We start from the raw sequence: 276718 nt of genomic DNA, 5'->3' as shown, positions 1-276718 counted from the left end.
ATTGCTTTCTCATATGTGCCTTGACCGCGGGCCTTCAGCAGACTGAGTAACCCCTTGCTCGAGCCAGCGACCTTGGGTCCAAGCTGGTGAGCTTTGCTCAAACCAGATGAGCCCGCGCTCAAGCTGGCGACCTCGGGGTCTTGAACGTGGGTCCTCCACATCCCAGTCCGATGCTGTATCCACTGTGCCTCCATCTGGTCAGGTGGCACATATGGGATTTGATGCTTCCTACTCCTTCCCCCTTCTCTCTCTCTCCTCTCACTCTAAAAAATGAATAAATAAAAATCCAGGAAAAAATGGAGATGAAATTCACTTAATATAAAATTTACCATTTTAACCACTTTCAAGTCTACAATTGGTCCTGGCTGGTTGGCTCAGTGCCGGGGTCCAGCCCCGGGGGGATCCAGGGGTCCCACAGGAAGAGACGGCGTCGGCACGAATCGAGTGAGAGAGCCGAATTCTTTTCTTTCTCTTTATTCTCTAGTTAGCATTTACTGCCAGGCATCTCTGCCAAATGCTAGTCTAGCTTTCTTTTTATGCACACACACTAAGTTACAATCACATGGTATTTTGTTTCACTATGGTTACATATTTCCAGATAACAGTTAATTCATATCTATAAGCTACAAATCAGGTGGTAAGTCATTCAAAGTACAGATATACAATAACTTGAATAGCAATAACAATATCAGTACAAACTTCTAAAAGATTAGTATTAATTAATAACTACTTTACTGTTGTTGTGAGTCAAGGGCGCAGAGAGAGATTGCAGACGAAATCATCAAGGACTAGCAAAGGACCACCGTTTGCTCAGGCAAATGGCCTTGAGTTCATGCAGTGTCCTAATTTTTCTCACAAGACTTCAAAAGGCTTGCTTATTAAGAAATTGTCATAACATCAAGAGTAACTTTTGCTTAAAGATATATAGAGTGCACCTGCAAGATAGCTAGTAGCAACATAATATTAGAAGGCATTAATTGCTATTGCTGCTATGAATCCCACTACATTCCTCTCCTTATTCTTGGAAAATACAAAAATCTCATGAGAATGTTTTACTGAAAAAAGCCCAGCAACTGCCTTCAGTCACAAAACAAGTCTTTTAACAAAACATTCTTTACTTGCCAGCTGCACTCCCATCCAAGGCCATGCAACAGGCCACTCCACTCCACTTTACCTAAGATTCTAATGTCTAGTTAAACTTTATTCATTTACTATATTCATACACTAGTTAAGTTCTAACTTTATTCTTTCTAACATGATTAATAAGAAGAAATTCTCCTACAAACTTAACCCTTTATGAGGGATATCATAGCCAGCCTCTTATATTTATGAGCCCAGTTCAAGGGGCTTACAGGCTTTTCTGTGGAATTTACACCTTCTGTCTCATTTCCAAAGAGATTACTACTAATCTACAGGGAAAGCACAGTACTATTATCCCTGTGCCATAAATAATAGCACACACCCAGAAAAGGGGGGATATAAGGCCAGATTAATTCAAAAAGGTCAAAGGGGGAAGTATCGTTGTGCCTTTCCTTTGCGGTGACTTTGTCACCCCGCAGCCATTGGTCTTCACTGCAGTGATTTGTCACCCTGCAGCCATTAGTCTTCTCTGCTGTGACTTTGTCAATCAGCAGTTTTTGATCTTCTTCTGCTGTGACCTTGTCAGCCAGCAGTCATTGATCGGCTCCCGACAGCTCAGTGTATAGAGCATCGGCCTGGCATATGGACATCCCAGGTTCAATTCCCAGTCAGGGCTCACAAGAGAAGCAACCATCTACTTTTTGTTGGAATCCATGGGAGTCCGAAAGACCAGAGTAACAGGCTTTTTTGAAAGGAAGAAAGGAACCCTGCATGACACTTCTCCTGGGGAGAAGAGCGCTTGACCATGGGGCTACATCAGAGCGAGCAAACCCCTGCTCGAGTCAGCGACCCTGGGTCCAAGCTGGTGAGCTTTGCTCAAACCAGATGAGCCCACACTCAAGCTAAAGACCTTGGGGTCTTGAACCTGGGTCCTCCACATCCCAGTCCTGGGTTACAGACTAGGGGTGAGTTAAATAGTGTTTGGGAGAGCCTGAGGAGGGGATACTGAGGCAAAAGTCCTGGTATGTCCAGAATGCTACTCCTTGGGGGGCTTCGAGCATGTGGGTGTTGAATCAAAAGTGCTGGTATGGCCTGACCTGTGGTGGCGCAGTGGATAAAGCGTCGACCTGGAATGCTGAGGTTGCCAGTTCAAAACCCTGGGCCTGCCTGGTCAAGGCATATATGGGAGTTGATGCTTCCTGCTCCCCCCCCCCCCTTCTCTCTCTCTCTTTCTTCTCTAAAATGAATAAATAAAAATAAAATAAAAAAAGTGCTGGTATGTCCGGAGCCCCTCCTTGGGGGGCTTGTCAGCTTTTTGGAATTCCTCTGTCTCAGGGACAATAGTCCAGTAAGGGTGAGGTCTGACAGATAAGCGGAACATCAAGAGGGCAGTTTGGAATACACATATCTATCACTTTTCTCCTCCCTCTCCCCCTTCTCTCCCTCTTCTTTTCCTGCAGCCAGTGGCTTGATTGGTTTGAGCCTCAGATAGGGGTTGCTGGGTGGAACCCGGTCCAGGCACATATGGAGTCTATCACACTATCTCCCCAACTCTCACTTAAAAAATAAATATCCTGGCCTGGCCAGGCGGTAGCGCAGTGGATGGAGCGTCGGACTGGGATGCGGAGGACCCAGGTTCAAGACCCCATGGTCTCTAGCTTGAGCGTGGGTTCATCTGGTTTGAGCAAAGCTCACCAGCTTGGACCCAGGGTCGCTGGCTCGAGCAGGGGTTTACTCGCTCTGCTGTAGCCCTACAGTCAAGGCACATATGAGAAAGCAATCGATGAACAACTAAGGTGTCACAACGAAAAACTGATGATTGAGCCTGACCTGTGGTGGTGCAGTGGGATAAAGCGTCGACCTGGAACACTGAGGTCGCTGGTTCGGAACCTCGGGCTTGCCCGGTCAAGGCACATGTGGGAGTCGAGGCTTCCTGCTTCTACCCCTCCTCTCTCTCTCTGTCTCTGTCTCTCACTCCTCTCTCTCTAAAAAATCAATAAATAAAATATTTAAAAAAAAAAACTGATGATTGATGCTTCTCATCTCTCTCCGTTCCTGTCTGTCTATCTCTATCTATCCCTCTCTGTGACTCTCTGTCTCTGTAAAAAAATAAAATAAATAAATAAATAAATAGCCTACCTGACCAGGCAGTGGCACAGTGGATAAGAGCATTGGACTAGGACATGGAGGACCCAGGTTTGAAACCCTGAGGTTGCTGGCTTGAGTGTGGGCTTGAGCACGGGCTCACCAGCTTGAGCGAGGAGTCGCTGGCTTGAGCATGGGATCATAGACATGACCACATGGTCATGGCTTGAGCCTAAAGATTGCTAGCTTGAAGCCCAAGGTTGCCATGGACCAGCATGACTAGTAATTGTCCAGGTCATGAGTGAGAATGGTGTGGAACGAAGAAATAAACTCAGAGAAAAGAAGTATGGAATAAGGAGGTCTCTGCAAGCTGATAGCAAGCCAGAGCAGAGCAAAACCCCTGGTCTGCTTTATTATATAGTGCAGAGCTGTATGCAAAATAAGGAAGTCTCTGATACAAAGTCACACATCTGAGGAATAACAGGAATTCTCTTAAGGCATAAACAGGAATCCTTTTAAGGCATAAGCAGGAATCCCCCCCACCGTCCAAAACAAAAATCAACTAACATCAGAACAGAGGGTGAGAGGAAGGGCATGTAAATTGCCTCTAGCAACTTAAACAATCAGAGGTTGTAGAGAAGAGTTTAGCCTTTAGCAACTTAAGCAAGTGAGGTGGGGGGATGGGAGGAGTAGAAACACTCAGCTTCACAGCTAACATGGAGGTGTGGGGGAAGAGGTTAGCCTTTAGCTTAAGCCTTAAACTGCAAGGACTTTGTCAGCTTGCAAGTTTCCCACACAAGGTTGCTGTCTTGAACAAGGGGTTACTGGCTCAGCTGGTGCCTTCCAGTCAAGGCACATAAATGAACAACTAAAGTGCCACAATTATGAGTTGATGCTTCTCATCTCTCTCCTGTACTGACTGTCTCTCTGTCTTTTCTTTTTTTCTTTTTTTGGTGACAGACAGAGACAGAGAGAGAGAGAGAGAGCGAGGAACAGACAGGAAGGGAGAGAGAAGAATCAGTTCTTCGTTGCGGCACCTTAGTTATTCATTGACTGCTTTCCCATATGTGCCTTGACCAGGGGGCTACAGCAGAGCGACTGAACTCTTGCTCAAGCCAGCAACCTTGGGCTCAAGCCAGCGACCTTGGGCTTCAAGCCAGCGACCTTGGGCTTCAAGCCAGTGACCTTTGGGCTCAAGCCAGCGACTATGGGGTCATGTCTATGATCCCACGCTCAAGCGAGTGACCCCACCGCTCAAGCTGTTAAACTCATGCTCAAGCTGGATGAGGCTCATTTAAGCTGGTGACCTTGGGGTTTCAAACCTGAGTCTTCTGCATCCCAGTCTGATGTTCTATCTATCTGTAAGGTATTTTTCCCGCCGAGAAGAAGAAGGAAGGAATGGCCAGAACCACAAAGTGTGGAAAAACAAAAGGCTTTATTGAGTACAGCGCATCCTGCCCAGCAAGGTTCCCTGGCCCCGAGGTAAGATGGAGGCCAGGGAAGTTGCACGGATTAAACCGGGTGGGAGATATTTAAAGGGGTCCCTCTAGGGAAGTAGGGAAGTCGAGCTAATATGACGTGGTGAAATCCCACTGGCTGGTACACGGTCGCTTTTTTCCAAACAGTTCCTGTGAAGCCTCTTTTGGCCCGCTTGGTTGTGGGCTGTCCTAGCCAAAGTTTGCGGGTCTGAGTTCCTCATGTGACCATCCCCCATTATCCACCGACCTTACACTATCCACTGTGCCACTATCTGGTCAGGCTCTCTTTCTCTTTCTTCCTAAAATAAATAAAGTATACAATTAAAGTGGGTTTTTTTGTTTTTTTGTTTTTTGTATTTTTCCAAAGCTGGAAACAGGAGGCAGTCATGCCGGCATGCCCACCAGGGGGCGATGCTCTGCCCATCTGGGGCATTGCTATGTTGTGACCAGAGCCATTCTAGCGCCTGAGGCAGAGGCCATAGAGCCATCCATTCTCAGCGCCCGGGCCAACTTTGCTCCAGTGGAGCCTTGGCTGCAGAAGGGGAAGAGAAAGACAGAGAAGAAGGAGAGGGGGAGGGGTGGAGAAGCAGATGGGTGCTTCTCCTGTGTGCCCTGGCCGGGAATCAAACCCGGGACTCCTGCACGCCAGGCCGACGCTCTACCACTGAGCCAACTGGCCAAGGCCTTTTATTCTTTTTTGTTACAATTAAAGTGTTTTTAAGGAATGGGCAGGGGGGCTTGATGTGGTGTGTAGAGGGTGTTATATTCAGGGGGACACTTGAAACCATGTCAACACAATAAATTAAAAATTGAAATTAGCCTGACCTGTGGTGGTGCAGTGGATAAAGCCTCGACCTGAAACGCTAAGGTCACCAGTTCGAAACCCTGGGCTTGCCTGGTCAAGGCATATATGGGAGTTGATGCTTCCTGCTTCTACCCCCCTTCTCTCTTTCTCTCTCTGTCTCCTCTCTCTAAAAATGAATAATTTTTTTTTTTCTGAAGTTGGAAACGGGAAGGCAGTCAGATAGACTCCTGCATGCGCCCAGCCGGGATCCATCCGGCATGCGCACCAGGGGGCAATGCTCTGCCCATCTTGGGCGTTGCTCTGTTGCAACCAGAGCCATTCTAGCGCCTGAGGCAGAGGCCACAGAGCCATCCTCGGCGCCCGGGCCAACTTTGCTCCAATGGAGCCTTGGCTGCGGGAGGGGAAGAGAGCGACAGAGAGGAAGGCAAGGGGGAGGGGTAGAGAAGCAGATGGCGCTTCTCCTGTGTGCCCTGGCCGGGAATTGAACCCAGGACTCCTGCACGCCAGGCCGACGCTCTACCACTGGGCCAACCGGCCAGGGCTGAATAAATATTTTAAGGATATTTACAACATTGACCATCATCACTATCTAATTTCAGAATGTTCTATCACCTCAAAAGAAATTCTGTCCCCATTAGCAGTCATGCTCGATTTCCCCCAACCCTGACAACCATTAACACACTTCCTATCTCTGGATTTGCCTATTCTGGACATTTTACATAAATGGAATCACATACTCTGTGCCCTTTTGTGTCTGGCTTCTCTCATGTTTTCAAGGTTCATGTTGTAGTGATTGTCAGTGCTTAACTCCTTTTCATGGCCAAGTAATATTCCAGTCTGTGGATGGACCATTTTTTCCATTCATTCCTTGATGTACATTTGAGTTGTTTTCACCTATTGGCTTTGTAATGCTGCTATACAAGTTTTTGTGTGGGCATATGTTTTCATGTTTCTTTATGCACCTACGGGTAGAATTGCTGAATCACATGGTAACACTGTTTAACTGTTTGAAGAGCTACCAAACTGTTTTCCACAGAAGCTGCCCCATGTTACAAGTTCACCCATGGGTCTGTGGGTGGGGGCCTGATCTCTGGACCTCAGGCTCTGCCAGGTGGCACAGAATGGTGGGAGGTTTGAAGGAGCTGATTGCCACTCTGTGTCCTGGTGTTGAGGCCACATGGTCACATGGCAGGACTCTGAATCATCAGCATTGTGGTTGGGCCCTGCCAGCCTCTCTAGGGTCCTAAGGCCCAGGCCTACCTGCTCTTGTAAGCTCTTTCTCCTGTCACAACCCACCCCAACCTCACACTCCACTCCCTAACTTTATCCCCTTTGCTCCTCTTTGCATTTAGTCACATGTTCAATTTCTTTCCTCCTACAAACCTCCCCCACCCAGGCATTCAGCCCTTCCTTGGATCTGTCCTCCTCATGGTCAGAAACAATGTCCACTTAGCCAAACCTTTTCCCAACCTTAGGGCTGCTCAGACTACTTGGTAGTCTTGATAGCTGCTCCCTCTTCCTTCTCTAGACACTTTCTTCACCTGCTTCTAGGACACCTGGCAACATCCCGCTGCCCTTTATTCTCCCATCCAAGTACTAACCAGGCCCGACCCTGCTTAGCTTCCAAGATCAGGTGCGTTCAGGGTGGTTTGGCCGTAGACCCGCTGCCCTTTATTCTATGTAAAACACATATAATGCTAGTTTCAGGTTGTCCCAGTATAGAGCCCAAGCTCTACGTCGATCAGGCTCCCTGATTCTACTTCCTCGTGCAGTGGGACACTCCTGCTTGTCAGCAGGGCTGGCAGCCTCTTCGAGACTACTCTTGAGGCAGCTATGAGGATGCTACTGATAAGTGCTGACACTAACCGCCAACGGGAGGAAAAGCACGAGTCCGACACAGACAGAATTAGTTGCAATAATCACACAGGCAGTTTATTACTCACAAATCCTTTTGGCATGCCTGGGTACAGCTTAAGGGGGCCCCGTTGGTGTGTTCCTCTCGGCTGTCTTTGGTCAGAGCTCAGAGCTGTGTGGAGACAGTCCACATCAACATTGGAGTTTGGGCGACTACTGAAGCAGGGGGCTCCTCAGCTTTAGTACCTTTTCTGGCCAATGCCTTCTAACAGGTGTCAATCTACAGGATTATCACCTCAAACCACTTTTTTGGGAGTTCCTTGCAGCGAAACCCCTCTGTCAATCTACTAAAATGTTTATATCAAACCACTTTTTAAGATGTTTTTATTTACATTAATTTAGTTACATTAACTTACAAAGTTAATGTAAATAACACCAAGCCCACTTCTTATCTAGGTATAACTTCACACACATACTAACTGGGCCCTGCTTGTAAGTCACAGTCTGTTTATCACATTACAGAGTATGGCACCAAGCCACTATATTAATTCCTATCCAAATGGCATAACTTTATGTAATTTTAATAGTTATTTCAAATATTATTTTAATTACTTTTATTTATCTTCTATATTTTTTATATTTCTATATATTTAATTACTATAACCTTATATTACTATAACACAGGTGCTCAGTCTTTTTTTTTTAAGATTTTATTTATTCAATTTTCAGAGAGGAGAGAGAGAGAGAAAGAGAAAAGGGAGGAGCAGGAAGCATCAACTCCCATATGTGCCTTGACCAGGCAAGCCCAGGGTATTGAACAGGGGACCTCAGTGTTCCAGGTCGACGCTTTATCCCACTGCACCACCACAGGTCAGGCTCAGGTGCTCAGTCTTTAGCCTGGTCACCCTAGTAAATAGGTGCTTGTTATTCCTGGCAGGGAGAAGAGAGACAATGAGGTACAGAGAGGTTAAGTAATGTGCCTCAGGTCACATAGCCAAGATTGGAGCAAAGGTAGTTAGTTCTGGGTCAGTGCATAGCTTTGTGCCTTCGACTGCTCCCTTCCCTCCTCCTGGCCTCTGGTCTATATCTGCTCAGTGACCTCATCCAGGCTTTTAGATCCAAGCTCCACCATGTGCCCATGGAGCCCATCTGTCTCCCCTTGCACTTCACCTTGAATTCTAGACTCCTATCCTCCCATTTCATCAATGTTTCCCCTTGGGGGGGGTCTCACTAGAACCCCCCCACCCCAGCTCTGTACATCAAAGAGCCCTTCCCTATCTGTCCCCTGGGTCTTCTCACCCCAGCCAAGGCAGCTTTGTTCTTTATCTTCATGTCCTGTCCTGCAAATCCTGTGGGTGCTTCCTTAGGACACCTGAACCCAGACTCTCTGGGTAGGACATCCTCCTCCGCCGCCTCCCTGGTTTCCCTGAATGTGGCTGAAAAGAAAACTCAAACTTTTCAACCCAATAAACAAGGCCTCCTAGATCTGCCCCATCCCAGTGCCCTTTGACCTCTCCTTACTCTGCTCCCACAGGTCTCCTTCTGCCAACTTGGCAAGGTGCATCCTTAGAGCCTTGGCATGAACTGTGCCCTCTGCTCGATATACCTTCCTCTAGTCAGTCAGCCCCACCTCCCTTCCTCCCTCTCCTTTGGGCTTTTGCTGAAACCTCTCCTCACCTTTCCTAACGTACTATCTAACACTGCACAACTCCCATTTCCCATAGATGGCCTAGCTCTTTCTTAAGAAATATTTTATTGAATGTATTGGGGTAACTGTTAGGTTGCTAAAGGAGGGAGCACAGCTCTGATGAATTTTATAGGAAGTTTATTTTTGCATCTGCGAACAGATGGGCTGAGGCCCTAGTAGAATTAGTGGAGAGCTGCAGGCAGGGGTATCTGATATAGAAACTACCACAGGCATCAGCCAACCTGGAGGTTGGTTTATCTGGACATGCTCAGATTAGCATATCCTGAGGCCTTGGTCACAGACTGTCTTGCTTTTTCCAACCGAAGGCCCCTCCCAAAGGCCTTGTCCCAAGGACACTTTCCAGCTTAAGGAGAGGAGGAGATCAGGTGAGGGAGATGGTTAATGAGGAACTTGCCCCAGTGGAAGGCTGGGTGAGGGGAATTTGAGGTTTTTGGTTTTTTTTGGATTTTTCTGAAGTTGGAAACGGGGAGGCAGTCAGACAGACTCCCACATGTGCCCGACCTGGATCCACCCGGCACGCCCACCAGGGGGCGATGCTCTGCCCATGGCGGGGGGGGGGGGGGTGTCGCTCTGTTGCGACCAGAGCCACTCTAGCGCCTGGGGCAGAGGCCATGGAGCCATCCCCAGCGCCCGGCCATCTTTTGCTCCAATGGAGCCTCGGCTGCGGGAGGGGAAGAGACAGAGAGGAAGGAGAGGGGGAGGGGTGGAGAAGCAGATGGGCGCCTCTCCTGTGTGATCTGGCCAGGAATCGAACCCGGGACTTCCGCACGCCAGGCCGACGCTCTACCACTGACCCAACCGGCCAGGGCAGGAGTTTGAGTTTAAAGCAGCTCTGGCCTAACCTGTGGTGGCGCAGTGGATAAAGCGTCAACCTGGACTGCTGAGGTCGCCGGTTCGAAACCTTGGGCTTGCCTGGTCAAGGCACATACAGGAGTTGATGCTTCCTGCTCCTCCCCCCTTCTCTCTCTCTCTCTCTCTCTTTCTCTCTCTTCTCTAAAATGAATAAATAAATAAAAATAATTAAAGCAGCTCTGGACCCAAACCTAACAGTGACATTGGTTAATACAGTTATATAGGTTTCAGGTGTACAATTCTATAATACATCATCTATATCGGTGTTTCCCAACATGGGGCCCATGCCCCACAGGGGGGCAATTCTATAGTTAAGGGGGGCAATTTGAAAATGGACTCGACACGACTTTAACTCTTTCACCCCGGGCCATTTAAATGCAATGCTAGAGGCCCTGGCCGGTTGGCTCAGCGGTAGAGCGTCGGCCTAGCGTGCGGAGGACCCGGGTTCGATTCCCGGCCAGGGCACACAGGAGAAGCGCCCATTTGCTTCTCCACCCCTCCGCCGTGCTTTCCTCTCTGTCTCTCTCTTCCCCTCCCGCAGCCAAGGCTCCACTGGAGCAAAGATGGCCCGGGCGCTGGGGATGGCTCTGTGGCCTCTGCCTCAGGCGCTAGAGTGGCTCTGGTCGCAACATGGCGACGCCCAGGATGGGCAGAGCATCGCCCCATGGTGGGCGTGCCGGGTGGATCCCGGTCGGGCGCATGCGGGAGTCTGTCTGACTGTCTCTCCCTGTTTCCAGCTTCAGAAAAATGAAAAAAAAAAAAAAAAAAAAAAAAAAATGCAATGCTAGATATCGGTGCCAAATTTAACAAAAAATGCAATTCTTAAATAATTGCAGTAAATAATTATTAAGTATAATTTCGTTTGATGAGACCAAAATATCAACTGGGTGATTGGCGTCGTCAAGTAAACGTCGTCCTGGGTTCACCGCGGAGCGTGCCGTCTGCCACAGGGAACCCCGGACGTTTTAAAAACTCACTAAACAACGCAGTTATTCTCACCTAATTGGCCCATCGCAACTTCTGTAGTGTTTCACATCATTCAGTTGGTGTTAATTTGAAATAAGTGTCAGTCAAAACTGTTGTAAAAGCTCGTTGATTTAATAAATATACATATATATATTGTATAGATATAATTGGTAAGTATTTGATTTTATTTTTATCAATATTAAACTCTTTATTAAGTACTTCTTGCATCGGGGCTAGAAAGCACTAATATTTTATAAATATTATTGGGGCTATAATAGTGCATGCACGACAATTTTAATTTTAGAAGCATAACTTTCCAGAAAATTTTGTCAAGTGGAAAAAATATAGATACCTTTTGATTCGCGGTGGTAGTGTAGTAAATGTGTTATATACATTTAAATAAATATGAATTTTTAGTATATGTTTACTCTATGTCACTTTGAATATATTTTAACACATATTTTAATATTAGTTTTTAATTGATCTTATTTTTATTATAGCCCATAGTAAAATGAGTGGTGCAAGCAAGAAAAAAACTTGTCAATATTCGGAGGAATATTTAAAATTTGGGTTCATACCCGCTGTTCATGATGAGCGGATTCCTTTTTGTCTTTTATGCCAGCAATGCTTGACCAATGAATCAATGGAACGAGGTCATCTTGAGGCGCATTTGAAGGCGAAACATAGTGCTCATATTAATTCAGATTTGAGTTACTTTAAAACTTTAAAGAAAAAATTTGAAAAAAGAACAACATTAAAGTCTCTATTTACTGCTCATACTTTAACTAATAATCATGTTCTTGAGGCTAGTTATCAAATTTATTTATTCATTGCTAAAACTGGAGAAAATCACACTATAGGAGAGAATTTAATAAAACCGTCAATATCAGCATTTCTTAAAACGGTTCTTGAAAAAGATGACAAAGATGTAAAAGCTATGCCACTCAGTAACAATTCTGTTAGCAGAATAGACGAAATGAGTGAGGATATTGAAAAACAACTTATTGAAAAGCTGAAAACAAGAAAATTCTCCTTGCAAATGGATGAATCAACTTTGAGAGACAGTGAGGCAGTATTGATAACTTACGTAAGATATATTGATAAAGGACATTTTGCTGAAGAAATGTTGTTCTGTAAAAGATTAGAAAGCACCACTACCTCCAAAGATATATATAATAAGCTAAAAAACTACTTAGATGTCAATGATATACCAATGAAAAATATAACATCTTGTGCTGCAGATGGTGCTCCCAATATGATGGGCAAGAAAAATGGCTGCTTAAAATTGATGAAAGATGCGAATCCAGAAATGATTCTTGTGCATTGTGTTATTCATAGGGAAAACTTGGTAGCTAAAAACATCTCGCCTGTTCTGAATGAAGTATTACATACAGTAATAAAGTGTGTTAATGCTATTAAAGCTAGTGCCAAATGTGAGCGTCTTTTCAAGCTATTTTGTGAAGAACAAAATGAAGACCATGTGAGACTTTTACTTCATACTGAAGTAAGATAGATGGCTATCTAAAGGAAACTGTTTGAAAAGATTTATGGAACTGTTTGATACTCGTAGTGATTTTTTTTTTTTTGTATTTTTCTGAAGCTGGAAACGGGGAGAGACAGTCAGACAGACTCCCGCATGCACCCGACCGGGATCCACCTGGCACGCCCACCAGGGGCGATGCTCTGCCCCTCCGGGGCGTCACTCTGCCACAACCAGAGCCACTCTAGCGCCTGGGGCAGAGACCAAGGAGCCATCCCCAGCGCCCGGGCCATCTTTGCTCCAATGGAGCCTTGGCTGTGGGAGGGGAAGAGAGAGACAGAGAGGAAGGAGGGGGGGTGGAGAAGCAAATGGGCGCCTCTCCTATGTGCCCTGGCCGGGAATCGAACCCCGGTCCCCCGCACGCCAGGCTGACGCTCTACCGCTGAGCCAACCGGCCAGGGCCTCTTAGTGATTTTTTAAGCGACAAACCTGTTAATAATAGATGGTAAAGCATTTGTGAGTTATTTAGCCGATATCTTTGAAAAACTAAATATATTAAATAAGCAACTTCAAGGAACAAATAAAACTCTTGTCGATGCAAAAGCAAAGATATTTGGTTTCATTACCAATATTGAGTTATGTCAGAAACATATTAACAACAAAAACTTTAAACAGTTTCATTGGCTCCAAAAATGTGAAGTAACTGATACCGCTTTACTTGTTATTGTCAATCATTTGAATATTCTATCGGCTGATTTAAAAGAAAGATTTTCTGATTTAAAACAAATTGATTTCCCAACATGGATGATGCAGCCAATGTTAGTGGATTTGTCTGATATATCAAATATGCAGTATCAAGAAGAACTCGCAGAATTGCAAAATGATGAGTCAGTTAAAGCTTTATTTAATATCAAAGGAGCGATGGCATGGCTTTGTGAGGAAACAGAAATCAAATACCCAAATTCAACCAAATGTGCAAGAAAACTATTGCTACCGTTTCCATCTTCATTTTTAGCTGAATGTGGATTTAGTGCTGTAAATGATTTACTGGTAAAAAAAAGAAATCGACTGGATATAACACAACGTGGAGACTTGAGACTAAAGCTAACCAAATTGGAACCTAATATAAAATCTCTGTGCAGCAAGCATCAAGCGCAAGGATCACACTAAATTAAAATAATAAATTAATATAGAAAAATCTGTATTAAAATTATTTGGAATTTAAATTTCTGTTTTTCATTATATGTTTTGAAATTTTACTTACTGTGTTTTGTTAATAATTTCATAGTGATTTCTTCCTAGAACCTATCATTTATGTTTATTAAGTGAACAAATCAATTTTTTAATGTTAAAAATTATGTATGTTACATAGGGGGGGACATAAAAATTTTAGAAAGGTTAAGGTGGGGCATGGCACAAAAAAGGTTGGGAAACACTGAACCACCGAACCACCTCAAGTCATGTCTTCTTCCATCACCATCAACCTAGCTCTCTGTGGGATGGTCAGCAATGGGGGACAGTCACGTGAGGAACCCAGACCCGGGAACTTGGCTAGAACTGCCCACATCCAGGCATGCCAAAAGAAACTTCCTAGGAGCCCTTTGGAAAAAAGCAACTGTCCGTCAGCCAGTAAGATTTCACCACGTCATATTAGCTCGACCACCCTAGAGACCCTTTAAATATCCCACATGCGGGTCATCCTATGAGACTTCCCTGGCATCTGTCCTCAGGACCAGGGAACCTCATCAGGCAAGATTCGCTGTACTCAATAAAGCCTTTTATTTCACAGTTCGTGGCTCCGGCCCCTCCCTTCTTCCTCGGTGGGGAAAAATACCTTACACTCTTTGTACAAAGCAGTCACCTTTCCAAAGGCAGATTTCATGGCGGGTGTAATGGGCGCACGCCATAGGCCCCAACTTCTGACGGGCCCTGCAAAACCCCAACTTTACACTTTTTTCTGATGACACCAAGTTTGGTTTCATATGTGCAATTTTTTATTTATTTATTTATTTTTTTTACAGGGACAGAGAGAGAGTCAGAGAGAGGGATAGATAGGGACAGACAGACAGGAGCAGAGAGATGAGAAGCATCAATCATCAGTTTTTCGCTGCGACACCTCAATTGTTCATTGATTGCTTTCTCATATGTGCCTTGACTGTGGGGCTACAGCAGACCAAGTAACCCCTTGCTTGAGCCAGCAACCTTGGGTCTAAGCTGGTGAGCTTTGCTCAAACCAGATGAACCCACGCTCAAGCTGGTGACCTCGGGGTCTCGAACCTGGGTCCTCCGCATCCCAGTCCGACGCTCTATCCATTGCTCCACCGCCTGGTCAGGCGGGTCATTTAGTTTTAAATCTAAAATAAAGGTTAACAGAGAAAGTTCTCTTTGAATAGGAGGCAGAATTTACATACCACCTTGCATTGATTGAAGTTCCTCCCCCTTCCTGGAATCTTTTTTTTTTTTTTAATTTATTTTTTTTAAATTCATTTTAGAGAGGAGAGGGAGAGACAGAGAGGAGAGACAGAGAGAGAGAAGGCGGGGAGGAGCTGGAAGCATCAACTCCCATAAGTGCCTTGACCAGGCAAGCCCAGGTTTACCAACCGGGGACCTCAGCATTTCTAGGTTGATGCTTTATCCACTGCGCCACCACAGGTCAGGCCCTTCCTGGAATCTTGAGAGTAAAATACCCCTAGGCTGGCCTGACCTGTGGTGGCGCAGTGGATAAAGCGTCAACCTGGAAACGCTGAGGTTGCCGGTTCAGAACCCTGGGTTTGCCTGGTCAAGGCACATATGGGAGTTGATGCTTCCTGCTCCTCCCCCCCTCCCCTCTCTATAATGAATAAATAAAATCTTAAAAAAAAAATACCCCTAGGATAATGAGGGAAGATGAACTCTAAAAGATTTGTAAACATCTTTGATTGTGTTACCTTGAAAGTCTTGGGATAGACAGGAACGGAGAGAGATGAGAAGCATCAATCATCAGTTTTTTGTTGTGGCACCTTAGTTGTTCATTGATTGCTTTCTCGTAGGTGTCTTTTTTTTTTTTTTCTTTACAGAGATAGAGAGAGAGTCAGAGAGAGGGATAGACAGGGACAGACAGACAGGAACGGAGAGATAAGCATCAATCATTAGTTTTTTGTTGAGCATTGCAACACCTTAGTTGTTCATTGATTGCTTTTTCATATGTGCCTTGACCGCAGGCCTTCAGCAGCCAGCAAGCTTGGTTCCAAGCTAGTGAGCTTTTGCTCAAACCAGATGAGCCGGCGCTCAAGCTGTCGACCTTGGGGTCTCGAACCTGGGTCCTTTGCATCCCAGTCCTACACTCTATCCACTGCACCGCCGCCTGGTCAGACACCTTGAAAGTCTTAATGTTTCTGTGTATCCCCCTAAACAAATGTCAGTTTGTGCTGTAATGTCATGCTCTCCCCCCACCGGTGTGTGATTAAGGGTATATAAGCAGCCCCTGAACTATTTTGGGGGGACTGCACAATTTGGGTCTGATGCCCCGTGTCAGCCACATGCGGCCGGCATATTTAATAAATCTCCTCCGTTAATAAAACTCTTCAAAACTCATCTGGACTGGTGTCTCTACATGAACTCAATGAAATGAGGTACAGTGCCTTTCAGAATCTGGGGTGTGGTACTTTATAACACCAGGAGCTATGCCAACCACCTCCGAAGCATGGTCTTCCCCTCAGATTCTCAGCTAACCCCCTTGTAAAGCCAGCAGCCAGGGCCACCATCACAGCAGCCTCCTGGCCCATGCAGGTTCGCATTGGATTCGGACAGTTGGTAAAGAAACAATGGAGCCAAAAACTGATAGGCCATTTTCTTTAATTCTAGCTTGCACCCGGCGGGCAAGTAAAAACACACACTGGGCTTCAAAACCCACTCACATTCAGTGCTCACAAAGCCACTGACTTATCCGAGTTTCCTAGAATCAAAGGTTTCTAGCTCACCAGCCTTATTCTCCTCAGTTCCCCATCGCCTTCCTTCTCCAGCGTCAAACTGCACAAACTGGCCTCTTACTCAATACTCCGCCATCTTGGCTGCTTCTCCTGGCCACATGGCCTCTTTCTCTGCTCTCTGCTCTGCTCCCTCTGCTCTCTCATGCTAATCATTCCAGGAACCAAGAGCAAGCTCCCGTTCTGCCCCCATTTTATAGTGTAGCTTCACAACCTCTAATCCAATATACAAAATAGGGAAGTCTCTATACAAAGTCACTTCTCTGAGGCATGATTGGATTGTACCAACCCACATCAAAAAGGGTAGGAAAGGCTTAATCCCAAAACCGAGCCCCAGGCTACAAAGATCCCCAACACACATTAATATCACCTGGGCAACGGCCTCCACGTAGGCAGCGCCACTTTAACAAAGTGAGCATAATACATTTTATCTGCCCAACACCCCTTAAATAGACTCTTATTTCCATTGTATGGAAGGGAAAACTGAGGCTGGGGCCATCAGGTTGCAGGTAGCCCAGAGCCAAATGAAAGAACCTTGCTACAGCTGGATGCGCATATATTTATGGAGCCATTCCTAGGCAGTCCCACCGTTCCTGAGAGGAGAGCAGACCGCAGGCCCAGTGTGGGCCTCAGTACACCGCCCTCAATTTTCCCGGCTCTGTAGGTTGGAATACTAAACTACCGCCCCCCGGCGGGTGTTGAGGGGAACGTCTAATTCCTGAGAGGCTATGTGGCCAAAGTCACGCGAGAATTTCGAGGCGCGTACGTTTGGTGCTGTTCCCACGCCTGTGGAGAAATCGCTGCTCTCGAAAGGCTTGGGCTGTCCTTGGCCTTGCCTGTCCGGAAGGTCGTTGCATTCAGGCGTTCGCTGGCGACAGACCTAAACTGAGGGGGCCTGACCGCGGTTTGGTGCCGGCGCAGTCAGCGCGGGTCCTGCTGGGCACGGGACCTGTGAGTGCGGTCGTGGTAGGCATGGACGACGAGGAAGAGACATATCGGCTGTGGAAGATCCGCAAGACCATTATGCAGGTGAGGACGAGTTTCAGTGGCCCAGTCATGAGTAATAGAGGGGGAGGGAGGGGGGAGAGGCAGGAGTCTGATTCTTTCTGCCCAGAATTCGCTGTCTTTTCCTGTCAGGGTCTTGCTAGATAAAGAACATCCAAACTTGCATAGAATTTTTTCATTTTTTATTTTTATTTATTTATTTATTTATTTATTTATTTATTTATTTATTTTTACAGAGACAGAGTGAGAGTCAGAGAGGGATAGACAGGGACAGACAGACAGGAACGGAGAGATGAGAAGCATCAATCATTAGTTTCTCGTTGCGCATTGCGACACCTTAGTTTTGCTCAAATTAGATGAGCCTGCGCTTAAGCTGGTGACCTCAGGGTCTCGAACCTGGGTCCTCGGTGTCCCAGTCTGACGCTCTATCCACTGCGCCACTGCCTGGTTAGGTTTAAATTTTTTATTAAAAATATTTTGATTGCCTGACCTGTGGTGGTGCAGTGGATAAAGCCTTGACCTGGAACGCCTGAGGTCGCTGGTTTGAAACCCTGGGCTTGCCTGGTCAAGGCACATATGGGAATTGATGCTTCCTGCTCCTCCCTACTTTCTCTCTCTCTCTCTCTCTCTCAAGACTCTGAAATGAATAAATAAAATAAAAATAATTAGCCTGACCAGGCGGTGGCGCAGTGGATAGAGCGTCGGACTGGGATGCGGAGGACCCAGGTTCGAGACCCCGAGGTCACCAGCTTGAGCGCAGGTTCATCTGGTTTGAGCAAAACTCACCAGCTTGGACCCAAGGTCACTGGCTCAAGCAAGGGGTTACTCGGTCTGCTGAAGGCCCGCGGTCAAGGCACATAAGAGAAAGCAATCAATGAACAACTAAGGTGTCGCAACAAAAAACTGATGATTGATGCTTCTCATCTCTCCATTCCTGTCTGTCCCTGTCTATCCCTCTCTCTGACTCTCTCTCTGTTTCTGTAAAAAATAATAATAATAAAAAATAAATAAAAATTTGAAAAAAATAATAACCTTTTAGTAAGAAAGTTACAGGTCTGGGACTTGACTACCTATCATTACCTGCCAAGTTAGGTATTTATGATTAGATCACCCCGTGAGGTTATTTTCCATAGAACCCCTTTGTTGCCTGACCAGAAGGTGGTGCAATGGATAGAACATTGGACTGGGAAGCATAGGACCCAGGTTCAAAACCCCTGAGGTCACTGGCTTGAGTGCGGGTTCATCCAGCTTGAGCATGTGATCATAGACATGACCTCATGGTTGCTGGCTTGAGCCCAAAGGTCGCTGGCTTGAGCCCAAGTTCACTGGCTTGAGCAAGGGGTCACTCACTCTGCTGTAGGCCCCCCCTTTGCAAGGCACATATGAGAAAGCAATCAATGAACAAGTAAGGAACCACAATGAAGAATTGATACTTCTCATCTCTCTCCCTGTCTCTCTGTCACACACACAAAAAACCAAAATACCCCCTTTTTTTTTTTCTTTACAGGGACAGAGAGGGGGGGGGGGACAGACAGACAGGAATGGAGAGAGATGAGAAGCATCAATTCTTCGTTGCAGCACCTTAGTTGTTCATTGATTGCTTTCTCATATGTGCCTTGACTGCAGGCCTTCAGCAGACTGAGTAACCCCTTGCTTGAGCCAGCGACCTTGGGTCTAAGCTGGTGAGCATTTTTTATTTTGCTCAAACCAGATGAGCCCGCGCTCAAGCTGACGACCTTGGGGTCTCGAACCTGGGTCCTCGGCATTCCAGTCTAACACTCTATCCACTGCACCACCACCTGGTCAGGCCAAAATACCCTTTATTATCCACAGTCTCTTGTTTACTTCTTGGAAGGCTCCAGCACTACCCAAAGTGCATAAGAGAGAAACCCAGGATTGTGGGGCTGGAAAAAACCTGGGTCAGGGTCTGACCTGCTGTCATCCAGTGCAACATCTCTCTTTGACCTCTCTGGCCACTCTACATGCAGTCACTACATGTCACGTGCTTCAAGCTACTCCATGGGAAGTGGCCATTGTGATCCCCAGAAGCCCACAGAGGTGTGTGGTCTTTTTTCTTTTTTTTTTTCATAGAAGGTAAAACCAAATTTATTTATGTTTAAAGATTTTATTTATTCATTTTATAGAGGGGAGAGAGAGAAGAGGGAAGAGCAGGAAGCATCAACTCCCATATATGCCTTGACCAGGCAAGCCCAGGGTTTTGAACCAGCATCCTCAGTGTTCCGGGTTGATGCTTTATCCACTGCACCACCACAGGTCAGGAAAGGTGTGGGTGTGGGGTCTTTTTTTTTTTTTTTTTTTACTTTTTAAAAAAATTTTTATTTTTTATTTATTCATTTTTTTAGAGAGGAGAGGAAGAGACAGAGAGAGAGGAGAGACAGAGAGAGAAGGGGGGAGGAGCTGGAAGCATCAACTCCCATATGTGCCTTGACCAGGCAAGCCCAGGGTTTCGAACCGGCGACCTCAGCATTTCCAGGTTGATGCTTTATCCACTGCGCCACCACAGGTCAGGCTTTTTTTTACTTTTTAAAGACAGAGAAGAGACAGAGAGAGGGACAGACAGGCAGGAAGGGAGAGAGATGTGAAGCATCAATTCTTTCTTGCATCACCTTAGTTGTTCATTGATTGCTTTCTCATATGTACCTTGATGGGGGTGGGGCCACAGCCACAGCAGAATGAGTGACCCCTTGCTCCAGCCAGCAACCTTGGGTTTCAAACCAGCGACCATAAGCTCATGTCTGTTATCCCACGTTCATGCCAGTGACACTGCGCTCAAGCTGGTGAGCCTGTGCTCAAGCCATATGAGCCCACACTCAAGCTGATGACCTCTGGGGTTTTTTTTTGTTGTTGTTTTTAATTAATTTATTTTTTACAGAGACAGAGAGTGAGTCAGAGAGAGGGATAGACAGACAGGAACGGAGAGAGATGAGAAGCATCAATCATTAGTTTTTCATTGCGCATTGCAACACCTTAGTTGTTCATTGATTGCTTTCTCATATGTGCCTTGACCGCGGGCCTTCAGCAGACCAAGTAACCCCTTGCTGGAGCCAGCGATCTTGGGTTCAAGCTGGTGAGCTTTGCTCAAACCAGATGAGCCCGCGCTCAAGCTGGCGACCTCGGAGTCTCGAACCCGGGTTCTCTGCTTCCCAGTCCGATGCTCTATCCACTGCGCCACCGCCTGGTCAGGCAGGTGTGGGGTCTTGACCAAGACTTCTCCCTTTACACTTGCTTCATAGGAATCCTACCTGAACTGAGCCCTGGCAGCCAAACCCAGTCTCTTCACTGCTTTGCAAAGCTACCCCAAATACAGGAACTGAAACAACTATGCTTTAGGCTGACAGTGTTGGGGTCCTGAAAGAATCAGACTGTAGAGACTTCACAGAGGAAAGGCTGTGGAGAGGACCAGGCTGAGTAGCAGCTCTAACGTCCTTTTTCTCTATTTTGGTTTTCTTCTAGTTAGCCCACTCAGAGAACCCTAATTTCCAAGATGAGACCTAGAACTGTTGGCCCTCATGCTGTGGCCTGGTTCCCAACCAGTGCCTGCCAAGCTGGCCTAGCAGCACCCCTCCCACCCAGCTGTCCTCATTGGCCCCAAACCCCTGGGCCCCAACTAGGCTCAGATGACTCCCACCCCAAGTCCCAGGCCTACTTCCCAATCATAGCCTCTTTCTAAGGTTCAGGATAAAATGGCCACACACAGCAGCTGGTTAACTGGATTCACGCAAGGGCTGTCTTGGGGTATGTCCCGTCTTCGTCTCCATTTGCCCCATCCCTTTTGTCTGGCCTCTACATACACATACCACACTGAGCCCCAAACTCCCTGTGTTGTCCTCACAGCAGTTTCATTTAATTCAATTTTTTTTTGCAATCCCTCCTCCCCCTTGGGGTCACCTGGCTCTTTCTGTTCACAGCTATGCCATGACCGAGGCTACTTGGTGACTCAGGATGAGTTAGACCAGACTCTGGAGGAGTTCAAGGCCCAGTTTGGGGACAAGCCAAGTGAAGGGCGACCACGGCGCACAGACCTCACAGTGTTGGTGGCCCACAATGATGACCCCACCGACCAGATGTTTGTCTTTTTCCCGGGTGAGTGTCTTGCCAGTGCCTGAGGGTCATGGTTCTGGTGGAGCCATCTGAGGGACTGCTCAGAATCCAGCTTGTGACAGCCCTCTGCTGTGTGACCCAGAGGAGGGAGCTCCCTTCATCCTTTGTGCTGTGGGTGGCACCATGCCATTGATCTCTGATCCCTCTAAGTACCTTTTCCAATTTATTTCTTGGTCCCCCTCTGTATTCTCTTTCTCAGCTATTTTTCTCCAACCAGGATTATCATAAGCTTTCCAGCCAAACCCCCAGCTCCGCTTAACCTCAGACCCATTATGTTCTTCTGTCACCCCCTTTTTCTCCCCCTCTTTCCCCTGCCAGCAGCCTAGCTTTTACCTTCAGTGCCTGCATTCCCTGGAGCTCCTTCCTGCACTGTTGCAGAGTTCTTGCCTCTTCCTTGCCGATCCCCCTGCCTCACCATACCCTTTTCTCCTCACTCTCATCCAGTTATTGCCCCTGGAGACTGAGCTCATGAGCCGCCTCTTCTAGGATCCCTACTGAGCCCCAGGTTGAGCAAAGAGCCTACTGAGGGGTGCTTGAACCCCTGTGTTCCTTTATCATAGTACCTACCCCACTGAGGCAGCCTGGTTCTCAGGCCTGTAGAAGTTGGGGGGCCAACTACATGCCTAGAATGAAGGGGTTGGGCAGAAAACATTTGCAGAGCAGAACCTGGTAGTACGTTTTATTGTCCTGCTCACACAAATTAGGGGATATTTCAAAATGAATATGAAGTGATAAAATATCCCCTAATTTTTGTGAGCAGTGTATTTTATTTATTGACCTTAGAGAGAGGATGGGAGAAACACATTGATTTGTTGTTTCACTTGTTTATTTATTTATTTAGGGTATTTTTCTGAAGTTGGAAACGGGGAGGCAGTCAGACAGACCCCCGCATGTGCCCAACCAGGATCCACCCAGCGTGCCCACCAGGGGGCGATGCTCTGCCTATCTGGGGCGTTGCTCTGTTGCAACCAGAGCCATTCTAGCGCCTGAGGCAGAGGCCACAGAGCCATCCTCAGTGCCTGGGCCAACTTTGCTCCAATGGAGCCTTGGCTGCTGTGGGAAGGGAAGAGAGAGACAGAGAGGAAGGTGAGGGGGAGGGGTGGAGAAGCAGATGGGCGCTTCTCCTGTATGCCCTGGCCAGGAATTGAACCCGGGACTCCTGCACGCCAGGCCGACGCTCTACCACTGAGCCAACCGGCCAGGGCAATTTCACTTATTTATATATTCATTGGTATACTTTGGCATACCAGGCTAATGCTCTAACCAGTTAGGTTACCGGCCTAGGGCTGGTGGCACTTTTTAAGAAAATTTCCTTGTATATGAGACATTGTTTGAGACCTTGATGCCTAATCACAGGGCTCCCAAAGAGCCATCTCCAGACCTGCCAGCATCAGCCCCTTCCTGGAGTAATTGGTCTTGCTATGTTTCCTGGTCGTTGGTGACATTGGGAGCGTCACTGCTCTTCTGGGACATGTTGTAGGACAGGGCTGAAGTTTTTGCCTACATTGGTTTGCTGGGGCTGCCATAACAAAACACTGCAGATGGGGACTTAAACAACATATTTGTTGTCCCCAGCCCTGGAGACTAGAAGTCCAAAATCAGGGTGTCAGGTGAGTTGATTTCCTCTAAGGCCTCTCTGTCCTTAGTATGTAAATGGCAGCTGTCTCCTCCCTGAGTCCTCACAGGGTCCCTAATGTCTGTGTCTTAAATCTTTTAGAACAGGGGTCTCCAAACTTTTTACACAGGGGGCCAGTTCACTGTCTCTCAGACTGTTGGAGGGCCGGACTATAAAAAAAACTATGCACACTGCACATATCTTATTTTAAAGTAAAAAAACAAAACGGGAACAAATACAATATTTAAAATAAAGAACAAGTAAATTTAAATCAACAAACTGACCAATATTTCAATGGGAACTATGCTCCTCTCACTGACCACCAGTGAAAGAGGTACCCTTCCAGAAGTGCGGCGGGGGCCGGATAAATGGCCTCAGGGGGCCGCATGTGGCCCGCGGGCCGTAGTTTGGGGACCCCTGTTTTAGAAGGACATCAGATTGGATCAGGGCTCACACATGACCTCATGTTACCTTGTCTCTCTGAAGGCCCCATCCCCAAATAGTTACCTCCTGAGATCCTTGGGGTTAAGACTCCCAACAGGGGGATTGGGGGGGGCACAACTCAGCCCAAGACACTGCCTGTCAGTAGAGTGATGTGCAGAGAGATAGAGGTGCAGCTGGGAGTCTCACATGAATCCTGGTGGCTGGAGCCCAGCTGCTGATCTGGTAGGCTTGTAGGCTGCAGTGACAAAGCCCTAGGCCCCCAGTACTGCGGAGAATGGAAGGACTCTGACCCATGGGGGTGGGTAGTCTGTCTGCATGGCAGATCACCCAACCTCATCTCACCTCCGAACACCCAGCTGTGCACCTCGTGAACTCCCAGACTAAACAGGCCACAAACTTGGAAACAGTGAGACATCCAACTAAACCCAGACTCCCTGACTCTCAGACTCCAATTCCAGATAGGTGTGTTCCATGGGCACAGGCGCCTTTCAGCTATTAGGTGACCTGAAGGCAGACAGACCCCTGTTCTGCAAACAGAAACAGGCCCCAGAGAGGGGTGCTACTTGTGCCTGAGATGGGGTGGGTGATGGGTGTGGCAGTGCGGACCAACATGCACTTTGTCTGCAGAGGAGCCCAAGGTGGGGATCAAGACCATCAAGGTGTACTGCCAGCGCATGCAGGAAGAAAACATCACCCGAGCCCTCATTGTGGTACAACAGGGTATGACGCCCTCTGCCAAGCAGGTCGGTGCCCCCACAGCAATGAGCATGACCGCTTCTCTTCCCTTTCTGTCCCAACCCTCACTTGCTCTTCCTACAGCACCTCCTGCAAGGCCCCACTGCTGTTTTTACCCAGGGCACCTGCTATATATATACTTGGCAACACTCGCCTATGGCCTCTTGGCACAGGAGCCCCACATCCTGATGCAGGATCTCAGGGTCTGAGAAGGATCTGCTGTCCTGTTTTGGTGGTGTCCCCAGAATAGGCCCAGTGTCACTTGTCTGGTTGGACAAGCCTGAGTGGAGGCTGGTGGTTGGGATGGAGGAGCAGCAAGCACTCTCTTTTGTGTGCCTGTAGGGGCTGAAGAGTCCTTGCCATCTAGGTCTTCTTCTGGGGAGGGAGTGCCATGCCAACTCAGAGACAACCCCTGGATTCATTTGACTGATGGAAACTCATTTCCTGACACCAGGCTGAGGCCGGGAGATGTGCCGAGGATGGGGGCAGCGGGGAGAAACCCACATGGGATGGGAGTTCCCTGCCTTGGTTTCTGGGGGAGAAACAAGACCAAGTTCAGTTGTCTCTAGTCATACGGGGTGGGGAGGTATGGTTCAAGGTAGGAGGTGTGGCCAATCCAGAGGATATCTCTCTTCCAGTCCCTGGTGGACATGGCCCCCAAGTACATCCTGGAACAGTTTCTGCAGCAGGAGCTGCTCATCAACATCACGGAACACGAGGTGAGGCCCAAGGAAGGTGGGAGGAGTTGGGTTGTGGGGAGGTTTGAGATGGGGAAGGAAGTAGAGCCAGCCTCTTAAAGTATGGCCCCCAGGGCCCAGAGCAGCAGCATCACCTGGGGCTGTGCTGGAAATGCAGGTTCCTAGGTTCACCCCTCTGAACTGGGGGTGGGGGTAGAAATCTCTTCTCCTGGGAGCCATGGGGAGTCTCAGATTGTGTTCCAGTGTTTCTCTGCATGATAGTTTCAGGGCGGAGTGCAGATTCTCTGAGGGGCGCGCTGTACTCTGCTCTGTGGCGGTGTGGGGCACAGTGGGGTGTGTCGCGGCCCTCTGGAGACACAGGTTCTCTTGGCAGCTGGTCCCTGAACATGTTGTCATGACCAAGGAGGAGGTGACAGAGCTCCTGGCCCGATAGTATCCTTTCTGGTCCATTCCCCCCCCCCCCCCCCCCGCTTCCTCTCTCCTCCTCACTCTTCTCTGGGCTTCTCCGGACTTCTACATCCCTCCCAGTCAGCTCAGCGTGGCTTTTTTTCTGACTGAGCTTCCCAGTAAACTCAGAGAAAATCAGCTGCCCAGAATCCAGGCTGGAGACCCCGTGGCACGCTACTTTGGGATAAAGCGAGGGCAGGTGAGTGGCCCCTTCTGGCCTGTGAGCCCCGTCCCTAACCCCTTTCTTCCTGGGCTGGACCCTCAGGAAGACCACTTGCTCCAACTCATTTTAGAGTCAGGGCTGCCCCTAGATCTCCACTCAACCAGGTTGGAGGTCTTGAGGCCACCTGTCCTGCAGCTCCCCCACCCTAATCCATACCCTCACTACTACCACCATTGGGGAGGCCCTGCCCAGCCCTGGTCTTACCCTGACGCAGGTGGTCAAGATCATCCGGCCCAGCGAAACTGCAGGCAGGTACATCACCTACCGGCTGGTACAGTAGCTACCATACTTCCAGGCAGGTAAGACCCATGCAGCTGGGGCTGGGACACCTGGGGTAAGGGCCTGTCCACAAATACTGTGGGGGTACAGGAAGGGCTTGACTTTCCCTGAGTGAATCCCACCTATTATACAGCCTGCTGATGGTCTGACCTGGATTGCTGAGCTCAGCCCCTCTTTCCTGGACCTGCTTTCCTCTGTGCCACTCCAGCCCTCATCCCATATTCTGTCATGGCTGGTCACTCTCTACCTCCTGTGGGGGGCCCAGAGGCAGTGGTACCTGCAGCCTGGGTATGCAAAAACCATGTGATGGACATATCATATCATGGCCCTCTTCTCTCCCCCAGCTCCTGGGAGAAAGACAAATGGACTGTGACCACCCTACCTGGGCAATTGGCAGGTTGGCAGCCTGCCCTGCCGAAATTGGCTCAACCCCAGAAACCTACCAACTGCTCCTCTCTAACCCACGGCAGGCTGTGTGTTTGCCTTTCCTGGGCTGAGGGTCCTTCGCCTCACCTGCACACTGAGCCCCACCTGGGATCCAGTCTCAGGAGGGTACAGGATGCTGAGGGGAGGCCAGTGGGCCAACTAGCAACCAAGACAGTACTGGGTTCTTACCTGCGCCCCGCCCTGGGCATCCAGGCTGGCTCCCCACAAGTGGGACCTGGGTCTGAGTCTCTGGTCAGACCACACTTCTTTCTAGCTTTCCATCTTCATGCCCCCCTCACACTGGCCTTGGCCCTGACCCACTGTGAGCACTCTGAGGGCAACAAGCAGGGACATTAAAATGCATCTGTAATTTGAGTTGGTATTGAATGGTGGGTATCCCAAAATTAAAGATATTTTGAGTAAACAATTACACTTGTCTGAAAAATCAAGGTGGGAGAACAGGTTTGCTTTGGTTTCAAGTCAGGGTCCCCTCCCTGCTCCCCACCTGCGAACTGCCACAGCCACACCTGGCTGGCTGGCTGTCCAGTGCCCACAATGCAAACGTGTGCCTGCCTCCTCCCCTTACCCAAAGGGCATAATTAATATCCAGCACTCTCTTCCAGCTGTGCTTTTTTCATAGAAGTTTGGGATCCAACGAGCCCCTTCACCCTCCTTTTTTTTTTGTATTTTTCTGAAGATAGAAACCGGGAGAGACGGTCAGACAGACTCCCGCATGCGCCCGACCGGGATCCAGCCGGCACACCCACCAGGGGGCGATGCTCTGCCCCTCCGGGGCGACCAGAGCCACTCTAGCGCCTGGGGCAGAGGCCAAGGAGCCATCCCCAGCGCCCAGGCCATCTTTGCTCCAATGGAGCCTCGGCTGCGGGAGGGGAAGAGAGAGACAGAGAGGAAGGAGAGGGGGAGGGGTGGAGAAGCAAATGGGCGCTTCTCCTGTGTGCCCTGGCCGGGAATTGAACCCGATATTTCCACACTCCAGGATGATGCTCTACCACTGACCCAATCGGCCAGGGTCTTTTTTTTTTTTTTTTTTTTTTTAATTTTTATTTTTCTGAAGCTGGAAACGGAGGCAGTCAGACAGACTCCCGCATGCGCCTGACCGGGATCCACCCGGCATGCCCACCAGGGGGCGATGCTCTGCCCATCTGGGGCGTCACTCTGCCGCAATCAGAGCCATTCTAGCACCTGAGGCAGAGGCCATGGAGCCATCCCCAGCGCCCGGGCCATCTTTGTTCCAATGAAGCCTTGGCTGCGGGAGGGGAAGAGAGAGACAGAGAGGAAGGAGAGGGGGAGGGGTGGAGAAGCAGATGGGCGCTTCTCCTGTGTGCCCAGGCCGGGAATCGAACCCGGGACTCCTGCACGCCAGGCCGACACTCTACCACAGCCAACCGGCCAGGGCCTATATTTAATATTTTTAAAGTTGACTTTTATGCCTGTCATGTGGTGGCGTGGTGGATCAAGCATCGGCCTAGAATACTGAGGTCGCCAGTTCAAAACCCTGGGCTTGCTCTGGCCAGTTGGCTTAGTGGCAGAGCGTCAGCCTGGCGTGTAGGAGTTCCGGGTTCGATTCCCGGCCAGGGCACACAGGAGAAGCGCCCATTTGCTTCTCCACCCCTCCCCCTCTCCTTCCTCTCTGTCTCTCTCTTCCCCTCCCGCAGCCAAGGCTCCATTAGAGCAAAGTTGGCCCGGGCGCTGGGGATGGCTCCATGGCCTCTGCCTCAGGCACTAGAATGGCCCTGGTTGCAACAGAGCGACGCCCCGGATGGGCAGAGCATCGCCTCCTGGTGGGCATGCCGGGTGGATCCTGGTCGGGCGCATGCGGGAGTCTGTCTGACTGCCTCCTCGTTTCCAGCTTCAGAAAAATACAAAAAAACCCAACAAAACCCTGGGCTTGCCCTGTCAAGGCATATATGAGAGTTGATGCTTCCTGTTCCTCCCCCCTATCCAACTCTCTAAAATGAAAAATATACTTTAAAAATAAAAAGTTAAATGAATAAATAAAAGGTTGACTTTTAGAGGAAGAGAGAGAAACATTGATTTATTATTCAACTTATTTATGCATTCATTTGTTGCTTGTATGTTACCTGACCAGGGATCAAACCCACAACCTTGGCATTTTGGGATGATGTTCTAACCCACTGAGCTAAGTGGCCAGGGCTTGTGTATATTTTTTTAATAACTTTATTGAGACCTAATCACATACCATACAATTCACCCATTTACAGTGCACAATTCAGTGGGGGTTTTTTTGTTGGTTGGTTTTGTGAGACAGACGGGAAGGGATAGAGCTGGGAAGCATCAACTTGTACTTGTTCACTGATGGCTTCTCATATGTGTCTTGATGGGGGGGGGGGGTACTCCAGCTGAGCCAGTGACTCCTTGCTCAAGACAGAGACCTTAGGCTTCAAGCCAAGTGACCTTGGGCTTTAAGCCATTGACCTTTGGGCTTAAGCCAGCAACCACTGAATCATGTCCACCCTCAAGCCAGGAACCTTGTGGTTTCAAACTTGGGTCTTCAGAGTCCCAGGTTGACATTCTATGCACTGTCCCACCACTTGGTCAGGCTAATTCAGTTGTTAGTATATTCCCAGTTGTGCACCCATCATCATTAATTCTGGAACATTTTGTCATCCCCAAAGCAACACCAACTCTATCAACAACCCCCTCTTTTCCACTTCACCTCCATTGCCACTTTGGGGAGCTGTGCAGGTTGCTTTATTTTAATTCTTTATTGGGGTGACTTTGGTTAAAATTATATAGCTTTCAGGTGTACAACTCTGATACACCCTCTGTATACTGTGCTGTGTTCACTACCCCTAGTCAAGTCTTCCATCATACAGGTTGCCTTTTATTGTCAATCCTGTTGCACAAGCAGGCCGCTCTCCTGTTTCTGTTTTCCTGGTGGGTGGATGTGTGCACTCTTTGGAGAGGACAGACTTTCTACCCCATTCCACATTAATCATGAATGCAGCCCTTGGAGGCAGAGAAGACTCTAAGCTGCACTGAATTGTAATGGTGTTTGTGCTGCATTTACTTCTGAAAATAGACTGTCTTTTCTGATCTCGTTTTCTGTTGACAGTAGTTTAGGTTCTTCCCTGACTGGGGACAAAGGCGTGGGTAGAAAGGCATGGGTGATGGTGGCCTGGGCCAGCCAATTTCAGGTGAGGTACTGGCCCGGTTGGAGTGCATGTGTGATGATGGGCAGAGCGCCATTCTTCTTGTGACCTGGTTAATGACTTCTGTGGTTCTCTGTTGTTTATACTGTGCAAGTGAAGACGGAGCTTGTCTTCGGGTAAAAAGTGTGCAGGGCTCTAGAATCTATGTAAATACAATTAATTAAATAAAAAAATTTTTTTAAGATTTTTTTATTCATTTTAGAGAGGAGAGAGAGAGAAGAGGGAGGAGCAGGAAGCATCAACTCCCATATGTGCCTTAACCAGGCAAGCCCAGGGTTTCGAACCGGCGACCTCAGTGTTCGAGGTCGACGCTTTATCCACCGTGCTACCACAGGTCAGGCAAAAAATATATTGAAGGTCAAAAAAAAAAGTGTGCAGGGAAGTGTACAGTGTGAGTGTGGAGGCTGCATGCAGTCAGCTGGGGCACTGTCTAGCACCCTTGTGGGTAGGACCTCTGCCCCTGCTGTCCCTCTGCAAGTGTCCACATGGCCAGCTCCCTCACCCTCAAGACTTGTTCAGATATCACCTGGGGTTTCTGTGGCCACTCCGAACTGCAGGTTCCCTGACCCTTTCTCAGTTTATCCTCCAGGTATTCTGCATGTCTTGTTTTTGGGGTTTTTTTTTTTTACAGTGACAGAGACTCAGAGAGAGGGATAGATAGGGACAGACAGACAGGAACGGAGAGAGATGAGAAGCATCAATCATTAGTTTTTCGTTTTGCGACACCTTAGTTGTTCATTGATTGCTTTCTCATATATGCCTTGACTGTGGGCCTTCAGCAGACCGAGTAACCCCTTGCTCAAGCCAGCGACCTTGGGTCCAGACTGGTGAGCTTTTGCTCAAACCAGATGAGCCCATGCTCAAGCTGACGACCTCGGGGTCTCGAACCTGGGTCCTCCGTATCCCAGTTCGACGCTCCATCCACTACGCCATTGCTCGGTCAGGCCCTCTGCATGTCTTACATCAGGGGTCCCCAAACTTTTTACACAGGGGACCAGTTCACTGTCCCTCAGACTGTTGGAGGGCCGGACTATAAAAAAAACTGTGAACAAATCCCTATGCACACTGCACATATCTTATTTTAAAGTAAAAAAACAAAACGGGGCCCTGGCCGGTTGGCTTAGCGGTGGAGCGTCAGCCTGGCGTGCGGGGGACCTGGGTTCGATTCCCGGCCAGGGCACATAGGAGAAGCGCCCATTTGCTTCTCCACCCCGCCCCCTCCTTCCTCTCTGTCTCTCTCTTCCCCTCCCGCAGCCAGGGCTCCATTGGAGCAAAGATGGCCGGGCGGCGCTGGGGCTGGCTCCTTGGCCTCTGCCCCAGGCGCTGGAGTGGCTCTGGTCGCGGCAGAGCTTCGCCCCTGGTGGGCGTGCTGGGTGGATCCCGGTCGGGCGCATGTGGGAGTCTGTCTGACTGTCTCTCCCCGTTTCCAGCTTTAAAAACAGAAAAACAAAACAAAACGGGAACAAATACAATATTTAAAATAAAAGAACAAGTAAATTTCAATCAACAAACTGACCAATATTTCAATGGGAACTATGCTCCTCTCACTGACCACCAATGAAAGAGGTGCCCCTTCCGGAAGTGCAGCGGGGGCCGGATAAATGGCCTCAGGGGGCCACATGTGGCCCGCGGGCCGTAGTTTGGGGCCCTGTCTTACATGCTTATTTGATCCTGTCTTCCTGAGTCGAGCAGAAGCTCCTGAATGGCGAGAGGCTTGTTTTTCCCCACTGGCGTTTTGTGCAGAAGTAATGCCTCACATAATGCCTGACACACAGTGATGCTTTGTATTTGGTTAATGAAGGATGATGATCAAAGAGCTCTAATCCCCACACATCAACTTCTGAGCTCTGTCCCTCAATACATGCTACAGAGACTTTATGAATGATATGTAAAAATGGGAGTGGGGGTCTAAGGGAAAAAAAGATAAGTTTATGACAGTTCTAGAAAAGCACCACCTGTAGACATTGTAAAGTCCACATACCAGAAGCCACACACTAGAGATGCATGTTTGTGCTTTTGTAAATGGCCTTCAGAGGACAGTCACTTAATAGGTCCCATGGTCATAGTTACTCTGGGCCACTTTAGCTCTGCTCTCCCTGAGTCAATTGTGTTGTTCATGCTGTCTGCCTTCTTTATAAAATACATGTGTGTTCATGAGGCTTTATGTAAGGAACACGTATGGCTGCTTTAGTGACCATTTATACTTCAAGCAAGACAAATCAGAGATGTATTTGTGCAGTTTCCTTCTGAAGAAAAGGCTCACTGAAGCTAAGGTCAGGCTTAGTGTGCACACTTGAATTCATCTAGTTAGCCATTCACTTACACATCATGATAGCACTAAGTACACCAATAAATTAAATTATTATTATTTTTTTGGTGACAGAGAGGGACAGCTAGGGACAGACAGGAAGGAAGAGAGATGAGAAGCATCAATTCTTCGTTGGGGCACCTTAGTTGTTCATTGATTGCTTTCTGATATGTGCCTTGACTGGGGGGCTACAGCAGACGGAGTGACCCCTTGCTCAAGTGCTTCAAGCCAACGACCTTTTGGGCTAGCCGGCCAGGGCCAAAAAGAATATTTTTTGAGGGACAGATACAAGAGACCCCTTGCTCAAGCCAGTGACCTTGGGCTCAAGCCAGCAAGCATGGGATTATGTTGGTGATCCCGTGCTCAAGCTGGTGACCCTGACTCAAACTGGCAAGCCTGTGTCAAGCCAGATGAGCCCGTGCTTAAGCTGGCAACCTTGGGGTTTCAAACCTGGGACCTCAGTATCCCAGGTCAGTGCTCTATCCACTGCACCAACAGTGGTCAGGCTTTTTTTGTATTTCTTAAATACCCAGATATAGGTGTATTTACATGTAGGCCTTAAGTCCTGGGATTTGCTTCTTGGAACCTTGTGACACAGGGGACACAGGAATATCACTTTTCCCTAGACAGTGATCTGGACACTGTCGAGTATCTGGTAGATTGTTTCATGGTAGCCCTGGATTGCATCTTTCCCATGTAGACACAGATTGTCTTGATTATCTGTTTCAAGATTCTTCCATTGCTCAATTTAGGTTTTATTTTATTTATTTATTTGGACAGAGACAGAGAGGGACAGACAGGAAGGGAGAGAGATGAAAAGCATCAATCATTAGTTTTTCATTGCGCATTGCAACGCCTTAGTTGTTCATTGATTGCTTTCTCACATGTGCCTTGACCGCGGGCCTTCAGCAGACCGAGCAACCCTTTGCTGGATCCAGCGACCTTGGGTCCAAGCTGGTGAGCCTTGCTCAAACCAGATGAGCCCGCACTCAAGCTGGCGACCTCGGTGTCTCGAACCTGGGTCCTTCCGCATCCCAGTCCAATGTTCTATCCACTGCGCCACTGCCTGGTCAGGCATTTTATTGCTTCCTTTTTTTTTTTTTTTTGTATTTTTCTGAAGCTGGAAACAGGGAGGCAGCCAGACAGACTCCCGCATGCGCCCGACCGGGATCCACCCGGCACGCCCACCAGGGGGCGATGCTCTGCCCATCCAGGGCGTCGCTCTGTCGCGACCAGAGCCACTCTGGCACCTGAGGCAGAGGCCAAGGAGCCATCTCCAGCGCCCGGGCCATCTTTTGCTCCAATGGAGCATCGGCTGCGGGAGGGGAAGAGAGAGACAGAGAGGAAGGAGAGGGGGAGGGGTGAAGAAGCAGATGGGCGCTTCTCCTGTGTGCCCTGGCCGGGAATCAAACCCGGGACTCCTGCACACCAGGCTGACGCTCTACCACTGAGCCAACCGGCCAGGGCCTTGCTTTCTTATATGTGTTTTGACTGGGGGGCTACAGCAGAGCGTGACCCCTTACTCAAGCCAGTGTGTGCCCAAGGTGGTGAGCCTGCGCTCAAGCTGGCGTCTTCGGGGTTTTGAACGTGGGTCCTCTGTGTCCCATTCCGATGCTCTATCCACTGTGCTACCACCTGGTCAGGCTCAATTTAGGTTTTAAAAAGTATTTTAGGGCCTGACCTGTGGTGGCGCAGTGGATAAAGCGTCGACCTGGAAATGCTGAGGTCGCCGGTTTGAAGCCCTGGGCTTGCCTGGTCAAGGCACATATGGGAGTTGATGCTTCCAGCTCCTCCTCCCCTTCTCTCTCTCTCTCCTCTCTCTCTCTGTCTCTCTCTCTCCCTCTCTCTCTTCTCTCTAAAATGAATTAAAAAAAAAAGAAAAAGTAGTATTTTAGGTATGTCTTATGATAGAACAAGCTTCTTTTTCCTCTAAATATATACACTTTTCCAAAATTTTCTTGACCAAAATGAGCCAGGCACAGAAGAACCCTGTGTGATTCCACTCATATAAGGTCCTAGGGGAGTCAGACTCCGAGACAGAAAGTAGATGGTGGGCACCAGGGGCTGAGGGACAGGAAGGAGAGTTAGTGTTTAACGGAGACAGAGTTCCAGTTTGGGAAGATGAAAAAGTTCTAAGATGGATCGGGGATGGCTGCATAGCAGTGTGAATGTGCTTAATGCCACTGAACTGTGCATTTAAATATGGTTAAGATCAGTGGTCCCCAACCCCTGGGCCATGGACTGGTACCAGTCCATGGGCCATTTGGTACTGGTCCGCAGAGAAAGAATAAATTATTTCTTACATTATTTCTTTTTTATTTATATTTAAGTCTGAACGATGTTTTATTTTTTTTAAATGACCAGATTCCTTCTGTTACATCCGTCTAAGACTCACTCTTGACACTTGTCTCAGTCATATGATACATTTATCTGTCCCACCCTAAAGGCTGGTCCATGAAAATATTTTCTGACATTAAACTGGTCCATGGCCCAAAAAAGGTTGGGGACCACTGGTTAAGATGACCTGACCAAGGCCTGACCTGTGGTGGCGCAGTGGATAAAGCATCGACCTGGAAATGCTGAGGTCGCCAGTTCGAAACCCTGGGCTTGCCTGGTCAAGGCACATATGGGAGTTGATGCTTCCAGCTCCTCCCCCCTTCTCTCTGTTTCTCTCTCTCCCTCTCTCTCTCCTCTCTAAAAATAAATAAATAAAATTAAAAAAAAAAAAAAGTTAAAAAAAAAAAAAAAAAAAAAAAGATGACCTGACCTGACCTGTGGTGGCACAGTGGATAAGGCATTGACTTGGAATGCTGATATCACCAGTTCAAAGCCCTGGGCTTTCCCAGTCAAGGCACATACAAGAAGGAACTATGAGTTGATGTTTCTCGCTCCCTGCATTCCTGCCTTCTTCTCTCCCTATCTCTAAAATCAATAAATAAAATCTTCTAAAAAATGGTGAAGATGGTAAATTTTATGTGTATTTTACCACACACAAAAAAGTCTTGGCAATTCCTGAATATTTACTCTGAAGAGAATCCGCTCGCAAGCATATGTGGAAAGGACTTTGCTGTGGTTGGGTTTTGCTTTGCCTTTGAAGCTGGTGAAAACCTGTTATGTCCTTTTTTTTTTTTTTGTATTTTTTATATTTTTCTGAAGTTGGAAACGGGGAGGCAGTCAGACTCCTGCATGTGCCCAACTGGGATCCACCCGGCATGCCCACCAGGGGGCGATGCTCTGCCCATCTGGGGCGTCACTCAGCCACAATCAGAGCCATTCTAGCGCCTGAGGCAGAGGCCATAGAGCCATCCTCAGCACCTGGGCAAACTTTGCTCCAATGGAGCATCGGCTGCGGGAGGGGAAGAGAGAGACAGAGAGGAAGGAGAGGGGGAGGGGTGGAGAAGCAGATGGGCGCTTCTCCTGTGTGCCCTGGCCGGGAATCGAACCCGGGACTCCTGCACGCCAGGCCGACGCTCTACCACTGAGCCAACTGGCCAGGGCTTGTTATGTCCTTTTGCGAAGGGCCCTGGATGCCTTTGGTTAGGTTTCCGGCCACAGAGGGCGTGGACATTACTGTCACCTGTGGGGGAGTTTGTTGTGGCCGCTGTGCCCTCTTCCCAGCATTACCTGGATCCTCTTTTCCTTTGGGATCAGATCGTATCTGTGCCACCAGGAACAGCCTGTGCCAAGTCCCTAGATTGGCTCAGTGTGGGCCATTGCTCTGTGACAATACTTGGGGCTCTCAGGGGACAGGTGGGATGAAGGGAAGGCCTGACACTCACATAGTCCTCCACCACCTGGATGTGCTATGAGCCTTAGGCTGGTCCATCCTGTGAACGCACCTCTGACAAGTTAGGGGCTGGCGTTTTTAGACCCACCAGGTTTTGGAGATGCTTTTGCATGACATTTGCTATCTGACCAACACCAATAGTGGAAAGCTTCTGTCCAGCTGAACTCTGGGACTGTTAAGTAGTTTTATCTGTTAATTTTTCTGTCCTTTTAAAACTGTAGAGCCTGACCTGTGGTGGCGCAGTGGGATAAAGCGTCGACCTGGAACACTGAGGTCGCCGGTTCGAAACCTTGGGCTTGCCTGGTCAAGGCACATATGGGAGTTGATGCTTCCTGCTCCTCCCCCTTCTCTCTCTCTCACTCATCTCTCCCTAAAAAAAAATCAATAAATAAAAAAAATAAAAAAAAACAAAAAACAAAAAAAAACTGTAGATCAGTGGTCAGCACATTTTTTGTGTAAAGGGCCAGACAGTAAATGTTTTCAGTGTGGCAGTGATCCAACTCTGCAGGGCGCAAGTAGTGCCCAAGGGCAGCATGTCAATAAGAGGGTGTGGCAGTGTGCCAGCTAATATTTATTTGCCCAAAACAGCACTGAGATATAGTTGCTGGCACATGATCTCCTTTTCTAGATCTTTCTTAGAAAGTTTCTGTAGGGACAAGGCCTACTGATGCAAAGCATCCTAACTGGCTTGTCATGGCTGCTTCTTATCTATGCTTGGGGCATGCTGTGGTTTTGGGGGCTGCTCTGTAACAAGAGGGGAGGCCCCTGCCCTCCTGGCTGCTTTTGTCACAACTGGGTGTGGATTCTGCCTAATTCTGCACCAAATTAAAGTTAGGACTCCTGCCCTGGCCGGGTAGCTCAGGTGATTGGAGCATCGTCCCATTATGCCAGGGTATGCCTGCCTCATCAGGGCATATACAGGGATCAGCCAATGAATGCGTGAATGGGTGGAACAACAAATCGATGGCTCGCTCTCTCCCTTCCTCTGAATTCAATCAATCAATAAATGTTTTAAAAAGTTGGGGCTCTTCTCTGCTGGGTTGCCCTTTGCTCTCCAGGATAAACCTGGCTATGGAAATCTCTGAGCTAGAGGAGAGTAATGGGGCAGGTATTTGCCTGTCCATTCTGTACTGTACCAGATGGTGGCAACCACCCTCCAGAGACTCGACAATCTAAACAAACTAAATGAAGTGTAAATGAGTTCCTTGTGTCAGTCTGGCCTAATTTCAAGTGCTGAGTACCCGTGGGAAATGCAGCTGGCAGCTGGCACTCAAACAGCACAGATGGAGGGTGTTTCTATCCTCTAGGACAGTGGTTCTCAATCTGTGGGTCGCGACCCCGGCGGGGGTCCAACGACCAAAACACAGGGGTCGCGACCCACAGGTTGAGAACCCCGCTGCTCTAGGAGATTCTACTGAATAGTGCTGTGGACGCTATGTGAAGTAGTTATCTAACGTGCTCACATCAACTGCATGAACCCCCTGGGTCATGTACCTCACTAGGACATTTTTGGGGTAGAATTTCCTTCCCCATACCCTCTCCAACGAAGAAGCAAAGGGCCCCTGTGTCCCTGTCCCCAAGCTGCTACTCAAATTAAGAACTTTATTTTAAGCAAAATACATGCATGTGTAAAGGAGAGACCCCACCATGTACCTAAACCCCAGGTGTCCAAACCCAGTTCTGCCAACTGGCTCCTGCCATCCATCTGGCTGTCAGAGTGGTCTTCCATGGCCTGGCAACCAGAGGTCTTAGGCCAGGTCAGGAGAGGTCTGACAAATTGCTAGCCCTGAGCAGAGGGCAGGGGTTACTTAGGGTTCCTTGGTCCATATAGCTCCACGGTGACTCCTGAGAACAAAGTCCTCAGTTCAGCCAAGTGGGTCATGCAGAGGGACACAGGGTTGACCATAGGCTTGCCCACATTCCTGGAAGCTTGTGGAAAAGGCAGCTGGTGACTTCCTCACTAATGTGGGCCAGAGGGGGCCTCCCTGTGAGTGGACATTGCAGCCTAGGCACTCTGGGCAAAGAGCCTGGCACAGTGTGGCCAGACCCAGGGACATCCACAGTGGCAGGAGCCAGGAATGGGGTGGTATTTGGACCCTAGCCACAGCATAGGCCACCCATGGCCCCAGTTAGACAAACTCTGGCCGCCTCTCCCGGCTGGTACCTGCTGTGACCTGCCCGCCACGGTACCTCACGGTTGGCAGCCAGCCCTCAGCTACGTTGTTGCACTGGTTGGTGTTGTACTGGGACAGCCTTTCCCAGTTACTGTCCTCCCCAGTTGAGGGCCCCAGCGTTTCCTCACTGCCGCTGTCCTGGCTCTCCTCCACGCTGGCCTCACTGCCCTGCTCTGGGAAGCGGAGGTGGTGCAGGACACCCCCATCTGCTGGGGACAGCAGCACCGGGGCCTCCTCCGGCTCCGAGTCCGAGTCATTGGAGGCAACATGGGATTCTGATAAATCTGTGAGAAAGGGAGAGACAGGTAGGAAGGTGATGACAGAGGGAAAGAAAGAGGGAGAGACAGAAAGAGTGGAATAGAGAGGGAGAGACGAGAGGGAGGGAGAGGGGTGAGAGAGGGAGAGACTAAGGAGAGAAGCAAACAGAAAGAGAGTGGGAGACAGGGAGAGGAGTCTCCCACTGAATACCCCAGGCCGAACCACTTACCTGGGCCCCCATCCTCCTCCTTCTGTAGGGGGAAGGCAGCCCCCTCACTGGCCTCTGAGTAGGGCACCTGGAGCAGCACCTCAGCCCTCTGGGTGGACATCTCGTACTGCAGGGGTGGCAGGGAGGTCAGGGAAGGACCTGGAATCCAGCCTATCCAAGCTCCATTTTCTGCCTTGTAAATTAGTCACATTCAAAAAATCCCTAGCAGTTGTCACTACCCGCTGCATCTAAGGACGTAGGGCCCTGTTCCATGTCAGGAATGGCTGAGCTCCTCCAGCAGGGGCAGCAGGCCCTGGCAGTTGGGCTGAGTCCTGCAGGGCCAGCCAGCAAGGAAACCGCTGTCCTGAGGCCACACTCAGTCCTGCCTCTGGAGACGGGGCCTTCCACCCAAACCCCAAGACACTCCTGAAGATGGATAAAGACACAAGGCAGAGTGACTGCATACTATAGCAAGGTGCTGCTTGGGCACAAAACAACTTGCAGAAGTGAAAACTGTTGGCGTGAAATTAAAACTCAGCAGCCAGGTAAAGTAGCAGGTTGAACCCAGCCAAGGGGCTGGTTGGAGGGCACAGGGTAAGCCAAAGCCTCTGCACCAAGTGGGGTCTTCCCCAGATTTGAGTCCACACTTCATCAGTTCTTTGCTTGAAAGACCCCTCAGGTAGCACAGTTGCTTAGAGAGTTGGCCCAATACGCCAAGGTTGTGGGTTCCATCCCCAGTCATGGCACATATGAGAATGAACCAATGAATGCATAAATAAGTGGAACAACAAATCAATGTTTCCCTGTCTCTCTCTCCCAACTTCCTCTCTCTAAAATCAATTTTAAAAACCCCTTGAAACCCCTGTGGAAACCAGATACCTCCCAGTTCTTCCCATCTGTACCCCGCCATGAGCAGAGCCTTGCACCCTTCTCAGAAAGGACAGCGCTAGGGTCTACCTGCCACCTCACCTGGCCCCTGGCCACCTGTTCGGGCTTCTCCTCAAAGACCAGGCAATAGTGGGTAATGAGGGTCTCCACGATGCGAGCCTGGTGGGGGTAATCGACCAGGGAGGAGAGGGAAACGGTGGCCTCGGTAGGCCGTGGACGCAGCAACGTGGGCCCAAACACGATGCCTAGGTTTCCAGGGGTCATCTTGTTGTCCTGCTCCACCTCCACAATCCTGAGGGGCCAAGGAGTGCAGGAGCAGGTGAGAGCAGCTCCCTGGACCCAGTCATGCTGGTCCCCTGCCCAGCTGGCCCTCACCTGCGCAGGTGCTGCAGCAGGTACTGCAGTGAGGCCCGGTTCTCAGATGGCAGGTCATGCAAGAGCTCCCGCAACCGGCCCACCATAGCCATGGTTACAGCCTCACTCTCAGCCGCATCTGGACAATTCCGGGACGCTGCCTTCACCTCAGCCTCTGCCTTCAGACTGTCCTTGGCCAGCCCCACGAGCTCATGGTAGAGACGGAAGGAGATGAGTGGCTCTGGTAGCTGCAAAGCAACAAGTGGGAGTGGGGTGGTGGTGTCATCAGTGGGCATGGCCCACTCCCCTCCTGATCTGCCCTGGCAATGCCCCTAGCATCAACCCTACCTCTGCCAGGTGCTTCTGGTCCCACCCCCTAACCCATAATCAGACCTGCTCCTGCCTTGCCACATCCCCATCCTAGCAGCCCACTGCCCCAAGAAGCCCCGCCCTGCCAGGAACGGGTCCTGGCCCAGCATCTGCTGTCTCTGTGGGGCTTACCTGGCGCAGGTAGAGTTTGAGGACATTGCTGATGTCATGGGGTGAGGCCTGCGAAAGCTCCACCAGCTCCTTGCCATTCTCGAAGGCCTGGCACAGCTTCTCTACACGTGTCTTCACCCCATTCACCCGGTATATGCCCTGTGGGAGCCTGAGGTCAGCCTTGGCCCACGCCTACTTCCTTTCCCTGCACTCTCAGGTTGGAGCCCCTGCTACTGTCCCTGAAGTAGTCACCTTTGTGCGCAGTGCTCGCCGCTCGATCTCACAGACACATTTCTTAATGATGAAGGGCACGCCATCGGGAGTGCCACGGGCTGCCTGGCCAAAGTCCTGTCCAAAGAGCTGCAGGCGGCCCTGAAGCTTCTTGTGTCCACACTGGATGGCCAGGGTCTCCAGACACTTCTTGTGGCAGGCCAGGCAGCACTGAGGGCAGCACATAATGAGCAAAGCCTGGCTCCCCCTCCTCTCTGAAGCCCTCACAAGTCCCCCCCCCCCCCAACCAGGACAGCTTCTGAAAGCACAATCCAGATTGTCACTCCCAGAGTCCCCTGTGCTCTGCATAGGAACTGCCAGCCAACCCTGGGATCCCCACTTACCTCCTCGCACTCAGCACCCTGGAAGTAGACGTAGCTGTTGCACTCCCGGCACTTGGCTGGTGAGCGAAGCTTTCGGAGCCGGTGGGTACGGGCTGCCTTGGACAGCCCCACATGGCGGAAGGGTCCGCTGGGCACAGCCGCTGGAAGCTCAGGGGTCATGCCATTGAGGTCTGTTGAGGAGTGGGACAGGTGGCCATTGTCACCAAGGCAGGTCAGGACCAGGCCCACAGGCAGAGTCTAAACTCCTCTGCCCTCACTATCAGGATCAGAGCCCGCTCACCCTGCTCAAAGGCTGATGTCCCTGCACCGCCCTCCTGGTCCACCAGCTCCTCACTGGATGACATGGTACCGCTGGACGACATCCGCTCAAACTTCTTAAAGTCTCCTAAGCAGGAAATAGGGGTGTTAGACACCCTGAGCCAGGAAGGAGCAGGCACCCAGTTGGCCAGATGTTCCCCTATGCTTTTTTTTAAAATTAATTTATTTATTTCTTTTACAGAGACAGAGAGAGAGAGAGAGGGATAGATAGGGACAGACAGAGAGGAATGGAGAGAGATGAGAGGCGTCAATCATCAGTTTTTCCGTTGTGGCACCTTAATTGTTCATTGACTGCCCTCTCACATGTGCCTTGACCGTGGGGCTACAGCAGACTGAGTAAGCCCTTGCTCAAGCCATTGACCTTGGGTGCAAGCTGGTGATACACACACACACACACACACACACACACACATATTTTTTCCCCCCAAACCAGATGAGCCCGAGCTCAAGCTGGTGACCTCGGGGTCTCGAACCTGGGTCTTCCACATCCCAGTCTGACACTCTATCCACTGCACCACCGCCCGGCCAGGCCCCCTATGCCCTCTTCATCACCCTGGCCACATGGTGAGTTCTGTTCCCAGCTGGCAGAGCAGGCCCCTCACCTGCGCCAGGGCTGGGGTCTAGACTGCCATCGGAGTCTGGGATGGAGATTGGCCATGACTTGTGCACCTGGTGTCCACGCCCACCTGTGGAATGGGGCATCTGATGAAGGGCCGGATTGGGCTGAGAAGGATTAGGGGGAGTGCCTTCCACAAGATCTTGCCAGGCACTCACCCCCACTGGCACTCACCCCTGCGCTCCTTGACAAGCACCCCATCGCCGGGCCCACCTTCCTCTGGAGGGCTGCTGGCAGCCTCCGCAGCATCACCAACATTAAAGCTGCCTTTCCGGGCACGCATGACAGGGGACCTGGAGAGACCAAAACTCAGAATGAAGAGCCATGATGGAGGTCACAGAGGCATCATCATCTCACCCTCATCTCAGGTAGGAAGTTGGATCCTAGGGCATGCACCCACAGACGTACCAAGTGTTGGTGGGGACATGGGGCTCAAAGTCATAGTGCACATCAGGCTCCTCATCACGCTGCAGCTGGCGCACATGGGAGGCATACTGCTGGCCCGGATCGTACAGCTTGCTGCTCTCACACAGCATCTGGAAGTGCACGGGCAGCGGGGCCGTCTGCATGTGCATCATCTGGTAGTATGAGATAGTAGCCTGAGGGCAGCAGGGCGCAGATGATGAGGTCAGGTTGCATGGGTGACTGCTCAGCCCGCCCATGGCCAGTCCACGGGAGCACCTGGCACCCACCGACTTGATAGTCTGGTCGCTCTGCCGGATGACCTCCTGGATCTGCCGGAGCGCCGTCACCTTGGTGTCCTCCAGTTCCTGTTTCTGCGTCTTGGCATCTGCCACACACGTGCGATATGTGGCCATGGCTTCCTCCGCCTGGGGCGGGGCAGAGGGGGTGCAGAGAGAGACAGAGGCCTCAGCCTGGGGTTCAAGTCCTACACAGAAACACAGCCAGCCGAACAGGGTGGGAAGGGCTTTCCGGCAGGACGCACAGCCTAGGCAAAGGCCTGGAGGTGGGAAACTGCACAGTGTGTCAGGAACTGCCCCCACTGGGTCTCATCCTCCCCTGCTCCCTCCAACCAGTCCTCACCTTGTTCTTGGCCTCCTCTTCTAAGCGCCGTCGCTTGTCCAGGGTCTTAGAGGCTGTGCCCCCTGCCCCAGGCCCAGTGCCTGCCTGCTCCTCCTCTGCTTTGGCCACCAGCAGGCGGGCTTTGTCATGGTCCTCGCAGCGTTGTACATAGCCCTGTTTGGCCTTGCGAAGGTTGGACTCTGCCTCTTGCTAAAGGTATGGGAGCAAGGAGACTAGTCCCAAAATGTCCTCCAACTGGGTTCAGTGCTCCTGGCTTCTCCCACTTCCCACCCCAGCAGCCAGATACCAAGTTAGGCACTGCCACCACCCCATGTCTCATGTGCTGACATCCCATGGCCCACTGGGCAAACAGGCCCCTGCCCAAGAACTGACAGCAGAAGAATAGGAGGTGACACCTACAATGGGTCCCCAGGAGAAAATGGCATGCGGTGTGCCCATTTGACAGCTCTGGAAACTGAGGCATTAAGCTCTGAATGAGGCACAGCCTACATCAGTCCCTGACACCTATACCCACCCCCGCCAGAGTGGCTGATGACGCATGCTCTTTTTCACTTCCTCTGTCATAGAGAAGAACAGTGCAGCCACCCAGGAAGGAAGTCAAGCACCCTCTGGGTGGGCAGGAAGGCACTTAGTCAAAACTCATGGGCCTCTGGGGCCACACCTCACAGCCTGTACCATCAGAGGCTTAAATATAAAGAACTTGTACAGGTACATCAACTTGGCAGTTGATGCTTCCTGTTCCCCCCCCCCCTCTAAAAAATGAATAAATAAAAAAAAATCTAAAATGAGAAAAAAAATATTTTATTTATTCACTTTAGAGAGTAGAGAAAGAGGGAGAGAGAGAAGAGGAAGGGATAGGAATAATTGACTCTCATATGTGCCTTGACCAGGCAAGCCCAGGGTTTCGAACTGGCAACCTCAGTATTCCAGGTCGACAACGCTTTATCCACTGTGCCACCACAGGTCAGGCTGGGAGAACTTTTGAAATAAAAAGTTTCAACATAAGACACAAAATCCAGAAACCATAAAAGAAGAGATTACTGCCCCGGCTGGATAGCTTAGTTAGTTAGTGCACCATCCCGATACACCAAGGTTGCTGGTTCAATCCCTAGTCAGGGCACAAACAAGAGTCAACCAATAAATGCATAAATAAGTAAAACAAGTCAATGTCGCTCTCTCTCTCTTTTTAAAATCAATAAATAAAAATTTTAAGCTTGACCAGGCGGTGGCACAGTGGATAGAGTGTTGGACCAGGATGCGGAGGACCCAGGTTCGAAATGCCGAGGTCGCTGGCTTGAGTGTGGGCTCATCCAGCTTGAGCGTGGGATCATAGACATGACCCCCATGGTTGCTGGCTTGAGCCCAAAGGTCACTGGCTTGAGCCCAAGATCACTGGCTTGAGCCCAAGGTTGCTGGGTTGAGCAAGGAGTTAGAAGACTAAGGAGCCACAACAAAGAATTGATGCTTCTCATCTCTCTCCCTTCCTGCCTGTCTGTCCCTACCTGTCCCTCTCTCTGTCTCTGTATCTCTGTCTCTGTCACACACACACACAAAAAAAATTTTAAAGGAAAAGACTTCTGCTGGCCTGGCCTGTGGTGGCGCAGTGGATAAAGCATCGACCTAGAATGCTGAGGACGCCAGTTCAAAACCCTGGGCTTGCCTGGTCAAGGCACATATGGGAGTTGATGCTTCCTGCTCCTTCCCTGCTTCTCTCTCTCTCTCTCTCTCTCTCTCTCTCCCTCTCTCTCCCTCTCCTCTCTAAAATAAATAAATAAAATCTTTAAAAAAATGTTTAAAACAAGAAAAGACTACTGCTGACAATCACAGCTTTCTTTCTTTCTTTTTTTTTTTTTTTTTGTATCCCTCTGAAGCCGGAAACGGGGAGGCAGCCAGACAGACTCCCGCATGCGCCCGACTGGGATCCACCTGGCACGCCCACCAGGGGGCGATGCTCTGTCCATCCGGGGCGTCGCTCTGTCGCGACCAAAGCCACTCTAGCGCCTGGGGCAGAGGTCAAGGAGCCATCCCCAGCGCCCGGGCCATCTTTTGCTCCAATAGAGCCTCGGCTGTGGGAGGGGAAGAGAGAGACAGAGAGAAAGGAGAGGGGGAGGGGTGGAGAAACAGATGGGTGCTTCTCCTGTGTGCCCTGGCTGGGAATCGAACCTGGGACTTCTGCACGCCAGGCCAACGCTCTACCACTGAGCCAACCGGCCAGGGCCAATCACAGCTTTCAACATGGTAAAATAGGCCACAGGTAAGTTCAAAAGTTAAAACAAGGCCCTGGTCGGTTGGCTCAGTGGTAGAGCGTCGGCCTGGAGTGTGGGAGTCCCAGGTTCGATTCCCAGCCAGAGCACACAGGAGAAGCGCCCATCTGCTTCTCCACCCCTCCCCCTCTCCTTCCTCTCTCTCTCTCTCTCTCTCTCGCTTCCCCTCCCGCAGCCAAGGCTCCATTGGAGCAAAGTTGGCCCGGGCGCTGAGGATGGCTCTGTGGCCTCTGCCTCAGACGCTAGAATGGCTCTGGTCGCAGCAGAGCGATGCCCCGGATGGGCAGAGCATCACCCTCTGGTGGGCATGCCGGGTGGATCCCGGTCGGGTGCATGCGGGAGTCTGTCTGACTGCCTCCCCGTTTCCAACTTCAGAAAAATACAAAAAATAAATAAATAAAATAAAACAATAGTCCTGGCTGGACAGCTCAGTTGGTTAGAGCATTGTCCTGATACGCCAAGGTTGTGGGCTCAACCCCCATTAGGGCACATATAAGAATCAACCAATGAGCCCTGGCCGGTTGGCTCAGTGGTAGAGCATCGGCCTGGCGTGCAGAAGTCCCGGGTTCGATTCCTGGCCAGGGTACACAGGAGAAGCGCCCATCTGCTTCTCCACCCCTTCCCCTCTCCTTCCTCTCTGTCTCTCTCTTCCCCTCCCGCAGCCGAGGCTCCATTGGAGCAAAGATGGCCCGGGCGCTGGGGATGGCTCCTTGGCCTCTGCCCCAGGCGCTAGAGTGGCTCTGGTCGTGACAGAGCGACACCCCGGAGGGGCAGAGCATCACCCCCTGGTGGGCAGAGCGTCGCCCCTGGTGGGCGTGCCGGGTGGATCCTGGTTAGGCGCATGCGGGAGTCTGTCTGACTGTCTCTCCCCGTTTCCAGCTTCAGAAAAATACAAAAAAAAAAAAAAAAAGAATCAACCAATGAATGCATAAATAAGTGGAACAACAAATTGATGTCTTTCTGTTTCTCTCCCTCCTTCTTTTCCTCTCTCTCTCTTTAAAAAAAAAATCAGTCAGTACATAAAATTTTTAAAAAGTCAAAACAAACTGGGTAGGGGAAGTTTGCAACACAGATCATCAGGGTTGAGTTCTCTAATACATAAAGAGCTCTGGAAAATCAGTAAGAAATAGGCCACAGTCCAATCCAAAGGGAGCAAAGGGTATAGACTGACCTTCACAGAAGAGAAAAGATATAGCTCTGGCTTGAGAGGGTAGCTTGTACACTCACACCCCAACCCAGCCATTCACTTTCAGGCATAGATCTGAAATAAATACTTGATCACACATCTAAAAGACGGGGCACAGACTTGTTACAGCAGTGGTCACTGAAATAGCAACAGCTCAGCAACAACTAAAACATCCATCAATAGGAATTTAGCGAAATAAGCCTCATGGCCGAGAAAAAGGTTGGAAGGTGGACTGAGATGGGACAAGCCTCTGGATGTGGGGAGGTGTGAGAGGCCAGGAGCAGAACAAGGTGCTCAGTAAGCTGTCATCGAGCGTACAAGAGGTGGGGAAACCACAGGATAACACGGGTCCATGCCTGGGTTTGCACCTGCATGGAGGCCAGCTCTCCCTGCCCCCACCCGTCCGCCTGCCTCCACAGGTACCAGCTTCCTCTGGGCACGGTGCCAGGACTCCTTGATCTCCTTCCTGCGTTTCTCATGCTCAAGTCGCCGCAGGTTCAGGGGCTGGGGAGAGATGGGCCATGAGTACGAGACTCTGGCACCCTCCCACCTAGACCGCCCTCTCTGGTGCAGCCCACCTGCATGAAGGTCTGGGTCTGCAATGTGCTCACTGCCTGCACCATGCTGTGGCCAAACTCCAGGTCCTGCTCAAGGGCCAGTGAGTAGATGGACAGGAGGGGCATGTGGAGCTTGGTGGGGAAAGGCAGCAGTCAGAAGGGTGGGATAGCAACCAGGCCCTTCTAGAAGCCCTCCCTGGTTCACTCAAGGTCCCTTAGCCACCACCACAGCATAGATGGGGGAGCCCCTTCCTTTTGGCCCTCCTCAGGTGCAGGGACTCACACCCAGGCCCACGGCCCCACCTCCTGCATGACGCTCTGTCTGCAGTTGTGGACAACCTTCTGCAGGCCTTTGGCAAAGTCCATCTCTGCAGGGCGGAGAAGGGGAGTCAGTGCAGAGGGAGAGGATTAAACAGGGGGACAGGAGGTGAGGAGGTCCTCCAGCAGATCTCACCCAGGGCCAGCACTCACCCAGTGCAGTCCGCTTCTCCAGGTAGCCAATGAGGTCCTTCATGTACTTAGCCATATTCTTAGCATAGTTCAGGGCCACATCTACACCTCCTTCACAGCGCTGCAGCAACATGTCCACCTCCTCGGGCAGCAGGCAGCCTACAGAGTGGCCTCTCAGCACAGACTCTATCCCCCAGCAGACCCTCAGTCCCAGGCCTCTGCCCCTCCATCCACCATTCAAGGAAGCATCCGCTTGTGTGTGTGGCTCAGAGACTCACCCACGTCGCAGTCCTCAGCGCTGGGGGGGGCACCTTCACTCCCCTGTCCATACAGGTTCTCCATGGACTGTGCAGAGGGAGACCCAGGTGAGTCCAGCACCGTACTGAGTCCTGTCTGATGCCCACTCTGCAGGAGACCATCACCACCCCAAGGACAGAGGAGACCACACCCCTGCTCACCTGGCTTGGGTCCCCTGGGGGCACTGACAGGAGGGTGCTGCTGTCCACTTCACCCATGAGGAACTCGGACACGCTGCAGGGTGAGGGGCAGTCAGCATCCAGAAGAACATGGGCCCTATACACCCCTGCTCTTACCCTGCAGGCCCTGTACTCACGTGCTGCTGAAGGAAACAGCAATGGTTTCCAAGGCCTTCTCGAACTCCTGCTTGTCCGCCTCATTGTTGCACTCGTAATGGAAGGCTGGCAGGCAGAGAAAAGGATGAGGGGAGTTGGCCCATTTTTGGATGTGACCACCTCTGGATCTAACTGAAGGGGGCTCTTAGCCCAGGGAAATCACTGGAGCAAGTGTGCCTATCAAATTCCCAGGTAGCCTTCAAAATCCACTTCAAACATCCCCTCCTCCAGGAAGCCCTTCCAGGCAGAGGGCTCTTGCTACTGTCCGGGCCAGCTGACCTTTGACCTTGGCAATGAGGGTGCCAGCAGCTGTGAGCGTCTCCACAGTGTTCAGCAGTGGGTACTTGGAGATAATCTGGCGCATCACTCGTAGGGCCTCTCCCAGGCACTCGTGGGCCAGGGGCCGGCGGGCCTCAAGGAGGTCTGCTGGGCAGAGAAGGTGTGAGCAGGTAGGGAAGGGCCTGGCCCAGGGAAAACCTGCCCACCTATTCCTCAAAGATCCTATCTCCAGATGAGAAAACTGAGACAGAGGTGGGAAAGGGCAGCCGCCCGAGGATCACTGGGGACCTCAGGTAGGACACTGTCCCTCTCTGGGTTGCTGGCCTCGGCAACAAAGGCCAGATCTTGGTGTAGACAGTCCCTTCTCAGAGCACCTTCATTCCTGCAGAAAGCAAACTTCTGTTTGTCCTTCAAGTTGGAGTTCTGGTACCTCCTCCTCCAAAGAGCTCTCCTGGCCTTGTCCGTGCCCCATCCCCTCAGGGATGCTCAAGGCTCTAATTAGCTCTCCCCCTTCCCTGCCTGCCTGGGCACCAGGCCTCAAAGACCCTGTTATCTCACACTCTTCCAACAGCCACCCCATGAGACAGGCACTGTCATCATCCCCATTTTGTAGATGAGGAAATAGAAGCACAGTGAGGTCATTTCTCAAGGGTCACATAGCTTTTCCACCTACACTGTTTGAATGCATGAGAACATGAGGCAGAAGGACCCTGCCTGGCTTTATCTTGGGGGTAATGGGGAACCACAGAAGGTGGTAGAGCAAAGGAGGGTCAAGGCCAGCTCTGCATCTTAAAACTGTGGCTTTAAAAGCCCTTCTCAGATGTTCTTAAAAGCAGCATGTGAGGGCAGAACAGTGTGCACAAAATCCAGTAGAAACAAAACCAAAGCACTGTATGTAAGGGGAAGTGACAAGCAGGCACTAAGACCCAGCAGGACCTGATGGCCAGCTGAGAGGACAGCTTTGACACCTGTGGGTCTTCTGACTCTGCCTGATAGGCCTACTCAAAAACAAGTGGGCCCTAGCCTGACTGCTCAGTTGGTTAGAGTATCATCCCAGTATGCAATGGTTGCCGGTTCAATCCCTGATCAGGGCACATACAGAAATGGATTGATGTTTCTGTGTGTGTGTGTGTTTCTCCCCCTTCCTCTCTCTCTACAATAAATTTTAAAAATAAAATAAAATAATAAGCCCTGGCTGATTGGCTCAGTGGATAGAGTGTGGGCCCAGTGTATGGACGTCCCAGGTTTGATTCCCAGTCATGGCACATAAGAGAAGCAATCATCTGCTTCTCTCCCTCTCTCTCTCCCTTCTCTCCCTCTTCCCCTCCAGCAGTCAGTGGCTTGATTGGTTTGAGCATCGGCCTGGGCACTGAGGATAGCTTGGTTGGTCAAAGCATGTCAGTTTCAGGTACTAAAAATAGCTCAATTGGGCCCTGGCCGGTTTGCTCAGTGGTAGAGTGTCGGCCTGGTGTGCAGGAGTCCCAGGTTCGATTCCCGGCCAGAGCACACAGGAGAAGCGCCCATCTGCTTCTCCACCCCTTCCCCTCTCCTTCCTCTCTGTCTCTCTCTTCCCCTCCCGCAGCCAAGGCTCCATTGGAGCAAAGTTGGCCTGGGTGCTGAGGATGGCTCCATGGCCTCTGCCTCGGGCTCTAGAATGGCTCTGGTTGCAACAGAGCAACGCCCCAGATGGGCAGATCATCGCCCACTGGTGGGCATGCCGGGTGGATCCCGGTTGGGCACATGCGGGAGTCTGTCTGCCTGCCTCCCCATTTCCAACTTCAGAAAAATACAAAAAAAAAAAAAAAAAAAAAAAAAAAGCTCAATTGATTTAAACATTGGTCCAGACCGGGGTTGCCAAGTGGATTCCAGTCGGGGTACATGCAGGAGTCTGTCTCACTATCTCCCTTTTCTTTTTTTTTTTTTTTTTTTTTTTTTTTAAATAAATTTTTATTAATGGTAATGGGATGACATTAATAAATCAGGGTACATATATTCAAAGAAAACATGTCTAGGTTATTTTGTCATTAAATTATGTTGCATACCCCTCGCCCAAAGTCAGATTGTCCTTCGCCACCCTCTATCTAGTTCTCTGTGCCCCTCCCCCTCCCCCTAACTCTCCCCCTGTCCTCCCTCCCCCCACCCCTGGTAACCACCACACTCTTGTCCATGTCTCTTAGTCTCATTTTTATGTTCCACCAATGTATGGAATCATGTAGTTCTTGTTTTTCTCTTATTTAACGTGGTGTTAGAAGTTCTGGCCAGAGCAATCAGACAAGACAAAGAAATAAAAGGCATCCATATCGGAAAAGAAGAAGTAAAGGTATCACTTTTTGCTGATGATATGATCCTATACATCGAAAACCCGAAGGACTCCACAAAAAGATTATTAGAAACAATAAACCAATACAGTAAGGTCGCAGGATACAAAATTAACATACAGAAGTCCATAGCCTTTCTCTATGCCAACAATGAAATATTAGAAAACGAACTCAAAAAAATAATCCCCTTCACGATTGCAACAAAAAAAATAAAATACCTAGGAATAAACATAACAAAGAATGTAAAGGACCTATATAATGAAAATTACAAAGTATCTCCCTTTTCTCACTTAAAAAATAATAAGTGGAACCTGAAAATAGGTGCACTGACGACCCTATAGGATGGTCCCCATGCCTTGAAACCTGGGGGTCCTCAAACTGATGCTAACTCAAACAGGCAGAAAGGGGATTCAGGAATCCAGGGAAGATGCTGGGGAAAGGCCACGCCATAACCCTTCCCAGGACATTCTGTCCACGCACCCAGCCCCTTACCCCTGTGTCACCTGGCCTCAGCTTCCTGGGTCTCTGCACCCGGAAAGCTGACTCCAGGGAAGCTGGTTCCAGCGAAGCCTGGGCATGCCCAGCTTGGCACGGTCAAGCCAGGCATCGCAGCTGCTGCATCCCCACATGCCATGTGCTCCCAGAGAGCTAGGGACCCTGCACCCGGCTATCTCCTCACCTTGGGGCCATGTGCAGCAGCACACTGGTCCCCAAGACAATATGCTGAGAATGCTTTTTTTTTTTTTTTTGTATGTTTCTGAAGTTGGAAATGGAGAGGCAGGCAGACAGACTCCCGCATGCGCCCGACCGGGATCCACCCGGCATGCCCACCAGGGGGCGATGCTCTGCCCATATGGGGCATGGCTTTGCCGCAATCAGAGCCATTCTAGCACCTGAGGCAGAGGCCACGGAGCCATCCTCAGCTCCCGGGCAAACTTTGCTCCAATAGAGCCTTGGCTGCGGGAGGGGAAGAGAGAGACAGAGAGGAAGGAGAGGGGGAAGGGTGGAGAAGCAGATGGGTGCCTCTCCTGTGTGCCCTGGCCAGGAATCGAACCTGGGACTCCTGCATGCCAGGCCGACGCTCTACCACTGAGCTAACCAGCCAGGGCTGAGAATACTTGGTAACAGTCATAAGCCCAGGGCTACTGTTGCCATGATTCACACATAAGACATCTGAGGCTTAGAGAGGGAGGAAGCTGGTCCAAGGTCTCACAGCTAGACAAACAGGGCCAGCACCAGGACTCAAACCCACGTCCTCTCTGCTCCAATTCCTTCCCCAGGCCCAGTACACCCCAGGTACAGAGAAGGGCATCCTTAACCCCATCCAAAACGCCTGCAGGATTCAGCCCCACCCAGGCCTGGCCTCCAAGGAAGTACCAGAATAGGAAAGGAACCAAGATTAGAGGTTTCCCCAGGAAACAGCTCAGGCCCTGCCCCTGTGACCAGATAACACTGGAGCCTCCCACTCCCACCCAGCAGAGGTTGGGCCTCTCTAAACAGGGCCTGCATCAGCCCACTGAAGGCAGAGAATCTGCTGTAGGCTGAGGTTAGATCTGGTTCCAACCCTTCCTTGGCTGAGTGAGCCGGGGGTCAGGACCTCACTCCTGGCCTTTGTTTTCCCATCTATAAAATGGGTGCCTAAGACGAGGAGGTCAGAGTGCTTGACATAGCTCTGGCATTGTGGTTTTCGGGAGGAGCAGGCAGCACACAAGGTGTTGTGCCTGCCTGGTCTGAGGTGCCTGCCATGGCTGCCAGGGACAAACAGGAAACAGATGAAAATAACTCAGCAGGAAGCCAGGCTGTCAGTCTCGTGGAGGAGAAAACGGAACTGCCATCCCACAGGCTGCTCACTCCTGCAGCTCACATGCCACCCTGCCCCTTGTCCCTCCTGACTCTCCATCAGCCCTCAGCTTGCCTCTAGCCCACCTTGGCCCAACACATAAATCTGATTTTCTCCTTCCTTTGCTCTAACACCTTCTGTGGCTCCTTACTGCCATCAGGATAACATCCAAGATCCTTCTGTCTGACGTCCTCAGTACTTTCAGCCCCACACACTTCATATACTAGCAAAACCCCAACTTTGTTTCCCCAAATAAAACTCCATTTCATGTTCTGAACCTGTGTATATGACATCCCCCCTGCCTTAATGCCTTTCCCTCCTAGTTGCCACCAAACTCCTACACATTCCTCAAAACAGCTGCAGTGGCTTCTTTCACAAAACCCTCCCTGCGATCTCCTTCTGAGCCTCCCCAAGTCCTTCCCTCTACCCTGCCTTGACCCCACAGGGTTTGGAACATCTGTATCCACCCAGGCCTCAGTGTCCCTGCTGGCTCTCACCATCATGTAAAACATACTCCTTGAGCTTCTCAAGGCCCTCGGCAAAGCGGGCCACGTCAACCAGAAGGTGGGAGATGTCCTCCACAGCGTCAAAGCAGGGCCCCTCAGTGACTGGTTCAGCAGGGCTGGCTGCTGTCAGTGGGCTTCGGTGGCCTCGGCCTAATGTCCAGGAACTGGCACCAGACAGAGGGAAGCCGGCAGCGCTGGCATGGCGGCTTAGGCTTGTGGGCCTCTTGAGCGTGCCTGTGGCCTTGGCATTGGATGCCACACTCAGTGGCTCCAGGCTGGATCCTGGGTGTGTAGCATCAGTGCCATCTTTCCTGGGCAGCTCCTGGGGGTGGGAGGGTAAGGCAGGTGCTCTGGCCCAGGTACTACCTCAGTTTCCTCAGAAGTGAAATGGGGCTCTGAGGGGTGGTCTTCAGCCTGATCCCATGGAGGGGTTCAAAGGCCAGAGGTCAGAGGGCTGAGATTTGGGGCCATGCCCCTCCCACACCTGTTACCCAACATCCTCTTCCCCTGAGCTTTCACAAACAACCGTCTGCCCAAACCACAGCCAGGGGCGGGGCCTGTGGGGGCGCGGGCACCCCACTTCCTGGTGGGGGAGGGAGGGCCAGGAGAAGGTCCTGGGCCCTGTAGCCCACCTCAGACTGCAGCCGATACACTTAATTCCTGGTAAAGATATCTCTGTTAATTTTTCTACCCAAAGGGTCCTGGAGACCCGAGTCCCACAGACATTCCCAAACTGTGTACACTCCCAGACCCAGGGATCTTGTTTAGATTCTTCGCTGTACTCTAACCCTTCTACCCAATGATGTGCTCTAGCTCTCATGTCTACTGCCACCGAAGCTCCCAAATTCCCTGATCCCCGTCCTACAACCAAATGCTACCCTCACCCTGGCTACCCACCCTGCTCCCTGGGTTCCGCAGCCAGCCTTGGATGAAACGGGGGGAGGCAGTGGCCATCCCGAAGGACCCCTACCATGAGCTGAATGCCAAGGGCCTGGCTGGTCCTGCGTGGCCCCTGCAGTTCCGCCTGGTGGGGGCTGTAGCTGGGTGAGCCCCCCGCCGCAGGCCCAGCATGTTGCTGCTGGGCCCTGCCCCTTAGCCCAAGCAGAGGGCGCACCCTTGTCCACCTGTTGCTCCAAGGTCCCCCACCGGCTCTTCCTCCCCCCACCCGAAGAGGCTAACTCACTCCTGAGGGCTGCGGGCTGGGGCTTCCCGCCCGGTTCTTTTTCGAGATGGAAGGGGTTTTCATGAGTTCGCGCTTCTTCCTGGAGAACATGGTGAGGCCAGCAGAGCAGCCTAGGCCGGCAGGTTGGGGTAAAACAGGCCAGGGGTCTCGGTGCGCAGCTCCAGGAGCTGACCACCTCAGGACCACAGTCACCAGCCACCCCCTCCCCAGCTGTCAGGCCCACGTGACAGGCCCAGCCCTCATTGGCGGGCCCTCCCCCCACAGGAAAAGGCCTCCGGAGGTAGTGACGCAGACCCCTCTCCCAGGCCTCAGCCTGTCCCTCCACAGAGTGGGCTTGAAGGTGGGGTCCCAGGCCCCGCCCTCAACCCAGGCCCCGCCTCCAGCTTCCATTTTCAGGAGCTCTGCACTTGTATTGGATTGGGCGCCCCCTCCCGGAACAGGCGGGCACAGAAAAGCACATGGCTGACTGCACAGATGCTAACCTTCAGACACACCCAGATGCAAGCAGTATACTGACACAGGGGCATGAACACGCACAGGGACACTGGCACACGGGCACGATGACATGCAGGGACAGACATACAGGTATGATGACACGTAGGGACATGGAACTACAGGGATACTCATGCACATACATGCTCAACTCTACAAAGCTCTGCAAATGAAACAGATGACCTGAAACTTTGCAATCAGACTTGGGACACAGATACCCTCCCTCTAGTCCCCCGGTCCTCACACTGGCCTGCCTTATGTCCCCTGGCAAGCCCTCACTATTGCAGACCCCAGGGCCTGGGCTATGCAGGGAATAGCTGGTCACCCCCTCAGCCTGGCATCTGCACGGGCCTCAGCTCAGCTCCCTATGCCCATCCCCCAGCCTACCCAGGGACACACAGGCTGACCAAGGACGTGCTGGGCAGCAGGGCTTAATAACATTCCTGAGGCCACCATGCACCTCCTCACACCCTTGTATCAGCCAGATGTACAGATCTCTGTCTCCCTTTAACCACCCTGGACCCTTGTCCCCTCTCCCATAACTGCTCATTTCTTGGAACCCCCCAGTCTGCGCCCTCTCTCTCCAACTTCCAGTGTCCCACCCCCAAATCCCCAACCCCTTTACCGAACACCAATCCACATTGACCTCAGGTGGAAGGGGTGGATCTCCAGGGCACAGGACACGTAGGCTGCAGCCCTTTATGCCAAACCCAGCTCTCCAGGCCCAGGGCCATCTGCAAACCCAGCCTAGAAGTTCCTTGAGGGTCTTCTGCCTACTATTCATTGTTCTGGGGGCTGGGGCCAGGACCAGGTGGTGAAGGTGAGCTGGCTAGCTGGCAGGCTTCTGGCCTGGCCAGGAGGCTTGAGGTTCCGAGGTCCCAACCACCCCTGCTGGTCTCCTCTAAGCTGCCCTGGACATTCCCAAGCTCTGACCTCATGCCACTTCAAGGTCAGGCACTCACTGGTACTGCCTCAGGTGCCATACCTAAGTGGGCACTCAGGGCCCTGGATGTCTAGGCTCTTAAGAAACCCACAGTTGCATGTAAAACCCCCATTTCCCAGGAACACAAGAGGCTCTCCCAGCCAGGGGTCCAGTTGGCTGTAGTGGGGTCCCATCTGTACCCTAAGAGTTGCAGGTCTACAAACCTACATGTGCACAGACTCAAGCAGGATCCAGACACATGCACAAAACCATCTGTGGACATACATGCAGCCTAGAACAGACACACATACACATGGTTTCACAGGATGGCTTCTTTTTATTTCTTCCAGGGCAGCAGCCCCTCAGGGAGTCTGGGAGCCAAACCCAGGCCCTCTATCCTGTCTTTTTCACTCCCAGGGCCTCCCATCAGCCCCACAGAGGAAGGAGGCTCACAGCACTGTCTCTGCTATGCTGGGGTCATCCAGGAACTGGGTGATGAGTTTGGGGATCTGTGGGCCTAGCCCAGGGTGCACTCCTACTCTTGCCTCCTGGTGATCTTTCCTTTCTTCCTCCTTCCCCTGGTCCACTAAGAAGTATAAGAATACCTAGCGGAAGGGTGGCCCGAGGGAACAGAAGGGGAGGTCAGCCTGAAGGCCTGGCCCTCAGCCCCACCACTGCCCCAGGCCTTCCCCAGCGCTTCAGGCACCTCCTCCAGGGTGGTCTGACTGACTGAGAAGTCCTCTACACCTTGCTCTGCCCCGTGCGCTGCCAGCTCTCCAAAGACGTGCGCTAGGGTGCAGCGCCCTCCTGGCAGCAACTGGAAGCGCAGGCAACTCCCATGCGCCTTCCGCAGCTCAGCCCCTGGGAATGCAGCTGCCACGAAGGCTGCTACTGGCTCAGACTTCCCAGCGGAGACCCTCAGGGTCAGCGTGTGATCAGCACGGAATCTGGTGATAAAGGAGGGTGGGAGTGATGGTCGTACTGGAGGATGGATGTTGTGGAGGTGAAGGGGGATTGGTACAAGGGGTGGGGGTGGTGAAGGGAGGTAGTGAAGGAAGGGGAGGGTGGCCAGAGCTACTGGACCAGCCCACAGCTCAACCCACCCACATCACGCTCCTGCTCTCTTCTGGCCTCATCCTCAATACCAGGCCAGTTTTGACTCCCTACCCAGCACACATGACTCCCACCCCTTGCTCCTCCTTGCCCTTTAAAATGCTCATCCCTAAGCCCTGGCCGGTTGGCTCAGTGGTAGAGCGTCGGCTTGGCATGCAGAAGTCCTGGGTTCGATTCCCGGCCAGGGCATACAGGAGAAGCGCCCATTTGCTTCTCCACCCCTCCCCCTCTCCTTCCTCTCTGTCTGTCTCTTCCCCTCCCGCAGTGAGGCTCCATTGGAGCAAAGATGGCCCGGGCGCTGGGGATGGCTCCTTGGCCTCTGCCCCAGGCACTAGAGTGGCTCTGGTCGCAGCAGAGCGACACCCCGGAGGGGCAGAGCATCGCCCCCTGGTGGGCAGAGCGTCACCCCTGGTGGGCGTGCCGGGTGGATCCTGGTCGGGCGCATGCGGGAGACTGTCTGTCTCTCCCCGTTTCCAGCTTCAGAAAAATACAAAAAAAAATAAATAATAATAATAAATAAATAAATAAAATGCTTATCCCTGGCCCTGGCCGGGATGCTCGGTGGATGGAGCCTTATTCCAGCGCGCACCGAGGTCACAGTTTTGATCCCCGGTCAGAGCACATAGGAGAGGCAACCAGTGAGTGCACAGCTATGTAGATGGAACAACTAAATGAATGATTTTATTTATTTTTTATTTTTATTTTATTATTACTATTTTTTTTGTATTTTTCTGAAGCTGGAAACGGGGAGAGACAGTCAGAGAGACTCCTGCATGCGCCTGACCGGGATCCACCCAGCACGCCCACCAGGGGGTGACACTCTGCCCACCAGGGGGCGATGCTCTGCCCCTCCAGGGCGTTGCTCTGTCGCTACCAGAGCCACTCTAGCGCCTGGGGCAGTGGCCAAGGAGCCATCCCCAGCGCCCGGGCCATCTTTGCTCCAATGGAGCCTTGGCTGCGGGAGGGGAAGAGAGAGACAGAGAGGAAGGAGAGGGGGAGGGGTGGAGAAGCAGATGGGTGCTTCTCCTGTGTGCCCTGGCCGGGAATCGAACCCGGGACTTCCGCACGCCAGGCCAACGCTCTACCACTGAGCTAACCGGCCAGGGCTCTAAATGAATGATTTGCTTCTCTCTTTCTTCCTTCCCCTTCTCTCTCTCCCCATTCCTTTCTCTCTCAAATCAATAGAAAATAATAAAATAAAATAAAATAAAATGCGGCCCTGGCCGGTTGGCTCAGTGGTAGAGCGTCGGCCTGGCATGCAGAAGTCCAGGGTTCGATTCCCGGCCAGGGCACACAGGAGAAACGCCCATCTGCTTCTCCACTCCTCCCCCTCTCCTTCCTTTCTGTCTCTCTCTTCCCCTCCTGCAGCCGAGGCTCCATTGGAGCAAAAGATGGCCCGGGTGCTGGGGATGGCTCCTTGGCCTCTGCCCCAGGCGCTAGAGTGGCTCTGGTTGCGACAGAGCGATGCTCCGATGGGCAGAGCATCGCCCCCTGGTGGGCGTGCCGGGTAGATCCTGGTCGGGCGCATGTGGGAGTCTGTCTGACTGCCTCCCTGTTTCAAGCTTCAGAAAAATACAAAAAATAAAAATAAATAATAAAAATAAATAAATAAAATGCTCATCCCTTCTCCAACCCCTCCTCTACCAAGGCCCTGCCATTTCACGGCCCTGCCCATTCACCTGAACCCCCTATGCCTCTACCCATGAGAGCCCACCCTCATCCGTGAGACTTGGACCCCTCTTGGTCCTGCCTGGCCCCCTCAATATCTCTCCTGGACAGTCCATGATCCTCCTTACCTCCTCACCTGTTTGAGCCAAACTGGCCCTGCCATGGTCTCTCCTCTGGTCCCACCTGCACCCCTGCCCTCCTCCAACCTATTCCTTCCCCAACACTGACCGTTGGGCCTGGCCCAGCTCACCTGCCCTTGAGGTGCTGCAGGTTCCCCAGGCAGCGGAACCGCCCATTCACCATGATGGCCAGGCACGTACAGAGTGCCTCACACTCCTCCATGCTGTCAGGGTCAAGTGCTGTGAGCTCTGGCCAGGCCCAGACCATCTACCCTCCAGGCCTGGACTAGCCTTCTACTCTGAACATGTCCAGCTGGGCCCAGACCACTCAGTTTCCAGGTTTGCCCCGGGTCCTCATAATTGATCCTCCCCCAGGATCAGGATCACCCATCCCATGTGTCCCTATACTCTGACAGCCTCTCATAGAGGTTTGCCTCTCTTCATAGAGCCCAGACCACCTTGACTCACAGCCCTGAGGTTGGAGGCAGGGCCCACCTGTGTGAGGTGAGCACCACGGAGCGGCCCTCCCGCACCACAGACAGAAGGCTGTTCCAGAGGAAGCGCTTTGTGCTGGGGTCCACGCCAGAGGTTGGCTCATCCTGGGAGGGCAGAGGGGTAAGACTCAGTAAGACTGGCACTGCCCCACCTCGCCCCAGCCCCAGCCCCACCGCCCTCACCCAGGCACACACGCACCAGAAAGACCACTGTTGGGTCCCCTACCAGCGCCACAGCTGTTGCCAGTTTCCACTTGTTGCCACCACTGTAGGTGCCCACAGACAGGTCCGCATACTGCTGGAGCCCCAGGTTCCCCAGGCTTGAACTCACTGTCTGCGGGCAGGTGTGTGTGGGAGGGGAGTGAATGTGGGAGGACCAATGAAAACTGAGGGGCCAGAGTAATCAAGGGAGACCAGTCAGTGGGGGAGGGGGTCAGAGTGATCATGAGGTGGCAGAGTTAGTGTGGGTGGCCAGAGTGAGCATGGCAAGGGCAAAGTAACTGTGGGGGGGCAGAGTAAGAAGCAGGCCAGAGTGAACATGCGGGGGCCCAGAGTGAGTGGGAGGACCCAACTGAGCAGGGGGACCAGAGTGCACTGCGGTAAATTGGCAGAGTGAACGAGGAAGGGCCAGAATGAGAGTGGGCCAGTGTTAAAACGGAAGAACCAGCATGGAAAAGGGGACCAGAGTGAGCTGAGGAAACCAGAGGAGAGTGGAGGACCAATGTAAGGAGGGGACCAGAGTGAGCAGGGGGAGACAGAGAGAGCAGGTTGGAGGTAGAGTTGGGGAGGGAGTGTGAACCAGGGAGACCCCAAGTGAATATGGTGGGAACAGCATGAGTGTTAGGGAACCAGAGAAAACAGTGAACAAGAGTGAGCAGAGGGGAGAGAGACCAGAGTGAGGGGGGGTCATGTAAGGAGGGGACCAGAGTGAGCATGGGGGGGACCAGAGTGAATGTGTGAGAGGGTGTCCAGAGTGAGCATGGGGTGCAGGAGTCAGAATGACCTTTGGGGGACCAGAATGTATGCTGGATGATCAGAATAAGGGTGAGACCAGGTGGGGGAAGCACAGTGAGTGGAGGTGAGCACAGTGACTGAGTGGGACCTCCGCAGAGGGTAAGACCAGAGGACAGGAATGGAGGAGCTGGGACCCAGCAAGGGCAAAGGTAAGTAATGCGGGCCTGGCTGGAACCAGTACTGTGCCAGACTGACACATGGGGGGCAGGGCCACAGTAAATGAAAGGTGAGACCTGGCTCAGAGGCAGAAAGACTCAAAGTCCTAGCCCTGGCCGGTTGGCTCAGTGGTAGAGCGTCGGCCTGGCGTACAGGAGTCCTGGGTTCGATTCCCGGCCAGAGCACACAGGAGAGGCGCCCATCTGCTTCTCCCCCCCCCTCCTTCCTCTCTGTCTCTCTCTTCCCCTCCCGCAGCCAAGGCTCCACTGGAGCAAAGTTGGCCCGGGCGCTGGGGATGGCTCTATGGCCTCTGCCTGAGGTGCTAGAATGGCTCTGGTTGCAACAGAGCTGCACCGCAGATGGTCAGAGCATCGCCCCCTGGTGGGCATGCCGGCTGGATCTCGGTCGGGCGCATGCGGGAGTCTGTTTGACTGCTTCCCCGTTTCCAACTTTAGAAAAGTACAAAAAAAAAAGAAAGACTCAAAGTCCTCAGCCAAAGGCGGAGTCACGGAGAGAGTGGGTGGGGTCGTGGAGAGAGTGAATGCTGCGCAGTCAAGAGAGAAGGGGCAGGTTCCTGAGCCAGGGCTGGGGGTGGGGGCTGGGATAGGGTGTGTGTGTCCTTGAGCAGGGAGCTGGCAGGTACAGCTTGGATAACAGTAGAAAGCAAGTTGGACCTACCTGAATGTAGGAGCTGGGAGAGGCCAGGAGTGGGGCCAGAGGATGGAGAGGGTTGTTGGTGGCACATGGGATGTGTTGAATCAATCCTGATACACAGTAGGTATCCTATAAATGTCATACACTGCAAATGCTCCATTCATACCAGGGCATTCCAAAGATTTCTTATCACATGGTTGATACTCAGGTGGGGTACAAAGTCAGCCCAAAGTGGAAAGATTGGCTAGCACACAGTAAGTACTTGATAAAGGTTACTGACACATGTGTGAGCACCCAATAAGTGCTCAGTAATAAATATGCTTGTCCTCAGTAGGGGCTTACTAATATCTTATTGTACACAGTAGGGTTCATTAAATGTAAGCATGCAGTAGGGGCTTAATGAGTTTGTTGGCTCAAAATATTGACAGCCAGTAGCTGCTCAGTAAAGGGCAGCAGGCACACAGGTGTTGAGTAAAGGGCAGGGAGCGCACAGCAGGGTAACCTTTAACTGCCCCTGCACCAGGATCCCTGTCCTGGACTCACCTCATCAGGGGGGATCCCCAGGCACAGACGGTCAACAGCTGGTGTCCTCTGCTGGGGGTATACCTGGGAGGAGTATAAGACCCTGTGAAAGGTGAGCGCTGGGTCAGTGGGAGCTTCCTACCCAGTGCTCTGCACCCACCTTGGTCAGGTTTCGCAGCACCAACACATCCCCCTGGGTGGCCCCTTCAACCACCCGTTCCCGCTCATGAGCCACATCCACATCCTCCTTTCCGAGGGGGAGCAATGGTCTCAGCTTAGGTCTAAGGACAGAAATATAGGTGAGCTCAAAGCTGGACCGCAGCCCCTGCCACCCTGCCCTCGTCCCCACTGACTGTGGCAAGAGGTGGGTGTGGCACTGTAGCAGAACTGTGAAGAGGAGGAAGACGGGTCCCTTGTACCACCATGGCCAAGAGGTTCTTGTCAACCACCTCCCAGCACAGGGGTGACTGGAACTGCCTGTCTCCTGTGGGAACAGGAAGAAGGGACTGGGTGCTTGGAGGGGCTTGGTTTCTAAGCACCTTTCCATCTAAGTCACCTTGGGTTCTTAAGGGACCAATAACTGGAGAGGCCATTCAGCTGGGGTCTGATGTAGAAAACAGTGGTATCACCACCTCCCTTATTTAGATTGCTGTGATGTAACCCAAGATGGAATTAGCATTTATGGCTGCTTTTCTGCACCTCTAACTTGACCCAGATTTGGGGCCACCTAAGACCTCCAGTTCTCTTCCTGGGGTCTGCTGTTTGTCCCTATCCTGTATAACTGATTCTGGGCTGGCACTTCCCCACCTGGAGGAAAGTTCTCACCAAAGCGCTCAAAGGCATCAGCCATGGCCTGGTTCCGCACCATGTCGATGAGTCCCCGACCCAGGCAGAAGTGTGGGAAGATAAGGAAAACCTGTTTGAGGATCTGGCTCACCTTCTGCAGCTTCTGCTCAGGGGCAAGAAGAAAGAAGTGGGTCAAGGGTGCCAGCCCCAGCCCAGGCCCAGCCTGAGACCCAGCCTTGCAGGGTCCCACCTGATCAGAGAGGAGCTCGAGCATGAAGGTGACTGTGCTGCTGTTGATGCCGATAAAGAGGCCGATGCAGGTGAGTGTCACATAGGCACGGAGAAGAAGAAGGAGGCTGGGTATATGAGTGGTGTGATCGACCAGCTGGAGGGCAACAGGAGTTGCCTGGTAACCAACTAGACAGAGGACTGAGCAACCCTGAGAGGAATACAGACCTCCCCCACCCCTATTCTACACTGTAGACCCCTATTAATATGAGTTGGTTCAAGATGAGCTTTTAAGGCCACCTTGATGCCCCATTATATTAGATATCACTAGAGTCACCGCAGACCCCATATTCCCCTTCTCTCCTTGGGAGCTACTACAGAGTCCCATCTCTCTCAACAGTATTGGTGGTGGGGTGGTGGGTGGTCAGTAAGAACAGGCCCTGAGAGCCTTGGGACCTCACCCATACAGTAGTAGCAACAGCAAGAGGGCAGGCAGGTTGCTAGGGCCACGTATGCCCTCTGCTGAAAGACAAGAAATATGAGCACCACGATGCATGCTGACACCAAGTAGTTACACTGCAGAGGAAACGGCAGTGATCCCCATCAGCGTGCAGGAGTGGGAGCTGCCACCCTCAGCCCTGTATCCCACCCTGACCTCCTTGCTGTTTGCATAGTAGGGTACAAGGTCCCACAGTCCCCCAAACTTCACGCCCACCACCCTGGACAAGCCCCTGCCCAGAAGGGGCAGTGGTGAGTGAGTGGCAGCAGTTGGGTACCCATCCTTCTGGGAAGTCCCCATACCATGTCCCAGAGAAAGTTGCCAAACCAGTAGAGAGTGGGGGGCAGGCCCCCCATGAATTGAAGGTGTTTGGCTCGGGTGACACGCTCCTCAATAAGGACAAGGGTGAAGCTGGCTGGGATGAAGGACATGGTGAAAACCACACAGATGGAGACAAGCACATCCACCGAGGAGGTCATCCTGGGGGTGGAGGCACATGGGTTGCTCAGGGCAGAGTTGTGTATATCATTGATGGCACCAAAGTCCAGAATGGGTGGAGGAGATGGCTCAAACCATTGCGAGGTGAAGGTGGCTGAGTCATTTGACAGGGAGAGGTTGTACAAGTCTCTCCCTGATGTGATGAGGACACGTGAGCCATTGGGAGAGAGGAGCCTGCTGATGTCTCAGTACCCTGGCCTAGAGAGCAGACTGGGGCATTTTCTATTCCCCATTTGTACAAGGATGTGCAGAGTGCAAATCCAGCTCTTACCACCCAAAATAACAAACAGGGAAACTGAGGTGGGGAAGACATGCAGGGCAGAGGGACTCACAGGGTGGCCTCAGACAGCTGCTCCTTGGTGAGGTTCAGGGGATGGTTGAATGTGGTGATACTGTGGGCATGGCAGGTGGGGCCTGGTGGCAGGCGGGCATGTAGGAGTGCATTATTGGCTCAGTTGACAAAGGCCACCATGGCGTGCCAGCCCCTGTTGTTGAACCAGATCTAGGATGGGGTCAGGGTCGAGGGGTAAGGGTGATGAAGTTAGCTCTGCCCCCACCAGCTACCTGTCCACTACTCCCACCTTGAGGCTGTCCTTAGTATCCAAGCCATGAGCCCATGCCATGACGTTGTTTAGAATGTGATTGAGGACCCCACCAGGTTGGGGGCTCAGCAGTGCACGCAGCAACTTCAGTGAATACCCTACATCATACTCCGATGGCAGGCCCACATTTTGGCCCCCCAGGGAGAAACCCCCATACCTGTGGAGCAATGGGGGCAAGGAGGGGCAGCTGAGGGCCAGGGAGGATGGGGTGGGAGAAGCCAGCAGTGGATGGGCAGAGGAGCACAGGAAGGGAACCCAGGGCAGCGCCCCACCTCACCTGACCTCATTCACTCATTTCTTAGTCTTCAGGCTGTGAGAGAGACAGACAAAAGACATAGATGTGAGAGTGGGAGATGCTGGAGGTCAGATGAGACAAAAGAGGTCAGGCCTAGAGAGCACTCAGGAGGTCCTCAGCCTGGGTATCCACCCTGAACTTCCTGGGTACCAGACCACCTCCTCAACCTCCTCAGGCATACCAAGTCTGACTGCCACTTACCTTGGCACACCAGGCCTGGGTAGGTCTTGACCAGGAAGTCAGAGAGGTTCCGGCCTGTCAGGTTCTGCACAATTTCGCCTGAGCCGCTCAATGCCTGGGGTGGTGGGGGGCCACCGGCTGCAGCAGGGCAATTGGGAAGCAGGCGGCGGTGCCAGGTCGGCTGCACTGACAGGCAGGGGATGGAGACTCTGGGGTCCAGTTGCCACTGGCCAAGACCTCGGCCACATCTGTGGGAACCTCAGGCACCGAGAACCAGCAGATGGTGGGCTGCATACACTTAGGCGCTCTATGGGAGCAGGGCAGGGCTGTAGGACCCAGCTTTCAGGAGTGCTGGGATGTAGAGGCTCCCAAGTCCCAAGTAGGCATGGTGGGGTACTCTGGGCAGCCCCGAGACCCACTAGTCAGAGCCCCGGTAGGAAAGCCAAAGCTGGAGAAGAGTCAGGTCCAGGTTGAGGGCCTTACCTGTGGGAGCTGTTCTCCAATCCCGCCTCCTCCAGCAGAGCTGCCAGCAGGCGGACATGTTCAGGGTCCTCTGGGGCATCTTCACTGTGGGGAGTGCAGGGTCATGGTTCTGCCCATGGGCCCTTGGTCTTCCCGCCACCAACCTCCTTTCTTCTGCACCCACCTGAAGAAGGATACCTGAGCACCATACATGCTGGGACTGAGCCGCAGAGCTGGGTAGTACTCGAAAGGAGGCATGATAAGGCTGAACAGCAGCGCCAGGCTCACAAACAGGACAGGCAGCAGGATCTGAGGTACTGGCCATCAGCTGCCCTTCCCACCCCCTCTCCAGGCTTGCCACACCCTTCCCTGCCCCAACTCTACAACCACCCATGGCTCTCCCCAGTGCTTTCAATAAAGGTGTGCAGGCACCCTGGCCGGTTGGCTCAGTGGTAGAGCGTCGGCCTGGTGTGCGGGGGACCCGGGTTCGATTCCCGGCCAGGGCACATAGGAGAAGCGCCCATTTGCTTCTCCACCCCCTTCCCCTCCTTCCTCTCTGTCTCTCTCTTCCCCTCCCGCAGCCAAGGCTCCATTGGAGCAAAGATGGCCCGGGCGCTGGGGATGGCTCCTGGGCCTCTGCCCCAGGCGCTAGAGTGGCTCTGGTCACGGCAGAGCGACGCCCCGGAGGGGCAGAGCATCGCCCCCTGGTGGGCAGAGCGTAGCCCCTGGTGGGCGTGCCGGGTGGATCCCGGTCGGGCGCATGCGGGAGTCTGTCTGACTGTCTCTCCCCGTTTCCAGCTTCAGAAAAATACAAAAGAAAAATAAATAAATAAAAATAAAGGTGTGTGGGCCCTGGCTGGTTGGCTTAGTGGTAGAGTGTCAGCCCGGTGTGTGGAAGTCCCAGGTTCGATTCCCAGTCAGGGCACACAGGAGAAGCGCCCATCTGCTTCTCTTCCCCCTCTCACTTCTCTCTCTTTTCTCCTCTCCTCCTGCAGCCATGGCTCCATTAGAGTGAGTTGGCCCTGGGCATTGAGGATGGCTCCATGACCTCTGCCTCAGGCACAAAAAAATGGCTCCAGTTGCAAAAGAGCAAGGTCCCCAGATAGGCAGAGCATCACCCCCTAGTGGGATTGCCAGGTGGAACCCAGTCAGGGTGCATGTGGGAGTCTGTCTCTGCCTCCCCACCTCTCACTAAAAAAAAAAAAAAAAAAGTGTGTGTGTGGGATATACCTGGGGTTAAGTGGTGGAATTAGGCCACAGAATGGAGAAAAGGCACCCAGAATCCCCTATGCACCCTCCTTAGTGCCCCCCCTCACCTGTGTGCACAGACCACGGTGACTGCGGTGGGCAAGCAGAAAGCGCTTGAGAAGCAGGGCTCGGAGCTGCCGGCAGGTCAGTGTCCAGCCCTGTACCCGGCCCACGACATTTGGCCCAGAGCCCCGCAGGGCCTGTATTTCTGAGGCAGGCATAGTTGCAGGGGATGGAAGGGTCAGTACTCACACTGGGAAGACCAGGAGGGGCCACAGAGTCCAAGGTGGGGCAACTCACCAAGCTCTCCATCTTCCAGCGCTGACTCCTCTGGCAGAATCCTGAGCCCTATGGTCACGTTTGGGTGAGTAATGCCTACACATGGGTGTTGTCTGTGGCTACCATCTATGGGGCGCGTTCAGAGATCAGTGCTCTGTTTGGAGTCCAGGGGCACAGACGGAGGGAATCAGGAGTCAGAGATGGAGGTCAGGGCTATGCCTTGGGCCAGATTCAGTCAGAAATTGAGACTTGTATAAGTGAGGTCCAACTCTGGACCAGAGTTAGGGGTCAAGGATAGGGACTGCGGCCACACCCTCTGGGTCTGTGTCCACAGCAGTCTTCTACCACCTTTAGGAAGATCTGGGGAGACAGAGCAGAGGGCTCAATGCCTGAGGACCCACAGGAAGGAGCAGGGGACTTGAGAGCTCTCCCACCCCCTGCCTCTCCAAGGGACTCAGCCTCCAGGCATTCACAAGTGCCCTGCCCTCCCCCCCTGGGGTGCTCTGCTGTAGATAAGCAGACTCCTCCTCCTTTTTTTTTTTAATATATTTTATTTATTGATTTTTTAGAGAGAGAGGAGTGAGAGAGAGAGAAGGGGGAGGAGCAGGATGCTTCAACTCCCATATGTGCCTTGACCAGGCAAGCCCAAGGTTTCGAACCGGCAACCTCAGTGTTCCAGGTCGACGCTTTATCCCACTGCGCCACCACAGGTCAGGCCGACTCCTCCTCCTTTGAGCCACACCTCCTCAAGGCTGGTGTCAGAGATCCCATGGCCAGACAGCCCCAGCTCTTCTAGTCGCTGGTCCAGCTCACAGAAGAGCTTGGCAAAGCTGCCATCCAGGGCACTCCCATAGGGTAGCACCAGCACCAGCTCATGTGGTAGCTCCTTGACTAGCTGTGCCCCGGGTATGTGGTGCTGTACCACTGCCAGCAGCTGCGGGTTACCTGGGTGGGTAGGGGGGCACAGCAGGGGCTCTGGCAAGGCAGGCCATGGCTCCTGCCTCACCTTCTCATCCCAGACTCCCTGGGAAAGGGACTTGAGTCCTGTCCCTGTGGACAGAGGAGGTCAGGGTTAAGTATCTAAGGGCAAGACTTGAACTAAGATCAGAGCTGGAGTCCACCTAGGGTCGGAGGTCAGGAGTAGGTTTCTGTCAGCAGTCCAGTCTGGGATCATGAAACTCTGTTGCCCTGAACCGAGCCACTGCCACCCACCAGCCCCTCCCTCTGGCTCTCCCATCCCAGCCCTCACCAGCTCTGTTGTCCAGGCTGCCAAGTTCCCTTTCCTGCCAGGAATCCATGCCATCCTCCAAGTTTGTGTCATCCTGTGGGCAGAAGGGCACCAACTGACATGGCCATCAGGGTTGGACAGAACTATCAGGGGTTGGGGGCCAGGGGTCAGCTCCAGCCCTCACCTTTGTGCTGGTGGCCAGGGACTGGGGACTCTTTGCCAGCATCAGGTAGTAGCCAGATCCCAAGTGACGACGCAGGAAGGGTAGGGAGCCACAGCAGCACAAGTGGCCGCCTGCCACCACTGCCACACGGTCTCCCAATAGCTCTGCTTCTTCCTGGTGGTGGGTGGAAAGAATCAGTGTGCGACCTGGGAAGAGGAACCCAACACACATGTATCATCAGGATACCAGGTCTTTGCTTAGGCTGTGGCCTCTGCTCGGAACTACCTGCCCCATGTGGCAAACTCTTATTCATCCTTCAAAACCCCATCCCCAGCACTTCCTCATGAGAAGTCTTTTCTCTCTGTCATAAACCTTTTTCTGGCCCCTTAGGAAGAATCCAGGAGAACCCTGGGACACCCCCAACTCTTACCTTCCCGGTATTTGAGCAGCAGCTCCCAGGTGTTGTGACGAGAAGCGGGGTCCGCACCGGCTGTTGGCTCATCCAGGATAACGACTCGAGAGCCACTCACAAATGCAATGGCCACTGAGAGCTTCCGCTGCATCCCACCTGGGCAGGATCTCAGCATGATCCCTCAGTCCTGGGTAGGACTGCCTCCCCACAGCCCTTTCCCCACCCATCTGGACCTCAGCATCTGGCTCCCTCTGGGTCCCCTGGGTCTCCTTTGGCTTCCTACTACCCTTGGGATAAATTCCCAACCTCCTCCCCAGCCTCATTTCCATCGACCTGGAGTTTCCTCCCCAGGCTGGGCTCACCAGAGAGGTGGCGCGTCTGTGCACACCGCTTAGGAACAAGCCCCAGGTCCTGAAGTAGAGAGTCCTGCTCTGAGTCCACGGCAGCCACACTCAGACCCTTTAACCGACTATAGAACCAGATGTGCTCGTCCATAGTCAGCCTGTAGTGACAGGTAAAAATAGTGACCACCATTGGAGGCAGAGTCTCAGAGAACACCCCGTCCCTCCCACTGCTATACCCCAGGCCTCTCAGGCCTTACATGTCAAACAGCACATTGTACTGAGGGCAGACGCCCAGGTGGGGTCTGATGGCTGCCATGTTGGATTGGACATCATGACCCAGGATGTAGGCGGAACCACCAGGGGGTGGAAAGAGACCACTAAGGATGGACCTGGGGGTGCAGGGATCTTAAAGCAGCTGTTCCTTCAGAGGGGAAATTGAGGCCCCCAAAGAAGGTGCACCAGCATTTATATAGCATCTATTGGATACCCAGACCAAAACGGTGTTATGTACCTATTATACAGGAGGAAAACTGAGGTTCAAAGAAAATATAAGGTCTTGGCCCTGGCCGGTTGGCTCAGCGGTAGAGCGTCGGCCTGGCGTGCAGGAGTCCTGGGTTCGATTCCCGGCCAGGGCACACAGGAGAAGCGCCCATCTGCTTCTCCACCCCTCCCCCTCTCCTTTCTCTCTGTCTCTCTCTTCCCCTCCCGCAGCCAAGGCTCCATTGGAGCAAAGATGGCCCGGGCGCTGGGGATGGCTCTATATGGCCTCTGCCTCAGGCGCTAGACTGGCTCTGGTCGCAACAGAGCGACGCCCTGGATGGTCAGAGCATCGCCCCCTGGTGGGCGTGCTGGGTGGATCCCGGTCGGGCGCATGCGGGAGTCTGTCTGACTGCCTCCCCGTTTCCAGCTTCAAAAAAATACAAAAAAAAAAAAAAAAGGAAATATAAGGTCTACCAGAAAGTTCTGTCCGTTTCTATCACAACAAGTTTCGAAACATAAGCACATGTTTATTTGGAGCATGTGTACTTCTCTATTTTTATCACTTAATGTATACATACTGATGTAGCAAATTAACTAAAACAAAGTTGATTCACGTTAGTTTTATCTGTGAAGCGATAGTGTACCCATGGCTACTGATAAAGTTCATTTACGTCACTGTATTTTGGGGACTCGTCAAAAAATTGCAGAACTAGGCTGGGAAATTCTATCGCATCCACCATATTCCCCGGACTTAGCACCCTCCGACTATCACTTGTTTTTGTCCTTACAAAATTTTTTGAAGGGCCAAAAATTCAAAAATGAAGAAAATATCAAACAAGCACTGGTTCAATTTTTTGCATCAAAAGGTAAAACATTTTTCAAAAATAGGATATACAAATTGCCCTCACGCTGGCAAGAAATCATTAATAATAATGGCAATTATATTATTTAATAAAGTTTATTGATGGTAAGAAAAATTTGTATTTTGTTTTATTCCAAAAATGGACAGAACTTTCCGTAGCCTTATACTTATCACCTGCCTATCATGTACCCAAAGTGAACTGGGGGTCACACCCCAGTTCAGAGATAGGAACTTTCTGGCCCCAGATGCCTTCCCATTAAGCAGATATACAAACTGAGGAGCAGGGGACGGAAGGAGGTGGTGGCCACTTACAGTGTGATTGTCTTGCCCGCACCATTGCAGCTAAGGAAGGCAGTGATGTGGCCCTGGAAGCAGTCCAGGCTGAGCCCACACAGGGCTGGCATTGGGTTGTCAGGAAGTGCTTCTCCAGGCCCCTTATGGAGACACCTGGAATCAGGCCAGACGAAGCCTCTTCCACCAGCTCTGGGAAAGGAAGGTAGTCAGTGGCTTGGGTAGCTATTAGAACCAGTCTGTGGAGTCAGGGACCTGCTGCGCTCCAGTCTATAGGAGTTAGAGAAGACCTCATGGGCCTAGGGAGTTGGGGATCCAGAGACTGGGATTTGTGGGAACTTGGGTTTTATAGGGGCCTAGGGGTCCAACTGGGGAAGCAGCTATTAAAACCTGTTTCCTGCTGACCAGGTGGTAGTGCAGTGAGTGTGGGACTGGGACACCAAGGACCCCGAGCTCACCAGCTTGAGCACGGGGTGGCCGGCTTGAGCACGGGATCGTAGATCCCATGGTCACTGGCTTGAGCCCAAGGCTGCTTGCTTGAGCAAGGGGTCACTCGCTCTGCTGTAGCACCACCCCCACCCCATCAGGGCACATATGAGAAAGCAATCAATGAACAACTAAGGTGCCACAACGAAGAATTGATGCTTTTTTTTTTTTTTTTGAATTGATGCTTCTTATCTCTCCCTTCTTGTCTGTCTGTCCCTCCGTCACAAAAAAACAAAAAACCTGTTTCCTTACCCTCTAGGTCCTGCTGGGCTGGGGGCAGGGCTGGATTTTTGGAGGGTCTAGGCCCAAACCAGGAGCTCCTCCGAAAGGGAAAATTCCATGGTTCTGGGATTCCATACTGGCTTGGGGGAAGCAGTGCTCAGTTTTCCTTTGAGCCCATTCCCCTGGAGTGTGCCAGCTTCTGGCTACACACCTGGAAATCAGGCATTCAGGTAGGCGGTTACTAGGAGACTCTGCCCACCTGTCCCAGGCCATCCTCAACCTGTGCTCATGTGTCAGGAAGCCCTACCCTTTCACATAGGACATTCAATCCTGGGCAGACCTGCCCCTCAGCCCAGCCTCCCTGGTGCAGATGTGTACAGTTAGGAGTCTACTCATAGAGCCCACCTGGACACAGTCTCCAGGTACCAAGTGGTGAGACCATAGTGTGCGGCGTCCAGCAACAGAAGGCCAGAAACCTGGGCCAGGCTGAAGACATCGGCTACGGGCCCAGTGTCCATATTTTTAACACTGTTTTTGTTTATTTGTTTGTTTGTTTTTTTATTTATTCATTTTAGAGAGGAGAGAGAGAAAGAGAGAGAGAGAGAGGAGAGACAGAGAGAGAGAGAGAGAGGAGAGAGAGAGAGAAGGGGGGGAGGAGCTGGAAGCATCAACTCCCATATGTGCCTTGACCAGGCAAGCCCAGGGTTTTGAACCGGGGACCTCAGCATTTCCAGGTCTACGCTTTATCCACTGCGCCACCACAGGTCGGGCCCAGTGCCCATATTTTGCCACTGAGCGCCCTCACCCTGCTCCTCCAGCAGTGCCAGGCTCTCACAGCCGAAGCCAAAGGCCACAGGTGACAGAATGCTCTGCAGGTGGGAGTAGGCAGGTCAGCAAGTAAACAAAGCTATGGGTTCTGCACCCCACCCCAGCGCAGCTCTCACCGCAGCCACGCGGCCGCCCAAGGGCAGCTGGTCCTGCCAGGCCACGCACAGCACATACGGCAGATAAAGCACGAAGTACATGAGGCCCCCACAGGCAGCTGCCAGGTTGGCATGGGAGAAGGTGCTCAGCAAGAAGCTCCGGACCACCGTGACCACAGCAAAGGCTGCCAAGAACAGGAAGAGCACGACTGGGTGGCTATATGGTAGGATGTCCCCAAGCTGCAGGAGGCAAAGGGAGCTCAGATCAGATACTCAGATTTGCCCAGGGGGAGGGACTCACACAAGGCTCATCCTGCCTGTTACCCTTCCCTGAACCTGCATGCCCACTCTGCAGCTGCAAAGACCATGGCACACCCACCTTGAGTACCATCACAAGCAGTATGGTGCTAAGAAAGGGCCAGAGGCAGCAGCTGAGGAACCAGCCCAGCCACAGCACAGTGCCACTGAGCTCCATAGCGCGCATTGTGTAGCGCAGACGTGTCTCCTCACGCACCACAGCCTTCACCGTCAGTGACACCAAGTAGATCCAGGCCAGTGTCAGGAAGAGTGGCAGTGACCGGCTCAGCACATGCAGGAACCTGGGGCAGCAGGGGTGGAGGCTGGAGACCCTGTGCAGCCTCTATCTGACACTATGCTTCCCACTCCAGAGTCCTAAGACGCAGGCAGCCACAGAATTTGCCCTCTCTTATCCTAGGACCCTTCATTCAGCCTCAGGGTACCAGTTGTCAGCACAGGACACAGTCTCTCTGTGTCGGGAGATCTCAGATCCTTAGAGGTGTCTGCTCCTCCCTCTACAGGTGGCAGGCGGTGGTCCACCTAAACCAGCTATTCAGAGCCTGGCTGCATGAACGTTTCAAATGGAACTCGAGTTCCACCTCACACCAGGGATCTACGGCTGGGAGAATGAGTGGGGAGGGGGTGCTCACGCATCATCCACGTAGCACAGGTAGGGCATCTGCTGCAGGTAGAGGCTGGCACGCATTGCCACTGAGCACCCGTACAGCTGCATGTTCCAGCAGGTCTTGCAGGTACATGAAGCCACCCCACACATAGTGCAGATCTGTCAGGGGTCAGCGCAGGTCCAGGGTCCCAAAACCTGCAAGGGGCATGGCAGTCAGCTACACGGACCCGCTGTAAACTCCAAGGGCCCTGACCATCAGAACCTTAGCTCTATTCTCACCTATGGGCTCAACTACAGGCCTAGCCAGACCTACCACACAACTGTCCGACACCCACTCCCATTTATTACAGAAACCAAGGTGTTGAACCTACCCACAAGGCCCCTAAGCAGCCCCCTTACACAACCTAGGTCCCACCTACCATGAACTCCAGTTGATCCAAGGCAGTGATTTTCACCTGGACCTGGCCCTCATCCCCTTGGCTGAGGGAGGAACCAAGGACTTCTCCCGCCCTCACCTGTGCCATGAGCTGCCGAGTGAAGGGTGTATCAAGTGCAAAAGCAGTTTCCCCAGGACTAGTGGTTTCAGGCACCTCCAGAGCAGGAGGGACAGTGGGTGTGCATCCAGGGCCCTCATCAGCTCAGTGCAGGCAGGGCCTGGTTTGGAGGTACAATGAAGCCATGCCCCCATACCCATCATCCCACTTCCCAAACTGGGAAACCAAGGTCAATCACTCACTCAGGCTGTTGTTGGGTTGGGCTGGCTCCTGCTTCACCAATTCCTTCAGGTGCTGGCCTCATACCAGTTAAGGGAGGGTCCCCCAGGGACATGAGGCCCCCTGGCACCACAGAGGGCTTCTAACACTGCTTCCAGGGGGCCACCTGTCGGTGGGGGTCTCTGCAACAGTGCCTGCAGCTCTGCCAGGCTGGGCAGTGCCAGGAGCTGGAGAGAGGTACCCAGGGGGCACTGGCAGTCTTCCCTCCTGTATGGTCCTACTGCCAAGCCTTAACCAGGGCAGGACACCCCACCAGGAGCACCTTCTCCCTCTCTTTCTGCCCAAATCCCCCTAAAAACTTACCCAAAGGAAGTTCCTTGTCACTTCCCCATCTGGCAGCCCACCCCTCTAGCTTTCTGCCTGGGTTGGAGGACAAGGGGCCTCTTACTTGCTGGGCCAGGTCTTCTGCTGCCTCCACAAGGCTGCCCACTGACTCCTGGGTCTGGTCTAGCACAGACCTCAGGGACTCCTGGGAAGAAAGATGACAAGGGTGACAATGATCTTGACTGAGGTCTCACTAGGGGTCAAGCACTTTGCCAGGCTCTCAGGTGGTCTGTACTATGGGTACAGAACCCATTTTATTTTATTTTATTTTAATTTTTTGTTTTGTTTTTTGTTTTTGTATTTTTCTGAAGCTGGAAACGGGGAGAGACAGTCAGACAGACTCCCGCATGCACCCGACCGGGATCCACCCGGCATGCCCACCAGGGGCGACGCTCTGCCCACCAGGGGGCGATGCTCTGCCCCTCTGGGGCGTCACTCTGCCGCGACCAGAGCCACTCTAGCGCCTGGGGCAGAGGCCAAGGAGCCATCCCCAGCGCCCGGGCCATCTTTGCTCCAATGGAGCCTTGGCTGCGGGAGGGGAAGAGAGAGACAGAGAGGAAGGGGGGGGTGGAGAAGCAAATGGGCGCTTCTCCTATGTGCCCTGGCCGGGAATCGAACCCGGGTCCCCCGCACGCCAGGCCGACGCTCTACCGCTGAGCCAACTGGCCAGGGCCTATTTTATTTTATTTTTGTTTATTATTTTATTTTATTTTTTTAGAGAGATAGACAAACAGATAAGAAAGGAGAGAGATGAGAAGCCTTTGAGCCAGTGATCCCTTGCTCAAGCCAGCGACCTTTGGGCTCAAGCCAGCGACCATGGGGTCGTGTCTATGAGCCCGAGCTCAAGCCTGCATCCTCAGGGTTTCTAGCCTGGGTCCTCAGCATCCTAGGTCGATGCTATATCCATAGCACCACCACCTGGTCAGGTTATTTTTAATTTTTTTTAAAAAAAGTATTGATTTAGAGAGAAAGGAAGAGAAAGAGACAGAGAGAGAAACAGCAATTTGTTTCTGTATGTGACCTGACTGGGGACCAAACCGGCAACCTCTGCATATTGGAATGATGCTCTAACAGACTGAGTTATCTAGCCAGGGCCAGACCCCATTTAATAAATAGGGAAACTGAGACTCCAACAGTCATGTGGACCTGTTCAAGGTTTCAAGGCCTTACCCTGGCAGAACAGCTCCATTGGTTAGAGCATCGTCCTGAAGCTTAGAGATTTGCTGGTTTAATCCCCGGTTGGGGCACATACAGGAAGACATCATGGTTTCTGTCTCTATCTATCTCCCTTCCTCTCTTGCTAAAATCAATAAATAAAGAATTTTTTAAATTATTAAGCCCTGGCCAGATGGCTCAGTTGGTGAGAGCATTGTCCCCAAAGCACAGAGGCTGCCAGTTTGATCCCAGGTCAGGGCATATTCAAGAACAGATCGATATTCCCATCTCTCTATCTCTCCATTCCTTTCTTGTTAAAATCAATCAATAATGTTTTTTAATTATTAAAAGAAAATTTAAAAGGCTCAAGGCTTGGAGTCCACCAGCCAGCCCAGACAAAGGTATGGAGGCTGGAATGAGCTGGCCTGGGAGGTAGGCACTTGCCCCAGGGTGGGACAGGGCCAGAACGTCCTGAGAGCAGTGTCTCCGTCAGCCACATCTGACCCAGCCCCACCTTACCCCTCGCAGTAGTATACCCAGCAGCTCAGTGGTCATGGAATGTCCCTCCTGCAGCTGGTCACTCGACTGAGACCAGACTGTAAGAGGAATGCATGGATGCACATAGGTAATGTTTGGCTTGAAACACTGACACCCCCACTCCATGCCCATTTCATAGCCTGGCAAGTGGAAGCTCAGAACTCAGCCCCACCTACCAGAAGACCCCGGCCTCCCACTTGCTCCGAGTGCAGTCCTTAACATGGGCATCAATCTCCCCAGGCTGGCCAGCATTCTGTGGGCACTGGGGCTCCCCAGGACAATACGGGCATCTGCCAGGAGCTGGAAGACCCTTCGGCCAGAAAGAGGGCGGGAGGCAGGGTCTCCGTGGACACCTCTGCACTCATGAATGGCCTCCGCACCCACAGCCAGTGGAGGGATTCAGCTGGTTTGCCCAGTTCAGCAGAACCGATACCTAATTTTTTGTTGAGTTCGGCAAACCGGTTGTTAAAATGGCAGTTGTAATCATAATTCTCTCTAAGGTGGGTGCCTGGGCAGCTGCCCAATGTGGAAATCACAAATTTACATTCCTGCCTGACCAGGCGGTGGCGCAGTGGATAGAGCGTCGGACTGGGATGCGGAGGACCCAGGTTCGAGACCCCGAGGCCGCCAACTTGAGCGCGGGCTCATCTGGTTTGAGCAAAAAGCTCACCAGCTTGAGCCCAAGGTCGCTGGCTCCAGCAAGGGGTAACTCGGTCTGCTGAAGGCCCGCAGTCAAGGCACATATGAGAAAGCAATCAACGAACAACTAAGGTGTCGCAAAGAAAAACTGATGATTGATGCTTCTCATTTCTACGTTCCTGTCTATCCCTCTCTCTGAATCTCTCTCTCTGTCTCTGTAAAAAAAGCATTAGTTTTTCGTTGCGTGTTGCGACACCTTAGTTGTTCACTGATTGCTTTCTCATATGTGCCTTGACCGCGGGCCTTCAGCAGACCGAGTAACCCCTTGCTGGAGCCAGCGACCTTGGGCTCAAGCTGGTGAGCTTTTTGCTCAAACCAGATGAGCCCGCGCTCAAGCTGGCGGTCTCGGGGTCTCGAACCTGGGTCCTCCTCATCCCAGTCCAACGCTCTATCCACTGCGCCACCGCCTGGTCAGGCTTCCTCACTCTTTTTTAACGTTCATCCACACAACAGCATATTCTAAGCACCTGTAGTAATGTTCATTCTGTCCATTGGTGAAAAAATCGCAAGTGAGGATACCAATCAAGAAGCAATATGGAAATATGTTAAATAACAGTTTTATTGCTTTTTGTCAGGTATCATTTAATATTTTAAATTTTTTTCTTATAATCTAGTTTTGTGTACTTTTTTTTTTTTTTTTTTTTTGTATTTTTCTGAAGCTGGAAATGGGGAGGCAGTCAGACTCCCGCATGCGCCCGACCAGGATCCACCCGGCACGCCCACCAGGGGGCGATGCTCTGCCCATCTGGAGTGTTGCTCTGTCGGGACCAGAGCCACTCCAGCGCCTGGGGCAGAGGCCAAGGAGCCATCCCCAGCGCCCGGGCCATCTTTTGCTCCAGTGGAGCCTTGGCTGCAGGAGGGGAAGAGAGAGACAGAGAGGAAGGAGAGGGGGAGGGGTGGAGAGGCAGATGGGCGCTTCTCCTGTGTGCCCTGGCCGGGAATGGAACCCAGGACTTCCGCACACCAGGCTGACGCCCTACCACTGAGCCAACCGGCCAGGGCCTAGTTTTGTGTACCTTTTATTGTTCCTATTTAAGTATTAAATGCATGAAATAATAAACTACCTTTCTGAATATCTTTTTGTTGTTGTTTTTTAGATTTTTATTTATTTTTATTAGAGAGAGGACAGAGAGATAGAGAGGTACGAGATAGAGAGAACAGGGAGAGGAGCAGGAAGCATCAACTCCCATATGTGCCTTGACCAGGCAAGCCCGAGGTTTCGAACTATTGACCTCAGCATTCCAGGTCGATGCTTTATCCACTTCGCCACCACAGGTCAGGCTGAATCTTTTTTTTTTATATATACTTAAAACGGTCATTAGGACAGAGAACCGATTGTTAAATTATTTGAATCTCACTACTGCCCACAGCGCTTGCTTACGGGGAGTCGTTAAAGTTGCTGAGGACGCCTGGCTCCTCACTGGGCATGCGCTGCGGGAAGCAATTGTTTACGTTACAGGTGAGACCCTGGAGCCAGGGTATGGTACCTGCAGAGGGTAGCGGCTTGCTGGATAAGTGGCCTGCAGAAGCAACGGGTGTTGGCAGCCTTGCTAGAGCTTTCACCATGATCGCACCCCTCCGCCCACGCTCAGCCATTTATTGGGTGCTGGGTTTGCTCATTAGGGCCCCTGTAGATAGGGTGACCCCTTGCCTCTCCCTACATAAGTAGATGGATGGGGGGGGGGGCTTACATTCATGCTGCTCCAATGGGGGGTGGGAATGGCGGAAGGCAATCAGGGCGAAGAAGAGAAACAGAGGCCACAACAACTCCACCAGGAGCTGGAACTGGGGACGACAGGACAAGCTGGATCGTGGGGAACAGTAGGGGGCGACTGGGCCTTGCCCATTCTGTCCCAAACGTCCAGGAATTACCGGCTGTCTTCTGCGATACTGGAAATTCTTCCAAAGCAGCAGCATCAGCTGCGTCCAGAAGGCCATGATGGAAATAGACAAGAGAGACAGGACTGAAGGGTCAGGCTGAGGACGCGCTGTGCAGCTGCGGGCAACTTCCTGTCCCTCTCCGAAGTTCATTCCTTTACCATTGCGCAGAATTCCCGGACACTCTTGAGAGCCAGGCACACAGTAGGCACTTATTAAAGTGCTTACCCACTAGGGGTGAAATAAGCCAATGGAAGCCTGGCCTGAATCCTTCCTTGCACCTGACTGGTTGCCACGGCTGTCACTCTCTGTAGTGTGGCTAGGGTTCAAAAGGCTAACAACTAATTTTTCAGGGGGTGGGGCCTGGGCTTAACTCACCACCAGGCTCTACCCTAAGCCCACTCAGGGGCCTCCAGATCCTGGCCTCAACCTCATTCCTGACTGAGGGAAGGATCCTCCTTCCCTTCAACCCTCGCTCTTCCCTAATGAAAATAGCAAAGTATTTACTGTGTTGAACATTTTACACGTCTGGCTCAAAGAGGAGCCAACCCAGGAGCCCAATGAGACAGCTAGAGGCGGGACCCCCAGCTCTGCCTACCCCTCATGGATTATTTATCGCTCAGAAGACCCCTAAGATCCAGAAAATGGGTTAGGAGAAGGGGCAGCGATGGAGGTTTGTGGAACCAGCGATTCCTGACCCAGTCCCTTGCTTGGAATTCTCCAGCTCTAACCTACTTCATTACTGTATAAATGGGGAAACTGAGGTCGCCAGAGGGACAGGGAGTTGTCACAGCTCACATTTAAGGGGGAACTAGGACCCAAGACCCCCGACCCCCCACTCCAGAACTCTCCTTTGTATAAAGTGGATCTCGGGAAGCCGCCTCAGTTTCTCCATTTGTAAAAAGGGTGCAGAGAGTTTGGAAGGGTTCTAAAGAGAAAAGGGGCTGCAGGCGTACGCTAGCAAAGCCCCTCCCAGGTGAGTCTAATGCCCAGACTTCCCTTTGAAAATTGGTGGCCAATTTTGCAATGCCCCAATACTCACCCGCAGGAAGCGAAGGTGAGTGAGAGTCTGTACTAGGCCCGCACCCCCTAATTCCCAGGGCTCCTGCCTCCGTACCAACCATCCCCACACCCGCATTCTCTTGGGGTCTTCCTCTCTCTCCGAGACCCTCTCACCGTTCCAGCCTCGAGCGCTAGCCACCTCCCCTCTACCTGACAGCGGCAGGCAAGCCCCTTTAGCAAGCGCGGCGCCTCAGCAGCTGAAGGTATCTGTCTTTGGCTCCCTCGGCAGTCTCTGGCTTGGGCCCCGCCCACAGCTATTGGCCGCTGTACTACCACTCACAGACTGGGCCAACCGGAGCCCCGCGCACTGAGGAAGTAGGTGGGGCCACAGCAGGGCAGCATCGAGCCGGTTTTCTTAAAGGGACCGCTAGCCTCTTGCGGCATCACTGTGAGGTGACGGGGCGGAAGAATTGCCCCACACGCCAGCTGAGCCGTCTTCCCAGGTTGCACAGCCGCCTGCTGTACGGCAGATCCTGGTCGCAGGTGGTTCCTTTCCCCCCCACTCTCTCCTGGTGGATCCGGGTCCTACCCAGACTTGCCCTGTTAATCCTGAGACGGTATTTTGTCCATCAGAACACGGGGCTTCGACTATTCATTCCACAATCATTGGTTCCTAGAATAATACAGCTGATGGTAGTGTCCTGGGTCCCAATGGTCACCCTGACTTTGAGGGAAATCTTCAGATGTTTCCCACTCCGTTAAAGTGGGTGTTTCATAAGATCGTGATGAAGATGAAACAAGGGTATAGATCCGCAGCTCTGAAGGTCCTGGGAAGGGGGAAGAGTGTGGGGAAAGTGCTCTATGGAGAAAAGAGGTTTTGCTATTGGGGCTTTGCAGATGAATCAGTTTGTCAGGCTGAGTGAACGCACAAGCCAGGGCCAGGTGGCTTGATGATGGGAGTGCTGTGTGGAGCCCTAGCCGTCAGTGTGGAGGTAAGGGATGGCATTGAGGCCCCATCTCCTGTCCAGTCATCCAGGAGGCCCAGCCTCTTCCCTTATCTCAGGTCCTAGCCTTCAAATGATTTCTCCAACCCAGACTGGTCTATGCCCTGTCCGAAGACAGCTGTGAGGACCAGATATTTGTCCCATAGCCCCACCCCAGGTCCATCAGGACTGCAGACAGAATCCAAGCTAACACCTCCCCTGGGCTGCCTCTGATGCCAACTCTCCCAGTACCTTCTTTTCTGAAATAGAGATTTTTATTGCCTTTAGTCCATAGTTGGTATTTCACATTATCTCTTGGTCCCAGGACTTCTGGGTGGGGCTGGTCACAGGGAGGACCTCCTGGTGGGGGTCCCTGTGCAGTACTTTGTGGGGGGGGGGACAAGTACAGAATGGGGGAGCCTGCCTTTGCCTCAACCATTCAGAACTTGATTGTCCTGTCTGGGCCTCACTTTCCTCATTGGGCTCTTGGGAGGGTCCTGGGGAAATTCAGTGCCTCATGGTACCTCACAACGCCTCTGGGGACTATGGCCTGGCCCTCTCCCAGGGGACTTCCTTCCCAGCAACCCTTCCACAATCCCCACTCCATTCCCCCAGAAAAAAAAAATTACTTTTGTTTTGTTAAAACTGCCTGAAACTTCTGTGGGTATAGAAACCACAAACTGATCAGCAGAGAAAAGGGAAAAGGGAGAGAAGCAACCAGAAGCCATTTGAGACCAGTTGGCCTCCCTACACAGGCTTCTCCCCCACCATCTTGGTCTAAAACCTACTGGGAAATTTGCTACCTGGATGTGCCTCGGCAGGGACCCCCACCCTACATGCATCTGGATCTGGCCTTCACAGACTCTTAGCTGGAAGCACTTGAACACATAGAAAAACCAGATGAAAACAGAAAAGCCTGAAATCCCAGATAGGGTAATGGTGTGGGGAGACAAGGCAAGGGAAGCCTCAGTAGCCTGCCTCCTCTTGGTAGTAGGGGGGATACTCTGGGGCTTTCCCTGGGCTTTGGCAGTCACCAGCTGACCCTGGAGCTCCATCAGCCACTGGGCCTTGTGGGCAGTACTTGGGGTCATATATCTGCCGGCCCAGGCCAAAGACTTGGCCGCTCTGGTTGGCACCCTGTGTGTAGCCCATCTGCAGAGACATGGAGGAATTGTCACATTTGTCGGTCCCCAGCTTGGTGTCATAGATGTGCCGTCGGGTCCCAGGAGCTGTCATGCCCACCTGAAGAAGGAGGAGAGAGCATCAGGGTGGGTCAGGGTAGAAGGGATGAGGGGGAAATATAAGGCTCTAAAATTACTCCACCATCTCCCATCTCTCTTTATAGTCACAGTGCAAACGCCTATACATCCTTCCAAACCCTGTTCAGACACCCTCTTTTCTGACTCTAAGTTAATTTCATGACCAGTGACCCTCTCCTTTGGAGCCAGGGGTATTTGGGTCCAGCTCTCCCTGCCAACCAGGAAACTTCCCAGGCTGGAGTCAAGGAAGTCCCAGTCCTGAAAACCTGAGTGCTTCAAAACCACCATCAACCACTACATGTGACACAGCAGGAAAAGCGAGAATCACAGGATCTAAAAATTTCAGAGTTGTGTCTGATCAGTGGTGGCATAGTGGATGTGTCTGATCAGTGGTGGCATAGTGGATAGTGGATAAAGTGTTAACCTGGAATGCCGAGGTTGCTGGTTCGAAACCCTGGGCTTGCCTGGTCAAGGCATGTGTGGAAGTTGATGCCTCCTGCTCCTCCCCTTCCCTCTCTCCCTCTCTCCCTCCTCTGTAAAATGAATAAATAATAATAAAAAACTTTTTTTTAATTTCAAAGTTGAATGGGGCTCAGGGCAATCCTTTGAGGGTAACTAAGGCACAGAGCTGGGTAGAAACTTCCCTGGGGACACATAGAAAGCCGAGGCAGAGACAGAGAAGGCGGGAGGGAAGCCTGGAGTGGGGTTGTCAAGGGAGAACAAGGGTTTTGGCTAGGTGGGGTGGGGGCTTGAAGGAGACTGGTTAAGACGCACCTGGCTGGCACACTTGTTGGTGCCCATTTGCAGGCTGATGGTTGAGTGGTCCATGGGTGGTAAAATATGGTTCTTGGGGTCGTACAGATGCCTTCTCGTGCCATATGCTGTCATGCCTGACTGGCTGGCACACTTGTTGGTCCCCATCTGTAGGAAAATGGACGGGAGAGGTCAGGCTGCCCCAAACTCAAGGGGCCACTGGGCGGGACAGGGTCTGGGTCACAGCAGAATCTGCCCTGGTGCCCACCTGAAGCCCGATGACGCACTGGCCCGCCTTCATGGTGGCATCATCAAAGTTCCGCTCCTGCTTCTCTGAATACTTGATGCCGATGTCCACACCACTCTGTAACCCCTTTGTCTTGGCCTGGAGGAGAGGGGGGCTGGGAGTATCAGGGAGGGGCAGCTGGGACCCTTGAGACAGGCCCAGAGTATATAACCCTGGAGGAGACATGGGGATTGGGCTGCAACCTCTTCCCTTCACCTGCTGCCCAGCACCTCGGGCATTGGATTCAGAGGTCCTGTTGGACACCAGCCTTTCAGTTGTTCAGGCCAAGAATTTTGGGGATGTCCTTGCCACCCCTCTCTCTCTCATCTTCCATCACTTTCTACCCAAACCTCACCACTGCCTATTCAGGCCATGGCCACCATCTCTTGCTTGGACATCTGCTCCTGGCCCCTCCCTGGTCTCCTTTGTCCCGTCTTAATGGCTCCTGAAAACACCGATTTGTTATTTCACAAAATCAATGAAAAAAACAATTCAGAACACAATTCCTGACATGAGAACCTTCTTCTTCTCCCACTTCAGGGCCTTACTGTTCCTTCCTCTGGAAACACTTCCAATTTAGCCTGGCCTTGGTTTAAGGGTGACTAAACCCCACACATTGGTCTAATTCTTCTCCATAGGTGTGTTTCATAATCTATGACTTACTTTTAACTTATAAAAAATGACTTGAAGAGAGAACTCTCATGTAAATTCTGGACTCTGGGTGCTGATGAAGTGTAGATGGACATTCATCAACAGTAACAAATGGATGGTGGGGGAGGCTGCACATGAGTGAGGATGGGCAGAGGCCATATGAGAAATCTCTCTAGCTTCATCTCAATTTTGCTGTGAACCTAAAGCTGCTACAAATATATATGTTTTTGTTTTGTTTTTTAAGTGAGAATAGGGAGATAAGACAGACTCCTGCATGCACTCTGACTGGGATCCACCTGGCAACCCTTCTGGGGCCAATGCTTGAATCAACCAAGCTATCCTCAGTGCTTGGGGCCAGTGCTCGAACGAGTCAAGCCACTGCCTGCAAGAAGGGAAGAGAGAGAGTGGAGGGGGAAAGGGAGGGGAAGATAAGCAGATGGTCGCTTCTCATATGCCCTGACTGCTGACCGAGGATTGAACCTCAGATGTCCGCATGCTGGGCCAACGCACTATATCCACTGAGCCAGTCGAGCAGGGCCAGTTTTTTTTTTTAATTAAAAAAAAAAAAAGAAAAAAAAAGACTTGCCCTGGCCAGATAATTTGGTTGATTAGAGCTTCATCCCAAAGCACAGAGGTTGCTGGTTCGATCCCCAGTCAGGGCACATACAGGAACAGATCGATGTTCCTGTCTCTCTCTCTCTCTCAAATTAATGAATAAATTTTAAAAATTAAAAAAAAAAAGGGACTTGTTTATTGTCTGCTTCCTCCATCAGACTGCGAGCTCATGAAGGTGTGGACTGTGTCTGTCCTGTTCACCACTGTGTCCAAAGTGCCCAGGGTATCCTAGCCAGGTAGCTCAGCTGGTTAGAGTGTTGTCCTAATACACCAAGTTTGCAGGTTAGATTCCTCATCAGGGCACATACAACAATCAACCCGTAAATGCATAAATAAGTGAAATAGCCCTGGCCGGTTGGCTCAGTGGTAGAGCGTCGGCCTAGCGTGCGGAGGACCCGGGTTCGATTCCCGGCCAGGGCACACAGGAGAAGCGCCCATTTGCTTCTCCACCCCTCCGCCGCGCTTTCCTCTCTGTCTCTCTCTTCCCCTCCCGCAGCCAAGGCTCCATTGGAGCAAAGATGGCCCGGGCGCTGGGGATGGCTCTGTGGCCTCTGCCCCAGGCGCTAAAGTGGCTCTGGTCGCAACATGGCGACGCCCAGGATGGGCAGAGCATCGCCCCCTGGTGGGCAGAGCGTCGCCCCTGGTGGGCGTGCCGGGTGGATCCCGGTCGGGCGCATGCGGGAGTCTGTCTGACTGTCTCTCCCTGTTTCCAGCTTCAGAAAAATGAAAGAAAAAAAAAAAAAAAAAAAAAAAATAAGTGAAATAACAAATCGATGTTTCTCTCTCTCTCTCTAAAATCAATGAACAAAAAACCCCCAAAACGTGCCCAGAACCTTGTGGGTTCCCAGAAATATTTGCCAAGGAATGAACGACAGCATTTGTAAATTTGCATTGATTTGCTGTGTGGTCTTGGGCAGGTTGCTGCCCCTCTCTGGGCCTCACCTTCCCTGCCAGAGCCAGAAGAGACACCTGCACCTGAGTCATGTTTCCACTCTCAAACAGGTCATTGGCCTCGAACAGGTCCACGGAGTTCATACCATAGCTGACCATGGCCTTGATGAAGTTGGAGAGGTTTTCCAGCTGGAAGGAGGCAGGAAAGGGCCATGAGGGCACCTCAGGCTGCCTACAAGTCAGATGGGGTCCCCCAGTCCCATCCTTGCTCCACTTGCCAGTCCCTCACCTGGTGCCAGTTTTGCATGGAGCGGTTGATCTTTGGAATTGAGCCTGGTTGCAGCTTATTCATGAGTCTGGAGAGAACACATGGGTGGTGAGGAAACCGGAACCTCCATTAGCGTAGGTGAATCTGAACCTCACAGACCCAAGGGGCTAATTCTAATCTTGGCCACCCTCCTGGGCAACCTCACTGCCTCTTTCTGGACCTTAGTTTATACAAGAAAAAAAAAAGAGAAAGACACAAGACACAATGAGGGAAAAGCAAGCAGGCTTCAAATAGCACATGGAGCATGATCACACTGACAATCAGGGTGACAAGCATGCGCCAACACCTGCACTCACGTGCACAGGATAATTCCGTCCTTCAGACCCTTCTGGAAGTCAGGACCAATAGACAGGCCTGTGAGGCCCTCAATCCAGTCGCAAAGTTCCACCTCCTTCTGAGGGTCATACTTGGACAGGAGCTGGAGGAGCAGAGTGCATAGGGTTGAGTTGAGAATACACCCAGCAGAAGAAGTTCTCTGAATCTCCTGATGGGGCGAGGCTGGTGATTTCATGGGAAAAAGAGACAGAGGAGTATGGAGGACACCACACTGTGGAGCCTACCCTTCCCCTTTCCCATCAGCAAGGACACTCATAGCCACAGATAAGTCACCCTCCACAGACACATTCATATCTCCCACTGACAAACATCAGCTCTAATTATTAATTTCCAATAGTGCCAAACGCCACTTGGCAGCCAACACAACCTCCACAGATCTGCCCCCCCCATGCCATCTCATCTCCTTATTCTACCTGCCCTAGAGACAGACCCTTCTGTTTCCTCTTCCTGTCTCTGTGGATTTGCTTGTTCTGGACATTTCCCATAAACGGAATCACACAGTATGTGGCATTTTGTGTCTGGCTTCTTTTTTTCTTTTTTCTTTTTTTTGTATTTTTCTGAAGCTGGAAACGGGGAGAGACAGTCAGACAGACTCCCGCATGCGCCCAACCGGGATCCACCCGGCACGCCCGATGCTCTGCCCACCAGGGGGTGATGCTCTGCCCCTCCGGGGCGTCACTCTGCTGAGACCAGAGCCACTCTAGCGCCTGGGGCGGAGGCCAAGGAGCCATCCCCAGCGCCCGGGCCATCCTTGCTCCAAGACAGAGAGGAAGGAGGGGGGGGGGCGGGTGGAGAAGCAAATGGGCGCTTCTCCTATGTGCCCTGGCCGGGAATCAAACCCGGGTCCCCCGCACGCCAGGCCGACGCTCTACCGCTGAGCCAACCGGCCAGAGCCTGTGTCTGGCTTCTTTGAGCTGTGTGTTCAAGGCCTATCCATCCATGTTATAGCATGTGTCATGCCTTGTTCCTTTCTATGGCTGAGTAACATGAGTAATATTCCAGTGTCTGGATGGATCACATTGTGTATATTCATTTACCCGTTGATGGGCATTTAGGCTGTTTCCACCTCTTGGCCATTGTGAATGAATCCTGCTTCTGTGAATATCTGAGAACAGGTTTTGTTTAAACATCTATACTGCTCACAAAAATTAAGGGATCAGGGAATGTGCAGATACTCCAGTACTTTCAGCCTTTGCACCCATCTGCTTCTCCATCCTTCCTCCTCTCCTTTCTATCTCTCTCTTACCTTCCCGCAGCCAAGGCTCCATTGTAGCAATGCTGGCCAGGGCGCTGAGGATGGCTCCATGGCCTCCACCTCAGGTGCTAGAATGTCTGATTGCAGCGGAGCAATGCCTAGAACAGTGGTCTCCAACCTTTTTTGGGCCACGGACTGTTTTTTTTTTTCGTTTTTTTTTACAGAGACAGAGAGGGAGTCAGAGAGAGGGATAGACAGGGACAGACAGACAGGAACGGAGAGAGATAAGAAGCATCAATCATTAGTTTTTCATTGCGCGTTGCAACACCTTAGTTGTTCATTGATTGCTTTCTCATATGTGCCTTGACCGCGGGCCTTCAGCAGACCGAGTAGCCCCTTGCTGGAGCCAGCGACCTTGGGTTCAAGCTGGTGGGCTTTGCTCAAACCAGATGAGCCTGCGCTCAAGCTGGCGACCTTGGGGTCTCAAACCTGGGTCCTTCCACATCCCAGTCCAATGCTCTATCCACTTTGCCACCACCTGGTCAGGCCCACGGACCAGTTTAATGTCAGAAAATATTTTCACGGACTGGCCTTTAGGGTGGGATGGATAAATGCACAAAATAAAATTATGCGACTGGCATAAAAACTGTGGTATTTTAAAATATAATTGTCAAACTTGTGAGACAAGTGTCAAGAGTGAGTCTTAGATGAATGTAACAGGAAATCTGGTCATTTTTAAAAAATAAAACATCGTTCAGACTTAAATATAAATAAAATGGAAATAATGTAAGTTATTTATTCTTCCTCTGTGGACCGGTACCAAATGGCCCACGGACCAGTACCGATCCACGGCCCAGGGGTTGGGGACCACTGCCCTAGAGCATTGTCCCCTGGTGGGCATGCCGGGTGGATCTGGTTGGGTGCATGCGGGAGTCTGTTTGTCTAACTCCCCCCCGCCCCCTGCTGTGCTTCTCACTTAGGAAAAATACACACACACAAAAAATGCTTCTTTTTTTTTAATCATTTCATATTCATTTTGAAATACCCCCTAATTTTTGTGAGCAGTGTATTTTTTTTTTTAAACAGAGACACAGAGAGAGAGTTAGAGGGATAGACAGGGACAGACAGATAGGAATGGAGACAGATAAGAAGCATCAATCATTAGTTTTTCATTGCGCGTTGCGACTTCTTAGTTGTTCATTGATTGCTTTCTCATATGTGCCTTGACCGCGGGCCTTCAGCAGACTGAGTAACCCCTTGCTGGAGCCAGCGACCCTGTGTCCAAGCTGGTGAGTTTTTTGCTCAAGCCAGATGAGCCTGCGCTCAAGCTGGCGACCTCGGGGTCTCGAACCTGGGTCCTTCCACATCCCAGTCCAACGCTCTATCTACTTTGCCACCGCCTGATCAGGCTCTTTCTTTCTTTCTTTCTTTTTTTTTTTTTTAAGATCACTTTAGAGAGAGGAGACAGAGAGAGAGAGAGAAGAGAGGGAGGAGCAGAAAGCATCAACTCCCATATGTGCCTTGACCAGGGAAGCCCAGGATTTCGAACCAGCGACCTCAGTGTTTCAGGTCAACGCTTTTACCCACTGCGCCACCACAGGTCAGGCTGTGAGCAGTGTATTTTAGACTGACCTGTGGTGGCGCAGTGGATGAAGCTTTGACCTGGAATGCTAGGGTCACAGGTTCGAAGCCCTAGGCTTGCCCAGTCAAGGCACATGAGAGAAACAACTACTACCAGTTGATGCTTCCTGCTCCCTTTGCCTCTTTCTCTCTCTCTCCTCTCTCTAAAATCAATGAGTAAAATATTTTTTTTAAATCTATTTAAATTTTTTTTTCTATTTTAATTCTTTTAGGTACACATCTAGGAGTAGAATTGCTGGGTCACGTGATGATTCTGTTTAACTTACTGAGGGACCACCAAACCATTCTCTGAGCCCAGAACTGGCCATACCAGTTACTGGATCAGGGCCTTTGCACGAATTGTCACTTTTGACTCTGTTGTTTGCATGACTGGGTCCCTGCCTTCCAACCAGTCACAACTTGAAGGTCACATCCTTGGAGAGGACTTTCCTGACCACCCTAGCTATGATGGCCCTCTTTGTACTCCTCTCTCCCTGATCTTGCCTTACTTTTCTTCTAGCTTTTACCTCTACCTTCTGTCATGATACAGCTTCTTCCTTATGATCCATCCCCCCTAGAGCTTTGCGGTCCAGCTCAGTGCTGTCTCTGGAATAAAGTGCTCCTGGTTCCCCATCAGCACACACCCACTGCCCACAAGCACACACACAAACCCTGTTCCCTTGGCAGCACCTGAGAACAGTGAAGGCTGAGAAAATCATAATGGCTGGGGCCCAGGGTAGCCCCAAGAAGTCAGGGATATCGAGGATAGTATGGGTCTGTAGTATGGGCAGTCAGCCTCAGGACAGATCCTTAGGGGTAGTAAAAAGCCCAGTCCAGCCCCCATTCAGGATCAGACCATCCCACTCAGTGCATTTTCTGTTCCAGACCTCCTGCGCACTTTTGCTCATAGATTCCCTCTTGGAAGGCCCTTTCTTTTCCTCTCCTCCCATCCCCCAGGGGACTGAGACCCTTTATAGACTTAATTTCTATTCCCAGCTCTGCCCTAAACCCCCCCCCCATTACTGTGGACAATTCTTTTCCCTGTGCCTCCATCTCTGTTTAGAATCATTTCCATAGGGGTCTCCTGAACCCTGCCTCCTGGTGATTGCATAAAAACCCCCATGACACGGAATCATGGCTGAGTTGCCCAGAGTCCAAGGGAGACAAAGGCAGGATGCTGGCCAGCTAACCTGATTTGCTTGGCCCACCCATTCGAGCTGCAATCTCCTGGTTCCCATCGCTGGGGGAGCTGCCATACCCAGCCTAAGTAATGAGCAAGGTCTCGTCCTGATAGCTAAGCTTGAGGCACGTGGGCTGGTCTGGATGCCTGGCAAGTCTGCCCAGCTGGGCCCTATCCCTGACGGCTCGCAGGGGCCAGGGGCCACGGCAGAGGAGCCTGGCCCTCCCCACAGTGGCCTGAAACATTCCTCATCACCACAAACTGCCAGGAATGCAGCCACTGTCTCCTGTGAAATCTGCTAAATCGGGACCAGCTGTTCTCAATGGTCTAAACCCCAGCCACCCAGCCCAGATTAAAGTAGTGATGGCTTCTCAGATGGACACAATGGACATCCGCCTGCCTCAGGCAATCCAGCTGGAGATAAACTGAGGTACAAGGGCCAGGCAGAGGTCTCTGGGTCTCCCATGTCATAAGAAGCTGAAAAAGTGGGTGGGATATGGGCTCCAAGCCATAGGAAGCTGGCCTCGAGTGACCTTGGCAAGCTGGTAGGTGCCCCATCCACACTACAAACCTGCAAACTCAGGCCTGGCTTCCAGGAGCCTCTGACCTCACTGCCAGTGCAGGTATCAACCTGTCCCTATTTCACTCCATCTACAGAAGCTGCCTGGCTCTCACCTACTTCCTGCTGCCCAGGGTAAACGCTAGGTCCAGGAGGACCAGTGGCCATTAGGCACTGGATGCAGCAGGTCTAGGTTCCAGTCCTGACTGCCACTCACAAGCTATGTGGTCCTAAGCACACTGAGCTCCATATACAACCTTGGTCCCTTGTAGGGCAGCATGCCACGCGCCTGCACACGCAGCCTGTCAATGTTTTAATGTTCACCCTGTGCAACTGTTGCTGGCAGGGGGAATCATACATTTAAGGAGGTCCTGGAGCCTACCAAGTGACCATGATCTGTCTCTTGGCTTCCCAAGCCTCAGCCTCCTCTTTTGTTAAAGGGGTGGAGGGAGGCTCCAAGGATCTCATGGAAGACAATGCAGAATTCTCCCTCCTGTCTGTGGACTCTGGGGTGCTGACTACAGGTGCCTGTCCAGGGCTGGCAGGGCAATGCCCTCAGCATGCCCAGGCAGGCTCCCTTCCAAGGCTACATGCCCAGATGTCTAGTGGGAGGATGTGTGTGTGCGTGTGTGTGGGGGTGCACAGGAATGGCAAACCCCCCTCAGCTAGAAAGACCCTTGCTTATCAGTCCTGAGACCTCCTCCTGCATCTGGGATCACCCTCTACTCAGCTTTCCATAGATGAGCCCTCCTGTGTGACCCTGAAAAGTTTCTGCCCTTCTCTGAGTCAGAACCGCAAGAGTTTTCTTAAAAAGTGTCTCCCGCTAGTCCCACCCTGTGTTTCCAGGTTACAAAACCCATACATTTTAGGGTCACATTCAGGGGACACAGGCATCCTGTACTATCTGTTTGTCAGATGGAGACAGAGCATACAAGGGAACAAACAGCCCAGGCAAGCTTTCTCAGCTCCAACTTCCTCTTGGTGCCCCCTCCTAGGTGTAAGAGGTTGGGAAATTCCTGTAGGGGGTGCCCACACCCTAGTAAGAAAACAAAAACAAAACAAAACCCACCTAGCTCACCCCCCTCCACTCCTGCAGCTTAAGTGGCCTCAAAAGCCAGGGGTAGTGGAGAAGACTGCTGGGGCTCTGTCAGACCCTCAGGTTACTCTCAGGCCTTGAAGTGCTGGAGGGGCCCTGAGCTGTGGGGTACAGGTGGGGGAGGACTGGAGAGCAGAGTTAGGGAAGTAGTCAGACCCAACCACTACTAGACGCTGGGGCGGTGCCAGATGGCGGACCTCACTGCTTCCCCTGAGTTAAAGAGAGTCTCTGTTGGCGCCCCCAGAAACGCAGAAGGTGGCAAGGAGGAGGGCCACTCTAATTCCAGGTCTCAGAGCAACTGCGTCCCAGACGTCGGGGAGCCTGGCGGGGCGCCCAGCCCTGCAGAAGTCCCAGGGTGCAGGCCCTCCGGGGATCGGGTGTACCCCTCACTCACCCGGTTCTTGACCTCGGCCGAAAGCCCGTAGGAGGGCCCCTTGTTGAACTGCGTGGAGCTCATGCCGGCGGCGGCTGCGGCGACGGCGGGACCGACGCCTGGCTGGTGCGATGGCGGGGGACGCGCGGGTCCGGGCCCCACCCCCACCGCTGATTGGCCCCGGGCGCACATGTCCTTATAAGGCCGGGATGCGCCGGATTCTTGCGGCCACGGACTTCCTAAACCCCTCAGCTGCCCCGACCCCCGCCCCAGTGAAGCGCCTCATCTCTAGAGGCCCTGAGATAGGGCCCCTCATCTCTAGGGGCAGGGGCTCTGGGATGCCAAGGCATGGCATGCCTGCCCTCTTTCTGCTGGGAATCCCCAAGTGGCTCTCTCACCCTTTCTGGGTGAGAGACCCTTTCTGGGTATGCCTCCCTTTCTGCATGGTGATGGAAGACAGGGATTGTTGGGTAGGACTCTAATCTTTTGGGGCACGAACGAGGACCCGTGACACTTAGAAGCACCTCCCAGTTTTGGCGCCCTCCAGTAACTCCCAAAACTGGATGGTGGACAAGGGAACTAGAAAATTCCTCAGATGAGGAGGGCACCATTGAAGCCGGGGCTCTGATGGATAAGTAGGAGTTTGCCAGTTTAAAAGGGATTCATGCCTGACCAGGCAGTGACGCAGTGGATAGAGCGTGGGTCTGGGATGCTGAGGTCCCCCGCTTGAGTGCATTCTTACCAACTTTGAGCACAGGGTAGTTGGCTTGAGCGTAGTATCATAGACATTAATTACCCCATTGTCACTGGCTTGAAGGCCAAAGTCCCTGGCTTGCCTGACCAGGCGGTGGCGCAGTGGATAGAGTGTCGGACTGGGATGCCGAGGATCCAGGTTCAAGACCTCGAGCTCGCCAGCTTGAGTGCGGGTTCATCTGGTTTGAGCAAGGGGTGACTCCATCTGCTGTAGCCCCCCAGTCAAGGCACATATGAAAAATCAATCAATGAAATCAATCAATGAACAACTAAGGAACCGCAACAAAGAATTGATGTTTCTCATCTCTTTTCCTTCCTGTCTGTCTCTGTCTGTCTGTCTCTGTTTCTGCCACACACACACACACACACAAAAGCCCCTGGTTTGAGCAAGGGGTCACTGGCTCAGCTAGAGCCCCCCGCCCTCCATCAAGGAACACATGAGAAAGCAATCAGTGAACTAAGGTGCTGCGATGAAGAATTTATTATTATTATTCAGCGAGAGGATGGGAGGCAGAGACAGACTCCCAAATAGGCCCCGCACCAGGATCCACCTGGCAAGTCACCTATATGGAGTGTTGCTCCATTGCTCAGCAAACAAGCTCTTCTTAGTGCCTGAGGCAGAGGCCATGGAGCCATCCTTAGCGCTGGGGCCAACTCACTCCAATAGAGCCATGGCTGCAGGAGGGAAAGACAGAGAGAGAAGCAAGAGAAGGAGAGAAGCAGATGGGCGCTTTTCCTGTGTGCCCTGACTGGAAGTCAAACCCAGGACATCCACACGCCAGGTCGACACTCTACCACTGAGCCAACCAGCCAAGGCTAATGAAAAATTGATGCTTCTCATCTCTCTCCCTTCCTGTCTGTTTGCTTCTCTCTCTCCCTCTTGCATGCGCTTAAAATAAAAAAAGGGATTTATGTTCCTGGCAGAAGAAAAGGTGTAGGCCCTGGCCGGTTGGCTCAGTGGTAGAGCGTCGGCCTGGCGTGCAGGAGTCCCGGGTTCGATTCCCGGCCAGGGCACACAGGAGAAGCGCCCATCTGCTTCTCCATCCCTCCCCCTATCCTTCCTCTCTGTCTCTCTCTTCCCTCCCGGAGCCAAGGCTCCATTGGAGCAAAGTTTGCCCGGGCGCTGAGGATGGCTCTGTGGCCTCTGCCTCAGGCGCTAGAATGGCTCTGGTTGCAGCAGAGCGACGCCCCAGATGGGAAGAGCATTGCCCCCTGGTGGGCATGCCAGGTGGATCCCGGTCGGGTGCATGTGGGAGTCTGTCTGACTGCCTCCCCATTTTCCAACTTTGGAAAAATACAAAAAAAAAAAAAAAAGAAAAAAAGAAAAGGTGTAAAGACCTAGAGGGACTTTGGGGCAGCTGTGTTAGGCTTGCTCGCTGGTGTACCAGCTGTGAGCACTTTGCCTGATTAGTGTGTGAGCATGTGGCAGTGCCACGTGTGTATGGCCTATATAAGGCTATGGGTGCTTGCATTCAGGGAGACTGGATGTGCCCGCCATTGTGGTTTTGCTGTTTGTTTGCAAGAGAAGCAGTTTCCCCTGCCTGTGTGCTTGTTCCCTGTTGTGAGACTTTATTAAATGGTAATGGCCCAATGCTTTCGGGCTCACAGTTTCTCTACCACCTGCCTGAATCCACTGTGGACCTGCCTGGCTTCAACCACCGGCATTACAAGCATATTCCTCAAAGTAAGAGCACGCTGGAACCTCAGACCTAAGGGATTTTAAAGGTAGGGATTTTAGGGGAGATCCTAGGAGAGGATCTTTTTTCTTTCTTTTTTTTTTTAAAAAAAAAACAAATGTCTTTTTGTTGTTGTTGTTGTTGTTGTATTTTTCTGAAGCTGGAAACGGGGAGAGACAGTCAGACTCCCGCATGCGCCCGACCGGGATCCACCCGGCACGCCCATCAGGGGGCGATGCTCTGCCCCTCCAGGGCATCGCTCTTTTGTGACCAGAGCCACTCTAGCGCCTGTGGCAGAGGCCAAGGAGCCATCCTCAATGCCCGGGCCATCTTTGCTCCAATGGAGCCTTACTGCGGGAGGAGAAGAGAGAGACAGAGAGGAAGGAGAGGGGGAGAGGTGGAGAAGCAGATGGGCGCTTCTCCTGTGTGCCCCGGCCGGGAATCGAACCCGGGACTTCTGCACGCCAGGCCGATGCTCTACCACTGAGCCAACCGGCCAGGGCAAAAAAACCAAATGTCTTTGTCTTAAAATATGTATGGTGTTTTAGAGCCAGACAATGGGTTCATTCAAGTTTTTTACTCCCCACTCAGGGAAATTCAAGTTTTGGGGTTTTTTTTGTTGTTTTTTTATGTATGGTTTTTTAATTTTTATTTATTTATTTATTTTTACAGAGACAGAGAGTGAGTCAGAGACAGACAGGAACGGAGAGAGATGAGAAGCATCAATCATTAGTTTTTCATTGCGCGTTGCAACACCTTAGTTGTTCATTGATTGCTTTCTCTCATGTGCCTTGACCGCAGGCCTTCAGTAGACTGAGTAACCCCTTGCTGGAGCCAGCAACCCTGGGTTCAAGCTGGTGGGCTTTTCCTCAAACTAGATGAGCCCACACTCAAGCTGGCGACCTCGGGGTCTCGAACCTGGGTCCTCTGCATCGCAGTCTGACGCTCTATCCACTGCGCCACTGCCTGGTCAGGCCCAGGGGAGGATCTTAATAGAATATTCATCCCTCTCACCAGAGACCTGGGCAAGCCCTGCAACACTGCCCAGCCTCAGTTTCCCACCTGTGAAATAGGCTACTTCCCAGGCATTGATATTCACCAGGAGCCCAGAAAAACACCTGGGATGTTGTAAATGCCACATAAGTGCTGGGGACATTGACACTTAGACAAGTGCTGACCGATGGGAGTGAGATGGCAGAGGTCTATACCTCTGCAGCCTCTGGCCACTCGGCTACTGAGCACTTCAAGTGTAGCCAATTTAAAAAAAAAAAGATTTATTGATTTTTTTAGTGGGGGGAGAGAGAGAGAGAGAGAGAGAGAGAGAGAGAGAGAGAGAGGAAGAAAGGTGGGGTGGAGGGTGTGGAGCAACAGGAAGTATCAACTCCTAGTTGCTCCCCACAAGTGCTGTAATGCCAGTGGCCGAGGCCAGGCAGGTCCACACTGGATTCAGGCAGAGAGTGGAAAAACTGCGGAGCCAGAAAGGGTTAGGGCCATTCGTTTAATAAAAGTCTCACAACAGTGGACAAGCACACAGGCCGGGGAAATGGCCTCTCGGGCAAACAAACAGCAAAAATGGCCCCTCACAGTGGCGGGCAGGCAACCCATCACCCACAATCCCCCATCTCTCTCCCTCCCTTCCCCTCTTCCCCCTTCTTCCTTCTCCCCTCTTCCCCCCCATCACCCTCTTTCCCTCCCCTCCCCCCCTTCCTCTCTCCCCCTCTCTTCCCCCTCCTCCCCCTCCTCCTTTTCTTCTTTTCTTTTCTCTCTCTCTTGCACACACAAACACCTCTTTTCTTCTTCTTTTCTTTTTTCTTTCTTTTTCTTTCTTTCTTTCTTTCTTTCTTTCTTTCTCTCTCTCTCTCTCTCTCTCTCTCTCTCTCTCTCTCTCTCTCTCTCAAGCACCCATCTTATATAGGCTATAGGCCAAACACACGTGGCACAGCCAGCACTCATGTGCCAATCAGGCAAAATGCTTGCAGCTGGTAACCCCGAGAGCAAGTCTAACACAGCTGCCCCACAAAGTGCCTTGACCAGGCAAGCCCAGGGTTTCAAACTTACTACCTCAGCATTCCAGGTCGACACTTTGTCCATGGCACCACCACAGGTCAGGCAAGTCTGGGCTGATTTTAATTAATTCCAATTTAAAGTAAGAAACCGACACTGGATAGGTTTTGGGAAAATGTCTGAATCTACTTGGAACAACTTGGAAAGGAATGTTTGCATTTTCCTTTTCAGAGTAAGTTTTATGAAAACTAGACACAGGTGAGTATTTCCCAGGCCAGGTGAATGTACAAATTGAGTTAGGCTTTGAGTGGGAAACACGGGTGATTTCAAAGACATGGTTCAGTAAAAGGTGTCACATACCTCATTCACCACTTTTCATATCGATTTCATGCTGAAATGATCATATTTTTTAGAAACAGAATTATGTGAAACATATTACCAAAACTGATCCTAATTCTTTTTTTTTCTTTTTTTTTCAAGGAAGAATACATGTAATTACAATCAATTTGAAGATATATTTATAAAGGAACACAAATGACTGCAAATTCAGACCAGAACTGCTCGATCATACATCTCCCCCCCCACCCCGCCCAAGTGAGAAGGGGGAGGAAGGCAGACAGACTCCTGCATGCACCCAACCGGGATCCACCTGGCATGCCCACCAGGGGGCAATGCTAGGCTCATCTGGGGCGTTGCTCCACTGCAATCAGAGCTACTCTGGTGCCTGGGGCGGAGGCCATTTAGCCATCCTCAGTGCCCGGGTCAACTTTTGCTCCAATGGAACCTCGACTGCAGGAGGGGAAGAGAGAGACAGAGAGAAAAGAGAAGGGGAAGGGTGGAAAAGCAGATGGGAGCTTCTCCTGTGTGCCCTGGCCAGGAATTGAATGTGCTTTTTTTTTTTTTTTTTTTTTTTTTTTTTTTTTTTTTCTCCATTTTTCTGAAGCTGGAAACGGGGAGAGACAGTCAGACAGACTCCCGCATGCGCCCGACCGGGATCCACCCGGCACGCCCACCAGGGGCGATGCTCTGCCCATCCTGGGCGTCGCCATGTTGCGACCAGAGCCACTCTAGCGCCTGAGGCAGAGGCCACAGAGCCATCCCCAGCGCCCGGGCCATCTTTGCTCCAATGGAGCCTCGGCTGCGGGAGGGGAAGAGAGAGACAGAGAGGAAAGCGCGGCGGAGGGGTGGAGAAGCAAATGGGCGCTTCTCCTGTGTGCCCTGGCCGGGAATCGAACCCGGGTCCTCCGCACGCTAGGCCGACGCTCTACCGCTGAGCCAACCGGCCAGGGCGAATGTTCTTAATTCTTTGGTTTTTCATTTTTCATTTTTAAAAAATGCATTGATTTTAGAGAGGAACATAGATATATTCAGTGGTGGGATTCAAATAATTTAACAACCGGTTTTCTGCCCTACTGACCATTTTAATTATAAAAAAACGATATACCAAAAGGTAGTTTATTATTTCATGCATTTAATACTTAAATAAGAACAATAAAAGAGGTACACAAAACTAGATTATTATAAGAAAGAATTTAAGGCCCTGGTCGGTTGGCTCAGTGGTAGAGCATTGGCCTGGCGTGCAGGAGTCCCAGGTTCGATTCTGGCCAGGGCACACAGGAGAAGCGCCCATCTGCTTCTCCACCCCTCTCCCTCTCCTTCCTCTGTCTCTCTCTTCCTCTCCCGCAGCCAAGGCTCCATTGGAGCAAAGTTTGCCCAGGTGCTGAGGATGGCTCTGTGGCCTCTGCCTCAGGCGCTAGAATGGCTCTGATTGCAACAGAGCGACGCCCCAGATGGGCAGAGCATCGCCCCCTGGTGGGCATGCCGGGTGGATCCCGGTCGGGCGCATGCGGGAGTCTGTCTGACTGCCTCCCCGTTTCCAACTTAAGAAAAATACACACACACACAAAAAAAGAATTTAAAAATATTAATGAAAAATATTAAATAATACCTGACCAAAAAAACAATAAAACTATTATTTAAGATATTTCCAATGACAGCTTCACCCTCTGGTTGTTTGGCACTTTTTCTCTTTATGTTATATGTTTGTTTACTGAAGTAGCAAATGTAATGTGAGGGAATTAAAATGTAGTATTTCATCAAAGGTATAATGAGTTTTTTTTGTTTTTGTTTTGCAGAGACAGAGTCAGAGAGAGGGACAGACAGGGACCGAAGAGAGATGAGAAGGTCAGTCATCAGTTTTTCATTGCGACACCTTAATTGTTCTTTGATTGCTTTCTCATATGTGCCTTGACCATGGGCCTTCAGCAGACCGAGTAGCCCCTTGCTCAAGCCAGCGACCTTGGGTCCAAGCTGGTTAGCTTTGCCCAAACCAGATGAGCCCGCACACAAGCTGGCGACCTCGGGGTCTCGAACCTGGGTTCTCCGCATCCCAGTCCAACACTCTATCCACTACGCCACTTGGTCAGGCTATAGTGAGTTTTATGAAAGGAATAAAACACTGGATTCAGGCAGATGGTAGAAAAACTGCGGAGCCAGAAAGGGTTAGGGCCATTCGTTTAATACAAGTCTTACAACAGTGAACAAGCACACAGGCAGGGGAAATGGCCTCTCAGGCAAACAAACAGCAAAAATGGCCCCTCACAGTGGTGGGCAGGCAACCCACCATCTGCAATCCCCCATCTCTCTCCCTCTCCCCCCCCCTCTTCTCCCTTCTCCCATCCCCCCTTCTTTCCTCCATCCCCCCTCTCTCCCCCCCCTCCTCCTCCTCCTCCTTCTTCTTCTTTCTCTCTCTCTCTCTCTCTCTCTCTCTCTCTCTCTCTCTCTCCCTCTCTCCCTCCCTCCCTCCCTCCCTCCCTCCCTCCCTCCCTCCCTCTCCAAGCATAGTTCTGTCAAATGTTTTTCACTTATGGATGGAATGAACATTACTATGGGTGCTTAGAATATGCTATTGCACAGATGAACATTAAAAAAGAGTAAAGAATGTAAATTTGTGATCTCCACATTGGGCAGCTACCCAGGTGCTGACCTTAGAATCCTGATTACAAGTGCCATTTTAACAACCGATTCACCAAACTCAACAAAAAATTAAGTATTGGTTCTGCCATACCGGTGTGAACCGGCTGAATCCTACCACTGGATATATTCCTGGGATCAAACAGGCAACTTCTGCACTTCAGAACAACGCTCCAACCAACTGAGCTATCCGGCCAAGGCGTCTTTGCTTTTTTGGGGTCTAGGCTCTGAGTCTCTCAGAACCCCAGAAATCCAGAATTTGAAGTCCTGGGGTTCCAGAAACTTAGAATATTTATACACCTATACCTTGAAAATACTGTGGAGTAGGGTCCAGACCACCGTAATGAAATAAGTATCGAAATAAAGCAGGTTGTGCCTGACCTGTGGTGGAACAGTGGATAAAGTGTTAACCTGGAATGCTGAGGTGGCCAGTTCAAAACCCTGCGTGTGCCTGTTCAAGGCACATACGAGAAGAAACTACAATAAGTTAGTTGATGCTTTCTGCTCCCAATGCCCCCCCTTCTCTCTCTCTTCTCTCTTTAAAAATCAATAAATAAAATATTTTTAAAAAATGGGTTGTAACCTTTCTGTAGTGGAGGCTCTTGCAAACTGCACCACGTGTGAAGCACAAGGAAGCGAAGCGCAACAAAATGAGGTGTGCTTGTAATTGAGGACTTCTGCCCACTAACCTCGGATTGATGGAATTATATGATTCTGTATAGTTCTCCGACTTCAGTGTCCCTGCTTTGGAGCCTGGATTCAAATCACAATTGCCTATCTGGCTGTGCAACCTTCCACAATTACACGCCACCTTGTTGTGCCTCCCTTTCCTGTATATAAAGCACCTACTGACCTTAGGGCCAACATAAACCCTGAGATAAGGTTGTTGAGTCAACACGTCAAAAATCTTACAGATTTTGGCCTCAGCTCGGAGAACCTGGCAGGGAGGTCTTGAACTTATGCAGCTGCCTTTGACCCCATGGCACCCACCGACCCATCCAGGCTCACGCCTGGGAAGTCTGCAGGGGCTGGAGGACTTGGGGTTGTAGGGGCCTTGGGTGCTGGGCAGGGGGCTGAGCCCAGGGGTCTTGGTGGTTGGGCACAGGGGTGCTGCAGGTGCAGTGAGGGCCCTGGGGCCCCTCTCTGGCAGCTACCTCCATGGCAATCCTCTCCCTGCAGTGTCTGGGTCTAAGCAGGACACCAGAGGGTTGGAGTGGGATAAAGGGCGGGGCCTTTGGGCATGCCTCTTGCTCTCTGCAAACAGGCATTGTTCCTGGACACTACAGGGGTGGGCAGAACAAGCATGGTGCAGCAAAAAAGCAAAAGTACCAATAATCTGACTGTTAACTCGGGTCAAGAACCTCTCGCTCACAATCTGCCATGGCTCCCCGCTGCCCCCTCAACAAAAGTATCCTCCAGGCTCCCGAGCTCTGCTTGGGGCCCATGGGCTTTTTCTTGCTCTGCTCTTGGTCTTTGTTTCTTCAGCTGTGCCCTATGCTTGACACTCTACCTGGTTCCTTCACTGTCCTTCCAGCCTCTGCTGGAGGGTCATCTGCTCATTGACACCCCCCCACACCAAGTTCCTCTAACTTTCAACCTGCCCTGACCCAGCAACCGCCCCAACACCCCCTGCCCCTCAGCATCCTCTGAAATCCAACCCAGCTTCTAACTTCCCTGCTGTCCCCAGAAGGGTGGTGTGATGTTCAGTCCGCCCTATGTCTTGTGGTTTAGGTTTAGAACTGTCTTTCAAGTCTACTTGTCCTTTTTCCTGATGGTGACTCTTTAAGGAGGCCAGGCATTGTCCAGTGACTGGCTGCACAGTTTGGACGTGTAGTGAAGTTGCACTGTTATTGTGGGTCTTGAGTATTTGTAACATGGAAGAGCTGCCAGATCCAGCAGCTGCCCACCATGTGGGGCTAAATTTCAACATAAATTACATTAATAAAAATAGACTAAGTTTAAAATTTGCTTTTTAAATAAAAATAGACTAAGTTTAAAATTTGCTTTTCAGCCACGTTTCCCTGGAGCCCGTGTGAGTGATTCCTTGGGCCTTTGGTAGTCACATCATGGTGCGGAGGTGTGCTCTCCCGGTCTATTGGAAAAGTTCCCCTTCTCCCTCTGAATTGTTGAGCGGGGCTAGAAGCATCATAGCAAGCGGTCAATGAGGGCTGGGTTCTAGGAATTACCTGACTCCTTGACATTTGTTTGTAACTCTCAATACAAGTCCGTAATTTGTGACTCTCACAGCTCCACAAGCTCCCGGAAATAGGGAGCTTCCAAGCCAGGGAAGAAGAGGGAGGGGTTAGCTACGCTAGAATTCCACATAGAATAAAGAGGAGAGACCCATAACCTACCCAAGTTGAGCACGGATTGAGGTGCTCCTCTACAGCTTATTTGCTCATTAGTTTTTTTGGACTTGTGTTACTCTTCGATATCTTTGTTGGGCTTTAGGGGAGAAGGGGAAGAGCAAGAAGCATTAACTCCCAACTATGCTCTGACCAAGCAAATTCGTGGTTTCTAGGTTGACACATTTATTCAAAACACCATCATGAAGGGGGCTCCACAAGTTATTTAAAGCTAACCAACAAAATTACTTTACAGCAAGAGTGCCATATCTTACGCTACTCTTTGACTTGGCTCCTTAAAGAACCATCTCAAAGACCATTCTATCATCGCGGTTACTAAAGGGGTCTTTGATCACGTAAAACCCCAATATACTGACCGGTTTTACCGTCTAAGGGCGTCCTGGCAGTCGTGGGGCATTGTGGGGGAAATATGCAAAACACTGGGTAGACGCAGCCCCGCCTCACGGCGCGGCCAGGAGAGAGGGCGGGGCTGCTGCGGATTGACCGCCGGCATCCCTACGTTCCCCGCGGGCGCAGAAGGGCAGCTCTTGCTGGCGCTGCGACTCGCTAGCGTCAGCAAGGCCGCGGAGGCGGAAGATGGCGGCAACGGCCCGGGGGCCGTGAGGACCGCGGTGACAGAGAGGACGGCCGATGGCGCCCAGGAGGCGCCCTGGGGGACCCGCGGGCCGTTAGGGCGCGACGTTGGGCAGCATGTCGGAGCACGCGGCGCCCGGGGCCCCGGGGCCCGGGCCAAACGGCGGCGGCGGCCCTGCCCCCGCGCGTGGGCCCCGCACCCCCAACCTCAACCCCAACCCTCTCATCAACGTGCGCGACCGGCTTTTCCACGCGCTCTTCTTCAAGATGGCAGTCACCTACTCGCGGCTTTTCCCACCCGCCTTCCGTCGGCTCTTCGAATTCTTCGTGTTGCTCAAGGTGACCGCGGCCCCGACCCCCGACCCATGATCCCATCGGCCGGATCCAACCCCCCAGACTTGTGACCTCTGACCCCGTTTCCGCCCAAGACTGCCAACCTCTCACACCAGGAGGTCTAGGCCCGACCCGATCCGCTTTGTGCCCTCCCCTTTACCCAGTCGCCCCATGTCCTGACACCTTATCTGTCTGACACTTCATCCTCCACGTCTCACCCTGTGGGTGGCCTTTGATCCCGACTTCAGGAACTCCAGCCCTCTCCATGCCGCACCCGCAATTAGCCTCACCCTTCCTCTGGTGACCCACTTCCGGGAAGCATGTAGCCTGGCCCTGACCTGCTTGGGACCTCCTCCCAGCCCTGTGTCCCTTACCATGCCGCGTGGGATCCTCAGTCTTGGGAGGAAGTCCCCCCAATCCTGTCCTCCCTTGCCCTTACACTATACAGACCCTGGTCCCCAATCCTGGGCTTCCTTAAATTGGGAAGGATTATAGGCTCACCCTGCCCCTCTTCAGGACACACCCAGGGACCACCCACCTGCCCTGGAAGTGCGCTCTCCCCTTTTACCTCTTCCTTCTGCTTCCCCTTTTCTTGGGGTTGCTCCCCTCCTTGGGACCTTCCACCATCCCCCCACCCCAGCTTTTCCTCCTCTGAGCCTTAAAGGGGAATGTGAGGTCACGCTCCAGGATTAGTGAGAGTTACAGTCATTGATTTGATTAGCGAGGTGCTGCACACAAACCTGCTCCCCATCCTTCCTCAGGTGTCAGAGGGGTTTCAACTGTGAGTGCAGCTAAGGGAGGACTGGCATTGGTCTGGGTCCCTCCAAGAAGGGGGCTGGCTCACTCATGTGTGAGCCCAGAGTTCACTGGGCATCAGGGTTCTGGGTCCCAGTTGTCTGACAGAACTGAGGAAAGGGAGAAACAATTAGTTTCCTGTCAGAGTGCAGCCAGGGAGGGTCTAGATGCTGACATTGCCAAAGGAGCTTCGGGTTCACTTGGGTGCTGATGCTGGAGGTAGTAGAGGCACTTGGGTTGCTAGCCAGGCTAGCCAGCCCCAGGGACTGGACAGTGGGGCTGCGGGCTGAGCATAGGGGCTTTGGGGTTAGTTATCTGGTTACTTTCTGGGGGTCCCGGGCCCTGTTTCCTACACTTCAGAACTCCCATCACCAGTTCAGTGGTCCCCAAACACAATATTGGGAACAGGTATTGGGATTCAGGGTGGCTTGTGGGAGGTTCCTCTGGTGTTCTAGACTGTCACCCTTGGCCCCACCCTCCACTTGCAGAGGCCCACTGTGTTCTTTTTTTTTGTTTTGTTTTTTTTGGTTTCTTTTTGTATTATTATTATTATTTTTTGTATTTTTCTGAAGCTGGAAACGGGGAGAGACAGTCAGACAGACTCCCGCATGCACCTGACCGGGATCCACCCGGCACGCCCACCAGGGGCGACGCTCTGCCCCTCCGGGGCATCGCTCTGTAGTGACCAGAGCCACTCTAGCGCCTGGGGCAGAGGCCAAGGAGCCATCCCCAGCGCCCTGGCCATCCTTGCTCCAATGGAGCCTCGCTGCGGGAGGGGAAGAGAGAGACAGAGAGGAAGGAGAAGGGGAGGGGTGGAGAAGCAGATGGACGCTTCTCCTGTGTGCCCCGGCCGGGAATCGAACCCGGGATTTCTGCACGCCAGGCTGACGCTCTACCACTGAGCCAACCGGCCAGGGCCTGTTCTTTTTTTTTTTTTTACAGAGACAGAGAAAGGGACAGACGGAGAGAGATGAGAAGCATCAATTTTTTGTTGTGGCATTTTAGTTGTATTGCTAGGTTTCTCTTATGTGCTTTGACCATGGGGCTACAGCAGACCGAGTAACCCCTGGTTCAAGCCAGCGACCTTGGGTCCAAGCTGGTGAGCTTTGCTCAAACCAGATGAACCTGCGCTCAAGCTGGCGACCTTGGAGTCTGAACCCATCCCGACACCCTATCCACTGCACCACCCCATGGTCAGGCGGCCCCCACTGTGTTCTTATCTTCAGCATCTGTTGAGACCTGAATACTAGGTGATACACTGTCTGTCTGCTGAGATCTTTGTGATGCTCTAATCTCTGTCTCCTGTGCCACTTTGGGCTGCAAGGGAAGGAAACATTTCCTATTGTCTCAAGAGAGATCTTAGAGCTCATGCAACTAGGGAGCTGTAGAAGGTGGGCTCCTACAGCTTCAGGTATGGCCAGATCCAGGCATGCAGCAGTGTGCTCAGAGATGGGGCCTCTCCCCATCCCTTTCAGGTCATGGCCAGGCCAGGAGTGGGTGCCTTAATGACCTGGCTGTTGCCCAGTCTGCAGAGCAGACTCCAAGGGACAGGGGCTGAGTAGTCTACAGCTGGTGTTGGTACCATCCTACAGGGCCATAAACAGTCTTAGTGGTGGCTGTGTGGTCCTGGGCAGCTCACTAACCTCCTGAGCATTAGTGTTCATGTCATAGGCAGGAAGGGTCTTTTTGTGATCCAAGCTTTTCCAAGTTGTGGTTCTGTACCATATAGTCAGCTAGTTCTGGAGAGTAGGAATTTGGTGTGGGAGCATGTGTGGCGGGAATGGTCGGAGGCTGAGCTGGCCCAGCTGAGGGATCACCTTAGTTTCTGGCTGAACAGCCACTGGGGTCACTGGTCCCCTCGTACCCATCTTTTCTTGTGGAAGCGGGTTCCACTTCGGGCCAGTTGTGTCCTCTTCCTGGGGCGGGGGTAGGTAGAATGCATGGAGATGATGCTCTTGACATGGCCTCTAGCTAGGAGGGTAATACTCGGCCAACGAAACTCCTTGAGAAGCAAGGCTGTCAGACAGTGAGATGAGCTTTGGGGAGGAGGGTGTTCCTAAATAGACTCGAGTGGAGGGCCCTTTTGACAGACTTAGTTTGAGCCAGGCAGAGGTGCTATTGGTGACGTAGAGCAGAGTCCCCAGGGTTCTTCAGCACTACTGATAGCAGCTGCTTGTTTTCTGTGGGGGGCCATCCTGGTCACTGTGGTGTGCTGAGCAGCATCCTCTGGCATTGCACCCTTGATTCCAGGAGCACCGCCAGTGTACAACCAGATGTCCCCTGGGGGCAGGACCACCCAGATGAGACCCTGCTGTCCCCATTTTACTGATGGGATAATTACCTCAGAGAGGCAGAGCAAGCTGGCCCAGCCCGCAGGCTTAGCCAAATCTCTGCAGTTCCATTGTAGGAGGGATGCAGAGTGTGCTTGACAGGCGATGGAGGCTGTTTTTAGCTTGTGAGGTCAGGGGCATTCTGAGAACAAGGCAGAGTGTGAGGCAATTGGGTTGGCTTCTTGGGGACAGCAGGTGACCCAGGGGTGGTAGCAACTGGGCTGGGCCTTCCAATATGGGAACAGTTAGTTGATGGTCTCTCCCAAGATATGGATCTTACATGTGCACAGGATCCTGGCTTACATAGAGCAGAGTGGTCAGGCCCTTGGACCACTGACATCCCCAGGGCCCATGCTGCTAGGAGGGGCCAGGGTGGGTTTAGGGCTTAGGGCAGGGGTCCCCAAACTACAGCCCGCGGGCCACATGCGGCCCCCTGAGGCCATTTATCCGGCCCCCGCCGCACTTCTAGAAGGGGCACCTCTTTCATTGGTGGTCAGTGAGAGGAGCATAGTTCCCATTGAAATACTGGTCAGTTTGTTGATTTAAATTTACTTGTTCTTTATTTTAAATATTGTAATTGTTCCTGTTTTGTTTTTTTACTTTAAAATAAGATATGTGCAGTGTGCATAGAGATTTGTTCATAGTTTTTTTTTTATAGTCCGGCCCTCCAATGGTCTGAGGGACAGTGAACTGGCCCTCTGTGTAAAAAGTTGGGGGACCCCTGGCTTAGGGTATTTAGAACCCTAGGGTTTCTTTCCTTCCCCCATGAAGCTCAGGCCTCACTGTTGGGGTGGGGTTCTCTGCCCCCAGGCCTTGTTTGTGCTCTTTGTCCTGGCCTACATCCACATCGTTTTCTCCCGATCACCCATCAATTGCCTGGAGCATGTGCGTGACAAGTGGCCACGAGAGGGCGTTCTTCGCGTGGAGGTACAGCAGAACTCGAGTCGCGCACCCGTCTTCCTGCAGTTCTGTGACAGTGGTCGCAGCAGCTTCCCTGGTCTTGCTGCGGCACCTGGTGGCCTGGAGTTGGAGGAGGAGGAGGAAGAGGAGCTGACCATGGAGATGTTTGGGAATCGCTCCATCCAGGTGAGCTGGCTAAGTGCACATGCAGTAGGAGGACCTCACTGCTGGGAAGGCTCAAGCTCTTGCAAGGCCCTGCACTCATGTGGCCTTAAGGCAGGATGGAGGCTGTGCGAGGCAGACTCTCACCTTAAAGGGGTTGGCCTCATTTTTGGGGTGCTGAGGGAACCCCAGGAGGGTTTGGGCTGAGAGCTCTAGCAGTCCTGACCATCCCAGATGGTCCAGCTCCCTGCAGGGGTGGGTTTATGGGGTTTGCAGCCTGTGGGTAGGGACATGCTTGTGCAGTCAGAGGCCAAGGTCCCGTGGGAGAGGGGGCCAGCACAGGTGGGGAATTGTACAGAATTTACCCAGGTGGCCCCACCCCCAGCTTTGGGGCACAGACCCTTACCTGGAATCAGCCAGGAGCTTGGTGTTGGATAAGGGGTCTTTGGTGGGATGCTGGTCAGTGGTTCTCCAGCTCCAGAAGTGGAGGACATTCTGGCAGAGGCTGGGTGTCACAGAGGCTAGGGGCAGAGTGCATCTCCTTCCAGGCAGCAGGAGAGGGGCCTCTGGGCCGGACCCCCAGTGCCAAGGGCCCACTGATGCCCTGCCTCCTGGTGACCCACAGTTTGAGCTGGACATCGAGCCCAAGGTGTTCAAGCCACCTGGTGGCCCTGAGGCCCTGAATGATAGCCAGGAGTTCCCCTTCCCTGAGACACCCTCGAAAGGTATGTGTTGCCAAGATGTTTGGTTGCGTCACCTGGGAGTTCACACTCCTGGACAGAGAATGGCCACTTCGAGCCTCTATTTCCCCATCTGTCTGCAGCATGTAAAGCTGATGGAGGCGCTCCCGGGCCCTGGGTACACTCCATCTCTGGCCCCTCCTCTGGAGGTGGGAGGCAGGGTTGGCCAGGGCTCTCTGCAGGCTGATAGGCCATGCCCACCTACAGTGTGGCCACAGGACGAGTACATCGTGGAGTACTCACTGGAGTATGGCTTCCTGCGCCTGTCACAGGCCACGCGACAGCGGCTCAGCATCCCTGTCATGGTGGTTACCCTGGGTGAGTAACCCAAGGAGAGGGCCAGGGTAGGGGGATGACTCAGAAGCGCTTAAGACCAAGGTCTGGGGGTCATCCTTGCTCCAGCTATGGAAATCTACCCCCAACCCCATTTCATTGGATCACCCCTCAGGATCTGACAGTCACATCACTGCCTGGGTGGGGTTAGTGGGGACCTTACCAGGTGTACCCCATTGGTGTTCCACCTGCAGACCCCACAAGGGACCAGTGCTTTGGGGACCGCTTCAGTCGCCTGCTGCTGGCTGAGTTCCTGGGCTACGATGACATTCTCATGTCTAGCGTGAAGGGCCTGGCCGAGAATGAGGAAAACAAGGGTGCGATTGGGACCAGGTGGGGGGAGCAGGGGGTGCAGTGGAAGGGGCTGGAGGGCAGGCAGTGGTGCTCATGGCCTCTCTGTATAGGCTTCCTGCGTAATGTGGTGTCAGGCGAACACTACCGATTTGTGAGCATGTGGATGGCCCGAGCATCCTATCTGGCTGCCTTTGTCATCATGGTCATTTTTGTGAGTATCCTAAGGCTGGGCTAGGTTAGAGGGTATGGGGTTGGGTGGCCCTTCTCCAGCCTCACACACCTTCTTTTGCAGACTCTAAGCGTGTCCATGCTGCTCCGCTACTCCCATCACCAGATATTTGTCTTCATTGGTGAGTCTCTCCACCAAGTGGCGGGAGGAAAGGTGGGGTCAGCTTCAGGCCCGCATGGCCCCCTGCCCACCCCACCCCCCGCGGGGTACCTCACCCGGTCTGCCCGCCCACCACCCTCTGCCCGCAGTGGACCTGCTGCAGATGCTGGAGATGAACATGGCCATCGCCTTCCCTGCAGCGCCCCTGCTGACCGTCATCCTGGCCCTTGTGGGTGAGGACCCCTCTCCCCATCCTTTTGCCTTCCTATCTACCCAGCCCCTCACACTCACCTCCCTTCTTTCCCTGGCCTTCCTACCATGCCCACCACAACCGATGGCCTCCTGCAGGGATGGAAGCTATCATGTCAGAGTTCTTCAATGACACCACCACTGCCTTCTACATCATCCTCATTGTGTGGCTGGCTGACCAGTATGATGCCATTTGTTGCCACACCAACACCAGCAAGAGGCATTGGCTGCGGTGAGTGCCACAGGGGCCCAGGTAGGGTCAGGGTGGAGTTTGGACTGGCATCGCCTCACTGTGTCTCCTACAGGTTTTTCTACCTGTACCACTTCGCCTTCTATGCCTACCACTATCGCTTCAATGGGCAGTACAGCAGCCTGGCCCTAGTCACCTCCTGGCTCTTCATCCAGGTGAGGGGCCCCACCTGTTACCTGAGGTTCAGCCTGTGGGAGGTCTAGTCCTGTGCTGGGCCTAACCCATGCCCACCCTGTCTCCAGCATTCCATGATCTACTTCTTCCACCACTACGAGCTGCCCGCCATCCTGCAGCAGATCCGCATACAGGAGATGCTGCTACAGACACCACCACTGGGCCCTGGCACCCCCACAGCGCTACCAGATGACCTCAACAACAATGGGGGTACCCCGGCTGCTGACCCTGACCCTGCCAGCCAGCCCGCTGCCATGGACCCTGGCTCACTGGGGGCTGGTGGGGTCCCCAGGCCTGTGGCTGAAGCACCTAGCTCTCTGGTGGCTGCAGCAGCCTCAGTGGCTGCAGCAGCCAGTAGTGACCTGGGCTGGATGGCGGAGACAGCTGCCATCATCACAGACGCCTCTTTCCTGTCTGGCCTGAGTGCTTCCCTCTTGGAGCGGAGGGCAACCAGCCCCCTGAACCCGGGTGGGGGGTTCCCTCGGGGCCTCCAAGCCCCCCAGGACAGTGCTCCCCCAAATGACTCCCCAGCACCTGACACAGCCCCCCTAGCTGCTGGGGTGAGTGGACCCATCCATGAGTCCCCAGCCCCAGCAGACGAACCCTTGGAAATCGGCTCCTAAGTCCTGGGAAGCTGAGTGCCTCTGCCCCTGGCTGTCCAGGCCAGCTGGGTGTGACCTGGCTGGTGCCCTTGGGGGTCAGGGAGGCTGTTGCTGGTGTCTCTGGGACTGCCCAGTTGGCCTTGTGTCGTGGTCCATCTGGTTTGCCCAGGGGTGGGCTCCTCCTGTGGGCATGGGGCCTGCTTACAGCCTTTCCCTGCCACATCTGTGGTGAGCCCCTCAGTCAGCGAATTAAGGCAGGCTGATGAGCAGGGGCAGGAAAGGGGGTAGGATCTCCATGAAAGACTCTGTAAAGAGTTGGTGAAAGGTCTGGAGCAAGCTATACCTAGAGGCAGAGCCTAGCAGGTCTCTGAGTCAGGTGAACACTCGTGGGGGCCACCTTCACTGTCCTGGCTGCTCAAGCTGGTGCTCCGTTGTGTGCAGTGCCTTTTCCACGGCCCCTGCCCCCATATGTGCGTGCCAGGGCTGGGGTATTGGCACAGGGATACGGTGTGTGGGTGCCAGCTGTCAAAGACAGCAACCAGGCACTAGGGTCCAGCCTTGCTCCTGCAGGAGAGGGCCAGTGGCCCAATCAAGTCACACAGAGAGGACTGCAGAGTGCTCATTCCATTCTATTTAATTGCAGTGTACAAAATTGTGTTTGTATATAGAATAAACTGTCTTGTTGACAGCGCCCAGCTAGAGTCTGCATGCACCTGGTGCTGGGATTAGCTTTTGCACGGTCTACCCTCATGCAAAACCAAGTGGGCTGGTTGTGGGGCATGGCCATCCTCCACAGGTGTAGCAGGTGGACAACTCATCAGGAAGCCCCCTGGTGTATCCTTGCAGGCCTGGAGCAAATGCAATGGCCGATAGCAGGTGCTACCTGGGAGCTGGGCCAAGAGCTCCCCACGCCGTACCAGTGCCTGATGGAGCTTTGTGCGCACAGCCATGATGTGCTGTTCCAGTTCCTCTAGCTCCCCTGGGCGTGGAGCTCCTATGGGCAATGTGGTGGGTGGCCGGCCATTGGAGCAGGGCAAGACAGAACCTTTGAGTGGCCTGGACCCCTCCACATCTGTGTCCACTACTGATGCATCAGTGGCCATAGCTGGCTCCAGAAGGAAGTGCACACGACGCTCCCTCACTGTGGCCTGGTGCACCTCTGTCCAGGTGCCCTGGCTTGCAGGGGTAGTCAGTGTGTCCTGATGCTGCTTCTCCGGATCCCTGGAGACAGGATGGATGGGGCTGGAGCAGTGTCCCCTGAGGAAGCCGTGGGCAGTAGGAGTCATGGACTGACTAGCTTGGCTCTGGAATGGGGGTGGGGCTGGCAGGTGTAAAATGGCAGGCTGGAGGGCAGAAGTCAGCTGGTGGGATGGGAGCTACCACCGGGCCCCTTACCTTGGCTCGGGCTCCTTCTGCCTATCCAGTGGTTCTGTGTTGAGGGCGCGGTGGATTCTCTGTGAACCAGACAAATGCTTTTGGGTCAGGTTGGGAGGTTGACTACCTGCCCACCCTGTAGCATTTCCTTACCTGGCTTGTGTGCAGCCAGTACTGCAGCCTGTTGCCCCTACGGATGCATGGCAGTACCAGGTGGTAGAAGACATGCTCTCCGAGGGAGCTGAGCAAGGCACTACCCAGGCCCAGGCAGAGCAGCACAAAGAGACCTGAGAAGTGGTAGATGCCCATCTGCAGGGTCTGCAGAGGGTGGGAAACAGGTATAAGGTTTCATAGTCATGACAGGCCCTTGGGGAGCCCTGGTCTGGGGGACACAAGTTGGGCCAGAGACAGGCACTGGGGGCAGTGCAGCTGGATTGGGAGGCTAGGGCTCCATGTTCTGAAGCAAGGTTTGAAGGAGAGGGCCCTGAAGCTGGGCTTTTGTAAAATGAGTAGGAGTGTACAAAAGCAGACAACACATCTTGGGTATGAACAGGACTGGCAACCTCAGTTGAGGCCTACGCAGGCTCAGGGCTCCCACACTTACCCCCACCCTACATCCCAGGCCCTGTCCCACCTCTGTGACAGCGAACACCCGCTTCCCACAAGGCACCATCTTGTACCACTTGTCATGCAACAGGTCGATAAAGCCAGAGGACTTGTAGCGGCTGATGAACTCAGACAGGTTGGAAGTGAGCGGTGAGTTCTGAGGGAGTCCAATGCCGTAACCTGGGATGGGACAGGCCAGGAATAGGGTTGGAACTAGGCCTAACACAGCTCACGGGAGCCACACCCACCTGGCGCCCTGAGTGGACTGCCCCAGGATCACTGATTCCAGAGTCCCCTCACCCTCAATGGCAAAGGGCTTGCCCACAGTCAGCAGTTTGCAGTCAGCATCAATGGAAACCTCGTAGTCCAGGAGTGACTTGTCCATGATGAAAGCATTGAGTTTGGGGGGGTCACTCCTGTGGAGATGTAGAGGGGGTGAGCACTGGCCCAGGTGGACCCCAACACCCCACCCCACCCCCACCCTGCTCTATGCCCCAGCCTCACGTGAGCATGGCGATGCCATGAGGCGTGGTGGGCGCACTGTGTCGCCTCATGTGTGCATACATCTCAGGGAAGCTCTTCTTGATGTAGGCTTCGGCACTGCTCTCCCACACAGTGCCAAAGCGGAAGCCCTGGGACGGATGGTGCAGCTGTGGGCAGGTGACCAGTCAGCACCAAGGTACCCCTGTGCCTTCACTCAGCTCCCCACACAACTCTGCTCTGGCCCCCAGCCCAGGCCTAAGGTCCTCAACCAGTTTCCCCTCATGGCTGAAAGTCATTCTCTGTGGGGGCCGTTCTGGGCACTGCAGGTATACAGCAGCATCTCAGGCCCCATCTTTGCTATGCCAAGAGCACCCTTGGTGTGATAACCACAAATGTCTCCAGACATAGTCTGCTGTCCACTGTGGGCAGAATTGCCCAGTTGAAACCCACTGTTATAAGTACCCAAATGTTCATCTCCACACAGACCTGGCCCTGAACTCTAGACCTCTCCCTCCTCTCACTACTGCCTTCATGGCTGTCTCTTCTCCCTCCTCTTATCCCACATCCTGTTTTGAAAATCTTGTTGGGTCGTCTCTGCCTTTAGAACACCCACACCTGACTGGTGGTGGCACCACAGTGGATAGATGGTTAACCTGGGATGTGAAGGTTCCTAGTTCGAAACCCCAGATTGCTGGCTTGAGTATGGGCTCATCAGCTTGAGCGTAGGGTAACTGGCTTGAGTGTGAGGGAACAACACGATCTAAAGGTTGCTGACTTGAGCCCAGAGGTCACCTGTTTGAAGCCCAAGGTTGCTGGCTTGAGCAAGGGGTCACTGGTTCTCCTTGAGCCCCCTGGTCAAGGCACATATGAGAAGTAATCAGTGGACAAGTAAAATGAAGCAACTACGAGTTGATGCTTCTCATCTCTCTCGTCCTTTCCACTTCCTGTTTTGGTCTCTCTCTCAAAAAAAAACAAAATAAGGCCCTAGCCAGTTGGCTCAGTAGTAGAGCATTAGCCTAGCATGTGGATGTCCCAGGTTCAATTCTTGGTCAGGGCACACAGAAGTGCCTACCTACTTCTCCAACCCTCCCCCCTCTCGCTTTTCTCTCTCTCCCCTCCTCCTCCTGCAGCCATGCCTCAACTGGAGCAAGTTGGCCCAGGGTGCTGAAGATGGTTCCCTGGCCTCTGCCTCAGGTGCTAAGAAGAGCTTGGTTGCTGAGCAACAGAGCAATGCCCCAGATGGACAGAGCATCATCCCCTAATGCAGTGGTCCCCAACCTTTTTTGGGCCATGGACCGGTTTAATGTCAGAAAATATTTTCACAGACTGGCCTTTAGGGTGGGACGGATAAATGTATCACGTGACTGAGACAAGTGTCAAGAGTGAGTCTTAGACAGATGTAACAGAGGGAATCTGGTCATTAAAAAAAAATAAGCCTGACCAGGCGGTGGCACAGTGGATAGAGCGTCGGACTGGGATGCAGAAGGACCCAGGTTCGAGACCCCGGGGTTGCCAGCTTGAGCGCAGGCTCATCTGGTTTGAGCAAAAAGCTCACTAGAATGGACCCAAGGTCACTGGCTCGAGCGGGGGGGTTACTCAGTCTGCTGAAGGCCCGCGGTCAAGGCACATATGAGAAAGCAATCAATGAACAACTATGGTGTTGCAACAAAAAACTGATGATTGATGCTTCTCATCTCTCTCCGTTCCTGTCTGTCTGTCCCTATCTATCCCTCTATCTGACTCTCTCTGTCCCTATAAAAAAAAAAAATTAAAAAATAAAACATTGTTCAGACTTAAATATAAATAAAACGGAAATAATGTAAGTTATTTATTCTTTCTCTGCGGACCGGTACCAAATGGCCCACAGACCGGTACCGGTCCGCGGCCCGGGGGTTGGGGACCACTGCCCTAATGGGCTTGCCGGGTGAATCCTGGTCAGGGAGCATGCAGGAATCTGGCCCTGCCTCCCCTCCTCTCACTAAATTAAAACAAAAACCAGGCCACTGCTTACTGCCTCTGCAGCCTCCACCCAGGCTCCACCATACCCCACACCACCTCCCCAGTTCAGCGCAGTCTCCTCACCCTGGTCTGAGCACTGCCCATGATCTGTTTGAACTCCTACTGAACGAGTGTGTGGTTGCTCCCCAGCACCACCAAAAGCCACACGAGCTGGTTTGAGCCTCTAGAGCAATATCATCACCTCAGACTTTCCAATGACGACATATTCTGTATCTGTGCTGTTCTCCGTAGCCATTGGAAATACATAAAATGTATTGTATAATAAATATGTATTTTCTGATGGCTTTAGGCGACCTCTGTGTTTTGGTCGTTCGACCCCCGCCAGGGTCGCGACCCACAGGTTGAGAACCGCTGCTCTATTTAATTAACTTAATTTTTTTTTAAATTTATTTATTCATTTTAGAGGAGAGAGAGAAAGAGGGGAGGAGCAGGAAGCATCAACTCCCATATGTGCCTTGACCAGGCAAGTCCAGGGTTTTGAACCGGCGACCTCAGCATTCCAGGTTGACACTTTATCCACTGCGCCACCACAGGTCAGGCTATTAACTTAATTTTTAAAAAAAATATTTTGACAGTCTCTTTTTTTTTATTTATTCATTTTAGAGGAGAGAGAGAGAGAGAGAGAGAGAGAGAGAGAGAGAGAGAAAGGGGGGTGGAGCAGGAAGCATCAACTCTCATATGTGCCTTGACCGGGCAAGCCCAGGGTTTTGAACCGGCAACCTCAGCATTCCAGGTTGACACTTTATCCACTGCGCCACCACAGGTCAGGCTTAATAAACTTAATTTTAAAAGCCACTAGTGAGTGGCTTGTGTATCAGACAGTATCCAGGTTTTATTACTGATTTACAAAGGACAGGGAGGCGAGGTGGGGACAGTAGAACAAGCTGAACATCCCTCAAGGGATGCAATCAGCCAGACCCAAACAGTGGGAGATACTATGGGGCACAAAACCAAAGCAAACAAAACAATTTCTTCAACAAACACTAGGGAACAAATTGGGTGATGGGCATACAATGCAATCAACAGTTCAAGTGTCATGAAGATGTTCACCTAAAACCTATGTACTCTTATTGATCAATGTCACCCATTAAATTTAATTTCTTTTTATTATTATTATTATTTTTTCTTCTGAAGTTGGAAATGGGGAGGCAGTCAGACAGACTCCCGCATGCGACAGACTGGGATCCACCCGGCATGCCCACCAGGGGGCGATGCTCTGCCCATCTGGGGTGTTGCTCTGTTGCAACCAGGGTCATTCTAGCATCTGAGGCAGCGGCCTTGGTTCCATCCTCAGCGCCCGGGCCAACTTTGCTCCAATGGAGCCTTGGCTGTGGGAGGGGAAGAGAAAGACAGAAAGGAAGGAGAGGGGGAGGGGTGGAGAAGCAGATGGGTGCTTCTCCTGTGTGTCCTGGCCGGGAATCGAACCCAGGACTCCTGCATGCCAGGCCGATGCTCTACTACTGAGCCAACCGGCCAGGGCCTAAATTTAATTTCTAAAACAAAACAAAATGCTAGGGAACAAAAGCGATGAGAGAAAAACCTACAGATGAGAGATGAAAAGCCTCTACCATCTTTAATGCCTGGACATTTAGGATTCAGAGTCAAACCATGAAAAAAGAAGAAAAAGACCTGTGGTGGCACAGTGGATAAAACGACCTGGAACACTGAGGTAGCTGGTTCTAAACCCTGGGCTTGCCCAGTCAAGGCACATACAGGAGTTGATGCTTCCTGCTTCTCCCCCCTTCTCTCTCTCCTCTCTCTCTAAAAAATGAATAAATAAAATCTAAAAAAAAAGACAACTGGGATGTTAGTTAACGTTCCGAGTATGTACTTATGGGGAAATGACACAAGGTCTGGCTGGAATAACCCAGCAACTGAGGCTAGTGATGGATGAAAGTGGCTGTCAGTTGATTTTGGAGCCAGACAATGGGTTCATTCAAGTTCTTTACTCCCCACTCAGGGAAATTCAAGTTTTGGGGTTGTTGTTTTTTTTGTTTTTGTTTTTGTTTTTGTTTTTGTTTTGTATTTTTCCGAAGCCAGAAACGGGGAGGCAGTGGCAGACTACTGCATGTGCCTGACCAGGATCCACCCGGCACGCTCACCAGGGGGAGATGCTCTGCCCATCTGGGGCATCGCTCTGTTGCGACCAGAGCCATTCTAGCGCCTGAGGCAGAGGCCACAGAGCCATCCTCAGCGCCCGGGCCAACTTTGCTCCAATGGGGCCTTGGCTGCGGGAGGGGAAGAGAGAGACAGAGAGGAAGGAGAGGGGGAGGGGTGGAGAAGCAGATGGGTGCTTCTCCTGTGTGCCCTGGCCGGGAATCGAACCCGGGACTCCTGCACGCCAGGCCGATGCTCTACCACTGAGCCAACCGGCCAGGGCCAGGTTGTTGTTTTTTTAATTAAAAAGAAACACATGGACTGGGGCATGCCCCTGCTCTGCCCACAACCCTCCAGGGCTCCCAATAGAAGTTTCATCTCAGAGGGAACTGCTTTAAAAGCCCAGGGCCGCCTGACCTGTGGTGGCGCAGTGGATAAAGCATCAACCTGGAAACACTGAGGTTGCCGGTTCAAAACCCTGGCTTGCCTGGTCAAGGCACATATGGGAGTTGATGCTTCCTGCTCCTCCCCTTCTCTCTCTCTCTCCCCCCCCCCCAAATAAATAAATAAATAAATTACTGTTAAAAAAAAACAAACCCAGGGCTTCCTGCGCCCACAGTCCCTGCACAACCTGCCCTCTCTGTTATCTCCTGGATCTCACCTCCTCCCTCCCTCCTTCACTGTGCTCCAGTCACACACAGGCTGTTCCTCAAACACCACCAGGCAAGGTCTTGTCCCTGGGTCTTTGCATGGAGGCTATGCCCTCTTTGATGTACACAATAGTACCTCGCCAGTCACCCCTCCAAAAGGAATGTCTGACCCCCATTTGAGAAAATGTCCCTTCCAGCATTTCTGGTGTCCCCCACTCTGCCTTATTTTTGTCCCTGGCACTTTTTTTTTTTTCTTTGTATCTTTCTGAAGCTGAAAACGGGGAGAGACAGACAGACTCCCGCATACGCCCGACTAGGATCCACCCGGCACGCCCACCAGGGGCAACGCTCTGCCCACCAGGGGGCGATGCTCTGCCCCTCCGGGGGGGGGGGGGTCGCTCTGCCGCGACCAGAGCCACTCTAGCACCTGGGGCAGAGGCCAAGGAGCCATCCCCAGCGACCTGGCCATCTTTGCTCCAATGGAGCCCTGGCTGCGGGAGGGGAAGAGAGAGACAGAGAGGAAGGAGGGGGGGGGGTGGAGAAGCAAATGGGCGCCTCTCCTATGTGCCCTGGCCGGGAATCGAACCTGGGTCCCCCGCACGCCAGGGTGATGCTCTACCGCTGAGCCAACCGGCCAGGGCCTCCCTGGCACTTTTTCACTACCTTGTATACCATCTGTTTACTTATCTATCTTGATTCTTTCCCTGTCTACCCCAGGAATTGGGATTTTCACGTATTTTGTTCCACCATGTGTGCTCAATAAGTGTTTGCACGACTAGACAGCCACATGTGGCTGGGTTTTGAGATTGGCAGGTGAGTGGGCAACCTCCTAGCTGTGGTCCCTGACCTCCACAGCCACCCACCTTGGGGTCGTGGATCCCAGACAGCTCCTCAAAAGTCTTGTCCCCAACCATGACGGCAGCCAGGTTGGCTGTATAGCTAGACAGCACAAGCAGGCAGAAGATGGCCCATAGGTTCATGAGGAGACGCCCTGTGGGGCACTTGGGTGTTTTGCTGGACACTGTGCGTCCAAACAGGATGGCATAGCAAAGGTTGAGGGCCGAGGAATAGGAGAAAATGGTGCCACGGTTCCGGCCACGGGGCGTGAGGCCATAGGGACTGCGCCACTCGTAGAGTGTGAGGAAGAGTGCAGTGAGGTGCAAGGCGGCAAAGACACCCAACCACATGGACCAGTGCAACGGCCACATGAAGGCACCAAGGGGTGAGGCCGTGTCCCGTGCCCGCACCATGATGCCCAGGCTGGTGGAGAAAAAGGGGCTGCTGAAGTCCACCACCTTTGAACGGGCAGAGTTGATGCTGAAGCTGGTGACTGCCATGTGGGCCCTGCCTGCCAGCAGGTCACCCACCAGGCCTGTCCAGTGGCCATCCCGCAGTGCACCATACTTGCCATCGCCCACAATATACAGCTCAAAGTCAAAGGGGGTGTCCTCTGCCAGACGCTCCAGGAGGTCAATGCAGTAGCCGTAGCAACACTTGCGCAGGGCATGGGGCACGGAGCCATTGGCCAGGGCAGCAAACAGTGCATCCAGGGTGGCTGAGTCGTTGGTGCCAGGAGCCAAGCATAACTGCCCTGCTGGGCACTGCCCATCTTCATCTGGCTCTCGGGCAAACACAAATGGGTGCTCCACCAGCGTCACCACACGCAGCTTTGGGCGGGCCCGGGTGCCCAGTGGAGGTGGGGGCCGTACAGCGGCACCCCCTGGCTCCAACTCCAGCTTCCCGTCCTGCCAACTGCCCAGTGTGGCCCAGGCCGGGGTGCCCAGCAGGTCCTGGCGCAGACTCCACACTCGGAAGTGCCGGGATATGTACACCTGGGAGGAACTGGTCACCCACACTGGCCCCGTGAGGCCCTGGAAGGATGTGTTGCCCAGAAACCTGGCAGGAAGTGGGTGGGGGGCAAGCAGGCTCAGGCAGCGAACCCCCCACAGCAAAGTTAGACCCTGCCCCCCACCTCTCAGCACACATGGGGGACCACAGTGGATGCTGTTGTGTCCCCTCACACCAGATCTCCTTACCAGCAGGGGCCCGAAGTCAGTGACTGACCACCAGTTTGAATGCCCAGGTAGGGCACCGTGGCTCCAGGGTACTGTCCACCCTCCAAAGATCCCTCAGGATCAGGCAGAGACACATGCCTGTCAACCTCTCCCACTCCTTTCCTACTTCTCCCAAAGTGCCAAGTAAGCCCCTCACCAGAATCCCTTTTTCAGGCCCTACTTCCACCAAGACAAGTCAAATGCTGCCCTCGCATGAGGCCACAGTGCCTGACACACAGCAAATGCTCCAGGCAGAGGCAGCTCCATGTGGAGGCTGCACACCCTTCCCACAGCAGTATCCCCACTCACCGTGCCAAGAAGCGGCCTGAGGACTCCTGCCCGGCTGGCTGCAAGTCATTGCAATTGATGGCGGTGGGGAGAAGGGTGCGCTCTAGCTGTACACTGGCCGCACTGCCCAGTGCTTGTGCCACCAGCTCCACTGCATCGTGGACAGTGGCTTCCAGTGAGGGTCGAGATACCTCACCCAGCGCCAGCAACCCAGGTGGCAGGCCCTCAGTGGGCAATGCTTCAGCAGGCAGTGGTGTGCCCAGCAGCCAGCGGGGTCCAGGGGGCCCAGCCTCCAGCACCTGACGGGCACGGGCCATGTCACAGCCAAGGAGCACAGCCACAGGTACCTGGGCTGAGCCCTCTGCCAGCACCCCGAGCAGGGAAAGGTGGGCCTGCAACCCTGCATCATTCGTGTCCAGTTGGCTCAGGTTCAACACAAGCTTTGGGGCCCTGCCAGCCCGGCTAGTCCAGAGGGCCACCACGCCACCAGGGTCCCGGATGCGGCAGAACACCAGGCCAACGTCTTCCCAGGCATGAGCCTGCAGCACAGACACCAGCACCTCAAGCAGTGTCTCCAGGGGGATGGCCCAATCCAGCTGTAAGTGAAACGGGTTCTGGGAATGGGGTGGTCACAGTTAGGGCTGGTGACCACCATACCCTTCCCACCCCCTTTAGTTGGTGTTCAATAAACAGATATCACCTTGATAACTGGACCTCCTCCCAGCCTACCCCTGCTCTAACCCCTTCTGTGTTTCCCCATGGCCATCAACATAAAGCCCAGACTCCCTGCCTGAAATTCAGGGTCTTCTTTTGTGTCTCTGGCCACCCTAGTAGCACCCTATTTTCAGTATTTTTGCACATGCCATTCCTGATCCGGGATACATTTCTCCCTCTATGTCAGTCATCTCCTACACATTCTTCAAAACTCAGCCCCATTGCTTCCTCCTCTGGCATCTCCATCCCCCTGGCTCCTCCTCTGGACTCTCCCAACCTGGAGTCCCTCATTCACCATAGTCCTGACCTCACCCACCATTCCCATTTGGGAACTCTTCAAGGGCCCAGGACTGGGGCTCCTTGGTCACAAACTGACTGATGCCCTCATGCTCGGAGCCAAGCTAGAGTGGCTCCTACACACATCACTGCTACTGAGCCAGGCAAACCAGAGGCTGAGTGGTCCCTCTGGGCCCAGTGGCACCCAGGATTTTCTCAGCCTGTAAAGAAGGAAAGAGCTTTGCCAGGCACTTAAGGTGGGCAGGATGTTGCCTACATTGGGACATGGCACACAGTGCTGGGAGACATGCTGTGCACTGCCGCTCAGTTCCCACATAAGCCCAACAGTTCCAACTGCACGGGCGCAGTTCTTGGAGATGGCGGCAGAGGGCGCCATAGGCCTGGATTTGGGTCTTACATCTCTCCCACCGGGAGAAGGCAGTGGGAAAGAAAACGGGCCTTGGCACAGTGACAGCCAGGTCGATGAGACCCCGGGACTCCTTCAGGGTCAGGTTCTTCTTTCCGAGGAGAAAAAAGACCTGCAGGGGGTTTTAAGATGGGTTTGGAGGGAAGGAGGCTCCCACCAGCCCCATGTCCCTGTGTTGGGCCTCTCTCTGCTGTCCCTAGGAGGTGGCGGGGGTCTTTTCCTGCAATACAACAGAGTCCCCAGACCCCGGGTTGTCACTCTTCTCTCATCTCATTTTCTATTTTTGTCCTAAATCCGGGCCTGGGATGGGGAGTTGGGGTGCATCTAGAAGAGAAAATAAACTCCAAAAAGATGGAGAGGATGAAAAGGAGGAGGGAGGGAGGGCTTTGGAGTAACAGAGTGGCCTGGGGATCCAAGAAGCCACCCCCCACACCCCGCGGAGAGCAAACAAGAAGCCTCCTTTCCCTTCCTCGATCCGCGGTCCTGCGCGGTGAGAACTGAGAGGTGCCCTCGGACCAAGAAGGGACGCAACGAGTGAGTTGGGTCCTGGGGCCAAAAGAGGCAGGTTCAGGGGCTGCGGTGGCGGCACACACCACCAAAGCCCAGGGAAGGGGTCTGCACTGGAGTTCCGCGCCCAATCGGGGTCCAGAGGAGTCCCCTGGGCTCCTGCCTCCAGTTCCCATGCTCTGGAAGCAACCGGGTCCAGGGTCCCAGGTCCCACGAACCCCAGGCCCTCCGTCATTCGGGCTCCTGGGCATCCCCGGGGCTCCTGCATCCGCAGTCCAAAAGCCCGTTCCCGCGCGCCCCAGGGGCCCCGGCATTAGACTCCAGGTCCCCGCAACCCAGATCTTTCCGGGGCCTCCCTGATCTGCACCACGAGTCCCTGCACGTCCTGACTTCCAGCGTCGCGCGTACCGGGACGCCGAGGGGCGCGCGCGCCTCCAGGCGCAGCAGGCTGAGCACGGGGGTCTCGGTGGCCGCGGCTAGGAAGTGCAGCTGCAGCAGCTCCGGCTGCGCCTCGGGGAAGGCGAGCACAGCCACCACCCCCGGCGCCGCCAGCGTCTGACACAGGCCGCGGGCCAGCGAGGCGGGATCGCGGGCAGGGGTCGCGGCAACCACCAGCTCCAAGCTCAGGTTGTGTGGTAGCCGAGACGCCAGGGCGGACCGGGCCAAGGCGGCGCGGGCGCGGGCGCGGGCGGCGGGCGCGCGGGGCAGGAGGGCGCCCAGGCGCACGGAGCCCCCCAGTCGCGCCAGGAGGTCGCACGGCTGCGGGTGGCCCCTGACGGGGGCGGGCCCCAGCGCCAGCGCCAGGCCAAGCCACAGCGCCCGTACAAACTCCATCTCAAAGTTACCGGCGGGTGCCGTGGGGCGAAACCGCTGGTGCCACGCGCGGGAGGCGGGAATCCCAACCGGCCCAGGCCACACCCTTTCCCTCTCTCCTAGGCTGGCGCATCCTCCTTGCCCAGCCCCATCGTCCTGCGCCCGCCCTCGCCACCTCCCAGCCCCTATACCAGCTATTTACTACGGAGCAGTGGAACCCACTACCCAGGGCGGAAAACAAAGGCTCAAATGGCCACACTGCACCGGGCTGGACATAATCAGGGCTCTTCCCCTTTCTGTGCGGGTGGGGGGAGGGGGAGGGGGAGGAAACAGGCTTGACACCAGAGAGAGATTTTGGTCAAAAACTGTTCCAGCACTCAGCATTGTTCTACTCCAAGATCACCCTTCCAGCCTGGGAATGTGGCCCATTGTTCAGTTAGGAAAACTGAGGTCCAGAAAAGGTCAAGGTATGCCTTCATGGCCACACAGCAGCATCTCCCACCTCTAGGAAGTAGTGTCTACTACCCATACCAACCCATCTGAGTGTGCTTAACATTGTGTGCACCCTGAGGAAATCGAGATAGGTGTATCTGCTGGGAATGTCAAGGATAGATCTGTCTTCTAGCTGTGCAAAGGCAACTTAAACCAGAGAACTCCTCTTCACCCTTAAAGACCTAGTGACAAATGGCACTGCTCTGAAAAATGTTCTCTACTTGTCAGGCAGAAAGGAGCAGAACACTCTCATCCCATTTAAGTTCACTCTGCCCACTTTAACGTTATCACACTCTGCCATCTTTCTGTTTATTCGCTCTTTTAAAACATTTACTGGCCATCTCCCCCATTCTACCCTGAGAGGGCAGGATGGGTCTGGCTTGTTAACTGCTGTGTCTCCATGGCTTGCACACATTAAAAACTCTATAATTACTCTTCGTTTGAGTAACTGCTCAGACAAGGATACTAGGGTTACATCACCATCCACTGTTCCAGAACTTTCTATATCTCCCTGCCATTTACCAATCCTCAAGCCTTCCTGTGTTCTCTGGGCCTCCCCACCTCAAACGTCCCAGGGTCCTCGTGGCTCTGGCACACAGCAGGCACTCAATAAATGCCGAAGCCAGCACCCCACATGGAATTATCTCATCCTGTACTCCCCAGGGTGTGTGTGGTGGAAAACACGCAGGCGTCCCCAAACTACGGCCCACGGGCTGCATGTGGCCCCCTGAAGCCATTTATCCGGCCCCCTGCCGCACTTCCGGAAGGGGCACCTCTTTCATTGGTGGTCAGTGAGAGGAGCACTGTATGTGGCGGCCCTCCAACGGTCTGAGGGACAGTGAACTGGCCTCCTGTGTAAAAAGTTTGGGGACCCCTGCGGGAGTGTCTCCCAGACCTCTCTGGGTGCAGGGCAGCCTCCCACCATGGAACATTCCAGCTCTAATAAATACATCTACATTTGTTTTTTTCCCCACAAAAACACTTCCATCTGGAGCCAGTGTTAGAGCAGGAAAAAACAACCGTAGATGAATAAAACTAAGTGCCAGCCAGCAGTAAGGATTGAAATTTGAGATGACTATGAGGGCTGAGTTCCAGGTGACAGAGAGGGTGCCTTATCCAATCACCGGGCCAGGTATTCCAGGACAAGGAAACATCCCCAAGGGTCTTGGATTCTGGCACCCTCCCTGCCTGAGGCCCCTGTCATGCCAGGGAGCACTCCATCTGCCCTGTTCCTAGGTGAGGCTCCCAGCTACTGTCCTCAGGGACCACTGGCCTTCATCTGAACCTGGGTTATGGTCCCTTTGGCAGTATGAGCCTCAGAAACAGGGATCTGACCTGGTAGGGGATACTTTCTTTTTTTTTTTTTTTTTTTTCATTTTTCTGAAGCTGGAAACAGGGAGAGACAGTCAGACAGACTCCCGCATGCACCCGACCGGGATCCACCCGGCACGCCCACCAGGGGCGGTGCTCTGCCCCCCAGGGGGTGATGCTCTGCCCATCCTGGGCGTCGCCATATTGCGACCAGAGCCACTCTAGCGCCTGAGGCAGAGGCCACAGAGCCATGCCCAGCGCCCGGGCCATCTCTGCTCCAATGGAGCCTTGGCTGCGGGAGGGGAAGAGAGAGACAGAGAGGAAAGCGCGGCGGAGGGGTGGAGAAGCAAATGGGCGCTTCTCCCATGTGCCCTGGCCGGGAATCGAACCTGGGTCCTCCGCACGCTAGGCCGACGCTCTACCGCTGAGCCAACCGGCCAGGGCCGGGGATACTTTCTTACTCTATTCAGGCCCCCAGTGGACACTCAGAAAGTCAGTCAACAAACATTGACCTTTTACGACTGGTTTATGTCACCACGAGCATGTCCTCAAGGTTCATCCATGTTGTTGCAGGTGTCAGAACATTTTTTGGTGTTGATGTTCTTATTTTTATTTATTTTTAAGTGAGAGAAGGGGAGATAGGGAGACAGACTCCTGCATGTGCCCCAAACGGGATCCAAACGGCAACCCCGACCTGGGGCCAATGCGCAAACCAAGATATCGTCAGCGCCTGAGGCTGTTTGGACCATCCTCAGTTTGGGGGCCAATGCTCAAACTAATGGAGCCACTGGCTGTGAGAGGAAAAAAGAGAGAAGGGGGAGAGGGGGGGCAAGAGAAACAGAGGGTCGTTTCTCATTAGCCCTGACCAGGAATTGAATCTATGACACTCACACGCCAGGCCGATGTTCTATCCACTGAGCAAACCAGCCAGAGCCTATTTTTATTTATTGATTTTAGAGAGGAAGGGGGACAGACAGAAACATCTGTTTCTGTATATGCCCTGATCAGGGATCAAACCCACAACCTCTGCACATCAGGACCATGCTCTAACGAACTAAGCTAACCAGCCAGGGAAATCCATTTATTTATTTAGTATTTTGAGATCCTTTTTTTTTAAGCATGAATAATAATAGTTCACCATCTGGATGCACCTCAGTCTTCATCCACCTATTTGGTGATGAACTTGGGTTGTTTCCACCTCTGGCCTGTGAATATGCTGCTGAGACTACGGGTATGCAGCTATCAAGTCCCTGCTTTCTTCTATTTCTTTTTAAAAAAGATTTCATTTGATTTGCGATAGAAAGGAGGCAAGAAACATCAACTCATAGTACTTATATGTGCCTTGACTAAGCAAACCTGGGGTTGCGAACGGTCACCTCAGTATTCCAGGTCACCATTTTATCCACTGCGCCACCACAGGTCAGGGCCTGCTTTCAGTTCTTTGGGGTATCCATCCAGCTGGAAGTGAGATTGCTGGGTCATACAGTAACTGTTTCATTTTTTGAGGAATCACCAGACTATCAGCTACAGTGGCTGCCCCAATTGCTGTGCACAAGGGTCATTTCTCCACCTACTTGTGGACACTTGCTTTTTAAAACAATGGTCCTGGAGAGTGTGAGGTGGCGTCTCATTGTGGCTTTACACAAACTCTGACAGCACACAGGAGTCACCAGTGAATACTGGGTGTTGTCGGCATGTCTCCTCTAGCAATGATGGGGTAGGACTTAGGGTCAGATTATGCTAAGGAATGTGTATATGCCCCAAGGTAAGAGCACCATTTACTATGTACTATGCACCTGTCACTAAAGTTGGGCACAAGCTCCCCAAAGTTCCTTGCAGGCTTTGCAAGCCCAGGAGAAGAACACCCCTTTAACAGATAAGGAAACCATGTGTTAGAACCAGGCATGGCTTGTCCAAGGCCATGTGGTAATTTCAGGCCAGACTGGGAAAAGATCAGCTCCACCATCACCACCTGCCTATATTGCCTGCAAGGTGCATGATGAGATGCTCACCCTCCTCAAAGCCCTCTTATGGTGGCCTGCAGATGAGACCTTCCAGGACTACACCTGACAGATGGTGTGAACAGAATTGTTAGAGAGGCCATTTGTATGTCGACGTCCCACCTTCTAACATCTCAGAAGGTGCAGGGTGAGCAGGCACCATAGCCCCTCAAGGCCTGAGTCAGAACACAGGGACAGCCCCAGGGGGTGGGGTCCTCACCTCTCTGCCCAGAGCGCCCCAGCAGTTGAGGGTTCAGAGTGGTGTTGGAGAGACCTCTAGCCCTGGAAATACATGCAGGATAAAGGATAATGGGAACAGCCTCCCCTCTCCAGGGAAAAACTGACCCAAGGGAGGCTGCCAGACAGAGGCTAGGATTGTCAGCTCATCTCATGGCACCTGGCCAGCTGTCTGGGACTGACCAGACACAGACATGGGCGGCAGTACCAGGTTCAGAACTAGCCCTGAGTCTCCTACTGAACCAAGAGCAGGGGCATGGGGGGCTGGAGGTTCATGTGGTCAGGCCTAGGTGCCCTCACCAGGATCAGGGCCCAGAAGGTCTCGGGCCCTAGCAGATGGAGTACCCACAGGGAGCCTGAACCCATCTTGATGCCCCCATCCCCATCTCCTGGAAGCTCTGAAGACCAACTTCCGTGTCCCCAGCTTGGCCGACCAGCTGCTACAGACCCCACGCCATGTGTGTGGGGGCATAATATAGCCCCTATCCACAACTGGACCCCTTACCTGACATGGGAAGGATAGCCCCAAGTATCATCCTGTCCAAGTTCCCTGAGCAGGGGAGAGTAGGGAAGATGAGGGTCACAGGCATGGATGGACAGTGGGCCCAGCCCTGTGCCTGGGCATCCTGCTGCAGTGTATGGCTGGGCCACCCATTTGTGAGGACACGGAGCCCTGGGTACAAGGAACTCCAATTAGCCTAAAAGCACAAACTCAGTGCTGGCTGCTGGCTCGCAGCTGCAGTTATGACGGCATCTGATAAATTATGTGGGTGTTCTGGATCATTAAGCAGGACTGTCAGTGGGGGTTAGCTTTCCAGAAGGTTCTGAGAGCAGCCTTGGGGCCCACACTTCTGGGCTGGCCTCCAGGTGCTGACTGGACTGGCAGTGTCCCCAAGGCAGCGGAGGCATACCTGGTCTTCCTTGGGCCCTTGACACTGACAAGAATGTTCTGGTCAAGTGGCCTTGGGCACATGCCCTTGCAGGAGACCCTAGTCCAAAACTGGCTGTTACCCAAGAGTCCTTACCTTAACCAAGGCTGGGACAGACCCTTGGAGGGTATCGGATGTGACCAGCGTGATCACACTGCTCTCCCTGAATCATAGTCTCACCTGGTGACCTCAGCCTGCAGCTAAAGCTGCCCCTCCCTGTGCCCTCCCAGTCCCCTCCTATAGAGGGCAGCCTGGCCTTCAAGAGCATACAAAGGCAGTAGGTTGACAAATGAGTGTCTGAAAAGTCTGAAAACCAGTTTCCCAACACCAGATTTTTTCCCCCAACAATAGATTTTTACAAGTCAGACCTAACAGCCTGCCTCGAGGATTCCAGAGCCCAGACTGGGATGAGGGACAGCCCTTAGCACATACAGAGGACTAAAGAGAATAGGCTTTTAGGTCTTTTATTAAAAACAAAACAGCACTAACTGGACACAACAGACATCAGTGGATCAACAGACAAAACACCCTCTCATGCAGATAATAATCCAAACACAAGATGGGAAGGAGAGCTTTGGACTGTACTGCTGTTACAGGGGCTTTGACCCAGTGGCCCCAGGGCAGGTGGCCTTGTCAGCCTGTCTATAAGCAGGGCTTCGGTCCCTGCACTCACTTAGCAGGTCGGGTGATGATATGGGTGGAGAAGTCGAACAGGTCGCGATTGATCTTGCGCAGGTTCTGCACCTCATCCTCCAATTCTGTGATTCGGATCCGCAGCTGGTCCTGGCCACCCAGCACATTCTGGGGAGGGACAGGGGGCTCAGGGTGGAGGAGCCTCTGACATCCCACAGTGAGGGGAGGGAGATATCCTCCCCAATTAACAACCCTACACTGGAGCCGCCGGCCAAGGGCACTGCTGCCTTCACCCCAGCCTCACCCTTTCGGTGGCCTCACTCACCTTCTCCATAGTGCTGCACAGCACCGTGTGCAGCTGCTCTGCTCGCTCCAGGTAGCTGGGCTCTGAGCCCTGCAAAAGAAGGGGCTGCCTCAGTGACCCCAGGCTACCTGCACTATTCACATCATCCAATGGTGAGGGAGGTACCATCCTGATGCCTGTTCACAGATGGGGAAACAGGTTCTAAGTGGTTGCTGGGTGCCCGGCTGGGGTGATATCTCTGTGGTAAGATGCGGGAGGCCGCATCTTCAACACCACACCCAGCAGGAAGCAACATTAATCAGTCTACTCAAATCGGCTTCCTGCTTATAGGACTATGCCCAAAAGCTCCCGGGGATAAGGACACTGAAAGCTTGGAACTAAAGCCAGGTTTTGGGGGACATGCAGAAACCAACGTTAAGAAAAAACACACAAAAAATCAGGGTTCAAGAAGGCTACAGAAAAGGACTACCTAGCATGTGGGCAGAACCTGCCCACCCATCAAGATGGACGGACACTGCTGTTGTGGAGAGGCTGTCCACCCCTGTGACGCACTGTCTAGGCATGCTGCCCGGGGCTGGTAGATGGGCACCTGGCCCTGCCACCCACCATGACATCCTAGGCAGGGGCCTGTACACCCTTGTGGGGCTCGTGTAATTCCAGAGAATCAAAACTGGGCAGAGGTAGCCAGAGCACAGCCAGAGTGGCAATGCCAGGCCCTGCAGAGAACTGGCAGGTGGGTGATCCCTGGAAGGGAGTCTGCCTACAGCCCTGCTACAGAAGGCAATGACCCACAGTACCTTTGGTCACGCTTCTTTGGGAATGAACCTTGGTGTGTGCCTGCTTCTACTGTGGAAGGTGCTTTCTGAGATCAGATGCTGGCCACCAGGCTGGGTTCAGCATGTGGTCAGAGGAGTCTATTCATGGAGGGGATATGTGGAGGGACCCTGGCCAGCACCCAGACCCAAAGGGAACAGAGCCATGCTGTAGAGGCCGAGCCAGGTTGGGTTCTCCAGAGGCCAGAGGGCAGGGCTCCTGCTGGAGCAAGTACCTGCTGGTGGAGGCCCAGACGCAGTGTAAGGCCCCCGCAGTGCTGCTCATCTCCATGCTCAGCGCCCAGCAGGTGCCTGCTGAAGTGTGGCAGGGGCAGGCTGGGCCTGAAGTCGGAGCTCAGCATGCTGACTGGTGCCAGCATAATGAAAGCGTTGGTCACGGGGCCTGTAGCAGGGCAGGTGGCTGGTCAGGAGCCATTTCTGCCAGGCCTGGGCCATGGCTCCCACATCTTCCACCCCTCAAACCCACTACCTGTCAAAGATGGGCTTTTCTCTCACTGGTCCTACCTCCCAACCCGCACCCAAGTGACTGGGGTGTGGACAAACGGGCAAAGCCACATAGCTTATAACCTCTTGGTCTTCCAGGCCTACCTACCTTTGAGGGTCACTGTCCTGATGCACTGCTTGCTTTGGATGTCCCAGAGGCGTACAGTCTCATCATGTGAGCCAGAGAGCAGCAAAGTACCATCAGTGGACACTGACAGGCAGGTCACCTGGTTCCTAGGGACAATAGTCTGAGAAAGGGTGGTACAAATGACCCCTGACCCCAGGAGCAAGAGAACAGGGCCCCTTCCCCACTCCCAGTTCCCGTACCTGTGGCCTTTGAACACCTTCCCGCTATCCTGTTCTGGCTGGAAACTCTTCTCTCTTTGTCCAGGCTGTAGAGGTTGAAGGGCCAGTGAGCAGAGGAACAGTCATGCCTCTGCCCTGAGGACCCCAGGGCACTGGGGGTGATGGGCAGGGGTAGAGCCTGCTTGGCTCAAGGACCTGAATGCGGGGGGATGGACAGTCCCAAGGCCTTTGGAGGATGGAGCCAGGGTATCCCAATGTCCCAAAAGCCTCCAACCCCTAGGCCCAGACACCCACCACTCACCCAGGTGTAGAGGTCAACCTGGAAGATGGACCCTTCACTGCCACCGCAGAATATGTGATGCTCAGCTAGGTCCATCGTCACAGCCATAATGCCCACATCAAAGAGCACAGAGAGCAGCAGCTCACCCGAGGAGATCTCCCAAAGCTGGGGGCAGGCGAAGTATGGGATGAGGGTTCCATAGACACTGTGATCCCGGCGATGCAGGGGTGCTGGTCTGAGAGCCGGGCATCCCCGACTGGGAGACCCTGGACCCCATGGAACATCAAATGGGAGCTGACACTTAGCAGGGGGGTGGTCTCAGGGCCAGGGCACTTGGGGCGTTCCCCGAGACAGAGTTAGGTTCTTATGCCCAGGACCCCTTGTCACCCCATTTTAGCTGCTGTCAGCACTAGATTCTACCCACCCCCTATGCTACCACCAAGGACAAAGACCAGAGAGCTGGATGTCTTCATATCCCTGAGGCTTGGCCATGAAGCCACCAGGCGCAAGTGGCCAAATGGGAATTTCCGAGCCAACATAAGCCTGGACCATCTATCCTCTGGATGTCCTTGAGGCTGGAAGCATTGGGGGATTAAGAACTGTCTGGAGCCACCAGCCTGGGGGAAGCAGGTGATTCACTGACTCATATCAGCCAAGAATCCGCCAGCCAGCCCAGCCCAGTTCATAGACTCAATGGGAGGGGAAAGTAGGGGGGATGTATTGGTCCTACCTTCACTGTCTGGTCCAGTGAGGCTGTGGCCACCCGGGCTAGGGGCCCCCCAAAGCCACAGTGCAGGTCTGTGATGGGGAGGGTGTGGCGGGACCAGACGTGCCGAGGAGCTGGGGTCCTGGAGGAGTCCACTTGCAGCACGCTGCAGGAGAAATATATTTGGGGGAGGGCTGTACCCTGATACTTTGATGCCCCAACCACCTCCATATGGCCACTTGGTCCATGTACTAGTGGAAAATTCTCAGATGGTTCCTGGGACAAACCAATCACCCTCATCCTCTTCACAATAGCCCACTTGCTTTTTTGTTTGTTTGTTTGTTTTTTGGTATTTTTCCAAAGTTGGAAACGGGGAGGCAGTCAGACAGACTCCCACATGCGCCCAACCGGGATCCACCCGGCATGCCCACCAGAGGGTGATGCTCTGCCCATCTTGGGGCGTTGCTCTGCTGCAATCAGAGCCATTCTAGTGCCTGAGGCAGAGGCCACAGAGTTGTCCTCAGCGCCCGGGCCAACTTTGCTCCAATGGAGCCTTGGCTGCGAGAGGGGAAGAGAGAGACAGAGAGGAAGGAGAGGGGGAGGGGTGGAGAAGCAGATGGGCGCTTCTCCTGTGTGTCCTGGCTGGGAATCGAACCCGGGACTCCTGCACGCCAGGCCGACGCTCTACCACTGAGCCAACCAGCCAGGGCTAGCCCACTTGCTTTATAGGTCCCAGATCCAGTCCCTTTCTTCCCTGGGACTTTGGCATGGCCTTCTGTAAAGGAGGATCCCTGCCTTCTCTGTGCTGAGGCCTCATCTGGCTGGAGGTTACAGACTGGGCACAGGCCTGTGAGGGTTGGGGTGCTACCTGCACAGACTCCACACCAACACCAGGCAGTCCTTGCCCCCAGACAGGAAGTGGCTGCTATCCCCTGTGAACTGCAGGCAGGAGATGTCCTGGTAGTGGCGGCTCAGGATGACCAGGAGGTTCCCCGTAGAGACCTGGGGAGGGCAGGGTGCATATAGGTCAGGTCAGGTCAGGAAATGGGGTGCAGCGCCTGGCCCCTCAGCTGCCAGTTTATAGGGGTGCATCAAAAGGAGAGTCTGCCCAGGTGCAGAGAGAAGGATGGTGTGACTGCAGCCCCCAGGGAAGACATGGGTGAGAGGGACAAGCTGGTGAGGAAATGGGTCCCTACAGAAGCAGCTAGATCCAGAAGCAGCAGCAGGTGGCTCTTCATGGTGATTCTAACACATTAAGAAGTTACAGTCTTGCCTGACCTGTGGTGGCGCGGTAGATGGGGCGTTGACTTGGAATGCTGAGGTCGCCAGTTTGAAACCCTGGGCTTGCCCAGTCAAGGCACATACAACAAGCAATCAATGAACAACTAAAGTGAAGCAACTACAACTTGATACTTCTTGTTCTTTTTCCTCCTCTCTCTGTAAAATCAATAAAAAATAAAATCTTAAAAAAAAAAAAAAAAAGAAGTCACAGTGTTGCCTGACCAGGTGGTGGCGCAGTGGATAGAGCGTCGGACTGGGATGCAGAGAACCCAGGTTCGAGACCCCGAGGTCACCAGCTTGAGCGCGGGCTCATCTGGTTTGAGCAAAGCTCACCAGCTTGGACCCAAGGTCACTGGCTCGAGCAAGGGGTTACTCGGTCTGCTGAAGGCCCGCAGTCAAGGCACATACGAGAAAACAATCAATGAATTAAGGTGCTGCAACGAAAAACTAATGATTGATGCTTCTCATCTCTCTCTGTTCCTGTCTGTCTATCCCTCTCTCTGACTCACTCTCTGTCTCTGTTAAAAAAAAAAAAAAAAAAAAAAGAAGGAATTGGAATTCACAATCTTCTAAGGCTGACTACGAGAGCCTTCAAATGCAACCACATCACTTGGTCTAGCAGGAGGAACTGAGGATGGGGGCACCTCTTGCTGTGAAACCTGGGAAGGGGAGACCCAAGCCAGCAAAAAGCTGGGTAGATTGGCTTACTGAAGAGGGAGGCATGGCAGGAAGAAGTAAATCCATCACACAACACCTGGAAAGGGCTGTGGCATGGGACGAGGGGAACACAGATGACGTTGTGGGTTAAACTACATATGTCCCTCAAATATATATGTCCACATCCTAATTCCTGGAATCTATAACCTTACATGAACATAGGGGTTTTGCACGTATAATCAGTTCAGGTGAGATCAGGGTAGAGTGGTCTCAAATCTAACAAATGGTGTCCTTATAAAAGGGAAACTTGGACACACACTTGTTTACCCTGTAGCCCCACTCTGAGGATTTCCCAGCCTCCCTCACCCACTCAGAGAGCAGGGAAGAAAGGTCAACAGTGGCAGTTATGCCTCACCAGGCGGTGGCACAGTGGATAGAGCATCATACTGGGAAGTGGAGGACCCAGGTTTGAGACCCTGCAGTAGCCAGCCTGAGCACGGGCTTACCAGCTTGACTGTGGGGTTGCTGGCTTGAATGTGGGATCATAGACATGACCCCATGGTCGCTGGCTTGAGCAAGGGGTCACTTGCTCTGCTGTAGCCCCCGATCAAGGAAAATGAGAAAGTAATCAATGAACAACTAAGGTGCCACAACGAAGAATTGATGCTTTTCATCACTCTCCCTTCCTGCCTGTCCCTATCTGTCCCTCTCTCTGATTCTGTCTCTGTCAAAAACAAACAAACAAACAAACAAACAAACAAAAACTAAAAACAGTGGCAGTCATGGGAATCAAGCTCACCCTGGCTGAAAGCCCTAGGCCTGGGCAGCTGGCTCTGTTGGCCATGTGGGATGCCCCCTTGTGGTGACAGCTCACAATGGTGATAAATTCTCCAGGACAATGGAATAGCCAGGGTCAGAGAGCAACCCCACAGGCCAAGATGTACCATGACTGTCTCCAAACAAGAAGGGGTCGTGACCTCCTATGATTTCCCCATTGGACAACGGGCCACTGGTTTTTACCACACTTCCTGAACCAGGTTGACAGCGATCAGGGCAAAAATTTCTACCATGACGGGCAATCTGTGAGATGCCTCTTCCTGCCTCAGTTTCCCTCCCTATGCTTGAGCAACTGCTTGCCAGTTTCAGAATTAGGAATAGGTTGAAAGTCCCAGGATAGCCTGACTGGTGGTGGTACAGTGGATAGAGAGTCGAACTGGGACGCTGAGGTCCCAGGTTCAAAACCCTGAGGGCACCAGCTTGAGGGCAGGCCCATATGGCTTGAGCATGGATCATCAACACAATTCCATGGTCGCTGGCTTGAGACCAAAGATCACTAGGTTGGCTGGAGTCCCCCAGTTAAAGCACGTATGAGAAGCAATCAATGAACAACTAGAAAAGTGCCACAACTACGAGTTGATGCTTCTCCTCTCTCTCCCTTCTTGTCTCTCTCTCTCTCTCATTAAAAAAAATAAAAAATAAAAAAATAAAAGTCCCAGGATAAACCCTGGCCAAATAGTTCAGTTGGTTCGAGTACTGTCCCCACATGCAAAGGCTGTGTGGTTCAATCCCCAGTCAGGGCAGAAACAGAACAGATGGATATTTGTCTCTCTTTCCCTTTCTCTCTCTCTAAAATCAATAAATACATTTTTTGTCTTGTTTTTAGCGAAAAGAGACAGAGAGAGGGACAGACAAGGACAGTCAGGCAGGAAGGGAGAGAGACAAGAAGCATCAATTCTTTGTTGAGGCACCTTAGTTGTTCATTAATTGCTTTCTCATATGTGCCTTGACCATGGGGCTCCAGCACAGTGAGGGACCCCTTGCTCAAGCCAGCAACCTTAGGCTTCAAGCCGGCAACCTTGGGGCTTTGAACCTGGGGCTTACCTGTCCCAAGCCAATGTTCTATCCACTTAGCCAATGCCTGGTCAGGCAACAAAAAAGTTTTTTTTTTTAAAATAAATAAGTAACCTGCCTGACCTGTGGTGGCGCAGCAGATAAAGCATCAACCTGGAATGTTGAGGTTGCTAGTTCAAAACTCTGGGCTTGTCCAGACAAGGCATGTATGAGAAGCAACTAGTATGAGTTGATGCTTCCTGCCCCTCCCTCCTCTATTTCTACCCCCCCCCTAAATCAATAAAACCTTTTAAAAAAATTATAAAATAAATAAAAACCAAATAAGTAAAAGTTCCAGGATGAGATAGCTAAGTCCCTCCCATCTCACAGAGAACTCAGTTCCCTTGGCAAACCTGTTTTGCAAGTCAAGGTTAAGGTCAGGCAAGGAAGAGGTTACATCGACTTTGTGGCCCCAAATCCTACATTGTCAGTGCAAGAGGTGAGGTGGGTATCCCTTCAAACAACCAACTGTTAGTGTCAACACTATTGGTGGTATAACTCAGGGGTTCACAAGCCAAGCTCCATGACCCTGGCTCTGACACTCACCTCCCACAGGTATATGCTTTCTGCAATCCCTGCCAGCATGTAGAGGCCATTGGGCGATGTGGTCAGAGAGGTGACAGGCCCAGGGCACATGATCTTCTGCTGGAGCTGGTCCTAGAGGAACATAAGAAGCCTCGGAGCTTCATGCATTAATTTGGGAGCCAGTGGGCAGGGAGGTGAGTGGGGCAGCTAGTATATCCAAGACAATTAGAAAGAGAACAGGGGTGGTTTGAGCAAATTCATGGCGCAGCAAAGTGTTTGCTCTAGCCCAAGCTTTGCAGGCTGGAGATGGAGACCCATGAATCTTTGGATAAAAGCCAGGCAGTACTTCTGTGGGCACAGGTGTGGGTGTGGGAGTGGGAGTGGGTGAAGCACAGAAACTCCAGGAGGGTGTTGGGGCTGGAGAGCACAAAGGCTAGTCGGCTTTTTCCCCAATTCTGCCTCCTAAGGTCCCACCGGCTACCTTAAACCTGTTTCCAAATCTCTAAAATGGGAAAATATGCGCATGGTCTACATCAGACAAAGCCAGAGCACAGAGCTTGCCTCAAGACACATGAGCTGGCAGAAAGGGGAAGCGAGCAGTTGCAGGAGCAGCATTTTGGGGCTGTTTCTGATGAGGACAGTATCTTTTTGGGGAGGATAAAGGTCCAGAATTACCCTTTTGGGGGGCCCACCAGGCCTCAGACTATCACCCTCCATGCCTACGAGACCCACAGAATCCCAACTGAAAACTCTCCCTTTAAATTTCGCGCCCCTTCCCGCACAGTTCCCGTTAAGGCCCCACTACCTTAACGGGACATTCATTTGCACATGCGCCTTGTAGACTGACCTGAATCCCACACCCCCCAGCTAAGACCCACACCCCCCAGCCTTCCCGCCTCGCTCTTCCGATAAGCCCCAAGACCTGCGCATGCACAGAACATCCTGAACAAGTCTTCCTCCCCCACCCCCGATTCAGGACGAGTGCAGCCCCCGCCAATCCCAATCTCGGGCGCCTAGTCGCACCTTCCGTTGTATCTCCCAGGCGCTGATGTAGTTCTTGCCCAGCTGAGCCGCCAGCAAGTACTCGCCATTGAGCAGCGCCAGACCACGGGGCTCAGCCTGGCCTCCGCGGTACGTGAGCAGGTTAGCGCCCGAGTGCAGCTCCCACACGATGCAGCTCCACAAGTGGGCAGATGAGTCTGTACACACAGCTACCTCCATGGGCGCCGCCATCTTATTCCCACACTGCTCCGGAATGTGTCATCATCAGCGAGATGCGGAACACTGCGCCGCGCGTACTAGAGCGGCGCCCACGTTGCCCCGCCCCTCCAGTGGCTGGCCCTCTTGCGCCTGCGTACATGCCTCGGGGAGGAGGCTACCCAGTGAATCGGCTTTTTTTTTTTTTTTTTTTTTTTTTTAATCCGATACGCTGAGAATGAAAGTGCGCCTGGTGGAGTATCTTGAAAGGAGGCCTCTTGCAAAACTATAAGGGGTGGAAATCAAGGCCCAAGGTCTTCTGCTTCAGAGCCTGGAAGTCTGGGTTGGCCATTTACGCTTGGCGCTTTTGGCCAAGTGACTCAAGCTCTCGTATTCTTTTCTTTAAACATGTAAATAATAAAGTACTGTACCGACCTCACAGGCGTAAAATACAGACTACGAACCCAACATAATATGTCTAGCTGGCACTCAATACATTGTAATTAAGTGCGTACTCACGGATCCTGGATCCACCGTCTGCCTCCCCCTTGACTTCTCTTCTTGGGGACCACAAAATCCACATTTTTATTTCATGTACTTGAGCGCCTAATTTCAGGTCACAGTTGCCGTCCTGGCCATGTCTAAAAACTGTACTTTAAAATGTGGAATTAGTTGCCAACATTTTTTTTTTCTTTTTGTATTTTTCTGAAGCTGGAAACGGGGAGAGACAGTCAGACAGACTCCCGCATGTGCCCGACCGGGATCCACTCGGCACGCCCACCAGGGGTGACGCTCTGCCCACCAGGGGGCGATGCTCTGCCCCTCCGGGGCGTCGCTCTGCCGCGACCAGAGCCACTTTAGCGCCTGGGGCAGAGGCCAAGGAGCCATCCCCAGCGCCCGGGGTATCTTTGCTCCAATGGAGCCTTGGCTGCGGGAGGGGAAGAGAGAGACAGAGAGGAAGGAAGGGGTGGGGGAGTGGAAAAACAAATGGGCGCTTCTCCTATGTGCCCTGGCCGGGAATCAAACCCGGGTCCCCCGCACGCCAGGCCGAAGCTCTACCGCTGAGCCAACCGGCCAGGGCAGTTGCCAACATTTTTAAAGGGAGAAATAACTTAAAAGTCGAAAATTCCAGACTGGGAGACTTCACTGTCCAGGGCAGTGTGTCCACAAAGAACAATAACTGCGGTGCCGGATGCGAGGTGCCTGCAAGAGTCCAGGGCACCGCCCCCAAACCACTGGAAACGGTGCCCAGAGCGTAGGGATCCACACCCCCATCCCCGGCCGCCAGATGGCAGGCGTGAGCCACAGACCGGGAGGCGGAGTGTGGGCCGCTCCCAGCCCTGGGGCCACAGTGCGAAACAGTTACACTACAAGGAGAGAACGACACAGGGGTCTGGAGGAGGGGTTTCCCAGAGGAGGTGTCCTTTGATCCGGGAACGAACAGCTTGAAGAGAAAGGTGGACAGAGGCAGTGCCGAGGCCCTAAAGCCAGACCGTACCAGGCGTCCCCAAACTACGGCCCACGGGCCGCATGCGGCCCCCTGAGGCCATTTATCCGGCCCCCTGCCGCACTTCCGGAAGGGGCACCTCTTTCACTGGTGGTCAGTGAGAGGAGCACTGTATGTGGCGGCCCTCCAACGGTCTGAGGGACAGTGAACTGGCCCCCTGTGTAAAAAGTTTGGGGACCCCTGCACAGTCGCTGGGCCATTTAAGGGTCTTGTGGGCAGTGGAGAGCCTAGATTTAATTTTATCCTGGAGAAGGGAGGGTATATAGGTAACTGAAGGACTTTTGTTAAGTTGCGAAAAGCTAGGTGTCCCAATTCTGGGCACCTGCGAAATGAGGAAACAGGCAGGGACCACCTAGTCCAAAAACAGATTGGAACTAGAACCAGCTGTTTTCTGACTTTCACCACCAGAACCAGCTGATGCCCTTAGATTCCTCAAATGTTTTTAAAGTGTGGAAAAATAACACACCTCTAATGTTAGTTTACACTTTTCAAACACAAAAACGAAAGTATTTTAGGTATTCCCCAAAACCAAATCTTTCTTTGAATCCTGAAATATGGCATTCTGCAGAACTTAGGGTATGTATGGGCCAAGGTGACCCTTCTTCTAAACACCAACTCGGAGTGCAACTGGCATTTCTGAACCCTGGGGCAGGTCGCTGCACAGCTCTGAAACTGTTTCCTCACATACAAAGTGGGGGTTCTCTGCAGCTATGGGCTCTGTTTCCTCATCCCAATAAGTCTGGCCTGGAAGTTTCCAAATTCCAGGACACAAGGGTGGGCCCAACAGATGTGGTTTGCAGGAGACCAATTGTGCCAACAGGAATAAGGACTCTGATAGTGTATGCTCAGGCAGGAACAGGCCCAGGCGGTGCCCCAGGGCAGGATTGCTGGGTTGCAGTCAGGCCCCCTCACAGGCCTCTCCCTCCCCTCCTCCCTTCCTCCCTTCCCTGGGGACCCAGTAGGCCAGGCTGTTGTCAGGTCAGAGGTCACCCCACCCCCAGCCCAGTTCCTGGAATGAGGACAGACCAGTTGTGTCAGAAGAGCAGGACAAAAGCCACACTTTGGGGGCCTCCAGACCACCCAGTCACCAGACCTCCTTGGTGCCAGCCAGGCGCCGCCTCCCAAATCCAAGGCTGGGAGGCCTTGATGGTGTTAGGTGGCAGCAGCAGCAAGCAAGCTTTAAGAAACTGAGGCACAGAGTCCTGCACAATCCTAGGTCTGAGCACCTGTCTACAGGCACTGGTACACACTGAACCAAACCAGACCTTCCTTTCTGAGAGCCATGCCCCCCAGGGAGGGGGCCCCTTGAACAAACCCAGCAGCCCCCATGGTGTGCACTAATGGTGTAAAGAATAGCGGGTGACTGGATAACTCCAGTGGTCAATCATCTTTTTCAGGCATCTTTTCAACTACTTCCCCCATCCCTACCCCCGCCCTGTTGGTTTGCCTCTCCCTCCTGCTAATCAGGCCTAGTTTTGAGTTTCCCCTCCTGGGAGCATCTCTGCCTTCTAACAAGCAGAGCAGGGGGTGGGAGGTGCTGCTAGGCTAGGGAGGTGGGGAAAGGTAGTGGGTTCTGACCCCTCCCTGTGTGCCCCCAGGGGTTATGTGACCTCAGGGTTCCCAACCCCTCTCTGGGCCTCTTCAGTGGAGGAATAACGATGCTAGACTGGCTCATCCAGTTGGCCAAAAAAAGGCCTTTAAAAAAACACACACTTTTCCTTTGTCTCTGGGAGCCAGGGGGCTCAGAGCAGGAGGTGGGTCAATCTCTCTCCTCTCCTGGTTCCCCAGACCCTTGGAGATGTAGAGGGAGCCAGTCCATTTCTGGCATGGATGTAAAATGCTGGATGATATGAGCCAGGGGAGGCTAGTGGGAACCCAACGGTTGCCACAGGAGGGAATTGTTTTTCCTGACTTCTAACAAGCCTTGGGGGCTGAACCAGGCAGGAGGGATATGCCTGGGCTGCCACAGACAAGAACTACCAGGAGCTAGTGGCAGAGTAGCCAGGTGGCAGGAGGCTGGCTCTGTCCACTATTTGGCCACACTGGCCTTGAGCTGGTCACACCTGCTGGGTGTGGATGATGTGAGGGACACCCAGGAAATCTCTTTTAAGCAACACCTTGCCTGCTGCTGTCAGGTGTGGGTTTGGAGGCCGAGAAGGGTTTCCCTCTCTCTGGGCTGAGCCCAGGGGCTGCAACTGTAGCCTGAGGACCGGATTGCCCCTTGTTTTGGTTTCTTTGGGGTCACACTGTATTGAGAGACAAAATGTTCAAATGTGAACCAAACCATAGTGAGAAGGGCTCAGGGGGCAGGGTGGACAGAGGCAGGCACAGGGTGGCTTCCTTAGAGAACCAAAATGAAGCCAGCAAGGAGGGGTGAGGGGGCCAGGCCACATGCCTGAGGGTTGAGTCAGACAATTCAGGAGTGACATGGGGATCAGAACCCAGGATAGCAGGAGGCCTAGGCTAGGGGGCTGGGGGATCAGGAGAGTGATACTGAGGGGGAGGGAGCTACCTCTCAGACCTGGTTTAGCCAGGGTCTTCCTTTGGAACTGCTGACACTGGGGACAGGTCACTCTCTGGTGGGGCCATCCTGGGCTCTGTGGGGTATTGAGCAGCATCCCTGGCCACACCCACTTGATATAGGAGCACCTTCTGTCATGACAACAATAGATGTGCTCCAGACATCTCCCCTAAGGGCACGATCCCCATTGAAGAACCCCTGGATCAGCCTCATGACTTCTGCCACCTGGACCCACAGGGTAAAGCGACGCCCAGGAAACCACCACTGAGACATAGTCTGTTAAAAGTCAGAAGTGTTTTGTCTCGTTTTAATATCAGCTTTACAGGGTTACAACTGTCTTAAATATTTCTGAAATTTAAATACAATCTGCATAATAATGTTATAAAATGTAAACTTTCAGTGTTCTTTTAAATTTCAAAATCACACCTACCCCCTTTTTTTGGTCTTTTGTACCCCCCCATACCTGAATATTCTGCAAAACTGAATTCTTACCGGCTGCCCCGCAGGCCAGGGTGACAAGCAAGGCCCGGCCAGAGGTAGAGTAGTTTATACCTTTTTTAAAAGTTATTTTCCATAAACCTGAGTTCAGGCGTGGTCCCCACGCCATTGGACAAACCCCAGAGAAACTGAAATTTCACATGTCAGGAATGAAAGGCTGAATTCATTCGCATTTGCAAAAAATAAAATAAAAGCAAAATTAAGAGGAAGAAAAAACATGATAGAAGTGGGCAAAAATCATAAAAGCAAAACAGTGACTATACAAATGCACAACTATTAAAACTAACTCAGCTGCCTCAGCACCTCTGCCCTGCCCCTTGACCAACAGCAGGACAGCCCTGTGGCTAGTTTGGGGGTCGCAAGTAAGACTCCAGAAGCAGCCTGTCACAAACATCTAAAGCAGGGGAAGCCCCTGAGCCCCTCTCAACTCTGAGTTTAGGGGTCCCTGTCCATACCATGCAGCTAAGTTCCACTCATTCAAGAATGAACAGTGTACAAGCAAGCTGCCGACAGAGGTGACTGCCCCATCCCCGCCCCGGTTTGCATAGGGGGTTGCTGTGCTGCACCCCGGAACCCCCACTGATGGGGTTGCCCTGAGCGGGGAGTGGCAGAGGGTAAATGGGGACTGGAGACAGAAGCCAAAGGTCTGAAGGTCTGGATGGTCCCAGCCTGGAGCTTTCCTTTCCTTTCCACCTTCCCCCTGCCCACGGCTCCCCCAGCACTCTTTCCCCACCCTCTACAATCACCCTGAACAGTAGGCATGCCCTGAGTTAGATCTGGGGGCCACCTCGCCCACATAACACAACATGCAGGTCCCCCAACACACGCAGACATGTGAGAGACACACACACACACACAAAACCAAAGAGAGCACCCAGGCAGGTGGCACCCATTATGCAAGTGGGAGGAACAGGTACTGGTACTTGCTGAAGCCCTGAGCCAGCAAAGGGGTGGGGGGGTCAGGCTGGGTGGGGGTTTTGGCATCAAGAGTCAGACCTGAGGTAGAAATAACCAGGCAGCAGACACCCTCCGTGGGCCACAGAACCAGAAGGTCGTGGCTCCAGGGGTCAGTTCAGGGGAGAAGGGAGAAGGAGCATTCCATTGACTGCTCTGGGGACAGAAAGATCCTCCTCCTAGAGTGATTGTGCTGCTGCAGTGAGATTTGGGGAGGAGAACCTTCCAGAAGGAAAAACAAAGAGGAAACCCCAGATGCCCATAGCCATGCCATCCTGAATGATGGCAGGGGAGTCAACAATCCTGAGATATACCAAAGAAAGGGGTTCTCCCCTAAAACATCACAGCACCATACCCAAGCAAACTCAGATTGAGGGAGGAATCCATGCTCTCCACTCCAACATCTCCAAGGCAGTAAGATGACACTGGGTCAGGGATCACTGGGTTCAGGATCTGGGAGGTTGCCAGGCAGGGCACTGCTCTTCTTGGCCTCATTAGGCCAGGCTCCATGGGCCCAATTAGAGCTTCCAGGCAAACTCAGTGCATGAAAAAAAGAGTGCTAACGTATAGCCAGCACGGTCCCGATCAGCACCACCTGGTCACCTGGGACCCATGAAGGGCAGGGTGGCCAAGGAAGTCCCCAAACCTTGCCTGGGCCTTTGGACAGAGGCTGCTACTTGTGGTGAAGAGGATTACCACCCTTTAAAATAAATTCTCCCTCACAGCTGTCCCACTGATGTACACCTTCTAAACTGGGGAAGGTGTCGTGAAGGGAGTGAGTGAAGCCTCCTTATGGGCCTCCATTTAGTTCCTTTATTTACAGCGGGAGAGATGGCCTTGCAAGGGGCCGAGAGAGACCAAAGTGAAGAAGATAAGAAGGGGTAGGGTAGTAAGGATGACATAGCCCCAAAAACCTCACTAAGCCCAGGTCACCTCAGTCCCCAAGTATCACAAAGTCTTCAAAAGCAGCCCTTTCAGGCCAGAGAAGATAAGAGTCCCCGGTCAAATTTATCCCCACCCGGTCAAATTCATCCCCAACACAGGAGCCTGGGGACCATGACAAGCATTCCCTTCCCAGGTCCTGGCCCCTTTCCAGCATTTTCTCTGTTCTAGTTAAGACTTCCAGGTCCCTGACAGAAAGCACAGTGTGGCACAGAAAGAAAAAGCATCAAGCGTCTTGGTCTGCCATTCAGCATTCACATGTCCCCCAAGGCCTGCCCAGCATGCACCCCCCACCCCAGCCCAGCCCAGCCCTCAGCACCTGAGTTCATCACCATCTCTGGCTCTAGCCCAGGAATACCATGTCCTGCGCTTGCCAGCTGCCTACTGCACCACAGGAAATGCACACACAAACCCAGATCAGTCATGAAAAAAATTAAAAGGATATTACTTTTTTTTTTTTGCTTTTCAAAATCCAGTTTCCCTGAATGAACACAAATATATAGAGATATATATCCTTTTCCTAAGGTTTGATTCCTCCCCCAAGAATAAAATAGAATATTTACAAAACAAAACCCCCCAAACCTCTTAAAAACCCTATAGAGCTTGAATAGCACTATTTCTTTAAAAAATAAAAAGTTCCCAAAAGCAATGAGAAAAAAATTCAACTGATCTTGGCTCAGGGGTTTCATTCAAAACAAGGAGCTGGGTGTGGTGAGTGGGTGAGTGTGTGATGAACAATGAGAAAAAAAAATACACAAAAATGAAAACATACAGTGCAGGGATGTATGAGGTAAACAGTATCTGGCCTTACATTGCAACTGGTCCAAACCAGACACCAGACACCAGTCCAAGTCGTCAACCAGGGCTGCAGGAAAGCCCTGGGATGTATTTGCCATTCTCTCTTTCCTGATTTCCTTTGCTGTTCTCACAATTCATTTCTCTGAATGTCTGAAACCTGAGTAATTCAAGTGTTCCTTGGTTTTCCCCTGTTTTATTAAATTTTCTTTATATATGTATATATATATTTTTCTTCTATTTTTGGCGTTAGCTGTGGCTCCTTTGTGGATATCTCCCCTCCCCACCCGTATCTTCCACCACCCCCGGCCCTATTTGGCCCACCTTTCAACCCCCTGCCCAGTCTGACCGGCTCCCGGGGTAGGGGGCAGCGGGTAGGGAGTGGTGAGGTTAAGGCAATGAATTATTTGAGGTAGAAGATGTGGGGGGTGCAGATAACCCCGCTGGCCCGGCCTGGCTGCCCACGCTGCTGCAGGTCCCACTGTTTCCTCCCCGGCTGCTGCCACCACCGCTTTTGCTGGGAGCTGAGGGTGGCGTGGGGGCCGGTGGCTGAGCAAACAGCACTCCTAATGCAAAACAGAGGACAGACGTATCATGGAGACTTTAAAAAGATTATGTGACAGGTACAAGGGGCTCCCTGAGCACTGATCCCCTGCAGAGTCCACCCAGGGACCCACTAGGACACCCGAGACACCTTTCTTAATCATTGCTTCCCATAGGGATCTTTGCCAGCAACCCCGCTGTTCTGTGTCCCCAGTGCCACTTGGTGGCCTACTCAGCAACTGGCCTGACTAGATTATTTTACAAGGAACTCTGAAACATCACTTGTGTAGTTCACCCTTAAAAAACACAGATGTTAGAGGTAGTGATCCCCAGCACAGTTGAATATGCACATACCACTTTTGACTACCCGAAACTTAACCACTAATAGCCTACTGTTGACCGGAAGCCTTCCTAATTACATAAACAGCTGATGGACACCTATTTTATATGTTATAGTATTACATACTGCATTATTAGAATAAAAGTGAGCTACATAAAAGAAAATGTTAAGAAAATCATCAGGAAAATTCGTTTACAGTATTTATTGAAAAAAACGCACAAATAAGTGGACCCATGCAGTTCAAACCCTTGTTGTTCAATGGTCAACTGTATTTTTAAGCACTTACTATGTGCTCAGCACTATGATACATACTTACTATGTGGTGAGCACTGTACTAAGTACATTACATTTTATTATATATGCAAGTTTTCAAGGTAAGGAACTTTGCTTGCTCTAATGGCTGGGCTCGTGCAGGCCAGACCCATGAGTTACCCAGAACTCCTGAGTTAACTGGGGAATGAAGTGGTCAAGGCATTACCTGTGTACATAATCCCGTTAATCTCCACTGACATGCTAATACTGTTGCTGCCGTTGGTACTAGTCAAATTTGCAGCTGAGTCCTGGCGGCTCTCAGAGGCTGTGGGAAGAAGAAATGCTACCATTTGGAATCACAAACCCATCTGTGTGATGATCTGTTTCAAGTCTTTAAATTTCACAAAGCAAAGGACTGTACCCACCACCAGGTGCACACAGGACATACTCAATAAATATCAAATAAAAATGTTTTTCTCGGCCCTGGCCAGTTGGCTCAGTGGTAGAGCATCGGCCTGGCATGCAGAAGTCCCGGGTTCGATTCCCGGCCAGGGCACACAGGAGAAGCGCCCATCTGCTTCTCCACCCCTCCCTCTCTCCTTCCTCTCTGTCTCTCTCTTTCTCTCCCACAGCCGAGGCTCCATTGGAGCAAAGATGGCCCGGGCGCTGGGGATGGCTCCTTGGCCTCTGCCCCAGGTGCTGGAGTGGCTCAGGTTGCAACAGAGCCACGCCCCGGAGGGGCAGAGCATCGCCCCCTGGTGGGCAGAGCATCGCCCCCTGGTGGGCGTGCCGGGTGGATCCCGGTCGGGCGCATGCGGGAGTCTGTCTGACCGTCTCTCCCCGTTTCCAGCTTCAGAAAAATAAAAATAAATAAATAAACAAACAAAAATGTTTTTCTCTGACATTTGCTTTTATCATGATTGTAAGTCTTAAGCAATGTCACACACCCAAATCATGTCCTTCTTTTTAACAGCCACAAAGTCTTCCAGACGTGACTCATTCATTCCTCACTGATGGACACACACGTCGCTTCAAGGCCTCACTGTTATGACATCACATAAATGACTGCAATGAACAAACTTGTCTATACAGGTATCCCCCACTTTTTGAAAATTCACTCTATACCGCTTCCAAAGGCTTTTTAGCAATGTCCTACTTTCAGATAGCAGGAGACATCTGTGTTTCCTTGAGCACCTGTACTAGTTCTACTGTAGATACCAAATAGATCACTGATTCAAATTTTCTATTTTTAAAAGAGATTGCCAAATTGTCACCTGTTTACACTCCCAGCAGTAGGACCCATTTCCCCACATCCTGACCAACATTTAATATTTTCAAACTCTGATGGGTGAAAAATGGTATCTCCTTGTTAACAAGCAGATCCCAAAATAGACAGAGTTGAGCAGCTTTTCATAGGAATTTGTCACACTGCCCATTTTTTCCTATTGATTTATTTGCCTTTCTTTCTTGTTGATTTATAGGCACTCTTGTGTGTGTGTGTGTGTGTGTGTGTGAGAGAGAGAGAGACAGAGAGAGAGAGAGAGAGAGAGAGACAGAGAGAGACAGACAGTCAGATAGGGACAGACAGGAAGGAGAGAGATGAGAAGCATCAAATCTTCATTGTGGCACTTTAGTTGTTCATTGATTGCTTTCTCATATGTACCTGGACCAGGGGGCTAAAACAGACCAAGTGACCCCTTGCTCAAACCAGCAATCTTGGGCTCAAGCTGGTGAGCCTTGCTTAAACCAGATGAGCCCACGCTCAAGCCTGGGACCTCGGAGTCTCGAACCTGGGCCCTCTGTGTCCTAGTTCGATGCTCTATCCAATCCATCACCACCTGGTCAGGCGATAGGCACTCTTGACAGAGGCTGGCTCCAAGACCCTTATTTTGTCAGACATTCAAGAAACATGGAAGGTCTGGGTGCCGGTTTGATACCTTGGCTGTTGATACGAATGCTCATGGGGAGCTGGGCTGTCATGGCCAGGAAGTTCTGCTGGAGCGCTCGCTGCATGAGCCGTTGCTGCTCATCTGCCACCAGGGCCATCTTCTTTTCCGGAGGCTCCCCAGACTCCAGCTTCTCCCGAAGCTGCTCCAGTGCGGCCGCCTGGGCTGCCACGGCTGCCTGGGCTGCTGCTGCTTGTACTGCTACTGCCTGGGCTGCCACCACGGGGTGGCCTGCCAGGGAGACTGGCAGGCGGCCAGGAACCGTGATGGGGATGGCCGAATCCTCCTCTAAACAGGAGAGAATAGACATTGATGGCCAGAAGGGAAGTGAGGCGGCCTGGCTTAGCCTTCCACCATGCAGGAATGTGCACCCTCACTCCCTCTCCAGGGAAGTAGCTAATAGACACAGTGCTATAAAACCCTTTCTACAGGAGACCAATAGTAGATACATCACACTGGTGATACTGGTCATAAAAATACTAGTTATATACTAGTATTATAGCAGTATTTAACATTAGGACTACATAGACACTGTGATAGCATATAATATAGATATATAATACTAATCATAACAAGGGCTCAGAACATGTCTTGTCTAAACCACTTAACATGAACTATCTCAAAGGGCCATTTCAACAACCCTAAGTAAGAAAACTGAGGCTCAGAGAGGATGCATAACTTTCCCAAGAACACAGAACTGAAGAGAAGCTGGGATTCAAAACCAGGCAGCCCAACTCCAGAACCAGCTCCTAATCATTCCCTTCTTCTGTGGTTGAAACAAATGACCTGTCATTCCAACCCACTTGTTCCACTGGAACCCACTGTCTCTTCTTACCCGACTTTCTCTCAGGTCAATCCCTGGTCACCAAGTGCTACCCCTACATGCTGGGTGCCCTATGGCCTTTGCAGTAGGTGGGTTGTTGGGTTGTTTTTTTTTTAATATTTATTTTAAGATTTTTAGAGAGAGAGCGAAAGAGAGATAGGAACACTGATCTGTTCCTATGCTGTGACTGGGGATCGAACCAGCAACCTTTGCACTTTGGGATGATGCTCTAACCAACCAAGCTATCCAGCCAGGGCTGCAGAAGAGTTTTTGTAGTGCTCTCTTTCACCTCTCTCTTCTCGTCTCACTCAAATGCCTCAACCATCTTCACCATCACTGTGAATTGCTGTCTGATGTTTCCAGGTTCTCTCATAACTCCTTTAGGTCAGATCCCTTTATCTTATCTGCCACCATCTTCCCTAGCTTCAGCATGAGGCCTGGCCCACTGGATGCTTAATAACCATCAACAGGTATTGCCAGAACTCTCCAAAGCTGGGAGGCTAAACCAAGGCCCACAGAAGGCTGAATGAGCTAATATTAGCAAGACCTAACTTTTCAGGGCCTTTTGGGGATCACCTCAGATCCTCGGGCCGCTCTCAGAAAAGTAGGGACTCAGGAGTCACAGTCTGTGTGGCAGAGTAGAAGTGGGAACTCAGGCAGGTGAACTGGCCTCCTTGAGGCCATGCTACCTACCACATATGCTACTGGTGTTCTATGTTAGGAAGGATTTGAGGCTCAGTGGGAGAGAGGATTGTGATTGACTGGTGATGTCTGCCATGGGTGGGGATTAGAAATAGGGGACTGTCAGTTATCTGCAAACCTGAGCTTGTTACAGGCTGTGCATTTTATACACTGAAAGCTTCCAACAACTCTACAAATAGGGAGTAATTGTCTTCATTTTACTCATAAGGAAATCAGGCTCTGATAGGGGCACTAGGCCACTGAGGGGTACCTAGCAATAGCTTCAGGGATGATTAAATTGTCAATTTGATAGACTCACACTATAATCTCAATGGTGTCTGCTGGGACTGAGTGTTTCGAGAAAGATTCTAAAGCCCAAAGGGAAAATAATATAGTTACCAACTACACTGCTCACAAAAATTAGGGAATATTTTATCACTTCATATTCATTTTAAAATATCCCCTAATTTTTGTGAGCAGTATAGTAATGTCTATCATAGGCAAGGATTTGGAAAGAACTTCAGTGATGAATAATGTCAACCACAGGCAAAAGACTAAGTCAATGCTACAATAAATAACTAGCAATGCATGCCACAGGATTAGTACAGGGCTCTTAATAATGTCTGCCTCGTGTTGACCGGAAAGACAGTGATTAGTTAGTAATGTCTGTCATGGGCTCAGGATGAAAAAATTGTGCTTGATTTGTTATGTCTGCCTTGGCATAGAATTGAAGAAAAAACACTTGATTAGTAGTGCCTGCCGTGGGCTCAGAATTAGAAAAAAATGGATTGACTTGTAATATCTGCCTGCTGTGGGCATGGGGTTGGAAAAATGGTGGTTGATTGAAAATATTCACCTTGAGCACAGCATTGCCAGATTTGCTGCCCTCTTCTATGACGACTTTGGGGTGTATAAACCTGTCTACCCAGAGACGGAAAAAGGTACCTACCCCACAAGGCCATATACCCTAAGTTCGGATCAGTCCCCAGGCTTGTACAGCACCTTACCTTTCTTTTTCTTTTTTTAATTTTTATTTATTTATTCATTTTAGAGAAGAGAGAGTGAGAGTGAGAGACAGAAAGGAGGAGGAGCAAGAAGCATCAACTCCCATATGTGCCTTGACCAGGCAAGCCCAGGGTTTTGAACTGGTGACCTCAGCGTTCCAGGTCAACGCTTTATCCACTGCGCCACCACAGGTCAGGCAGCACCTTACCTTTCTTGATCTTGGGGGCTGGGGTGATGGAGCTGCCGTTGGTGCTGGTGGCCAGGCCCAGGGAGGACACGGGTAGCTTGGGTGAGGAGAGCATGCTGTGTGCACCACCTGGTGAGTAGGTGAAGAGGGAGCCCCCAAAGCTCTGGCGCCGGCCCTCCCGCCGGTTGCTGTCAATGGCTGCCTGGAGCTCATTGGGGTTGCTGAGGCCACGTTTCTCACACTCATAGGGGTACAGGTACTTCATGTACCTGTAGGCAGAGGTGAAGGGACAGGGTGGCACCTGGGACACCTCCTGTGGCTCCCTGCTGCCCTCAGCATAAAGCAGACCTAGCTGCGGCATTACTTCCCAGCCTCCATCGCCCATGGCAGCCAAGAAATCACTTGGCAATGCACAGAGCCAGACTTTCACTTATGATGTTCCATTTCAACGCTTATCCCCTTGATTACCTCCTACTAATCCTTTTTTTTTTTTTTTGACAGAGACAGAGAGAGTCAGAGAGGGACAGATAGGGACAGACAGATAGGAAGGGAGAGAGATGAGACGCATCAATTCTTCGTTGTGGCTCTTTAGTTGTCCATTGATTGCTTTTTCATATGTGCCTTGACCATGGGGCTACAGCAGACAGAGTAACCCCTTGCTGGAGCCAGTGACCTTGGGTCCAAGTTGGTGAGCTTTGCTCAAACCAGATGAACCCGTGTTCAAGCTGGTAACCTTGAGGTCTCAAACCTGGGTCCTCCACATCCCAGTCCCATGCTCTATTCACTGCACCACCACCTGGTCAGGCTCCTACTAATCCTTTAATACTCAATTCCAGAAACCTCAGAGACAGGACCTTCCTTAAAGCCCCACCCCAAGGTTCTCAAGATTCAGACTCCTCACATAGCCCAGTGCCTCTGCCCCAGGCCCTTTGTACTCGCAGCACTCACTGGGTCCGCAAGGTGAAGGCAGCACTGGTAATGGACGTGGGCAGGTTGAGGCCCTTGGTGATCTCACGCCACAGCTTCTTATTGATGACCTCCACCAGGCCGCCCTTCTCTGTCACCAGCACATACAGCATGAACAGGTCAAGCACCTGCTTGGCCATGATGGGTATCCGGTTCACGGGTGTCCCTGTGGGGAGGGGTGAGTGTGGGGGAGGGGGTGCTATTGCCAGGGCAAGAGCCCCGCCTGCTGCAGATGTCAAGTCTGTAGTTAACACACCAGTTCAAAGCAGGGGTCTCTCCCAGCTGTGTTGACATCAGGGTGAGTCACTCTGGGCACTGTGGAGTGTCGAGTAGTGTCCCTGGTGCCCACCTGCTCGATGCCAGGAGCACCCCAAGTTGTGACAACCACAGATATCCCTGACATTGCCCAGTGTCTCCTGGGGACAGGATCACCCCAGGTAAGACCCCCCCACTTCCCGCCACCCCCTGCCTACTCCAGACAGCACTAAGATAACATCTCTGCCTCAGTTTCTTTCTTTCTTTTTTTGAATTTTTCCATTGATTTGAGAGAGAGAGAGAGACAGAGAAAGGACAGGAGGGGAAAGAGAGAAGAAGCATCAACTTGTTGTTCCACCTAGTAGTTCCATTCAGTTGTGCACTCATTGATTGGTTCTCATTTGTGCCCTGACTGGGACCAAACCCACAACCTCCTGGGTGAGCCAGAGCAACGCTTTATACAGAGGCACTTGGCCAAGGCCTCTGGCTCAGTTTATCAGTGGTGATCTGGCTCACTGCTGAACTCACCTGAGGGGAGGAGAGAGGTATAGAGGAGATGCTGGGGCCAACCTGGGGGAGGGGCACGAGAAACGCAGCCTTTGTTATTCCTACTCCCATCGCCAATCACACAGCTGCCCAAACAACTCCCCCTGCCTGTGTTCCCAGAGGTTTGCTACTTCCCCTCTGGGAAGGTTTGTAGTGTGTACTTGCTTGTGTGTGTGTGTGGGGGGGGGGGGGGGGTGTCAGTTTTGTGGGGGGGGTTGTAGTCAGGAAGAGAGAGCTTGGTGAATCCACTTGGCAGCTTAGAGAGTAGGGCAGTGGGCTAGCCCAGGGAGGGGAGGGTAGTGGGCTAGCCCAGGGAGGGGAGGGCAGTGGGCTAGCCCAGGGAGGGGAGGGTAGTGGGCTAGCCCAGGAAGGTTGGTGGGCCAGCCCAGGGAGACAGGGTGGTGGGCCCGCCCAGGGAGAAAGGAGGGTTGGGCTAGCTCAAAGAGGGGAGGACTAGCCCCTGCAGATAGGCCTGCACAGAAGTACCCAGCCTCAAAGCATTCAGATCTCAGCATGGCTATATCTGGCACCTTCTGGCTGATAGTGGAGAAGGCTCCCTTGAAAGCTCTGTTCCTGGCAGCAGAATCCTAGGTTTTCTTTCTATGCATCTCCTTGCCCTGTCCTGCTCACATGGGGTCCTCAGTGCCCAGCCCAGCCTGGCATAGAGCAAGCATTCAATAAATAGTGAAGGCTAACAGGCTGTCTCACAGCCCAAGGGTCATGCTTACCCCCATTTAGAGACAGGCAAAGGGAGTCTGCAGGATGTGACCTAATGGAGGAAGGTTCGTGTAAGGGGCCAGCTTGCCTGCCCCGGGGCAAGGATGATGCCCTCCACCTCTGGACATTCCAGAACCACCTCCCACCAGCTTTGGTTGCTTTCCGGCCCTTCCCACATTGTAAAATCCCCAATGAACTGAAAACCACTTGAAGCAGGGGCAGGAAGTTGGACCTCAGACCCTCACCCCGACACACACACACACACACCCAATTCCAGAGAAAGCAAAAAAGCAACAGGAGTGTTAGCACACCTAACCCAGAAATGCAGCCACTGTGCCATCCTGCTGGGACACAGATTTAGGCTCTGTCTGGGTGGGGTGGGGGTGGAGAATTAAGGAATCAGATCCTCATGGCTCTGTGGCAGGCAGGGCCTGGACGGATGTTTATAGAAGGAGGGGGTTGGGAGAGTACAGAGAGGCATTGATGGTGGGCCTTGAGGGATGTGGGGGCGATAAGAAAGGGTGGAGAGGTCATCAGGGAAATAGCAGGAGGGTGGGGTGCAGGCTTTTACTTCATGACCCTCTGTCAGGAATTCAGGGGAAGAAGCTTGTGGGATACAGAACATAGTGTCCAGGGTGAAAGGGGTCTGACAGATTCTCAACCCCAAAGGCCCCCAATTTCAGAGGGGGAGGGTCTAAGAAGACGGCAGGGAAGAGAGGGCCTTGGAATTGGTTTTGAGGAATATATAGGAATTTGTTGGCTCCTGCCCTCCTGTCCTGGTAGAGGAGGCAGGGGTGGACACAGACCCTTGTAGCCCTGTTTGGTAAGGAGCTGGACTGACACTTCTGGGGCCCCCAGCCTCCCTCACACACAGGGGGCAGCACACAGTACTTCCTAAGTACCTCTAGTATATCAGGTGGCTAGTCTTCAGTAAAATGGGTGGGCTCCAGGCCTAGAAGCTCGGAGCCCCACGGCAAGGGGGCAGAAAGGGGGCTCAGGCAAGTGTGGACAGGCTGATAAAGAGAGCAAAGGGGATCTCTCTGACCACATAGGGGACAGCAGGCCTGGCTGAAGCTGAGTCCGATGATAAGGTGGTAACATGAGGGGCCCCTACCCCAGGGCTGGGTCTGAATTCTTCCATCCCGGCACAGGAGGGGTTAACTCAGAGGCTGTAGCCCCCTCCCCTTTCATCTCCTTCCCTCCTGGGCCTGGCTAGGCCTGTGTTTACAGAAGCTACTGGTGAGGGAGGGGCAGGCAGAGGCCCAGGACAAAGGAGCAGCCCCTCTGGCCCCTCCCCTTCCGGCCTCTGTGGCTCAAAGGCCATATGCCCTCTCAGGGCCTCAGTTTCCTTCTCTGGATAGCGAATCATGATAACCCCTTGGGGGGCTGTCCAGGGGTCAAAAGAATGAGCTGCATCCTGTAGTGGGCATTCTTAGGACAGACCTGGTGTCTCCGCCCTGTGGCAGCTCCAAGTTGAGAGTTGGCAGAGGATCTCTAGGGACCCCCTGGCTGCCCCTTGTCTTCTCTGAGCCTGGCTTACCCCAAATGTTCCTGATATCCTCTAATGTCTAGGCCTCAGTTTCCCCACCTAGACACTCACACAAACCAGTCCCTACTCCTCATGTCACTGTTCTCAAGGCCCAGACATTTCTTAGTGGGGCCATGGTTGGTGTCTATCTCACCCCAGACCAGGGGGAAATGAGGGGGTGGGCTGCAGCAGTGGCTCAATAAATGTGGCCCAGCACTCAGTATATCTGGGGCATTGCCAACAGTGGGGACTGTTTGTAGCCCATCTTACAGATAGTTCCCTAAGGCCCCTATAGGAGCAGCAGAGGGGTTAGGGCACCAGTGGGGACGGTAGGCCACAAGAGCTGGAAGCCTGCATGGAGAGCTGCCATCCTGTTGCCCCGGCACCCACAACCCCCTTCTCCAAACATAGGCCAGCGCTGCCCTGCTGTGGGGGATCCTGGAAGCCAGGACCCCATTGTACCCTGTGTCTCAACAGCAAGGGAGAAAGCTTAAACTGTTCGTTCTGGGTGGTTTCTTGAGACAACTACCCTCCCTACTTATCCCCTGCAAGGACTTACCCCTTAGACTCTCGCAGTTGTGCCTCCCCTCTCAGATCCCACATGGCACAGCCATGACTCTCCCTCAGACAACTTTTGGATGCCTCCAGCCACGGGAAACTCATTGCCAAGTCTGACAGACCTGCCCCAGGCTGTGGCTGGCAGGGGCCCTTTTCTCATGCCCGCTTCCCACCACTTCCCAGTGGGCAGGCCTCACCTCGCTTCTGCATGAAGCTGAACAAGTCGTCCAGGAACTCCTTCCTCTTGGGGTCCCCGTCCAGTTCATAGAGCTGTGAGGGTAGGAAGGGGACCGGTTAATTGATGCCAGAGCCTGGACATGGGCACCACATCGCCATTGAGAGGAGGGCCAATCACGGGGGCTGCTGGCAGAGACAGGCACTGGGGACCTCAATGCCAGAAACCCCCTGAGGCCCCAGTAAGCAACGAGCCTGTATCCCCCCTTTCAGATGAGGGCAGAGAAATCTGGATGAGTCTCCAGGGGTAGCTTAAAATGAGAGGTTTATCCTCCTATAGTTTTGGGACCAGAAGTCTGAGATCAAGGTGTGGCAGGGCCAAGCTCCCTCCTAAAGCTCAAGGAGGGTCCTTCCTGCCTCTTCCAGCTTCTGGGAGATCCACGAGTCCTTGGGCTTGTAGCCACATCACCCCAGTCTCTGCTTCTGCTGTCACATGGCTGTGTCCAAATTCCCCTTTCCTTGAATGACACCTGTCACTGGGTTTAGGGCCAATGCAACTCACCTAAATGCTTAACTAATGACATTTGCAAAGATCCTATTTCCAAATAAGGTCCTATTCACAGGTAGTGGGAGTTGGGTCTTAAACACATATTTTGGGGACACAATTCATCCCAGACAGACAGTACCCACCCAGGTCATTGCTGTAATGACGCATCCCAACCCTGTCCAGTGAGTCACATACAAATTGAGGCAAAGAGAGGCAGGCGGGAGACTGTAGCCCTGTACTGTCTGAGACTCTTGACCCAGTCTCAGTCTTGAACACTGGCTGCCTGGGTTCACCAATCATCGCAGGAGGAGAAAGGGCCTCCGTCTGGGGTTTTGGAAGCAGGGGGTCCTCCACCCCATTAACCATTACCTCACAGGTGCTGTGGGGGTGTGGGGGAAGCCAGCGGAGATAATTAGAGAGTGAGGTTGGGGCTGCAATTGGCTGAGGAGGAGGAGCGCAAATAGCAGGCTTCAAATGAAGCTCCAGGGAATATGGCCCTGTAGCTGCCTGAACACGAAGGGATCAGGACCATGGAGGGCCTTGAAACCACCAGTTAGCCCCAGCTGGGCTGTAATAATCCATTATTAGGGCCCAAGAATGCCCCAACACCCAGCTACTGCGGTAGGGACATCATGGGGCCTAGGGAAGCGAGGCTGTCAGGGCCAACCACTCCTCAGCCATTTTGCCTCTCTCTGGGCCTTAGTTTCCCCATCTATGTACTGAAGACAAAGTGGGACCTCTAGGAAAGGGCTGGGGGAGACAGAAGCCCAGACCTGGGTGGTCGAGGCCTTTGTCTCCTCCATCTTGCCTGGCCGGGCTGGCCGACCACATTCCTGCACTGATTTATGGCATCCAGGGAGGCCTGCATTTTCCCCTGCCTGAAGGGTGTGGGCCCTGCAGGTGGACTTTCCATGGGTGTGCTCATGCCAGGCCTCATGTCCTCTCCCTGCCCACATAACAAACCTATGTGTGTCCCCTCCCCACTCTCCTCCTCCCTGGCTGGGAAGTATGTACTCACACAAGCCTGGTCCCCTGTCTGTCTGCCCCATAGCTCATCAGGGATTTTGTCTATTTTGTTGCCAGTGCCTAAAAGGCAGCTGAGCACACAGCAGTTCTGTGATAAATGCTAATTAAGTGAACCCTGATTTCTCGGCTTCAAGGTGGGCCCTGCTAGGCAGAGTAAGGTCAGATAGACTTGAAGAATTGGCAGGTGCCCCTAAGTCAAGTCCAGAACTTGGGAAGAGAACCTTATTTTGATATTTGCAGATATCATTAGCCAAGATGGGGTTACAATGGAGTAGGTGGCTTTAATCCAATGACAGTATCATAAGAGAAGGGACATATACAGAGAAGCCAGGTGAGGACAGAGGCAGAGACTAGGGTGATGTGGTCACAAGCCTAGGAACACGGGAGCCCCCAGAAGCTGGAAGAACAACCCCCCCCCCCCCCCTGAGCCTTCAGGAAGCATGGCTCTGTGACACCTTGATTTTGGACTTCTGGCTCCAGAATGTAAGAGGATAAATTGTTGTTTTAAGCTGTCTAGTGTGTGTCATTTGTCACAGCTTGGAAACTCATTCGGGGGCAACATGTTCTCCTTTGAGATCCTGACCCAGGTAGAGGAGGGTCCATGCTGCCTAAACCCGTTACCCAGACCTCAGTGCTCCTCCTGCCTCAGTTTCCTCATCATATGAGGACACTGTGCAATAAACACAACAGCATGACCCCTAGTACCTGGAACCATTACAACTCCCATATTCCAAGTGGGAAACTGAGGCTTAGGGTAGAGCCCAGCTGCTCCATGACCCTTGGCAGAGGTGACTGGCTCTGCAGGGACAGGGTAGGGGGCTGATAACTTCTATGCCAAATGGTGGGCAGACCCTTGTGGGGCCAGGGTGTAGTATAAGGCCATAAAGGGATGTGTGGTGAAGGAGACGGCTTTAATAGCTGTGTCATGGCCAGCTGACAACAAAGCCGGGCAGTAAAGGCCGCCCCAGCTTTATGGGGCTATAGCCCCAAGTTCCGCACCCTGTGGTGTATGTCCCGCCCTGGCCAGCTGGTTGGGGCTGTCCACAGGACATGGGGGTACTGGGGATGGTGTCAAGACTCTCCATGGTGGTGTCTAGACCCACCTCACGAGGGCCAGTGGGCCGGGCTGCCTGTTCTTACAAGGCTCTGAAGTCACACAGCTGAGCCACAAGACATCCTTCACCACACCCGAACTTCAGATCTGCCTGGATTCTCTGGCTGGAACCCTGCCCCTTTCATGGTGGACCAGGAGGCGCCGATCAAACACCTGCCATACCCAGGGCCCCAGACCCAGAGTGGACACTGGGCCAAGCCTCTGGGAACCCCTCTTTGGGGTTGAGGGCTGAGATTAGGGCCCCGCTCTCCTTCCTGAGACCTGATTTCCCGGAGGCCAAGTGCCAGGCTCTGAGGACAGGTCTCACTCTGGCTCCTGTCTGATTATAAAGATACCCACCCTTGAGGCCCACAAGGTCCCACAGTCCCTGCCAGCCCCTATGCTGCCTCACTTGACCACCTGCTGATTCTGAAACCCACCAGACGGTTCCACCTCTCAGCCTCTGCCCTGGCAGCTCCACACACCTGGAATGCCTTTCTCAGCTCTGGCCCAGCTGACTTCCCCTTCATCCAGGGCTCCCACTCGGCTCAAAACATCAGCCTCACCAAGGACTCCGACCTCCTTGAAAGAAGCCGTTGTCCTCCAATATCTCTGCCACAGCTCCATCTCTCCCAAACATTCTGCTCTCACTTAGAACACATTTACTGATGATGGTGGTTCCTTGCTCATCGCCTTCCTTAACCCTCATGTCACCAGAGCCACATGGATTCACACCCTGGTCTGGTCCCCTGTCCATCTACCCCAGCAGAATGCAAGGGATTTGGTATGTTTTGTCCCTAATGTCTAGAATTGGACACCATCAGAAACTCATTAAATGGGCCTGGAATTCTCAGTGTCGCATAAGCACAAGGATGCTCATTCTTTCTCAAACCCAGATATGCCTGAGCCAGGGCCATGCTCGGTGAGCTGCATCACCCACTGTGTTCACTTCCTGCCCTGTGACCCTGTGCCCATCCTGCCCTTCCCAGGCCTCACTTTGTTCAGCTGTGGAATGGGTGCAAAAGAATGAGAAATGTGGATGTGAGAGCCTGGGCTGGAGGCATCCAGAAGTGATCCCTAAGTGTATGGCTCCCTTCTTCTCTTTCACCTACAGGTGGGGTCACTGGGACACACACAGCCCTGGCCCCTCAGCCTGTAGTGACTGCAGTGGGGCTCAATCCAGTGATGATATCCAGCCATGAATTACCAAGACTGGGCTGACCATGTATCCATCGCCTCCTCCCAAGCACCAACCACTTTGGGAAGAGAAAAATGAGGCTCAGAGTTGGTGGAGCCCAGCATGCCTCCCACATACACACACTTAGCAGTCACAGGGGCCTTTCCAGGCAATCTGAACATGACCCTCCCCTGCCCTACAGTCTTCCATGGCTCCTGGCACCCCCACCAAACACCTCGCTTTACCTCCCTGCCCCCACCACCCTCTGCTTCCAGTCCCTGGCTGGTCTCTGCTTTCTGAGCAAAACAAGCACCTTCTCTCCCCTCAGGGCCTTGCACTGGCTGTTCCCTCTCCTGGAATGCAGCTCCCCAGATCTCTACAGTCAGTCCCTCCTTCCTGCCCAAATGTCACCTTCTTAGGGAGCTCCCCCTGCTCTTTCTCACCCTCTGACCCCTTCACCTGCTAGTTTCCTGCTAAGCACTTTGCACAAAGAGCTCAGACCCAGCCTGCAGGGGCAGGGGAGGGGTGAGGGTGCTGGGGACCCATTGAGGAACACCCCCCCCCCAGGAGTGGCCACTGGGCAGTGAGGTGAAGAAGCAGCAAATAAAGACAGGAGGTCCCAGGGCTCAGGTGGGGGCGGGGAAATGTGAGGTAACCACCCCCACACCAAGGGTATGGTGGGCAAACAGGAAATTCTTGTTTGTGGTCAGTGAGCATTTTCCCCACAGCCAGACAGGTTATACTGCTGACCAGCCCAAGATGACATCCCCCCACCTACTGAGGGGGTCCTTTGGAGTCAGAGAGCTCACCCTAGTGTGGGAACCCCTCCCAGCCTGGTAGAGGGAAGGAATGGCCACCATGGCCACTAGCAAATCCACAAAGTGACATGTTGGGGGTGGGGCGCTACCAGGGCCCAGCACACAGATCTCCTCCAGAGGCACTGCTGGGCCCTGTGAAGGTCACATTGCCAGAAGGCCCCGCCTGGGCAAGGGGGAGGTACCAGTTCCCAGTGTGCTGAAGGGGCCCAGGCTGTAAAGAAACAGCCAGCAGGGCCCCTGGGAGGACCTTTGCCCCCTTAAACGGTGTCTGCTCAGGCCCCCTTCTGCCACCCAGGTAGCTCCAAAGTCCACAGGGCTCCACCTCTAGACAAGGCCACTGGGCCTGCAAGGGGACCCCAACAGTGAGGCTGCTGTCGTTGGAAGCCAGAAAACTGAGAAACGGCCTAATGCCTAGTGTTCAGGGACCGATGAGTCACTGAAGACTACCATCTCTGTGGTAAATAAGGATGAGGATGGGAAGTTTATTAAAAAAAGGCATATTGCCTGACCAGGCAGTGGCACAGTGGATCGAGCGTCAGACTGGGATGCAGAGGACCCAGGTTCGAGACCCCAAGGTTGCCAGCTTGAGTGCGGGCTCATCTGGTTTGAGCAAAGCTCACCAGCTTGGACCCAAGGTCACTGGCTCGAGCAAGGGGTTACTCAGTCTGCTGAAGGCCCGCAGTCAAGGTACATACGAGAAAGCAATCAATGAACAACTAAGGTCTCGCAACGAAAAACTGATGATTGATGCTTCTCATCTCTCTCCGTTCCTGTCTCTGTCCCTATCTATCCCTCTCTTGACTCTCTCTCTGTCCCTGTTAAAAAAAAAAAAAAGGCATATCTTTGTACTGTCCAGTACAGTTTATAGGAAACCTGAGAAGCCTGTCTTTCTCCATGTCCAGAAGCAGGCTTGCAAATGCTCAGCTTGGGCGGGAATAGACCTGACCCAGCATCGCCTGTGTGCCCAGCGGGACCTCCTCAGGCATTCCTGGGTCGCTGAGGGTCAAGAGAGGAAGGACAGATACCATCGCAGGGCGGAAGCAGGGGACCATGCCGGAACCTTGGCTGGCTCAGGGGGTTCTGTGAAGGGAGGAGGGACAGAGAAAAAGTGAAGAAGCCTGCAAGCTAGGTTGGACTCAGCCCATGGACTTTACTGCTTAATCTCACCTACTTTTTCCTGAATTTTTGAAAAAAAGTATTTATGGAGGTGAAATTCACATAACAAAGAATTTACCATTTTAAAATAAATAATTCAGTGCCATTTAGTACATCCACTACATTGTGCAACTACTATCTCTATCTAATTCCAGAACATTCCATCACCCCCTCCTCTTCCACAGCTCCTTGGCAACCACTAAACTACTTTCTGTGTCTGTGGATTTGCCTGTTCTGAACATTTCAGATAAAAGAATCTCACACTGTCTGGCATTTCTTGTCTGGCTTCTCACTGAGCATCATGTTTTCAAGGTCCATGCATGTTGTAGTGTCAATGCTTCATCCTTTTCATGGCCAAGCAATATTCCACTGTGTAGCCTGATCTGTGGTGGTGCAGTGGATAGAGTGTCAACCTGGAATGCTGAGGTCGCTGGTTCGAAACCCTGGGCTTGCCTGGTCGAGGCACATATGGGAGTTGATGCTTCCTGCTCCTCCCCCTCACTAAAACAAATAAATAATTAAACAAAAACATAAAAGAAAAAAAAAAGTATTCCACTGTGTGGATGGGGTCATGTGTCTATCTGTTCATTAGCTGGTAGACATTTAGATTGGTTTCTACCTTTTGGTTGTGTGAATCATGCTGCTATGAATATGTGTGTATAATCTCACCTATAACATCTTTTAGGTTTTGGACAAATATTGATTCATTATAGTAACTCCTATAAGCAAAGTGAAACTACTGTGAAACAAAGTAAAGAGGGCAGCCTCAGTTCCCATAAAATACCTAAGAGCAACCAGGATGGTTGATGCTACTTCCTCCCTGCAGCCTCCCATGAGGGTCTGAGGGGCTTTCATTACCTTTACATCAAGAGCAGGCTGTGTCTCCCCTGCTCAGAAGCCAACTGTGGTTCCCTACTACTCAGGAGAAAATCCAAACTTCCAGCCTGCCAGGCCCCACGCTGGCTGATCCGCTACACATCTACGTCCCTATCTTGTCTGTCTGCATGCTTACTTTACGCCAGTCACACCAGCCTCCTCACTTCTCCCCACACCCAGTCCTGCCCTGAAGCCTATTTGCTGGTGCCTCCAACAAGAGTCCCCTTCCTCACTCAGGCCTGCAGCTCTGACCCTCAAACCAGGCCAGCGCCATGAACATACTAGCATCTGTCATGGTCCTGTGATTGTGCATTATTTCGAGATGGTTTCTTCCCATCTTTCTCCCCACTTACATGAGAGCCTTCAAGGGCATAATTGGGGTCTCTGGGTACAGACAAAAATCCTGGTATACAATAGGCACCCGCTAATGAAGGAAGGGGGAGAGAGACCACACTGTGCTCTCGCACCCTCCATCTGTCTCCCTGACATTCCCCTCCCAGCAGCTCTCTGTCTGCTCACTGATAAAAAAAAAAAACCCTCATGTTATGGGTCACTGGTGAGGCCCTTCCCTGCCATCTAACCAAGATGACTCAGCACTCACTGCCGTTACTGGGCCCCAGGTGGGCTGGGAGTAGCATCCCTGGGGGCCGCTCAGCCTCTCCCATTTACAGAACTGCTGCTGGATGGAGGGGGTAGGCAGGGTGACATCACACAGTCCCCTGTGCCTACTCTGCAACCAGGGAAACTGAAGTGGCCAGAGGGCGCCCTGCAAGCTCAGCGACCAGGTTCATACCAACCACATGCTAAGTGCTTGATCTGCCCTTTTCCACGTGCACAGGACAGGGAGGACAGGGCCCAGTGTGCACACTCCTCACCCAACATTATGAGGCCTAGAGATGGCAAAGCTGATCCAAGAAAACCAAGAGATGGCAAAGCTGAGTGAGCCCTAGGGTCAAGTCTTGCCCTCTCCCACAGAGACCCCAGAACATGGACAAATAGACAAATAGATAAAATCAGAATGGGGCTCTGTAGGGTTGCAAAAGTCATTTGGGGAAACCCTCCTTGTCTGCACCTCAAGCCTCAGTTTTCCCATCATGAAGTGGGTGTGGAGGGATAGCAACGTGATCAGGAAGCCATCACAGCAGCTTCTCTCTCAGCTCCAAGGGGCAGCAGGACTCTGGCCTCAGAATGCCAGCCCAGGCAGACACCCAGGGGTTTTGTTTGAGGTTTTCCTCCTATTTTGGAACTCCCAGGACACAGCACAGAGGAGGTAAAGCCCAAGTGAGAGCTCTTGGTGGTTTGACTGGAACAGTCCATTCTGCAGCCATTATTGAACAGCTGTACCTCAGGCCCATGCTGGATGCTGAGGATGTAGTGTGTCCAAGAGATCCAGATGCCCCTTAGAGCCCAGGCCAGCTGGGGAGATGGCCAGTGAGCAGGAGACTCATGGGAGCTGGGACCCCTAAAGAAGGGGGAAGGGCAGAGTCGATTGCTGTTTGGGCTTAGCAATGGCCATAGGCCCTTACCAGGAGTCACCTACCTGTGCACCTGACCCTGGGGCACCCCCACCAGCCACTTGGGCCTTTCGCTTCCTGTCGCTGCTCCAGGCAGGGCCTCCTCCACACAGATGCTGCAGGGGCCCCACCAGGCTTGAAGGAAATTGGGGAAGTGATTCTGGGCAGGGCAGAAACATCTGTCCGCTCAAGCACCCCTCCCCAATCGGTCATGTGTTCTTTCACTGAAAAGACACAGCACCCGCACCCACAACAGATATTAATAAAAAGCTCCAGAAACGAGTCATAGAAGCAAACACATGAAGGCACGTCTTTATGAATTTCCGGAATGCAAGGTTCCAAGAATGGCCCTGACCCCAAAACCTCTTCTTTTCTCCTGGTCAGTCTTGCATGTGACAAGGGCCATCCGTGAAGTGGGTAGGGGGTGCACCTGGGCATCCAGGTGGAGACAGGGGACTCACTGGAAGAAGGGCATGTAGGGAGGAGGGTCTGGCTTCAGGAAGATGGCTAGGGATGAGGGACAGCAGGAGAAACCACCTTGATGGCAGGCCCATGTCACAGCAGGGAAACTAAGGCCCACAGGGTATATATACTAGGCGGTCTGGCATCGCGGATGCACCCAAGACAGGAATCAGGAGAGACACTTCTAGGAAGTGGAGTGGAGGAGGGAGGTGGTTGTCTTATGCTGTCATGCAAATGACATGCAAATCCAGGTAGCCTCTCAACCACCTGGGAAAACCACCACCAAGGCCTGGCCCTGAGCTGACCACTATCCAAACTGGACACTATTTCACAGATGGGGAAATAGAGACATTGACAGAAAACCATGGAGATGGACTCAAACCTAGACTGAGCCCAGATTGAGCCCTTGGTGCCTCAGGAATGGCTGCAGGGTGCACTGGCCTTATCAGTATCACCAGGTGGGGAGGGGCCTCCACCCCAAAGCCTCTTGCTCTCAGGGGCTCTGGGCAAATGCTTCAGGGTCAGCAAGCCCCAAATCCAGAATCTCCCTCCTCCCCCCTCAGCAAATACTCATCTGCTGTTCCATGCTGCCCTTGGGGCATTTCACACGGGGGTCCAGGCCTATACAAACATGAGTCTCATGATCCTGCCTGGCTGCTGGATTGTAAATGCCTCCAGTCCAAGCCCTGAGCCCAAGGCCCAGCACCTAAGAAATAAAAATCCTGTCCTGGAGCCCTGGCTGGGTGGCTAAGTGGATAATGTCACCCTGGCGCACCAAGGTTATGGGTTTGATCCCTAGTCAGGGCATGAATGAGAGGCAAACAATGAGTGCACAACGAAATGGAACAACTAAGTAAAGCAATGAGTTGATGCTTCTCTCTTCCTTCTCTTTCTCTCTCACACACACGTTAATAGAAAAATAAAAATTAAAAAAGTCCTGTCCTGGGTTTCCTCAGAAAGAAACCAGCCCTGTTTCCCTGCAGTTGGGCCCCTGGGCAGTCCCAGAACATGCCAGAAGGGACTTTCCTAGTGGTTGGAGCTGTTCAGAAAGATCTACCTGGCCAGGGAGTGAGGTCTCCATCACTCCCAGTCCAGGTTCTCTGAACAGAAACCCAGCCAGTGCCAGCAGCTTCAGGAGTAGCAGGCCAGGGCACAGACTGCTACCTTGCTCCAGCCAAGCTGACCAGGTCCGCACTGTCACGTAACAGCAGCAGGTATAGCAGGAAATGATGGGGCTGCTTTCCACCTCCCTCCCAGGAGTCAAGAAGGGGCCCTGGTGGGTTCAGGGCATGGAGTCCCCACCAAGTATTCCCAAGGAAACCTCTGCCAGACCCTAGGCTGAGGGCAGGCCAACAGGAACTGCCTGCCCCGCCCGCGGTAGCCAGCAGCCTCAGGGTACCACCCAAGCCTGCCTCCTAACTGCAGGAGGGGGACGCCACTCCTAGAACATCCCCACTTCCTATGGGAAATTCTTTTGCAGGGAGACAAAGAGGGGAGAGGAGATGCCAGCTGGGTGGCCCTGGCAAGCACACAGCTGGCACCCACCACATGCTGCCCCTCCTCTACCAGGACACTAGGTAAACAGTAACAAATAACGATGACAACGCAATGACAACAAAATGCCATCAGCCAGTGATCTGCACCCCAGCTCAGCCAGGGTCCACCCTGTACGGTGATGGCGACGAAATGAATAACCCAAAGGTGATTTCAGGCCCCACTTCCCTTCCAGGAATTGGGCACCCATCAGCAGTCTAGGGAAGGGACAGGGAGGAGCAAGTAGGCCGATGGCCCAGCAGAGAGGCAGCTGCCAGAGAGGGGAGGGCGGTACCCATGCACACCCACCCACAGCATACTCGCCAGCTCAGGGGCAGCCTGCTGCTCCTAGGAAAGTGGCAGTTGAGGGGGAATTGTGTGACAATGGAAGGGCGGCATCTGGGGAGGTGGGAGACAGAGAGGGAAAGAGACAGAGAGACATGGCGAGAGACAGTGAAACCAGGAGGTTCCGTGGATGGACAGACTCGGTCAGGGTGCCAGCCCACGACTGTCCCCTTGTCTCCCAGCCCCATCAGAGGACCTGGCCCAGCCTGCATCCTGAGGAGGAATTCATGGAGCTGGTCATAGAAGGGGGGTTAAATGAAGAACAGAAGGAAAGGGCAGCTGGCCCCTACCTGGTCCACAGTAAGGGGCCCTTTAGTGTTAAGGGCAAAAAGCCAGGGCAGGTACCCCCTGGGTGGGGGCTTCACAAGCCCAGAAGATCCACATTTGTAGATCTTCTGTAGGGCTCATACCCCTGAGGGGTGGGGGTTTGGGAGCAGAGGCCAGATGACCCTTAAAGGCCCCTTATGGGGCAGAAAGAGAATATGACACAGCACTGGAGTACACAGCCACTCCCAGTCACGCTAACCTGGACAGAGATGCCAGACAACCCCCACAACACTAGCAGAACTCACACACACGCCCTTGACAATCCCACCTAGACAGAAACCGCCAGATCTCCAGAGCAGCCACACAACCCCTCCTGATGTGCCCATGGCCCTGCCCATCCTAATGCGGTCTCCCAGTACACACATGGACACACCCATTCACCCAGACACAGACACACAAACACAGACACACCCTTGCTCACTAGCTGAAAGATAATGGCCCCAGACAGCCTGCCCTTGGCTGCCACGCCCACCTGGTCCACTGGGCCCCACACACCTACGGCCTTGCTGCCCAAAGGACAACAACCACTTCCATCTGTTTGCTTTTCTTTACAGATGTGTCCCCAGTGCCCAGAATGAGGGCTGGTACACAGCAGGTGCTTCATACATGCTTGTGGAAGGAACAGGCTCAGACACGTGCACACATATGCACAGCCTGGCTTTCTGCCTGAACCCAGTCCTGTGACTCATGGTTGAGACAGTCAGGGTCCCCTCTACCCAAACCAATCCCCAAAGAAGAATTGGCAGCCAGCAGGATCAGGGCCACCCACGTCATGTGCCCAGTGGAGCCCTTGGTTCCCTGAAGGTGCCTGGCACAGTGAAGACCCGAGTCAGGGACCCAAACCTTTAAGTTTTGATTTATTTCTTGGGGCGGCTGGAAGAAAGGCACAGACTGGGCCTTAAACAGCGATCCATTCTCTCACGGCTCAGGGACCAGACATTTTTGATGGAAGTATGGAGGCGTTACAGGGCCATGCTCTCCCCCAAGCCTCCAAAGGAGGGTCCTTCCTGCCTCTCCCAGTGTCCTGGCGTTGGAGCCACATTGCCTGGATCTCTGCCTTCATGTCTGCACAGCTGTCTTTCTGTCTGCTATGTCTCCTCCTCTTATAAGGAAGCCTGTCCTTAGATTTGGGGCCCACCATACTCTAGTGTGACTTCATCTTAACTAATTATATCTGCAAAGACCCTATTTCTTTCTTTTTTTTTCTTCTTTTTTAACTTTAGAAAGAGAGGAAGGGAGAGAGAAACACTGATTTGTTGTTCCACTTATTTATGCATTCATTAGTTGATTCTTGTATGTGCCCTGACCAGGGATTGAATCCACATTTTTGACATATAGGGACAACACTCTAAATAACTGAGCTACCTGTTCAGGGAGTGCAAAGACCCTATTTCAATATAAGGTCCCATTCTGAGGTTCTGGGTGGACGTGAGTTTTGCAGAAAATCACATTCCATGACAGGTTTCTTCCTGCAACATGGGTTTTTATCTGTCCCTTTTCCTTTGTCTGGTAGGAGAGGAGTGTGTCCCTGAGGCCAAAGGACCTGCAAGGGCAGCGAGCGGTGCTGACTCTGCACCCTCTCTGCCCCCTAACCCTCAGCCCCATGAGACGCCCCTAGCCCCTACCCCGAGGCAAGGCCAAGTCCTGAGCTGAGGCCTTCAAAAGGCAGACTGGTTATCATTTAACCCTGTGACCTCCAATTGTCCTCTGGCCGCATGCAGCCAGGCAGGCAGAGAAGGGGCAGGCTGCATCCCGCCCCCACGTGTGCCCACCCCTTGGCCAACACTCCCAACTGCTCCCCTGACCAGGCTTGGAGTGTAACCTGACATGGTGACGGCATCTGTGATGGGGGTGCTGGGCTGTCACAAAGGGCCAGGGGGATTCCCCTCCATGTCACTGCAGGTAGTGCTGGTTCTGGGGATCAAAAAATTTAGGAGGTTGAAGGGTCTTTGTGTCAGGCAGAGAAACTGAGGTACAGAGTAGGCTAAGCCCTGGATTAGAGAGGGCACATCCCTGCCTAAGACCACACAGCATGTCGAGGGAAGAAGGAATAGAGCAGAGCAGTGAGAGTCCCTATGGTCTCTGGGGCCCTGTCCTCACTTCGGGGCTCCTTGGGACTATGTCAGCACCGCAGCTCCAGAATCTACTGTGGGCAGGCAAGGGCAGCTGACCTGCTCCTGGGCAGCCAACGTGAACCACTGACCAGGGGACCTGACTTTCTGGCTAATTTTTAATGGGCTCCAATGAGACCTCACACTTCACCAGGCAGGGGGAGCCCAGCAGTGGCAGACACACAAGCTCCCACACAGGCACACGTGTGATTGCAGACCTCCACACATATGGCCATATACAAACAAAGCTATAGGAGACTATTATTCCATCACAGACACGAGAACTCCAGGCACCAACATCAGCACACTCTGGGATACACAAGTCAAGCCACCCCCAAGTGTGCCTGGACCCCAGGACACACTCAGTGACATGTCCACATAAGTCAGAGACACATCTGTGGTATGCACACATAGACATATACACACGGGCCACATATCAAAATATAAACAGGTGCCCAAGATGACAGATACACATAACACTACAAACAGATTCATGAGGCCCCAGAATATGCCCACGCACACACAGGCAACAGCCATGCACTAGCACAAGTGTGAGTTACATACATAGAAAGTCTCAAATACCCGTGGAACCCCGGCCCAGACAAACACAGATTCCAATACTCACAGAGCCCTGGGAAGACAGGACACCCCAGCCCACGAAACCATGTGATACCACCATGTCCCCACACCCACGTGCACACTCACACACCCACACCAGCAGGCAAGTCCCCACGTGGCTCACCCACGCCCATCCCGATAGGGCACACAGCGAGGATACTCTGCCTGCCAGACACCGCTCCCTCCGTTGGCCGCGTGTGTTATTAGAGAGCGTGGGGCGTGGCTGGGCACTTGGCAGCGGCCACCAGGGTGGGGAGCTGGCGGTGGGCGTGGGGCCAGGCCACAGCGGTGATGACCCCATGGTGGTGACCCTGTGGCTGGGTGACAGCACTGGGGCCAGATAAGGTTCTTCCGGCTGAGTCAGTGTGGTTCCCAGGGCTGGCACGGGTAGGGGCATGGTGCCAGGGGCTGGCGGGTGAGCACCCTCCCCGTGCCTGCCATGGCCCAGCTGGCTGTGAGCCAAAAGCCACAGCAGCTTTGATGAGGCAGGCGCTTCCCTAGGCGGGGAGAGCTGAGCTCTCCAGGGGCTTCCCAATACCCCTCCCCGCCCCTCTGCACATGATGCAGGGCTCCTGGGGCCTCTGGAAGACATCTGGTGCCAGAGCTGGCTCCCAGGGCCCACACGGCCTGGCCTCTGGCCTACTGTGTCTCAAACACACCAGATGAGCATGACTGGGCTCAGAACCCAGTGTCTGACCTGACCTTTGCCCAGGCTGTGCTGTCCCCGTAGAATACTTTCCTTCCTGGGAAAATTCTAATTCATCCTCTTCCCCTGGTCCCAAAGGCCCAGCTGTAGTGCTGGCCACTCACTCCTGCCTGGCCCATGGACTCCAGAGGGTCCTCCCAGCATCTCTCTCCGTCCCCAGCTCCAAATCCTGCAAAGGCCCCCTCTTGAGCCTTCCTCTGGTTTGTCCTAATGTTCTTTTTCTTTTTTTTTTTTTTGACAGAGACAGAGAGTTAGAGAGCGGGATAGATAGGGACAGACAGACAGGAAGGGAGGGAGATGAGAAGCATCAATTTTTTGTTAGGGCACTTTAGTCGTACACTGATTGCTTTCTCATATGTGCCTTGAGGTGGAGCTACAGCTGACCAAGTTAACCCCTTGCTCAAGCCAGCAATCTTGGGCCTAAGCTGGTGAACTTTGCTCAAATCAGATGAACCCGCGCTCAAGCTGGTGACCTCGGAGTCTCGAACCTCATCCTCCACATCCCAGTCCAATGCTCTACCCACTGCGCCACTGCCTAGTTAGGCTCTCCTAATGTTCTGCTCACCCCTTCCCTTTCCCGTTATGTTCCAGCTACACTATTCCAAAATGCAGACCCTACCCTTCTCTGTTCATCTGGCAAACTTTTACATATCCTGCAAAGCCCCTGCTCCAATGCCCCTTCCTATGGGCAGCCCTGCCTTCAATCTTCTTCTTCTAGCCTAGCCCTCACCCACTTAGGGCTGGGAATGCCTTGTCCTGCTCTAACATTCCCCAACCAGGGGCACTCTCAAGCAGGATAAAGAAAACATCTACCAACTCCTCCCTTAGGTCCAGCAATTCCAACTCCCTATGCCATCCCACACTGTCCCAAGCAACTCTGGTGAGCCCAGAGATGTTCACTGCAATGTTGTTTAGAACAGGGAAACAGAGAAGCAGACCAACGCATTGGTGTCAGCCCTACAGGATAACTTGGCATGAAGCTAACAAGAATCAGGCAACTCGGGACATTCTGATATGACAGACAGGTGCTGAGCAATGATGACATGAAAACACCTGCAAAAAGTAGTGTGTTCAGTGCAGAGTTGGGTGGAACCACCCAGACCCCTGAAAGGTCACATTTCTGAAGGGCATAAGTGGGTAGAGATAGGCTCAGAAAAACCCATGATACAGCGCAGGTTGGGGCAGGGGCTGGCAGCCTCAAGCTTCAGTGGAATCGCTCCATGTTATCCCCTCACAAGAATGGTGCCTATCTAATGCTACTTCTGGAATAAAGAATGGACTTAAAACCCTAGCCCAGGAGCTCAGTTGGTTAGAGCGTCGTCCTGACATGCTAAGGTTGTGGGTTCGAGCCTTAGGGCACATACAAGAATCAACCAGTGAATGCACAAATAAGTGAAACAACAAATTGATGTTTTTTCCCCCGTCCTTACTCTTTCTCTCTAAAAATTAAAAATTTCTAAATGGACTTTAAACTGTATATATTTTTTGTAATTCAAAAAATTAAATAAGCTGAAAGAAGCAGAAAAAAAACAAACCCAAATGTGACTCAGCCTCTTGCTGAGGATGCATCTGAGCCCCACGGCTTCCCTTCCCAGTTCCAGAACCCATATCCAGGGCCAGGCATGTTAAGAATGGAGCAGGACACCCTTGGAATAAAACAGGCCCCAGGAGGCCAAGAAGCGGAGGGGACCAGGTGGGGTCTACAGTGAAAACTGCTGATTGCAATTTCTGCCTAAGTGCCCACTGTGTCCAGGCACTGGGTCCTGATGCCCTAGTGTGAAACTTAAACCAATTGCCTCCATTTCAGATGAAGGAAACTGAGGCTCAGTGAGGCCACCAGGCTTCCCCTAAACCTCATAGTCAATGGTTCCCTGCCCCTTGCTGGTCTGTCTATGCCCCCAGAAATGCTCTGGCAGGTGCTGGGGTCAGTCTACTCTGGAATCCAATCCCGGCTCTGACATCTTCCCCATAGCAAGTGCCTTGAACTCTCTGTGCCTTGGTTTCCCCATCTGCACCATAGGGGCAATGGCAGTTCCTTCTCTGTGAGATCAAGAGGATACACATGAGGCCCTGGCCGATTGGCTCAGCGGTAGAGCGTCGGCCTGGCATGCGGGGGACCCGGGTTCGATTCCCAGCCAGGGCACATAGGAGAAGCGCCCATTTGCTTCTCCACCCCCCCACTCCTTCCTCTCTGTCTCTCTCTTCCCCTCCCGCAGCCAAGGCTCCATTGGAGCAAAGATGGCCCGGGTGCTGGGGATGGCTCCTTGGCCTCTGCCCCAGGCGCTAGAGTGGCTCTGGTCTCGGCAGAGCGATGCCCCGGAGGGGCAGAGCATTGCTCCCTGGTGGGCAGAGCATCGCCCCTGGTGGGCGTGCCGGGTGGATCCCGGTCAGGCACATGCGGGAGTCTGTCTGACTGTCTCTCCCCGTTTCCAGCTTCAGAAAAATACAAAAAAAAAAAAAAAGAGGATACACATGAGGCCCTGGCCGCTAGATCGATGGCAGAGCTTCAGCCCGGTGTGTGGATGTCCCAGGTTCGATTCCTGGTCAGGGCACACAAAAGTAACCGTCTGCTTTTCACACCTCCTCCTGCCCCTTCTCTCTCTCTCTCTCTCTCTCTCTCTCCCAATCCCGCAGCCATGGCTTGACTGGTTCGAGAGCATCAACCTGGGGCACTGAGGATGACTCTGTGGAGCCTCCACCTCCGCCTCAGGCACTAAAACTAGCTCAGTTGCAAGCATGACCCCAGATAGGCAGAACATCAGCCCCAGACGGAAGTTGCTGAGTGGATCCCAGTCGGGATGCATATGGGAATCTATCTCCCCGCCTCTTGCTTAGAAAAGGAAGGAAAAAAAAAGAGGATACAAAGGAAATACCTGATTGGTGGTGGTGCAATGGGCAGACTGTCGACCTGGGATTCTTAGATCCTAGGTTCAAAACCCCGAGGTCCCTGGCTTGAGCACAGGCTCATTTAGCTTGAGCATGGGGTCACTGGGTTGAGCATGGGATCATCAACATGATTCCATGGTCACTAGGTTGAAGCCCAAGGTCGCTGACTTGAGGAAGGGGTCACTGGCTCAGCTGGAGCCCCCCCCACACACACACACAGGTCAAGGCAAGTATGAGAAGCAGTCAATGAACAACTAAAGTGCCACAACTGAGTTGATGCTTCTCATCTCTCTTACTTCCTGTCTAAAAAAAAAAAAAAAAGGGAAGAGGATACACATGAAAAATGCATGAGCCGTTCAATCTGCTGCCTGCGTGCAGTTATAAATATTAGGTAAAACTGTCACTTCTACATCTATGATCTCTTTTACAAGTTATGTGGTGAGCAGAGGTCACCTTGGAAAGTAGGGAAAAATATCTTAACTTTTTTCTTTGAGAGACAGGCAAGGAAAGAAGAGAGACAGAAAAGGAACACTGAGCTGCTCCTGTATGTGTCCTGACCGGGGAATCGAACCAGCAACCTTCCTGCTTGGACACGATTCTCCAACCAACCAAGGTATCTGGCCAGGGCTTAATTTGTATTGATTTTTAGAAAGAAAGAGAAAGGAAGGGAGAGAGAGGGGAGAGGGTAGGAAGGCATCTGTTGTTCTACTTAATTGTGCATTTTTTTTTCCTGAAGTTGGAAATACGGAGGCAGTCAGACAGACTCCCGCATGCACCCAACCGGGATCCACCCGGCATGCCCACCAAGGGGCAATGTTCTGCCCATCTGGGGCGTTGCTCTGTTGCAACCAGAGCCATTCTAGCACCTGAGGCAGAGGCCACGGAGCCATCCTCAGCGCCCGGGCCAACTTTGCTCCAGTGGAGTCTCGGCTGTGGGAGGGGAAGAGAGAGACAGAGAGGAAGGAGAGGGGGAGGGGTGGAGAAGCAGATGGGCGCTTCTCCTATGTGCCCTGGCTGGGAATTGAACCCAGGACTCCTGCACGCCAGGCCGACGCTCTACCACTGAGCCAACCAGCCAGGGCCTTAATTGTGCATTTTTTGGTTGCTTGCCATGTGTACCCTGACCAGGGATCAGACCTACAACCTTTTTGTTTCAGGATGACACTCTTAACAGACTGAGCTAACAGGCCAGGGCCAACATTTTTTTTTTTTTTTTTTTTTTTGTAATTTTCTGAAGCTGGAAACAGGGAGAGACAGTCAGACAGACTCCCGCACGCGTCCGACCGGGATCCACCCGGCACGCCCACCAGGGGGCGACGCTCTGCCCACCAGGGGGTGACGCTCTGCCGCGACCAGAGCCACTCCAGTGCCTGGGGCAGAGGCCAAGGAGCCATCCCCAGCGCCCCGGCCATCTTTGCTCCAATGGAGCCTTGGCTGCGGGAGGGGAAGAGAGAGACAGAGAGGAAGGAGGGGGGGGTGGAGAAGCAAATGGGCGCTTCTCCTGTGTGCCCTGGCCGGGAATCGAACCCGGGTCCCCTGCACGCCAGGCCGACGCTCTACCGCTGAGCCAACCGGCCAGGGCTAATCATTAGTTTTTCATTGCGATGATTGCTTTCTCATATATGCCTTGACCGTAGGCCTTCAGCAGACTGAGTAATCCCTTGCTCAAGCCAGTGACCTTGGGTCCAAGCTGGTGAGCTTTTGCTCAAACCAGATGAGCCTGCGCTCAAGCTGGCAACCTTGGGGTCTCGAACCCGGGTCCTCCACATCCCAGTCCGACGCTCTATCCACTGCGCCACCGCCTGGTCAGGCCAGGGCCAACATTTAACACAAATCAAAACCACAGTGAGCTCTGGCCAGTGGTGTACTGGATCAATCCCATGGACGTCAGCTCAAGCTCAAGGTCGCCAGTTTGAGGTCAGGGCACATATGAGAAGCAATCAATAGCTCAACTAAATGGAACAAGTTGATGCTTCTCTCTGTCTCTCTCTATCCCTTCCTCACCCCTTCTTCTCTCAAAAAAACACTCCAGAAGACAAAGAAAAAATCAACCATAGTGAGATATCACACGATCCTCACTCGCATAGCTGGAACCAGTCATCACAAGTGTTGGTGAGGACAGGGAGAAACTTGAGCTTCATACATGGCAGGTGGGATCCAAAATGGGAGTGCCATAGACAGCACTCAGCAGCTCCTCTAAATGTTAAACAGAGAGTTACCATCTGAACTGGAAATTCCACTCCTAGGTGCACGTTCATGAAAACTGATAGATTCACACAAAATCTGCACATGCATGTTCACAGCAGCAGGATGTACAATGGCCAAAAAGCAGTAACAACCTAAGTGTCCATCCATATACCCATGGAATATTATTCAGCCATGAAAAGGAGTGACACACTGACCCTTGCTACAATATGGATGAACCTTGAACACATGATGTTCAGTGAGAGAGGAACCAGACACAAAATGCCACACAGTGTGTGATTCTATTTATGTGAAGTCTCCAGAACAGACAAATCCACAGAAAATGGATCAAAAACTGGAAGGGAAAGGGAGGTAATTTCTAAGTGGGATGGGGCTCCTTTTCAGGTGATGAAATTGATTGTGGTGATGGGCGCATAACCCTGTCAATATACTAAAACCCAGTGAATTGCACACTTTAAATGGGTGAATTACATGCTATGCATATTTTCTATCAATTAAGCTGTTAAAAAAACTCCAACATTTAACCTGACTGGTGGTGGTGCAGTGGATAGAGCATTGACCTGGGATGCTGAGGTTCCAGGTTTGAAACCCTGAGGTCGCCAGCTTGAGCACAGGATCACCAGCTTAAGCATGAAATCATCGACATGATCCCATGGTCGCTGGCCTGAGCCCAAAGTCACTGGCTTGAAGCCTAAGGTCACTGGCTTGAGCAAGAGGTCACTGGCTCAGCTGGAGCCCCTCAGTCAAAGCACATATAAGAAGCAATCAATGAACAACTAAAGTGCCACAACTATAAGCTGATGCTTCTCATTTCTCTCTCTCTCTCTCTCTCTCTCTCTCTCTGTCTCTTGTCCTCTTACAAAATTTCTAACATTTATTTGCATTCTTGAGACTGAAGATTCAAATCCTTAAGTGGCTGAATATCTGTGACTGAGTCTGCTGATTTAAAACCTACAATGGCACTTTCTAGAGCTCAGGCATGGCCGTGTTGGTGACAGGAACTACTGGGATGTCACCAGATGCCACCTCCAATGCCAGGAGGCTTAGATCCTAATCGCTGCCCATTATGCATCCTGATCCCTAGCCAGAAGCTGGCCTCCATCAGCCCATGTTTACGGGCCCCAGAGTAGAAGGTTCCAGGTTTTCCAGGAAAGATTCTATGGTCATGAACCTGCTGTTTCTGGCCCCTCCCAAGCCTGGCTGCCCCCAGACCTGTAGCCAACAGCAGAATTTCAAGACTGTCGAGGATTCTGGAACAGAAGTCAGCCCCAGACCCTGCCAAGACCAGGGAGGAAGAGATGGAGATGATGCCAAGTGAATGGCTGGCCAGCTGGCTGCCACGTGCCAAGAAAGGGGTGGGGCAATGCCAGAGTCAACACAGCCCCTGACATCTGCAAAGTTGGCTGAGTCCAAGCCACTATTGACACTGGCTGCATAGGTGCCTGGCCAGCTGGATGGACAGGTAGCACTGGCAGCTGGACCTGCCACAAATGGGAAGAATAAATTCCCAGCACTACAGGATAAGGCCCCTGCTGGTCCCAAACCTTCCTCAGTCCACCTCATCTTGGAATATAGGCCCATCGCCTGCCTGCGGGACCCAGCCTGGCAATGTCTGGCCCCAAGCTGGGCCCCACTTCAAGCCCTTTGAATAGTCTGTTTTCTCCGCCAGGTGCACCATTCTTCTGTGTATGCCTTTTACTACAATGCTCAGCCCAAACGCCACACCCCAAGAGACCTCCTCTCTTCCCTTGTAAAGACACTGAACACATCCTGTCTTACTATCCACTTACTTGTTTACTGAGCTCCACCCACAACAGAGATAAACCATAAACCATGAGTTTATGGTTTATGGGGCTCCCTGACCATCTGGCCTCAGTTTCCCACTCTGTGACCCGACCCTGAGTATCCCAAGACATCACCATCATGTCCCGGACAAGTGAAACAAGGCCCTTTCTTCTTATTTATTTATTTGTTTATTTATTCATTTTAGAGAAGAGAGAGAATGAAAGAGAGAGAGAAAGGGGGGAGAGCAGGAAGCATCAACTCCCATATGTGACTTGACCAGACAAATGCAGAGTTTTGAACCAGCAACCTCAGTGTTCCCAGGTCAACGCTTTATCCACTGCGCCACCACAGGTCAGGCCAGGCCCTTTCTTCTTGACATGAGAAAAGGTCTTTGAAGTCAGGGCTTCTGACTCCTTGTCTCTACCTGGTCTGACACCCAACATCTCCCGACCTCCCGTCACTATTGAGGCCAGAGTAACAGGGGTTCTGTCGACCTCTGAGCCCCAAGGAGCCACATAGCTTTCTCCCTCCCACCTGGCTGTGACCCTGTGAGGTGGGGGTGTCTTTCCAGCTTCAACCGCCCCCCAATTCTGGGGCTCCTTGAGGGCTGTGTTCAGGGTTGACAACACATATTTGGTGAATAAATAAATATAACTCGCCACAATGTGCCCGCCTGTGTTATGTTGAACTTAGAGGACGTCAGGGGCTTAGAGTCAGCAGAACCTGCTCCCAACACCATGCCTGTTTTCTTATTTGCAAAATGGGGTGAGCAGTTGCCCCGAGTTTCCATCCCAAAGGGAGGGAAACTGAGGGTGGGGCCATCAGTCCCACATGCAGGCTCAGGCTGGTGTTCACATGCAGGGGGCAGCCAGGGCCACTCACAGAGCCCTGAGAAGGCAATGTCTGCTGGCTTTCATTCCACCACAAGGCACCATAATCCATGTGCCAAAACCAGGTAGGAGGCAAGGTTGCCCCACCCAGCCACCTGGGGAGCTCCTGTCCTGGAAGCTGGCTGTACCCACTCTAGGGGTATCACCCCTCTTGCCTTCCCACCTCCTCCATCCCTGTCACTCCCACCACAGTCCTTGGCTTGTCTCCATGGGTCCAACTTCCAGTTCTTTACTTCATCTGTGAGTTTTCTGATATCCTGAACTCAGTCTCTGGGTCCTAGCATCTTTTTTTCCAAGTGAGGCTGAGAGTGAAGCCACTGGCTCTGAGTGACCAGCACAGGGTGGCTGTGCCTCATCTCCCTTGAGAGGGTCCCACAACCAATCCAGGGGCCAGCATCTGAGGGCAGCTGCCCTGAGGCCACTCAGGTGCACTGGCATGTCCACAGCCCCATGGAGCCCCAGGAAGGCTGGGCTCTGGGCCAGGGAGTCCAAGTCCCCTATCAGCCACTCCTAGAGGTCGGGGCAGGGCCCAGCTGGCTGAGGATGGAATGCAAGCCCCTCTGGCTGCCCCTGCCGCCATCTGGTTTCCATCTGCCCAGCCCAGCTCTGCTAAACTTCAAAGGATGCCCCGCCCGGCCACTTCCTCTGCCCTGGCCGCCCTGGAAGGCACCAGAATGGACAGCTTCCTCCCCGCCCCTCCAGAGCCCCAGGGTGCTTGGCTGTCTACACCAACGTGGCCACCTCCTGCTCAACCAACCACCTGGGCCTCAACAGACCAGACTCTACTCAAGAGACCAGACCAACAAGGCCTCCAACCCCACATCACCAGGCCACACCCATAACCCATACTGAGCCAGGTCCAGTTGTGTGGCCTTTGCCTGGGCCATTCCCTCCACTCTGAAACCCTCTGCTTGCTCTGTCTCTATGCTTGTCCTTCTGGTGCAGACACCAAGAGCTCCGAACCTCTCCCTCCTGGCTTGTGTCCCCCATATTCATGCATTTAACACCAGCCAGCCCACCCATGGGATCCCCCGCACCCAGCTTGGCACTTGCAGACAGACGGGAGGCAATAAACAGCCATCAGGGCTGGTTGGAAGGACCCAGTAACAGCCAGGTGCACCCGCCTCTACAAGCCCCCATTATGATGAATGACGCATGACCCACCTGCTTGAACTGCTCCTCATACGTCCAGTCCCCATGGTCAGGAGGCTGCAGCTGGGGTGCCACATGGGCAGCCCCTCCAGGGTGGGCTGGGCCAGCCCCTGGGCGCTCTTGGCCACCCAGCACCCGGGGCCCACCTTCACCTCCACGGAAGGCCTGGGGCAGCTGGGCCTTGTGGGGGAATAGGGCTGCAGGGCCCAGGCCAGCAGAGCCTGGAGGCCCAAGCCCCTCCTCGTCTTCATAGTCTTCTTCCTCCTCCTCCTCCTCCTCCTCATCCCCCAAGTCTTCCTCCAGTTCTTCTTCCTCTTCTTCCTCTTCCCATTTCGGCTTCCTGGGGTGGGCAGAGGGTAGAGGTCAGAGGAAAAGGTAGTAGCTCACCTCCACCCGGGGGCAAGGCAGGCTCCTCTTCTACACGCTTGGGTTTCCCTTTCTCAACATGGGAGGTTGGGCCTCACCAGCCCCAGCTGCTGAGAAAGCCTATTAGTAGGGTGTAGGCCACATACCTCTTGGTCCCAATTAGCTCAGACTAACTGAAGCTGCCTCTGTGACATAAATCCCCCCCCCCCCACCTAGCACTAATTGGCTCTTCTCCTCCTCTTCCTACTGCACAGCCCTTTCTGAGCCTCGAAAACGCCAAGCCAGTTTCTGACTCAGGGCCTTTGCTCAGGCTATTCCCTGCACCAGGCATGTTGTTCCAGACTCCCCAGGCCCTTCCTAGAGACTGTCACCACTTTGCCCATCATTCTAGAAAGTTAACCCTGGCCCTAGGGACTCCCCCTCCCCAGCACCTCTGCTTTGACAGCCCCAATTACAACCTGCAACTGCCCCACCTCTTCGTTTCTTAAAAAGTCTTCCCAGAAAGATCCCATTGGGGTCTTGCCAGCGCCCAGCTCAAGGTCCACACTGGACCCCTATGAAACAGACCCCAGTAAGCCAACCAATACCCACCCTGTCCAGGTTCCACCCAGTCCACCAACTTTATCTGCCACTTGACGTTGAGTCTGCTGCAGCCTCACTGGGTGATGGGGCCACTGGCCATGAGTGGCTAATGTTTAAGTTAAGATGAAATAAAGCTGCAAACATTGTACCTCAGCCACATCCTTGGCACTGGCCATATTTCACATGTTCAATAGCCACTTAGGACTGGTGGGAGCCACACTGAACAGTGAAGGTAGAGAACACATCCACTGTCACCCAGAAAGGTCTAACACATGGCATGTCCCTGGGGGGTTATATCTTGCCCTTAAAACTCCGTCCCCAAGACCCAGTCACCATTCAGTGCACAAAGCCTGCAGACTCTCACTCACAGGTCATCATCAGAGCCCACATCGTCAAAGTGCCCATCGCCTTCAGCATGTCCTGGCGCTTCCCTGCCTTGGCCAGGTGAGCCTGGTTCCCCTTCCTGGGCAGTGTCCTCGTCCTCCAAGCCAGGGGGCCCATCCTCAGAGCCACTGGGGCTGGGTGCAGGTCCGAGGCCAGCAGCAGCAGCCCGCATGGCGGCCAGTGCAGCTATCTGTGCCTGCTGCATTCGGGTGTTCTCAGGGTCTCTGTCCTCCTCAGAGGCAGCCCTGGAGATGGCTGGAGGACCAGCAGGCAGCTCGGGCAGCAGTGGCTGCCGGGCCTCCAGCTCCTGCCGTGCCCGCTGTTGTCGCTGCAGGAGTGTCTCCATCACAGCCTGCAGCTTCATGGCCCTGCGGGCTGGGCCGCCCCGGGCACCAGGGGTAGGTGGTAGGGGCGGCCCCTTTGGGGAGGGGGCCCGGCCGCACTGCAGTGTGGGGGCCGTGGGGGAGCTGGGGCAGTGCAGGGTGGCGGGGGGCGGGGGCCACTCGGCTCAGGCTGAGGGCTGTTGGGGCATGCCAACAGGTGGCACCTCCTTCTCACGCCGGGCACGGAGGGGCAGCAGCTGGCATCCAGCTCATTCGCGTGTTTGCAGAAACCTGAGGGCAGCAAAAGAGATTGTCAAACCACACTGGGCTCTTTAGCCCCATCCTCCCCACTGAGGTCAGACCGCAAAGGCCTCTGGAAAAATCCCTCCCAACTACTCCAATCAGGGTGCGAACCTGGAGGCCAACCTGGAGGCTTCCCTGGAGGCAGAGAAGCACACTCTCCCCATCTACCCCCTTCCAGTGGGCTGGGAAGCAGGGTTACCCTACAATGGACTCCCAAAAGAATCTTAAGAAGGCCCCACAGAGAAATATGCAGTTGCTAACTGCACCTCCCAAGGACCAGAGTGGATTATTGCTTCATAAACAGAGCAGAGGGACAGGGCGTTCCTGGTCTCTGATTGGCTACAGCTGGCTGCTTGGCACCAAAGTCCAGGTGAGTTCTAGGTTCTGGTTCTGGGTTCTAGGCGCTGGGTCCACCTGGCCCAGAAGACTCCAGGTACCCTCCTTTCTCACAGGCATGTTAACATAGACAACGGCTGGCCCAGACTGAGTGTTGTTTGCTGTGTATGGGCCCTGAGCTAACCCTTCCCCACTTAAGCTCTCAACCCTAAGCCTCAACCTTTCTGGACCTCAGTTTCCCCACGTGAGAAATGGTACCCTACTTGCATCCACCTCACTGTGCTCATGCAGAAATGAAGCGAGTTAATGGTAGTGAAAACAGGTATAAAACAGGCACTACAATACGTTTGAGTTAGAGAAGGAGGCACTAGGTTGTCCTCATCTTATGGATGAGGGCAACTAAGGCTCGAAAGTCCCTTGCTAACCCAGGGTCTGGGCGCCATCACAGCCTCCAACATTGCCCCCAAGTGCTCTCTGCAAGAAACTTCCCCTGCCCTTTGGGACACCAAGTGTGGCTAATATCCCAGAATGCAATGTACTCTGTCCCTACCTTGGGGGTCCCTTCAGATCATCACCAACCCTAATTGCCAGGGCCTTGGGCAGGCTCCGGAGAGGGATGTCCCAGAACCTGGCACAGCCAGGCTCCACCAGGACAGGAGGACTCAGATCTCACACACACACCCCACGGAAGGCCTGCCCACACCCCTACCTGCCAAGCGGCCAATAAAACAAATGGACAAAACACAACAGGTCTGGTGGTAACACCCCAGGTAGTAATTCACAGGAATAGTAGGGAGGGCAGGAGGATCCAGGAGGCTGCCCCTAACCCAGCAAATGAACCTCAAAGGTTTTGAAGTACTCCTAGGGCAGAAGGGTCTTACACAGAGGTGCCAGTGGGCAGAGGCAGAGGCTCCTGGTTCTAGATGACACTAGGTCACCACTGTGGTGACCTGCTAAAAGGAGCCTGACCCCATGCCCAGGAAACTTGCAGTATAGCCCCCACCCTAACCTTCCCAGCCAGGGGAGGGGATACAGAGCCACAGTGAGCCCAGTTGCCCCCTACCTTCTTGCAGACAAGCCACCCTTTATTCAGACCCCAGGGGCTTCCTGGGTAAAAGGGCAATGGGGGGCCAGGTGAGTGGCCTCTGTAAAAAGTGGGAAGGGAAGAACACACCTCTGTAGGACTTCACTATCCAGCAGGGGCAGGGGTCGCAGGGCACAAAAACCCCTCTTAGAGGTTACAGTGCTGGAGAGTCACCAGCACAGTAAAGCAGCACACAGCCCTCCTTCTCCCCCTCCCACTGACCGTCATCCTCCACAAGCCCCAAGAAGTGCTGAGGGGACATTTCTCACCCAGTGCCTAGGGCCCACTGCCCCTCCCCCACCTTTGACAACTTCAAGACAAGTCCCCTCCCATGGAAACGCTCCAGGCAATGCCCCCCACCTCTTTGGGGGAGCATAAGGAAGAGGCCAGAGGAAGCTACCCCCCCATGCCAGGCCTGCTAGGTTTAATGACCCTTCCGGGTCACTCGGTGGGGGAGGGGAGCAGGGCAGGTCTATACGCTGGGGCTGGAGGGGGCAGGTGGGGACCCGGGCCCCCACCACCATGGGCCAGACCTGGGCCCCCTCAAGGCTGCTATTAACCCTAAACTTACGGCGCCCACCCCCTCCAGACCCCTCCCTCCAAGAGCCCTTTGTCCTCCGCTCCTACCCCCCACTTTATGACAGCCCCAAGGGAAAGGCATTCCTAGGCAGGGACTTCTCAGGGATGGGGGTGCTGGGTGGTCATTTGGACCCGGCTAGGGGGGCGAGAAAAGATCGGACCACGCCCTCCCCCCCCCCCCCATGCCTCTGGGAGAGAGAGGTCATCCGCTCCGGCCGGCCTTGCAAAACACAGTTATTTAAAGAGTTGTGCAAGGCTGGGGCCCGCGGGGTGGCGAAAGGGGCCCCTCACTTCACAGAGGGAAGAGGAGGGGGAGGGTGGGGCAGCAGGCTGGGGAAGGGGCTAGGAGAGTGGGGAGGAGGCGTCCCGGAGGAAGTGAGAAGAGAAACACTGAAGAAGAAATAAGACGACAAAAACCCCAGTCCGGTTTCAAACGCTTCTTGGAAAGCGACCGATTTGCATCGGCGGGGTGGGGGTTGGGGGCAAACCCTCGGCTCCGGCTCGAGACTAAAAAACGGAAGATTATTGACAAACGCGCCGCCCCGGGTCGGACACCGAACGTTGGAATTGACAAACGCGCGCTCCCCGCGCTTCCTGTACCCGCTTTGTGTCTGGGGGGCACTGAACGAGGGAGGGGGCTTTCCCCGGGGGTCCCCGCCAGAGAGTTGGGGGCTCCGGCCGAACTCAGCCCTGAGAGCAGGCACCGCGGTGTCCCCTCCATTGGCCCTTTTCGGTCCCGGGGCCGACACTTTATAAATAAACTGTCCAGGCAGGAGAAGGTCACCAGGGAACTGCCCTCCCCACCCAGCGTTCCCACTCCCCTCAAGGTTCCAAATGAAATACCAGATTCGCGGGAGAAAAAAATTACCTAAAGACCCGGAGCGTAGCCCCCCGCGCGCGCCTAGAGACCATTTTCTTCCGCTAGAGGGGAAGCGCATTTGCGACCCCCGATCCACCCCGCGCGCGCGCGCGCGTGTTCCTGTGCAACATGGCAGGGGGTGAGGTCGACAAGGGGGTGCAGAGAAAACCAGCCCAACTGCGACCCGCTAGGTTCGCCTTCCCGGCGCTGAACCCCCACGCACGTCCTTGACCAACTTTGGGGACGCCCCTCACTCCGGCCGGGAATCCACGATTTAAAAGGCCAGAGCCCCCACCCCGCCTCACCGCGAGGGGCCCGCTCCTGGGGCGCATGTCCCGCGCCTGGCGTCCGGCCCTGCCCCAGCTGCGCCTGGCCTCCAGCCCGGGCCGCAAGCTGCGAGCTGCTGGCTCCTGGCGGTCGCCGGGTTTGTGCCGCGCGCGGACTCACCTAGCCGCCGGCCCAGTCCGCGTCTACACCCCCATTCGATCGGATTGGTAAAAGTCTCCCTGCTTGCGTCCTCCCCCGCCCCACCCCTCCCCCCCCCACTGGCGCGCTCACCGCCGGGAAGACAAATCACCGGGTGACAAATCGCTCTCAGATGCAAATACCTCGCGGGTGATTCAGCGCCGCGGCTCGGGACGCGGGGAGGGGTCTCGCGAGGCCCCCTCCCCCTTCCCGGACGCCCCCTCGCCCCCCTCCCCGCGCTTGGTCCGACCACGCAGGATCTGTCCAGAGGTCTTGGGGAAGGAAGGGAGAGTGGACGGAAATTTCCAGGTCGCGGCCCCTTTAAAAGATAATACTTAATAAAAGTAAGGGGAACACCGTCGCAGGAGGCCCCGCCCCCTGCCTAGGGACGGTGGGCAAAGTGCGCGTCCCAGCCAGGAACGCACAGAGCGCCGAGAACGCAGACCGGGCTAGGAGCGTTTGTCCGAAGGGGTGGAGTAGTAGGGTAGGGAGACCCGAGTCGGGTCGGAGACCTCACCCCATCTTACCGAGAACCTAGGATAGACCTGCCAAGCTCAGAGTTGGTCCCCTGTCCCTTAAACTGAGAGACCCTGCGCTAGTGACCTACCCATCCCAACACAGCCAAGCCTTGGTTTTCACATCTGTAAAATGGGGATTAGAGACCCAGGGAAGAAATGAGCTACAGTGACGAGAAATAAGAGCGGAACAGAGCCTGAGGGAGAAGCCAGAACCTGCTAGGGGCCATCGCACGGTGGGGAGAAGTCCTGGAGAGGGAGACGTCTGCCCCGGTCGGTACTAGCACAGCAAATGAATGGAGTGGGGTTGTGCATGGTGGACCCCGGGGTGGAGGTGAGTGCGGGAAGAGAGGAGGGAGACTCGTCTTGAAATCGAGCTGATCCCTACCCCTGACCCACCATCTCTTAAGACCCTGACAGCCCACCTAGGAGGAGACATGAGATCCTCCTTTATAATTTTTATAAAGTTACAAAAGATAATTTTATAATTTCCATATTCTGAGTGCTCGAACTCCTGGCCATGTGCCCAAGGCAAGGTTGACCCCTCACATCTCTAGGTAGTGGAGACACTAAATGTCCCTATTTGGAAGAACCGGAAACTGAGGCACAGAGTAGGGTAGGGTGGATTGGGGGTGTAGGCTCAGCCTGAGGGAGCTAATCAAAGGTACTCAGTCTTCGGCTCAAATAAGAGTCAGTGAAAGCCTGTAGGGCTCCCCAGAGGGGCTGCCCTTCTTGAGAGTCCTTACCAGATGGGACTGGGGTCCCTCATCTTGTGCAGCTCCTCCCCTCCCTAAATTACACAGCATTGTCATCTTCTCAGGATCATCCCTCCATATTGCCCCCAAATTGTAAGCCTACTGTTAGGGGGAGTCCCAAGCCCAGGACACAAGTCCAGGGCCCACGTCTTGCCTGCTCCTGTGCCCCTTGTAGGATGCCAGCCTCTAACCCCAGGGCTGCCTGTAGTCTAGTGGTAGTAAGTGGCAGGGAAACCTCCACCTTTAGGCTATTAAACTCCCAGCCCATCTGTTGTCCCTTTACCCCCAAGGGAGGGACCCAGAGGTTTGCCTGGGAGGAGGAATTTAGAACACAAAGGGTAAGGCCCCAGCTCAGTCTGCAGAGTTCTGGAAAGCCCCCTCTGTACCCAGAAACAGATTAGAATGCACCCCTGCCCCACCCTAGGCAGGTGCAGGGGAGGAGCTCCCTGTGCCTTAGTTTCCCCCTCTGGAGAATGGGTCAATATTAATTCATTCTTTAAAGTAGTTTGTTATTGTTTTAAGATTTTCTTATTTATTTATTTTTTTTTTGTATTTTTCTGAAGCTGGAAACGGGGAGAGACAGTCAGACAGACTCCCGCATGCGCCCGACCGGGATCCACCCGGCACACCCACCAGGGGCGAAGCTCTGCCCACCAGGGGGCGATGCTCTGCCCCTCTGGGGCGTCGCTCTGCCGAGACCAGAGCCACTCTAGCACCTGGGGCAGAGGCCAAGGAGCCATCCCCAGTGCCTGGGCCATCTTTGCTCCAATGGAGCCTTGGCTGCGGGAGGGGAAGAGAGAGACAGAGAGGAAGGAGGGGGGGGTAGAGAAGCAAATGGGCGCTTCTCCTCTGGCTGGGAATCGAACCCGGGTCCCCCGCACGCCAGGCCGATGCTCTACCGCTGAGCCAACGGCCGGGGCCTAAGATTTTCTTTATTGAACCTTACCAGGCTGTGGTGCAATGGATAGAGCATCGAACTGGGACATAGAGGACCCAGGTTCTAAACCCCAAAGTCACTGCTTGAGCACGGGTTCATCTAGCTTGAGTACAGGCTCACTAAATTGAGCACAGGCTCACTAGTTTGAGCATGGGGTCACTGGCTTGATCATGAGATCATAGACATGGCCCCATGGTCTCTGGCTGAGCCTAAGGTTGCTGGCTTGAGCAAGGAGTCACTTGCTCTGCTGTAGCCCCCTGGTCAAGGCACATATGAGAAAGCAATTAATGAACAACTAAGGTGCTACAACGAAGAATTGATGCTTCTCATCTCTCTCCCTTTCTGTCTGTGTCTCTCTGTCACACACACACACACATACACACACACACAAGAGAGAAAGAAAAGATTTTATTTATTGATTTTACAGAGAGAGGGGTGGGAGGAGTAAGAAGTTTCAACTCAGTTGCTTCACTTTATTTTTATTTTTTTAATTAATTAATTTATTTATTTATTTTTACAGAGACAGAGAGAGTGTCAGAGAGAGGGATAGACAGGAACGGAGAGATGAGAAGCATCCATCAGATGAGAAGCATCAATCATTAGTTTTTTGTTGCGCATTGCAACACCTTAGTTGTTCATTGATTGCTTTCTCATATGTGCCTTGACTGCAGGCCTTCAGCAGACCGAGTAACCCCTTCCTTGAGCCAGCGACCTTGGGCTCAAGCTGGTGAGCTTTTGCTCAAACCAGATGAGCTGGGCTCAAGGTCATCGAACCTGGGTCTCGATGGCCTGGACCTCAGGGTCTCGAACCTGGGTCTTCTGCATCCCAGTTCGACTCTCTATCCACTGTGCCACCGCCTGGTCAGGCAGTTGCTTCACTTTAGTTGTTCATTGCTTGCTTGTCATATGAACCTTGATCAGGCAAGCCCAGGGTTTTTAGAACCTGAGATCTTAGCATTCCAGTTCAACGCTCTATTCCTCTATTCATTGTGCCACCACAGGCCAGGCCCTCAAGTCATAGTTTTGAGGATTAGATTTTCCTGTTATAAGGGAAAGGGTGAGGCAGGGTGGGGGGTCCACTGAGGGCAGGAAGGGCTGTCTCTTCCCCGTTTTCCAGGGAAAAGCTGTAGCTCATATCTATTTAGATGCAACCTGCCCAGAAGGATGAGGGACTGCAGGATTCCCAGCTGCCTTCAGTTAGGGGGTCCTATTTTTAGCCCAGGGAGTGAGCTGGGAAGTGATATACAGACTTGCTGGCTCTGCTAGGGGTGGGCAGCAGGCCCAGGTTCCAGCTGGATCCTGGCTGTGTGATTTTAGGTTAGTGCAGACACCTCTCTGGTCTCTGTTTCTTAAGCTGGAAATTAGGCACAGCAACCCCAGTCTTATAAAGTTTCTTGGCCAGACCATCTTGTGGGGTCCCTGTGTGTTTTAGACAACCTCTAAAAAAACCAGCCTGGACTTCACTCAGCCCCTCAGTCCATCACTCAACCTGCTCTCCACTCAAGGAGCAGTGAGCAGCGTGCTCCTTAAAAAAAATTCACCTAGATCTCAAACTACCTCCCTCCCCACATTATTCCTGCTCAAACATATCCCCATTGCTGGGCCTTTGCACTGGCATTCCTCCTGCCTGGAGTGCCTTCCCAAATTATCTGTGATCTTGCCTTCTGATTCAACTGGAACTTTAGCTCCTTGAAGGGTCCTCCTCTGACCTCCTAGCATCAAGTGTGCCACATCACCCTGTCACATCGCTCTGTTTTATCTTCCTCCCGGCACTTCTACTTCAAAACAGCTGTATTTATTGAACCTACTCTGCCTTGGCCACAGTTGTGTCTCGGGCCCTGAAACTGAGCCTGGCAGGTAGTAGGTTCTCAATAAACACTGGCTAACTGAATAAATTTCTGTTTCCTCTCTTCCTCTCACATCATAAACCATTTTTGGTGTCTGTTTACAGAGGTGGAGGGTAAATTGAACTATTCACCATATCCATCTTTTTTTTGTAATGGAGTTTTTATTTTTAAGATTTTGTTTATTGATTTGAGAGAGAGAGAAAGCAGGGGTAGGAGGGAAGCATCAACTTATAGTAGTTGCTTCTCGTATGTGCCTGGGGTTTTGAACCAGCAACCTCAGCATTCCAGGTTGATGCTTTATCCATTGTTCCGCAGTGGATAAAGCCTTGTTCTGGAGTGCCCAGATCACCCACTTGACCCCAAAGTCTTTGTGTTGCTACTTAGAGCCCCAGTTAGGGCACATATGAGAAGCAATCAATGACACAACTAAGTGGAACAACAAGTTGATGCTTCTCTTTCTCTATTAAAAGACAAACAAATATATAAAGGAGAAGCTTGGAGGGGGATGTGGGGCCAAGCCAGAAATCCCCACCCCTGACCTGCTGTCATTCACACCTGGCCTAAGGTTGTCTTGTCTATGTGAGCCAGGGCCCACAAACATGTAATTTTTTATTTAATTTTTGAGAGAGCGAGAGACAGAAAGAGAGAGAGAGAGGGTGACAAGCATCAACTCTTAGTTGCGGCACTTTAGTTGTACATTAAGCTTCTTGTATGTGCTTGTACTGGGCCGTGCCAGGGTCCCCTTGCTCAAGCCAGCGACCCCAGGCCTTTCATGCCAGAGACCTTTGGGTTCAAGCTAGCAAGCTTGAGGATCACGTGGACCATTCCCCAGCTCAGGCCAGGGATGCCATGCCTATTGCCCACACTCAGAGCCAGCAACATCAGGGTTTCGAACCCGAGGCCTCAGCATTCTGGACAGATGCTTTATTCACTGCACCACTACCAGTCAGGCACCATGCAATTTTAACCTCTTTTAAAATAAGAAGGAAAAACAAAGCCATGGCCCGCTAGCTCAGTTGGTTAGAGAGTCATCCCACTATGTCAAGATTGTGGGTTCAATCCTTGGTCAGGGCACATACAAGAATCAACCAATGAATGCATAAGTAAGTAGAACAACAAATTGATGTTTCTCTCTCCCCTTCCTCTCTCTCTAAAATTAATCAATAAATAAAATTAAAAGGAAAAATGAATTTAATAATCTGGAGTACATAATAATGAATTCTGCCTAAATTGTATCCATCTACTATATAATTATAGCAACACAGTTGTAAAATGTATTTTTAAAGTGTTCTTTTTATAGAAGGGGCTGGAGAGACAAACACCCTGGAAATGAATAGTTTGGTTCTCCTTGACTCATTTTGCATGAGGAAACTTTCAGCGTGGGTCCAGGTTGGAGTACCACAAATGATCCCCTAGGCTCTGGGGACTGCTCTGTGAGGGTCCACCCAGTGAAACTAGGAATTTCTGTGGGGTGCGCGCGTCACCTGCCGGGCATCTGCGAAGCTGCAGCTGCGGGGCAGGAAGAGCGTCGCCGCGCTGTGGCTCCCGCCGGAGGCCGCTAGGCGGCGCCATCTCACCGGAAAACCAGTTTTTTGGTTTTTTTTTTATTTATAAATAAATTTTTATTAATTTTAATGGGGTAACATCAATAAATCAGGGTACATATATTCAAATAAAACATGTCCAGATTATCTTGTCCTTCAATTATGTTGCATACCCATCACCCAAAGTCAGATTGTCCTCTGTCACCTTCTATCTAGTTTTCTTTGTGCCCCTCCCTCCCCCAACCACCACACTCTTGTCCATGACTCTTAGTCTCGTTTTTATGTCCCACCAATGTATGGAATCATGAAGTTCTTGTTTTTTTCTGATTTATTTAGTTCACTCTGTATAATGTTATCAAGATCCCACCATTTTGTTGTAAATGATCCAATGTCATCATTTCTTATGGCTGAGTAGCATACCCTAGTAGTGTATATGTGCCACATCTTCTTACCAGTCTTCTATTATTTTTTTTAACAGTGATTAAAGCCTTTAAGCAAACTCTTGGCCAATACAACAACAATCCATAAAAGAGTAGTGTCCTTAACATGTTCACCAAGTCCAAGTTGGCACCAACACCATTCCAGATCCCTGCAAATGCAACTCAACCCCAGTTCAGTCCATTAGGAGCTGTCACAAGGAGCAGGAGTCCAGGAAAAGTCCACATCCAGGAAAAGTCCGCATGGCACTGGAATTGTTGTCACAATTCTATACTTTGCAGCTCACGTCCAAGTCCCAATGACCACTGCTTCTAGCTGGTAATGATTCAGGTAGACTGGAAAAGCCATCTGCAGCTTGTGTGGAGATGGAGCTTCTGTTCTCCTCTGCCTGGAGAGATGAGACTAGGGTGCTTTTCCCTGGAACTCTGCAACTGTGGCATGGTAAAGAGAACCTTCGGATACACTAAGCTGGGTGGCAAAGGTAAATTCATAATAGAAGTTGGCAAAAGGGAGAAAGAGAGCTCTAAATTAGGAGTAGGTCCCAGCCTGAAATATGAGTGGGGCATTGAGGTAGGAGGAATAAAGGAAACACTATATATTAAACAAAGCAGCAGAAAATAGGACTATCAACACCCACAACAGAAATCTTCGAGGGAAGAATAAAAAACCTGACTATTCAGGCAAGACATGGTTAAGCGGCCCTTGTGCAAATGAAATCAGTTTACCTGCTTCTTGGAAGAAATACCCTAGGCTCGTCCACAGTGTCGTAGATGGGGCCGACGGCCCTGGGCACCTTCAGCCTTCAGTGGAAAACCACAGCATTCTGGGCAAGGTTAGGTCATAGGTGGCTGGAGCAGGGCTGGAAGAGACTGAGCCCTCCCTTAGAGGAGCGAGGGGGAAGCCTACCTTCCAGTGTCCCTTTTTCCTCACAGCAAAGGCATGTAAGCTTGGCAGGCTTTAAAGCTCAATGACCTTCCTATTCACTATTGAAGCAGGACCCAGATGGAATCCTATGAGACCCCTTTGGGGCGTTGGAGCCTTTAAGGGCGTATCCTAAAAGCTGGTAGTTCCCCTGATCTCTATTGGGCTTTTTCTGCCTCTTGGTGCCTTAAAAGCCATGCTCAGAAGATCTCACTGAGGGGTTTGAGGATCCCCATCTGCCTATGTAAACCTTTTCCATATATCTGGAGCTATTTGGAAAAAAGACAAACAGTGTTATTAGATGGATCAAATAAAAGAAGGTAGAAATTTGCAGGAGAAAAAAATTTGGCGTCTCCTGTTCATCAGCATTCAAAAGAAATTTAAAAATTTTTAAGTAAAAAGCATAATATGGTAGACCCGTAGGAGTTCCAGGATATTACTCCCCCCTTTAAAATTTTTTTAGCCTGACCAGTGGTGGTGCAGTGGATAAAGCGTCAACCTGGAAATGCTGAGGTTGCTGGTTCAAGGCCCTGGGCTTGCCTGGTCAGGGCACATGTGGGAGTTGATGCTTCCAGCTCCCCCCCTCTTCTCTTTCTCTCTCTCTCTCCCTCCTCTCTAAAATGAATAAATAAAATTAAAAAAAAATTTTTTTTAATTGACCTCAAAATATTTGCTGGGTACACTTTAATAATACCTTGACTTTAAAGATGGTAAGAAGCCTGACCAGGCGGTGGCACAGTGGATGGAGCGTCGGACTGAGATGCGGAAGACCCAGGTTCGAGACCCCGAGGTCGCCAGCGTGAGCATGAGCTCATCTGAGTTGAGCAAAAAAGCTCAACAGCTCGGACCTAAGGTCGCTGAATGGGGGGGGGGGGGAGTTTGCTCAGTCTGCTGAAGGCCCGCGGTCAGGGCACATGTAAGAGAGCAATCAATGAGCAACTAAGATGTTGCGGCGAGAAACTGACGATTGATGCTTCTCATCTCTCTCTGTTCCTGTCTGTCTGTCCCTATCTATCCATCTCTCTGACTCTCTCTCTGTCCCTGTAAAAAAAAAAAAAAAAAAAAGATGGTAAGAAATACCCATAATTCGAAAGGTTTGACAAAATACAGTAAATGCTTTTGCTACATATGCAGGACCATTGTCCATTTTAACCAGTTTAGGAAATCCAATAATAGAAAAATGCATACAGACAATGAGCTATAACATGCTTAGCAGCCTCCTCTCCTGTTCTGGCAGAGGTTACTATAAATCCAGAATAAGTATCTACTGTAACGTGGACATAGGACTGTTTGCCCAATGAAGGTTTATGAGTAACATTCATTTCCCAAAGTTGTCCTGGTAGGAGTTCTTGAGGGTTAACTCCAAATGAGGGGACAGATTGTAGGATAGGACCCCTTGGACAGGATTTACCAATCTGCCATGCTACTTCCCGAGAAAGTTGAAGCTGTTTACACAGGGCTGCAGCGTTCTGGTGATGTATAGTATGAGACTGAATTGCTCGATCTGTCATGGTTGCTCCAAATAATTTTCTTTTGGGTAGCTTGATCAACAAGGGCATTCCCTTGTAATAAAACTCCAGGGAGCATGGAGTGAGTCGAGTATGTCCTATAAAACATGGAGCTCTATGTTGACATACAAGTCTTTCAAGAAGGAGGAACTGCTGAAATAGTTCATCCGCAGTTGTCCCTAAGACAGCAGTCTTTATAGTGGAAACAACCATAAGTAAATATTTGCTGTCTGTATATAGATTAAAGGAGGAATATGGCAAATGCTGAAAAGCCATGATAATGGCGTATAATTCTAGTCTTTGAGCTGATTTTAAGTTGACTGTTTCAGTATAAAGTTGTCCATTGATTTGCAAAAGTGATTTGCCATTTAGTGGAAGTTTCCCAGAGCCATTGTTGTTTATCCTTTGAAAAAAGGAACAACAATAATTTTGAGGCTCAAAACCTATAAGCTGTAAGGGTCGCCTATGCCCCTTGATAATCAAGGAGGTGACAAGATCAAAATATGGAAGTGTATTCCATGGGCTATTAGATGGTTCAATGTGCCCAAGCTGTAGCTGCTCTTGTACCAATCGAGCAGCTGCCCTAAGTTTCTCCTGAGAAAGGGGCCATTGGTCTACCCATACAGGATTATCTGATTTCCAAGTAATTGGGTCTGCACAATGCATTATTGGAGTAGCAGGAGCTACCAAGGCCCCTATGCTAAATTTTGATATCCTAATGCACACCTTCTGGTATTGGGAGCCACTTCTATGGGGGTGAGAATTCCTCGCTGTTCTTTCCCTAGTCCCTTGGTGGGCAAAAATCCCCGATCAAGCATCTGAGTACTGACTAAACCCATAGGACTGACAAGCAACGCTCCTGTATTTCTCAAAGCATCTCTACCTCACAAATTAACTGGCCATCCAGGAAGCACATAAGGCTTAAAAAATCAGGAATGACCTTCTTAATCTTCCCAATGTAAAAAACTAGAACTTTGTTGAGGGGATTTACTCTGCCCTATACCTTGTAATTCTGTGGCTGCTGCATGAGTGGGCCAGGAAGGAGGCCAATGTAGCTTAGCAATAACAGATACATCAGCTCCAGTATCTAAAAGTCCTTTAAATTTATGCCCTTGTATTGTTCAGGGCGTTCCTGACCTATTTTTTTAAATCCAATTGGCAAAACCAGAGGAGCCAAATCACCAATTTTCTTGGCCCCCCCCTTTTTTAAATTTATTTATTCATTTTAGAAAGGAGAGAGAGAGGGGGAGAGAGAGAGAAGGGGGAGGAGCAAGAAGCATCAACTCCCATATGTGCCTTGACCAGGCAAGCCCAGGGTTTCGAACTGGCGACCTCAGCATTTCCAGGTCGACGCTTTATCCACTGCACCACCACAGGTCAGGCTTTTTTTTTTTTTTTTTAATTTTTTTGGGGCCCCTTTTGCAGGATGTGGCCTGAGAAGCAGAATTAGCATCCTTATACTATTCTTCTAACTGCCTGAATTAGACGTGAGACAAATTCTTTTTTTGTGTGTGTGTGATTAATTTTGATGGGGTGACATTGATAAATCAGGGTACATATGTTCAGAGAAAACATCTCTAGGTTATTTTTTATTTATTTATTTTTTTTACAGAGACAGAGAGAGAGTCAGAGAGAGGGATAGATAAAGACAGACAGACATGAACGGAGAGAGATGAGAAGCATCAATCATCAGTTTTTCATTGTGACACCTTAGTTGTTCATCGATTGCTTTCTCATATGTGCCTTGACTGTGGGCTTTCAGCAGACCGAGTAACCGCTTGCTCATGCCAGCGACCTTGGGTCCAAGCTGGTGAGCTTTTTGCTCAAGCCAGATGAGCCCATGCTCAAGCTGGCGACTTCGGGGTCTCGAACCTGGGTCCTCTGCATCCCAGTTCGATGCTCTATCCACTGCACCAACGCCTGGTCAGGCTCTAGGTTATTTTGACATTTGATTATGCTGCATTCCCATCACCCAAAGTCCAATTGTCTTCCGTCACCTTCTGATTGGTTTTCTTTGTGCCTCTCCCCTCCCCCAACCCCCTCCTTCTTCCCCCTCCCATCCTGAAATCCCCACACTCTTGTCCATGTCTCTGAGTCTCATTTTTATGTCCCACCTATGTATGGAATCATATAGCTCTTAGTTTTTTCTGATTTACTTATTTTGCTCAGTATAATGTTATCAAGGTCCATCCATGTTGTTGTAAATGATCCGATGTCATCATTTCTTATGGCTGAGTAGTACTCCATAGTATATATGTACCAAAGCTTTTTAATCCACTCGTCCACTGAGGGACACTTGGGCTGTTTCCAGATCTTTGCTATTGTGAACAATGCTGCCATAAACATGGGGGTGCATTTCTTCTTTTCAAACAGTGCTATGGTGTTCTTGGGGTATATTCCTAACAGTGGTATAGCTGGATCAAAAGGCAGTTCAATTTTTAATTTCTTGAGGAATCTCCATACTGTTTTCCACAGTGGCTGCACCAGTCTGCATTCCCACCAGCAGTGCAGGAGGGTTCCCTTTTCTCCACATCCTCGCCAGTACTTATTCTGTGTTGTTTTGTTGATGAGCGCCATTCTAACTGGTGTGAGGTGATATCTCATTGTGGTTTTAATTTGCATTTCTCTAATGATTAGTGATGTTGAGCATTTTTTCATGTGCCTATTGGCCATCTGTATGTTCTCTTTGGAGAAGTGTCTATTCATTTCTTTTGCCCATTTTTGGATTGGATTGTTTGTCTTCCTGGTATTAAGTTTTACAAGTTCTTTATAAATTTTGGTTATTAACCCCTATCAGACGCACTGTCAAATATATTCTCCCATTGTGTAGTTTGTCTTTTTATTCTGTTCTTACTGTCTTTAGCTGTGCAGAAGCGTTTTAGTTTGATATAGTCCTATTTGTTTATCCTGTCTTTTATTTCACTTGCCTGTGGAGACAAATTGGCAAATATATTGCTGTGAGAGATGTCAGAGAGCTTACTGCCTATGTTTTCTTCTAAGATGCTTATGGTTTTACGGCTTACATTTAAGTCTTTTATCCATTTTGAGTTTATTTTTTGTGAGTAGTGTAAGTTGGTGGTCTAGTTTCATTTTTTTGCAGGTAGCTGTCCAATTTTCCCAACACTACTTGTTGAAGAAGCTGTCTTTACTCCAATATGTGCTCTTACCTCCTTTGTCAAATATCAGTTGTTCATAAAAGTGTGGGTTTATTTCTGGGTTCTCAGTTCTGTTCCATTGATCTATATGCCTGTTCTTATGACAGTACCAGGCTGTTTTGAGTACAGTGGCCTTATAGTATAACTTGATATCAGGAAGTGTGATACCTCCCACTTTATTCTTCCTTTTCAAGATTGCTGAGGCTATTCATGTTCTCTTTTGGTTCCATATAAATTTTTGGAATATGTGTTCTATATCTTTGAAGTAAGTAATTGGTATTTTAATTGGTATTACATTGAATTTATAAATTGCTTTGGGTAATATAGACATTTTAATGATGTTTATTCTTCCTAACCATGAGCACGGTATATGCTTCCACTTGTTTGTATCTTCCCTGATTTCTTTTATCAATGTTTTATAATTTTCCGAGTATAAGTCTTTAATCTCCCTGGTTAAATTTATTCCTAGGTACTTTATTTTTTGGTCGCAATGGTAAAGGGGATTGATTCCTTAATTTCTCTTTCTGAAAGTTCATTGTTAGTGTATAAAAATGCCTCTGATTTATGAGTATTAATTTTATATCCTGCCACCTTGCTGTATTCATCAGGTCTAGTAGTTTATTTTATTTATTTATTTATTTATTCATTTTAGAGAGGAGAGAGAAAGGGAGAGAGAGAGACAGAGAGGGAGAGAGAGAGGAGAGAGAGACAGAGAGAGAAGGTGGGGAGGAGCTGGAAGCATCAACTCCCATATGTACCTTGACCAGGCAAGCCCAGGGTTTTGAACCGGCGACCTCAGCATTTCCAGGTCGACGCTTTATCCACTGCGCCACCACAGGTCAGGCTCTAGTAGTTTTTTGACTGCGACTTTAGGGTTTTCTATATACAATATCATATCATCTGCAAATAATGATAGTTTTACTTCTTCTTTTCCAATTTGGATGCCTTTTATTTCTTTTTATTGTCTGATTGCTGTGGCTAGGACTTCCAGAACTATGTTGAATAAGAGTGGTGAAAGGGGGCACCCCTGCCTTGTTCCTGATCTTAAGGGGATTGCTTTTAATTTTTGCCCATTGAGTATGATGTTGGCTGTGGGTTTGTCATAGATGGCCTTTATCATGTCTAGGTATGTTCCCTGTATTCCCACTTTGCTGAGAGTTTTGATCAGGAATGGGTGCTGGATTTTATCAAATGCTTTTTCTGCATCTATTGAAATTATCATGTGGTTTTTCTCCTTCCTTTTGTTTATGTGATGAATCACATTGATTGATTTGCAAATATTGTACCAGCCTTGCCTACCAAGGATAAATCCCACTTGATCATGGTGTATGATTTTTTTCATATATTGCTGGATCCGGTTTGTTAATATTTTGTTGAGGATTTTAGCATCTGAATTCATTAGGGATATTGGCCTATAATTTTCTTTCTTTGTGTTGTCTTTGCCTGGTTTTGGAATCAGAATTATGCTTGCCTCATAAAAGGAGCTTGGAAGTCTTCCTTCCTCTTGAATTTTTTGAAATAGCTTGAGAAGGATAGGAGTTAGTTCTTCTTTGAATATTTGGTAGAATTCACTTGTGAAGCCATCAGGCCCAGGACTTTTCTTTTTTGGGAGTTTTTTGATAACTGTTTCAATCTCATTTGTTGTAATTAGTCTGTTTAGGTTTTCTGATTCTTCCAGATTGATTTTTGGAAGATTATATGTTTCAAGGAATTTGTCCATTTCATCTATGTTGTCTAGTTTTTTGGCGTACAGTTCTTCATAGTATTTTCTTACAATATTTTGTATTTCTGTTGTGTCAGTTGTTATTTCTCCACTCTCATTTCTAATTTTATTTATTTGAGTCCTCTCTCTTTTTTTCTTAGTGAGTCTGGTTAAAGGTTCATCGATCTTGTTTACCTTTTCAAAGAACCAGCTCCTGGTTTCATTGATCCTCTGTATTGTTTCTTTAGCCTCTATGTCATTTATTTCTGCTCAATCTTTATTATTTCCTTCCTTCTACTAGCTCTGGGCTTTACTTGCTATTCTTTTTCTAGTTCTTTTAGATGTAGGGTCAAGTTGTTTATTTGAGCTTTTTCTAGCTTCTTGAGGTATGCCTGTAATGCTATGAACTTCCCTCTCAGGACTGCTTTTGCTGTGTCCCATAAATTTTGAGTTGATGTATGCTCATTTTCGTTCGTTTCAAGGAATTTTTTTTTTTTCTGAAGTTGGAAACGGGGAGGCAGTCAGACAGACTCCCGCATAGGCCCGACCGGGATCCACCCGGCACACCCACCAGGGGGCGATGCTCGACCCATCCGGGGCATTGCTCTGTCTTGACCAGAGCCACTCCAGCGCCTGGGGCAGAGGCCAAGGAGCCATCCCCAGCGCCCGGGCCATCTTTTGCTCCAATGGAGCCTCGGCTGCGGGAGGGGAAGAGAGAGACAAAGAGGAAGGAGAGGGGGAGGGGTGGAGAAGCAGATGGGCGCCTCTCCTATGTGCCCTGGCCGGGAATCGAACCCGGGACTCCCGCACGCCAGGCCGACACTCTACCACTGAGCCAACCGGCCAGGGCCTCAAGGAATTTTTTAATTTCTTCTTTGATCTCATTGTTTACCCATTCATTATTTAATAACATGCTATTTAGTTTCCACATGTTTGAGTATTTTTTAGTTTTTCTGTTGTGGTTGATTTCTAGTTTCATGCCATTGTGATCAGAGAAAGTGCTTGATATGATTTCAATCTTCTTAAATTTGTTGAGACCGCTTTTGTACCCTAACATGTGGTCTATTCTAGAGAATGTACTATGAGCACTTGAAAAGAATGTATATTCTGCTGCTTTAGGGTGAAAGGTTCTGAAGATATCTATTAAATCGAGTTGATCTAGTATGTCCTTTAAGTCTGCTGTTTCTTTGTTAATTTTCTTTCTTGAGGATCTATCTAGTGATGTTAGTGGGGTATTGAAATCCCCAGTTTTCTGGGTTTTCCTTGAAGTTTTTTCAGCTTCTGAATGCTCCACGGTGGAGTTGCTAAAGAATACAGTATTGGCAGTTAAATTGAATTTCATATAAACAACAAATAATTTTTTAACTTATTTATTTATTTATTTTTGTTTTTACAGAGACAGAGAGAGAGCCAGAGAGAGGGATAGATAGGGACAGACAGACAGGAATGGAGAGAGATGAGAAGCATCAATCATTAGTTTTTCGTTGCAACACTTTAGTTGTTCATTGATTGCTTTCTCATATGTGCCTTGACCATGGGGCTACAGCAGACTGAGTAACCCCTTGCTCAAGCCAGAGACCTTGGGCTCAAGCTGGTGAGCTTTTTGCTCAAGCCAGATGAGCCCACACTCAAGCTGGCGACCTCGGGGTCTCGAACATGGGTCCTCCACATCCCAGTCCGACGCTCTATGCACTGCGCCACCACCTGGTCAGGCTAAACAACGAATAATTTTAGATGTAGCCCAAATATTGCACTAAACATATTTTCATTGTTTTAATGAAATTGAAATGAACCCCGCCTGCCTGTGGTGGCCCAGTGGATAAAGCCTGGACTTGGAATGCTGAGGGAGGCCTCCCCCAGATGTCTGCCTGTAGAGGGGGAATTTAGAGACCTAGGCTTGCTAGGTCAAGGCACAGGCTTGCTGAAGAAGCAACTACATACTATGAATTGATGCCCCCCCATCTTCTCTCTAAAATCAATAAATAAAATCTAAAAAATGAAAAATAAAAAGATTGCCTGACTGGTGGTGGTGCAGTGAATGATCATGCACCTGGGACGCTGAAAACTCAGGTTTGAAACCCTGAGGTTGCCAGCTTGAGCACAGGCTCATTGGCTTGAACACGGGGTCACCAGCTTGAGCGTAGGATCGTTGACATGATCCCATGGTCGCTGGCTTGAGCCCAAAGGTCTCTGGCTAGAAGTGCAAGGACACTGGCTTGAGCAAGGGGTCACTGGCTCAGCTGGAGGCCACCCCCCATCAAGGCATGTATGAGCCTGACCTGTGGTGGCGCAGTGGATAAAGCATCAACCTGGAATGCTAAGGTCACCGGTTCGAAACCTGCACTTGTGTGGTCAAGGCACATATGGAGCTGATGCTTCCTGCTCCTCCCCCTTTTCTCTCTCTCTCTCTCTCCTCTCTAAAATGAATAAATAAAAAAATTTAAAAAAAGGCATGTATGAGAAGCAATCAATGAACAACTAAAGTACCCCAACCATGATTTGGGGCTTCTCACCTCTCTCTCTTCCTGTCTGTCTCCAAGAAAGAAAGAAAGAAAGAAAGAAAGAAAGAAAGAAGGAAAGAAAGAAAGAAAGAAAGAAAGAAAGAAAGAAAGAGAGAGAGAGAGAGAGAGAGAGAGAAAGAAAGAAAGAAAGAAAGAAAGAAAGAAAGAAAGAAAGAAAAAAGGAAGGAAGGAAGGAAGGAAGGAAGGAAGGAAGGAAGGAAGGAAGGAAAGAAGGAAAGAAGGAAAGAAGAAAAGAAAGAAAGAAAGAAAGAAATAAAGAAAGAAAGAAAGAAAGAAAGAGAAAGAAAGAAAGAAAGAAAGAAAGAAAGAAAAGAAATTAACCCCTGGGGCTTATTCCTGTCCCGTGACCATCTCCACCCCCTCCCAGATGGGCTGTACTGCCAAATATGCCTGGCCCTGGCAATCCAAAAGATTAGAAAAGTAGTCACAATAATGAAATAAGTTGAAAGCAATCTCCACATATAATGTCCCTCCTTGGTGAGAAGCTTCCCATGGCTCCCATCAACCTGGGGAATGACCCAACTCACTTCTATTTCTCACAGCCTGCGTCTCCCCTCCTCAGGGACTGGGGTCCCTGGTCTTGAGTATTAGGGTGGGGTCTTCTGCAGCCCATCCCCCCTAAAGCACACAGCATTGCCATCTTCTCAGGGTCATCCCCTCAAATCACTGCCCAGATTGTAGGCCCACTGTCTAGGGGAGTCCCAAGCCCAGGAGAAAGAGCCAAGGGAGCTGCCCCCATCACAGGGCCCAAGTCCTGCCCGCCCCTTGTGGGATCCCAGTCTCTAGCCCCAGGGCTGCCTGTAGTCTAATAGCAGGCCTCTACCTTTAAGCTATTAAATACCCAGCCCCAGCTGTTGCCCCACCACCCAGATGTCTGTCTGTGGAGGGGCAATTTAGAGACCCAGGTGATCTGGGAAAGGAAGCCACCCATAATAGGCTAGGCCCCAGCTTAGTCTCCAAAGTGCAGGGATGTCCCTTCCCCACCCAGAAAGAACCAAACAGATTAGAATGCACTCCTTCCCCACCCCAGAAAGGTATCTGAGCCTCAGTTTCCTCCTCTGTAGAATGGATTCATATTAATTTATTTCTCACACAGTAGTTTTTTTTTAATTTTCATTCTTTGGTGGTGCTTTATAGTTCTTTTTTTAAAATTATTTTTATTTATTCATTTTAGAGAAGAGAGAGAGAGAGAGAGAGAGAGAGAGAGAGAAAGGAGGGAGGAGCAGGAAGCATCAACTCCCATATGTGCCTTGACCGGGCAAGCCCAGGGTTTTGAACCGGTGACTTCAGAATTCCAGGTCAACGCTTTATCCACTGCACCACCACAGGTCAGGCTCACACAGTGGTTTTGAGGACTATATTTCACTCTGTTATAAAGGGAAGGGGTAAGGATTGGGGTCCCTTCCTTACTCCCCTCCAGCCCCACCTGCCTCTAACAATTTCTCAAATCCACCAGACATATTCTGCCTCAAGTCCTTTGTACTGGCTGTGCCCTCTATCTAGTGAGCTTTTCCCCCCACCTCTAAATTCAGTTCATATTCACTAGACTCACCTCCTCCAGGAAGCCTTCTTGGATTCACCCCCTGGTCAGGTTTCCAGTTACTCACAGTGGGCATACATTTTCCCTTCATATCCCTTTTTGCTGCTGTCACCTTTAATCTCTCTAGGTAACTTGCCACTTATTTCCCACTACACAGGGGCTCCATACTGTGAAGGCTGGGGCTACTCATGCTGCTGTGTGGCCCCAGTCCCTACCACAGAGTCTGGCGCACAGAAGGGGCTCTGAAAACAGTACCCAGCTGAATGAATGTAAAAATAAACAAAGGGCATATCCTGCATCTACAGTTTTAAAATGATTCCCTTTTCTGAATGTTCCTTTCAATCCTTCAACTTCACTTTTTTTTTACTTCTTCTTCTTCTTTTTTTTTTTTTTTTACAGGGACAGAGAGAAAGTCAGAGAGAGGGATAAATAGGGACAGACAGACAGGAATGGAGAGAGATGAGAAGCATCAATCATTAGTTTTTCGTTGTGACACCTTAGTTGTTCATTGATGCTTTCTCATATGTGCCTTGACCAGGGACTACAGCGGACCAGGTGAGTCCTTATGCAAACCAGCGACCTTGGGCTCAAGCTGGTGAGCCTTGCTCAAACTAGATGAACCCGCACTCAAGCTGACGACCTCGGGATTTTGAACCTGGGTCCTCTGCGGGCCTCAGCAGACCAAGTAACCCCTTGCTTGAGCCAGTGACCTTGGGTCCAAGCTGGCAAGCTTTTTGCTCAAGCCAGATGAGCCTGCGCTCAAACTGGCAACTTCGGGGTCTCGAACCTGGGTCCTCCGCATCCCAGTCTGACGCTCTATGCCCTGCGCCACCGCCTGGTCAGGCTTTTACTTTTTGTTTTAAGATGATTATATTATACATTCTCCTGCAGAGAGAGCTGCCTCATACCCTCACCAGTCTTTCCCTATGAGTAACATTTTATAGAACTGTAGTACAATATCGCAATCAGGATATCAACATTGATGCAATGCAGCCATCCTATTTGATTTCCCCATTTTACTTGTATCTGTGTGTATGTGTGTGTGTGTGTATTTCATTTGCTACAATGTTATTACATGTATAAGTTCGTGAGCCACCACCACAGTCCAGGGACAGTCTGTTTTCATCAAAAAGGTCCCTAAGTCCCTGGCTGGGCAGCTCAGTTGGTTAGAGTGTTGTCTCAACATGCTGAGGTTGCAGGTTTGATCACCAGTCAGAGCACATACCAACAAATGATGGCATGAATAAGCGGAACAACAAAAAATAGATGTTTTTTTCTCATTTGCTCTTGCTCTCTTCCTTCCTCTCTCTCTAAAAATCAATCAAAAAAATTTAAAACAGTCCCTCATGTCACCCACCAACCTTTTCCTCTTCACCATCATTCTTTACCCTGATAACCACTAATCTGTGGTTAATCACACACACATCATGAACCTCTGGGGATGACCCTTCCCCCTCAGTGTCATTTCTGAAGAGCTATCCAAGATATTGCCTGTATTCATGTGTCCATAATTTTTTCCTCCTGAGTCAATGCTTGCAGTGTGGCTGGCCCATGGTCTGTTTTCCCATTGCCTGTTAAAGATATCGGATTGGTTCCAATTTGGGGTGGGTTTTTTTTTGCAAATACAGCTGCTATGAACACATGTGTACAGGTTTTTGCTTTAACAGGAGTTTTCATTCCTCTGAGATAGATGCCCAAGAGTCCAACCATCTTAAATTATTATTATTATTATTATTATTTTCTGAAGCTGGAAACGGGGAGGCAGTCAGACAGACTCCCACTTGCGCCTGACCGGGATCCACCCGGCATGTCCACCAGGGGGCGATGCTCTGCCCATCTGGGACGTCGCTCTGCTGCAATCAGAGCCATTCTAGCGCCTGAGACAGAGGCCACAGAGCCATCCTCAGCGCCCAGGCAAACTTTGCTCCAATGGAGCCTTGGCTGCGGGAGGGGAAGAGAGAGACAGAAAGGAAGGAGAGGAGGAGGGGTGGAGAAGCAGATGGGCGCTTCTCCTGTGTGCCCTGGCCGGTAATCGAACCTGGGACTCCTGCACGCCAGGCCGACACTCTACCACTGAGCCAACCGGCCAGGGCCTTAAATTATTTTTTAAATTCTTTTTTCACAGAGAGATCTTGCCACTCTCTCTGCACACACTTCGTCTTTTTATTTTTTTGTGACAGAGTCAGAGAGAGACAGAGAGAGGGACAAATAGAGACAGACAGACAGGAAGGGAGAGAGATGAGAAGCATCAATTCTTTGTTGTTGCACCTTAGTTTTCATTGATTGCTTTCTCATATGTGCCTTGACCAGGGGCTACAGCGGACCAGGTGAGTCCTTATGCAAACCAGCGACCTTGGGCTCAAGCTGGTGAGCCTTGCTCAAACTAGATGAACCCGCACTCAAGCTGACGACCTCGGGATTTTGAACCTGGGTCCTCTGCGTCCCAGTCCGATGCTCTATCCACTGCACCACCACCTGGTCAGGCACACCACCTCTTTTAATTCCCATAGAACACCTGGTTATTCATTCCACAAATATTCATTCAGCCTTGCTGGGCACTGGGCCCTAGGGACATCTGGGGGACCAAGTAAGACATGCATCCAGAAGGTACAGCACAAGGATTTTAGAGCTGTGATGGGAAGACAGGTGGGGTGCCTGACCCAATCTGGAGGTATCTGGGACAACTTCCTGGAGGAAAAAGCAGCTGACCTAAGACTTGATGGGCGAATGGGTAAGGGTACACCTGGCACAACAGAGGGAACTGCATGTGTAAAGGCCCAGATGCAAGAAGAATGGCAGCAGTTCAGGAAACCACATGAAGATAGTGATTTTGGGGATGTGAGGGAGGAGAGGGAGGTGGGCAGAGCCCATGAGCAAAAAGAATTTCAACTGCACATCCAGCCCAATCTGGAGGCCAGGTGTTGAAGACCAGAACAAACAAGCTTCAGGCCAACATCAAAACAGCATGATAGGCCCTGGCCGGCTGGCTCAGCGGTAGAGCGTTGGCCTGGCGTGTGGGGGACCCGGGTTCGATTCCCGGCCAGGGCACACAGGAGAAGCGCCCATTTGCTTCTCCACCCCCCCTCCTTCTTCTCTGTCTCTCTCTTCCCCTCCCGCAGCCAAGGCTCCATTGGAGCAAAGATGGCCCAGGTGCTGGGGATGGCTCCTTGGCCTCTGCCTCAGGCGCTGGAGTGGCTCTGGTCGTGGCAGAGCAACGCCCCGGAGGGGCAGAGCATCGCCCCCTGGTGGGCAGAGCATCGCCCCTGGTGGGCGTGCCGGGTGGATCCCGGCGAGCGCATGCGGGAGTCTGTCTGACTGTCTCTCCCCGTTTCCAGCTTCAGAAAAATACACACACACACACAAAAAATACCAGCATGATATTCCAGCATCTTGGTCCCACATTAATATCTCTGTAAATCTGGGTTGTTTGGAGAGCCTAATGTCCCCAAATAAATTTGGGAGAACTGGGGCCCTCCTAGATATGGGCAGTTAGTTGTCTTTCAGCACAGTGAAGCCTCTGGCCTGCAGGACTGTTGGAGAGACTGCACTATGACCCCACCCCCCAACCCCAGCAGGCACCTGCAGCCCCAACCACAACAAGGTGGGGTTATCCCCCAACCTCCCGGGAATCTAGGTGGAATCTAGGAAAAGTAACCTTTTGGAACTTCTGAGCCCAGGCCTCAGGAGACATGCAGTTTCTGCCTCTTCTTGGAAGTTTCTGCCAAGGAATGCCTGATTTTTCCCAACTGCCACATAGGGAGGAATTCCAATGGCCCTACAGAGGATCACTCAGCCACTGGCCACTAGAGTGAAACCCTTTTCCAATTAACCTCCTGATCCAGCCAACACCACATGGTCAGAGCACTGCCAGGCAAAGTCCCATCACCCCACAGAATAGTAAGAAACAATAAAAGGCTGCTGTTCCTAGACCCTCTGTTTGGGCTGGTTTGTTACACAGCAATCAATCAATTCTGGGTCTTGCACTTCAGCTAGGTGACATGGAAGTTTTCCCAACCAGGATGAAAGACACTCACCAGGTAGCAGCAACAATAACAGCCTGTTCTGCCAGTTTTAAAATGCAGAATGTATTCACATTTTAATATCGCTGACAATGGGATGAATCTTACAATAGTACCATCAACAGTGAGGCAGTATGTGAAAACATCTATTAATGCTTCCTGGAAAGTTTCAGTAGGTGCCAGCATCAAAGCATCTTCAATTTCAGGAAATGCAGAAACAATCATCACAAGAGCAGCAAACATCATAGCCAATTTGTACCAAACGTTACAAGAGGACAAAACATTTTCACTAAGATCATCTTGGACAAAAATAAAAATATTAATAACAGAATAATGGCAGCTGCAGTTCAAGTAACATCTGTTCCTCGGGGTCCATTTCGATTCCACCAGAGCAGGCTCAGAGAGGGGCAGCGTGCTCCCGCAGAACGCTCAGCCTGTGCGGCCCCTGCCCGCTGCTCCCCTGCTTTGGTGTTCTGGGATTACGATGGGCAGCCATGCGATGCAACTCGGCATGGGGGGCGACGGGGTCGCAGAGTCCAGGCCGCGTGGGACGCTGGGCGCGCCGGGAGGCGCAGGGGCAGACGCCGCGCAGAGCCTGACGGAAGTGAGAGCCCAGGAACGCGTAAAGAAGCGGGTTCAGAGCAGAGTTGCTGTAGGACATGCAGTGCGCCCAGATCTTGAGTGCGTAAGCAGCATAGCTGCGCGGGTGCCAGGAGCCCGCCGGTCCCAGCGCCTGCAGCACCAGGAACAGCTGGATGGGACCCCAGCAGGTAGCGAAGAGCAGAACGACGGCCGCCACCAGCCGTGACACCTTGGCCCGCACAGCGTCTGCTCGCTCCGCCAACAGCTGCCCCTGGGGGTGGGGGAGAGGTATGGGAAACTGCCTCAGAACTCCCCTCCTTGACCCCTGTATACTCCTCCCACAAGGCCGCCCCCTCAGATTCTTACAGATACGCCTCCCTCACTGTGCCCTCTCCCATCCCAGTCTGGCCGCGTCCCCCATCCACCCAGCGACACACCTGCAGGGCGCTGTCGGCGGGCGCGGGGCGCAAGGCGGCCTGGCCCAGGTGGCGAAGCATGGCCCCGTAGCAGACACAGGTGGCGACCAGCGGCAGCAGGTAGAGTGCCAGCAGGTTGTAGAGTGCAAAGGCGCGCTCGAGGGTGCGGCTGGGGAAGGCCTCGCTGCAGTAAGTGCGCGGCCCAGGGGAGAGGCGGTGCAGGGCGAGCACAGGAGCCGACACGGCTGCGGAGCCTGCACCACAGCGGCAGCTGAAGACTTTTCTCGGAAACGTGGGGTACGAGGGGGCCAGGGCCCTGGACTCCCAGGTGCCTCCCCAGTCTGTGCCCTCCCTGGTTCTTCGTAGGGAACGCTGTTGCGTCCATTTCCCAAATGCACGACCCACGCCCAGAGGGGCGGATTGTAGGAGGGCGCCCAGGGCACGAGGACGTGTCTCCCCACCCCGTGTGCCCCGCACTGCACTCACCCACCCAGATGCCCAGGCTGACGGACAGCGCCAGGCGGGGCGTGCGACGGTGCAGGGCGTGCAGTGGGAACACTGTCACGTACCAGCGGTCCACGCTCATGGCCGTCAGGGTGGCGCATGTGGCCTGCACCGAGACCTGGAAGGGAAGAGAGGCGGGCGTGGGCCCTGCCCCCACCCGGTCTGGGGCCTGCTTTGTCTGTGCCCACACTGTGGGTCTCCCCACACATGTCCAACCGTTCAAGCACACACAGGACATATACTGGGAGGGTCTTCAGGGGCCACAACTTAAAGGGGCAGAAGAGGGGCAATACCAAAGAGAACCCCAGAATGGTGGGGGCTTAAGGGGACCATGGGGTCTGCTGAGACCCTTAGACTAAGACAGGGAGAGGTAGAGCCATCCTAGGGACAAGGGAGGCAAAACTCCTGATTGCTCTCCTGTGCCCATACCCAGCACCCAGTGCCTATCTGTATTCCTCCCTTTGCCCAGGTCCTCCACCCCCTACTACTGGGTCCAGGCTATACCTCTCCCAGTTATATCCACTAGACTCTATCCACCCCAATACCCCTCAACCCCCTCTTCTTGCTGGGCCCCATCCTCCCCATTGTGCCCATCGTTGGTGGTCCAGCTTGCCCACATCAAGACCCAAGCCCCCGGCTTCGGCTTCCCAACCCCTCTCCCCCAACCTGCACCCCACCTGCTGAATGTAGTTGACAAACTTGCACATGAAGTCACCTAGCACCCAGGCAGGCAGTGGGTAGAGCAGGGCCGTGAAGGGCACACAACATAGCAGGAAGGTCACGTCTGTGGCTGCTAGGTTAGCTGCAGGCAGGAGACATGCAGGTGCTGGCCAAGGGGTGCCCAGGCCTTAGCCACCCAGCACTTCTGACCCAGCTCCCTAGCATTCATCTTTGTCCAAGTGATCAGCAGGAGGGCTTCAGAAGGCCCTCTTTTACATTTCAAACATCCTCCTACAACAGCTTCATATATAGATATTCAAGCTTCAATGGGCCCTGCTCATACCTGCTGGGGCTGGGAAAGCCTGAGCAAGCCATTGCCCCAAGCCTCAGTTTTCTCATCTGCAAGTTGGAGATAGTGGTGCTCACCCAACACCCACCATAAAATGGAGAACATTCATCTGTATGGTAGGCCACCCCATCGCACAAGTGTGCAAACCCAGCCACTGTGGCAGAGGTCAAAACCTGGGAGCCCATGGGCCAAGTAGTCCCTCCCCCTACTGCTTTTATTCATTGGATACTGTGTTATAAGAACTACACTTCTTTCTCTTTTTTTTTAGGTGAGAGAGAGGGAGAGGGAAAGATGGAGAGATAGACAGGAAGGAAGAGAGATAAGAAGTATTAATTCTTTGTTGCAGCAACTTATTTGTTCATTGATTGCCTTCTCATATGTGCCTTGACTGGGGGATGCAGCAAAGCCAGTGACCCCTTGCTCAAACCAGCAACCTTGGGATTCAAGCCAGTGACCTTTGGGCTTAAGGTAGCGATCATTGGGTCACCTGTATGATCCCATGCTCAAGCCAGCGACCCTGTGCTCAAGCTAGATAAGCCTACGCTCAAGCCGACCTCGGAGTTTCAAATCTGGGTCCTCAGCGTCCCAGGCTGAGGCTCTATCCTCTGCACCACCGCCTGGTCTGGCCAAGAACCATATTTCAATTGGACATCTTCCTGGAGTGGCAGGGGCGAACTCTTCAAATCACACTCAACCTCCATTTTACCTACTTCACCTGCATGAACCTTCCAATGCTCGAGTTGCCGACCCCTAGGACAATAGGGAAAGGACCCAAGACCCGCAGGGGGTAAATTCCTCTCTGGAAGGGCTCCGGGAATGGCAGGTAGGCACCGCACAGTGCCTGGCAGCTCACCTATGTAAAAGTTGGTCACTGTGCGCATCTGCTTGTGGCGGCAGATAACGAAAATAACAAGCAAGTTCCCTGTCAGGCCAAGCAGCATCAGCGCGCCAAAGAAGAGCGGCACGAGCCAGGCGTCCACGGGCCACACCGCGGGGGTCGGGCTGTCGGAGGCATTGGTGCCACAGCCTAGACAGCCCGATGCGTTGGCTTGCACCCACCAGGAAGCGTTGGGCCCAGGCTTGGCTAAGGCGCGCATGGTTTCACCGCCTTCTTCCTACCGATCGCCGTGGAGACCCTCTTTCTAGCGGCCCGCAGAGGATGCGCCTTTAGAGCCGGAGCTGGGGAAGGTTGAAGATGCACCCTCGGAGCTCCGGAAGGCTCTCGGCTGGAAGCCACCGGGTTTGGAGGGCGGCTGGGCTGGCCAGCAATGGCTCTGCTCCTCCTGTCTCAGCTGCCTCGTATTTATACCCGATTCCCTCCTTGTTCCCGCCCTCCTGCCTCTTCTGCAGCCACTTGCCACTCCTTCCCCTGCCCCTGTGAGCCCTCCGTCCATAGCACAGCAACTTTTTGCCCCATCATCTCCTCTTCTTGAACCCCCAGGTTGAGAGCACTGGAGGATGGGTTGGGGCAGATCGAGAGTGGGGTGCGGTAAGCTGCGTGGATGTTGCTGTGGGCCCTAGGAGGACTCACCCTGACTAGGGGATAGAGACTCACCACCCCAGGATCTGGCAGTTAGAAGATTCATGTTCTTTTTTTTTTTTTTTTTTTTTACAGGGACAGAGAGAGGGATAGACAGGGACAGACAGTCAGGAACGGAGAGAGACGAGAAGCATCAACCATCAGTTTTTCATTAGGATACCTTAGTTGTTCATTGATTGCCTTCCCATATGTGCCCCGACCACGGGTCTTCAGCAGACCGAGTAACCCCCTGCTCGAGCCAGCGACCTCGGGGTCTCGAAACTGGGTCCTACACATCCCAGTCTGATGCTCCATCCACCGCGCCACCGCCTGGTCAGGCAAGATGCATGTTCTTTAAAGAAGTCAATCTCCCTGGACTCAGATTACCACAAATCAGACTCCTTGGGAGTGTCCACCTCCTAGTTCATGGGCAGTGATTGGCAGACACTTGTACAGGGCAGGTGGACACCCATGCCACTGGTGTCAGGTAACAGGTAGTGGGAAGTTTACAAAAGACATTGTTGAACCATTGATTCTAAAACTCACACCGAGAGGGCCCTGGCCGGTTGGCTCAGTGGTAGAGCGTCGGCCTGGTGTGCAGAAGTCCCGGGTTCGATTCCCGGCCAGGGCACTCAGGAGAAGCGCCCATCTGCTTCTCCACCCCCCTCTCCTTCCTCTCTGTCTCTCTCTTCCCCTCCCGCAGCCGAGGCTCCATTGGAGCAAAGATGGCCCGGGCGCTGGGGATGGCTCCTTGGCCTCTGCCCCAGGCGCTAGAGTGGCTCTGGTCGCAACAGAGCGACGCCCCGGAGGGGCAGAGCATCGCCCACTGGTGGGCAGAGCTTCGCCCCTGGTGGGCATGCCAGGTGGATCCCAGTCAGGCGCATGCGGGAGTCTGTCTGACTGTCTCTCCCTGTTTCCAGCTTCAGAAAAATACAAATAAATAAATAAATAAAAATAAAAAATAAATACAAAAAATAAAAATAAAACCACACCTAGAAATGGACCCCAGAGACTAGTCCATGAGGCACACAACAATGTACTAGGATGGTTGCCACTGTGGAGTACTATACAGCAGAGAAAAAGATGCTACCGTTTGTAAAAAGACTGCAATTAGGGGAGGGGTGAATAGATATGCATAGGCATTAAAGCACATCAACTATCTCCAGGGGAGAGTGCAAAGAGCCGGGAATGGAAAACATTTTCCTGTTCACCATTTAAAAAAGTGATTATTGAGCCTAACCAGGCGGTGACGCAGTGGATAGAGCATCAGCCTGGAACGCAGAAAACCCAGGTTCAAAACCCCAAGGTCGGCCCTGGCCGGTTGGCTCAGCGGTAGAGCGTCGGCCTGGCGTGCGGGGGACCAGGGTTCGATTCCCGGCCAGGGCACATAGGAGAAGCACCCATTTGCTTCTCCACCCCCCCCTCCTTCCTATCTGTCTCTCTCTTCCCCTCCTGCAGCCAAAGCTCCATTGGAGCAAAGATGGCCCGGGCGCTGGGGATGGCTCCTTGGCCTCTGCCCCAGGCGCTAGAGTGGCTCTGGTCGCAGAGCAACGTACCGGAGGGGCAGAGCATCGCCCCCTGGTGGGCAGAGCGTAGCCCCTGGTGGGTGTGCCGGGTGGATCCCGGTCGGGCGCATGCGGGAGTCTGTCTGACTGTCTCTCCCCGTTTCCAGCTTCAGAAATAAATAAATAAATAAATAAATAAATAAATAAAAAAAGAAAGAGAGAAACACCAGTTCGTTGTTCCACTTATCCATGCATCCATTGATTGACTCCTGGACGTGCTTGGACCCAGGATCAAACCTGCAATCAGGGGGACTGCTCCAACCAACTGTGCTACCCAGCCCCCTGTTAACCCTTTTTATACCTTGAAGTTATTCTTTTTTTTTTTTTAAGATATTTATTTATTTATTTATTTATTTGAGAGAGAGAGAGAGAGAGAGAGAGAGAGAGAGAGAAAAGGGGGAGGAGCAGGAAGCATCAACTCCCATATGTGCCAGGCAAGCCCAGGGCTTTGAACAGGCAACCTCAGTGTTCCAGGTCGATGCTTTATCTACTGTGCCACCACAGGCCAGGCTGAAGTTATTCTTGACAAATCAGAATAAAAATCAGAAAGGGAAGAAAAATCCATGTGGAGTGGTAGACAGGTTAGGATGAGGAGACCCTCAGTTACCAGGTGGAGGTGGAGGAATTTTGGGGGGGATGAGTTGAACTGGTCTAGGAGAGCACTCAGCAGGTGGCTGAACCTTAAAAGGGGGTTCTGGGGAGCAGAAGCAGCTCACCAACAGGTCCGAGGATCTCAGAGGGTATGAAGAGTGCAGTGCAGTCAAAGCTCCTTGGGAGGGAGGTCCCTGGTCAGGTCAAGGTCCAGGCTGCATACTCTAGGATTTATTTTATTGAGCAGCTACTCATCGTGTGCCAGAACAGTAGAGAAAAACGTTTGTGGCCCCAGAGCCCGTGGGTGCTGGGGCTGGGGGCGGTATAGTAGGGGTCATTTCACTCTTCCACTGCCTCCAAAAAGGACGTCCCCTTCCCTCCTCCAGTTTCCTATTTCTCGCGGCTGGGTGCCCCACCATGCTCGCACCCTGGGTTTGTGGCCGCGGTCCCCCCACCCTCACCTCAGTGTCTCAGTTTCCCCGTCGGTCCCCCCAGGAGGTGGGTGGCTCCTCCAACTGCAGCCCGAGGGCTGGCCGCCCTCTTGGCGGCGGTCCCCGAGCGGCGCGGCCAGCCTCCAAGATCCGCCCCGGCCCGCCTCCGGGCGTCCGTCACTTCCTGCCCGGCCCCGAGAAGGCCTTGCCGGGTGGCGGCGGCGAAGGCGACACCCTAGCCATGGTCGCACTGGAGAACCCCGAGGGTGGCTCAGAGGAAGCGACTGCGGGGATCGTTCCGGGCAGTCGGCGAACGCTGTGAGCCGGTGGAGCGGGCGGGGCGCACCACCCACCGGGGCTATGGGGCTCCCTCCCCTCAACCCCCCCAGACGCAGCCCCAGGCCCGCCCCGCCCCTTTTCCTCGGTGACACCCCCTAGACGCGGGTGGAGGTGGAGGAGCTTATTGTTAGCCCGTGTTTACCGGGGGAAATCCCATTCCCGCCGCCCTTGGGTATTTGCTGGTGTGGAGGGGCATACCCGGTTGTGGGTTAAGGACCCTCAGGGCCCTGGAGTCCCGGGTACTAAACCATCCGGGGGTCCTGTGCGCCTGTTACCGCTCGGGTGGGGCGGCCGCTGTACGGTGTCCCTGGCTTTTATTCACACGCAGTGTTCCTGTCCCCAATACCCTGGCTGAATATTCACCTCACTGCCAGGGCTGGATCCCCGCCTGAGTTATCAGCTCCCCTCCTGAGTGCACGGAGCTATGGTTTATTTCCAGCTACAAACCCAGATTAACCGGGGAGGGTGCTTAAAACCTGGGCAACCGGGGCCTGTCTGTCTGGGGAAGGAGAGACTGGAAGCAAGTGGAGTGACCCCATATGGGTGTCGATATCCTCCCCCCCCCCCCCCCGTATGAGTGTAGATCCCTTGGGTCGCAGATTTCCTGTGAACCCTGATCTTTACGCAGAAACCTGTGTGAGCCACCCTTCTGTGCCTCAGTTTCCCCACTTGTAAAATGAGATAACAATGGCCTCTTCTCAGAGTGGTTAAGGTCAGTGACCCTGTAGCCCCGAAGTGCCCAGTACGGTAGTGTCCATTCTTTAATTATCTTAAAATCTTATTATTTTAGTTTTATTATTTTAAAAGGATCTTTATTATTTCATTATTATTATTTTTTAATTGGTTGCTTTAGAGAGACAGAGAGGAAGGGAGAGAGAGTGAGAGAAAAGTATTCATTTGTTGTTCCACTTAGTGGTGCATTCATTGGTTGCTTCCCTTAGGGGTGCTGACCAGGGATGGAACTGGCAACTTTGATGTTTCAGGATGACGCTGTAACAGCCAGAGCCATTTAATTTTTTATTTTATTATTATTATTTTTTTTGTATTTTACTGAAGCTGGAAACGGGGAGAGACAGTGAGACAGACTTCCGCACGCGCCCTACCGGGATTCACCCGGCACGCCCACCAGGGGGCAACGCTCTGCCCACCAGGGGGCGATGCTCTGCCCCTCCGGGGCATCGCTCTGTTGCGACCAGAGCCACTCTAGCGCCTGGGGCAGAGGCCAAGGAGCCATCCCCAGCGCCCCGGCCATCTTTGCTCCAATGGAGCCTCGCTGCGGGAGGGGAAGAGAGAGACAGAGAGGAAGGAGAGGGGGAGGGGTGGAGAAGCAGATGGGCGCTTCTCCTGTGTGCCCTGGCCGGGAATCGAACCCGGGACCCCTGCACGCCAGGCCGACGCTCTACCACTGAGCCAACCGGCCAGGGCCCAGAGCCATTTAATTTTTTAAAATTATTACTTTATTATTATATTTATTATTACTTTATTGTTATTTGTTATTAACTTATGTTATCTCCTCTGGGCATTTACCAGAGGCCATACTGGTTTCTGCAGATGTGGGTATTTACCTGAGGGGCCTTAACCAAGCAAAGTAGGTATTTACCTACCAGGTGTGTACCTCTGATCCCCACAGAGTGCCCCTACCGCAGCGTTTTGGGGGGTGTACCCACTGTTGGGGGGGGTGCCCAGTTGGCCCCACCTAGTCTGAGTCACCTCTGCCCTGAGCCCACATTTCCTGTTAGGGAAGTAAGTTCTTCTTTCGGGTTCCTGGGGGAGGGACAGGTCAGAGAAGGTGATTTTTGCCCAGGGCAGTGGATGTCAAAATTCCCATTTCAGGGAGCAGACAGAATTGGGAGCAATGGGGTCTGGTTCTCCCCAAACCCAACTTAACTTAGCAACTATTCACCATTAGGCCTGTCCACTCTGCACACATTTCCTGAGGACTGTGGGTTTAGAAAGCCTCAGGTGCCCTGTCTGAGTCTTCAGTTTCCCCATCTGTAAATTAGTCTCTTTGGGTGACACAGGAAACAGATGAACTGGCCTTTAGATGTGTAAACAAACAGCTATTGAGCACCTGCTGTGGGCCTGTATTGGGGACACAGCAGAGACCAAAACAACCTCATCCTCATCCGGGGTCCTCTTTGCACAGGTCTAGCAAGGAAGGTGAGGATTAAGGAGTAAACACATACATGGGCCAGCTGATTTTGGATGCCAACTGGTGAAGCAGGCAAACAGGGCTGATTGGGCTAGTGGGGGTGGGGCAACTTTCAGGGAAGTGACATTTGAGCAGAGAACAGAGAGAGCTGAGAAAGGGTGCTTCAGACAGAGGGCTCAGCACATGCAAATATCCTGAGGTGGATTGTTCCTGGCTAGTTTGAAGCACATGAAGGGACCCATGTGGCCAGAACAGAGGAAACACCCAGGGACAGATGGGGTCAGGCATTGGTGTTTTGCATATAGAGATTTTTTTTTTAAGTGAGAGCAGGGGAAACAGACAGATTCCTGAATGCTCCCCAACCAGGATCCACTCAGCAACTCCCATCTGGGGCCTATGCTCATATCAACCAACTGTCCTCAGTGCCTGAGGCCAACACTCTGACCAACTGAGCTATCCTCAGTACCCCAGGCCAACACTGAACCAATTAAGCCAAAGGCTGCAAGTGGAGAAAAGAGAGAGAAGGGAGAGAGGGAAGGGAAGAGAAGCAAATGATTGCTTCTCATGTGTACCCTGACTGGTGTTTGACCCCGGCACAGCTGCATGCTGAGCCAGTGCTCTATCCACTTAGCCAACTGGCCAGGGCCTGTAGAGATTTTTTTTTTTAGAAATATGGCTCATTTTATTATTATTATTATTATTATTATTTTTACAGAGTCAGAGAGAGGGATAGATAGGGACAGACAGGAATGGAGAGAGATGAGAAGCATCAATCATTAGTCTTTCCTTGCGACACCTTAGTTGTTCACTGATTGCTTTTTCATATGTGCCTTGACCGTGGGGCTACAGCAGACTGAGAAACCCTTTGCTCGAGCCAGTGACCTTGGGTCCAAGCTGGTGAGCTTTTTTTTTTTTTTTTGCTCAAACCAGATAAGCCCACGCTCAAGCTGGCAACCTCGGGGTATCGAACCTGGGTCCTCTGCATCCCAGTTCGACGCTCCATCCACTATGCCACCGCCTGGTCAGGCTGTAGAGATTTTTTATATAAAGTTCATCCCAAGATTCAACACCCATCAACCCAGCCTTTATTACAGATCTGACTTGCAGGATAATTGTGCCATGCCCCTTTTATGCCTGATCCTCCCTATGTCTTGAGTGGGGATTCAGGCCCCTCATACCTATACTCCCTACCCCACCTACCCAGGTCACATGTTTCTTATCTCCTGCTGGAATCTGGTAGAAGTGAGCATGCTTGAATTAATGGGGGACTCACTTTCCAGGGCTCAGCTCAGAGCTTGAGATCCACAAGAGGGTACTAAGCCCCCTAATGCCTGTAGGACCAGATACAGACCATGTGGTCTGGGTACAGGACAGGCAGGGCCTCCAATGCCAGGTCAAGGAAGAGCTGGACCTTGCCATGAGGGTGCTGGGGAGCCATGGATGGTGGTGGAACATGGGAGGGGCTGGTTGGGTCTTAGTTAAGTGGGCTTTGGTCTGAGGAGCCCACCAAGGATCTTTGTGGACCCACAAATGAAGCAGGAGGCTTGCTTTTGTTGTGGGTGCTCTGCTCAGACTCAGGTTCAAGTGTTTGTTCTGTTCCTATTCTGAAGGTGTTGGGAAGCCCTATTTCTCAGAACCCCATGCCCTGAGTGTTGGAACTCTCTCACTGAGTCCTGCCTGCTCTGATGTCTTCTGACAGTCCCCCCGCCCCCATGTAGCTTCTGTTATCGACCCAACCAGGCTGCCATCTTGGACTCTGTCCAGCTCCTAGAATAGTGACATAAACACTGGAGCCCCAGGGAAGACATGGGTGAATCTGGGGCTTCTGGTGAGGGTGCTTGGGCCTCTAGGGGCCAACTCTCAGGTTGGATCCTGTGCTGACTTGATATGTGAATGCTCTCAACCCAGGGTGATTATTGATGTGGCTGAGGGGGTGAGATCCCCATCACAGGAGGAAACCAAGCAAATGGGGACTGGGTTCCCAGTGGAGGGTGCCTATCCAACTTCGTTTGGCTTTGAATGTCTTCTCCCATACTCATAGGCAGCCACAGGGATTTTCCAGGACATCTGATCCAGCAGTTATTTTTTGAGTACCTACTGTGTGCCAGGCATGGCTGTGAGTGCTCAAGCAGAGGTTATGATCTAGCAGGAATGTGAGCAGTCATCAGTGGAATAGAATGTATGGTGATCAGAAAGCCAAAGGAGTAAGGTATTAAATAGAAGAGGTTGCAGTCTCACTAAGGAGGTTTCAACAGAAGCCAAAAGGAAGTGAGCCAGTGAGCCATTCAGAGTTTAAGAGACTGTGCCCCAGGCAGTGGGCACAGCCAGTGCAAAGAACCAGAGGTGGGACTGTATCTGGCTTACTGGCAGAGCAGCAGGAGATGACTGAAGTAGAATGAATGAAGGGGAGGGAGTTAGGACATGGGGAGGGGGACCCCAGACTCTCTAAGGGCTAGAATCTACCATCAGTCCACAGGGTGAGGGTTTCTGATCCCAGCAAGGACCATCCTATGGTTTGGGGTTGTTAGTGGCTGACCAGGAAGGCCTGAAGGCCCCGCAACTTCTCTTTGCCAGGAAGTTTATCTAAGAGTCCCCTGCTGTTCCACTGCACCTGGCCTTGAAGTCCCCAGCAGGAGTCTTGGCACTGTTAATCCATTTCCATAGTTAATGCCACTTGCTCTGGAGGAGGCCAGATTAGCTGCGGGGTCGGGGGTGGGGTGAGGGGACACTCTAGTCCCCTCCCTGGTCCTGGTCCCTGGGCACATTGTGTGTGGGGGTGTCCAAGGGCATGAAGCAGCTGTGCTCAGGTAAATAAAGTCTTTAAGAAATCCCAGAGGATGGTGGTGTTCAAATCTTGTATACTCTGGGCCTCATCAGCTGGCTGGGGCTAAAATCTGGAAGCCTGGGGGAGGGAGGAACTGCTTTCCTTAGCCACCCACCCAATTTGTGAATTCAGGCAAGTGTATTCTCTTCTCTGAGCCTCAGTTTGCTAACCTGTCATCACAGTTATGCCTGCCTTTCAAGTGATGTGACAATGAAACAAAATGAAATTTTTAGGGTCCAGGGATACACACCTGGCAGACGGTGAGCTCCCTGCTGCTGAGGGAAACCAAGCAGAGGATGACAAGCAGTTAAATGGCAATGGTAGGGTTCTGCCTGAGGGTACTGGCTTGTCTTGGCCCTGAGGACTGCCCTCTGCCCCAACTCTGGCCCACAGGCACTTTTCGGGATGCCTGCCCACTCTAGCTGGTTCCCAAGTGAAGAGGTTCTCAGCCTCCAAGCGGAAGCAGCACTTCATCAACCAGGCTGTGCGGAACTCAGACCTTGTGCCCAAGGCCAAAGGGCGGAAGAGCCTCCAGCGCCTGGAAAACAGTGAGCAGGGTTCAGGGGTACTTCCTGGGGGTTCCTAGGACTCAGATGAGAATGGTGTGCATGTTGGAATTATCTGTTGCCCTTACTATGAGCCTGGCCCTGAGCTGGGGAATACTGAGGCTAGGCTAAAGGGAGCTTTGGGCATTGGAGCTGCAGCTTTAAAGGGTGTGTAGGAGTTCAATAAGGCAGGGAGAGTTAGGAGGAGTTCTGGAGATGGTTTCTGTGCCTTCTGGGAAAAATAGCTGGAGTGTGGATGTGAGGAGGCTGTTGTAGCCAGGGAGTATAAACCATATATTTAGAGGGTAGGAGGAAAGATGGTCTGCGGGTCTCCATGGAGCCTGGGGGCCCCAAATGCCACATCCCAGCCCAGAGACCATCTGTTTCCATCTAGCCAAGTACCTCCTGACCCTGCTGGAGACAGACGGAGAAACACTTGGTCCAGAGGATGGGGACCTGGCACCCCCTGCAGCACCTGGCATCTTTGCTGAGGCCTGCAACAATGAGACCTATGTAAAGGTGGGGCCCTCTACCCCCTCGTTCCACTCCCTTCTCTGCTGCAGCCACACTGGCCTCTGTGTTTCTGTTCTGACTCCCACCACCAGGCAGTGCCTGTGCTAGTGCCTCTACCAAGAATACCCGCCCACCTTTGGTCCTTTGATAAATGCCCCCTTCGATCTCCCTCAAGGTCTCCACCAGAACCTCCTAGCACCCATGATTCATCTGTTCAACCATAGAGATATCCTTCTCCAGAGGAGTGGGTCTGCATGTGCCCCATGAACTGGCAGGCAAAGGTGTCCACAAGGAGTATTTCCATGCACTTTGTGGCCCCCTGTGTGTGTTGGCCAGATGAGGAACCTGAGGCCCAGAAATGTACTGTCATTAGCCCAGGGCCTGCCTGCCTCTGTTCCAGGTCTGGAATGACTTCATGAACCGCTCTGGGGAGGAGCAAGAGCGGGTCCTCCAATACCTAGAAGATGAGGCCAAGAGCAAGACACGGAGGAGGGGGCCTAACCGGGGGGAAGACCAGAGGAGAGGTGAGCTCTGCATGTGGGGTAGAGGGACCAGACACGTGAATAGAGGCCCGGCCTAGTGTGTAGGGCAAGACTGGGGATAGGTGGGGAGGAGCCTGGCAGGGGCAGGCGGGCAGTTTGCTGCTGCCCTAAGCCTTGGATTCTTACAGAAGACCCAGCCTACACCCCCCGAGAGTGCTTCCAACGCATCAGCCGGCGCCTGCGAGCCATTCTTAAGAGGAGCCGCATCCCCATGGTGAGTACCAGGCTGGCCAGTCTTTTCTCACTTGGCTGTCTCAACTTTTCAACTGGTGGTGGCATGATGGGGCACCAGTTATCTAGTGCATGTGCTGTGTTGGAAACAAGACAGGATACATACCAGTGTGATCAGAATGCAGGACCTAGGGCTAGTCAAGGGCTCTCCTTGTGGGTGAGGGTGTCAAGGGCAATGAAGGTGGGCACTACAGGATGTGTAGGAGTTCACTAGACAGAAAGTATAGGCATTCAAAACTATAAAAGATTTCTGAATGCCTGGAATTCTTGGAACCAGTTAAGTAGCCTCATGTTGCCTGTCAGAGGCCACATTATACCTAAGACTTAGAGCTCTGGAGGCTGTCCTGGATATGAGGGCCTGGACAACCTGGCCAAGATCACAGTCAGTCTGGCCCTCGGGCCTGTCTCTCCTGCAGGAAACGCTGGAGACCTGGGAGGAGCGGCTGTTGAGGTTCTTTTCTGTGTCTCCCCAGGCTGTGTACACAGCCATGCTGGACAACAGGTGACTGGTGGGGGCAAGCACAGCCAGATCCCAGGGTGGCTGGTTCCGACCCATGGCTATTCACTGCCCATTCCTCCACAGCTTCGAGAGGCTGCTACTCCATGCTGTCTGTCAGTATATGGACCTCATCTCAGCCAGTAAGTCCTGGCAGCCCCCTGGACCTTCCTAAGTGAGCCAATTCTGCCCAAGGAAGTCAAGGCTACATAGTATCTGCTTACTCAACAGGAGCCTTGGCGGTGGGGGGAGACAGCTTGAGCAAAGTGGTGGTAGTGAGATGCATTAATTCATCAGAGGTTCCTGTGGTCCTGGCTCTACACTGTGTGACACTGTAGACACAGACCCCCTCCATCCACATCTTCAGGGCCAGGGGTAGAGAGGGGCCTATGTGGGGGTGATAAAGCTGAGCCTTGATGGTCCCCAAGATAAGATGAGGAGACCCCAGTGTCTGCAGGGCCCTCATTTAACCATACTCCCCTCCACTGTGCCACACGATTTCTGGCAAGTACAGTACACCATCCGGGGGCCTGTGTCCCCACTTACAAAGGGGGGCAGTCTCAGAACACAACCCCTCAGGGAGGGTGCCTGCAGACCATTGCCAGCCCTGGGTGCCCTATTGGGTCCTCACTCTCCACTCCTATCTTTCTGCCTGTTTTCTGCCAGAGTTGTGGAGGAGACAGTTCTCATGGCAACCCCAGGATGGTTCATCCCTTGGTAGAAGAGCAGCCCTCCTACTTGTCTTTGTAACTATAGATTCAGGAGGGAGGGGCTGGGCTGAGGGTGCTTCTCTGCTGGAGTCCAGGTGTTGCCTGAACACAGGAGAAGGGGCCCTGTCAAGATAGGGAGCAGGGGAGAGGGAACAGCCAGGCAGAAGCCTTCAGGTGGGACTGCTTCACAGTCATCCTAGGGCAGGGATGGAAGCAGGCAACTAGGGAGGAGGCAGTACACTTGTTCAGGGCCGTGAATGTACCCCTTGGCCTCCGGCCTGTGTGTGTCAGTGCGTCCATCTGAACATGGGATAAGGAACAGAAAGGATGAAACAGGTTGCAGATGTAGGATCTCATAGAGCTGTATCTGTTCTCGTGAGGCTGTCATGGTCAGCCAGACTCCAAGTGCCAGCTTGCCATCATAACCTACAGCAAAGAAGGGCCATGGGCATGGCACCTATGTTGCCATGACTCTTGCATTCCTTTCATTCCTGCCTCTTGCAGGTGCCGACCTAGAGGGCAAGAGGCAGATGAAGGTCAGCAATCGGCATCTGGACTTCCTGCCCCCAGGGCTGCTCCTGTCTGCTTACCTGGAGCAACGTAGCTGATGCCAGCCCACCTGCCCCCACGTCCCATCAAAACTTCCCAAACATCCACCAAAATGTTTGTTATTTTTAGAAGTTGTCCTTGGATATGTGCTCTCCCCCTTGGGGTGGTACTCTCACCCTGGCCCCATCTCATCCCAGCTCTTCCAGGTAAATGCTGGCAGCTGGACCTGCCCCAGGCTATCCTGGGCCCATAGCTCCCCACTCTGGGACTTGTATTTGGGTGGGGAGACCTGGCCTGTTCAATTCTATTTTCCTTCTTCAGTCAGGTTTTCCAGCCCAGTCTGAAGATTAAGCAAGGAAGAAGAGGCTAGGTTTTTATCACTTTTAATTAATTTGGCATGATGTGTTGTAGATTTTTAAATTCCTTTTGGGAAGAAAAACCAAATATTTGCCCCAACTGATAAATCAGGGGCTTTGTTCTAGTCCCTGCTTGATCTCGCTCCCAATTTTCTGGCTAGAATTGGGGGGTCTCTGGGGTGCTGCCCCTCATCCTAGGAGCATTATGTGTGTGTGCGTGTGCATATGCATGCTGGTGTCCTGTGATCCAGGACCGAAGCTGCGTCTTAAAGGCTGGTTTTATCCTCTTTTTGAAATGTGTGTTTTCCTCCCCTGGTGCTTTTTGGTGGCTCTTGCGGCCCTGCCTGCTCTATAACCCCTTCCCCCAACTTTTCTCCCCTCTATTCATTCTGGAGGTCTGGGACTTCCAGCCAGAAGCCTCTGCCCTCCCACTGCCATGTTCCTCTCTCCGTGTCTCCTCATCTCCCCCATACCCCCAGCCGGACTCTGCCTGTTGCTTTGGGTGTCCTCAGGCTGGTCACCCTAACCTGGGCCACAAGAGCAGGGCTGGGGACTCCCCCCGCCTCTCGTGTGTATGGCTTATTGCACTTTGAGAAAAGTGGAGAATTTAATAAATTTCTGGTGCTCTGGTCTCCAGATCTAGGGTTTTCTTTTAGGGCAGGGCTGGGGATACAATAGGCGCTCAGGATGCACTTGGGTCCTAGTCACTGAGGGCTGCAGGCCTGGGGAAGGAGCTTTGTGTTATGATAGGCCCAGAGGGTGAGGCAGGTGCTGTGGAGATTACTGGAAGCATTTGGGCCTTGGCTCTGCTGCCCTGGCTCAAACCTCAGCTCCACCACTTCCCAGTTGCAGGACCTTAAAAAAGTCACTTGTGTGCGGTTCCTGGGGCAGCCAGTACAAAACATGCACAATGCAATAAAAGAACCCACACTGAGGCTGAAACAACAGGGGATTATCATCTCCCAGTTCTGGAGGCCGCAAGTCCAAACTCAAAGTGCTGGAAGGCCTTGCTTCTTCCAGAGGCTCTAGGGAGAGTCCTCCCTACCTCTCCCAGCTCCTAGTGGCTCTGGTGTCCCTTAGCTCCACCTCCCTAAGAATGGAGAATCTACATTAATCATGGGGAATTTAGCAGAGAAAGTTTGTCTCTTCCCCAGGTATGCATTTATTCAATCATTTATATCACTGTGGAGGAATGCGTATTTACTTCCTACTCTGGGTTACAATGTAGTATTACTTAATTTTGTTGCAGAAATTATTCCATATTTGGCTGCTGGGAGCTCTTAGTGGGCTCCTCTGCCTCTTTAGGGAGCCCCATCATTATGACATTTCTATTTCTTGAGCACAGTTCTGACTTTCTGCTATCACATGATGCTTGGGCTGGACTGGTGTATTTCTCCAAGGAGCCTAGTTCCTTTTATCAGACCACTGTGTTGAAAACCAGTGGGTATTCCATTTTAACATGCATTTATTTATTTATTTATTTTATTTTTAATTTTTTTGTATTTTTCCGAAGCTGGAAACGGGGAGGCAGTCAGATAGACTCCCGCATGCGCCCGACCGGGATCCACCCGACATGCCCATCAGGGGGCGATGCTCTGCCCATCTTGGGGCATCGCTCTGCCGCAATCAGAGCCATTCTAGCACCTGAGGCAGAGGCCACAGAGCCATCCTCAGCGCCCGGGCAAACTTTGCTCTAGTGGAGCCTTGGCTGCCGGAGGGGAAGAGAGGGACAGAGAGGAAGGAGAGGGGGAGGGGTGGAGAAGCAGATGGGCGCTTCTCCTGTGTGCCCTGGTCGGGAATCGAACCCGGGACTCCTGCACGCCAGGCCAACGCTCTACCGAGCCAACCGGCCAGGGCTTTAACATGCATTTAAATAGTTCTAAATGCATGTATTCCATTTTATAGTTCTAAATGCTATATTCCATTTAAACATGCATTTAAATAGTTCTAAAGGTAGATGCTAAAGAACGGAAACCCAAATGGCTAGGAAGGAGGACAAAGGGAGATATTTGAGTAACAAACTCCGAGGTTCCCATCTGCAGATGGAACACATCTCCAGGTTCTCAGAAGGACAGGACTGGGTCTCAAGGAGTTGGGCTGTGTGGAGTTCTTGTCCCTCTTCCCCAGCTCAGGTTCTAGGACTTTGTCCAGGTAGTACCTTCCGCCTGGTGCACCCTACCTTGCAATCCCAGTAGGTCTTCTTGGGGAAGACCCTACAAACTGGGGAGAGTCTACAGGAATGGAATTAGCTTTTGTAGGAGGAATTGAGGATGTGGTATGAATCCAGAAGGTCCTCAATTGGATAAATCACTTTGCTTATCCATGCCTCAGTTTCCCTATCTGTGAACAATACAAAAGTAAAGCAAATACAAAATGAAACTAGCTTTTGAAGGAGCTAGGGATGGGATTTGAAGATGGGAAGGCCCTCAAGCACTTTTTTTTCTTTCTTTTTTTTTTTTTACAGAGTCTGAGAGAGGGATAGACAGGGACAGACAGACAGGAATGGAGAGATGAGAAGTGTCAATCATTAGTTTTTTGTTGCGCATTGCGACACCTTAGTTGTTCATTGATTGCTTTCTCATATGTGCTTTGACCACGGGCCTTCAGTGAACCGAGTAACCCCTTGCTCAAGCCAGTGACCTTGGGTCCAAGCTGGTGAGCTTTTTGCCCAAACCAGATGAGCCCGCACTCAAGCTGGCGACCTCAGGATCTCGAACCTTAGTCCTTCGGCATCCTAGTCTGACGCTCTATCCACTGCGCCACCGCCTGGTCAGGCTCAAGCACTTTCTTATCCAGCCTGTTTCCCCACCCATGGATATTAGAAGAGCAAAATATTGAATGCTTTAGCCTGGCCGGGCGGTGGTGCAATAGATAGAGCATCGGACTGGGATGTGGAGGACCCAGGCTTGAGACCCTGAGGCCATCAGCTTGAGTGTGGGCTCATCTGGTTTGAGCAAAAAGCTCACCAGCGGCCCTGGCTGGTTGGCTCAGTGGTTGAGCGTCAGCCTGGCGTGCAGAAGTCCCAGGTTCGATTCCCAGCCAGGGCACAGAAGAGAAGCGCCCATCTGCTTCTCTACCCCTCCCCCTCTCCTTCCTCTCTGTCTCTCTCTTCCCCTCCTGCAGCCGAGGCTCCACTGGAGCAAAGATGGCCCGGGCACTGGGGATGGCTCCTCGGCCTCTGCCCCAGGCGCTAGAGTGGCTCTGGTCGCAACAGAGCGCCCCGGAGGGGCAGAGCATCGACCCCTGGTGGGCGTGCCGGGTGGATCCCAGTTGGGCACATGCGGGAGTCTGTCTGACTGTCTCTCCCCGTTTCCGGCTTCAGAAAAATACAGAAAAAATAAAAAAATAAAAAATAAAGCTCACCAGCTTGGATCCAAGGTTTCTGGCTTGAGCAGGGGGTTACTCAGTCTGCTGTAGCCCCACCCCCCCACCCCATCAGGGCACATGTGAGAAAGCAATCAATGAACTACAGTGCCAAAATGAAAAACTAATGATTTATGCTTCTCATCTCTCTCTGTTCCTGTCTGTCCCTATCTGTCCCTCTCTCTGACTCTCTGTTAAAAAAAAAATTGAATGCTTTACAATGCACAAGGGCCATGCTACCATATTTGCCCGAGTATAAGATGCACCCTTTTTCGAGAAATTTGGGGTCTAAAAATTGGGTGCATCTTATACAGTGGTTGTAGATTTTTTTAACTTGCATTTCCCGCTTTTTCACACAGATGAGTTGTATGAATTTTATGAATAATATCATTTGAGTTCAATAAGTTTATGTAATACATTTTTTTTCAAACTTCGAGCCCCAAAATTAAGATGCGTCTTATAGGCCTGACCTGTGGTGGCGCAGTGGATAAAGCGTCAACCTGGAATACTGAGGTCGCCGGTTCAAAACCCTGGGCTTGCCTGGTCAAGGCACATATGGGAGTTGATGCTTCCTGCTCCTCCCCCTGTTCTCTCTTTATCTCTCCCTCTCTCTCTCTCTCCCCTCTCTCTCTAATAAAAATGAAGAAATAAAATCTAAAAAAAAAAAAAAAAAAATGTGTCTTATATATGGGAGTGTCTTATACATGGGGAAATACAGTAATCTCTGTACCATTCCAATTTTTAAAATATTTTTTTTTATTGCTCTGGCCGGTTGGCTCAGTGGTAGAGCGTTGGCCTGGCGTGCAGGTCCCGGGTTCAATTCCCGGCTAGGGCACACAGGAGAAGCGCCCATCTGCTTCTCCACCCCTCCCCCTCTCCTTCCTCTCTGTCTCTCTCTTCCCCTCCTGCAGCCAAGGCTCCATTGGAGCAAAGATGGCTGGGGCGCTAAGGATGTCTCTGTGGCCTCTGCCTCAGGTGCTAGGATGGCTCTGGATGCAACAGAGTGACGCCCCAGAGGGGCAGAGCATCGCCCCCTGGTGGGCATGCCGGGTGGATCCCGGTCGGGCACATGCGGGAGTCTGACTGCCTCCCCATTTCCAGCTTCGGAAAAATGCAAAAAAATATATATTTTTTTTATTAAGTGAGAGGTGAGGAGGCGGAGAGACAGACTCCAGTATGTCCCTGGAGCAGGATCCACCAGGCAAGCCCCCTACCAGGTGATACCTTGCCCATCTGGCGCTGCTGCTCTGTTGCTCAGCAACCAGCCTATTTTTAATGCCTGAGGTTGAGGCCAGGGAGCCATCAGGGATCCAGGGAGGCAAGGGGCAAGCAACTTGCTCGAACCATTAGAGCCATGGTTGCAGGAGGGGAAACGGTAGGGTGGTGGAGAAGCAGATGGTCACTTCTCCTATGTGCCCTGACCGAAACTCAAGACTTCTACACGCCAGGCCGAGGTTCTACCACTGAGCAACTGGCCAGGGCCCATTTCAATTTTTCAAAATGTATTTCTTTGAGAGAGAATCACCAATCCCATGTATTCATGGGTAGATTCTTGTATGTGGCCGTACTGGGATTCAACCCACAACCTTGGAGTACAGCTATTGGGGCAACACTCTAATCAGCTTAGTTAACCCGCCAGGGCTGTAGTGTTCCATGTGCTGTCGAAGCAAACAAAAGGGCCCACCTTGGGTCTTTTTACAGGGCATATAAATACTTTGTTTCCACTACGGTTATGTTACAAAGGTTTGGCAACCCATCTTTATATGATATCAATGCAGTACATAGCGTAACTAAAGGGGGTCTTTCACTGCAGTCGAAAAAGTGTTTGTTAGTCTAACAAATAAAACAACTCAGGTACCTGCTAAAAAAAATCTACACTCACACACAAACAAGGCCGGAAGTGGGCGGAGCCGGAGCTGCGGCCGTCCCGGAAGTCTCTGGAAAGCGGCCGCGCTGCGCGGGCGACTCGTTGATCCCAGGGAAGATGGCTGCGCTGGAGCCGGGGAGTTAGGGCGAGTGCACGCTGCGGCCGTGGCGTACGCGCTGGCCTGGTGAGCGAAGGGGTACGGAGATCTGGAGGGCTCCGCCGGCTTCCATGTGACCACGGGAAGCGTGTCCTGGAGGAGGCGGGGACTCGCGGTCCGGGGGCGGGGCCTGTGGGTTCAGGGGGCGGGTCTGGAAAGCAAAGGGTGCTGGGTACCCGCTTGTATCTCTGGGCGTGGTCTGGGGGTTGTGGCGGAAACAGGTTGCTCAGCCGGGGGAAATCGGGACAGGACCTAGGAATAGTTTCTCTCTAGGGAGGGTCCTGGGGTGAATTTGGGGCGGACCTTGAAGGTTATGGAGGGACTTGGGGGCGGAACCTAGCGGTTGCATGGGGTCTCTGATTTGGAGCCTGGAGTCTCAAGGGGAGAATTGGAGGCTGAACCTGGAGGGCTAGGTTATATAGGTCGAGGTCTGGAAAGCAAAGGGTGTTAGGGGCGGGGCGTGGAGGGCTTTGGGAATAAGTGTAGGGATTGTTTGAGGTGTCTGAGGTGAAGTCTATGAGTTTAGGCTGGACTTGGGGGCTCAAGAGGCAAATTGGGAGCGGTGTCTGAAAAGCAGAGATGGAAGTGGATGAAGAAGGAGGGCTTTGGAGGCAGAGGTTGAAGGACTTGCAGGAAGAGCAAGTCTTAAGAATTGGGGACGTGGGGCTTATTGTACTTAACTACCTCACTGGGCTTTGGCAGTGGTGAAAAGAAATAACTTGTAGTCAATATCAGAGAGAGCACTGAGGAAGTTTCACCATTATTATTCTTACAACCTGTAAATCCCACACCAAGACCAAACTGCTGACTCTCCCCCAACCTGTCTCCCCAACTCAGCTAAAGGTAGCCCCACTGGAGCCCTTCCTTAAAGATAGACTCAGGGTTGACCTCTTCTCAGTTTCCATTGCTCATCTGGACCATTGCAGTCACTTCACCCTGTCCCCCAGCTGTACCCTCTAGACAGCAGAGGGGTCCTGTTGAAACATAAGTAAGTCACAGCCCTCCTGAAACTCTTATGTCACTCGTGGTGAAAGCCCACAGGGCCCTGCATAACCTGCCTTGTCACCTCCCAAACTCATCCCAATCACGGGGCCACTCCTTAAACGCACCAGGCTTGACCCACCATCTGTGCCTTTGCACTGGCTGTTCCCTCCACCTGCAGTACTTTTCCCCAGGCATCTGCATGCTTCAGCATGTTCCCTTGCACCTGTGCTTAAATGTCTTCTCCCCAGTGAGGCCTTCCTGGCCCTCTGTGTTTAAAATGCAGCCCTTCCCTTCACACACACAAGACTGAAGGGCAAGGATTGAATCCTTTTCATTCCTTATGGTAACCCAGCATCCAGCATGGCATTCAGTGCCCTACAGGCAGGCACTTGGCGAAGATGAGCCAGTCCTCCCTGTCACTCCCTCCTTCAGGTGGTCACTCTCTTCCTCAGGTGACTGTCTTCAGTGTGTGACCTGTGGCAGGTGGGCACAATGGATCTGGCTTACGTCTGCGAGTGGGAGAAGTGGCCCAAGAGCACCCACTGTCCGTCAGTGCCCCTGGCCTGCGCCTGGTCCTGCCGCAACCTCATTGCTTTCACCACGGACCTCCGGAACGATGACCAGGGTGCACCCCTTCACCTTCATTCCAGCCCTAGTTCCCTTTCCTCCACTCCTCTCCCCACACAGTATTATACTCCTACCCCTGGCTCCCATGGTGCTTGGCACATGGCCATGGGTGACTCCAGGTCTCTAGGCCTGCCCGGGAACCACCTCCCACACGTCTAGGCCCTTTCAGGGCTTCCTCATTCATAACTGGGGGGTGGTGAAGGCCTCAATCTTTCAGAGGTGCAAAGGGCAGATGCATTTAACTGATGGCTGCTATCCTTGGTGAACTACCTCCTATTTAACTGGTGGCTTCTATGGTGCTGTCCTATACCTGGTGCCTGGGGGACACTGGGATCACCTCTGTGGGATGGAAGGGAGGAGGGGTGGACACTCCACTCAGGCTTGTTGGAGACTCCTGCCTGTTTCCAGACCTTACATGTCACTTTTGACTTTAGAAAGCCTCTAAGGTTCATGGCCACTGGCCATCTTCTTCTCTCCATCATTTGAGTAATGTGCACTCATTAGAGAAAATTAGGAAAGCACAGACATTTAGGATAAAGAGAACTATCTGTTACCTTCCACAAGGGAAATCACTGTTAACATTTTGGGGTCATTTCCTTCCAATTCTGTTTTCTGGGTCTCTTAAAAATGTGGTTGTAGGCCCTGGCCGGTTTGCTCAGTGGTAGAGCGTCGGCCTGGTGTGCAGGGGTCCCGGGTTCGATTCCCGGCCAGGGCACACAGGAGAAGCGCCCATCTGCTTCTCCACCCCTCCCCCTCTCCTTCCTCTCTGTCTCTCTCTTCCCCTCCTGCGGCCGGCCGAGGCTCCATTGGAGCAAAGATGACCCAGGCGCTGGGGATGGCTCCTTGGCCTCTGCCCCAGGCGCTAGAGTGGCTCTGGTCGCGATAGAGCGACGCCCCGGAGGGGCAGAGCATCGCCCCCTGGTGGGCAGAGCATCACCCCCTGGGGGGCGTGCCGGGTGGATCCCGGTCGGGCGCATGCGGGAGTCTGTCTGACTGTCTCTCCCCGTTTCTAGCTTCAGAAAATTACAAAAAAAAAAAAAAAAAAAAAATGTGGTTGTAGACACATTGATGTCAAATTTAGTAAAGAGGAACAAATATACAGCGATGATAAATGACGACTTTGGGTGATGGGCACACAATGCAATCGACAGTTCAAATGCTATAAAAATGTTTACCTGGAACTTATGTAGTCGTATTGACCAATGTTACCCCATCAAATTTAATTTCTTAAAAAAAAGTTGTTGCACACATACTGGTGGCAAATTTACAGGTCTGTTCTTATTTCCTGAGGGAAAACAAGCCTGTTCCTCATTAGTGCCTGAACTATCTATATGGTCAGCAGCCTCTCCATGACTTCCCAGTGGGTAGAACATTTGCTGGGTTTTCCCTGAGTACCCCTGGAGTCATCGGGCACTTCAGGGACATGTCATTGTGTTTGTGCTGACTATGCCCTGTACCCTGCAGACTTGACCCGCCTGATCCACATACTGGACACAGAGCACCCCTGGGATGTGCACTCCATCAGCTCAGAGCACAACGAGGCCATCACCTGCCTCGAGTGGGACCAGTCAGGTGAGGGCCGGGCTGGCAGGGTTGGTAGGGTCCTGTATGGCCAAAGTTGACTATGGTGATGCTCACCCTTGACCCCAAATCCTAGGGGGTTGTGTTCTGTATTTTCTTGGTCCTGTCCCCAAAGTCACAGTTGGGACTTGAACCTTCAACTTATGGCTTTGTGGCCTCTGCTCTTCCTGTTCCCGTGTTCCAAATTGGCTCACTACAGGCTCCCGACTCCTGTCTGCTGATGCCAATGGGCAGATCAAGTGCTGGAGCATGGCAGACCACCTAGCCAACAGCTGGGAGAGTCCTGTGGGAAGCCTGGTGGAGGGGGACCCCATTGTGGCCCTGTCTTGGCTGCACAACGGTGTGAAGCTGGCACTGCATGTGGAAAAGGTAAGCATCTACCTGAGTGAGTAGGGGCAGTGGACAAGACCATTTACTTTATCCATCTACCTGCCAGCACGGCTCCTCCTCTCCCACCACCAGCATCCTCTAGTCCAGTTTTTCAGTTCCTGGGCCTAGCGCACACCTTTAATCAAGCTATCAGTTGGCACCTGTGTTTTCAGTGGGCCACTTGTCTAACTAATTGCTGCTGTCCTCAGTGAATCTCCCATTTAACTGGTGGGTGCTGTCCTCAGAACCCAGTTCACACTTTGATTCAGTGATATTCCAGAATTCCTCTCTCCATAACCTGTGGCTCAGCCCAGTGTCATAGTTAAAACTGGGAGTCTCCTGGGTCAAGGTGCATTGAAGTTCAAATCCTGTCTTCATGCTTCTATGCATCACTTTGCTCATTGTCAGATGGGGTTGGTGGTGGGTCTTGGTGAAGATTGATTGAGAGAATGTGTGAGTGGGGTCCGCCTGTGGCCTGGCACAGGTCAGAAGCCCAGGAATCTGCATTCTTTTCCAGCTCACCAGATGGGGGGCACAGATGCTCTTGTACCACTTAGAAAAACCCTGTGTAGTCTCTAGCTCAGTGCTGTTTTTAACAGCACAGACAAAGCTCAAAAGCATCATACTGTGTGAAAGGAGCTAGACATAAAGGCTGCATACTGGTTTCACTTAGGTAAAATTCTTGAAGAGGCAAAACTAATAATACAACTAAGAAACCGGGGTGGGATGGATGGGACTGATTGCTAAAGAACATGAGGGCCCTTTTTTTTTTGTATTTTTCTGAAGCTGGAAACGGGGAGAGACAGTCAGACAGACTCCCGCATGCGCCCGACTGGGATCCACCCGGCACGCCCTCCAGGGGCAACGCTCTGCCCCTCCGGGGCGTCGCTCTGCCGCACCAGAGCCACTCTAGCGCCTGGGGCAGAGGCCAAGGAGCCATCCCCAGCGCCCGGGCCATCTTTGCTCCAATGGAGCCTTGGCTGCGGGAGGGGAAGAGAGAGACAGAGAGGAAGGAGGAGGGGGGGTGGAGAAGCAAATGGGCGCTTCTCCTATGTGCCCTGGCCGGGAATCGAACCCGGGTCCCCCGCACGCCAGGCCGACGCTCTACCGCTGAGCCAACCGGCCAGGGCCCGTGAGGGCCCTTTTGAGGGAAGGGGATTCTGGTCACAGTTTTAGCAGTTTCCCATGACGTATTGGTTAAGACCCATGGAATCACATGCTTAAAAAACAGTTAATTTTGTTGCACATAAATGTCACTAAAAATTAATTTGAAAACATAACATAGTAATAAAATTGTAGCAGCCAGTGTTTCCATGACCTCTCCTAAAATCTTAATGCAGGAGCCGGCACACCACAGCCTGCAGGCCAAATACAGCCCTACCTGTTCCTGTGAACAGTCTTCTCAGTAGCTGCTTCTATAAACACAGAGAAGGAGTAGATAGAGCAGAGAAGGAGTAGATAGAGCAGAGGCCACCTGGCCGCAAACCGGAAAGTACTATGTCTGGCCTCTTACATGAGAAGGTTACTGACTTCTGTCCTACATATGTTCAGTTATTTGATTCTCATCATGGTCTTCTGAAGTATAGATGAGGAGACTGAGAGTCAGAGAGGCCCACATCACAGAGTGCTGAAGTGTCTGAGGCAGAATTTGAATTCAAGTCTGTGCTTTCATAGCTTCTGCCTCATTGTTCCTCTGTGTTTCTGTGGGTATGACCCTCAGAAGGGGGTTGTTTAGGTCACAAGAGGCAGAACACTAACAGCTGAACAGTGCATCTTTTCTCATGCCCTTGGTGGGGGTGGCAGTAGTACTAAGAACGCTTGTTCATTCTCCTGCAGTCAGGCGCCTCCAGCTTTGGGGAGAAGTTCTCCCGTGTCAAGTTCTCACCGTCGCTCACGCTGTTTGGGGGCAAGCCCATGGAGGGCTGGATTGCGGTGACGGTCAGTGGCCTGGTCACTGTGTCCCTACTCAAACCCAACGGTCAGGTGCTGACATCAACAGAGAGCCTATGCCGGCTGCGTGGTCGCGTTGCCCTGGCTGACATTGCCTTCACGGGTGGAGGCAACATCGTGGTGGCCACGGCTGATGGCAGCAGTGCTTCCCCTGTGCAGTTCTACAAGGTGTGTGTGAGCGTGGTCAGCGAGAAGTGTCGCATTGACACCGAGATCCTTCCCTCACTCTTCATGCGCTGCACCACCGACCTCAACCGCAAGGATAAGTTTCCCGCCATCACCCACCTCAAATTCCTGGCCCGTGACATGTCCGAGCAGGTGAGGCCACCTGGGATATGGTCACAATGTCATATACTTCTCATGTCCAGTCCTGGATCGGGAGTTCAAAATAGCTAAACCTAGGTGTGGGCAGAGCTAGTCCTTCCAGAGGCTCCAAGGAGAACTGTTTCTGGCCTTTTCCAGCTTCTAGAAGTGCCGCATCCCTGGCTTGTGGTCCCTTCTTCTACTGTCACAGCAAGCAGTACAGCCTCTTCCATCTCTGACTCTGACCCTTCTGCCTTTCTTATATCAGGACCCTGTGATTACACTAGGCTCCCAGTGAATCCAGGGTTGTCTCTATCTCAGATTCCTTGATCTAACTCCACCTGCAAAGTCCCTTTATCATGTGAGGTAATATGTCCACAAGTCCTGAGACCAGGACAGGGACATCTTTAGGGCTATTGTTCAGCTGATCCTACTAGGTCACTATGGTTCCCAACATAACCATACAGCAGTAAGGTCCAAAGCACCAGGGAGGGGCACCGTTGGGGTGGTGTGAGCTGTCTCAGCAGGGTGGTGGGTAGGGAGGCCTGGGTTTGAGTCCACAACTGTGAGGTTGGGGCCAGTGTTAGTGACTCAGGAAACGGAGGCCTAGGGAGGGGAGGTGACTGGATCAGGCAGGCCAGCACCTGAGCCTGGGTTTGAGCTAGTGCTTCACCGCCTCACGTAATTAGCGGATACCGAAGGTACCACCTCCTCATCAAGCTGCCCAATGTCCCCCAGGTGCTGTTGTGCGCGTCCAGTCAGACAAGCAGCATCGTGGAGTGCTGGTCCCTGAGGAAGGAGGGGCTCCCCGTGAACAACATCTTCCAGCAGATCTCTCCTGTGGGTGAGTCTCCTCTGTGGGCCAGGGCATATGACTTTTAATTTGGGGGAAATTGAGGCTCACAAAGGTGACCTCCCTGTTCATTCTCACCCAGTAGGCAGGCCAACCACCTCACCCTGAAACCTGTTGGGTTGTGTGGTTAGTGGAGGAACAGCAGTATTAAGAAGGCCTGGGGCACGAGGCCAGGAGCTGAAGCCAGCTCAGCAAGGGGCATGGCTGCAGGGAACCAGTTAAGCCTAAAAGCCATGAAATCTAGAAACTGATTTAGAGTGAGGAAGCTGAGGCTGGAGGGGTTAATTGAGTTTGCCAAGAGCATGCTCACCTCTCTTTCCCCCCATCCTTTTACCCACGGGGCCCCCATGGCTCAGAATGGCCCCAAGACCGGCACCCCCTCCTCCTTGATATAGACCCTGGGACATACTGGCCTGGCCTGCTTTAGTGGAAGCTGGAAAAGCCACTGGTTTTCATCCCTGATGGTGGGGCTATGATGGGTAAATCCTGCCTTGAGGCACAGATGCAGATGTTTTCCTGGCCAAAAAAGCTCTGCTTTTTGCTGATTAGCACTAATGGATCCCTGGGATGGTTGGATGTGCTGGGGAATTGCTAAGTGGAAGCCATGAAAGCCGCTAATGAAGCCATGTCAAGAGGCCCCTCACTGCTCCATTTGCTGCTTGAGGTGGTTACATAAGCTGCCCATTGTAGCTGCAGAGTAATTAACATGAGGAGGGCCACATAGCCCTGTCCTTGGACAAGCATCCTGGGGAGTTTTTAGCCAGCAGCTCTTGGCCCCGCAGGGGGCAGGAAGGCGGCATCAGGGCTCAGCGTGAAGTCGTGAAGTGGGGGGGGGGGGGATTTAAATGGCTGTGCGCAGCTTCCTGTCCACAAGCCCTCCCTAGAAGTCTACTTAGGTTATCTTTACACTCTGTAGTGTCTTCCATGTTGGATATTGAATTCCACTCTGACCTCTTTGGACTTCAGTTTCATCTAGGGGTGCAGCATTTGCCAAGATTCCCTTACTGAGTGTGCAGCAAATTTATAAACTGTGCGGAGCCAGCCAGGGCACAAATCTGGACACCGATGGTTGCAGAGATGAGCCCTTTGAGAGTCAGCTTTGCCGCATAACAAACTACCCCCAAACTCAGGCTCAAAACCACAGCCCATGTTGTTTTGGGCCAGGTTACCCGGCTGCACCCACTTGGTTTCATGTGCCTGCCATCAGCCCCTGGCCTGAGGCTGCTGACAGCCAGCTGGGCTTGTCCTCCCACAGCATACTCCCTTGCAGTCCAGCGTGCTTACCCTAGCAACCTGGGCACAAGCACTGTTTGATCCTCTGCTTATATCACTGTTCCCCAGTGCCCACTGGCCAAGCCCAGATTCATGGAAATCACTACACTTTTTTTGTGTGTATATGTGTGTGTGTTTGTATGTGTGGCAGAGACAGAGAGAAGGACATACAGGGACAGACAGGAAGGGAGAGAGATGAAAAGCATCAATTATTCATTGTAGCACCTTAGTTGTGTTGGAATCTATGAGAGTCCGAAAGACCAGAGTAACAGGCTTCATTGAAAGGAAGAAAGGAACCCTGCCGGGCACTTCTCCTGGGGGAGAAGAACGCAGGTTACAGACTAGGGGCGATTACAGACTATAATGTTTGGGAGAGCCTGAGGGGATACTGAAGCAAAAGTCCTGGTATGTCCGGAATGCTCCTCCTTGGGGGGCTTCGAGCATGTGGGTGTTGAATCAAAAATCCTGGTATGTCCGGAGCCCCTCCTTGGGGCGGCTTGTCAGCTTTTGGAATTCCTCTGTCTCAGGGCCAATAGTCCAGTAAGGGTGAGGTCTGACAGATAAGCGGAACATCAAGAGGGCAGTTTGGAATTTACATATCTATCATTTCTCAACTCTGTGGTTACATATAAAAGAAAGGCAGTTATTAATTTTATAATATATGGTGAGGGGTGATGAGGAGAAAGAGGAGAAAAAATTGGAAAATTATTGCTTCTTCTGAAGAGAACTCAAGAAGGGAACCTTGCCAAGCCAAGTCCCTCATCCAGTTAAGGAGGTCATCAATTTCCATGCTGTGAGGTCTGAACCAGGTGATGTCTCTGAAAACCTGAGTGAGGAAGTAAAAAAATTTTGCGGGGTAATAATTGTCAGTTGCTTGCTGCGAGTGCCGAGTGGACAGAGTGACATGGTGATGCATGGTCTCCTAGATGAGCCTCATGAGACATGCTGGTCTGGTTCCTCTCAAATTGAGAGGACATGTGGAGATTTTAAGATATAGGAAACCTGTTGGTGTAAGTTTTTTTAGAAGGATTGAATATGTGTGGTAAAGAGGAAGAGGGTTTGGAGAACATTCAGGAGGGAACTTCTCGGGCTGAGGGACGGCTTCTTCCTGCTGTCATCCCTGCCTATTTGATATTTCCCTCGTGAAGTTCTCCTTGGGGTACTGGGGAATAGGAGTGTAGGAGCATTTGATTGTAGGTAATCCTAGACATTTCTCTCATCCCGGCCTGTAGGAACTTAATAAAGAAAGAGGCAGGTATTTGGAGATCAGCAATGCAGAGATAAGGAGGGTTGTATAGGGGTGTGTGTGTGAAAGTTCTTCCATGGTAAAGTTAGAGATATTTTTTCCTGGCAGACCTGGAGAGAGCAGTTAGCTTGAGTTAAAAGAAATGTTTCATGTCCGTTTGTAGGCTCTTCTTCAGCCAAGAAGACCCAGTGGTCTTGTCCTTTTACTATGTGAAGGGAAAAAGACTGAGAAGCGTTAAGAGGTGTTGCTATTTATTCTCCTAGTTCTTCAGGAATATGGGAGAGCTTTAGGGTTAGGGGACCTGTACAGGTTGAAAGATAGAATTTAGAAGGTTTGCTGATACAGGGTTTCAGATTTTTCTGTTTCATGAGGGCAGGTTTCAGGGTTGATGTGTAGGGTTAGGTAGATTTTTTCCAGTTGTCTGATTGGCGAAGGTCTGCATGCAGTTCTGTAAGAAACTAGTAAACAAATGTAAGAGGCAGGGTTTAAAAGTTAGAAAAGTAAATAGGAGAGTGAGTGAACTAATTAAAGGCAATAGTAAGACGCCCAGTTTGTGTGAAACCACTGATTCCATGTTTACGAATTCACTGGGCTTCAGAGAGAGAGAGAGAGAGAGAGAGAGAGTAAATAGGAATAAGACAGGGCAGTGTGGCTAGTCCCCTTGTCCCTAGATCTACTTTTGTAGAGATTTCTAAAGCAATAAGAAGAGAAATTACCTGTATAGCTTGTTTGGTCCTTACATTGATGGATAGTGTATTAGGAACTGGAAGAGGCTCATGGGGTAGGATTAGGTTGATATTTAGGGTGAGATAGATTAGGGTACAGGTTTTTGTCTAATTAGTATGGAGACGCAGATAGGTGTTGGTCCCACACAAGTAGAAAGTTCCTGATTTGGTGAGGCAGGCTGAGAGGTGAATAGAGAATAGAAGGACAAGGGGTCAGTTTTGTTTCTCTGTTTCTGAGCTCCAGATGGTCAGGGTGGAGGAAAGAGTCGTCCTAATAAGTGGGGAGGGTAGAGGATTGTTAGCTAGGGTGACTGATTAAACATTCTTTGAAAACCAGTTTTCTGACTGTACAAATTCTTTTTTCTCAGTACAAATCTCCTACAACCTGCACAAACCTTCTACAACTTACATAAACCTTCAACTTTCATGCACTTTCTTATCCAGAAATAACTGGCCTTCATAACAACTTGCTTTTCCTTTTTCTTTCAAAAGTATTTCCATACCTTATACCTTCTATTATCAAAACCATACAATTCCTTTCTAGTCAGAACTCTTGATTTAAAAAATTTTAACCTCTAGTGACAATCAAGTTGACTTTCTTTTTATCCTAGTTTCCCTTTTCCCAAAGCCTGACTAAAAGAGTCCTTAGTTTTTTCATATATTTGCCATACGTAGACCAACCAGCTTCAGGTTTGTGGTTGGAGTAAGGCATTCCGTTTTTCTATTTTAGCAGCAGTGGGAGTTGTCAGGATCACGGTGTGTGGACCTGTCCATGTGAAAGTCAGTCCTTGGGTGATGTAATGCTGGAAATGCCTCTTGGACAGTGTTTGAACAGTTTGCTGAGTGACCTATAAAACCTGCAAGTACTTAGGGAAAGGGTGTTACATTTCTTCACTTTGCAGTTAGAGTTTAAGTCCTAGTGACCACTGCTTCTAGCTGGGCATTGAGATAAGAGGAACAAAGGAGATACTAAACATTAAATAAAGCAATAAAATCAGACTGTCAATACCCACAGTAGAGATCTTTGAGGGATAAATAAAACTTAATATTCAGGCAAGGCATAGTAGATGGCCTTTGTGTTTACAAGAAATGAGATCAGTTTATCTGCTACTTGGAAGAAATACCTTAGGCTCGTGAACGATGTCCTTGGGCCTTCAGTGGCAATTCCCAGCACGCTGGGCAAGGTCAGGTCACAGGTAGCTGGAGCAGGGCTAGAAGAGACTGAACCCTCCCTCCATGGAGAAAGGGGGCAGCCTACCTTCTCGTGTCCCTCTTTCCACAGCACAGGTGTGTCACTGGTGGGGCCGGGAAGCCTGGCAGACTTCATTCAGTTCAATGACCTTTCTTTCCACTCTGGAGCAGGGCCTTGATGAAATGCTATGAAGCCCCTTAGGGCGCTGGAGCCAAAAGCTGGTATTTTCTGACTTCTTTTGGGCCTTATTTGCCTTTTCTGTTACTTCCTTGGTCATTATAGACCTTAAAAGCCATGCTCAGAAGATCTCACCGAGGGGCTTGACTAAGAGAAAAATTGGAAATTCAGTGTTTAAAGAGCCTATTAGACTGAGGAAAGATTTGATCTGTGGTGGTAGGTGGTTGGAGACTGTGGAGGGTCTGAGTTTGATCTAGGGTGAGACTTCAGGCGGTGGGGGTTAAAGTAATGCCTAGATAGACTAGGGACTGAGAATAAAGTTGAGCCTTAGCAGAGAAGACAGGATAACACTTCATAGCGAGGAAGTTAAGAAGGGTGGTGGTGCGTCTTCTTGAGGCAGGTAGGGAGGGGCTGCAGAGGAGTAGGTCATCTACATATTATAAGAGAGTACTAGTTTTGAGATTGCGTGCTGCTAAATCCTGAGCTAGTGCCTGCCGAAACAGGTGTGGGCTGTTTTTGATCCCCTGGGGTAAAATAGTCCATGTAAGTTGCTGGGCTGCATTAGTATCTGGGTAAAGGCAAACAGAAAGTAAGAGTCAGGGTGTAGAGGAATGGTAAAGAAGGCATTCTTGAGGGCTAGGATTGTGAATGAGTGGTGTTTGAGAAAATGTGTGACAGTAATTTACAGAGATTAGGGACTACTGGATGGAGGGGAATTACTGCCTCATTGATTAGGTATAAGGCTTGTACGAGGTGATAAGCTCCTGAAGGGTTTTGAACAGGAAAGATGGGGGTATTGCAGGGAGATTTCATGGGGATGAGTAAACCTGGTTTATGAGGTGGGTAATTACTGGTTTAAGGCCTTAGAAACAGACACAGTTACACATTAAACGAAGACTTCACATATTATGAATAAAGGAATTTAAATGAGCGCGCTTTACTTGTTTCAATTCACTAGAAATATTTTCTGACAAACAATGAGACAAGACAGATTACTTACTCACATAGCTTAATATACAATTCTGTTTTTTAAGTTTTTCGAGATGGTAGGGAGTTGCCAGCAAAGAGGGGAGGAAGAGAAAAAGCAGACGGATGGACAGTGTGAGCAGCTGGATGGAAAGAAGGAAAGTCAGAATCTGTAGGAGGAGAGAAGGAGGTTAAAGTATTGGTGTGGCGCCACATGGTCAGAGGAGTCAAAAGGATTTAGAGCTCTGAGGAGAGAAGAGAGGGCAAGGGGGAAAGAGGCACAGTCACAGTTTGTAAGGAAGTAGGAGGGGTCGGAGAGGAGACAGAACTGCAGTTTGTAAGGAGTGAAGAGAGGTCAGAGATGAGACAGGCACAGCTTCTAAGGAGGGGGGAGGGGACAAAGAACACAGTGGAGAAGGGAGAGGCCCCTGGCCAGCAGGGGAGGAGAAAGAGAGACTGGTGAAATGAGAAAACAGGATTTAGTGAAGGGAAGAGGCTTTCTGGAGGGAAGAGACTCCAGCAAAAAAGATTTGCTGAGAGACTAGAGAGGGGTCCCGAGAGAGGGGTTCCCTGGGGGTCAGGCAGGAGAAGGAGAGAGTTTGGGAGTCCGGGGAGAAGGAAAGATTAGGAGCAGAGATTTTAGGTGAGGTTTCTTTGGCCAAAACCGGCCTGCGTGTGGAACAGAAGGTACAGAAATTAAGGACAGGAGAGAAGGGAGAAGAAAGCCTGCACATAAGGAATTTCTGATGCCCTCCCCGTCCTGTGGCAGAAATTGTCAAGATGTCTTAGGATATTGTAATTGAATGTCCCGTTTTCAGGCCAATGGGAGTCATTGTCTAGTCTGTACTGAGGCCATGCCGTGTTAGAGAGGAAGATTAATTTCTTCAGTCAGTTTGAGGTCTGAGAGACCGAGTTTGGTGAGGTTTTTTATGAGACATCCTAGAGGTGTCTGATCGGAAGGCTTAGACTCTGAAGAGCCCATAGTGGAGACAGGTGAGCAAGAGGGGGCGTCCCCACCTTTTGTCACTGTCCCAAGAGGAGAGAATCTCCGTGTGGGGGAGTCATCCCTGATAGAGGTCGTCACCACCTGTCAGGGAGCTCCGAGGACGAGAAGTCCGAGAGAGTGGAGAGGTTTGGCTAGGCGCCTAGTCTTCCGTGCAGTCCACTGAGACTGAAAGTCAAACCCCTCAAAACGTGAGGCGTGTCAGAGAAAACTGTCCAACCAGAAAGGGATGTTTTTAGAGAGAAATTTAGAGGCCAACTGGGGAAGGGGAAGGGAGAAACTCCTTACCTTCTGGTCCAGCAGGGGTTCAGGACAGGGTTAGACTGCCGGCCAATCAACCCACAATTACACGTCCAAACAGAATCAGGGAGTAAGCCCGGGACGAGCTGCCGCTGCTCATTGCTTCCCTGGTTGTAAGTTTGGACGGCAAAGAGGGATCGTCCAGGCAGTTAGTACCCTGTCCCAGGTTTCAGCACCAAATGTTGGAATCCATGGGAGTCTGAAAGACCAGAGTAACAGGCTTTATTGAAAGGAAGAAAGGAACCCTGCTGGGCACTTCTCCTGGGGGAGAAGAGCACCAGTTACAGACTAGGGGCAAGTTATATAGTGTTTGGGAGAGCCTGAGGGGATACTGAGGCAAAAGTCCTGGTATGTCCGGAATGCTCCTCCTTGGGGGGCTTCGAGCATGTGGGTGTTGAATCAAAAATCCTGGTATGTCCGGAGCCCCTCCTTGGGGCAGCTTGACAGCTTTTGGAATTCCTCTGTCTCAGGGTCAATAGTCCAGTAAGGGTGAGGTCTGACAGATAAGCGGAACATCAAGAGGGCAGTTTGGAATTTACATATCTATCAAGTTGTTCATTGATTGCTTTTTCATATGTGCCTTGACTGGGGGGCTACAGCAGAGCGAGTGACCCCTTGCTCAAGCCAGTGACCTTGGGCTCAAGCCAGTGACCTTGGGCTTCAAGCCAGCAACCTTTGGGCTCAAGCCAGCAACCATGGGGTCATGTCTATAATCCTATGCTCAAGCCAGTGACTCCACATTCAAGCTGGTGAGCCCGTGCTCAAGCCAGATGAGCCTGTGTTCAAGCCAGCAACCTCGGGGTTTTGAACCTCTGTGTCCCAGTTTGATGGTCTATCCACTGCACCACTGCCTGGTCAGGCCATTATACTTCTTGTTAGAGGGGCTTCATCGTCGCATTGAGGGTGTGGGTATAGGGAGAGGATGCATCTTATGTGGTGGAGAAAGCTGGGGTCCCACCTAGAATCTCTTAGATCATAAGGGACAAAACTACCCCAAGCTGGTTAAGTCACAAGGTTGAGTTTTGGGGTTTGTGTCCCCCTTCTCAGTGTGTTGGGCCCATCAAATGGGCACCTACTACTGCCAGCTGACAGCTTCCTGTTGGATGCCTCCTCCTCATCCCCAGGAAGTCTCAGGACTGGGTTCTGTTAGCCACTTTGGGTCACATACCTATCCTGCACCAAACAGCTGGCTGGGATGTGGTATGCTGAGTGGCCAGGGCAGGGGTGGGGCCCAGGATCAGAGAAGGGAGCTTGGACATTGTCCCCTTTGGGGCCCACCATTGTGGCATTTGTCTTGTTTTCATTCCACTACTGTCCTGTATCTCTTCCCCCTTTTCAGTTGGTGACAAGCAGCCCATGATTCTCAAATGGCGGATCCTTTCAGCCACCAATGACCTGGACCGAGTGTCTGCTGTGGCACTACCCAAACTGCCCATCTCTCTCACCAACACTGACCTGAAGGTGGCCAGCGACACACAGTTCTACCCTGGCCTTGGTATGATGGGCTCAGAGCTCAGGTCTCGCAGCTTAGGGTCGTGGCTGCTGTCTCTTAGTCTCTAGTCAGTTCGCAGCAAGGAGGTGGCCCTGCTTTCAGGATCCAACAAGTTCCAATGTCTGAGACTGGCTGATAAAAAGCTGTATCTTTAACATGTAAAGAGCTGTTAGAAGTCAATAAGGCAGAGGTTGTGGGAAGACTTTCCAGATCTAAGTAGTGCCACCTTGTAGCAGCTGAGACGTTGATCCTGGTTTCAGTCTCTGGAACCTGTATCCATGAGTGAGTTAGGCTGGAAACACTGGGGTGGCTAATAGCCCCCAAACCTGTTACACATTCATTACAAACTTTGGGCTCGAGCCCATGACCTTACTGACCTCTGTTCCTGCCATAAGGCCCTTTGTGTGCTTCTGTGTCCTCCTACCTTGTCCCCCTGGAAGTTGTGCATTTACTCATATCAGTCAAAAGAGTGCCAGCTGCAAGGAAGCTGGGGATATGCAGCCTGAGCTGACATTGGCTTGCTCCACTCCCTCTCGTGGGCCGTTGGCACAGGAAAAGGGTATCGTGGTTGTGGAGCAGCTGGCCGCACACGGTGTGGTGGACCTTTGTGGCTTGGGGCGCACCCATCCCCAGGGTAGTGACTTCCTCTCATCCAGAGCCAGGCAGTCCCACAGCCACCCCTGGGCGTGTTCCAGGCTCTTCCTACTCCTGACCCTGCATGTGCCCTAACCCTAGGGCTGGCCCTGGCCTTCCATGATGGCAGTGTCCATATTGTGCACCGGCTGTCACTGCAGACCATGGCCATCTTCTACAGCTCAACAGCTCCACGCTCCATGGATGAGCCAGCCATCAAGCGCGCTCGGACCACAGGCCCTGCCATCCACTTCAAGGCCATGCAGCTGTCCTGGACCTCCCTGGCCCTTGTGGGCATTGACAACCATGGGAAGGTAAATGCTGTCTGTCCTGGTGCTCCAAAACAGCCCCTCAGTGTGTGTGTGTGGGGGGGGAGTAACCCCCACCCCACCCCCAGCTGCCCTGGAGGAAAAGGGTCTAACTGTCAGACACCTGGCTGTCACTTCTGTTTCTGGTTTCCACCCAACTTTTGGTCCATTTCAGCACCTGTGTGTAGAGGCCTTGCCTGTCTACTGTTCCACAGCCTGGTCCTAAGTGAGGGTCTTAGCTTCTTTGGGGAGCCATGTCTGTGTCTGGTGGGATTCCTGTGGTCCTCCCCCATGGGGTTGCTTCCATAATGGAGCCTAAATGATGGGTCCCGTCACCCCAAATGAGACTTGGTATAGGGCCGCCTTTCAGTCAGTTTTTGGAAAGTGCTGCATGGCTCCCTCAAGCCCGCTAATATTTCACATGCCAGGCTCTGATTGCCCACATAGCAGCAGGACCACGAGGCCCTGGGAGGAAGTGTGGTACCCAAAGTTTAAGACAAGGCTAAGAACTTCATCCACCCCGCACTCCCTCTGTGGCCTCACCAGCCATCTTCTCTCCCACAGCTGAGTGTGCTGCGCATCTCGCCTTCCATGGGCCATACTCTGGACACGAACCTGGCCCTGCGGCACCTGCTTTTCCTGCTAGAGTACTGCATGGTGACTGGCTATGACTGGTGGGACATCCTGCTGCATGTGCAGCCCACCATGGTGCAGAGCCTGGTGGAGCGGCTGCATGAGGAATACACGCGCCAGAAAGCTGCCCTGCAGCAGGTAGCTCTAGGCCACATGCCCTCTCCTGACAGAGGATTCCCCCTCTCTTCTTACCTAGTCCTTCATCCGGAGAGTTTTCTTTAGGAAGTCAGAGCCCTGCAGGTGACATATGAACCCCTGGGGCTACCACCTCTGCCACCTGCAAGGGCCGTCTTCTCAAACAGCTCAGAGTGTGTGAGTGTGTATGTGTGCACAGTTGAAGGCCTCACATGCACGATGAGATAGGACCGATAAATAGGTTTAAAGGTCAGAGAGGAAGAGAAAATGATGACCAGGTGACATGATTGTGCACCTGTGAAACCACAAGTATCTGCAAGGGGCCCTTAACTCAAGCATGAGTTGAATATGGGGGGAGTGCTACACAGAGAACAATTTCAGAAATGGGTAGCTTTCCTCTCTGGGCAGTAATAACCAGTAAGACAATAAAAGGGGAGAAAGGCCCCCTGTACAAGAGCAGTCTGATAGGATGTGAATGAGATTGTTAGGATGTGAGGGTGCAGCAGGGGTCCAGAGCTGATCGTGGTGGAAATAAAATTACTGCTTAAGTGCCCTCACTCAAAGCATTAAAAGATTTTTATTTATTTTATTTTGTGGCAGAGACAGAGAGACAGAGAGAGGGACAGATAGACCAGAAGGGAGAGAAATGAGAAGCATCAATTCTTAGTTGCGGCACCTCAGTTTCTCATCGATTGCTTTCTCACATGTGCCTTGACCGGGGGGCTACAGCAGAGCGAGTGACCCGTTGCTCAAGCCAGCTTGCTCAAACCAGATGAGCCCATGCTCAAGCTGGTGACCTCAGGGTTTCCAACCGGGGTCCTCTGCATCCCAGTCCTACACTCTATCCACTGCGCCACCACCTGGTCAGACAAAAAAAAAATTTTTTTAAGAGAGAAAAAGAGGGTGAGAGAGAAAAGCATCATTTCTCCCCCCACTATTTATGCATTCATTGGTTGATGCTTGTATGTGTCCTTAATGTGGACCAAACCCACAACCTTGGTATATTGGGATGATACTCTAACCGACCGAACTACCCAGCCAGTGCCGAAGCATTTGAATACTTTAGCACGTTCACTTGTCCCACAAGACCAGGTTTCCCTTAACACTGCTAACACCTGAGCTAGGTCTCTCTCTGTTGTGGGGGGTGGAGGGGGTCATCCTGGGCAGAGTGGGCAGTATGCCTTACCCCTGTCCATTCAGTGCCAGGAGCATCCCAAGTGTGACAACCACTGATGTCCCCAGACATGGCCTGGTATCCACTGTGGGCAAGGCCACTCCTAGGTTGACACTTCCCATTCTGTGAGGTTGGTTCTCTTACTGATTCTGCCATAAGAAAGTGAGACACAGAATTAAGCAGGCTGCCCCAGCTTGCCCAGCCTAGCTACACACTGGCAAAAACCTCTTCCCCTGGCCCCTCAAGTAAATGTTCCTGCTCCTGCTGTACACCCTGTAGGTCCTCTCCACTCGGATCTTGGCCATGAAAGCCTCGCTCTGCAAGCTGTCGCCCTGCACTGTGACCCTTGTGTGCGACTACCATGCCAAACTCTTTCTCATCGCCATCAGCTCCACGCTCAAGTCCCTGCTGCGCCCACACATCCTCAACACACCCGACAAGAGTCCTGGCGACCGGCTGACTGAGATCTGTGCCAAGATCACAGATGTTGGTGGGTCATCCCTCTGCCCCAACCTGGCAGGCCATCCTGATAGCTACTGCACATGCATAGTTGTATGCGGGACCATCCTAAATCCCACTTGAACACTGTCCACTGTGTATTTCTTGTGTGCCAGGCTTGGGGATGGTACCTGAAAGAGGTGTAGGCATTGATCCTCAGGGCTTGCCTGGAGCTGGGGACAGATGTTACCAGAGGGAACAAAAGATGAGTCAGGGCCTTGGCCAGTTTGTTCAGTGGTAGAGCATTGGTCCACCATGTGGAAGTCCCAGGTTAGATTCCTGGTCAGGGCACACAGGAGAGGCAACCATCTGCTTCTCTCTCTTCCTCCCCCCCTTTTTTCTCTCTCTCTTCTCCTCCTGCAGCGATGGCTTAATTGATTCAAGTGCATTGGCCCCAGGTGCTGAGGATGGCTCCATGGAGTCTCTGCCTCAGGTGCTAAAAATAGTTTGGTTGTGAGCGTGGCCCCAGATGGGCAGAGCATTGGTTCTAGACAGGGGTTGCCAGGTGGATCCTGGTAGGGGTGTATGCAGGAGTCTGTCTCTGTATCTCCCCTACTCTCACTTAAAAAAAAAAAAAAAGAGAAATAGATGAGTCAGGTCAAGACCTGACAGCTACGTCAGGGAGGAGCTACATAGGACCCAAGACAGTTTGGCTCGAAGGGCAGTGGGGTTGTCCTTAGAGTAGTTAGTGGACATCCTGTTGCTATGGGTCCAGCCCTTTCCTCCAAGGTCCCTGGCTCAGTCATCCTGCCTGCTGGCTTGTTCATAGTGTTGGGTCAGCCTCATCTAGGCCCAGCTCACAGTGGGTACTGGTAGTTGATGAGGGACCCAGGGTACAAAGCAGGGTCAGTCTCTGGATGGCAGGGCCTGGCCACCGATGACCACTCTCCCCCTTCAGATATTGACAAGGTCATGATCAACCTCAAGACAGAAGAGTTTGTCCTGGACATGAACACACTTCAAGCCCTGCAGCAGCTCCTGCAGTGGGTGGGCGACTTTGTGCTCTACCTGCTGGCCATCCTGCCCAACCAGGTGTGCCCCTCCCTGCCCCTCTCCAAAACCCCCTCTCCCAGGACCCATGCAGGTCCTAGGATGCAGCACATATTCAAATACATAGTCCAAGTGCTTTTTCCTACAGGGTGCCCCACTGAGGCCTGGACACAGCTTCCTACGGGATGGCACCTCACTGGGCATGCTGCGGGAGCTGATGGTCGTCATCCGCATCTGGGGCCTGTTGAAACCCAGCTGCCTGCCTGTGTACACGGCTACTTCCGACACCCAGGACAGCATGTCCCTGCTCTTCCGCCTGCTCACCAAGCTCTGGATCTGCTGTGAGATGCCCAGCCCCCCACCAACATACAAGCCCTAGCTGAGTCTCCCTGTTACACTGTTTTCACAAGTTGAACTGGCTCTGTCTTGGTCTCCACTGTTTCTCCAGCACCCAGCACAGGTTTAAACATGGGGTGGGTACTCACTAAACACCACCCATTATTAGGTATCTGGTGGCTTGTCTACTGTCACCAGCCTGTGTGTTTCTGGAGGGCCAGATTCTGTTGTTCTTGCAACTCTGTTCCCAGAAAGGTACCCAGTGCTCACTGAATATTTCTAAAATGAATAATTGGGTTCCCGTTTTACAGAGGAAATGATTGAGGCCAGGGATGGGGAGGAGCTTCCAGGGCAACTCAGAAAGTCAGATCAGAGCTGGGCCCAAACCTGGTCCCTGAACTCCAAGCTGACCACGATATCCCAATGGTCCCTCTCTGTAGGCCGTGATGAGGGCCCCACGAGCGAGCCAGACGAGGCACTTGTTGACGAGTGCTGCCTGCTGCCCAGCCAGCTGCTCATCCCTAACCTGGACTGGCTGCCTGTCAGTGATGGTCTGGTCAGCCGCCTGCAGCCTAAGCAGCCCCTGCGCCTGCACTTCGGCAAGGCTCCCACTCTGCCCAGCAGTGCCACCACCTTGCAGCTGGATGGCCTTATTAGGTGTGTGTTCTTTACCTCAGGCCCTTTGTGTGTTCCTTCTGAAAAGTTCCCCCTAACCTACCTGACTCCTTCATGCCTCTGCCTCAGGGCCTTTGTATGGGCTATGCCTGCTGCTTCCTTCTCAGTTTGACCTGAATGCTATTCTAGGAGATGTCCCTCGCTTAGGCATTAACTTCCTCTCACCTCCCCGTTATCTGTCACTTCTCTCCACCATTACCTCAGTCTTTACTGATTTGTGCACTCACATATCTATGTAATATTCTCCTCCCTGTGGTTGTCACTTCCTGTATACAGTGCCCACCTGGCCTATTGTGGTTACTTGGGCTCCAGTCTCTGCAGAGGTAAGGCTGATAATGCGGCCCAAGACCCCCACCATAAACCACATCTGGCCTGGCCAAGGCATCAGTAGAAACGAAATTAGGTAGGACCTTTGCAGGGCTGAGGAGAACTCCAGCAGTCAAGGGCCCGCCCTGTCTTTGGAACAGCTGTCTGGACAGCCCAAACCTGCCAGGTTTACCCTTTACTGTCCGTAGCACTGTGGGGTGGGGTGTGTTTTGTCTCTATCTCACAGGTGAGTGAACAGCTTAGAAAGGTATAATCACTGAGCCAAGGTCATAGCCAGGAAGTGGCTGGGCCACCATCTGCACTGGGACCCATCAGACTCCCCTCTGCTTGAGTACTCACTGGATGGAGAAACACATGTGACCTCCCTGAATAGCCTGTTACTTTGGGTGGAAATTTCAGAAGGCAGATGAGCAAAAGGAAAACCATTCACATCCCTGTGGTCCAACCTCGAGACCTCCTGGCATTTCCTTTCTTGTGTCATGGTGGGACATGGCCTGATGAATCACAGGCTTCCCTCTGTGTTTGAGGTTCAGAAAAGACTTGGTGAATGCAAATGTTGGTCCTAAGGAGGTTTTGAACCCTTTGTTCTGGAAACTTTCAAACATATTTCACATGAATATAACCAATTGTTGTGCCCCAGCCCCCAGGTCCCACTCCTGTAGGGTCTCCTATTGCCAAGTTCTCTGGTATTTTATTTTATTTTATTTTATTTATTTTTACAGGGACAGAGAGAGTCAGAGAGAGGGATAGATAGAGAATAGGGACAGACAGACAGGAACAGAGAGATGAGAAGCATCAATCATCAGTTTTTTGTTGCGACATTGCTTAGTTGTTCATTGATTGCTTTCTCATATGTGCCTTGACTGCGGGCCTTCAGCAGACCGAGTAACCCCTTGCTTGAGCTAGCGACCTTGGGTCCAAGCTGGTGAGCTTTTTTGCTCAAGCCAGATGAGCCCGTGCTCAAGCTGGTGACCTCGGGGTCTCGAACCTGGGTCCTCCGCATCCCAGTCCAACGCCCTATCCACTGCGCCACCGCCTGGTCAGACAAGTTTTCTGGTATTATCTAGGGAATCTGGTATCATCCAGGGCCGGGTGTCTCTGTGGGCAGAGGGAGTGTAGATGCACACCCACATGCACATACTCGCTTGTGTTTTGCCACAGTGGATGCATCACACGTGTGTGTATGTATGCACATTTACAGACGTGTGCATGCATCTGTGTTTGCATCTGTACATGTGTGTACACACATCTCTGTACATATGTGTGCTTAACACGTGTACGTGTTTGTGCGTATGCACCTGTCTGCACATGTGTGCATATTTGCATGTGCACACATCTCTCTGTGTACATGTATATTCTCTGTGTGCTTATGGGACCCTGATTCTCTCTGCTCTCCCCTTTCATCTGCCAGGGCAACAGGCCAGCCCAAGATCGACCACCTGCGGAGGCTACACCTGGGAGCCCACCCCACAGAGGAATGCAAGGCCTGTACAAGGTGAGGCACCCACTGCGGACCCTGTGTCAGTCCTGCAGCAAACACTGTCCCTACTCTGCCACCCTGTAGCCTTGGGCTGAGAGCCTTCTCCTCTGTGAGCCTCTTTCCCTACCTGTGAACACGCCTCCCTTGTGGTGCTGCTGAGCAGGCACAGCAGACAGTTTCCGGAAGGGATGAGGTGCCTTGAGAGGTCCTGAGCTTCCCTGCTTGGAGCATCAATAGTGAGCAGTGACCACACAGCTGTCACAGTTTTCAGTAACCCAAGTGCAGGAATGAAAGAATGACCACAGCAGTATGAGGCTCGGGCCCTGTGCTGGCACTTTGCAAACGTGGCCCTGATTGCTGCTACACAACCCCAGACTCAGGTTTTGACTCCCAAGGTCACACCACTAGGGAGTATCTAAGCCAGGACTGGAACCCCCTAACCCTGCTCCATCCACTCGGAGGTAAGGGGGCAAAGCCTTAGTCTGGACAGAAGGATGTGGAGAAGTTAGCTGGGCTTTCGGGGCAATGTAGGGAATAATGTTCCTAGTGGGGGAACAGCATATGCTAGGGCCCAGTGGCAGGTGGGAGAGGACCCCATACAGCAGCTGCTCCCACCCAGCTCTGCCTACAGGTGCGGCTGTGTCACCATGCTCAAGTCGCCCAACAAGACAACAGCTGTCAAACAGTGGGAACAACGCTGGATCAAGAACTGCCTATGTGGGGGGCTGTGGCGGCGTATGCCCCTCAGCTACCCCTGACTGGTCCTCAAGCCCTGGAAATAGATTCCTAATGGATATTCTAGGAAGGTGATGCTGCTTCTTCGCCAGTGACAGCATTCCATATACTCAGGACCTTTATTGGGTGCGTTAAAAAGTGAGGACATGGCCTGAAGTCTAGTGACACTTTTTCTCTCTTGGAGCCTAATGGTGCATCCCAGGAAGTGGGACCCAGTTTCATGGCTGTGCCTCTACCCATGCTAGGTGCTGACTGAGACAGACCCAGGCTTGCCCCACAGGTCTCACGGCCCAAATGCCAACTTCCCTGGACCTTCAGACCCCCACCCCTCCCCACCCTCAGATGCCCCTGGTCCCCGTTGAGAGGTTCCAGGACAGTCTGGGTGTCAGTCCTTTAAAATGTCCCACATGAGCCCTAAGGTTGGTTATAATGTTATCCCAAAGTGCAGAGGTTGCTGGTTTGATTCCCCAGTCAGGATGCATACAAAACCAGATTGATGTTCCTGTCCCTCCCTCTCTCTCCCTTCCCCTCCCTCTCTAAATTCAGTTTTTAAAAGTTTAAAAATAAAATATCCCACATGGATCTCTTGGGTGTCCAGCAGTTGCTGCTTGTGACACCAGCCAGGTATCTTCCTCAGTTTCCTCACCTGTTTCTACTGATGCTGTACCTGCTCATTCAGGTGGCTCTGACCTGGGTGGCCCAGTAAATGTTCAGCTCTGTTGGGTTGCAGGTGCATGGTCATGTGGTGGGCGCCGCCCCAGCAGTCCCCACAAGTCCTACCCTGTCCCAACTCCCCCTCCCCCATCATGCATTTTTGGACAGTTCTATCTCCATGTTCCCATACAAGTTGCTCTCTTTTTTTTTTTCCTGAAGTTAGAAGCGGGGAGGCAGTCAGACAGACTCCTGCATGTGCCCAACCGGGACGCACCAGGGGGTGATGCTCTGCCTATCTGGGGCGTTGCTCCATTGAGACCAGAGCCATTCTAGTGCCTGAGACAGAGGCCATAGAGCCATCCTCAGCGCCCGGGCCAACTTTGCTCCAATGGAGCCTTGGCTGCAGGAGGGGAAGAGAGAGATAGAGAGAAAGGAGAGGGAGAAGGGTGGAGAAGCAGATGGGCACTTCTGTGTGCCCTGGCCGGGAATCGAACCTGGGACTTCTACACGCTGGGCCGATGCTCTAACTGCTGAGCAAACCGGCCAGGGCCATGAGTTGCTCTCTTGATCAGCATTTATGGAGTGCCTAGTGTATGCCAGGCATAGGGATCCTGTAGGAAGCAGCAAGCTGGGCATGAGTGGGGACTGTGCTTGGCCTGTCCAGCTTCTCTGTAGGTCAGTGAGTTTCTGCCTTATCTGTCTTTGAGTGTGTGTCTCTATTCTCACTCTCTGTCCTTGTCTCTCCCACCCAGCCCCCAACCCAGAGCTACTCAACCCTCATCCTCCAAGGATCCCACCTCCTGCTGCCAGCAGGCTCTTTCCCTGATTATGCCCCACACCCCCATGGAAGAAGATGCAGTGGCCTGCCTGTTAAATGGTAATTGGTCCTCATGTTTTTTTGGAAGCTCAAGTTGGGGCTCCATAGAAGCTAATGCTTCCACCACTGCACAGGTGCATGTTGGCCTCAGGATGGCAGGAGCTCAGGGAGCCCCTTACCTGCACTGGGGCCGTGTTTAAGGCCTGCCTACCCATGGTTGTAGGATCCAACGTCGAGTCCTAAATCTGACCAGTGCATCTAACTGGTGCTTTCCATAGGGACTTGAAGCTTCGGGGCCAGCACCAGGATGAGATGGGGAAGCTGGCCTTTGGCCAGGAAGATGGGCTCTTGGCTGCCACTGCGCTTTAGTGGAATGGAGACCCCCAGGCCAGTCCCCCTGGAGAAGGCACACCTAAGTGAGGTATCACTGCCTGAGGGACAGAGCCATTGTTAGCCAGAGAAGGAAATATCTGTAAACCATTTGTTTTCAGAATTAGGAGAAGATTCACAGCTGTTTGGGGAGTGGTAACAAGGCCTGTCCTTTGTGGAGGTGTTTCCCTGGGTCTGTCCTACTTACACCTCACCCATGACTACCTCTGGGCTATCGGCATGCTGAGGTGGGTGGAGGGTCAAGTCTCGTCCCTTTACAGTCATGCCATCCGCACCTCATTTGGCCACATACCTATCTGGAGTCGTCCCAGCCCAGGCCCAAGGGGAGCAAAGATGCCTATATGTGACTTCAGGTCCCCTGGACATGGTGAAGAAGGGCCAAGCTACCTGTTTCCCAATTCCCAAGCTGCGGAAGCTGAGCATAAGTGACACAGTGGCTCTAACCACTAAGTTCAGATGGTGTTTTGCAGCAGCTCACCAGAACATCTTGTAATTGCTATTCAGACCCAGTAGGCAAAATGTGCCTGGATGCCTGGGAGCATTGGCTCATGGGATGCACGTGGGGTAGGCCACCTGCCATGGACCCCCTGGAGTGAGGGAGTGAGGGTGGGTGGGATTTGTGGATCAAGATGTCCTGTTGCCCCCCAACCTGTCCTTCACCTGGGGTGTCATGATGTCGTGAGTGTTCACACAGTTCATAGTTCCTGCCTCTGAGGTCAACAACGACAGTGTCACTGTTACAGGAAGAGGCTGCTCAGCCCATTGGGCTGTGTGTGTCCTGGTGCCCAAGTCCTCACAGCCTCCTTAGAGCCAGTGACTCTGGGCCTGTGTTATTGGTGAAACCAGGGCCACAACAACTGCAAGGTTGGAGCCTGCCTGCGCCTTGGACTTTAAAGACACATGTTCCTTCTCTGTATTTAGTGTCCATGGCATTCTGGGCCTCGAGCCTCCCGCCACTCATAATCCACCTCCTTCTCCCAAACCATTTCTGGAACCTTCTATGACTCCCATCAACCACAGGATAGCACTGAACATGCTCGGAGTCACAGGGTCAGACATGAACCCCCATACCTGGCCCTCAGCCATGGGCCCACTAGGGCACTGTCCTCTGGAAATAGAAGTGGGAAGGTGTGACTTCCTATCCAAATGGGGTCCATAGAAGGATGGCACAGCTACCAGCCACCTTGGGTCATTTCTGGCCCTCCCCTGTGGCTCAGGCTTGTCCTGCCCCTTCCCACAAGCAGACGGACAATGTTTATTTGCATCAGAGAACACATGTATTTGTGGGAGAATCACTGTGAGAGGCAACTGCAGGGTCAAAAGGCTCCCAAATTGTTCTCCCCAGGGCTCTAGTTTCCTGAGTGATCACAGAAGCCACCCCACTCCAGGCTGGGAAGAATCAGCTCACCTAGGGTAAATAGTATTTAGCCTGACCTGTGGTGGCGTAGTGGATAAAGCGTCGACCTGGAAATGCTGAGGTCGCCGGTTCGAAACCCTGGGCTTGCCTGGTCAAGGCACATACGGGAGTTGATGCTTCCAGCTCCTCCCCCTTCTCTCTCTCTGTCTCTCCCTCTCCTCTCTAAAATGAATAAATAAATAAATTAATTAAAAAAAATAGTATTTAAATCTATCTCTGCCAGGCTTTTGCCCAAGCTGTGCCTCCTATCTGGAAATCCTTCCCCCTTTTCTGTTGGGCAAACCCACAAACCATCCTGTATGCCCGTAAACTGTTCCCCCCCACCTCCTCTCCCCATTCCCCCCTCCAGGTGGAGGAAGTCTGGCCCAGCTTCATTAGTCATTAGCCCACTGACAGGGAGCAGTTTCATTTCATCTGTACCTACCACCACCAATGTTATCAGATAAAAGGCAGATGCCCAGTAACTGAATTTCATATAAGCAATGAATACTCTTTTTTTATATATAGAGAGACAGACAGACAGACAGATAGGAAGGGAGAAAGATGAGAAGCATCAACTCGTATTTGCATCACTTTGGTTGTTCATTGGTTGCTTCTCATATGTACCCTGACGGGGGCTCCCCCAGAGCCATGACCCCTTGCTCAAGCCAGAGACCTTGGGCTCAAGCTAGCAACCTTTGGGCTCAAGCCAGCAACCACGGGGTCATGTTGATGAGCCTGTGCTCAAGCTCGCAACCTTGGGGTTTCGAACCTGGGACTTCAGTGTCTCAGGTCGACCAAAGCTCTATTCGCCACACCACCACTGCTTAGTCATGAGTACATTCTTAGTATAAGTCTGTCCCTAATGTCACATAGGACGGATATGTTATAAAATGTATTTGTTTTCTGGAAGTCCCATTTAGCCAGCTTGTATTTTTACTTGCTAAATCTAGTCATCCTCCCCACTCCCCAAACTGTACCATTTCAAAATCGCTCCCTGGAATTATCATTTCATTCAGGAAATAGCTATTGAGTGACTTTTTTTTATTTTTTATTTTTTTTTACAGAGACAGAGAGAGGGATAGATAGGGACAGACAGGAATGGAGAGAGATGAGATGCATCAATTATCAGCTCTTTATTGTTAAACCTTAGTTGTTCATTGATTGCTTTCTCATATGTGCCTTGACCGAGGGCCTTCAGCAGACTGAGTAACCTCTTGCTCGAGTCAGTGACCTTGGGTCCAAGCTAGTGAGCTTTGCTCAAACCAGATGAGCCCGCACTCAAGCTGACAACCTCGAGATCTCGAACCTGGGTCCTCCGCATCCCAGTCCAACGCTCTATCCACTGCGCCATCGCCTGGTCAGGCGTGACTTTTTTTTTAATAAAATTTTTTGTTTCTGTTTTTTTTTAAAGACTTTATTCAACTTTCAGAGAGGAGAGAGAGGGAAAGAGGGAGAGAGAGAGAGAAGGGGGAGGAGCAGGAAGCATCAACTTCCATATGTGCCTTGACCAGGTAAGCCTGGGGTTTTGAACCAGTGACCTCAGTGTTCCAAATCTATGCTTTATCCCACTGCGCCACCACAGGTCAGGCTTGAGTGACTCTTTGATGCTGAATGACCAACAACTACATCTCCTGCTCCCCTTATTCAAATATACACAATTTCTTACAAAATTTATGAGCACATTGAAGAGAACATCATACCCATCTTAGAAAAGCCTAAAGGAGTTAGATTTGGTGCAACAGAATGTATGCCAAAGCTCGTAATTATTTATTTATTAAAGAGGAGGGGAGATAGTGAGACAGACTCCTGCATACGCCTCAACCAGGGTCCATCCAGCAACTCCCATCTGGGACCGACGCTTGAACCAATCAAGCCATGGGCTGTGGGAGGGAGAAAAGGGGGAAAGGGACGGAGAGAGAAGCAGATGCTCATTTCTCCTGTGTGCCCTGACCAGGAATTGAACCCTGGATGTCTATACACCGGACCAATGCTCTCTCTACTAAGCCATCCAGCCCTGGCTGTGACCAGCTCTTATGAGCAGGGCTGGGAGCTGTGCCCACAGCGCCCAGTCCAGGGCCAGGCACACAAGAGGAGCTCAATAAACACTTGTGTATGAATGAATGTTCCATGGTACAAAAACAAAACCCCTGGCCTGACCATGGTGGCGCAGTGGATAAAGCATCGACCTGGAAATGCTGAGGTCGCCGGTTCGAAACCCTGGGCTTGCCTGGTCAAGGCACATATGGGAGTTGATGCTTCTAACTCCTCCCCCCCTTCTCTCTCTGTGTGTCTCCCCCCCCCTCTCTGTCTCTCCCTCTTCTCTCTAAAATGAATAAATAAATTTAAAAAAAAATTAAAAAACAAAACAAAACCCCTGTCTGACCTGTGGTGGCGCAGTGGATAAAGCGTTGACCTGGAATGCTGAGGTCACCGGTTCAAAACCCTGGGCTTGCCTGGGCAAGGCATATATGGGAGTTGATGCTTCCTGCTCCTCCCCCCTTTCTCTCTCTCTCTCTCTCTCCTCTCTAAAATGAATAAATAAATAAAATTAAAAAAAAAAAAACCACTAAGCTTAAAAAAAAAAAGAAAGAAGCCTGACCAGGTGATGGCGCAGTGGATAAAGCGTCGGACTGGGATGCGGAAGGACCCAGGTTCGAGAACCCGAGGTTTCCAGCTTGAGCGCGGGCTCATCTGGCTTGAGTGGAAAACTCACCGGCTTGGACCCAGGGTCGCTGGCTCGAGCAGGGGGTTACTCAGTCTGCTGAAGGCCCGCAGTCAAGGCACATGTGAGGGAGCAATCAATGAACAACTGAGGTGTCGCAACAAAAAACTGATGATTGATGCTTCTCATCTCTCTCCATTCCTGTCTGTCCCTATCAATAACTCTATCTGATTCTCTCTCTGTCCCTGTAAAGAAAAAAACAAAAACAAAACCCTCCCACAGGTTCCAATTCCAACTTCCCAATCCCTAAGTGGGCCACACAACTTACCTTTCAGACCCTCTGTTTCTTTTTCAACAAAAGGGAAGTCATGAACCCTACTAGGGAACCCGGCTTAACTCCTAGGGCCTGATTGGTGCTGGGCCTCAATGGCCCCTCTTTGGGGCAAGAGAAAGGGCACAGGACCTTGGGACCTGAGTTCTGCCTTTTGTCACCTCCCAGTCATTGCCCCGAAGGAGGGCAGTGAGTCAGGGACAGAGGTGTGGGGCTGCTCTAGGATACTCGTCAATCTCTTTCTATGACCCTCTCAGCTCAGGGAATGCCTATGAATGCAAGTGCCATGGCTCTGGGTTTGAATCCAGACTTTGCTCAGGAGCTTCTATGTAATAATAGGAGAATCACACAGGCTCTCCAAGCCTGTTTCCCAATTTGCAACATGGTCATAAGAGCACTTTAGAGTTTTTGTACATCTAAATCTCAGCCCAGAGCAGGGTCTTGCACACAGACGCCCTCATGTCCTGCTTAGGAAGCAAAGGGAGAGCTGAACACTAGCCAGACCAAGGGGACCAATGGGACCTGCTTGAGTCTCAGGTGTCCTCCAGACTTCCAAGAAGGACTAAGGGTGCCACCGTGTGGCCGAGGCATGGACAGGGCCTGGCAGCTTCAGCCCCTCGTGAAGGGTGTCAGGTCTCCAGGGTTTTAATCTGAACCAGGTTCACCACCTTTCAGCCTCTCTGTCACCTCCTGGCACTGCATTACCAGTGCATGTGATTTTGTTTGTGGATTCCACCACCCCTGAGTCTGGCTCGCACCCAATCAGAGGCTCAATGAACAGCTAAACAGCAAATGAGAAAGACTGAACAAAGAAGGCCAGGGTTTCATAGGGTGACAGGAACTCTATGAGGTGATTGAACCTGCAACATTGGCACAGCAAGTTCCCAGCTACACTGCCTGGAGCTTTTTGCCTCCAAAAGGACAACAGGGTGTCACCATGCATACCTAGCCTCCCTGCCAGGGATTCACTCAGGTTCACAGGTTAGAGCCCCAGGTGCTGTAATGTCTGCCCAGCTCCAACCAGTGTCCCAAACTGCCCCACACATAATGCTTACACAGAAGTCTCTTCTATACCTTCGCACTTTCTAAACAACAAACGAGAGAGAATGTATAGAAAAGACGAGCGAACTGCAGAAACCCTGGGGGATAGGTCAGAAGGGCCATGAGCACCATTGCATATGTCCCCTTCCCCCTCTGTAGGGTAATAGGGGCTCTATCCAAGGGCTTTGACCTGCCTGCAAGGTCATATTCGAACAAAGAATAAGAGAAGGATTGGCCCTAGCTGGGTAGCTCAGTTGGTTAGAACATCATCCCAGTATGCCAAGATTGCGGGTTTGATCCCCAGTCAGGGCACATACAAGAATCAACCAATGAGGCCTGACCTGTGGTGGCGCAGTGGATAAAGCGTCGACCTGGGAATGCTGAGGTCGCTGGTTCGAAACCCTGGGCTTGCCTGGTCAAGGCACATATGGGAGTTGATGCTTCCAGCTCCTCCCCCGTCTCTCTCTCTCTCTCCCTCTCTGTCTCTCTCTCTCCCTCTCTCTCTCCTCTCTAAAATGAATAAATAAAATAAAAATTAAAAAAAAAATCAACCAATGAATGCATAAATAAGTAGAACAACAAATTGATGTTTCTTTTTGTCTGTCTGTCTCTCCCTCTCTCCACCTTTCTCTCCAGATAGATAGATAGATAGATAGATAGCAGGATCAATAGGGTGTCACCACACTCACCTGGCCTCCCCAACTGAGGCCACTCTGGCTCAGTGGGCCAGTGCCCCAAACACCTTCAGCTCCCACTGACTTCCCCAAACCACCTGGCAACTGCAGACGGTACAGAGACTGCTTCTATCTTAGGCCGTTTTCTCAATACTGGGAAGGAGAGCTATTTTGTTTAGTTCATATAAACAAACATAGAAACCAAACAAAATAAAATGACAGAATAGCTTTCAACTGAAGGAACAAGAAAAATCTTCAGAAAAAGATAAGTAGTTTGCCCGATTAAAGAATTCAAAGGAGCCTGACCAGGTGGTGGCACAGTGGATAGAGCGTCAGACTGGGATGCAGAGGACCCAGGTTCGAGACCTGGAGGTCGCCAGCTTGAGCGCGGGCTCATCTGGTTTGAGCAAAAAGCTCACCAGCTTGGACCCAAGGTCGCTGGCTCGAGCAAGGGGTTACTTGGTCTGCTGTAGCCCCACGGTCAAGGCACATATGAGAAAGCAATCAATGAACAACTAAGGTCTCACAACGAAAAACTAATGATTTGTGCTTCTCATCTCCATTCCTGTCTGTCTGTCCCTATCTATCCTCTCTCTGAGATAGACTCTCTCTCTGTCTCAAAAAAACAAACAAACAAAAAAAGAATTCAAAGGATATGCCGAAGAACAATGGACAGGACTGGCTTAAAACATTTTACTAAAGAAGTTATAGGTCTGGGCCCTGGCTGGTTGGCTTAGGTAGAGCGTCAGCCCGACGTGTGGAAGTTCCGGGTTTGGTTGCCTGCCAGGGCACACAGGAGAAACGCCCATCTGCTTCTCCCCCCCCCCCTCTCCTTCCTCTCTGTCTCTCTCTTCCCCTCCTGCAGCCAAGGCTCCATTGGAGCAAAGCTGGCCCAGGCACTGAGGACACCTCCATGGCCTCCGCCTCAGGCGCTAGAATGGCTCCGGTTGCAACAGAGCAACGCCCCAGATGGGCAGAGCATCGCCCCCTGGTGGGCATGCCGGGTGGATCCCGGTCAGGTGCATGCGGGAGTCTGTCTGACTGACTGCCTCCCCGCTTCTAACTTTGAAAGAAAAAATAGGTAAATAATAAATAAATAAGTTATAGGTCTGGGACGTGACTACCCACCATGAACTGCCCAGTTAGGAATTTAAATCAGACCACCCTGTGAGGTTACTTTCCATAGAACCTTTTTTTTCCCTCCACAGTACATAATTATATTTGTTTTTCCCTGTTAACCTGTCTTAAGTCAATTTGATTACACCAGCCAAAGAACCTAGGTAGAAGGAAAATTTTTCTGCTGCTTAATTTATAATATTGAAAAGATGCACAGACTATAAATTTGTGATATTCATGCATTCTTTCAACAAATATTTACTGAGAACCTCTTATGAATCAAGTATATAATAGAACAGAGTAATGTTTATGACACATTGACACAAGGAAATGCTACATAACTATTAAAATACTGACTAGAGTCCTGACCTGTGGTGGTGCAGTGGATAAAGCGTTGACCTGGAACACTGAGGTCACCGGTTCAAAACCTGGCTTGCCTGGTCAAGGCACATATGGGAGTGGATGCTTCCTGCTCCTCCCTCCTTCTCTCTCTTTCCCTTTCTCTCTCTCTCTCTCTCCTCTCTGAAAAATTGAATAAAATCTTTAAAAAAAACCCAGGTATTAAAATACTGACTAGAAATTCTCATAGGAAAGTGTTCATGAAGCAATGTTAATTAAAACACAATTTTATAGACATTGGGTAAAACAATGTACAAATTATTAATTTTCTTATATTTTTATTTATTGATTTTTAGAGAGGCAAAGGAGGGGCTAGGAGCTGGAAGCATCAACTTGTAGTAGTTGCTTTGCATATATACCTTGACCAGGCAAACCTGGGGTTTCGTACCAGCAATTTCAGCATTCCAGTTTGATGCTCTATCCACTGTGCCGCCACAGGTCAGGCTATGTACAATAATAAATTATAATAAATCCAGGGGAAAAAAAGAATTCAAGGTGTGGTCACAAGGATGCTTACCGCACTTGAGTAAAATAGAGGAACGTAGAACTTCAACAAAGAATTAAAAAGCAACCTGACCTGTGGTGGTACAGTGGATAAACTGTCAACCTGGAGTGCTGTGGTCACTGGTTCAAAACCCTGGGCTTGCCTGGTCACGGCATATATGAGAAGTAATTACTAGTTGATGCTTCCTGTTCCTACCCCTCCCTTCTCTCTCTTTCTCAAATCAGTAATAAAATCTTCAAGAAAAAAGAATTAGAAAGTATAAGAAAGAACCAAGCAGGCCTAAAGAATAAAATAACTGAAGTGAAAAACACATTAGAAGGAATTAACAGCAGATTAGCTAACACAGAATAGATCAGCGACTTGGAAGATAGACTAGTGCAAATCAACTAATCAGAACAGAAAAACAAAATAATTTAAAAACACAAGGATAGCCTGACCTGTGGTAGCGCAGTGGATAAAGCGTCGACCTGGAAATGCTGAGGTCGCCGGTTCGAAACCCTGGGCTTGCCTGGTCAAGGCACATATGGGAGTTGATGCTTCCAGCTCCTCCCCCCTGTCTCTCCTCCCTCTCTCTTTCTCTCTCTCTCTCTCTCTCTCCCCCCCCTCTCTCCTCTCTAAAATGAAAAAATTAAAATAAAAAAAAAACTTTATAAAAAAACAAACAAAAAAAACCCCCACAAGGATAGTTCAAGGGACCTCTGGAATAATATCAAGCACTCCAACGTTCACATTATGGGGATCCCAGAAAGAGAAGAAAAAGAGAAAACAACAGAGACTTTACTTAAAGAAATAATGGCTGAGAATTTTCCTAACCTGGGAAAGAAAACAGACATCCAGGTGCAGGAAGCACAGAGTTCCAAACAAGATGAACCCAAAGAGACCCCACCAAGGTATGTTGTAGTCAAAATGGCAAAAGTTAAAGCTAAAGAGACAATCTTGAAGGCAGCAAGAGGAAAGCCAACAATTATATACAAAGGAAATCCCATAGCCTATCAGCTGATTTCTCACAATAAACTCAAAATAGAAGCTTCATACTTTGGACATGCTTTCCAAGAAAGGCTCCAAAGAGCTCAGGTATTTTTAAGAAAAAAATAATCAGTCTGACCAGGCGGTGGTGCACTGGATAGAGTGTCTGACTGGGATGCTGAGAACCCAGGTTCGAAACCTGAGGTCACCAGCTTGAGAGTGGGATCAAAAACATGACTCTACGGTCGCTGGCATGAAGTCTAAGGTCGCTGGCTTGAGCAAGGGGTTACTCGCTCTGCTGGAGAACTCTGGTCGGGGCACTATGAGAAAGCAATCAATGAACAACTAAGATGTCAGAATGAAGAATTGAGGCTTGTCATCTCTCTCCCTTTCAGCCTGTCTGTCCCTGTCTTTCTCTCTCTCTCTCTCTCTCTCTCTCTCTCCAATAAATAAATAAATAAATAAATAAATAAATAAATAAATAACTGACTGGTAGGATTTATATCATCAATTTTTTTTTTTTAGCCTGACCAGGCGGTGGCGCAGTGCATAGAGTGTCGGACTGGGATGCAGAGGACCCAGGTTCGCGACCCCGAGGTTGCCAGCTTGAGCGTGGGCTCATCTGGTTTGAGCAAAAGCTCACCAGCTTGGACCCAAGGTCGCTGGCTCCAGCAAGGGGTTACTCGGTCTGCTGAAGGCCCGTGGTCAAGGCACATATGAGAAAGCAATCAATGAACAACTAAGGTGTTGCAACGCGCAATGAAAAACTAATGATTGATGCTTTTCATCTCTCTCCGTTCCCGTCTGTCTATCCCTCTCTCTGACTCTCTCTCTGTCTCTGTAAAAAAAAAAAAAAAAAAAAAAAAAAAAAAAAAAGAGAGAGAAAAGAAAAAAAAGAAATCAGTTAAACAAGTAGTAAATGCCTCTCTGCATACTTTACAATATACTGGCTAGAATCATAACAGTAACAGACCTTCAAGGACAGATGGCTGGAAGAAAAGCAAGACATTAGAATTAGAAAATCCAAAGAATTCAAGATGTGTTTTATTTTATTTTTTTTAACTTTTTAAATTATTTTATTTATTCATTTTTAGAGAGGAGAGAGAGAGGGAGAGAGAGAGAGACAGAGAGGAGAGAGAGACAGAGAGAGAAGGGGGGAGGAGCTGGAAGCACCAACTCCCATATGTGCCTTGACCAGGCAAGCCCAGGGTTTTGAACTGGCGACATCAGCATTTCCAGGTCAACGCCTTATCCACTGTGCCACCACAGGTCAGGCAAAGATGTGTTTTATTAAGATACTTAAATTGAATTAATCTAAGTACAAAGTTAATTAAACAGAAAAATAAAAGTAAAAGTAAAACACAAAAGTAAATAAATAAATAAATAAATAAAAGACTTAAATGTAAGACCCAAAACCAAAAAACTCCTAAAAGAAGACATAGGCAGTAAACTCTTTTACATCACTTTTATTTATGTCTTTTTGGATATGTCCTCTTGGATAAGTGTAACAGAAGAAAAAATAAACACAAGGCTACATCAAGTTAAAAAGTTTTTGCACAACAAAGGAAACCAACAAAATAAGGGCAGAGACTTGACTTGGGGTGGTGAACACAATACAGTGTACAGAGGATGTGTTGTAGAATTGTGTACCTGAAACCTATATAATTATGTTAACCAGTGTTATCCCAATAAATTCAAAAAAAAGAAACAAAACAAAACAAAAAAATTTTCCACCAACCTGCCCACTGCTTGAGCTAATCTTACTGTCTTTACTGCTCTGGCCAGTGGTAGAGCATTGGCCCGGCATGTAGATGTCCTGGGTTCAATTCCCAGTCAGGGTAAATAGGAGAAGTGCCTATTTGCTTCTCCACTCCTCCCCCTCTTGCTTCTCTCTCCCTCTCTTCTCCTCCCTTCCTGCAGCCATGGCTTGATTAGAGCGAGTTGGCCCCAGGGCGCTGAGGATGGCTTCGTGGCCTCTGCCTCAAGCGCTAAAAAATGGCTCCTGTTGCAAAGGAGCAAGGGCCCCAGATGGGCAGAGCATTGCCCCCTAGTGGGCTTGCCGAGTGGATCCTGGTTGGGGCACATTTGGGAGTCTGTCTCTGCTTCCCCTCCTCTCACTAAAAAAAAAAAAAACAGAAAAGAACTGTCTTTAAAATAAACAAACCTGGGTCCTTGCCAGGTAGCTTGGTTGGTTAGAAAATCATCCTTGTGCGCCAAAGTTGCAGGTTCAATCCCTTGTCAGGGCACACACAAGAATCAAGCAATGAGTGCATAAGTAAGTGGAACAACAAATCTATGTCTGTCTGCCTGTCTCTCTCTCCTTTCCTCTCTTGCTAAAAAGAAAAGTAATTAATAAAACATTTAAAAATAAATTTAGGGAAAAAAAGAGGAAGATTACCAAATGGGAGAATATATTTGCAAATGATTTATCTGATAAGGGGTTAATATTCAAAATATGTAAAGAACTCATGTAACTCACCATAAAAAAATCCAATTAAAAATTTGCCATAGGACCCAAATAAGCATTTCTCCAGAGAGGACATATAGATGGCCAGTGGACATATGAAGATGCTCAACATCACTAATCATAAGAGAAATGCAAATCAAAAGCACAATGAGATGTCACCTCAAACCTGTCAGAATAGCTGTCATCAACAAATCAATAACAGGTGTTAGTGAGGATGTGGAGAAAAGGGAACCCTCATGCACTATTGATGAGATTGTAAATTGATGCAGGCGCTATGTAAGACACTATGGTGTTTCCTCAAATTAAAAATTAAACTGCCATGTGATCCAGCAATCCCAGTTCTGGGTATTTATCTGAAAACATTTGCATCCCTATGTTCATTGCATCATTATTTACAATAGCCAAGATATGGAAGCAACCTAAGTGTCCATTGATAGGCAAATGGATAAAGAAATGTGGTGTATGTATATGTGTGTGTGTGTATATATATATATATATATATATATATATATATATATGAACAGTAGAATATTATGAAGCCATGAGAAAGAATGAAATCTTGTTATTGGCAACAACATGGATGGACCTAGAGGGTATTATGCTAAGTGAAGTAAGTCAGAGAAAGACAAATCCATAAGGTTTCACTTACATGTAGAATCTTAAGTCAAAAACAAAAACAAGTGGATAAACAAAATAGAAAGAAAAAATAAACTAAAAGTCTGACAGGATGCAGGAGTGAATGACTTTATCTTTCCTTGGGATTCCGCCCCTCAGGTTCTCCTCCGGTGGCTACGCCCCCGGCCATCACGTTGTCAATCCAAGCCGTGTAGCTCCCCACACGAGTGTAGATGCCGGGCTTCCTGTGGTTGCCACACACACGGGATCCCGAAGTGACCACGCCCTCGGCCACGTCGTTGCACACTAGCGGGCCCCCGGAGTCGCCCTATGTGGGACAGTGCCGTAGGTGGGGGTGCATCCCCATCCCTAACAGGCCGCCAGCCCTCAGGCATCCAGCGCCTTTCTCCAGTCCAAACCTCCCTCGCGTGTTAGTGTCGGCGGGCCCTACCAACCACTGCAGGCCCCACCCACCAAGGCCCTGCCTCCCCAGCTCTCCGCTCTATCCTTTCTGTTGGCCCTGCCCTCCCACTCCACAATCCAATGCCTTGTCCTCCTGACCCTGCCCTTCGTCTGACTCCACTCTCCCCACAGCCCCACCCCTCCTGCCCGCCCTGTTGGCCTCACCCTCCTGCAATCTCCCTTCCTCTGCTGGCCCTGCCCCTTCCCGGCTTCTGCCTTGCCCCATTCCACACCTTGCAAGTGTCCCGGCGGTTGCTCTCTGCGCATATCATGCGCTCAGTGATAATTCCATCGTGGTATTTGCGCAGGTTGCAGGTGGTGCGGTCCATCACCGGCAAGAGCAAGTACTGCAGGCGGTCGGGCTTGTGGCCCGAGTGACTGACAACGCCCCAGCCGGCCACGTCGCAGAGCGTTCCGGCTGCCACATCGCGGTCCTCGCGCTGCCAGTTCAGGGGCTTCACCGCGGGGCCCAGAGTGGCATTCTCAGACAGCTGCGAATGGGAGAAGGCGGATGTCAGGGTCTCAGGGGGGTCATATAGCAGGAGGGGCTGTGGTTAGACTCCGTGGGAACCCATGGGGAGGAAGCGGGCATCGGGGTTGGAGGTTGCAAGGGGTGGGGGACATGCAGTAGGAGGGACTGGCGCCAGGCTTGACCAACCTGCAGCAGAAGGAGATCGTGGTCGATGGTATCCTTCCGGCTGCCGGGGTGGGGCACTGCTCGGATCACATCATACAGGTGCTTGGATGGCTCCGGTTGCGACAGCGAGTGCGCGCCCAGGAGTACCTGCACCTCCGTCTCGTTGGTCCTGAGTGTGTGTGTATGTATGGGGGGAGGGGATCCGCGTCAGATCCATGTCTTCACCCCACCCTACCCCAGCTCCGGCCCCGGGCCTGTGTTTCCCCACACCACCACCACTACTCACAGATCCTCCAGACAGTGTGCTGCGCTCAGCACCCACTGCTCAGCCACTAGGAAGCCTCCACACACGTGTGTGCCGTTCACCTGCACCGAAGCCATGTAGGGCCGCTGGTGGGATTTGGCCTCGCTGCCGCGCAGGATCCGGCCACGAGGCTGTGCCGCTGAGTGTAGGTATGTGGACATGAGGACTCCACGGATGACTGCACCCCAGCCATCAGAGGCTCCCTCTATCCCTCAGGCCACTCCAGCCCCCTCAGAGCTAGAATTCCATCAGGGGAGCCTCACCCCAGGGAAAAAATCTCAGGCGCCTCGAGGTCCTGGGAACAATAGGGAGTGGATGGGTCTGGGGCAAATTCCATCCTATATACTGAGCCTAACAACTTTGATTTCAACTTAAGAAAAGTGAGCCCTCACTGGATAGCTCAGTTGGTTAGAGCATAATCTGGAAGCACAGAGGTTGTGGTTTGGATCCCTTGTCAGGGCACAGACAGGAAGAGATTGATGTTCCTGTCTCTCTCTCCCTTCCACTCTCTAAATCAATAAAATAAATATTTTTAAAAGAAAAGAAAAATGGTGTATACCAAACCTTCTACCAGCTGTTGAACATGCAGACCATCAGTTTCCACTGTTGAACTGCATGTTCTCACTGTGGGGAAAGCTTGCTTTTCAGATCCAGGTTTTGAGAATTCCTGGACTTTCAGAGCCTTCCATTTACCTGAGTGCTGCCCCTTTCTGCCTACCTAGAAGGGCTGAGGGACAGTCTTATTTGATAGAAGGGGCCCCCTGTCTGAATGCCCTGCAGGCCGGTGGCCCCCCACTGTCACCCCAGTCCCTGGTCCACTCTCACCGCATAGAGCCACTCCTAGGAGGATCAGAGCCAGTGCCAGGTGCACGGAGAGGTCTGCCATTATGCTGCTGTGGCCTGGACACTGACCCAGGTGGAGCTCTTATAAGTGGAAGGCGGGGCTCTAACAGGCCCTATCTGCTCAATGGGCAGTCTCCCATATGGGTAAAGAGGAGCCCGCCCCTCTGCTTCCACCCTTCTCAGGATGGGTTTATCCCCTGCTGGACTTTGCACCATGAGGGGTGCCTCCTGCCTCTGTGTATCTGGCCCAGGGTTGGCCCAGGTGTGGGGAGCAGCCTCAAGATGCAGGAACAGAGCAGAGGGATGGATTGACCCCAGTCTCCCAACCCAGTCTCCCAAGAGTGTCTGTCCTTCCAGCCCTCAAGTTTCGCAACAGCAGCTGGAAAGCCAGTTTGTAAACAACTCACTTCCTTATTTTTCTGCACCTCCCTTTTTTGTCTTCGTCCTTCAACTTGGAGAGGAAATTGGGTGGAGGTGAGAGGGAGGTCACCCCACTCCCTTGTCCCCATTGCTGTGGCTCTGGGCCCTGACATCTCAACAAGTAGAATGTTGGAAAGATAGTATGTAGGGGCAGCTGGAAAGACTGTGGCTTTAATAAGGAAATGTAAATGGAGCCTGACCAACCGGTGGCGCAGTGGATAGAGCATCGGACTAGGATGCAGAAGACCCAGGTTCGAGACCCCGAGGTCACCAGCTTGAACACGGGCTCATCTGGTTTGATCAAAAGCTCACCAGCTTGGACCCAAGGTCGCTGGCTCGAGCAAGGGGTTACTCTGTCTGCTGAAGGCCCGCGGTCAAGGCACATATGAGAAAGCAATCAATGAACAACTAAGGTGTTGCAACACGCAATGAAAAACTAATGATTGATGCTTCTCATCTCTCTCCATTCCTGTCTGTCTATCCCTCTCTCTGACTCTCTCTCTGTCTCTGTAAAAAAAAAAAAAAAAAAAGAGAGAGAGAGAGAAAAGAAAAAAAAAGAAATCAGTTAAACAAGTAGTAAATGCCTCTCTGCATACTTTACAATATACTGGCTAGAATCATAACAGTAACAGACCTTCAAGGACAGATGGCTGGAAGAAAAGCAAGACATTGGAATTAGAAAATCCAAAGAATTCAAGATGTGTTTTATTAAATACTTAAATTGAATTAATCTGAGTACAGAGTTGATTAAACAGAAAAATAAAAATAAAAGTAAAACACAAAAGTAAATAAATAAATAAATAAAAGACTTAAATGTAAGACCCAAAACCAAAAAACTCCTAAAAGAAGACATAGGCAGTAAACTCTTTTACATCACTTTTATTTAAGTCTTTTTGGATATGTCCTCTTGGATAAGTGTAACAGAAGAAAAAATAAACACAAGGCTACATCAAGTTAAAAAGTTTTTGCACAACAAAGGAAACCAACAAAATAAGGGCAGAGACTTGACTTGGGGTGGTGAACACAATACAGTGTACAGAGGATGTGTTGTAGAATTGTGTACCTGAAACCTATATAATTATGTTAACCAGTGTTATCCCAATAAATTCAAAAAAAAGAAACAAAACAAAACAAAAAAATTTTCCACCAACCTGCCCACTGCTTGAGCTAATCTTACTGTCTTTACTGCTCTGGCCAGTGGTAGAGCATTGGCCCGGCATGTAGATGTCCTGGGTTCAATTCCCAGTCAGGGTAAATAGGAGAAGTGCCTATTTGCTTCTCCACTCCTCCCCCTCTTGCTTCTCTCTCCCTCTTTTCTCCTCCCTTCCTACAGCCATGGCTTGATTAGAGCGAGTTGGCCCCAGGGCGCTGAGGATGGCTTCGTGGCCTCTGCCTCAAGCGCTAAAAAATGGCTCCTGTTGCAAAGGAGCAAGGGCCCCAGATGGGCAGAGCATTGCCCCCTAGTGGGCTTGCCGAGTGGATCCTGGTTGGGGCACATTTGGGAGTCTGTCTCTGCTTCCCCTCCTCTCACTAAAAAAAAGAAAAGAAAAGAACTGTCTTTAAAATAAACAAACCTGGGTCCTTGCCAAGTAGCTTGGTTGGTTAGAACATCATCCTTGTGCGCCAAAGTTGCAGGTTCAATCCCTTGTCAGGGCACACACAAGAATCAAGCAATGAGTGCATAAGTAAGTGGAACAACAAATCTATGTCTGTCTGCCTGTCTCTCTCTCCTTTCCTCTCTTGCTAAAAAGAAAAGTAATTAATAAAACATTTAAAAATAAATTTAGGGAAAAAAAGAGGAAGATTACCAAATGGGAGAATATATTTGCAAATGATTTATCTGATAAGGGGTTAATATTCAAAATATGTAAAGAACTCATGTAACTCACCATAAAAAAATCCAATTAAAAATTTGCCATAGGACCCAAATAAGCATTTCTCCAGAGAGGACATATAGATGGCCAGTGGACATATGAAGATGCTCAACATCACTAATCATAAGAGAAATGCAAATCAAAAGCACAATGAGATGTCACCTCAAACCTGTCAGAATAGCTGTCATCAACAAATCAATAACAGGTGTTAGTGAGGATGTGGAGAAAAGGGAACCCTCATGCACTATTGATGAGATTGTAAATTGATGCAGGCGCTATGTAAGACACTATGGTGTTTCCTCAAATTAAAAATTAAACTGCCATGTGATCCAGCAATCCCAGATCTGGGTATTTATCTGAAAACATTTGCATCCCTATGTTCATTGCATCATTATTTACAATAGCCAAGATATGGAAGCAACCTAAGTGTCCATTGATAGGCAAATGGATAAAGAAATGTGGTGTATGTATATGTGTGTATATGTGTGTATATATATATATATATATATATATATATATATATATATATGAACAGTAGAATATTATGAAGCCATGAGAAAGAATGAAATCTTGTTATTGGCAACAACATGGATGGACCTAGAGGGTATTATGCTAGGTGAAGTAAGTCAGAGAAAGACAAATCCATAAGGTTTCACTTACATGTAGAATCTTAAGGCAAAAACAAAAACAAGTGGATAAACAAAATAGAAAGAAAAAATAAACTAAAAGTCTGACAGGATGCAGGAGTGAATGACTTTATCTTTCCTTGGGATTCCGCCCCTCAGGTTCTCCTCCGGTGGCTACGCCCCCGGCCATCACGTTGTCAATCCAAGCCGTGTAGCTCCCCACACGAGTGTAGATGCCGGGCTTCCTGTGGTTGCCACACACACGGGATCCCGAAGTGACCACGCCCTCGGCCACGTCGTTGCACACTAGCGGGCCCCCGGAGTCGCCCTATGTGGGACAGTGCCGTAGGTGGGGGTGCATCCCCATCCCTAACAGGCCGCCAGCCCTCAGGCATCCAGCGCCTTTCTCCAGTCCAAACCTCCCTCGCGTGTTAGTGTCGGCCGGCCCTACCAACCACTGCAGGCCCCACCCACCAAGGCCCTGCCTCCCCAGCTCTCCGCTCTATCCTTTCTGTTGGCCCTGCCCTCCCACCCCACAATCCAATGCCTTGTCCTCCTGACCCTGCCCTTCGTCTGACTCCACTCTCCCCACAGCCCCACCCCTCCTGCCCGCCCTGTTGGCCTCACCCTCCTGCAATCTCCCTTCCTCTGCTGGCCCTGCCCCTTCCCGGCTTCTGCCTTGCCCCATTCCACACCTTGCAAGTGTCCCGGCGGTTGCTCTCTGCGCATATCATGCGCTCAGTGATAATTCCATCGTGGTATTTGCGCAGGTTGCAGGTGGTGCGGTCCATCACCGGCAAGAGCAAGTACTGCAGGCGGTCGGGCTTGTGGCCCGAGTGACTGACAACGCCCCAGCCGGCCACGTCGCAGAGCGTTCCGGCTGCCACATCGCGGTCCTCGCGCTGCCAGTTCAGGGGCTTCACCGCGGGGCCCAGAGTGGCATTCTCAGACAGCTGCGAATGGGAGAAGGCGGATGTCAGGGTCTCAGGGGGGTCATATAGCAGGAGGGGCTGTGGTTAGACTCCGTGGGAACCCATGGGGAGGAAGCGGGCATCGGGGTTGGAGGTTGCAAGGGGTGGGGGACATGCAGTAGGAGGGACTGGCGCCAGGCTTGACCAACCTGCAGCAGAAGGAGATCGTGGTCGATGGTATCCTTCCGGCTGCCGGGGTGGGGCACTGCTCGGATCACATCATACAGGTGCTTGGATGGCTCCGGTTGCGACAGCGAGTGCGCGCCCAGGAGTACCTGCACCTCCGTCTCGTTGGTCCTGAGTGTGTGTGTATGTATGGGGGGAGGGGATCCGCGTCAGATCCATGTCTTCACCCCACCCTACCCCAGCTCCGGCCCCGGGCCTGTGTTTCCCCACACCACCACCACTACTCACAGATCCTCCAGACAGTGTGCTGCGCTCAGCACCCACTGCTCAGCCACTAGGAAGCCTCCACACACGTGTGTGCCGTTCACCTGCACCGAAGCCATGTAGGGCCGCTGGTGGGATTTGGCCTCGCTGCCGCGCAGGATCCGGCCACGAGGCTGTGCCGCTGAGTGTAGGTATGTGGAGATGAGGACTCCACGGATGACTGCACCCCAGCCATCAGAGGCTCCCTCTATCCCTCAGGCCACTCCAGCCCCCTCAGAGCTAGAATTCCATCAGGGGAGCCTCACCCCAGGGAAAAAATCTCAGGCGCCTCGAGGTCCTGGGAACAATAGGGAGTGGATGGGTCTGGGGCAAATTCCATCCTATATACTGAGCCTAACAACTTTGATTTCAACTTAAGAAAAGTGAGCCCTCACTGGATAGCTCAGTTGGTTAGAGCATAATCTGGAAGCACAGAGGTTGTGGTTTGGATCCCTTGTCAGGGCACAGACAGAAGAGATTGATGTTCCTGTCTCTCTCTCCCTTCTACTCTCTAAAATCAATAATATATATATATATATTTGTATTTTTCTGAAGCTGGAAACAGGGAGAGACAGTCAGACAGACTCCCGCATGCGCCCGACCAGGAGCCACCTGGCACGCCCAGCAGGGGCTACGCTCTGCCCACCAGGGGGCGATGCTCTACCCCTCCGGGGCGTCGGGGGCGTCGCTCTGCCGCTACCAGAGCCACTCTAGCGCCTGGGGCAGAGGCCAAGGAGCCATCCCCAGCCCGGGCCATCTTTGCTCCAATGGAGCCTTGGCTGCGGGAGGGGCAGAGAGAGACAGAGAGGAAGGAGGGGGGGAGTGGAGAAGCAAATGGGCGCTTCTCCTATGTGCCGTGGCCGGGAATCGAACCCGGGTCCCCCTCATGCCAGGCCAACGCTCTACCGCTGAGCCAACCAACCAGGGCCAAAATAAATATTTTTAAAAGAAAAGAAAAATGGTGTATATCAAACCTTCTACCAGCTGCTGAACATGCAGGCCATCAGTTTCCACTGTTGAACTGCATGTTCTCACTGTGGGGAAAGCTTGCTTTTCAGATCCAGGTTTTGAGAATTCCTGGACTTTCAGAGCCTTCCATTTACCTGAGTGCTGCCCCTTTCTGCCTACCTAGAAGGGCTGAGGGACAGTCTTATTTGATAGAAGGGGCCCCCTGTCTGAATGCCCTGCAGGCCGGTGGCCCCCCACTGTCACCCCAGTCCCTGGTCCACTCTCACCGCATAGAGCCACTCCTAGGAGGATCAGAGCCAGTGCCAGGTGCACGGAGAGGTCTGCCATTATGCTGCTGTGGCCTGGACACTGACCCAGGCGGGGCCCTGGAGCGCTCTTATAAGTGGAAGGCGGGGCTCTAACAGGCCCTATCTGCTCAATGGGCAGTCTCCCATATGGGTAAAGAGGAGCCTGCCCCTCTGCTTCCACCCTTCTCAGGATGGGTTTATCCCCTGCTGGACTTTGCACCATGAGGGGTGCCTCCTGCCTCTGTGTATCTGGCCCAGGGTTGGCCCAGGTGTGGGGAGCAGCCTCAAGATGCAGGAACAGAGCAGAGGGATGGATTGACCCCAGTCCCCCAACCCAGTCTCCCAAGAGTGTCTGTCCTTCCAGCCCTCAAGTTTCGCAACAGCAGCTGGAAAGCCAGTTTGTAAACAACTCACTTCCTTATTTTTCTGCACCTCCCTTTTTTGTCTTCGTCCTTCAACTTGGAGAGGAAATTGGGTGGAGGTGAGAGGGAGGTCACCCCACTCCCTTGTCCCCATTGCTGTGGCTCTGGGCCCTGACATCTCAACAAGTAGAATGTTGGAAAGATAGTATGTAGGGGCAGCTGGAAAGACTGTGGCTTTAATAAGGAAATGTAAATGGAGCCTGACCAGCCGGTGGTGCAGTGGATAGAGCATCGGACTAGGATGCAGAGGGCCCAGGTTCGAGACCCCGAGGTCACCAGCTTGAGCACGGGCTCATCTGGTTTGATCAAAAGCTCACCAGCTTGGACCCAAGGTCGCTGGCTCGAGCAAGGGGTTACTCTGTCTGCTGAAGGCCCGCATTCAAGGCACATATGAGAAAGCAATCAATGAACAAGGTATTGCAACAAAAAACTGATGATTGATGCTTCTCATCTCTCTCTGTTCCTGTCCGTCTGTCCCTATCTATCCCTCTCTCTGACTCTTTCTGTCTCTGTAAAAACAAACAAACAAACAAAAAACTGATGATTGATGCTTCTTATCTCTCTTCGTTCCTGTCTGTCCCTATCTATCCCTCTCTCTGACTCTCTCTCTGTCCCTGTAAAAAAAAAAAAAAAAAAAAAAATCTCATAAACTTATAAATTCAGGTGCTGAGACCAGAAGGGTGGTACAAACCTTGAACATCCCTAATGGGAGATTATTTCATACATACAGAAAAGAATAAAAAATAACAAATGTGATTTATTAGATCCTAACATGTTTCCTTATTATTTATTTATTTTATTTATTTATTTTTTTACAGAGACAGAGAGTGAGTCAGAGAGAGGGATAGACAGGGACAGACAGACAGGAATGGAGAGAGATGAGAAGCATCAATCATTAGTTTTTCATTGCGCGTTGCAACACCTTAGTTGTTCATTGATTGCTTTCTCATATGTGCCTTGACCGCAGGCCTTCAGCAGACCGAGTAACCCCTTGCTGGAGCCAGCGACCTTGGGTTCAAGCTGGTGGGCTTTTGCTCAAACCAGATGAGCCCACGCTCAAGCTGGCGACCTCGGGGTCTCGAACCTGAATCCTCTGCATCCCAGTCTGACGCTCTATCCACTGCGCCACCGCCTGGTCAGGCACATGTTTCCTTATTAAAATCAGAAGTCCTGCCAGACCGGGCAGTGGCGCAGTGGATAGACTAGAGCATCGGACTAAGGTGTCAAAACGAAAAACTGATGATTGATGCTTCTCATCTCTCTCCGTTCCTGTCTGTCTGTCCCTGTCTATCCTTCTCTCTGACTCTATCTCTGTCCCTGTATAAAAAAATAAAATTAAAAAATAAATAAAATCAGAAGTCCTGAACCAAAGCCCTTGAGAATATGGAGTCCAGCTTATGTAAGAATGTTCAAAATGGCAACAAAATCTGGAAACGACCCAGGAAGAAGGGGCAATTCAAGAAATAACCCTAATCTCCCCAGATGCCGTGTGAATGTAGGAAGACTGTGTGGATATAGTATTAAGTGAGAAAAGCAGGGCAGCTGGTCACCTTTCTGAGCAGCTGGCACTTTGCGGGGAGAGGCTGGATAAGGGGACAGCCTGCAGGAAGAGCAGGTAAGCTGAGGAAACAGCCAAGGCAAAGGCCCTGATGGGGACCTAGGTGGCTGAGCTCCAGAGGGAGTTGATTTGGGGCCAGAGAACGAGGAGGGAAAGGAAATTTATCTCAAACTCCTGATGTGTGTAGGGAGTGGCATTATCTGTTATTACTCTCATTTATTTGCTTGTTGGGGTGACTGTTTCCTCCTCCACTCTCAGATTGCAAGCTGCATGATGACAGAAGGTCTGTGTTGTAGCTCCACCCATAGCCCCAGAAGGCTCATTCCAGTGCTGGGATTCAAACAGTTTAACAACTGGTTCTCTGCCCTAATGACCGTTTTAAGTATAAAAAATATATAACAAAAGGTAGTTTATTATTTCATGCATTTAATACTTAAATAAGAATAATAAAAGAGGTACACAAAACTAGATTATATTATAATAAAGAGTTTTTAAATATTAGTGAGCCTGACTAGGTGGTGGCGCAGTGGATAGAGCGTCAGACTGGGATACGGAAGGACCCAGGTTCGAGACCCCGAGCTTGCCAGCTTGAGCGCGGACTCATCTGGCTTGAGCAAAAAGCTCACCAGCTTGGACCCAAGGTCGCTGGCTCCAGCACGGAGTTACTCGGTCTGCTGAAGGCCCCCGGTCAAGGCACATATGAGAAAGCAATCAATGAACAACTAAGGTGTCTCAACAAAAAAACTGATGATTGATGCTTCTCATCTCTCTCCATTCCTGTCTATCTGTCCCTATCTATCTCTCTCTCTGTAAAAATAAATAAATAAATAAATAAAATAAAAAATAAAATATTAATGAAAAAATATTAAATAATACCTGGCAAAAATACAATAAACTGTTATTTAAGATGTTTCTAGCCTGACCAGGCAGTGGTGCAGTGGAGCATCGGACTGGGACTCAGAGGACCCAGGTTTGAACCCCGAGGTCGCTGGCTGAGCATGAGATCATAGACATGACCCTATGGTTGCTGGCTTGAGCTCAAAGGTCACTGGCTTGAACCACAAGGTTACTGGCTTGAGCAAGGGGTCACTCACTCTGCTGTAGCCCCCTGGTCAAGGTGCATATGAGAAAAGGAATCAATGAACAACTAAAGTGCTGCAACAAAGAATTGATGCTTCTCATTGAAAGGGGAGAAACCAAAAGAATGCAGGAGAAGGGGCCTGTAGGAATGACTGGCTCAGCCAGTTAAAGATTATCTACATCCTGTATAGATCTCTAACTGATCTCCTGGAAACTCTTTACAATACTAAGAGAAACAAGATCTGTAAATAGATAGGACCAGGGGTCCGGAAACCCCTTCCTCCTTGCTGCCCCACCGAAACTCCCTTGCCCCACCTTGAGCCACAAGGTGTATGTAGGATCTCAGACAAAGGAATCACACGCCCCTTGCATGCACCCAGTAAAAGGTATATGAGATGTAAGAAATCTGACTTCAGGGAGCTCATGATTTGGTGCTACTAGCCTAATGTGCTCCACAGGCTACTAATAAATTCTTCTTCCTTCATTAAGTTGTCAGGGCACCTATTATCCTCTGTTTGCGTGCCACTTCTTGCAACATCATCTCTCTCCCTTGTCTTTCTGTCTCTATCTGTCCCTCTCTCTGACTCTCTGTCAAAAAAAAAAGAAGATATTTCCATATTGCTTCTTGATTGGCATCCTCACTTGCAATTTTTTTTCACCTATGGACAGAATGAACATTTTTAAGGGTGCTTAGAATACACTGTTGCACAGATGAACATTAAAAAAGAGTAAGAAATGAGGACCTGGCTGGATGGCTCAGTGGTAGAGCATTAGCCTGGCGCGCAGAAGTCCCGGGTTCGATTTCCGGCCAGGGCACACAGGAGAAGTGCCCATCTGCTTCTCCACCCCTCCCCCTCTCCTTCCTCTCTGTCTCTCTCTTCTCCTCCCGCAGCCAAGGCTCCGTTGGAGCAAGGATGGCCCTGGGTACTGAGGATGGCTCCATGGCCTCTGCCTCAGGCGCTCGAGTGGCTCTGGTCGCAACAGAAGCGACGCCCCTGATGGGCGTTCCAGGTGGATCCCGGTCGGGCGCATGCGGGAGTCTGTCTGACTGCCTCCCCGTTTCCAGCTTCAGAAAAAATACAAAAAAAAAAAAAAAAAAAAAGAGTAAGAAATGCCTGATCAGGCAGTGGCGCAGTGGATAAAGCATCAGACTGGGAAGCAGAAGATCTAGGTTCGAGACCCCGAGGTCGCCTCTGGCTTGAGCAAAAAGCTCACCAGCTTGTACCCAAGGTTGCTGGCTCGAGCAAGGAGTCACTGGGTCGATGGAAGGCCCGCGGTCAGGGCACATATGAGAAAGCAATCAATAAACAACTAAGGTGTCGCAACAAAAAACTGTTGATTGATGTTTCTCATCTCTCTTTGTTTCTTTTTCTTTTTTTTTTTTCAGAGACAGAGAGAGTCTGTCTAGAGGGATAGACAGGGATGGAGAGATGAGAAGCATCAATCATTAGTTTTTCGTTGCACGTTGCAACACCTTAGTTGTTTATTGATTGCTTTTTCATATGTGCCTTGACCTTGACCGCAGGCCTTCAGCAGACCGAGTAAACCCTTGCTCGAGCCAGTGACCTTGGGCTCAAGCTGGTGAGCTTTTGCTCAAACTAGATGAACCCGCGCTCAAGCGGGCAACCTCGGGATCTCAAACCTGGGTCTTCTGCATCCCAGTCCGACGCTCTATCCACTGCACCACCGTCTGGGCCAGGCATCTCTCTCCGTTTCTGTCTGTCACCCCTCTCTCTGACTCTCTCTCTGTCTCTGAAAAAAAAAAAAGTAAGGAATGTACATCTGTGATTTCCACATTGGGCAGCTCAGCTGCCCAGGTGCCCACCTTAGAGAGAACCCTGATTACAAGTGCCTTTTTTTTTTTTTTTTTTTTTACAGAGACAGAGAGAGTGTCAGAGAGAGGGATAGACAGACAAGAACAGAGAGATGAGAAGCATCAATCATTAGTTTTTCATTGCACATTGCAACACCTTAGTTGTTCATTGATTGCTTTCTCATATGTGCCTTGACCACGGGCCTTCAGCAGACCGAGTAACCCCTTGCTGAGGCCAGCGACCTTGGGTCCAAGCTGGTGAGCTTTTGCTCAAACCAGATGAGCCCTCACTCAAGCTGGCAACCTCGGGGGTCTCGAACCTGGGTCTTCCGCATCCCAGTCTGATGCTTTATCCACTGCACCACAACCCAGCCAGGCTACAAGTGCCATTTTAACAACCAGTTCATGGAACTAAACAAAAAATTAAGTATTGGTTCTGCCAAACCAGTGTGAACCAGCTGCATCCCACCAATGGCTCATTCCCAAGCCCAGGAGAGCAAAAGAATGTTAAAAGTTGGTCACATCCCCCAGGGCAGCAACTTCAACCAACTGCTGGGAGATGTCTTGGGAATCACCTGATTTGCTCCTCCCCCTTTGTCAGGGAAATAGTCTAGGAAGTGGGGGTAGGCTTGTCTCTGTCACCCAGTGAAACCTCAATCCTTATCCACACAGCACGTCACTCTTGCCCACAGGGCAACAGAGGTTCAGAAACAGCAAAACCAAGCTCCTAAGAATGGTTTCACCTCTCTGCACCTTAACTTTCTTTTTTTTTTTTTTTTCCTGTATTTTTCCGAAGCCGGAAACGGGAGAGACAGTCAGACAGACTCCTGCATGCACCTGACCGATCCACCCGGCACGCCCACCAGGGGGCGATGCTCTGCCCCTCCGGGGCGTCGCTCTGCCGCGACCAGAGCCACTCCAGCGCCTGGGGCAGAGGCCGAGGAGCCATCCCCAGCGCCCGAGCCATTTTTGCTCCAGTGGAGCCTCGGCAGCGGGAGGGGAATAGAGAGACAGAGAGGAAGGAGGGGGGGAGGGGTGGAGAAGCAGATGGGTGCTTCTCCTGTGTGCCCTGGCCGGGAATAGAACCCGGGACTCCTGAACGCCAGGCCGACGCTCTACCACTGAGCCAACCAGCCAGGGCCAACTTTCTTTTTAAATATACTTATTTATTGATTTTTTTTTTTATTTTTTTTTGTATTTTTTCTGAAGTTGGAAATGGGGAGGCAGTCAGACAGACTCCTGCATGCGCCGGACCAGGATCCACCCAGCACGCCCACCAGGGGGCAATGCTCTGACCATCTGGGGCATCGCTCTGTTGCAACCAGAGCCATTCTAGCGCCTGTGGCAGAGGCTACAGAGCCATCCTCAGCGCCTGGGCCAACTTTGCTCCAGTGGAGCCTTGGCTGCGGGAGGGGAAGAGAGAGACAGAGAGGAAGGAGAGGGAGAGGGGTAGAGAAGCAAATGGGCGCTTCTCCTGTGTGCCCTGCCAGGAATTGAACCCAGGACTTCTGCATGCCAGGCCGACGCTCTACCACTGAGCCAACCAGCCAGGGCCTTATTTATTGATTTTAGAGAGAAAGAGTAAGGGAGAGAGAGACAGAAACATTGATCTGCTCCTGCATGTGCCCCAACCAGGGATTGAATCAGCAACTTCTGTGCATCAGGATGATGCTCTAACCAACCGAGCTGTATGGCTAGGGCTCCATATGTCCACTTTCTTATCTGTAAATCATGACACTGATGGGACCTGCCTTAAGGGCTAGAGAGAGTTCCAGATGAGCCAACACTTGCAAAGACTGAGAATGATTCCTGTACCTAGTAAGCACTCAGCAAACACCTGCTACAGTGCTCTGTATCATAACCACCTGTAACTCTTAAGTTAATCACATGAAAATAGGTTTTATAGAAGGGAAACCAGAAATGGTGTTAGGCAGATAAAATATATTATGCTCATTTTGTTAAAGATGGTGCCGCCCACATGGAAGCCCATCGCCCAGGTGATGGTATCGGTTGCCCTTCTTGCTTGGGATGGGCGTGATTATATTAATGTGTGTTGGAGGCAGGCTGTGGGCAGGCAGGATCCTTATAGCCTGGGGCTTGGTTTTGGGACTAAGCCTTTCCCACCCTTTTTGATGTGGGGTGGTGCACTCCCATGAAGAATCCCATTGCCTGACCAGGCGGTGGTGCAGTGGACAGAGCGTTGGACTGGGATGTGGAAGACCCAGGTTCGAGACCCCGAGCTCGCCAGCTTGAGCGCAGGCTCATTGGGTTTGAGCAAAGCTCACCAGCTTGGACCCAAGGTCGCTGGCTTGAGCAAGGGGTTACTCAGTCTGCTGAAGGCCCACGGTCAAGGCACATATGAGAAAGCAATCAATGAACAACTAAAGTGTCTCAACAAAAAAACTGATGATTGATGCTTCTCATCTCTCTCCATTCCTGTCTGTCTGTCCCTATCTGTCCCTCTCTCTGACTTTCTCTCTGTAAAAACAAAAAAAGCTTTAAAAAAAAAAGAAAGAAAGAAAGGTGAAGGATCCCATTATGCCTCAGATAAGTGACTTTGTATAAGAGACTTCCTTGTTTGTATATTGGATTAAGGTTTATTTATTTGTTTATTTATTTATTTTTATTTTTTACAGAGACAGAGAGTGAGTCAGAGAGAGGGATAGACAGGGACAGACAGACAGGAATGGAGAGAGATGAGAAGCATCAATCATTAGTTTTTCATTGCACGTTGCAACACCTTAGTTGTTCATTGATTGCTTTCTCATATGTGCCTTGACCGTGGGCCTTCAGCAGACTGAGTAACTCCTTGCTTGAGCCAGCAACCTTGGGTCCAAGCTGGTGAGCTTTGCTCAAACCAGATGAGTCTGCACTCAAGCTGGTGACCTCGGGGTCTCGAACCTGGGTCCTTCCGCATCCCAGTCCGACGCTCTATCCACTGCGCCACCTCCTGGTCAGGCGGATTAAAGGTTTTGATTTCTACACTATAGAGTGGGGCAGACCGGGAGCTTGTTCTCTTGGTTTCTGAGATTAGCATTAGAGGAGAGAGCAGAGAGGAGAGCAGAGAAAGGCCATGTGGAGGAGGCCAGGAGAAGCAGCCAAGATGGTGGAATGCTGAGGGAGAA

The 276718-nt window shown here is 51.6% G+C and overlaps 13 protein-coding genes across 27 annotated transcripts; 4 read left to right on the top strand and 9 right to left on the bottom strand.

Moving 5' to 3' along the window:
• Positions 1-17146: 17146 nt before the first annotated feature.
• POLR2E (RNA polymerase II, I and III subunit E) lies at positions 17147-26697 on the top strand. 3 transcript variants are annotated; one of them, XM_066342053.1, is made up of 8 exons: positions 17147-17302; positions 21208-21382; positions 24087-24202; positions 24833-24913; positions 25266-25324; positions 25460-25538; positions 25777-25861; positions 26186-26697. In XM_066342053.1, exons 1-7 carry the CDS (start codon positions 17246-17248, stop codon positions 25840-25842), a joined length of 633 nt encoding a protein of 210 aa, XP_066198150.1. In that variant the 5' UTR covers positions 17147-17245; the 3' UTR covers positions 25843-25861; positions 26186-26697. The 3 variants fall into 3 exon arrangements, with proteins under 3 accessions (XP_066198150.1, XP_066198157.1, XP_066198167.1); XM_066342060.1 differs by having other exon boundaries at positions 25975-26697; XM_066342070.1 differs by lacking the exon at positions 17147-17302 and adding an exon at positions 19423-19552.
• A 10447-nt stretch (positions 26698-37144) lies between these two features.
• ARHGAP45 (Rho GTPase activating protein 45) lies at positions 37145-54031 on the bottom strand. Of its 3 annotated transcripts, none has more exons than XM_066341984.1 (23): positions 53726-54031; positions 52534-52864; positions 47879-48025; positions 47581-47665; positions 47426-47498; positions 47246-47312; positions 46989-47126; positions 46821-46885; positions 46539-46649; positions 46384-46464; positions 42511-42699; positions 42159-42296; positions 41875-42065; positions 41641-41759; positions 41453-41536; positions 40813-40917; positions 40533-40705; positions 40171-40359; positions 39940-40077; positions 39460-39686; positions 39166-39376; positions 38218-38323; positions 37145-38014 (listed from the first exon to the last, which is right to left on the bottom strand). In XM_066341984.1, the coding sequence occupies exons 1-23, from the start codon at positions 53813-53815 to the stop codon at positions 37686-37688; spliced, it is 3387 nt and encodes a 1128-aa protein (XP_066198081.1). In that variant the 5' UTR covers positions 53816-54031; the 3' UTR covers positions 37145-37685. The 3 variants fall into 3 exon arrangements, with proteins under 3 accessions (XP_066198081.1, XP_066198084.1, XP_066198093.1); XM_066341987.1 differs by having other exon boundaries at positions 40533-40702; XM_066341996.1 differs by having other exon boundaries at positions 40533-40702; positions 47879-48022.
• Positions 54032-55588: 1557 nt separating this feature from the next.
• Positions 55589-77715, bottom strand: ABCA7 (ATP binding cassette subfamily A member 7). The gene is made up of 32 exons (XM_066360192.1): positions 77650-77715; positions 73451-73531; positions 72709-72816; positions 72315-72448; positions 71747-71966; positions 71389-71607; positions 71250-71313; positions 70850-70943; positions 69758-69892; positions 68361-68492; positions 68122-68261; positions 67778-67915; positions 67369-67553; positions 67206-67278; positions 66699-66901; positions 66270-66316; positions 64614-64712; positions 64451-64534; positions 64159-64274; positions 63989-64105; positions 63223-63304; positions 62695-62872; positions 61916-62050; positions 61705-61828; positions 61233-61363; positions 61040-61126; positions 60901-60963; positions 58733-58867; positions 58535-58638; positions 58171-58263; positions 55846-56086; positions 55589-55744 (listed from the first exon to the last, which is right to left on the bottom strand). The coding sequence occupies exons 1-32, from the start codon at positions 77713-77715 to the stop codon at positions 55589-55591; spliced, it is 3984 nt and encodes a 1327-aa protein (XP_066216289.1).
• Positions 77716-79893: 2178 nt separating this feature from the next.
• On the bottom strand, positions 79894-101852 carry CNN2 (calponin 2). 4 transcript variants are annotated; one of them, XM_066341967.1, is made up of 8 exons: positions 101679-101742; positions 85797-85864; positions 84720-84841; positions 84385-84451; positions 84147-84284; positions 81921-82037; positions 81674-81820; positions 79894-80882 (listed from the first exon to the last, which is right to left on the bottom strand). In XM_066341967.1, exons 1-8 carry the CDS (start codon positions 101725-101727, stop codon positions 80607-80609), a joined length of 984 nt encoding a protein of 327 aa, XP_066198064.1. In that variant the 5' UTR covers positions 101728-101742; the 3' UTR covers positions 79894-80606. The 4 variants fall into 4 exon arrangements, with proteins under 4 accessions (XP_066198064.1, XP_066198055.1, XP_066198045.1 ...); XM_066341958.1 differs by lacking the exon at positions 85797-85864 and having other exon boundaries at positions 101679-101852; XM_066341948.1 differs by lacking the exons at positions 85797-85864; positions 101679-101742 and adding an exon at positions 90804-90965.
• Positions 101054-109312, top strand: TMEM259 (transmembrane protein 259). Of its 3 annotated transcripts, none has more exons than XM_066341928.1 (11): positions 101054-101466; positions 105396-105671; positions 106273-106372; positions 106595-106705; positions 106915-107037; positions 107125-107225; positions 107307-107364; positions 107495-107575; positions 107691-107823; positions 107897-107996; positions 108084-109312. In XM_066341928.1, exons 1-11 carry the CDS (start codon positions 101245-101247, stop codon positions 108636-108638), a joined length of 1860 nt encoding a protein of 619 aa, XP_066198025.1. In that variant the 5' UTR covers positions 101054-101244; the 3' UTR covers positions 108639-109312. The 3 variants fall into 3 exon arrangements, with proteins under 3 accessions (XP_066198025.1, XP_066198033.1, XP_066198015.1); XM_066341918.1 differs by having other exon boundaries at positions 101055-101466; positions 107492-107575; XM_066341936.1 differs by lacking the exon at positions 107495-107575.
• A 25-nt stretch (positions 109313-109337) lies between these two features.
• On the bottom strand, positions 109338-120946 carry GRIN3B (glutamate ionotropic receptor NMDA type subunit 3B). The gene is made up of 9 exons (XM_066341905.1): positions 120521-120946; positions 118210-118802; positions 116710-117742; positions 111102-111247; positions 110898-111013; positions 110626-110777; positions 110145-110309; positions 110013-110071; positions 109338-109838 (listed from the first exon to the last, which is right to left on the bottom strand). Exons 1-9 carry the CDS (start codon positions 120944-120946, stop codon positions 109343-109345), a joined length of 3186 nt encoding a protein of 1061 aa, XP_066198002.1. The 3' UTR covers positions 109338-109342.
• Positions 120947-126342: 5396 nt separating this feature from the next.
• Positions 126343-135063, bottom strand: WDR18 (WD repeat domain 18). The gene is made up of 10 exons (XM_066341892.1): positions 134816-135063; positions 133814-133924; positions 130308-130441; positions 129464-129605; positions 128755-128898; positions 128475-128539; positions 128257-128381; positions 127880-128046; positions 126853-126921; positions 126343-126695 (listed from the first exon to the last, which is right to left on the bottom strand). Exons 1-10 carry the CDS (start codon positions 135023-135025, stop codon positions 126564-126566), a joined length of 1299 nt encoding a protein of 432 aa, XP_066197989.1. The 5' UTR covers positions 135026-135063; the 3' UTR covers positions 126343-126563.
• Positions 135064-139308: 4245 nt separating this feature from the next.
• ARID3A (AT-rich interaction domain 3A) lies at positions 139309-181461 on the bottom strand. Of its 4 annotated transcripts, none has more exons than XM_066341862.1 (9): positions 181328-181461; positions 177270-177899; positions 175966-176293; positions 152751-152823; positions 148932-149115; positions 148005-148252; positions 145279-145575; positions 143568-143666; positions 139309-142772 (listed from the first exon to the last, which is right to left on the bottom strand). In XM_066341862.1, the coding sequence occupies exons 2-9, from the start codon at positions 177647-177649 to the stop codon at positions 142597-142599; spliced, it is 1785 nt and encodes a 594-aa protein (XP_066197959.1). In that variant the 5' UTR covers positions 177650-177899; positions 181328-181461; the 3' UTR covers positions 139309-142596. The 4 variants fall into 4 exon arrangements, with proteins under 4 accessions (XP_066197959.1, XP_066197976.1, XP_066197968.1 ...); XM_066341879.1 differs by having other exon boundaries at positions 181378-181436; XM_066341871.1 differs by lacking the exon at positions 181328-181461 and adding an exon at positions 181217-181298.
• A 21199-nt stretch (positions 181462-202660) lies between these two features.
• On the bottom strand, positions 202661-206466 carry KISS1R (KISS1 receptor). The gene is made up of 5 exons (XM_066360972.1): positions 206002-206466; positions 204817-204941; positions 204122-204257; positions 203657-203889; positions 202661-203490 (listed from the first exon to the last, which is right to left on the bottom strand). The coding sequence occupies exons 1-5, from the start codon at positions 206243-206245 to the stop codon at positions 203035-203037; spliced, it is 1194 nt and encodes a 397-aa protein (XP_066217069.1). The 5' UTR covers positions 206246-206466; the 3' UTR covers positions 202661-203034.
• Positions 206467-209442: 2976 nt separating this feature from the next.
• Positions 209443-219147, top strand: R3HDM4 (R3H domain containing 4). 2 transcript variants are annotated; one of them, XM_066341843.1, is made up of 8 exons: positions 209443-209572; positions 214963-215117; positions 215509-215633; positions 216028-216151; positions 216301-216383; positions 216817-216902; positions 216984-217039; positions 218111-219147. In XM_066341843.1, the coding sequence occupies exons 1-8, from the start codon at positions 209496-209498 to the stop codon at positions 218212-218214; spliced, it is 810 nt and encodes a 269-aa protein (XP_066197940.1). In that variant the 5' UTR covers positions 209443-209495; the 3' UTR covers positions 218215-219147. The 2 variants fall into 2 exon arrangements, with proteins under 2 accessions (XP_066197940.1, XP_066197933.1); XM_066341836.1 differs by having other exon boundaries at positions 216298-216383.
• Positions 219148-223783: 4636 nt separating this feature from the next.
• On the top strand, positions 223784-246996 carry MED16 (mediator complex subunit 16). Of its 2 annotated transcripts, none has more exons than XM_066341823.1 (15): positions 223784-223937; positions 225335-225507; positions 226974-227081; positions 227290-227459; positions 229296-229727; positions 230451-230556; positions 238786-238941; positions 239674-239885; positions 240444-240650; positions 242101-242311; positions 243218-243351; positions 243458-243650; positions 244086-244302; positions 246059-246142; positions 246759-246996. In XM_066341823.1, exons 2-15 carry the CDS (start codon positions 225375-225377, stop codon positions 246883-246885), a joined length of 2490 nt encoding a protein of 829 aa, XP_066197920.1. In that variant the 5' UTR covers positions 223784-223937; positions 225335-225374; the 3' UTR covers positions 246886-246996. The 2 variants fall into 2 exon arrangements, with proteins under 2 accessions (XP_066197920.1, XP_066197924.1); XM_066341827.1 differs by having other exon boundaries at positions 223827-223925.
• Positions 246997-259267: 12271 nt separating this feature from the next.
• Positions 259268-263212, bottom strand: LOC136376054 (complement factor D-like). The gene is made up of 5 exons (XM_066341815.1): positions 263127-263212; positions 262284-262440; positions 262019-262166; positions 261594-261851; positions 259268-261226 (listed from the first exon to the last, which is right to left on the bottom strand). The coding sequence occupies exons 1-5, from the start codon at positions 263185-263187 to the stop codon at positions 261029-261031; spliced, it is 822 nt and encodes a 273-aa protein (XP_066197912.1). The 5' UTR covers positions 263188-263212; the 3' UTR covers positions 259268-261028.
• Positions 263213-264428: 1216 nt separating this feature from the next.
• On the bottom strand, positions 264429-268776 carry CFD (complement factor D). The gene is made up of 5 exons (XM_066341804.1): positions 268700-268776; positions 267450-267606; positions 267185-267332; positions 266760-267017; positions 264429-266392 (listed from the first exon to the last, which is right to left on the bottom strand). The coding sequence occupies exons 1-5, from the start codon at positions 268758-268760 to the stop codon at positions 266195-266197; spliced, it is 822 nt and encodes a 273-aa protein (XP_066197901.1). The 5' UTR covers positions 268761-268776; the 3' UTR covers positions 264429-266194.
• Positions 268777-276718: the final 7942 nt, after the last annotated feature.

The sequence above is a fragment of the Saccopteryx leptura genome, chromosome 1, assembly GCF_036850995.1.
Source record: "Saccopteryx leptura isolate mSacLep1 chromosome 1, mSacLep1_pri_phased_curated, whole genome shotgun sequence".
NCBI lineage: Eukaryota > Metazoa > Chordata > Mammalia > Chiroptera > Emballonuridae > Saccopteryx > Saccopteryx leptura.
This window is presented reverse-complemented; position numbering and strand designations above follow the sequence as displayed.

What these genes read in the sequence shown, in the direction of transcription:
- POLR2E (XM_066342053.1), top strand. Translation starts at nt 17,246, where the DNA reads ATGGACGACGAGGAAGAGACATATCGGCTGTGGAAGATCCGCAAGACC. An exon ending in GATGTTTGTCTTTTTCCCGG is followed by an intron (nt 21,383 to 24,086) that starts GTGAGTGTCTTG and finishes CTTTGTCTGCAG; the next exon opens with AGGAGCCCAAGGTGGGGATC. An exon ending in ACAGAGCTCCTGGCCCGATA is followed by an intron (nt 25,325 to 25,459) that starts GTATCCTTTCTG and finishes TGAGCTTCCCAG; the next exon opens with TAAACTCAGAGAAAATCAGC.
- ARHGAP45 (XM_066341984.1), bottom strand. Translation starts at nt 53,815, where the DNA reads ATGTTCTCCAGGAAGAAGCGCGAACTCATGAAAACCCCTTCCATCTCG. An exon ending in AAGAGGAGGCCAAGAACAAG is followed by an intron (nt 42,297 to 42,510) that starts GTGAGGACTGGT and finishes GCCCCGCCCCAG; the next exon opens with GCGGAGGAAGCCATGGCCAC. An exon ending in AACAGGTGGCCAGGGGCCAG is followed by an intron (nt 38,324 to 39,165) that starts GTGAGGTGGCAG and finishes CCACCCCTGCAG; the next exon opens with TACGAGATGTCCACCCAGAG.
- ABCA7 (XM_066360192.1), bottom strand. Translation starts at nt 77,715, where the DNA reads ATGGCCTTCTGGACGCAGCTGATGCTGCTGCTTTGGAAGAATTTCCAG. An exon ending in TCGAGCTCCTCTCTGATCAG is followed by an intron (nt 61,829 to 61,915) that starts GTGGGACCCTGC and finishes GCCCCTGAGCAG; the next exon opens with AAGCTGCAGAAGGTGAGCCA. An exon ending in GTCAGACCACCCTGGAGGAG is followed by an intron (nt 55,745 to 55,845) that starts GTGCCTGAAGCG and finishes CCCTTCCGCTAG; the next exon opens with GTATTCTTATACTTCTTAGT.
- TMEM259 (XM_066341918.1), top strand. Translation starts at nt 101,245, where the DNA reads ATGTCGGAGCACGCGGCGCCCGGGGCCCCGGGGCCCGGGCCAAACGGC. An exon ending in TTGGGAATCGCTCCATCCAG is followed by an intron (nt 105,672 to 106,272) that starts GTGAGCTGGCTA and finishes GGTGACCCACAG; the next exon opens with TTTGAGCTGGACATCGAGCC. An exon ending in TTGTCATCATGGTCATTTTT is followed by an intron (nt 107,226 to 107,306) that starts GTGAGTATCCTA and finishes CTTCTTTTGCAG; the next exon opens with ACTCTAAGCGTGTCCATGCT.
- CNN2 (XM_066341958.1), bottom strand. Translation starts at nt 101,837, where the DNA reads ATGGTAAGGGACACAGGGCTGGGAGGAGGTCCCAAGCAGGTCAGGGCC. An exon ending in CCATGCAAAACTGGCACCAG is followed by an intron (nt 84,285 to 84,384) that starts GTGAGGGACTGG and finishes GCCTCCTTCCAG; the next exon opens with CTGGAAAACCTCTCCAACTT. An exon ending in AGTGCGTCATCGGGCTTCAG is followed by an intron (nt 81,821 to 81,920) that starts GTGGGCACCAGG and finishes ATTTTCCTACAG; the next exon opens with ATGGGGACCAACAAGTGTGC.
- GRIN3B (XM_066341905.1), bottom strand. Translation starts at nt 120,946, where the DNA reads ATGGAGTTTGTACGGGCGCTGTGGCTTGGCCTGGCGCTGGCGCTGGGG. An exon ending in GCGCGCCCCTCGGCGTCCCG is followed by an intron (nt 118,803 to 120,520) that starts GTACGCGCGACG and finishes CCCCATTCCCAG; the next exon opens with AACCCGTTTCACTTACAGCT. An exon ending in CATGGCATCGCCATGCTCAC is followed by an intron (nt 111,014 to 111,101) that starts GTGAGGCTGGGG and finishes ACATCTCCACAG; the next exon opens with GAGTGACCCCCCCAAACTCA.
- WDR18 (XM_066341892.1), bottom strand. Translation starts at nt 135,025, where the DNA reads ATGGCGGCGCCCATGGAGGTAGCTGTGTGTACAGACTCATCTGCCCAC. An exon ending in AAAGCATATACCTGTGGGAG is followed by an intron (nt 130,442 to 133,813) that starts GTGAGTGTCAGA and finishes TGCCCTCCCCAG; the next exon opens with GTCTCTACGGGGAACCTCCT. An exon ending in AAGGTGTTCAAAGGCCACAG is followed by an intron (nt 128,382 to 128,474) that starts GTACGGGAACTG and finishes TATTGTCCCTAG; the next exon opens with GAACCAGGTGACCTGCCTGT.
- ARID3A (XM_066341862.1), bottom strand. Translation starts at nt 177,649, where the DNA reads ATGAAGCTGCAGGCTGTGATGGAGACACTCCTGCAGCGACAACAGCGG. An exon ending in CAGCTTCATGCAGAAGCGAG is followed by an intron (nt 149,116 to 152,750) that starts GTGAGGCCTGCC and finishes CCCTCCCCACAG; the next exon opens with GGACACCCGTGAACCGGATA. An exon ending in GCCTTCACCTTGCGGACCCA is followed by an intron (nt 148,253 to 148,931) that starts GTGAGTGCTGCG and finishes CTCTGCCTACAG; the next exon opens with GTACATGAAGTACCTGTACC.
- KISS1R (XM_066360972.1), bottom strand. Translation starts at nt 206,245, where the DNA reads ATGCGCGCCTTAGCCAAGCCTGGGCCCAACGCTTCCTGGTGGGTGCAA. An exon ending in TTGTCAACTACATTCAGCAG is followed by an intron (nt 204,258 to 204,816) that starts GTGGGGTGCAGG and finishes CTTCCCTTCCAG; the next exon opens with GTCTCGGTGCAGGCCACATG. An exon ending in CCGCCGACAGCGCCCTGCAG is followed by an intron (nt 203,491 to 203,656) that starts GTGTGTCGCTGG and finishes CCCCACCCCCAG; the next exon opens with GGGCAGCTGTTGGCGGAGCG.
- R3HDM4 (XM_066341836.1), top strand. Translation starts at nt 209,496, where the DNA reads ATGGTCGCACTGGAGAACCCCGAGGGTGGCTCAGAGGAAGCGACTGCG. An exon ending in GGGGGAAGACCAGAGGAGAG is followed by an intron (nt 216,152 to 216,297) that starts GTGAGCTCTGCA and finishes GGATTCTTACAG; the next exon opens with AAGACCCAGCCTACACCCCC. An exon ending in AGAGGAGCCGCATCCCCATG is followed by an intron (nt 216,384 to 216,816) that starts GTGAGTACCAGG and finishes TCTCTCCTGCAG; the next exon opens with GAAACGCTGGAGACCTGGGA.
- MED16 (XM_066341823.1), top strand. Translation starts at nt 225,375, where the DNA reads ATGGATCTGGCTTACGTCTGCGAGTGGGAGAAGTGGCCCAAGAGCACC. An exon ending in CCAGCAGATCTCTCCTGTGG is followed by an intron (nt 230,557 to 238,785) that starts GTGAGTCTCCTC and finishes CCCCCTTTTCAG; the next exon opens with TTGGTGACAAGCAGCCCATG. An exon ending in TGGCCATCCTGCCCAACCAG is followed by an intron (nt 243,352 to 243,457) that starts GTGTGCCCCTCC and finishes TTTTTCCTACAG; the next exon opens with GGTGCCCCACTGAGGCCTGG.
- LOC136376054 (XM_066341815.1), bottom strand. Translation starts at nt 263,187, where the DNA reads ATGGCAGACCTCTCCGTGCACCTGGCACTGGCTCTGATCCTCCTAGGA. An exon ending in GCACACTGTCTGGAGGATCT is followed by an intron (nt 262,167 to 262,283) that starts GTGAGTAGTGGT and finishes ACACACACTCAG; the next exon opens with GACCAACGAGACGGAGGTGC. An exon ending in ACCGCCGGGACACTTGCAAG is followed by an intron (nt 261,227 to 261,593) that starts GTGTGGAATGGG and finishes TGTCCCACATAG; the next exon opens with GGCGACTCCGGGGGCCCGCT.
- CFD (XM_066341804.1), bottom strand. Translation starts at nt 268,760, where the DNA reads ATGGCAGACCTCTCCGTGCACCTGGCACTGGCTCTGATCCTCCTAGGA. An exon ending in GCACACTGTCTGGAGGATCT is followed by an intron (nt 267,333 to 267,449) that starts GTGAGTAGTGGT and finishes ACACACACTCAG; the next exon opens with GACCAACGAGACGGAGGTGC. An exon ending in ACGATCTCCTTCTGCTGCAG is followed by an intron (nt 267,018 to 267,184) that starts GTTGGTCAAGCC and finishes TCCCATTCGCAG; the next exon opens with CTGTCTGAGAATGCCACTCT.